The sequence below is a fragment of the Emydura macquarii genome, unplaced genomic scaffold (assembly GCF_026122565.2).
Source record: "Emydura macquarii macquarii isolate MOO-44397 ecotype Brisbane River unplaced genomic scaffold, CSIRO-AGI_Emac_v2 contig_2734, whole genome shotgun sequence".
Taxonomy (NCBI): domain Eukaryota; kingdom Metazoa; phylum Chordata; order Testudines; family Chelidae; genus Emydura; species Emydura macquarii.
In genome coordinates this window covers 1,357,699-1,646,056 of record NW_027132871.1, presented here as the reverse complement: position 1 = coordinate 1,646,056, position 288,358 = coordinate 1,357,699, and the positions used below count along the sequence as shown (strand labels likewise).

General features: G+C 42.2%; 3 protein-coding genes across 7 annotated transcripts; 2 read left to right on the top strand and 1 right to left on the bottom strand.

Annotated features, from left to right (window-relative positions):
• Positions 1–64,322: 64,322 nt before the first annotated feature.
• Positions 64,323–196,233, bottom strand: CTPS2 (CTP synthase 2). 5 transcript variants are annotated; one of them, XM_067566101.1, is made up of 21 exons: positions 196,173–196,233; positions 186,901–186,963; positions 186,043–186,108; positions 183,041–183,246; positions 174,889–175,059; positions 172,947–173,047; positions 170,817–170,933; positions 169,669–169,752; positions 164,767–164,847; positions 161,568–161,719; positions 161,167–161,299; positions 150,778–150,866; positions 149,560–149,654; positions 149,099–149,161; positions 148,173–148,216; positions 95,742–95,838; positions 87,349–87,404; positions 85,080–85,176; positions 83,580–83,724; positions 68,410–68,521; positions 64,323–66,040 (listed from the first exon to the last, which is right to left on the bottom strand). In XM_067566101.1, the coding sequence occupies exons 4-20, from the start codon at positions 183,204–183,206 to the stop codon at positions 68,452–68,454; spliced, it is 1,761 nt and encodes a 586-aa protein (XP_067422202.1). In that variant the 5' UTR covers positions 183,207–183,246; positions 186,043–186,108; positions 186,901–186,963; positions 196,173–196,233; the 3' UTR covers positions 64,323–66,040; positions 68,410–68,451. The 5 variants fall into 5 exon arrangements, with proteins under 5 accessions (XP_067422202.1, XP_067422200.1, XP_067422199.1 ...); XM_067566099.1 differs by lacking the exons at positions 186,043–186,108; positions 196,173–196,233 and adding an exon at positions 193,793–194,111; XM_067566098.1 differs by lacking the exons at positions 186,043–186,108; positions 196,173–196,233 and adding an exon at positions 189,537–189,567.
• A 146-nt stretch (positions 196,234–196,379) lies between these two features.
• On the top strand, positions 196,380–219,629 carry SYAP1 (synapse associated protein 1). Its single transcript, XM_067566103.1, has 9 exons — positions 196,380–196,675; positions 202,104–202,222; positions 205,517–205,583; positions 207,144–207,217; positions 207,582–207,721; positions 212,224–212,369; positions 215,433–215,491; positions 216,468–216,615; positions 218,177–219,629. The coding sequence occupies exons 1-9, from the start codon at positions 196,516–196,518 to the stop codon at positions 218,302–218,304; spliced, it is 1,041 nt and encodes a 346-aa protein (XP_067422204.1). The 5' UTR covers positions 196,380–196,515; the 3' UTR covers positions 218,305–219,629.
• Positions 219,630–234,973: 15,344 nt separating this feature from the next.
• Positions 234,974–270,424, top strand: TXLNG (taxilin gamma). The gene is made up of 10 exons (XM_067566097.1): positions 234,974–235,487; positions 246,655–246,964; positions 247,802–247,893; positions 251,939–252,109; positions 253,202–253,396; positions 255,143–255,262; positions 258,873–258,947; positions 267,788–267,880; positions 268,513–268,608; positions 269,594–270,424. The coding sequence occupies exons 1-10, from the start codon at positions 235,350–235,352 to the stop codon at positions 269,909–269,911; spliced, it is 1,608 nt and encodes a 535-aa protein (XP_067422198.1). The 5' UTR covers positions 234,974–235,349; the 3' UTR covers positions 269,912–270,424.
• Positions 270,425–288,358: the final 17,934 nt, after the last annotated feature.

Here is a 288,358-nt window from a genome sequence, read left to right as displayed (position 1 = left end):
AAAGTCTTGACCTAGGTTTTCGTTCAGTACCTCTGCATTTATGTCACCTCTCCTTATGCAGTATCTGATGAATGTGCAGTTAAAAAGTACGAAAACATTCAATGTAAACGAAAACACCCTTTAGTAATATAATTTTGACTATAGTAATGGACAAATCAGTCAAGGTTGCACTATACATAACATAGTTAACACAAAACCCTAAAAGCAAAGAAATTAAAAGTTAAGGTGTCTAACCCTTACTCCTCCACCAAGAGACACCATGCTCCGCCTGAACCAGACCAGGCTTCCCTCCTACTATCCTTTCTACACAGGTCTGGGGAAAAAAATCACACTCGCTTGTGTTTGGGGAACAAACAACTTAACATCTGGCACCTGGGATATATTGGTTACAGAAACAACTCTTTTGGCACAACTGTATTGCACCCTCACAACTTCTTGAGGGAGAGCTTCCCTCTGAAACCCCATTTACTGCCCTCTCAATTTAGCTCTAAGCACCCAAGAGCTGAGGTTTCTGAGATGAGCTTTACTATTCTCTTTTCATGCATAACTCCCCACACACCCTTAGAAAGGGGTTTCCTCCTTTACATTTCATACTTTTTTATATTCCTACTCTTCAGGTCAGTGGACTTTCTTCTTATAGATACCTGAAAGAACTGCAGCAGTCCTGTCCCCACATATTTCTCATTCCAGATATTAACACTGCTTGATCTCCTGCTTTGGAAGACAGTTTTCAGAATGGTCTCCCTGTCAGAGATGTAAGTGGTTTGTAGGTGTGCTCACATGTGTACCAGGAAGTTGGGCAATACCATTTACCACCCAAGACATTACATGCATTTGATACAATTCTGTAATCCTAAAACAGAAGCACTGGAGACAATGATAGTATAGAACATAACAGTTTTATGGCAAGTAACCTCCATATATAGAGAGAGAGTGCGCATTTGCATGCCTAATACATAGAAAAGGTTGGAACTTTTCAAGTGAGAAGCCCTTCAGATACATATAGAGATAAAAACAGAGGGCTATTTTTCTCCTCTTTTGTGTATAAAGATTTATTGATATAGTTCACACCACAAGCAAGGCCTCATCTACACTGGGTTATGTGCACCAGTGCTTGAAGTGTGCCTGGTCAAAAGAGGTCACAGACTCAGCAAATGAAAGTTCTATAGCTGCTGGGTTGCTATGGGCTGCACATTTCAGCTGTACCTGAGGGAGTCCCCCTCTGATTGCCTACTTTCCCTGCTATGGGGCAGAAGTGATGTCACTTTCATTTCTATAGAAAAGTTCCAGAGGGGTAACCGTGTTAGTCTGTATACAGCAAAAACAATAAGAGTCCTGTAGCACTTTAAAGACTAACAAATTACTGCAGGCATAAACTTTCGTGGGCTGCAACCCACTTCATCAGATGCATGAAAAGGTAATCACAGATAGGAGATATATATACATCCAAGGGTAAGAAACAACAGGGAGGGTAAGTGTTAAAGTCCATTCAGTTAGAGTAGATGAGGCCTAGTCACAACCGTTGAATAGAAGGTGAGAAGAATAAATGGACACAAATCAGACATAAAAAATGGTAACATCCATAAACCAGTCAGAGAGCACTTCAATCTCCCAGGACATTCTGTAGCTGACTTGAAAGCTGCCACACTTCTACAAAAAAACTTCAGAAACAGACTTCAGGGAGAAACTGCAGAGCTGGAACTCATATGCAAACTTGACACAATCAGACTGGGTCTGAATAGGTACTTGGGATGGTTATCTCATTACAAGAAGTAATTGTCACTGTTTACACATTCTCACCTTCTAATCTAATAATCTCGACCAGAGTAAGAGGTAACTCCAGCCAGTCCCGGTCGCTCACGCCAACCATGGGAAGTTTGTTCCAGAGCACCTGGCAGGCGGTGGCTTCAGTCGGGTCTGGGGAGAAGCAGCTAGCGTAGAAAGTCCTGGCCCTTCCGGGTCCATGAGGGGGGCACCATCCTCTGTCAGGAGGCAGGTGATGTGCTTCCGGGCCCCCCTTTTCTCCAGGGCGTAGAAGAAGCGGGAGCCACAATCCATCTCCCAAAGGAGACGGATGCGGGATCGATCGAAGGCACCCCAAGCCCGAAGGTCTTCAAGGGCCCAGAGCTCCTCCCGCTTCTCCCAGCACGCTCAGCAGAGGGATGGGTCTTAGGGGCTGGCGGCCAGATGCCTCTCCAGTGCTAAGACCTCCCGCTCCAGCTGCTCTATCCCCACATCCCACTGCCGGCTGGCCCCCGGAATGTAGTCGTGGCAGAAGAGCTGGGCACGCACCTTCCCCACATCCCACCAGCGCCGCACCAACGGAAGGGCATGCCTCTGCTCCTGCCAGGCCAGCCAGAACTCCCAGAAGGATGCCACGAAGCCCACGTCCTCCAGCAGGCTGTTGTTAAAGTGCCAGTAGGCCGGACCCAGCCTCTCTGCAGTGAGAGAGGCCATCACAGTCACCAAGTGGTGATCCGAGAACAGGGCCGGCCGTACGAGTGGGCCCACGAGAGATGGTGATGGGAAAAGAAGATGCTGTACAACCAGGAGTGGCTCAACCGGTCTTCAACCAGCTGGACAAAGGTGAATGTGATGACATCGTCCGGGTGGTGGTCGCGCCAGACATCAACCAGGGAGTGATGGTCTACTATCTCTTGGAGGACGTCCACGGTGGCCTGGTAGTGCTCGGCCCCCGTGCAGTCTCGTTCCTCAAGGGTGGTGTTAAAGTGCCCGGCCAGGACCAGGCATTCGCGAGGATCCAAGATGCTGAAGAGGTGAAGACAAAGGTCACTCTCTGGGAGCATGCAAGGGAAAAGGAGATGACTCCAGGGATGGCAGAGGCACAGGTGGCAGGGGCAGGAGGGGAAGGGTCAGGGTGGGGGTGGGAGCCAAAGGGGGATTGGGAGCCGGGGGGGGAACTGGGGCAGGGGAAGAGTCAGGACTCGGAGTGGGGGAGGGGACAGGGCCCCAGCAACCGGGTCAGCAGGGTGCAGTGCCTCCGGATCGGGGCCAGGAGCTAGAGAGGCAGGCAAAGTGGGGGTGTCTGCCATGGGGCCGGGCTCAGGAGTCCCGGTGCCTGCGGCTCTGTGCCCCTGTGCAGAGACAGCCAGGCTGGCACCCTCAGGGGGGAGGAGGTGCGGCCATCCCACAGCAGGGGAGGGGGTGCTTGGTGGCCCGGAGCCTGGCAGCTCGGCCCCAGCCTTTGCCACAAGGTCTGCAGCGGCGTTGGTGGGGGTGCCGGCACCGGTCAGCCAGGCAGAGTGGCCTAGGGGTTCCCCTGGGACTGGAGTGGGGGAAGCAGCCTGGGAAGGGAGGGTGGGGAGGGGAGGTGTGGCTGGGTGCTGCCCCTATCAAGGCCCTCCATGGGGGCAGGGGTCATCCACCCCCTGGCAGGCCCGGGTCAGACCCAGGGCATTGATCTCATCGAGCAGAGACGATAGGTCCCCCCCGCTACCACAAAATCCTCCCCAGTGGTGGCCGAGGAAGCAGGAACTCCGGCACCAGCGGGGGGTTTGGATGACAAGGGGGTAGGAGGGTTTCCGGCTAGGGACTCCTCGAGGAGGGACTCCAGGAGGGAGATGGTGCGGCCCACATCTGCCGCCACGGCTTCCTCAGCCGGTGCCGCCTGCTGGGCTCTGGCAGGGGGCACAGTGGAAGGCCTGGCTCCCGCAGCCCCCTTGCTGGTCTTGCAGGGGCTCTCTTCCCCCCTCAGTGATGAGGGGGACGGGGCGCTGGGCTCCAGCCTTGCGCTTGCCATGCTTGCCCTGCATGGCACCCAGCCCTCCGAGGCAGAGGGCCGGGCAGCGGGGGCAGGACCAGGGGGCAAGAGCGCAGTGGTTGGGGCTTGGGAAAGCGGGGGGCAGGGCAACGGGGAAAGGAGAGGCCTCCCCCCAGGGCGAGCCCCATCCGATGCCCGACAGTGGCAGCCCTGGCTCCCTCTCCTCCGCAGGCCCCGCCGGACTGCGCCGGGGCCCGCCCACCCACTCGCCCGGGCGTCCCAGGGGAGGCACCTCCAGAGCCTGAGCAGAGGTGACATCCCACGACAGAGGAGGAGGGGTGGTCACAGGGACCGGACAGCTAGGGTCACCACTGCTAGCCTGGCTGGTGCCCTTCTGGGTCTCAGAGGTCCCAGGCCCCCCTCCTTGCCGGCCCAGGAGGCAGTCCCTCCGGACGTGCCCCGGTGCCTGGCAGAGGTAGCACTGGGTCTCCCCCATCAAATAATGGACCTGGTACCGAGCCCCTTGATGGGGCACCAGAAACAACCCCTCGAGTGCCTCTTCGTCACGTGCCGCCAGTGGCAACTGAAGCTGCACCTGCCGGTGGAAGGAGAGGGTGTGGTGGAGGGCGGGGTCCTTACAGCCTAGGGGAAGCGGGCTGATGGTGGAGAGGGGCTTCGCCCGGGTGGAGAGGAGAGGCAGAAGGGCGGCGTTGGGGATGAAGGGCGGAACAGAGGTGAGGACCACCCGTACACCCAGGTCCTCCAGGGATGTGGACGCCCCCCACCACCAGGCCTGTCTCCACCGCCTCCTGGGCAGCAGCTTCAGATGCCAGGAAGAAGACTGCCTTCCCATATATCTTCAAGGCCGCCACCATGGCCGTGGGACCCAGCACCGCGCCAGCACCCGCACATAGGTTTCCATGTGGGGTGAGGTGGGCACCAGGAGGCAATGGACACTGTGTTTCCCGGTGAGGGTGGGAAAGGGGCCATGGCCCCCACGGATGGTGCTGGAGGCGGCGGTCGAGGCAGGTGACGAGGCGGTGAGCGGGGGGCTTGCAGCCACCTGGGCATATGCCCTGGGAGCAGCGCCACCCCCCAGAGCCGGTGGAAGGGACAGCAGGGGAGGGTAGAGGGGGAGGGACGGCCCTTGCCCCTCTTTCCCCCCCCCGGGCCTTCTTACCAGAGCAGTGGGGGGCAGGAGCCATGGCAGCAGTAGAGTCCCCGGAGTCCCTACTCGAGTTTGCCTCCACCGGCGCCCCGGGATCAATGCCTGGTAGCCCACTAGCGGTAGCGAGGCCAGTCACCACAGGTGGGGATGGATTGTCAGGGCGAGAGAGAGAGGTGGGAGCGGCCAAGGAAGGGGCCCAGCCCCCAGCACACCCACCATCCTGAGAGGGGGTAGAAATAGGTTTGGTGGGGGGGGGGGGTAGGAGATGGGGAAGGAAGGGGGCGGAAGGAAGGTGGAGGAGGAACGGGATTGGGAGAGGTAGGGGTGGGGGGGGGGAGAAAACCGCTCCTCTCCGCTAAGCTGAGCGCAGGGGAGGAGGGCACCAGCACAAGGGAATATGGGGAGGCCAAACCAGCTGGCGGGACAGGGGCAATGCACTCACTGGCTCCTCCCGCTGCACGGGAGGCAGGGGCTAAACCAATGGAGGTGAGCCAAGTTTGCAAGGGGGGGGGGGGGCAACAAAAACAGAGGGGGGTCAATTAAAAGAGAGCCATGAGCACTGATGGGGCAGAAGCACGGGGGCCAGGGCAGGGGGAGGCAGCAGCAGGCAGGGGAAGGAGGGGGCGTGGGGCTGAAGCAGGGCCGGGAAGGCTCAGGGGCAAACCGCTGAAGCCAGACAGGGCAGGGAACAAACCAACACAGGGGCTGGGGCAGGGCAAACAAACAGACCCACACGGAGGCCAAAGCCAAGAGGGCAGGGCAAACAGACAAACAACCCAACAGATAAACCATGGGGGGGAAGAGGCCAGTCAGCAGGGGCAGCTATAGGGAAGGGGGGACTGAGAAGGGGAAGGGCAGGATGCCCCCAAGCGGTGGGACTGATGGGGGGGACAGCAGCAGGGAAGAGGCGCTCAGGGCAGGAGCAGTGGGAGGAAGCAGCTGGCAAGGAAAGGCCCATCTGCAGGTGGTGGTAGCAGCAGAGAAGGGGCGGGCGGGCGGGCTGGCTGGCTACTCACTCACTCCCGGCCATGGGGGGGGGGGAGGCAGGCAGGGCCCCCAAGCACCGACAGCCCTCCAAAAGGGGAGACCAGGGCTGAGATATGAGCCCTAGACTGCTGCAGGCAGAGCAGAGGTTACTGTAGGTCAATTAGAGACACCTGGACCCAGTTAAGGGCCACTCCAGGTCTACTTAAACTCTGCCTTCCCTGAAGAGGAAGGGAGTATGCAAGCTAGCTGTTAGAAGGCTTGGGGTAGCAGGAGAAGAGACACCTCTTCCCTAACTATGATATACTGCTTTTCTGTGGCTAAGAGAGGCAGAAAAGGAAAAACCCCAGCCCTGGCCTGCAGGAAGGACTGAGGTGGCTCTGATCCTACAGAGTTTTACCATCACCTCTACAGCCCTGTGCAGGAGCCACAGAGAGGTACCTCCTGGAGGCATATGCTGACTGGACTTACCTGCCCTTCTGTGGGGTTGAAGGGTGCCCCTCAGGCCCTACTGCCAAGAGAGACCTGTGGATATACCACACCTGAAAAAGTGTTTTGATTTCACCTCTGTGGCTCATTCACAGTTCTTTTAATGCTTCTAAATTAAAACTAGTATCCAAATTTAGTTCTTGTGAAAGTTATTATTTATATAACAACCAAGCTAAATGTTGACAGAACTGAACTGAACTGAACCGAACCGAACCAAACCAGTGCAAAAGGACACACTGCAAGCTCTCTCTCAAACTGTGGCCTGTAGACAAATGGTGCGCTCTGAGCACTTGCTGATAATCTGTAGAAATCGGGCTGGTCATAGTGTGCTGGCTTTCCTTGTCTCTAGATTCCATATTGGGTTAAGAGATAGGAAAGTATTTTGGACATGTTTAGCTAATACTTTTCTGTATAAAATAATTGCTGTAGCTGTTCACATCAATATTACATGAACATGAGTGGGAAAGGAGACCTAAGTGACCATAAATGGGAAGGGAGATCATCTCTTTATTAACATGTGGTCCAAACTATGAAAAAAATTGAGAACCACCTATTTCATGAGCACAATAAAAGAGCTATCTTTATGGAAAAGTCTGATGGGGGTTTTAATAGGAATTAAAAAGAATTCTATAAATATGCAACAGTGTTGTTTAGAAATTGCTTTAAAACATACAGAACTTAGAGGAAAGATAAAATTCTCTAACTTTTTAAAATCATCCTATGTAATTCTATAGAGAGAATTCTCTATGATGTTGCTTTCTAAAGACTATAATTTTCTATTCAGTTGTCTAGGATTTTCCAAAGGGATTTCATATAAATTGACATTTCAAACATGTAAATAGTAAAGATATCTGTGCTCTATCCATCTAAGAATATTTGAAAACTAATGCTACGCAAACTCACCAAAACACTTTGAATGAGAGAACCAAGCAATGATTTTCTCAGCCAAATTTTTTTTCACCCTTGGAATGAATGGAATGGGTACTGTCAATACATATAACTAATTCTAGGCAAATACAGAATTTGAATTATTTTCTGCATTTTAAAGGTGCCATTTATTCCATGCACATTTAATCACCAAAGCTTGTTAATACATACACATTAATTTACAAAGAGCCAAGGGAAATGGATTTAGCTACACATGTCACTTTCTAATTGGCAAGGACAGCATTGTGGATTTTCTTGGCTCAAACCCTTGGACCACACATCTTTACATTGGACTGATGAATTTTTAATGAAGTGTCACAAAAGCTTGAGATGAATTATTGCATAACAATTTTGTGAACCAACTCACGTATTGAACAATAACGGTTGTCTCTGATATATGTATTTTCTCTGCAGAGTGATGAACACTAGTGATAGTCCTGAATTATTGTTTAAGATGTTTTATGGTTAGTAATTTTTGGAGACACTGATTTTCAAAAACTTAAGGAAGATATTATTTATGGTGTTCCAGCTGTGAAGGTTGTATACCAAAAAAAAAACCAAAAAAAAAAGACTCTCTGGGTTATTGAACTGAGTTTATTATTTTTGTTGCGTTAGCTGCACAGCCACATTTTGGAGGCTTTTTTTCCCCAAACATTTTCTTTAACGTCACCTTTCTTTCCTCCTTATTTGTTTAGCCAATCTGTCAGCCATCCACAGCACCTGGGAATGGGTTGTTTTTTGTAGGCTAATCAGCTATAGACTAGATGGTTGTGTTTATAGTGTTAGCACTTTTACAGGAACAAGTTCTGTGTGATGTACTGTTTTCCAAAGGGACCGACCCATTTGCACACAAAACAAAACCTAAAAGTAGAAGCTAAGCACATTACTTCTCCTGAAGGCTGGGAAGAGAAAGAAAGTGAACAAGTATTATTTCTATTTTTAAATCCATGGAAGATACTAAGATACTATGGTGAAGGAGCCATATAAATAAATAGAGACAAAGGGATAAATACTCCATTTTCCCAATCCCCATACCCCCAGCATCCTTTGTTGTAAAGTCTCCCAGCTTTTCATTGTGTAAAGGGGAGGATGGTGGGAGAGGAAAGAGAGCCTCTTTCCTTCCCCCTTCTCATCCACCTGCCACATTTCCCATCCAAATCCTCCCCCTAAGACTGTCCATTTGAAAATCTAGTGAGTTTGCAGTGATAAGGTAGAGTGGTGGCTCAGAGTAGAGACCATGGCTGATGTCTAGCATCCATACAGCCCCACCACTTATTTTGGGTGCCAGATAGCCCTGTGCAGCCAAAAAGACCTGACACTTTGTTCCTGTCTATCAGCTCCCTGATGGGCCCCTTTTGCCCCGAAAGCTCTGGACAATCTGCCACAAGAATCCAGATCTTCTGTGTGGACTCTGCCAGAATAGGTGCCTCTGTTCCTCTGCATTCTGAGCAACCTTCAGCAGTAACAACATCATATACATCAGACAGCTGCTATGAATGTCATAGCTGTTGCTCTCGTTTTGATTTCTCCTCTCATTTAGCTTCACTTACTCCATGTAACGGGGGTGTAGAGGCATGCTCATCTTCAGCCTTCAGTCTGTGTGTGCACGCAGCACCCAGATAAGAATCAGTAATACTTGGATTAAGGTAGTGTTATCCTACCTGGGGACTAAGTTGAAACTGCTGCTGCTAGACCCCAATTGCAGCTGCTGTAGCTATTTTGTATGCACAGGCAGCTATCATATGCTTGTACGTTCTCATCTACACTCTACCTGCTCTATGGTTCCTGCTGCAGAGGGTGTTCACTGCAGAATACAGCTGGCTGGCTGCAGTCTGTCTGTGTCCTGCCTGCCAGCCAGACCTAGCATTCTGAAATACTCCTCCTCCCTCTCCTGTTTAACTCCAAGATGACAAAAATCCTGGCACTATCAGTCTAGTCTAGTCTGTGTGTGTCACCCTGGGGAGCAGTGTGGGAAAGATAGTTCATTTCAAAGCCACAACAGATGTGTGGACCGATTGTCTAACCACCAATACGGTGTGTGGTGAGCATGCCAACCAGGTCAATGCTGAAGAAGGAAACTTGGACTGAGAGAAATGGGGATCAGTATTGCAGCATCAGCATCCAGTCAGAAGTTACATCTGCGAATGCAGGTGTTTCTAAAAAAAACCCTTATCTATAATAAACAGCTGTTCAGGGGGTGATGGATGAGTGGTTGAGCAATCATACTCTCCCTCACATGATGGCGGCAAACAATAGGGTCTCGCAGGCTTAATAGATATAATGCCAAAGCTGACCACTGTGCTAGTCTGACTCCCATTTAGCACAGGCCATACAATTACATCAAGGGATTTCTGCATCAAGCCCAAAAATTGTAACTGAACTGGGCAATGCTACACGACACGTACCCTGCTTTCTACGTATCACAAATTTAATTTTCTAGCAATTCCTGTTTAAACCAGTAAAAAAAACCGGACCATTTTTCCTCTAACCTGTTTGGGCACAAAGTGTTAAGTAAAATCTGAGTTATTTATTTATTTATTTATTTTTTGTCAAGGAAAATCAAATGAAGTAGTCTCCTGACATTTCATAGAAAGGGAAAGATTTGGGAGTGCAGAAAAAAAAAATCACTAAAAACAATGGCAAAAATCGCTCCAGTAGCACAATCACATCAGGAATCTGCTGCACTTGTGCAAACTGTAGAAAGACTTTGAATTTCTACAATCCAAAAATCTTGTCTTCTACCTGTTTCAGTGTGGATGTGTGTCTATTGTGTGTGGTGGACAGGGGTCAGATACACACCCTGTTTATAGAGGATCTCCAATTCCTTGTATGCTGTGCTCCACAAAGACTATCCACTAGAGTATGGAAGGAGTTTTCGGGTGAGTAGGGACATGCACAAGGGAGAGCAATCAGGGGCACGGGTCCCCCCAGTAATTGGCAGAGGACACAGAATTCTTCCAGCCTCAGGGCCCCAATGGGAGCTAACAACTCCTCCGGCCCCAGAGGGAGAGTGAGCTCCTCCAACCCTAGGGCCAGGGGGGAGCTAGGGTGACCAGATGGCAAGTGTGAAAAATCAGGACAGGGTGGACGGTAATAGGTGCCTATATAAGACAAAGCCCTGACTATTAGGATTGTCCCTATAAAATGGGGACATCTGGTCACCCTATGTCAGCTGACAACTCCTCCAGCCCAGGGCAGGGGCACCATTTAGAATGGGCTGGGGGGACACCTGCCCCCCTGAGTTTTGTACCAGAGGTCTGCTTGCAGCACACACCCAACTCCAGGCAGAGCTCTTAGCTGCAGCCAGATCCCCTCCTCCAGGAGCCGGTCTTCTCCAAAGCTCAGCCAACACACTCCCTTCTCTGCCTCCACCAATCAGCAGCTAAGGCTGTTGTGTATTTTGTGTCCCCTAGCTTGCTGTAGCTAACAGAGTAAGAATATTATGGGATAACTCAGCCAGTTCTGTCTGACATTGTGAAAATCCTGGAGGCACATTTTTCCCCAAAACCACTGGGAATTGCCAAGAGATTTAGGTCCTACAAAAGGAATCAAAAGAAGGTAAAACAATTGCCTAATTCGTAGCAGCTCTGAAGAAGCTTGCTGAGCACTGTGAATTTAATGATGTGTTAAATGACACCCTGCATGATAGATTAGTGTGTGGTCTGCACAAGGAAGCAATACAGAAGCGCCTATTGACAGAGGCCAAGGTCACCTTGCAGAAGGCCACTGAAATTGCAGTTTCCATGGAACTGGCAGCAAAGGATGCACAACTACTAAGTGCATCTACCCGAATGCATCAGGTGTCACAAGAGCCTACCAACAAGACAGTAGGGAGCTGGGAATGTTACCGCTGTGGAAAGCCTGGTCACCATGCATTGGAATGCTGGTGTAAAAACCTAGTGTGTCGACAATGTGGGAAAAAGGGACACATTGCACATGCCTGCAAACATAAGAAAGAAGAGTCAAACAGAACAGGCAAGCAGGAGAAAAAGATGCCTGCTGTCTGGAGGACCAAAAAGAAAAATATGCACACGGTAGAGCAGGCTCAGGATGATCAAAAGGACACTCAGTCAGAAGAAGAAGTGCCACTCCACATCTTGTTCATGGCAGTTGGTTCACATGAATACTAGGTGTCATGCTGGATAGATGGGGGGGAGAGCATTTGTTATATTGTTTGACATCAATATGTCAAAATCATAATAATTCATGTGAGATATGTCATGTTGGGTACTGTTAGAAAGGTTATAATATGCTAAGTCAGATAATACTTATGTTCATGTGAAATAGAAGTTATAGATGTATTTGAGATATCTGTATTTCAAATTGTGCTGCCTGGACAACACCCCAGATAGGATGATGGCAGAACAATAGCCTGCTTAATGGCCCATTAAGACAGGCACAGATGCAAGGGGCCCAGGAAGAAACTAAAGGCATACCTGAAAAGTTACCAGGATTGGCCCATGTGACTCTGGACTCTATTTTAGTTCCTGTAAGTTTCCACAGACCACCTGGCCAGGGACAGAGGGTATATAAGACCAAACCACATAAACCATTTTGCTTTTGTTCCTGTTCAGTTACTGACATATACCTGCCTCTGGATCAACTCACTTGCAACTGAACCGAAGGACTAAGACCCGTCCAGGTGTCGGATGTGAACCAGAGGAACTGTACAAGCCTGCAACTCCACAATTCTCCTAGAAACCTGATGTATATGGACTTTGAATCATTTGTATGTATTTGATTTGCTTTGACCCTTTAACATTTCTCTTATGGTTTATTTCTTTCTTTTTACAATAAACCTTCAGTTTTAGTTACTAAAGGATTGGCTGGCAGTGTGGTATTTTAGGTAAGATCCAAACTTATATTGAACTGGAACTGTGCCTGACCCTTTGGGGTCAGGAGGAACCTTTTTAGTAAAGAACATAGAGTTTAAATTACTGGTCTCTTTACTGGACATAGTGCTGATTTGGGAGCCAGAATCTGAAATGCAGTAAAGGGGGCTGTGTGTATTTGTGTACTGGCTTCTGTGGGGATTCAGAAGTGCAGTTTGTGGCTGGTTGGGAAGTCTGGCTTCAGTGCCACCCACCAGTGTTGGGAGAATCTGCTCTCCTTTTACAGCCTGCCCTGACCTTGGCATTTTCAGGTGGCTACCCTGGGCACGGGACGGGTCAGACTAGGTAACCCTGATGTTGGAAGGCAAACCTGTACACATGGAACTGGATACAGGAGCAGCAGTTTTGCTGGTCTCAGACACTGTATATAAGGAGAAGCTAAAGCATCTTCCACTTAAGCTGACAAAAATTGTTCTGAAGAAATACACTGGAGAAGCTGTACCCATGTTGGGCACTACTGATGTTAAGGTGGACCTCAATGGACAGACTGCTCAAATGCCACTGTTTGTGGAATGCAATTACCTTGCCTTAATTGGAAGGTCATGGCTTAAGAAGATCCGGCTGAACTGAGCAGAAGTCCACATGATGTATAAAGGAGAAACAGGTCTGGCAGCTGTTTTAAAGAAACATGCTGCTGTTTTTGAAGAGGACCTGAGAAGTATGAAAGAAATCACTGTGAAATTGAACATTAAGCCTAACAGCCAATCAAAATGTCTGAAAGTCAAGAACTGTGCCATATGCCATCAGGTCAAAAGTTGAAGCGAACTTGGAGCGCCTGGTAAAAAATGGAGTCCTAGTTCGGTTACCCACAGCTAATGGGCAACACCAATATTTGTTCCAGTTTTGAAGGAATATGGCTCCATTTGGATTTGTGGGGATTTTAAGGTTACTGTTAACCTGATGTTATGTGCAGAGCAATACCCTCCTCCCCACATCGATTACCTCTTTGCTGTCTTGGCTGGTGGACAAAAGTTCAGCAAGACTGATCTGCATCAGGGTTATTTACAGACATTGATGAGAAGTCCCAAGAACTGTTGACTATCGTGACGCATAGAGGACTGTACCAATACTGTAGCTTGCCCTTCAGAATAACGTCTGCCCCAGCTTTGTTCCAAAGGGCTATGGACCACATCTTGAGTGGCTTGCCAGGAGTCCAGCACTATCTTGACGACATCCTGGTCACTGGCAATAATTAGGAGGATCACCTTAAGAAGTTGGATGCTGCCCTGCAAAGACTGGAAGAGTATGGCCTACGAAACTGCAAAGATAAATGTGAATTCTTCCAGCCCTCTGTTAAATATTTGGGACAATCATTGATGCTACTGGCCTTCGTAAGGCTCCTGCAAAAGTCAAAGCCATTGTGGAAGCTCAACCTCCTCAAAACCATGAGCCAACTTCACTCTTTTTCAGGGCTATTGAACTATTATGGAAAATTTATTCCACAGTTATGAACACTTGCCAAAACAAGATCTGGAAGTGGACTAAAGCCTATGATGTTGCATTTAACAAGGCTAAACACACATTGCTAAATTCAGAGGTTCTGACATATTTTGATCCATCCTCATCTCTACAGTTGGCTTGTGATGTCTCTCCTTATGGTGTGGGAGTGATCGTGTCACACATTATGACTTTTGGAGAGGAGAGACCCATTCCTTTTGTATCACACACCTTAAGCAAGGCAGAAGCTAACTATGCCCAAATCGAACATGAAGCACTGGGAATTGCTTTTGGAATTCAGAAACTTCACCTGTACCTGCTTGGATGGAAGTTCACACTTCTCACCAGCCATCGACCTCTAACATCAATTTTTGGATCACACTGGCATTCCACTATTGGTTGCTAGTCGTATGCAATGGCGGGCATTATTGCTTTCCGCACACACGAGATCAAATATTGGAGACTCACTCTGCATTGCAATGCAGATGGTCTCTCAAGACTGGCTTTACCAGTTAAACATCAAGATATTGGCCAGAAAGAAGTCTTCTACTTTGAACAGGTAGAGAACACACCCATCACTGCTACTCAAGTAAAGAAGGAAACTCATGTTGATCCAGTACTGTCCCAAGTTATGGACCTAGTGATGCATGGAATGTCTCTATGGGACTCTCAGGTCTCACCCGACTTCGTTCCTACATGTCAGAGATATCAATCCATTCTGGTTGCTTGTTGTGCGGGATGCGAGTCATTATTCTACCACTGCTGAAATCGCAGATGTTAGAACAGCTACATTCAGATCACTGTGGAATAATGTGCATGAAAGAAATTGCACGAAGCTACTTTTGGTCACCTGGCCTGGCCTGGACAGCACCACTGCCAAGGCAAGAACTTGTACATCATGTCAGAGTGTGAGGAATACACCTCAGGTGCCCCTACACCCACGGGACTGGCCTGAAAATCTGTGGCAATGTATTCATGTTGATTTGTCGGCCCATTTCAAGGAAGCATGTTCCTGGTTGTTGTCGATGCCCACTCTAAATGGCCAGAATATTGCCAACTTGATGACTTTGTAGCTAAATTTAACTATTTTTAATGTACTTAGCTACAAAATAACTGTCAAAGCGACCAGCGACAAATCAAGCGACTTTCACAGCTGTTCACAGCTACATTCTGACAAAAAAGTAGCTAAAACTAATAATAATAAAATCAGTCTGTTAAGCACCCAATTAAAAAAAAACAGCGCACTCTACGCTTCCATTCCACAGATACCTACCTCTCCACCTCCATCCAATCCATCCTGACACCTCTCCCCCAGTTCCCACCATCATTAGTTTTGGCGCACACAGATTGCTGCAGAACAAGGGGGTGAAACTGCAACATAACTGTGCAGGGAGTGATAAGGTGGAAGGACCCACTAGCAGATGCAAGGCATTTATTTGCAGTTGTGCACCACGTAGGCAAGACAGCTATGCACACACCACTCCACTTAATCTGGGATTGCCTCGCCTTGCCCAAATTCCCTCTCTCTTCCTTAAGGGAGGGAAGCGAGTCCAGTTGGGAAGTTATAAAGTTTCCCCTTTAATGAGGAGGAAACGCTCTGGATTGTGTCTGTGCTGCAGGGTGTGTGTGTCTCCCTAGGTCAGGCAGAAGGACTGGACTGGAGCCGCAGGAAAAACGCTCGCTCGCCGGCCTGCAGGGACTCACGCCCGTTGAATCACACTGTGTTCTGTGCTTTCCTCCCCGCCCTGCATGTCTCATCTGCTCACGTGGGGAAGAGGCAAGCCCATGGCATGGCAGTAGAGCTTGTGGGAATTGGGCCCCCTGCGGGCGGGGCTTGGGGAAGCAAGATGTCCCAGTCCCAGCACACCAGAGCTGCTGCACCTGCGCCTGCAGAGGTGGGGGTCATTCTCAGACATACCAAATCATGTTTATAAGTCAAGCTTGTACGGCAGAACGTACAATGTAAATTTTGTAAGGCGCAAAAAAAACTGCTGTCATGTTTTTGCACCGTGCAAGGAGGGATAGAGTATATGGTACAGTTAATTATTTTGTGAATCCATTAATTATAACATGAAAAGTGTATTTTAGTAAAATATTTGCATGTGTAATATATAGCGGTATATAGTTAAGGATGATTTATCAATACTTTTGATAGTGACATTAGTGAGGTGTTGAATGTTGGTTTAGCTACATCTAGCTACTTCTGGGTGCATCTTTGGTTCCTGCCTCGAGTAATTGTATTGTTAAATGGAGATTTTCATTAAGCGGGGAGGAATATGTTGTGTATCCTCTGGCTTGCCCTAGTTAACAGAGCTAGAATATTATGGAATAGCTCAGCCAGTTCTGTCTGGTTTTAGAGTAGGAGAATAAACTCAGTCTTTGTGTGTTTACATCTCCCAGTGTTCCTGCTTGCTGGTTTCGCTCTGAGTGCACTTCCAAGTATCCAAATATAACAGAGTCGGGCCCGCCAACAGGGAGTTTGTACTCTGATGGGCTTTTCTTGAGCTCAGCTGATATCAATTGATGTCGGTTGGTTCTGATCCCTTCAAAGTGATGTAAGACTCTGGCACTCTCCCCATTGTGAACCCACACAGGAGGAGATGACAATATAGCCCATTGTTCTTACTTGTCCTTTGGATGATGCCATTATTTCTCTCTGCCTCTGGCAGAATTAACATAGCTGGAAGCTACCATGTTTGACATTAACCTCAAAGGGTGGAGAACATGGATAAAGTGGGCCAGCACAGTAACTCCAGACTCTCTAAAAAGTGTTGTTTTTTTTTTAGATGATTGAATAAATCAGAGCAATTAGAAATTTGACAGCTGCTGGTACCCAGATTTATTCTGAAAAGTTAAAGTATACTTTAGATAAGAGACTCTTCACACATGCACCTCCTCCCACCCACACTACCTACCTACTTACTTTTGGAACTGACGCTAAACCACACTGAGAATCCCTTGTCCTTCGGGGCTATAAGCAATTCTGTTCTGATTGCATCAGGACACAACATACTATAGAGAATTAAATGTAAGAATAATTTTATGGGCACATCCTGAAGATAAATTCATTCAGATGTAATATAAAACCTTTAAAAAATACGTATTCTCTGCTAAATGAGTACAGTGAAACTCTCCTGAATGGCACATTTCGCCCTCCCACCTATGGTTCTAGATGTACAATCCAATGTAAGCAGCTTCATTCCAGGAGTGTGTCTCATAACTCCCCACAACAGCTGTGATTGACTAATACAAAATGATGAAACAGAGCCTACTAGATAGCATCCTGTTTATTTCTGCATTGCGCTCCTGGGAATACCAGTAGATAGCTGTTCTGTGATTTTAAACTAGTATCCATTCACATTCAGCAGGGTGTCTGAACCCCAAAATATATTATGCATCCAGACCAACACAAAGCACACCTTTTGTTGCTTCTAACGTGAGAATAATAAATTGAATGCGTGGGTTATATAAAAGGTAATAATTATGCAGAAAAGAGCCCATGTTCCCTTTGTGATGGCACCTCATTAATTTTGCCAAATCCTCTCCCTAAATTATAGCAAAGAATTCTGCTGTCATTTTTTTCTTTTATGAACAAATATTCATAAAGAATAATAAGACAGGAGCTCTGCTGCCTTTTTGGAATCTCTAAAGTGTTCATATGCAAAGGAGACGAGTACAGTAGAAGTACCTTGACTGACAGATTACACAGCAGCTGGATTAGTTATAGCTGTTATGGGAAGGATTGCCACTCAAAAACAATCCCCAGTACTCCAAATTCACAATATTATAAACTTTCTGCCCTCCAACAGCACCTCGCAATGATGTCATCTAATCAAAGATCTCTATATGTTTTCATTACATTCTTACCTCATGTTTTTCAGCATGGCTCTCTTTGCCATCCTAAAACCTTAGTATATGTACATTCTTTTTTTAAGCAAACCTCAGAGAACAAAAATGCTCGACTCCAGTTTTGCTCAAGTTCCAACATTTCCAATTTATAATATCCTCCCCCACCCCCAAGGATTAATCAGGTACAGAATAATGTTCCACCTTTTTTAAACAGATTGCTTGTACAGTGAAGCCTTAAGACAGAAGCTATCGTCAAGAACAAAACTAGAATTGATCCTTTTCTTGTTGACACATGAGGGTCTGGGGAATGCTCTTTGATTCACCCCTTCAGCACATACATCAGCACAATAACATCTCAGAGATGTTAAGACAACAACTTGGGAGTTGACTATGTAAGCTATATAGAACAAATATAGGAAGATAACCAGGAAAAGTTAATGCAAATGGCAGTCAGTATATATGACTAGGCATTGTGCTCATATAAGCAGGAGGTCACAGGAGCTCAACTTCTTCACTTCCCCTTTAGTCTAGCTGAGGTAAACAGCTGTTGCTATGCAGGCATCATTAATGTGCCCAAACACAAGCAGGTCCTGTAACCTTTCAAGACATATTTCTATCTGACATAATTCTTAATTCACATTCTTGAAAGATTATAAACAAAGTTCAGAGAGAGAGAGAGATGGACATGATTTCCCTTGCAAATACTGGCTAATACTGAACTGCTAATCAGCTGCCCTGAAGCACTCAACATGCTTGCCTGAGACATTCCAGGGAGCTTGAAACTTTGCTTCTCACTACTACAGGTTCAGTCCCAAAAAACGACAAGGAGTTTGCATTGGTTTGACTTAGAGTAGTCCACTACACAGATGGTAAGCTACTATCTTAGTAATTAGCATTCAATATATTTCATTTCATTCATTGTTCTAGTGTCCTGCATGTACCTGAAGAAGAAAAATCTAATTAAGTCAGTTAATCAAGGTTGTCTTACTATACTGTAGTTCCAATTGACATTCTCCATCCTTGGGATGTGCCACACCAGCAAACAGATTCAGTTGTCAGCTCCCAGTTTGGCTTCAACTACATACTATACAATACTTTTCCCCGGCTATATCCACTTCACAATTTTCCATTAGCTTTAGCACAATGAGCCTTAGCAAACATGAAGTTTTAAAAACAAAATTCCCAAGCTATTTTACTTCTCATCACATATTTTTGCTCTCAGTCTCATTCTTCAATTACCTTCTCACAGCTCTCTGCCTCTGAGACTCATTGCCAGAAGAGTTTTCCATTTCAATATTTCAAGTAGGCTGCAAGTTCCCAAATGAATGTCATAACAACAACAACTACAAAATAAAGCTAAGGTTTCATTAATAAATTGTGTGGGGCCAGAGTGAGAATCACATTTAGACTAAAGCACTCCCCCACATGATGCTCTAAATAAGGAAAACTAAATATGGGCTTGATAGCAGAGAATAAGGCTGAAGGTCAATGGACTAATGCACATCTTCCAGTTAAATCTCACCCATAGTGTTACCAGAAATCCCGAGGGTTGGTTGAAACCAAAACCTCAAACCCCAGACCCACGGCCAATCGGCCTGCCCTAAGAAACCCAAGGTAATACAAACATCTTAAGTTTATATTTAGTTGGACCCTCCAGTTTGTCCTAAAACCTACAGCATATATCAACTGCTCATCCAGGGAACACAGAAACGATTTTAAGATCTAATAGGAAAGGGTTTATTTACAAAGGATAATAGAACCAACAATATTTGGTATTTAGGCTTGAAGCCTAGTCCATATAACAACCATGGGCTAACAAGTATGGGCTACACTCACGGACAGGTGCCAACACCAAAGGAGCGATGATGATGGACGAGATGAGGACCAAGGATCAGGATCCACACCATGCACTGGGATTCAAGTGGACATCTACAAACTCTATCAGTTAAGTCTACCTTCTTTCTTCAATCTTCACTCCGACAACAGGAACAATACACGGGACGCACACACAGGTTGCCACTGACAGACAGCACAGGTGCTTTGGTGAGCAGGATATTTATGATCTACTTTCCCACCATTTTGCACACCACCCTCAACTAATGTTGCACACAACACTACAAATCTGCACACGGTACACTAGATTTCTGCACCCAACATACTGAATGCTGCACACGGCCCCAGTGGGGTACAGAAGTTTGCTCAGAGGTCAACTTAAACTCCGATAACTAAACAACACTAAGCCAATCTTTACAGATCTTTGACTAGTCAGGCTTCTCAGAGAGGTTTCAGGTTACAATAGCAACTGTAGGAACATCAATAAATATGGCCTCAATAAAGAACCCTGATATAGTAACCAATTAAAATAACATTAATATTACCTTAAGTGTCTTTATTATGTCAGAGTGCAAATGAATTGGTTAGTATATTACAAGTGAGAAGAGACCAATGGAGAGGAGATTGGGGAAATTCCTTGGTCTAGTCCCCATCCCACAGTAATCCCATAAGAGAAAAAAGTGTATTGTGGTAAATTATACCATCTCCAGAGCCATTTTCAAACATGGATTTTCAGAGGTGCTAAGCATCACAACTCCCACTAAAGTCAATGGGAGAAGCAAGTGATCAGCATTTCTGAAAATCCACTTTATTTAGGTGATTAAATATTTAATTAGATGCCCAAGTGCAAAAATGTTGGCTAATGCCTCTATGACTTGCTGTACCAAGTTATTCTATTATCTAACTCAATCTTTCCCTAATATCTAATTTAATTTTTTACTTTGTGTTCACTATTTTGTCCTTTTCTGCAGCACTTTAATTAGTTCTTCCCTCTCTTGTGTTTCCTCTAAAGTAAACAGTTACCCATTCATCCCATTTTTAAGAGGTACTTATTAAACTCTGTTAATCTTTCTTTGTAAATTGTGTCATCCAGTAATATTTTTTGCTTATTCTCAGTCCATTTCTTAACAGACAGGTGAACACGCACACAAGTTCCCAGCAATTATCTCTGACAAATTGTAAGTTCTCCATGAAAATATACATTTTCCTACTTTTGGTTGTTAACTTTTATGGGTTATTTTTAGCATAGAATATATCTACTGTAGAAGAGCAAAAAATGACAAACTGTCCTGAATGTGTCTTCAAGAGGAACTTTTATTCTGGAGCCAATATGAAAAATCTCTATATTAAAAAAGCAATTTTCTTTGCCAGTACTTTGCTGAATTCTCATTTCTATTTTTTAAAGATATCTATGTTTGATTAAGAGTTCTTTCCCATAGACCAGCTTCAGCTTTTCTCTGCAGTGAGGTTATACTCCTTTGCTTGTTATGTTATAGTTTGTTGCTATGGGAATGACTGAGATGTGAAATTTAGTATTATGATTTTATTATTCCAGCAAATGTTATTTATACAGTGCCATAGGTATGCATGGTGCTTTAGACAAATACGACAATATTCTCTCCCTTAAAGAGCTTACAACTGAAGTACTATGCAGCAAAGAGAATGGGATGTCAGAGGAAATAAAAACATTTACAAAGCATAAAGATCAAGAATTATTTGAAAAAGTGTAAAGTAGCCATCAGTCCTGTTTATTAAAACCGAACCACACCATGAGCTTTGAACAACAGGAGGTTACAACACACAGAGAGTTCATTGTAGGCACAGTACATAGCGTGGAAGAAAGTGCAGAGGCCTTGGGGTTAAGGACAGGAAAAGAGCAGGGGTCAGAAAGCAAACAGGAGAGTGATGAGATGTACTGTCCTAGAAATTAAAATCTTTAGATTAGATGAGGAGTGCAGGCTTGGACATGTTGAGCTTGAGAACAGGAAATGGGATTCCAGGAAAAGATGGAAAGTGTTGCAGCTGTAAGACTGGACAGAGCTGGGGGGTGGGAGGGGAAGGTCTCTAACAGAGTCTAAGATAATGATCAGCTGGTAGGGACACAGCAATTTGTCTCACTACAGATATCGGATAATGAACAATGGCAAGAAACAATATGATAGAAGTACTATGGCCCTATGATTGGTAGGATTTTTAAGTGTTCCCCAGTGAATATCTAGCTTTAATAAAGTTAGATACCTTCTGTTATATTATCAGCTGGTGTAAATCAGTTATTGAAGGCAAGAGAGCTACACTGATTTACACTAGTTGATGATCTGGCTCCTGGTTTCCTCCTACATATTGTAGAAATCTACACTGACCCATAACCCCAGCTGTAAATAACTTTAAATATCAGCTTTCAGGGACACTTTCTAGAGTAGACAAAGCCTTTTAAAAAAGTTACCCAGCTAGATCTAAAATGGTTTATTTGACTATCTTTTGGTAAGATACATGCACCGCAAAGGCACAATCAGTTTTCAAGTCCTCCAACCAATCCAGCCCATTGCAGTAAGATTAAAATAGAGATGCACTGGGACTGATTCCTCTCTCACATGAGAGACTTGGGAATAGCTACATTTAGCTATTCTCTTAGCTCAGAAGAGAAAGAGTAGTGTAAAATTAGTGTAAACAAGAGGAGACTTGTGCCTTTCAGCTTAGACTTAGACACAGTTAACTCAAACGGAATTGCTCATCTATCTCCTCCCACATTACACTGAAAAGTCACCTCATCATGCTGATGTATATAAAGAGGGAACAAAAGAGATACTTAAAAATGAGAAGACTGACAACAGATGAGATGGGAGTCGGCTCCCTGTGGAACATTTTGAATTTATTTGCTATTGTAATCATACCAGCAATTATCTTTGTGTTTTAATTTTTCTTCCCTCATTTTCTCCTCCATGTTTCTTTTTACTGTGATTACTTTTTGGCTATCCCCAACCCCATCATTTCACTACCCCTCCTCCACCCAAAAAGGAAAATTGACCAGGCAGCTGCTAGTTTTTAGTTTGACATTTGTATTTAGTTCTCTTTCTGAAAAATCAATGGCGAGTGCCATTAATTAACAGGGAATGAAAGGGATTGTTTTTCATATACAAAAATTAGAAAACACTGATAGCAGCTCATCTCACTCCTGAGGCAGCTCTGGAGAATGGCCTGTGAGATTAATAGGCTTTCTGTCAGACCATTCCTGAATGGAACTCCTGGCCAAATGATAGCTCTGTTTCCTATCCTGAGTGTCTATTTTGAGTTAAATAATAAAATAGATGCCTATATACAGCTTTAGGGGGAAGCAGTGCAGAGAAAAGTAATCCCATTACAGTATTTTGAAATTTGATTTTGTTCCAATTATGAACAAAACCCAAACATTTCTCAATTCTCTGAGAAAGAGAAAGCTTGGTGTCCATGACTCCAGGACAGCCTCGCTACCTGGCTGGCCCTTGAGCCAGTGGTCTATACCCATTGCTCCCCAACCCCCAGAAAAAAACCCAAGCAGCTTGAAAGAAGAGATATAATACCCAACACTCCCTGAAGATCATTCAAGAGGCAGAAATTAACACCTGCATGCACAATATATGACCCCAGCAGAAGGGGAGATAGCTGAACTGGAACATCTTCCCTCCAACAAGACAGCTGTTAAGGTCAAGGGGTTCCCAGAGTTTGTGGCTTCACCATCATCCCAGGTACTGATAGGATTCCACATTGTGTGATGAAAGCAGCACTCCCCCACGCTCCAGTGAGTTTAAGTTAACACAAAGAGACAAGTATGAGAGAAGCTTCAAGCTGTGATGTGCTACCTCCAAAGGGCTTCCCCAGAGGAGAGATGTCCAAAGGCTCTGTTGCATGAAGATTATGGTGCCCAGACTTTGTCTGAAGTTTTGTTTTCTCCTGCTCTTCTACTCCATTTCTTTCAGTTCCAGCTGTCTCAGACTACTAATGTCTTTTGGGATTTTCTTTTTATTGCATTTTCCTTTCATTTGTTTCTGTGAAGACTTTGCTCCAGAAGATGCAGCCACTTTGGGTCTTTAAGATACTTATGTGAATATGAAATAGATTTAAACATCATTGCAGAGTCCAATTAAGCCAAGGTTTACTTTCTTCCCATGTGAGAGTTTCGATCAACTGACTGAACGAGTCATTACGCCGAAGAATATGTTTGAAGCAATATGCACACTTATGTGGCTGGTTTGAAACTGATTGGATTAGACATTTTTAATAATGAGGGTAATATTGCCTGTGGCTCCGGTGGATTCTCCAGCACTGGCAATTTTTAAAACAAAATTGGATGCTTTTTAAAAAGCTATACTCTAGTTCAAACAGGGACTAACTCAGGGAAGTTCTATAGTCTGTGTTATACAGGAGCTCAGACTAGAGGATCACAATGGTCCCTCCGACCCTTGGAATCTATGAACTCTTCCATGCAGAAGAAAAACTAAGTCAAGTCTCATTGTGAATGTAAAAAGTGCATATTCAAATAGCAAGGAACTGGAACCTGTCATATTATGAACTGATAGAGCATTAACCTCTTATTTCTTGTATAAGAGGTTACAAAATTGGGGTATATTTTATTTTTCTTGAATTTTAAAAAATGGTGATACTTTGAGAACATTGTCTGTTGTGATCATTTCTTTTTTGCACAAAGACGTTAGAGGCAGATTCTTTTGAATCCACATGCTGAGTCTGTGGAACTCATGCCATGAGTAAAATTTGGCATTATCAGGTACAGTCTGGTTCACGTTCTGATTCAGACACCCATACATAGTTAAAAGGAGGAGAGGTAGAAAAGTTTTTGCACTTTAAAGCATGGTTGAACTTTCTTAATCCATGTAGTATTCACTATAATTCTACAGCCTGCTCTAGTTTCCTTGGGAACATTTTATTCAGAGATTAAGAAAAGTAACACATTCATTATCAAAGCAAAAATCTGATTTTGGATTTTTGTTCCACATACTACAAGAAGAGTAATTACCAGTACATATGATCATTCACATGGAACTGTTTTGTGACAGCTCTACTAAATATAGTTCCCTGAAGTATAATTAATTCCTTTCTTGTTCAATGTAAGCTAGTAACTAATCATAATGTCTTCTTGATATTCATGTGGCTATAATATAAAAATCTAGAGGAAAGCAATTTAGCAATAATTGTCTACTTTAAGTAATGGTTGTTTGCCTTTTTGTGTTTATTTCCTATCACTATAACTAGGTTACATAATGCAGCTTTTGTTTGTGATTCCAAACCCATGGCAGAAATGACACAAAACATCTTGTTGAGTGCTTAAGGATTGCAGCAACACCAGCCAACTAACAGGAGCCAATGCCATCAATAATGCTTCATAAATGAAAAGTCCTTTCCTTTCCCTGTGCCAGTATTTCATTTTGTAAACTATACAACTGCTCACAAGCAACCTTTCAAGGACAAGTGGCAGTTTCATAAATGAGCTGTTTTTCACAGAGTTTTTGCCAAGCACTCAGATGTAATAGCGACACTACATTTGCATCCTGCTGCTGTTTTTAAAAACCACCATAATTCTTTTCAGCAATTAAGCAAACCTTTTGTATGCTCACCACCATTTTGCTTATGAAGGGGGCCCTGTTGATCCATTCATGTTCTCCAATTGAATTTTTAAGATGTACTTCCTATTACAGAGTTTCATCCATTTACAATCATTACTGTTGCAAGTATGCATGCCAACAAAAAATGGCATCACAAAAAACAAACAGGTGTTGACTCTTCATCCCCTTAGCCAACACACAGCTCAGGATTTCCTAGAATGTATGTTACAGATTATGTTTAGTTTTACTATATTAAAAGTCCATTAAGCTCCTTGCTCAATTATGCAAGTACAGTAATAAACAAATATTGTCCATAATGACTTTGTTGCCTGAAAATTACATTTCACATAGATCATATTCTGATTTCATTCCAGTTTGAAAATATTTAAGAATAAGTTACCATGCTTGGATGTAGGATTTATGCCTCTAATATTTGCAGTATTTCCCCTTCTCTTGAGGAACATAACATGACAGATGATGGATTCTGCACTAATCTCCAGATTCACCATCACTTTCAGTCTATACAGGAAGACTGGATGTCTTTCTATGATTGCTACAGCTTGAACAGAAGTTATGGGCTTGAAGAGACATTACTGGTGTGGTTCTATGGGCTCTGTTATGCAGGAGGTCAGAATAGATCATCTGAATGGTTCTATCTAGCCTTTAAGCCTATGAAACTATCTCAGCACTTTATCTAGCTTGTTATTTTTCATATGGGATTTTTTTCTATATGTGAGTGCTAGTTCATTTAAAATGTACTTGAAGTATGCAAGCAATGGGATCCACTTATCCAAAAGACAACCTGCAAATAATTTTGGAGTAAATCTGCACTGCATTAATTCATATTTGCTTCTGTATATCTACTAACTAAGAGTGCCCTCTTTTTGCTATAAAATTCTTACCAATATGTTCATGATCATTTCAACCCTTTGAGATTTAAAGGTGTCTTTAGTGTTGCAAGGCAACCAGACAAATAAATTGGTAGATTTAAGAGAGACCAAACAGGGGATGGTGGAGGCGGGGGGGCAGTGCATTTTTGGAGTTGTGTGGAGAAGTTTATACTATAGCTGCCAGCACCATGTCTGGTTCATTCCAGTGCTGTCTCCCTTGCATAAGCACTGAAACTCACTTCATTCATATACATAGGATATGGAATTCTAATGACATTTTCATCTCTTAAGTATGTGGCTTATGCACTGTGTGTCATAAAAAAGTTAAGGCTTGGTCTACACTACAGCGTTAGGTTGACATAAGGCAGTTTACATCAACCTAATTGTGTCAGTGTACACACTCCAGCCTTGTTCCCACCAATGTCAGTGCCCTACTACACCGACATCATAACTCCACCTCCACGAGAGGCGTAGGGCTTATGTCAGTGTCATTAGTGTCCGTGTGGACACCGAGGGTTACTTACATCAGCTCTTGGCTGTCATTCTTGGCAATTTACGGAGCTGTGAAATTGACAAGAAAGCAGTGTGGGTCAGGGGCTCCAGCTAAAGCCCAAGTACTGACCCATCCCCACCAGAATCCCAGGGGCTGCCCCAAGGCTCCCTGCTGTGCCAAGCTCTTTGCTGGGAGCCCAGCTGCCCCCCACCCCACTCCATGCTGGGTGGTTGCCATGCTCCCAGTGGGCAGCCTTGGGCTCCTGGTGGGAAGCTAAGAGCCTTGGGAGAGCACCCAGGCTCTCGGTGGGGAGCTGCACGTGAAGCTGGGATCCTAGGCTCTCAACCCCCCACACTGCCCCTCTTAAGTCAGTAGAAGTGCTCCATGTGAGGATGTGCACCACTGACAGAAAGGGAGTCTGGACATGAACCACCACAGTAATTACTGCCATGGCTGTAAGTCGACCTAACATAGGTCGTAAGAACATACATAAAAATGGCCACACTAGGTCAGACCAATGGTCCATCTAGCCCAGTATCCTGTCTTCTGACAATGGCCAATGCCACGTTTCAGAGGGAATGAACAGAACAGGTAATCAAGATAGGGCATGTCTACACGAAAAACTTAAGTCTAAGAGTCTTATCTGGCATTCAACTCATTTTGTCTTGAGAGCCTTATCTCTCAAAGCAAATACACTATTTTAATAAATGGAAGGAGGTCAGCTTGGCTTTAATAAGTTAAATTGTTAAGATGGTACAGTACTGTTTGACTGCCGTTTTTCAAGTCAGACTGAAAGATTGCTGTCTGATCCCTAATATTTCATAAGGTGCTGAGCAGAGTTTGACTACTTTTCAGTGACATCTTTTAACTTTATAATGATCAGATTTATCATGTTTCAGTCAGCTCAATACAGAGCCAATTAGTACAATGTACACAGTAAAGCAGTTCAGGAGAAAATAGCATTCGACATCATGCTTTGAACTGTGTAAACCAGCATTTGCAAAACCCTTTGTCACAGCACCGAATATTCTAAATAATGCTCTGAGGCGGTGACATCTCTTTCCTTGGCAAAGAAAGAGGGAGGCAGGAAAACAAGAGAAAAAATTAAGAGCATGATGGACCAATTTGCTACAGAAGATGAGACTCCCAGGGGAGAGCAGCTAAATAGTTCGCTCACAAGGATATCCTAATTATATTAAAACCTTCATTCAAAATTCAGTCACAAGCCCCAAGGGAAAGAGGTGATGTCTGACTAGATTCTCTCCTGCAGCCAAGCTCTGTGCTCCATGGTCCCATGTGTGGTCTGGGGGCTCCCCTGGTGGGGCAGCTCTCCTCCCGTCATCATAGCTAACCAGTGCATCAGGAGGCTTTGGAGTGGGTCGTGGTGGTCCCCCGCTGCTTCGACTCCTGTCATGACCCAACATCGGGGACAGGACGGCCTTAGGGTGGGTGAAAGACCCCAGCCAAAGGAGAGTTATGGGCAGCCATTGCGTTGCCTAGTGCTATAAGAGTTTCTGCAGCCAGGAAGTCTTCCATAAGGCACACGGCTGCCTTCAAGGTGGCTGGCCTCTGGCGCATAGCCCAGGCCCTCCCTCAAGGTAGGAGGATATGTATGAACTGCTCCACCATCACCTGTTCAGCCAGTTCAGTGGTGGAGCGCAGCTCGGGCTGGAGCCATCTCCAGCAAGCATCCTTCAATTCTTGAGCCACAACCTGAGGTTGAGCCCCTGGCAGATATGTCTTTCTGCAAAAGCGGAGCAGGAAGATTTTGGGTATGATGTCTAGGGCGCCAAGATGGCAGTCCTCACTAGGTTTTAATCGTGGAGATTCTCATTAGGGAGGCTGCAGTACACTGCCTAGATGGCCCCTGTTAGGTAGGAGGCCAGAAGGGCAGCCCATTCCTCCAGGGCCCATCCAGCCACTGAGGCAACACGCTCAAACATGATCAGGAAAGCCTCAGGGTCCTCTCCCAGGCCCCTTTTCATGAGGCCTAGCAGCATCATGGGGTCACTGGAGCAGTCGCCCCTCTGGGGGGTGAGATGTGGCGAGTGGGGTAGCAAGGCCCCCAACTGTTGGAGTAGCTGCTGTTGCTGTTGTAGCTGGGCCACCTGCTGCTGTTGCTGGGTCTCAGCCCACCACTTCATCAGCTTTTCCAGCTCCATCCTGATGCTCAGGTTGTGAACAGGCTAGGTCCACAGGGAGCCCCCTCTGGATCAGGGGGTGTATGATGCCCACCTGCTCCACCCTGTGCAGGACGTTAGGCCATCCCTCCCTGTCCGTCTGGGAAGGAGGCCATGCCCCCTCGCTACAGTGCTCCTGTGGGTCTGTATACTTCGAAGGGGAATTAGTATTCAGAGGGGAGGTCTTGGCCCTTCCTGCAGGCCATAGGCGATTACATAGTCTCTATTCCAGGCCCTCAAACCAGGGCAGCAATGAAACAGACGATAGCCTCAGGCAGGGCAGGGTGGCAAGCAGTCGATTGGCCCCCAAGGCTTCACAGGCCGGGATGAGGCAACCACCCCATGGGTGGTGTGGCAAGGGTAGAGGGGAACGCAGGCTCTCCTGACTCCACTGTGTCCCATCCCAGGGCCCTATCAGTGGCAGAGCGTCTGCCACAGGGTCAGTGGGGCTCCAGCCACAGCTCGCTGATGTGGCTACAGACCACAACACAACCGACAATGGTCTGGTTCCCCTGGACTTCTTCCTATCCTCCTTCACTGCAGTACCTGGGCCTCAGGGTCGCCAGCCTCCTCAAGGTATATGGCCAGACCCACAGGCCCACAGCATCGTGAGCAGCTGGCAGCTCCTCTGGGACCCAGGCATTGGGCAGCTCTGCAGAGTTTGCGCTGGGGTCCCAGGGCCGATGGAGAGACTTTCTTCCCTGCCTAGCTCAGTTTGGAGGGAGCTGCTGAAGGTTCACTTTTTATACTTCCTGAACCACCCCTCTGCTTCCAGTGGGGCAGGCAGGGTTGTTCTGGCTCTGCCCATCAGAGGTTGGGCCATCCTTCCCTGTCTATCTCTGAGAGAGGCTATGCCCGCTTGCTACAATACCCTTCTTTTTTACATCATGGATTCTGGATGGATTTCTATCCTTCCTTGCCAAACCCAACTACGAGTTTAAAACCCACAGTTCTCACCCTGCAGCCACAGAGGGACAAAGTCAGCACTGGAGCCAAGTGGATAAGGCATGGTAATCTGAGGCAGAACAATGGGCTCTACTGCAGAGTTTTCCAAAGATTCATTGTGTTACTGCGACCAAGCCATTTAGCCTCTCAGTTTTTTAAGCTGAAAATGATCCTTTCCTTTATAAAGTGTTATATTCGTAAACAGAAGTTTCATTAAAGAAAAGAGGTCTGGATGAATGTATTTGTCCAGAGTCCAGTTAATATCCCTCCGCTCAAAAAACCACTCTTCAGAAAAATGATATCTTTAATAATACTTTAAAACTTCAAAAATGAAGTTATAGGATCCACTTTTGTCCTCTGTCATATAATCCACCTGATTCATATCACACCCCATACTTATATTTTTTACAAAGCTTGGGGGAAAGTTATGAAAAGGTCAAATAAATCACTAGGACATTACATAACATTTCATATTCAAAGGAGGCATTTATGGTCCACAAGACAGCAGCTTTGCTTTGACATATCTTGTCAGGCCCACCAAAATAAAGACTCTCCTTCCATAACACCTTAAGTTTCCTCATGGCCCCCAGAGTCCTGCACCTCCCATGATGCTCTTAGTCCCCTGTATTCCCACCGAACTCCTGCCACTGTCCAATGCATCCTCTATTCCAGTCTCTCCCAAGGTCCTTGATTCCACGTCAAGGAACATGGCTCCATACCACTCCTCCATTTGGACCCCACTCTGTGTGCTCAAGAACTTAAGTAAAGAAATGCTATTCACCCATTCACTAGACACACAAACCGGGGATCACCCAATGAAATGACTAGGCAGCAGATTTAAAACAAAACACAAGGAAGTATTTCTTCACACAGTGCAGAGTCAGCCTGTGGAATGCATTGTCATAGGATGTTGAGAAAGCCAAAAGTATAACTGGGTTCAAAAAAGAATTAGAGAAGTTCATGGAGGACAGGTCCATCGATGGCTATTAGCCAAGATGGTCAGAGATGCAACCCCGTACTCTTCATGTCCCCAAACCTCTGCCAGAAGCTGGGACTGAACGGCAGGGGATGGGTCACTTAATAAATTGCCCTGTTCCGTTCATTCCCTCTGAAACATGTGGCACAGGCCCCATTTGTCTGACCCAATCTGGCCATTCTTGTGTTCTCATTTGTATTTAAGTACATAATTAGTATTTTGACATATTCTATATACTTGTAGTTAAAGTATTTTAAATACAAGTATTGGGCACAGAATATTTAAGTACATTATAAAGGTACGTAAAGCAAATGTAATTTTCATCTACAAGTACTTTTTCCAAAAAAAAAAAAAAAAATCATGTCCCTCCCAGCTATCCCAGATTCTGGTTGGCCCCAAAACCCACTGTCCCAGCTTGAGGGCTTCCAGCTGCCAGGTCTTTTTTTCTGTTGGCCCTGCTGTTGCACCAGTCAGGGAGCGTGGTGGCCCTGGCCCCTTCACTCCTGATTGGTCACCGGGAACAAGCAGTGGGGAAACTTGCTTCCCAATCTAGCCAGTGGGTGAGCCAGATGACATGGCATAGAACAGACCAACACATGCATCTCTGTCCTGCCTTGAGAGAATATAGGCAGTAGCTGCATCTCTTTCCTATGTGCTTATATTATTTAGGTAGTTGTCCATATATTGAGCAGACAATTGAAGAGAATATGGGAGTTGAAAGTATTGCGATTATTATTGTACTTTTACTTTTCAGTACAGACTATTTCCATAGCATACTTATATTTGCACTTGGAGTACTTCTGTAATGGTGTACTTGGCACTTGCACTTAAATCCTTTTTATCAGTACTTATGGCAACACGTTATCATTCCTGTTCCTCTGTATCTCCCCCTCCACATCCCTCTGGCTCCTGCCACAGCACAGTGTTTAATTGACAGTCTCTTCTAATCACTATTGTCCTTTGTGAGCAACACAGGAAGTTTCCCCAATTCCTCCTTGATTCCACCCCTGGGCAAAATATTCCTGATTGTGTTTCCTCCTAGGGGAGGAGAGAGACACGCACATGCACACACCTTCCTCTTATGTCTCATTCTATCCTTACCCTAAAGAGCCGCTCAGTCAACCATTTTCCTGCCCACATCTGTGTGGGCGCAGCAGTATACACTATACAAAGAAATGAATCTAGTTTAGTGTCTCCAAAACTCAAAAATACAGCAGTGACAAAAACCCATTCTATAGTTGCATCAAAATAATGTTTTATGCATTGTCAGTCTAAACTACTGTATTAGAACTGAAGCAGGTTCAAATATTAAATTCCTATGCCATGCAAATAGGTTATAAAACTTAACCATCCATCTGGTTTGCTCTAGAATGTATCTTTGTATCCCGTCCCTCATTAAACATCCTTTGAGGTCTCTTGGCTTGGTAAAAAGAGTGCCTTGTATTGTATGATCCCCAGGCATTCTTAATACAATGCACAAAATATCATAATAGGGTCATGTTGGCATGTACAAGAATAAAATCTATGTTTGCAAGTAATTCCCACCAGCAATTTTGGAAATAGTACAGTACACTACTTAAACATTGGCTTAAGTACAGAACAAAAATACCAACAAGCTATAGAGAGATGTCCCTACAAACTGGGCCTTTTAATTCCATAGTTAAATGGAATCTGTAGAAGCACAAGGTTGTGCATGGAAGTACTTCTGTAGACGTGTATGCAGTAGTCCTGGCAGATGGCATATTCACCTTGGCTAATTGATTGAGTAAGCATTCAGTTCCAGTAGGCAGCCATGTTACCTTTCTACACCCTTCCAAGATAATTAAGTTAATCAGTGTCAAAGATGAAGTCACAAACAATGTATAAATTATTACAGTGGTGCTAGTAGACGGGGACTCGGGGGCAGAAGAGGTGAGAAACTGGGATTTGCTGGATAAAGAGATTGGAGCTGAGAGCTGGTGGGGAGGGAAGGGGAGGCGAGGCTGAGACTGGAACTGGTTGGGCAACGAGACTGGGAGCAGGTGAGGAGGACTGGAAGCCAGTCGGCTGCTGTCAGGGGAGAGACACAGATTTCAGACAAGGAAGTGGGAAAATGGGAAAAAACTTGGACTTGGAACCAGTGGGAAGGGGAAAATGGAGAGAAAGAAGGAGATAGCTCTGACAAGGATCCACACTATGGGAGAGGACTAGGTCTGGCTAGATAAAGAGATGGATACAAGGAGCCAAGGAGAGGAGACACTGGGGCAAAGAACTGTGGAAAGAGTAGGAAAATACCTGAGATTGGATTAGGAGCCAAAGGAAGGTGACTAGGACAGGAAGCCAGTGCAGAGGGAGATTGGGGAGACACAGATTGGATGAGAAACCTGACAAGAGAGACTAGGACTGGCTGTGCAAGGAGACTGGGGTGTGAAATAAAACACCTGAGGAGTAAAGAGTGGGACCTAGTAGGCAAGGAGAATGGGACTGGGACAATGAGCCAAGGTTACATAAGAGACAGGACTGAGACAGGTTAGAGGGGATGGGGTAGAAACGCTCAAATTTGGGGTGGGGGGAGAACGGGAGGAGTCTGTGCCAATTAGAGCACATTCTTCTCCAGAACCTGGAGTGGAATCCAAGATTCTTGAGTCTCGTTCCACAGCTGTGAGCAAATATCTATGAAACCCATTGGTGCATGTCTCCTTCCCTCTTTAGTGCTGGTCCACACAGAAGATTATACTCTACTACTGCTATCAATTACCTAGATACGCTAACAATGAGCCCTATATAGAAAAGCCCATGAGAAAATTCATAATTCTGTCTTCAGAGCAGGGTTTGAAAAACATGCAGTACATAAGGCACAGGGCTGTACATTGAAATCTGAGAAAACAAAATATTGAATAGCGGCTCATTAAGTGAGCATTATCCATCCTGCACACTGATGGAGATAGCAGTCCTGTGGAAGATATACTATGTGATCATGTAGTAAGGACTATGTCATAATGCATCTGCGCCCGGGGGAGAAATGAAAGTTGCACAGGCAACTTTAATAACTTCTGTGGGCTTGACTTCACAACCTTAGTGATAGTATTTTAATGGGGGGAAAGGGGATTAAACACAATTTCTTGGAACTAAAGTTAGGACCCTGATGAATATAGTTTACCCCTTCTGTAATAAAAGCATGAGTCATAACTTTCTGGCTCTTGAGAGAGTTTAATATAAGTGAAAAATGGAATAAAAGTTTCTTTTGGAATTAATTACCAGAAACTTTCCAGCCACACTTCTAACAATAGATCACTATTGCTTCAGCTACTGTGGTTCTTCTCAAATCTAATTCCAAACATTGTTGTAAATCAACTAAGACAAAAATCAGTCCTCTTCCATGATAATGATGGAATATTCCTGAGAGCAAAACAAATGTGCAGAAGTGTCTATAAAAACATATTAGGTCATCATGAGAAGAGAGCTGTGGCTAAATTTTATTAATCGTATTGCCCTTGTAATAGATTTGCTGGTTATCCCTGGTCTTCCAGGCATGATATAATAGTATATGGCCATTATTCTACTGCTGAATGGATTCATTACTCACTCCCTCTGTGAACACTTAAGAGAATTCTTTACTCCCTAAGAAGTTCGGGAAAGACGTATAGGAGTGCATTTGGCTGTGTACGCGATCAGCCCTTTGGTCTAGTTGGGCAGAAGTAGAGTTTACTGCATTCAGTTTACTCTAAATTTAGCACCCTAAATGCCCATTCTATCCATTATCTTCAATAGGCTTTCAATCTGGTCTAATTTAGCCCATTGTTGCTACACAGTGTACCTCAGGTTAGCGCCATCTGAGTTTATGCTAGGCATTTATTTAGTCCAAGCTTCAGGCCTTTAAACTACTACCTACCTATTGCCATAATTCAGGCCATATAACTGTAGAAGGGAAGAGCAGGATCACCCAGATGCTGAATTCTGGAATAATCTGACAAAACATGGGTTATTAAGGCTGTAATCATTGCCAGAGCAGTATAAATAACACATGTCGATGAAGAAAGTAATTCAGGGCCTGATTCTACAACCCTTACTCACAGAAGGATTACCTCAGGTACATAGTTACATGGCCATTAATGGGGCCACACATCTGAGCTGGGACTACTCATGTGAGTAAGGAGACTGTTCTGGTCCCTATGTTCCTCCTACTGTGAGCCTGAAAGCTGAAAGACAGCTAAACTCAACTGTGTAATAAATCTAATAGACATGTATTCTTTAAATATATATATATTTGCATTAAATTGCAAGATTGTGACTAAAAATGACAGAACAAGATAACAATGATCAGGGTAAGTGCTCTGAGTTCCTTAGGCCAATAGAAATAACTATCTTTCAGCTACACCCAGAAAAAATTTGGCCACAAATCTAGTAATAAATTAATTCTTTTATGTAGCATTCTATTGCCAGGTGTGCAGAGGCTGTGACTAGTTAGAAGTTGGAAAGCAGAGAGCAATCCCACCAGACATCTCTCCATAGAAGCTAACTAACCAACACACTTGTTATCTATCAGCATACTTGTTGAAAGACGAGTTAGCTACATTTACACAACATCACCCCTTTTGTGCTCATCTTTCAATGCTGGTGTAAAAGGAGTCCTGAAATATTTAGACACTCCCTTGACATTTAGAGCTTTAATTTCTTCCTCACAGAGGTGGTCAAAAAAGGGGAAAGCTGTTTCAATCACTTTAGCTTCTGGGTAGGCCCATTTTTATGGGCAGCCTCCTAACTGATCCATATTTTGCAAGAGACACCGTGTGCTAGTGGTAGTGCAAGACCTGCCCCCAGTTGCCTCCCCTTCCAAAGCTGCCACTGTGGTCACAGGTACTGTGGAGGAGCTAATTCAGTTTCAGGCAAGTAGCATGACAGGGACAGAAGATGGACTCATTCCTTCCCTACATCCCTTTAGTCAACAAGGATAGATCACAGGTTTAACTCATAACTCTCCACATGGGCAGCAGTTCCATTCAGGGAAAGGTGCTGACAGATAAAATTCTGCATGTACATTCCACTGACAATATTCCACTCACCCACATGTACATCTTGTTTCAGGAGGTATACGGCCCTTGGTGGAAAAACATTATAACAATAGTTTTAAAGTACTTTGACTATCCTTCTTCCAGGCTAGTACAGCGTTGCCACCAGTCACAGATCTGATACACTACAGCAATTAGTGTTAAATAAGGACCAAGCAGAACACTATCATTGAGTGTATTTGACAATTACCAGTTACACAAAACACAAGAAACTGTTCAAACAGTCTAATAAGGCGGCAACTAGTACATTCCGCTATGGATCCCACTGCCCCGAATATCCCTGGTGCTGAAATCCTCCTCCTTGCTTTCACTCTCCCTTACCTTGACTACTTCAGCATACTTCTTTATGACCTGCTCTGGCCCCCATTCATGAGAATCCAGGATGTGTATGGTCACACTCATCCAAAAGTTTTAAAAATGTTGACAAAAATCATTATGAAAAATTGCAAAAAGGTTCAGCGTTTTTCAACCAACCCTGCTGTATATTGCCACTGCCAGCCTTCCCATACATCCATCCCAGACAATTCTCATTCATTCCAGGATCCAGTTAAAAACACCACTCATTGTTTTTAAAGCACTCTCCTGGTTTTGCTCCAACCTTTCATGATTGTCCTCTACAGCACTGACCATACTGACATCACTTAAAAAATAAAAACAGATGACCATACCAACCAGCCACATGGGCCTCATATTTCTATGTTCCTTCTAGAACCGTCTCCTCTCCATCATTTTAGACAATGTCACAACTGATGGCATCAGGGAGCCTTCTTCTCCGCAGCTCCTGTTGATACCAATTCTCGCCAGAGGGTGGAGCTTGATAGTGAAATGGGAATAATATGCTCTTCTACAAGGTCCAGTGAAAGATGGTAAGTGGAACTGGTGCTAATGGTAAGATATTTAAGTAGCCACTGGCCCTTTAACCTTGAACTCTAGGTACTGGTGGAGTTTCTACCCTAAAGCTTTGACTTCCTTGTGCCTATGGTCTCAAACTACTCTACTTTAAGAATATTTTTCCAGCCACACTTATGCTTTTATCTTTCACTGCCAACCCCAGCCTACATCAAGAACTTGATTTTCCAAAGAGCTCAGCACCCAGCATCTCTCCAGTGATACTTCTAGCCAGAGTTTCACAGCGTGCTAAGCTCTTTTGAAAATCTGGACCCATGTGCAAGCAGCATACAGCTGGCCTCTTAACAGACATATACTAATGAGTGTAACAGAGACAGCTTGCTGAAATCCCATACTGACTTACTTCAGCACCTTACAGACAATAAAGACACCAGAACAACTGTTTTAAAAAATCCATTCAATATTGTTTCCCTGAAGGAAGGCAACATTTAGAAAGATTGTATCATTTAGAAAGATTTTACTGTCCCTCCCCCCAAGTCAGAATTAGTTGTGATAAACATTGCTTTCTTCAGCATCCTGCTTATTATTAACTTCTTTGATTTCAGCAATAAAAACATTTTTGCAGTAAGAATAATCTTACAGGCAAGTTCCTACTCTTATCAACATAAGGTCTATTTGATGGCTCATTCTTAAGTAAGGTAATAGTATAATTTGGCCTGCATGGTTGTGTTTTATAAATGGTAGATAGAGCACTAATGGTCCAACTGTCAAAAGTGCCCCACTTCCTCCAGTAAAACAGCCAAATCTGCAATTAGGCAATTAAAAGGGGACTTGCTATGTGCCAACATGCCAAACGGTTGTGCATGTTCCTACCCTTGAAAATAAGGTTGCTTCTGTTATTTTGAAGTTGTGCATTAGAAAAATGTTGCAGCATTACAGTCCATGGAAATAAACTGTTTGTCTATCTTGCCTAATTAGATTATAAGCTCTTTGAGGCAGGGACTGAGTCATGTCTGTACAGTGCCTAATGCAGCAGGTGTCAGGGCTGGGGCCTGGGCAGCCAAGCCTAGGGGTTAGCATCAGGAAAAGGCCAAGAGGCTGGGGCCAATTACCAGGAATCAGGCCAGGCTGGAACCCCAATAGAGCAGAACTGAGACACAACCTGGAGGGCAGGGATCAGGATCAGAAAGCAGGAACAGCTCAACACTAGACTAGCAGCTTCAGCTCACTTATACAGACACCTTCCCGTTTCTGCCTCTGGCGTCAATAGGGGGCTGCAGCAGCCCAGTCAAGAGCCTTGGAGCTCTGCCAGTCAGAGTGTGGGGACGGGGCTTATGCTCATGCTCAAGTTGGACTTCCTGGACTCTACACCCAGCTATCATCTATGGATGGCAAATGGACAGCTGCTGCTGCCTAGGCTTCCCCCATAGACCTAGGTTCAAGACCAGAGGTCTGGTAACAGAGCCCTGATTCTGGCTGGGGATCTTGGAAGCTATAAAATAATAATCATCATTTCTATTTTAAAGAACAGGTTTAGCAAGATTAAAAACAAACCAACCAGCATTGTCATGTCTGATCCAGTTTAGCATCATGCTTTTGAAGTTCTCTAACAAGAGTGCTCCACAGATCATCATGCTGCCAATTCAACTCTTATCCAAAACCAGAGGAGGTTTTGTTTTAAAGCAACACATCTAAAATCTGCTAAACTTAGCTGAAAATGATCAGCTTTCTGGGGAGAGTTTTGTGCTCAAGGTTCAATACAGAACATGCTGATGTGTTAATGGACTGTTGATATCATTACACACAGGTAGTGAGGCTGTATTACTCACATCCATTCTTTTAAGTACATTGCAAGAGAGGATAAAAGCAATCATCATCATCTGAAGTACCCATTATTCATTTTTGTCGTTCTGAACAAGAAGTCCCTATTAATTCAAAAATACTGGTGGAAGAGATAATTACCTAGCTTCTTCATCCAGCTATGCTTGTGAGCAAAATAAATTGATCACAAGCTGATCTCATGTTGCTGGGAGTTGAGAGGTCACAGTATTATTTATTCCTTGTTTAGCACTGAAATTTATAAGACACAAAGATTAAACTCAACGTTAAAAGGAAGCTAGATGGCATTAGGGCTAACTGTGGGCTTGCACACCCACCATCTCCAAAGGGAGGTAATGAAAATGTTTTCTGATAGAGTCTTGTATCTACACCAGGCAAGGCATGCTGCTCTCTTGAAAGCACACACATTTGATATTCATGGACAGATCACTTGGGACTAACAAAAATAAAATAATGGGACCTAGAGAAAATGCTCTTCATTAGATTAAACAGAAGAAAGTGTTAATTAAACAGAAGAGAGTGTTAATATAGTGTTACTCCATCTTCACCTTCTCTATTCCCACTATGTTTTCACAAGAAGTGATAGTAAATAAACTTATTTTTTGCATAAGTATCAGAATTATGTATTTGGTTGCTCTAATAAGCTACAGAGGGCCCTCCTGCCATCAGGATCTTTGTTGCCATTCTTTTATCAAGAATAGGTGTATGAATGTGAGGAGGAATTTCTCTAACCTGACCTGAGAGATGATCTGTCTAGTCTGAGAAGGATGACTCTCTACTCCCTATCTTTAAAATGGGGAAGACCACTCAAAATGGTAGAATTCAAGCGGATAGAACTTTTAAGAGTGTTCAGTACAGATGTTTTACTTAACAGTGACTACAGCAGGGGAGGGTTGAGTTGACTATGCTCTGTTCGGGATTAGGTTTAAACTGGAGTTCAGATCCAAGGCCAAATCAGGGACCTGGTTTGAGTTCAGTGCCAGAAATTTTGCAAGGTCAGGGGTTTCCTTGAGATGTCTACTTCACCTGAACCTAGGGTGACCAAATAGCAAGTGTAAAAAATCAGGACAGGGGGTGAGGGGTAACAGGTGCCTATCTAAGAAAGCCCCGAATATCGGGACTGTCCCTATAAAATCAGGACATCAGGTCACCTTACCTGACCCACAATGGAAACTAGTTCCCTTTGTTTTGGTTAGTAACCTGGAACCAAAATTGTAGGGACTGGTTTGGATCTGGGGATTGAAATCCGAGGGGGGTGTCCTACCCTAGAAATACAGAAGGATTTGGATGTGCGGATTTTGTATCACCCATCCCTAGAGTATTCTAGAAAGTGGGATGAAACCAGAAGACGGGCTATGGATGTCTTGCCTTTACATTGGAGTCCCTTTCAAATAAGTCACTGTGATAGCGAAGAGACTAAACAGCTGCTTGCAAACTTGGTCAACTTTTCCACAAGTAATAGGACTACCGTATATAATATTAAAAGAGCTTGGTTCCAGGGGTGAGACCTATTAGTATAACCCATAGTATAAATAATGAAGACTGCTAAGAAAATAGTGAAATGTATATTTAATCATTTATTGAAATTATATTGATGCAGTGTCATTCTAAAATACTGATTCAGTATGACAAAAAAATTGCATACATTTCAGTTCTAGTGTCATGCACTATTTCAAAGAACTCTTAGGCCAGTCTCTTTCATATTAGACTTTTGCTTTCAGTTTCACCATAGCATACTAATCTTCAATTACAGTTCAGTCAGTGGCACATCATTTGTGAAGGCAATTAAGACTTTAATGCCACTGTAACTTACGCAGAAAAGGGTAAGGAAAATTTAACTAAAAACAGAAGGCCAAATTTTGCCCTCTGGGCACATTAATGCAAGTTACCCAGCTAGAAGAGTGAACGTTGGTATTTGCAGTCACAAATTCTTATCAAATCCAAAAATGTTATATTTCATCCAAATCTGAATATGTTATCTGAAATATAGCTTAGCTCAGGTCATGACATATGAAACCAAAACCCTTCTTAAAGAAGAGAATACCACCAGGCTCTTATATAGCACTTTTCATTAGTAGATCTCAAAGTGTTTTATCTAGGAGATCAGTAACATTATCCCCATTATACAGATGGGGGAGAAACCAAGGCACAGAGAAGTGATCCAGCATGGCAGTGACAGAGCCAGGAATAAAGCCCAGGGCTCCCAGTCCAATGTTCCCTCCACTAGGCAACACTGATCTGAAGAAAAACCAGAGTATGTCTTGGGTGAAATCCTGCCCCCAAGGGAGTCAGTGGCAAAAGTTTCATTGACTTTAAACAGGGCCAGGATTTCTCCCATTGACTTTAAAGGGAGATAAAGGGCTCAGCATCTGACAAGACTAGACAAAAGTTCTACAGCAAGGGAGATTTAGGTTAGATATTAGGAAAAGCTTTCCAACTATAAGAGAGTAGTTAAGCTCTGGAATAGGCTTCCAAGGGACATTGCAGAATTCTAATCATTGAAGGTTTTAAAAGCAGATTGGACAAATACCTGTCAGGGATGGTCTAGGTTTCCTTGGCCCTGCCTTAGCACAGTTTTCAGTTCAATGCTAGTGTGGGGCACCCCATCACAGGGACACGCTGAAATCACAGCAGTGCTTTGATTACAGTTATGCTCATCACAATCTGCCCCACTCCCAGGGTGGACAACTATCTTCTGTATCAGCTGAAGCTTGCAGGTAGTCAAGCCTGGATGTGACACAACTGCTGATGACTAACCATCAAGATCTACAACAGAGAAGAGGGATCCCAACCACTCAGCCAGTCATATATGATGAGAGAAACTAAGGGCCACTGCTGTTACCAGGGAATACAAATATATTCATGGAGTTTACAGTAAAAGGAGCATTTCTGCTAAACCATATGGCACAATTTAAGGCCCATAATAGCAGAATTACAGATGGCTGAAAGAAGTGAATTGGACCAGGTATATAATATGATATTAGATATTTTATATTATAATATTTCAACATTATCAGCACAAAATATTTTCACCTTATCAAAACACCATGGAATTTTTGTTCTGTGGGAAATTTTGGCTTTCATTTAAAGAATTCTAGAATGGAAACTCTGGTTTCTAACTAACTCTAACTAAAAATACCTTAAAACACATTTTCCTCCTTTTGTGCCATAACACAAATCTTTAGACTGTACAGGTACAGTATGTACTGCACACTGTATCTTCATTGCACACACACAGCTACTTTAACTGATCAGACACTTGAAGAGAAGTTAATTTAAGAAGATTTGTAGTATTAAATATGTTTTGATTTGATACACATAGAAAATGCATTAATTAAACTGCACTTTTCCTTTTAACTCATTAACCTTTCATGTATTTCATTTTGTAACTGGAAAAATATCCTAGTAAAAGGTTTATACAGCTAAACTTTAAAGCCAGGCTTTCTTGTACTTCTTTTTCTGGTTGGCTGGTTGCACAGAGTATATGTGTCTAATAAATCCATAACTTTACGAGTGGTGTGTTAACTAGACTGTACACTACTTGAGTGGATCTAATTCATATATCGTCTATAGTCTGATTAGCTTTGAAGCAAATTTTTATTACTTAATGAAAAACTTTAATGTTATGTGATATATGATTGATTTTTCAGTGTTGTTATAACTGTGTTGTATTTGAGAGACAAGGTAGGTGAGGTGAGGAATGCAATTATACCTGTATAATAAGAAGAGCTTATTCTCCTATGAGATGGGTACAGATAAACTGGTATAGTTAAAGCAGTACAACTTGTGTGTGTAGGTAAGACCTTTAAAAAAAGTGCAAGGATGACCATGTGGTAGCAGTGTCTTCAGTCCCCTTTCTTCCTCTACTAGAGACCCAGCATGTAGAGTCCAGTAGAGGGTCTCATCTTCCAAGGAGCCCCACTAATTTCTATTGTTTTCTGTACCTTTTTTGGCTTAGGTTTTTCTTCTTCCTAAGTCTCTCTCTGCTTTTTCTTTCTCCCCCGCTTTTTCTCTGCTTCTTTTCCCCCCTTCCCTTCCTGTCACTTTTCTTCTTGTTTGAGAGCTAAGGGTTAAAGCTATAGTTGGAATGTTAAGGAATGTTGTTGTGAGCCTGTACTTTAAAATGATTTCACAGGACTAATTGGTTACTTTTCACCCACCTTCCCTTGCGCTTCTGTTTTTCTGAAATTTTAATGGAGGGAATTTTAAATACACTTTGGATGTGAAAAGTTTTTGACAAAGCACAGAGTAAGGTAGCTGTGTGGCAAAGATTGTACTTGGTGGCTCAGGTTTTACAAGCACAATACGCCACCTTAAGAATGCAGCTCAGTAAAAACAGTGGCTGAGTGAAACACAGCATTCCAAGTAAGAGAATAAAGGGTTTACAACCACAGAACTATGTTGCCAGTAAAATGTTAAAGCTATGGCAGCATAAAATAATAAAAAAAAGTTAAAATATGGTTAATTAAATACAAAAGTAAGTAATTTTTTATATTCCACTGATCACCTGCTGGGAATAGTTATTTTAATCCTTGGAAACCTCACCAAAAGCCTTATAACAAATGTAATAAAAAGTGTCAAAACTATTTTATGGGAAAAGGCTTGTGACCAGGTTCAGCAAACTAACGAATCATTTTGTAACCCTCTTATGGGATTCCCATCTGGGGGTATGGCCTTCTGAATTAAAGGGTACTAATGTAGCAAAGCATTTAAAAAGCTATTGGCCTTTCAAAGCCGCCTGGCGAACCACCCTCGGGGAAAAGGAGTAGCTAGAGGGAATTGGACCTCTGCCACCCTATTGCAAGCAGGTTTCGGGGTGAGCGCAAATGGGAATGGTCCTGAGAGTCGGTGTGGCAAGTGCGGGTTGGAACAAACAATAACGATTTCTGGTTGGGCCAAAGGTATACTATCCACATATCAGACTAATTTGGGCAGGACAAGGTAACACATGGGAGGGATGATCACAAGAACCACCACCATTACAATGTATAGAACCGGTATCCCCTCAGCATTAGGTGGAACAGGGAAATAAAATCTGCTGGGAGGGATCAGTCATGCTCAATGGTCAGGGGCTAAAGGATGGAAGGTGTGTGGAATGGGTGGGGTTTGGACCAGGAAACTTTTCCCTGCAACTAGGAAACTCCACCTATCAAATCCGCATACCAGCCATAAAACAGCTTAATATAACAGGACACCCAACAATTCCAATGAACTGGACTAAGGCTGTACCAGAACCCTCCTGGATCAATTGGGATTACCTGACACAGCTTTTGAAACAACTCCAAATTGAGCAACGCAGATCGCAGGTTTTGGAAGCCCAGGGCCTCCGAAGAACCAATGCGTTCCAACTAGCCACTGAACTGACTGCTGACTGTGCTTGGACTGATGTAGCCTGTGCCCTTCAAACAGGCTTAACAGACTCTCATTCACTCCTCGGTCGTATTCTTCATGTTGTAGGAATATTAATCATATTAGTTGTTTTTTACATTATGTTTATGGGATATTTAAAACTTTGTACCATCCTAGTCTCTCCTCAAAAGCCATACCTGCAATTTTAGGCATATTGTCCAGTCAGTAACCTGCCTCCCTCGTCTCCCCGTAGCATGAGTAGTGGATCAAGGCATTGGGCCATCTGGATCCAGGGCCTCCTGGACCAATGCCCCACCGACCAGTGTGCAGGAAGGATGGGTGCCTGGGCCTTTCTTTGAGAGAGAGTGGGGGAATGTAGGAGAGCAAAGAGTTAAAAGATGGACGAGTAGTCAGGCCTAAGCTACAGGGAATGTGGTCAAGGCACGGGCAAACCTTGTTTTTGTTAATTGGTGTGAATTCTATTTAGAGTCTGTTATCTCTCTTCTTCTCCTCCCTTCCTGGCCATCTGTGCTGGGGATGAGGCTAATAAAATAATTATTGCCATTTTTGTGCAAGGCCTTTTGGTGGGAAGAAAGCATTATCTTCCTTCTCCCCCTGGCATGCCTTTACTTCAAAGAATGTTAGTGTAAAATGTATAGGTTTTAAGGTGATGTGCCTGACCTCTGTATGGTAATCCTGTAAACAACAAACAGGGGTGGGTATAATTGTATTCATTATGTATCTGTTAATATTCATTTTATAGGTGTCCATGTAACCAAATAAGGGTCTATGGGGAGTTGCTGGAAAAGTATACATTTACATACTGTTATAAATAACAGAATTGTAAAGTAACCCCCTCGTTGCTCACTCACGGCGTCAAGGTGGAACGAGCAGGCAATAAAGGGTTCTGTCTCCCCAAATCGCCCCAGGGACAACCTGTTCGTTATTTCTAACAGGTCCAATAATAAATATTGACTTACCCACCGTGTCTTTCTAATATGATTGATTTGCATTTTAATATTCTTGCTTGAATATCTGGGATATTTGTAATTTATAAAGTAGTTGCAGTCAGATTTTCAAAAGAGCTCAGCACCCAATAGTTCCCACTGTAACTCAAAAGGCCTGATTTTGAAAACAAGCACACTATATTGGAGGTTAAGCTTATTGAAAGTCTGGCCATTAGTGTCATATGAACTATTTACATTCAATTGGCTTCAATGGAGCTGTGCTCATTTGCACCATCTGAGGATCTGACCCATGGTTATTATAATAATTCATTACTTTTTCAGAATTGTATTGTTATAGTCAGCTTCACTTTAACAGGCTTTTAAACTGCTGCTATTTCTGCTCTTTCTTTTCTTTCTTTTTCCCCATCCTCCTTTCTTTGTTTCTCTTTTTCTTCTCTGTCATTGTGAGTCTCCTTCTGCTTTTCCTTCACTGCAGCAACTCCCAGCTCCCAACCTCCATAGACCTCACGTCCCCCCCTTCCTCATTCCAGCCACTAAAATGATCAGCAATTAAATATCTAATGTTGACACTGAATACACGTGTCATTGTTAGGCATTAGAGTTCACACCCCAGGGAGATGAAGGGGGTTGGAGGTTTTCACAACTCTCAGAGTCATTTTTTCATTACTTACCATCTCAGCAAGACAACACTACATTGCTTTATATCCAGTTCACTTTTGAAAGCTTAAACATTGGAGCCTTGAAGACTAGAAACTTACTTTTTATTTTGAAATGAAAGGATTCTGCAGAACCTTAATATACCATAAGAGATATATAAATACAGCAATGTCAGGTCTGTAATGAGAAAATACATTGTATCATCTCCCTTTCCTATTCCCCCATCTCCTTACCCCTCACTTTTACAGGGTTTGGGTGAGATTAATCCCACCAGTCACTACGTTCCTTCAGCACAAGAAGTTGCGAGTCCCCTCAGCAGTGACAGGGTTCATCAGAACTACCCCCTCATACTGTAATTGTTTAAATTAGCTATGTGACATTTTGTGACACTTACATTGATTTATGAAATATGTTCTGCAACTAAAACCCCAGCTGCACAAGTACCAAAAATGAGAAAATGCTGGAGTTTAGCATTTATACTGAATAAAATGTCTATCCTGTGCACATAAAATTCATTTGTATTTCACAGCATACAGTTAATGTGATATTCTTTTAATGGAGGGGTGAGCGGAAGCTTTAATACAAATGCTTTCAAGATAAAAGGTCTCTTCAGGAGGAGAGTAATTCTAAGCAAATGCTACAGAGAATTCTTCCCAGGTGTCTGGCTGGTGAGTCTTGCCCACATGCTCAGAGTCTAACTGATTGCCATATTTGGGGTCAGGAAGGAATTTTTCCCCAGGTCAGATTGGCAGAGACCCTGCGAAGTTTTCGCCTTCCTCTGCAGCATGGGGAACAGCTCACTTGCTGGTTTGAATTAAAGTCAATGGTGGATTCTCTGTAACTCAAAATCTTAAAATCAAGATATAAGGACTTCATTAACTCAGCCAGAGGTTATGGTCTTATTTCAGGAGTGGGTGGGTGAGGTTCTGTGGCCTGTAATATGCATGAGGTCAGAATAGCTGTTCATGATTACCCCTTCAGGACTTAAAGTCTATTATCTAAGGGCAAGGTGGATATGATTTTTACAACCCTCTGGCCACCAGTCTCCACCAGCAGGTCGCCCCCCACTGCAGCCAGACGGAAGAAGTTCAGCGACCTGAGTCCCTAGGCAGTGGCTCCCTTCTGCAGCCAGGGGGACAGGAGATCAGTGCTCCCTCCCTCTGGCTCCAGACCCCAGCATCTATGGACCTAGGCAGAGTGCTTTGCCATGCTCCCTGCCACAGCCAGGGAAAGGGGAGCGCAGATCTCCCACCACCTTGGCTGCAGCAAGGAGCCCACACCGGTCTTTTAGCCCCATGGAAATGTGCTCTGTCCCTCAGGGTCCTTAGGCAGCGGCTCCCTTCTTCAGCCAGTGGGAGGGGAGCTGTGGGCCACTTTGAAAGCTCCTGAGGGCCACTTTTGGCCCCCCAGGCCACAGGTTGGAAACTACTGCCCCAACAGGTTGAGTTCAGGATTTACATAAAGAAAATTGACAATTTCTAATAGAGATGTGTGTTTAATGTGTTGCTTTATTTGTCTAGTGACAGTAACAGATGGAAATGGCTCAAACCAGATTAGACACAGGAAAGAAAAAAAGCTACTAACGATTGCAGTACCTGGAGTTGTTTGAGATACGTTGTCCTTATATTTTCCACTCTTGGTGCGTGTGCCCATGCATTTGAGATTGGAATCTTTCGGCCAGCAATGTCATTGAGAGCTACAAATGTGCCCTGAGTTTCCTTGTGCTCTTGTACTGAAGGCACAAAGCAGAGCAGGCCCAGTTCAGTTTCTTCACCAATATAGAATCTAGAGGATGCAGGACTGCACAGTAGTGGAGAGAGAGGGTGGGTCATGGAATATCAAGATGGACGACACGTCTTGAAGAACTCCAGTTACTTGTGAGTCTTGGTGACCAACAAGCAGTAGCTGACGTGAAGGAGGTGCTTGTGCTGCCAAAAGCATCAGGCCTTGCTGCTTCTACCAGGTATTAATGTTCAGTAAAAGGCTGGGCTGAATCCCATGGAGCTGCCCTGCATTGTTTGAAAAGGGAATGCTTTGCAAGGAAGTTGCAGACGCTGCCTGAACCCTAGTGGAGCGTGTGCTAATTTGAGTGGGAGGGATCTAAACCAGCTAGCTCAGGGGTGTCAAACATACAGCCCGCGGGCCGAACCTTTCTGATCCGGCCCGTGTCCGGTCAGTTTTTTTGAGATGTGCTGCTGCCCAAAGTGAGGGCATTGGCACTTAAAGAGATTTCTCTGCCTACAGCATTGCCAGTTTAAGAGTCTGTGAAATGTCTTAAAGCGTCGATGCCGGACGCAGAGAAATCCCTTAAAGCAGCAATACATTCAGTCCGGCAACACGGTCCCCCGTGAAATCCCACCGCCGAAAAGGGCTGATGCTGCGCTGCCAAAAAGGGGAAGATGGGCCAAATTTTTCGGCAGAGGATATTGCATGGCCCCTGTGAAGTGCAATTTATGAGAATTTGGCCCATCACCATCAGCGAGTTTGACACCCCTGAGCTAGCTCATAACAGACCTTAGTACATATTGACGACCACTTGGGGAATCTCTGGGCTGTTATCCCTTGACCCTCCATTCTCTCAGCAAATGCTATCAAAAATTTTGAGAAGTCCTGAAGGATTTGGTCCTTCGCAAGTAAAAAGCTGGGGCCCTGATAGCATCTAAGGTGTGCAGCCAAGTGTTTCTTTGATTATGTACTATATTGTTTATGGACAAACGTTGGTAAATGAACCATTTGGTTCAAATGGAAATCTGTTACTGTTTTAGATAGGGACTCAGCATGCGGCCTGCATGATACCGTATCCCTAAGGAATACAATATATGGAGGCCCAGGCACAAAACCTGTATGTCTCCAATTCTTCTTGCTGATGTAATTGCTACCAAAAAGGAAGTTTTCATAGATAAATGCAATGGGGATCAGGGTGCCAAGGGTTCAAATGGGGACCCCCATTAAACCTGCCAGAACCACATTAAGGTCCCATGAAGGGAGGTTTTCCTACTGTCGGAAAAACAGGAATAAGATCGCTAAGGTATTAAATCATAGCTGGGTGGTGGAAAACTACATAGCTTTCAATGAGAGGGTGATATGTGCAAATGACTGCAAGCTGCACTCCAACAGTGCAAAAGGACAGGCCCAACTTCTTTAGCGAGAGCTAGTCATCCAAGATAGGAGGAAGCTGAGAAGCAGCAGGTTGCAACTGTCATTCATACCAATTCCGGAATCTCTTCCAGTTAACAGCATCAATTAGTGATGTAAAATCTTTCCTGCTTTAGCTCAGGTTGTCCTGGACATCTGAGGAACATGATCTGTCTGACATCCAACCAGTAGCCGAGCAGTGAGGTGTGGGGAGGTTGTATTTGAATGTAAGATGTTCCTGTTGTCCTGAGATAGTAAGTCTAGTGCAAGAGATAAAGTTCATGGTAGACAAATTGATCAAAGCATCAATTCCGGGTACCAAAACTGCCTTGGACAGTGGGCACTCTCATGACGGCTGTGGCAGAATCTTCCTGATCACCGAGGAATCAGAGGGATTGGAGGGTCAGAATACATCCAACCTGGGGACCACTGAGAGAGGACTGTATCTGATAAGTTCCTGCATCCCTGAAACTGAGATATTCATTCTTGTGTGTTGCCAACAGGTCTATTGATGGGTGACTCCATTCCTGGAAAATGGGATGGATTACAAAAGTCTTGATCATTCACTTGTGGTCTGATGAAAATATCTATTCAGGTGGCCTGTAAGAGCATTCTGTAGATCTGGGAGATGAATTGCCACGAGAGATACCTGATGCCAAATATATCAGTTCCATCACTGGACATCTTCCTGATATCATGTGTATGATCGTGTCTCTGCCGGCCTGTTTATGGAAAACATGGCTGTTGAATTGTTGGTCAAAACTAGAATAGTCAGTCCTTGAATCAATGATTGGATTATAGGGATAGCATGAAACTGTAGAGTATCTGACTGAGACGATCTGCAAGACCCAGTGATTTGACATTATCACGTTCCATGACTCCTTGAAAAATTGAAGGTGATACTCAAATGGTGGGGAGGAAAGGTCTAGATTGGATAGACTGATGATAGTGAGACTCCTGACCAACCTGTCAGAAATCCTGATTGGACACAGAAACAGAGTGGCATGGAGCACTAGCTTCGGTGTGAGAGTAGAAAGCATTGGGATTGACAATGCCGAAGTGTCTGGTACCAACATACTCGCTGATGAAGTAGGAGTGGCATCAAGGAGACTGGTACCAATAAGGCTGGTACCACAATAGCCAGCACTGAAGTGCTTCATGTGAAGATAGTACCTGATGCTCTGGCCTCAGTACTGGAGGCAGCTAATTTGAATCCCGAGAAAACACCAGATACCCAGTACCATGATCCGTCAGAGCTCCAGCCCTACCTAGGTCAGGCCATGGAATCTCCTTCAAATATGAGTGGTTAGGTGACTGGAAATTCCCATTGCGGATCTGCCCCTGCTTTTTCCAGAGGATCAATCTCCTTTTTTTTCTGACTACTTAATTTTAACAGGTCCTCTCCTGGATTGGTAACTGGTTAAAAGATAGGAAGCAAAGGATAGGACTAAATGTTCAGTTTTCAGAATGGTGAGAGGTACCTGTTGGTGTCCCCCAGGGATCTGTACTAGGACCAGTACTGTTCAACATATTCATAAGTGATTTGGAGAAAGGGGTAAACAGTGAGGTGGCAAAATTTGCAGATGATACAAAATTACTCAAGATAGTTAAGCCCAAAGCAGACTGCAAAGAGTTACAAAGGGATCTCACAAAACTGGGTGTAAACGCGTCCTTTTGGGGCAGCGTCGGGGTTTCCCCTCTGAGCCCTTTCAGGAGGGGGGGGGCGGATCACTCCTCCGGCCCCGGCCCTAGGCAGGGCGGGCGAGCCAACAGTCTTTCGCCCCGGCCCTAGGCAGGGCGGGCGAGCCAACAAACAATCAGTCTAGCGCCCAGCTCAGAAGCAGGGCTGGTGAGGCCCTAAACAATCAGTCTAGCGCCCAGCTCAGAAGCAGGGCTGGTGAGGCCCCAAACAACCAGTCTAGCGCCCAGCTCAGAAGCAGGGCTGGTGAGGCCACAAACAATCAGTCTAGCAGTGGTGACGGTGAGGAGGGTAAGGTTCTCTCGGGGGCTTGGGAAGGGGGGAGGGGGATGCAGGCCCACCCTTCTCCACTGCGTCCCAGCCCAGGGCCCTGGCAGTGGCAACAGCGTTTGCCATGGGGTCGGTGGGGCTCCGGCCGCAACACGCCGCCCGGGGTTGCCTCTGACTCAGCCCCCGTTTAGGGCTGTCCCTGGGCTCCTTCCTCCCCGTAACCCCAGGTACCTGCTTCCTCCAGGCCGCCAGCAAGTGGTAGTCCCACCAGGCCCTCCTCGTCCACGGGGGGCAGTTCCGGCAACTCCATGGGCTCCTCCTCGGAGGGGAGCTCCTCTAGGTCCTCTGGCCCCCAGGCTGCTGGCAGGGCCGGTAGGTTCTCTGGGTCCCAGGCTGCCGGCAGGGCCGGTAGGTTCTCCGGGTCCCTGGCAGCGGGTAGTCTAGGTGGCTCCTCCTCTGACTCCTGGGCAGCAGGTGACTCGGGGGGCTCCTGTCCGACTCCCAGGTAATGGGGAATTCCGGTGGGTTCTCTGTCAGTCCCCCGTCTGGGGTCGAGACGGGCCTCTCCCCTTCAGCCTGAGCTTCAGGCCCGGTCTGAGCGTGGAGCCTCCAGGGAGACGAGTCCTTCTCCCTCGGCCGTCGCCCTCCGACTGAGTTTGCAGGCCGGGGTTTTAAGGGCCTGGCCCCGCCTCCCTGCTTCCGGTCAGGTGGTGCCCGTCCGGCGTCTGAAGGCCTGGCCCCGCCTCCTTGCTTCCGGTCAGGTGATCTTCTGGGCTCTAGCAGCCAGGGTGGGTTTGATTCTCCCTCTGGGCCTCTTTCAGAGGGGAACCAGCCCTCCCGGCTACACTGGGTGAGTGGGCAACAAAATGGCAGATGAAATTCACTGTTGATAAATTCAAAGTAATGAACACTGGAAAACATAATCCTAGCTATATGTAACCCTTCTGCCAGGTGCACTTGGCAGCAACCAGGGCCGGGTTCAATACCTAGGGATTTCTTTCCAACAATACAACAGAACCGACTCAAGCCCCCATCCAGTCACCTGGGAAATTACACACCACCCCCTGGGCGCCTCCAAAAGGCAATACTTCCCCTCTCGCAAGCACAGAGTCTGAGTGTAGAAAGTAAACCTTCTAATAAAAGGCAGGAAGTAACTCAGCACTAGTTTGGGAAAACAGCACAAGCAGGATTCATAAATATAAAAAGCCATGAGCAAAACCCCCACCCCAGAGTACGTTGGGCAGTGTCCCTTGCCTCTCCCTTCTTGCTTCCCCAAACCCCCACTCACAGTTGTTGTCCATCAGTGATGACCTAGAAGGTGGACCAGAGTGAGTTTCCCTCCCATTGTGCTGGGGGATCAGGGGAGGAGAAGGCACCTTGCTTGCCTTGCCAACTGTCACTGTTGCACCGTTTACTACTCCACCCGCAACCCTGCTGGCTGCGCTGCCAGCAGCTCCACTACACGCTCTGCCACCACTTGCCCTGCCAACGACACCACTAGCCACACTGCCAGCCACTCTGCCAACCATTCTGCTAGCCCCTCTGCTAGCTGCCCTGCCACCACCTGTTTCTACTATGACCTCTGCGGGTCGGTCTCTCGAGGTTCCACCCAGCTCTCAGTGATTGTCAGCTCTCAGTGGGGAAATCTCGGTGCTGAAGCAGGCAGGAGCACTGTCCCACACTAGGTGATGTCAGCATCTAACGAGCACTTAACAAAACAAAAAAGGCTCCTAATGGAATCTTAACTAGCTCTATCTTTGAACAGTGGAAGGGGGAAGGTTAAACTATGCCTGGGGCTCTTAGACAGAGCCCACACTTCCAGGCAAGAATATCTGTCCCCACCCCCCATCCAACTTCACAGGGCTGTGGCGTCCGAACCCCTTGTGTAGCCAGTTCTGTTCAGATGAGAGTTACCCTTCCATCAGAACAGGCTAAGCAGAGTTCTGCTGTCCTTTATAAATACAGTAAGGGGGGACAACATTTCATTACCTCTGCAATTAGCACTAGTGTAACCCAACACCAGCCAAAATGATCATTTGGGCAAAGCAGTCCCATCATGCTGAGCATGTAGGCAGGGCAGGTGTGCTCATGCAAATACAGTCTGGTCCTGAAGCCTTTTTGCCCCTTCTCCTCCCACAGCTAGCTCAGCAGGGAAGAGTTCATTCAGACCTTGTTTACATCTACATATAAAATGATGGGGTCTAAATCAGCTGTGACCACTCAAGAAAGAGATCTTGGAGTCATTGTGGATAGTTCTCTGAAAACATCCACTCAATGTGCAGCGGCAGTCAAAAAAGATAACAGAATGTTGGGAATCACTAGAAAAGGGATAGATAATAAGACAGAAAATATCATATCGCTTCTTTATAAATCCATGTTATGCCCACTTCTTGAACACTGCGTGCAGATCTGGTCACCCCATCTCAAAAAAGATATATTGGAATTGTAAAAGGTACAGAAAAGGGCAACTAAAATGATTAGGGGTATGAAAAAGCTTCCATATGAAGAGAGATTAATAAGACAGAGACTTTTCAGCTTGGAAAAGAGACTAAGGGGGAATATGCTAGAGGTCTATAAAATTATGACTGATGTGGAGAAAGTAAATAAAGGAAGTGTTATTTACTCCTTCTCATAACACAAGAACTAAGGGCCACCACATGAAATTAATAGGCAGTAGGTTTAAAATGAACAAAAAGAAGTATTTCTTCACACAACTCACGGTCAACCTGTGTAACTCCTTGCCAGTGGATTTGTGAAAGCCAAGACTATAATGGTGTTCAAAAAAGAACTAGATAAGTTCATGGAGGATAGGTCCATCAATGGCTATTAGCCAGATAGGCAGGGATTGCTGTTTTCTAAGGACTGGGAATGGCTGACGAGATGGAGCACTTGATGATTACTTGTTCTATTCATTCCCTCTGAAGCACCTGGCGTTGGCTACTGTTGAAAGACAGGATACTGGGCTAGATGGACCATTGGTCTGACCCAGTATGGCCATTCTTACCCAAGTCTGAAGCTGAAATAATCTTAAAAAATGGAGCCCAGGAGCTAGTGAATTTGGAACTCACAGGAAAAATTCTCCAGATATGTGGAACTAGTGCAAGGGGGTCTGCCCTTCCGGGAACAGAGGCCAGCTGCAATAAACTGTCTAACAAAAACATTTTAAGGCATGCCTCCCTAGCCTTTAAGAGCCTTTAAAAAAAAGGACTTATACACCGAGCATTTGTTGGGGATATAGGCTTCCCCAAGACAAAAGAGGCACCTGGTGTGCCCATCATTAACTGGAATTGCCATCTTGCAGAAGAGGCAGTACTTTAAGCCAGGTGATTTAGGATGGGACATCCCTAAGACCTGGTACTGGGAAGATCCTGATGAGAAAAAAAATCAAAATAAGGAAATTAAACTTTACAACACTATTAAAACAACTATCAATACATTTCCAACAGGCAACTCTCCCAACTAGGTATACATAACTACCAGTACTATGTGTACCCCTAACTACAGTTGTTAAGGAAAGGATTGCACTGAGAAGCAGACACTGAGGAGCTCTGTCTCACCTCCATAGGCAATGCGAAGGAAATGAGGGATGGCTGGGCCCACTCTGCCCTTTATGACCTCAGTACGGGAGCATGAGGACACTCAGGGCACACGTGTAATCCCAGTAGACACAGCTGGCGAAAAGACTGATATTGAGTGCACAGGGAGCAAGAGTGGACTATCTATGGACAAGCGCTCAAGGAAGAACTCTACCCAGTACTATCTAGGACCTGAAAATACCAAACAATTAAACTTTATTAAGTTTGACCCAGCTAAGTCCTCTCTGCAGGGAGCAAAGTAAGGGGAGGAAATACCCCGACAACTCTGGGAAAGAGGACCAGCTCTGAAGCCTGCTATTGGCCACTTCCCCTGGAGTCTGAAGAAGCTTCTCCAGGTGAGCTCTGCATGGTCAAGGTGAGCAGGGTTTCCAGGGTAGAGTCAGAGGCAGCTGCTCTCCATCCTGGGCTCCCCTGTGCACGCCAGAGATTTCCCAGGGTGAAATCTGTTCAGGAATGAGCTTTATTTTGAGCAATGTGACCTCCCACCAATATCCTCCCACCACCCCGTCGAGTGACAGGGAGGGTTCAGACAGGTGAGCCCAATAAAAGAGCCCTTGCTAAGAGAACTGGTCTGCCATGGGGAGCAAGGCAGGCACCTGGCAGAACTGCAGGGGTGGTCTTATAAATAAGAAAAATAAATCTTGTGTAAACTGGCTTCTTAAAAAAGCAAATGTAAACACCTTCAGGAAGTAATTGAATCTGTATGCCTATCACCATTGTCCGTACGCATCATCTCCTCTGTCCTGTCCGGTATGGTGAGCTGTGAGATGAAGAACCAAAACGCAACTGGACGTCCTTTAAGCTGAGACAGGTGTCAGCATCCCTATTCTGCACTTCAACCTATCTAAAACACACAGACAACTGGCCAGAGGACACAACAGAACCAAACTACTAACACAGAAATCCTCCGCACTGGCTGGGGAGCAGCTACAGAGCTATGCGGGGGCGTCTGTTTCAGCCCGACAGCTGAAGGAGCTCTGCACCGCCTCAGTGTATCCTTGCTGTGAGGAACCAGGAGGGAATTGGACGATCCATATGGAGGCAGTTCCTCTGGCCCCACTCTGCCTCTGCTGCACAGGAAGCTCTCAAAGTTGGGCTTTACATCCTATGGGGAGAAAGGAGACACATCCCTTCACAGTTCCCCAAAATCCAGCCTTTGAACAAAAAAATAAAATAAAAAAAATACAACCCACACCAGTTTCATTGCCATGGAAACTTCCTCAGTCACAGAGTTGGGGGCTGGACTTGCCCCTTAGCACAAGAATTGCTTTCCATGGCTGTCCTGAGTCCTGGACCTCTCAGGCTTGATAATAACCACAGATAAAATTAACCAGCATGTGCTTATGTGCTCCATGAATTAATGATTCATCCACAGAAGTCACAGAACCATAGGGCTAGAAAGGACCACAAAGGTCATCTAATCTAATACCCTGCCAAGATGCACGATTTGTCATGTCTAAATCACCCAAGACAGGTGGCTATCCAACCTCCTTTTGAAAACCTCCATTGAAGGAGCTCCCATGACCTCCCGAGGTAGACTGTTCCATTGTCCTATTGTTCTTACAGTTAGCAAGTTTTTCCTGAGATTTAAGTTAAATCTGCTGTAGTTTGAACCCACCGTCTCTTGTCCTGCCCTCTGTGGCAAAACAGAACAATTTTTCTCCATCTTTTTCATGGCATGCACCAATGAATGCCCTACTCTACAAATACAGAACTTGGCACAGTCTATAACCAACCAGCAGGGACAATGACAGGACAGAAGAAGTAACACAGCAAGTTCCAGATATTAAAGAGGAATCATTCCTCCAAAAACCTCAGCTCATAGCCCAGTATACTGAAAAGAATGTTTCTTGGTCCTACTGCTGAAAAATGAGGGTAGGCCATTTGCTTACCTGAAGGTACCTGGGAGGTTTGAGAACAGACCTGCCAGCAGCCCATATATAATTAAAGGAACAGTCTAGCTAGTAAAGACCAAGAAGGGGGAAGTGAGGCCAGCTATCCATCCCTCAAAAACATTGGTAAGGAAGAGACAGAGGCCTACCCAGCCAAGTTACCTGTACAGGAGATTACTCGTGGGCAAAGAGGGAGCCTGTGTCTATTGGAAAGAGGCGATCCAATACAGAAGAGGCAAACAACGAGCAGAAATCATCTATCCCCAGGATGCTAGAGAAGTTGAAGATATCTCTCTCCTCCCTTTCTGCTAGTACTGGGAGAGGGCAGAAGGGCTGGCAAACAGTGGCAGACCTTTCCCTCCTTTGGACTCCATGATGGAAGATGCTAGCCTCTTTCCTCATTCCTTCCTGGTGGGTCCTGAGGAAAAGGATAGCAGCTAAAGGATCTTCTTTCCCCACCTGAGGCTGTCTCTTTCTCTCTGCATCATTGGGAGGACAACTCTCAGATGCTGGGAATGCTCCTATTTCAGGACTGAAGCCATCAGCAGGAAGTCCCATTTTGCCAGATGGAAATGGAACTCAACCTCCCCACCCCCGAACATTTAGTTTAGTTCTCAGTTTAGAACCCACAACGTTCAAATGGGCAGCAAAACTACCTCACTGACACGCCAGCTAAAGAAGCGATTGAACTGTTTTAACTTCTAAGTGATGTGAAGTTAGCCCGAGAAGTCATGAGTTGAATGCAGGAATTATTGGGTGAGGTTCTATGACTTGTGGTATACAGGTGCTCAAACTAGATAACCACAGTGGTCCCTTCTGGCCTTAAAATGTATGAAAAGGCTCAGTCTGGGTTTGAATCAAATGTTAGGCAAAAGATTTGAGTCAGTTCTCATGTTATCCAAATCATTTTGCTGTAACTGCCCTTCCACGGCAGCCCATTTAGGTACAAATGGCAGAAATCTAACCTTACAGTGGAACTCCTGCCGTCCAGAGTGTTGTTTACAATGCAGGCAGAACTATTTTTCTGGGATGTGATCCCAAACGTGTGAAAGGATGTAATCAGGTACCCGGTAAGATAATCAATCGCCCGCACAGTACTGAGAATGTATTTTGAGATAAAGCACTACATGTACAAACAAAACTGAAACGCGCACTACAGAGGTATGTGGCAAGCCAAATTGCTCAGAGGTGAGTTTTGTTTGACAAACTTTATTCCAACAGAAAGTTCCCCCATATTAGGTAGAGGGTTTTGCCATTAGATCCTGCAGCATTTAAGCCATTTTAACAGAGCCATTGAAACAATCATTAGTGCAGTTTGTGGGTCACTACTTATGTAGGTAGGCAATGCTTTAATCTTAAGAAACCAGGTAGCGTTTAGCTCAGAGATGATCCACTTATGAAAGAATAAAAGGAACAGCAGTGTTGGACTAATTCTTCCATCAATGGGAGAGTTTTGTGTTGTGTGGGATAAGCTATAGAAAAATTAACATTAACTAAATACATTGCATTAAAAAATTAATGTTATAAAATCAGTAAAGAGACTTAAAATTCAGTACCCTTTGAATTACTACTGAGAATTAACTTCAAATGGCGATAACAGTCAAGTTTGCTTCACATAAGTGACAGATGTTTGTGAAGACATTCTCTGAACAATTACAAAGGAGTTACCCCAGTCCACTGTGTATAATGTAGATTCTTTTTATTTCTTCGTTTTTGAGGAATCCTTCATTAAGAGTCCCCAGCCATGTCATGGAAAATGGTGGCTGTGGGTTCCTCCTATGCTCTGCTCTTAAGGGGAGGGCTGAGAGGCTGTTTATGCTGCCCCCTAGTAGGGTGATGCAGTGACCCATGTAAACAAGGAGTGGGCTGGAGATGCTGATTGGAGCCCAGGAGAAGCTAAAGCTGAGCCCAGGGGAAGGGTTAGTGTTGGAAGAGAAGATGGAGACTTGGGAGGAAGGGCTGTGTCCAGTGAGACTGGGTTGGAAGATTTGTTATGTTTGTTTGAACTGGGCTGCTATTCTGGAATCACAGGGCTTTTATGTGACTTACCTAGAAGGCTGTCACTTCAGTAACTGAACTGCACTGATGGCAAGAGACTCATCAAAGATGAGGGGAAACTGAGGCAGAGGATAGGCCCATACCCAGACTGGGTACATCCAGTTTTACTGGGGTTCTCAAATTTTTTGTCATAGCACTGACCACATTGCAGAGAGTGTTTTGCACATGACTCCTCTCTCATTTGTGATCAGATAATATCCCTGTGGCAACTACAGCAATTGCGTCCATAAAAAAGTTATGTTAGGAAGATACATGTTCTTCCCCTTTCTGACCACACACGATTCCCTGCTGCTTGACTCCCCTTCTCCCCACTCCACACTTCCCTCTTGTTGGTCCCCTACTTTTTTGTTCCTCTGGACATACTACCCAGCTGCCTCGCTCCCTTCTCTCCTGATGTTTTGCTTCCTCTCTTCTCTTCGTACAGTAATGATCATTAGTGGAGACGCTCCGCCTCCTCATTTCAAACTGCTTTTCCAAACCTCAGGTTTCTTCTTTTCAGTTAAAATCCTGGACACTTGTAGGAGAACCTAGGAGGAGATTCAGCAGTACATGACCACGGACCACAGTTTGAGAACCACTGTACTAACTATATCCATAAGTCATGCCTATTCGGTGCCACACTCTTCATGGACGAAATTCTGCTCTGACTTACTGTATATCCAATGTAACCCCCATTGGATTCAATCAGGTTTCACAAGATGTAAGTCAGTGCAGGATTTGACCCACTCTTGTCTACACAGACAGGTGCTCTCTAGCAGCGAACAGTAAAACTAGCAAAAGGGCTCTTAGGGCCTGTTCCCAATCCCATTGACTTCAGTGGGAGTCTTTCCATGAACTGCAGTGGGCTTGGATCACTCCCCTCCGTCTCCAAGGTAAACATCTTTTTGCCACTCCATCAGTTCCCCTGCTCTGCCCGTCCCCAGGACTTACACTAACCTATATGGAGGTTACATCTCCAAGCCGGTAAATGAACAAAAGCTATGGATGTGCTGCAATCAGAGGTGTGACTGCAGCACATTTAGACAGGAAAGCTAGCTGTGATCTAGCTAGTGTGAGCACCAGCATCAGTGAAGCCACAGCAGCCTAGGCTTCCGCATGGGCTAGGCACCTGAGTCTGTACCTAGGGTCCTAGGTAGCTTATACAGTCTGTGCTGCTTCTCTGTTACCGGTACCTTAGCTAGCTCTGGTAAATTGTGGCTTCATGGAAGTTAATGGCAAAACTCCCACCTACTTCAGTGGAGCCAGGATTTCACTCAAGGCTTTCTTATCTCTATCAACACCATTCTAATTCTTCTTTATCATTTCACAGCCCTTCTGTGTTGACCACAACTTTATTGCATACACTCAATCTGTATTTGCTTTCCCTGGCAGATTGTTGAACTATCAACTTAGCTCAGTTCCACTGTAATAGCAGTCACAAAAATTACAGAATAAAATGGGCCCCTCGTATTATTCAGATTTTGTCAGACAAACAAAACAAAAAGCTTGTTTTATTGCCCTTCAGTGTGTATTGTTTCTTATGGTAGATGTACAGGATGCTACATCAAATTGCCTGGCTTGCTTTAACTTTACGAGACCAGCTCTGAAATCAGATATTTCCAAGAGAAATACGTGCCAAGGGGATGACCGCACAAGGTACTGAACACCTTCAAATGCCAACTGACTTCAATGGCAGCTGAGGAGCTTAGTAATTCTCAGAAGCACTTGGCAACATGCAGAACAGGCCCTAAAGGTATTTGCTACCTTACAAGTTATTACATTGTGTGTCTTTACATGGGAAGTGTTTTAGATCCTGTACCCCTGGGGGAATGCAGAGCTCTTCCAGGGGATACATCAACTCACCTAGATATATACCTAGTTTTACAACAGGCTACATAAAAAGCACTAGTGAAATCAATACAAACTACAATTTCATACAGACAATGACTTGTTTACACTGTTCTATATACGGAAATGTAAGTACAATATTTATATTCCAATTGAATTATTTTATAATGATATGGTAAAAATAAGAAAGTAAGCAATTTTTCAGTAATAGTGTGCGGTGACACTGTTGTATTTCTGTGTCTGATTTTGTAAGCCAGTCGTTTTTAAGTGAGGTGAAACTTGGGGGTACTCAAGACAAATCAGATTGCGGAAAGGGGTACAGTACTCTGGAAAAGTTGAGAGCCACAGTTTTATATCATAAAGTTGGACAGGAAATAGTTCAGACCTGTTCTGTAAAGAGGCAATGACTATGCAACCCAGTAGCAAATGGCTAGTCAACCCTTAAATGACCAAGTTAAACAAGACACAGCTTAGCTCATTAGCTTGCCTGCTCCCCAGTTCAGAGCTCCCATATATGAACCAAAGAAAACAAACTGGAAGGAGCAGGGTTTTACAGTTTAGTAAATAACAAAATCCCTTTTCTGCATCTTTTTCATTGTTTTTGAATTTTAGAACTATGATAAATACATTAAACAAATTTGCTTTGCTTCACAGTAATCCCATCCAAGAGCCCAAATGGTCTTTGATTCTGACATACACACCGAAATATAAATCAGATAAGCAACCATCTATGAGTTTTGCTGTATGTTTTTCTTTGTATACTCTGTCTTCTCAAAGTGATAATGATGTTTCCCTGAAATAAAGTGTTGAATTGAATATGAACATAAAAATGGAAATGAAATAAATTCTCCTTCTCCCTCTTGCAATAGGATTGTCGGTCTGAAAATACAGAAATAGAGCATTTGATAAATAACCACTCACCCTTCCTCTCAAGGGGATAGACTGAGCCTTCAGGCCCAGCCATCCATAAAGCTCAGGAGGAGTGGAAGAGTCAATTTCTTCTGACAAAGCGTCTGTGTATGTGGCAGTTTATGGATCACTCTGGTATAAAATTTGGATTCTCACATGTATGTTTCCCTTCTCTTTCCTAGGGGCAGCACAGACACATGCCTGTTATCTGGCAGTAGCAATTATATTTAATTTGAAAGTATTGATAGGTCTGCAGTCATGACCCAGAGGAGATGGATGAGGTAGAGGTAACATATACCAATTTCAAATATTGGACACATTCAGAAATTGGAGGATTTTTAAAATGGCACATACTCCCTGCTACTGTCAGAGAGTGAGTGTTAAAGAAAAGGTCTTGTGGATATATCTTGATATGAATTTGACCCAAGCAATTTAACCATTTTCATTAATCCATGCTGTAATATATTAATCTTTACAAATATCACATTAGGTAGAAGAGAGCAACTGGAATAATGTTAAATACAATTTACTAGGGAGCACTTGATTCTTGTGTGCAATATGTGCTTGCATGGCAATGAGATGATTATTTATAAAATGCCCAAAAATGTGGCAGGTATCTCACTGAACTTATAAAAGAAATGGTCCCTTCCTGAAGAACATACAATCTACTTTCAGACATGATGTACACGAAGCATGAAGGATGGTCAGTACTTAATTTCTAATGAAAGAGATACCGGGGCTCAAGTAATTACGTGCCAGGGCTCAAACAATTTTTTTCCTTTCATAACTGAAAGAAAGCCCAGAGGTGCCAGGGCTATGAGTTGCCAAACCTAGAGGTGCTGGGCTCAGCCCTGACACAAATTAAGCACTGGGCATGGTGGATTCTCCATCACTGACAATTTTTAAATCAAGATTGGATGTTTTTTTCCGAAAGATATGTTCTAGCAATTATTCTGGGGAAGTTCTATGGTCTGTGTTATACAGGAGGTCTGACCAGATGATCACAATGGTACCTTCTGGCCTTAGAATCTGTAAGGGTAGAGGGGAAGGGAGGATAAGGATTACAGTAAGTAGGTTATTTAGGCATCTTCATGGTTTAAAGGGTTCTGTTATATTTACAAGTGATTGTGGATTGAGTGGAAGAGGTGAGATGGAAGAGGGCAGAGGATATGAGTGTAGGAGAATGTCATGGGAAGGACAGGAAGATGGTGAGGGATGGTGGCCTTGGAACCACTAAGGGGAGGGAAGGACAGAGATAAGGGTTCGGAATGTGAGTGGAGGTGACCTGGTAAGACAAGGAAAAGGAAAGGGAGGTAACAGACACGTGTTAAATGAAGCGGATGGCTATTATGTTAGTTAACGATGGTGGAATCTGGAATCCTGACATGAGCAAGGAAGGACAGGGCTTCTGTCATGAGGAAGAGGTGGGCAGACCTCCCTCAAACCTTGCAGCCCTGGTGTGTGGAAAACAGGTGAAGTGAACCAGTGTGTGGGGTGAGGAGGCTTATCAGTCCCTGGAGAAGCTCCTAAGAACCCTGGTTCTGGAGTCCTTGTAGAAGTTCCATGGAACCCTGGTTTTAGGTATCAGCAGGCCAGTTAAATTGGAAGAGGCTGCTGCTGGACACCATGAAGCCTCCCTGCGCTGTTACCTGTCAGCTCTGTGTTCTTGGGGAACCAGGGTGCAAAACCCCTACTGTCTGATTCACCTGAAACTCTCCCCCCGCCCCTCTTGAACCAGAACTAATCAGAGATGGACTTACCAAAAGCAATGAAAAGGCAGTGGGAGACACACCTAACCACCTCTGGACAAAGGTGACAGGGTTAAGGCAACTCCCCTAGCCTCATCTACATCGAAGCTGTGAGAAGGAGGCATCGCCATTAGCACACTGAGTGGAAAACAGAGAGCCTCATTTGTACCAAAAATGGAACAAGGAAACATCTCTATTAGCAAACCAAATGCTTCAAGGCAGGGACCGCACTGAACTCTGGGAACAGCGAAGCACGGCATGATGGGAGATATCTGCTCCAGATGTTAATGAACCCACATCTGCACACACCTAGCTCAGCAGTTATCAGACCAATTCTAGTCATAGATCCTTTACTGATATCCAAAACACTGAATCTGCCTGATTGCATTGTGAGCTCCCTCAAGGAACACTGCCCATAGCCAGGAATGATCAGTTCCTATTGTCCAGCCTAAACAAAACAACTCTGGTATACTCCCTTGAGCCATCGTTAACCCATAAACAAACCTAGTATTCTCCCTTGAACCATTGTTCCTTCCCTACAAAAACCCCTACCCAAGTTCAACCATCTGTTCTAATGCCTGGATCCAAAAGCTGCATCAGTTCCATTGGGACTTCACCTTTTCCTGACTGATCGTGTTGGGGGCTCTGCCTATCTCAAGCACTCCAGATCCTAAGCTGAATAGCCTGTCTCCTGGGAACCTCTGACTGGTTCAAGCTGCACTGAGTGGTGTCCCCAACTCTCTCTCTCTCTCTCTCCTCTGGTTAAGCCCACTTTTTCCCTCAGACCTAATCTCTCTTTCTCTCTCACTCCAGGTATAACTTTCTAAACCCGACTTTTGTAATCAAACTTGGTCTAGATTTCCTCAATACCCCAATTGAAAGCGTGTAATATTGTAACTGTTTTGTTTATTGGTCTCTCTTTGTATGGCTATTACTCTATATACCGGGCAATAAAAAACCTTTTATAATCAAACTGGTTGCCAGACTTGCTCCAAACTTCATTTACTCCTTCATATTCTCGGCTTCCCTATTTTACTCTGCAGCAATGCTTCTCTTACCTCAGCTAAAGATCCCTATAGCGCCCCAAAATCCTGTGGGGTTTGCTCATCAAGGGGGTTACTACTAGAATAATTGTAAAGTGAACATGGGGATAGTGATGTGCCTGTGGCATATAAGGGTGGCAGCATGGAAGTGCTGCTCTGCCCAGCCTGCTGAGTCCAGGGGCATAGAAGGGTGGCAGCTTGGAAGTGCTGTTAAACCCAGCCTGCTGAGTCCAGGGACATATAAGGGATCAGCTTGAGAGTGCTGATAGACCCGGTCCACTCAGACACGCTCTGTTAATCTGTGAATGTGTGTGTGTATATGTGGGTGTTTATCTGAGTCTGGGGCTAGAGGAACCCAGCCCTGTGAAACTTAGGTCCTGGAGGGTAGGTCCATTGGGAGGGCACTTGCAGAAGGGAGAAGTAAAACTCCATATGAAAACTCAAGTGACACAAGCAGTACATTAATAGAATTACAACCCCGCCTCCCACCCCAAGGAAAGTAACCCTAATAAATGAGCATACCCCAGGGTGATGGGCAAATCTGGTAACAGCACTCTGGCCCTTTCCAGGGAGTAGGGGCCTTTAAAAGTCACTCTTGGATGCATCTTCTGCTGCTGCCAATGCTTGTGGGGAAGGGATTCCACATGGAGATGGGATGGTAGGCCTCCAGGATCCAGTGTCTTTGGGGCAGCTCCCAAGCACAGTCTGGAGGGGGGAGGGGACCAGATTAGACAGCTGGGTGATCTAACTGCTGTTCTCAGCTCTGTCACTAGCTTCCTCAACTTTTTTTTTTTTTTTTTTTAAACAAAATCACAACTTCTCTGTGTCTTAGGTATTATCCCAATTTTCTGAGTGGGAAAACTAGCTCCTGGGATATTGTCATAAGCCATTAATTTTTTTTATGAGTTAGGAATACATTTATAGATTGATAGGAAATAGCTGCATTGATAGACAATATTGCATTCAGACAACCTCTGTACATACTGCCTATCTCAATGCTTTCCTGGGACACAAACAACATACACTATATTCTGGACATAATTCAGCACACTGCATAAACATTTTCATATAACATAATTTAATTTTAAAATACATTTTAAAGTTTTAAACAACATGTTCTAGATCACAGAGACGTAGCAATATCAACTCTGACAATACCTATTATTTCCAAGGCACACATTTGCAAATCACCCCAAACCAATGACATATTAGGAGCTTATTTTATCATCGGGCTTTCTCTTAATGAACAGATACTTTGGCTGCAGAAACTGGGCTTTTCTAAAGCAATTTTAAGAAAATCAAATTAAAAAAACCTCATACTTACAAATTAAATATTACAAAGTTATTTAAGAGGCAAGTCACTTTTTTTAGATGACTGTTCAGATACAAGCTGCCACTTGCCGGTGTGCTTGGGTAAAAAGTAAGCTTTTAATTTATAAAATTAAATTCTGAAGTTTGAGGATCTCATTTCAGGGTTTTTTTGTTTGTTTTTTTGGTTTTTTTTACAAAGGTATTATTTGATATTTGGGCTATTATTGGCTATTAGCGCGCCAATCCACACTATTAGCCATACAACGGCTGGAATCTGGCCCTAGAGACATCCTAACTGGCCCTGGTGGACTCACCAGGGGATCATCTGTTGCCCGTGTGCTGCTCACATAGTAAGCAAGGTAGTGTGTGGCCAAGACACCCCTATGAGACACTAATTACTGGCTGCTGTTTCAGTAGCTCTGGGTTATTTGCAACTGTCATAAATTAAAATATCCTGTTGGCTGCTCTAATGGCGCACAGGGGAATCAGCTCTACACAGAATGGCCTCTGAATCAGAGCCATGTGAAGATCAGTTTTAATCCATCTTTGTACCCATTTCCTGACATATGCTATGTGCAATTCAGCTGGACCTCAGGATTCAGCCTTCTTCAATTCTGTGCATTAGGGTTTTGTTTACAGCTGACCACATAATATTTTATTGTGTATCCATGTGTTTAAATACTCTTGGGCATCTAATAAACTCAAATCTTCTACTATCCCATTTAGAATATAGTAGGTTAGTATTTATGTTCAGTAGTATCATCTTTTCCAAAATATTACTGTTCAGGGTGAAAGCAAGAAGCAGACAAATTGTAATAGTTGTATGGTGACACTGCATTTGCAGAGGCAAGAAAAAGCATGTATATTCAACATCAGTTATTGAACTCCATGAAAACTACAATAGATCAACATAATACCTTGTTTGTATGTTAACAGCAAAGGAGTAACATTTATTCAACAAGCTTAACATTGAAATGATTCTTCACTGCTCCCATATAAGATTGACTAACTTTGTTTTTCAGTTCATTCCTACCTTTGTGCACACACAAAAATACATTTTACTGTTTTAAGCATTTTTTCCTGTGTATTATTTTATTTAAAAAATAAACCCAAATCTTCCTGCAAATCAAGATTTCAACAGATAAAGAACTAATGCAGTTCCATCTGAGATCATTCAACTGTCATAAGACATGATCAATTATTATGACTGACAACTAAGATCTGATGGTCCTTTGTCTCATTTTTAAACAAACAACATTTACCTGGAGAACTACTTTTGTACAACTGGAAAACAACTGGCATCCATAGCAGGGAGGGAAATGATTTTGTGAGGAAGTTAAGTTTCAGTAATAGCATTAAAGTTTTATAGGTTATTTATATCACATATGATAAAACAAGACTGTACAAAAATGGTGCAACCAATTAACATGTGAATTTCCTTCCATTCAAATTTGTTTTGTCTTTCTAAAAAAAAAAAAAAAAAAAGGCAAGAATTAGTGTGTATACAAACCATGTCTACATATCCATTTAGCATTTTTATACTTGGCACATCCCTTAATGTCCATGTACCCAGTGCATCTGATGATGGACTTAAAAATAATTTTACAGTAGAAACTCCAAGTGGGTAAAGTTTATCTAGATTCAACAGCGTGTTAATGATCCAAAGCAAATATCGTCTACATGTGTATCCACCCTTGATTAGTAGAAATCATGCCCCTTTTAAAATCCTAATATTGAATGAAGCTAATGATCACTTTTATAATTTGATTATGCCGATAAGTAAAGCTGTGTGCTATTTGCTCATCTAGCGTAATTCTACAGAATGTAATTAGCACCTGCTGGTGAGAAATAAAACTAAAAATATAGATTTTTAAGTCTGAAACACTACTAGCAAAGAAGCTTAAAGCATCACAAAAAATAAATTTATGAAAGCAATTTGCTTCTGAAGAGTCACAATTCTGCACAGCAACTGAAACTAAATTAATGGCATGTTAGGATTTGCCCTCATGCACTCTGTTGGGAAACTCATAGTCAAAGCTAAAGTGGATCTGATAAATTTGTTGTCACTTATAGACACACACAGTCACAGTATTGCTCTTGCAGCCTGAGCAGAAGGCAGGGTGAGAAGTGTTTTCTTTCTTTACTGACTTTTTTAAGATGCTCATCACCATCGCATTTGAGATCCCCATACAGATTAATCCTTACCATCCATGTGAGGTAGAGAAGTATCATTATCCCCATTTTACAGATAAGGAACTGAGGTATAGCAAGATGAAGGGTGGGATTCACAAGGGGGCTTAGGCACCCTGCCACCTAGTGGAATTCACAGCCCTGAGTTAAGTGCCCAGACTCCCAACACAATGCGTGGTGGGTGCTGGCACCTAAGAATGGAATTCACAAAAGCCATCACACTGAGCAGGCAGTGGTCTAAGCTAGACAACAAGGAATGGGTTTAAGCCCTGCCCCTCTCCTAACTCCAGGATGGAGGGAGATGTCCATTTCAACTGCCTAAGCTCGGTCAGCCATTTTCAAGAAAAATGAGGGTGGCCTCAGGCACCACTCCTTTAAAACTTTTATCCCACTGGTTAGAGAGTATAGCCAGCATGGGGAAAACCCAGGTTCAGCTCCCCTCTCTGCCTGATGTGGCAAAAGGATTTGAATATGGATCTTCTGCCTCCCAGGAGAGAGCCTTAGCTACTGAGCTCTAGGATATGCTGGGGCAGGGCTCTCTCAATCTCTCCCAGTGATGCTGCTCCACTATGTATAAATACTTAGATCTGCACTGGGCCAAAGACAGAGTGAGAATGACCACAGCCCAGTGATCATACAGGCCACTCACTCAGGAGGTGGGAGACGCAGGTTTCTGTCTGCCTACTCCAATGTCTATTTAATTATTTAGAAACAGTGGAACAGTTTCAACAGAAGAGACTGAGAAACAGCTACCCAGGCATATGCCATAGCCCAGGGGCTAGGGCACCCTTCTCCTCCCCCCACGAGTATGTGACCCAAGTTCAAATCACTTCTCCACATCAGGCAAAAGTGGGAATTGAACCTGTGTAAGTGCTTTAACTACTGATCTAAAAGTTGTTGGGGGGGAGGGGTTACTCTACCACCTCCTCCTGTTTTGGCTTGGTTTATTTGTGCTCTGAGCATACCTACCCAGTCAGGCTCTGCTGGCACGACAGTAGTTCATTAATCTTTCTGAGGGTTAAGTAGATCATTAAACTTTTGGGGGGTTAAGTGTGCATTATGCTCAACTGCTGAAATGTAGGCACCTTGGGGACTTCAGCAGTGGAAACTTAGCCACAAGAGACTCTAGGTACCTACAGGGTTAGGCAGCAGCTAAGCAAGGGCTTTGTGCACTACAGCGGTGTCAAAATATTGGACTTAGGTAACTAATTCTACTGTGTGAATCCCACCCAAAGTAACTTGTTCAAGATCAAAGAATGGTTCAGAGGGGTAAAAACAAAATCAAGTCAACACGATGAAATCAAAGTCATTTTGAGTTGCATACTAAAGTAAAGTAAAGAAAACATTTTTTGGAAAGATTACAAAAGTATAATTATAAAGAATAGCTTTTGAAACAGTAACAGAACTTGATTTTGTACAGCATCTTTCACACAAACTGTACCCAAAACACACTGCAGACTTTAATAATACAATTACAAAGTTAAGCAACAGAAGGGGTGATAAATTAAATGTTGCAGACAAGGGAAAGAAGATAAGCTTTTAGAGGATCTGAAGTGAGAGGGAGAACCGAGATAACTTTGTCTCTTGCAGTAAGTCAAGAAAAAATAAATGTTGTAAAGAAGCATCAAAATGACCCTATTCACCTGAGTAGCGTTCTTCAGTTCTCTGCTCTCATGCAGCGGGTTTCAGGTTGTTTCTGAATCAGGAGATTCTTTTTCTGGAGAACTGTCATCACTGAGGTCACTGTAGCTATCACTATCAGAAAGGAATAGATTGTATGAATGGTGTAGAAGAAATAATTACTTTGTCTCAAGCCTCCAAACCTAAAGTCCCACTTGAGGAAAGCCTCCCTATCCAGAAAAGCACTTAAGCACCGGCTTGACTTTAACGCCATTCTAATTTGTTTTTCTAAACAGGAATGGACTTAAGCATGTGCTTAAGTGCTTTTTTAAACTGAGGTCTGAGTAACTGATGATAACTAGTACTCCATACTGATAATATATTGTTCTTTTGTTTGGTTACTGTGTCGTAACATATTACACCTTGAGCCTGAGGAGTGCTGAGTGACTGCAACCTTCATTGATGTCACTGAGAGCAGCAAGTGCTCAGCATCAGACGAGGAAAGGAATTTTCTAATGTACAGTCTTTATTTTCACACTGAGAAAAATATAAAGTAGAGCAGGCTGGGAATTTTCCATCGAATGTTTGTCTAACAAAAAATGCCCCTTTCACAAAGTCACTTTCTGTGACACTGACCACAGCCTTCCAGGAGGACATCTGGGAGCCAAACAATTCCATTTTAGTTCTCCTGAACCAGAACTTTTCTTGAAATCCCTTCCCAATAAAAAAATCATGTTTTTGTTTGTTTGTTTGTTTGCTGTTTTTCTCCCAGTTTGGGATTACCCTCTTCAAAAACATGACATTTTTCATGGGAAGGGATTTCCATTTTCTAGACAGCTGTAATTAAAGGCCCAATTTTATTTATTTGACTTGACCAAAAAAAAAAACTTACTTAAACTGATATTTAAACTAAAATTCTGCTATTTCACAGTCATATCCTCTGAATAAGATCATTACCAATGCACTACTAACATCCTAACAGCTTTCCTCTTCATCTTCATGTATAAAGATACATTCTTTTCTAGAGGATAGAAACTAGTGTGCTAGTGATCATTTATCAGTGAACAGAACAAGGAAATGGTGAATAATGTGAAAACAGGACAGTGATCAGCTGAAGAAACTTCAAACAGGCTACAGCCGTCTTGATTAAAGAGACTGCACTCTCTTCAGAAGAGTTCAGCTGGACAGCTCCTTGCACAGTCTATCGCATCAATTGTTCCAGTAAGCTGGAACAGACTATAAAAGAAGGGGCGTGACATCATCGCTTGGCTTCTTTCTCTCCCTTGCTCAACACCTGAAGAAACATGGTGAAGACAAAGAATTTTGGATTGGGGGAGGGGTAGTCCCAGGTGGGGAAAAAGACGGTTACTTACCTTGTAACTGTTATTTTTCGAGATGTGTTGCTCATGTCCATTCCATGGGTGTGTGCTTGCCCTCTTGCACAGTTACTGGAACTTTTTTCCCTTTAGCAGTACCTATAGGGCCAGCTCCAGCGCCCCTTGGAGCCCCGCGCACATGCCATGGTATATGAGGCGCTGCCGGACCTACACCCCCTCAGTTCCTTCTTGCCACAACTCCAGCAGCAAGGACTGGAGGTTGGGTCATGGAATGGACATGAGCAACACATCTCGAAGAACAACAGTTACAAGGTAAGTAACCTTGTTTTCTTCTTCAAGTGCTCACTCGTGTCCATTCCACTGTAGGTGACTCACAAGCAACACCTTGGAGGTGGGCTGGACTTACAGATGAGCTGCCTGCAGCATCGCTCTGCCAAAGCCCACATCATCCCGTGCCTGCTGGACGATGGTGTAGTGGGATGTTAAGGTGTGTACAGATGACCAGGTGGCAGCCCTGCAGATGTCTTGCACAGGCACTCTCCCTAGGAAGGCTGTAGAGGAAGCTTGAGCTCTGCTTGAGTGGGCTGTAATCATTCCCAGAAGTGGCACCTTCGCTTGCTCATAGCAGAACTTGATGCAGGAAGTTATCCAGGATGAGATGCACTGGGCAGAAACAGGTAAGCCTTTCATCCGATCAGCCACCGCAATGAAGGGTTGTGTAGATCTCCAGAATAGTCTCATGCATTTGATGTAGAATGCTAATGCCCATCTAGCATGTGCCACCTTCTCTCCTCCTCCGAACCATGTGGTTTGGGAAAAAACACAGGGAGAAAAATGTCTTGGTTATAATGAAATTGGGAAACCACCTTAAGCAGGAAAGCCGGGTGTGGCCTCAGTTGAACCTTGTCTTTATAAAACACAGTATATTGGGGCTCCGAGGTCAGCGCCCTAATCTCGGAGACCCTCCTTGCCGAGGTAATGGCCACCAGAAATGCCACCTTCCATGACAGCAGCAAAGGGCATGAGCCATGGGCTCAAAGGGGGGCCCCGTGAGCCACGAAAGGATCAGGTTGAGATCCCAGGGAGGCACCGGGTCACGGACCTGCAGACAGAGCCTCTCTACCCCCTTCAGGAAGCTAATCATTATGGGCTGGGAAAAAACTGATCTCCCTTCCAAAGGCTGGTGAAACGCTGATATAGCTGCTCGGTGGACCTTCCGGGAGACCACAGCTGGCCTCTGGAGTTTTAGTTGCAACAAGTACTCCATTATCGCCTGTATCGGCGACAACTCTGGCGAGATCTCCTGAGACTCCACCAAACAGGTAAATCGCTTCCATTTAGCACGATATACGACCTGCGTGGAAGGTTTTCTGCTACCCAGCAGAATTTGCTGGACTTGCGCCAAACAGGCTTGCTCGTCTGCGCTCAGCCATGGAGTCTCCACGCCATGAGATGTAGGGAGTCCAGGTCCAGGTGCAGCAAGTGACCGTGATTCTGGGACAGGAGATCGTGCCATCTTGGAAGCTCCAGTGGGGCTATCAACAGGTCCAGCAGCATGCTGAACCAGTGCTGGCGCAGCCAGGCTAGCGCAACTAAGATAATGTTCGCTTTGTCCCTCTTGACTTTCAGCAGGACTTTGTGATGGAGAGGAATGGGTGGGAAAGCATACATGAGGCTCCCACTGCAGCAGAAAGGCGTCAGAGAGCGACCCGGCCTTCAGACAGCAGAGGGAGCAGAACTGCTGGCACTTCTTGTTCCATGTTGATGCGAACAGGTCCACCTGGAGATAGCCCCACTGTTGGAAAATCATATAGCCCACACCTGGATGCAGTGACCAGTCATGGCCAGGTAAGAACGGCCTGTGGAGGCAGTCCGCCTCGTTGTTCCTCACTCCCGGGAGGTCAGAGGCTATTATGTGAAAATTGTGCCTCACCGCCAGGTCCCACAGACAAATGGCCTCCTTGCAGAGGGCTGAGGAGTGGGCTCCACCCCGTCTGTTGATGTAATACATGGCCGCTGTACTGTCTGTCAGTACCTGCACCACCTTGACTGCAACTTTGCATGCTAGTCGAATCGCCCGTAACTCTCTCACACTGATGTGCATGCACCTCTCCTCCCTCAACCAGACCCCTTGTATGCCGAGGTTGGAGTTGATATGGGCCCTCCACCCTAAGTCTGAGGCGTCTGCTACCAGGGTAACCGAGGGGACTAGCTCTTCGAACGGTACACCCTTCAACACTTCCCGGGGGCTTCGCCACCAGTCTAGTGTGGCCAGGATGTGAGGGGGAACTGTGACACCCAGTCCAGGGAATGTCTGCTCAGGGCATAAATTGAGGCTAACCACAACTGAGGTGGTCTGAATCTTAGGCCAGCCAGCCTCACCACGTAAGTGCAGGCTGCCATGTGGCCTAACAGCTGCAGACAATGCCTGGCTATTGTCGTCGGGCAGAGATGCAGGCAAGCAATGATGGCTGACATCGTCTCAAATCGTCACTGGGGCAGGAAAGCTCTGGCTTGGGAAGTGTCCAGGACTGTCCCAAAGAACTCTGTTTGCTGCACTGGGGTTAATGTGGACTTCTGCTCATTTATTAGCAGGCCCAGCCGGCAGCAGATGGCGCATGTCAGATCTATACTGCTCTGAACCTGTGCCCTGGATCTGCCACTGATTAGCCAGTCATCCAGGTAAGGGAAAATTTGGATCCCTCTGTGCCTCAGGTGAGCCGCCACCACCACCATACATTTTGTAAACACCCTCGGGGCTGATGAAAAGCCAAAGGGCAGTGCTGTAAACTGGTAGTGTGAACCAGCTACCACGAAACGGAGGAAACATCTGTGGCTGGGGAAGATAGAAATGTGGAAATGTATGTCCTTCAGATCGAGGGCAGCATACCAGTCTCCTGGATCCAGGGAGGGGATGATGCAGGCAAGGGACACTATGTGAAATTTCAACTTCTTGAGAAATTTGTTGAGACGATGCAGGTCTAGAATAGGCCTTAGACCCCCTTTTGCTTTGGGGATGAGGAAGTACTTTGAGTAAAACCCTTTTCCCCTCATATCTGGTGGAACCGTCTCTATGGCCCCCAGGCTGAGAAGGGTCTCTACCTCTTGAATGAGGAGTTGCTCATGAGAGGGTCCCTGCAGAGGGACAGGCTTGGAGGGTTGTTGGGAGGGATAGAAGCAAACTGGAGGGCATAGCCTGCCTAAAATATGCCAAGGACCCAGCGGTCCAAAGTGACCTTGGCCCATTCTGACAGGAAGGGAGCTAGGCAGTTCAAAAAGGGACAGGAGAGATCCAGAGAACAAACTGATACGCCACTCTTGGGCGCACCTTCAAAACTGTCTCCTTTGATTGCCAGATCATTTACATGATGCTTGCTGGGGGGGCTGAGGAGGACCCCGGTGTTGGTTGACGTCTCCTTGATCCCCTATTTCCATCCCTCTGCCTGTAGGGAGTGAATCACTGGGGCGGTACCTCTGCTGTTGCTGGACCCGAGGATGGAACTAGTGCCTAAAGGTCTGGGGCATATAGAGACCCAAGGAGCAGAGTGTGGCCCTCAAGCCTTTCAGACCATGCAACTTTGCATCCATCTGGTTCGAAAACAAGGCCAATCCACCAAAGGGGAGGTCCTGGATGGACTGTTGGACTTCCTGGGTTGGACTTCCACGAGGATGGATGGACTGTTGGATGGACTGTTGGACTTCCACGCGGATTGCAGTCACGAGCACCTGCGCATGCAGATGGCGGAAGTCATGGTTCTGCCCGCCGAGTCTGCTGCGTCCGAAGATGCCTGTAACGCCTCTCTGGCCACCGTGATACCCTCCTCCAGGATGGTACTAAAGTCCAGCGCATGGTTCTGGGGCAAAGCGTTTGCAAAGTGCTTTAGCGAGTCCCAGAGATTGAAACTGTACCTGCCCAGGAGAGCCTGCTGATTGGCAGTTCGAAATTGCAGGCTTGCCATTGAATAAATCTTTCTCCCAAACAGGTCCAGCTTCTTGTTAACCTTGTTTTTTGGCACGGAGCCAGGCCATCCCTGCCTGTCCCATTGGTTGGCTGCATCAACCACTAGGGTATCCGGGATGGGGTGGGTGAAGAGATACTCGAACTCTTTTGCCGGGACATAGTACTTTTTCTCGGCCCCCTTGGAGGTTGGGGCCACTGATGAAGGAGTCTATAAAAGGGCCTTTACTATTTTCAATACCCCCTCATGCACAGGGAGGGCAACCAGGGCTGGGGCAGCCACTGCCAAGACATTAAGGAGGCTGTCTGACGCCTCCTTCCGCTCCTCCGCCTCCAACCCCAAGTTGGAAGCCATCCTTTTGAGTAGTTCCTGATACGCCCTGAAATCATCCAGGGGTGCTGAGTAGCCCTGGTTAACTGCCTCATCCGGGGAAGAGGAGGAGGACTGGAGGGGTGTGGGTGGTGGCATCCCTACCCACTGACGAGGGGCCCCAACAGAGGTCCCTTCCTGCGGGTTCGACTCGTCATCGTAAACCGAACGATGGCCCTTGTCTGCAGTCAGCGGTGCAGACTGTATCCCAGACGACCTAAACGACTGCAAGCCTGGTTTGATGGGAAAGCCCCAGGGTCCCCAATACGACCACTGGGGAGGCCACTGGCCCTAAGGCCATCCCAGGGCTGCCTGAGCCAAAGGGTGCTCCATCACCTTTTGTTGGTGGCAGCAGCTCGCCCAGTACTTGTCCTCTCGAGTGGACCCCGACTCACTGTCAGATGACCAAGGTAGGGCTGCCTCGAAGGTTCCCACTGCACAGTGCACAGTGACAGGGGAGCAGTGACCCAATCTATGGGTGCTCCAGCGCACAGAACGGCCTCTCGGCGTCACTGATCGCAATGACAACGATACCCAGCGTTGTTGCCATGACCGGTGCTGATGCAGGGAATCATGCTCTGACTGCGAGTTGGAACGCCCAGAGCGTCGCCTGGGCACAGATGACTTGCACGCCGCTTCCCTCTCGGAGACAAGTAAGCCTCTGGTGACCGGGTTCTGTGCTGCATCAATGCAGGCGAACTCCTCAGTTTCAGGGAGCGATGCTGACTTTTCTCTGGGGAGCAGCTTCCTGCAGGCTACCCCAATGAGCACTGCCTCCTAGCACAAACTTCACCTGCTGTCAGGGATCATGACCAGTGCTGGGAGGGCAACCTCGCTCCTTGCACCGCCGATGTGTGGTGCTCCGGTGACCATGACTTGGAGCGACTTCTAGGGGAGCGGCACCAAGCTGACCCCTCAACCCGGGGCGACCGGGTCATTGGAGATCTCGTTCCCCACTCCAGGGATCACCTGAGCCAATCAGGGGGTCCAAATGTGGGCTTCCCCTGCGACACTAGCCCCTTCTCTCTTGGCAGAGGCTGGGGTGGGGGCATGGGCAAGGCCAACAAGGTCCGTGTCTCCTGAAACACCTCCGGTATCAATGGTGACAGCAGGTGCAGAGATGCCAGGAGTCAGGGGTGGCTCTCTAGTTGGAGACACAGGCTCCTGTGATGACGAGCGAGCCTCCATAGTCTGGCTGGGGTGTGGCACCACGCTCAACCCCACTCTCTTCAGTGCAGGAGAGTAACTCCGCTCCATACGTTGCTTGCGCTGCTTCTGCCTCGATGGAGAGGAAGAAGGCTGGTGACGAGGCGGAGCTGGTGCCCACAGCGCACTCTTTACCAATACCACACTCAGTACCGAAGCAGAGCGGGTTGGTTCGGAGGCTGGTCGGAGAGCCACCTCCATTAGTAAGGCTTTCAAGTGGATCTCTCTGTTCTTTTGAGTCCGAGGCCTGACAGCTTTTCAAATCTTACACTTGTCCTTGCGGTGAGCTTCCCCCAGGCACTTTAGGCAACTATCATGGGGGGTCACTCAGCAGAAAGGCCTTCCTGCAGGAGGCACACGGCTTGGCATGCCCCACTCCCAGCAAAGTCCCAGCCCACTATTAAGAACACTTAAGGCCTAATCTATCTAACTAAGTTAAACAAAACCATCAATTAATGTCAGAACAAAATGGAATGAGCACTTGTGATTGCAAGCCAAGGCAGTTCCAGCAACCGTCACAGGCGGAAAGAAGGAACTGAGGGGGCATAGGGCTGGTAGCGCCTCTTATACCACGGCATGTACGTGGGGCTCCAGGGGGTGCCAAAGCCGGCCCTATGGGTACTGCTAAAGGGGAAAAAGTTCCGGTAACCGTGCACGAGGGCATGCACACACCTACAATGGAATGGACACGAGCAAGCACTCAAAGAAAAAACAGTTTCTGTCTGTGTACTGAAGAACTGTAGCTTGCTTATACCATCTCTCAGGGTGAGACATTTCTAGATTCAAATCCTGTTACTATATAGAATTTAGACTATGATCTTATTTTTACTTCTTTGGAAACTAATTCTAGTCTCTTCACACTTACCTCTTATAATAATTTTAAATCTACTTTTCTGTAGTTAATATATTTGTTTAATATTTTATCTTAACCAGTGTGCATTTGAATGAAGTGTTCAGGGCACTCTCAACTCAGGTTAAGAGGGTGGGTGCATATTCTCCCCACATTGAAAGGGGGGGCAGACTTATTAATGAGCTTTTACTGAACCAATCTTTGCCCAGCGCAGAATGGTATAATTTTGGGGGGCATTCCTGTAGTGAAGAGCTTGGGGAACTGTGCGGTTATTGGCTGATGCCTTGCTTTATTGTGGGTACATGAGTTGCTCAGACAGAGTATTCATGTGACTCAGCTGGGTGTGTAGGTGATAACAGGGCCCTGAGGGACTGTCTGTGTATCATCAGCAGAAGCATGGTTGGAGGTCAGCCCAGGCTGCAAGGGTAAGGAGATTCAGCGGTATCCCAGATTCAAGCTGCATCAGATTGCAGGCTGTGACAGTGGTGCAGCAAGCAGGATGAAATGCACAGCTTGTTGTTCTGAGTGAAATGTACACTTCATACACGTAAAGATTTTAAGTGACATTTAAGAGTGGCTGAGAGCACAAAGAAAAGTTACAAGTTTGGTTTTTTGCTGTTTGCTTATTTCAGGAAAAGGAAATAGGGATGGAAAAAGCAGAAAAGATGAGTGCAAGTGAAACAGTTGTGAAATTGGAACTGTATAGACTGCAGGCAGAAGAAGACAAGGAAAAAGAACATAAAAGAATTTTGAAGCTAAAAGAACTGGAGATGAAGGAGAGGAAAGAGAGAGAGGAAGCAGCCCATCAAAGGGCTATGGAACCAAATCAACTAGCCATGGAGCAGAAAGAAAGCAGAAACTAGCCATGGAAGAGAAAGAAAGAGAGAGAAACTTGCTAGAGAAGCAGAACCAGAACCCTTCTTCACCACTGAGTCCTATCTTTCAAAAATCCACAAAAGGAAACAATTGTGTCCTTCATACAATGAGACAGGTGATATTGCAGAGTACTTCACAACCTCTGAGAGGCTGTGTGTAATTCATAAAATCCCTCATGACCAGAAAATCCCCACTTTGGGTGCAAAGTTAACTGATAAAGCTCTGGGTATCTTCAATAAGATGCCGCTGGAGGATGCTTCAAATTATGATAAATTCAAATAAATGTTTTTGAAACAATTTAAAATTACCCCTGAAACATATAGGGTGAAATTTAGAAATCTTAAAAGGATGTTAACATGAGTAATGGGGAATATGTAAATCAAATAAAGGATTTGATAGCAAAGTGGTTGGGTGGCAAAGGTGTTACAAGTTTTGAAGGAATGTTTGATCTTGTTGCCCAGGAGCATTTCTTAAGCATATGTAAAGATGATGTGAAACAGTGTCTATGGGACAAAGATGTGCAAAATGTAGAAGAGATAGCTTCTTTAGCTGATGCCTTTGAGCAAACCTAGGCACATCTGTTGTGAGTAAATCAAAGAAAGGGGGATTTAAACCTGGGGGAAAGCAAGGTTCCCATTTTACCCCAGGGAAGAAAGAAGGTTGCTTGGAGGCTGGACAGTCACCTCCCCAATCCCATTCCTCTAATCATTGTCCCAAGTCTCCTGTAAAAACAGAGGAGTCCAGAAGGTGCTATCAGTGTAATTCCACTGAACACCTGAAAAATAAATGTCCTATATTGGCAGCAAGGAGGCAGCCAGCAGCCTGTGGTTTCTGCTGTCCTGAGCACAAAGGTTCCTCAGGCAATGGAGTCTTATCAGATTGGTTTTGTGAGACTGGCTCTGCAGAGCCAGACATGGAACATGTTGGGGTTGTTTAAATTAATGGTGAAGAGTGTCTGGGTGGAGGGATAGAGGACCACAGATTTCCCTGATCAAGCAGAGTGCACTCCCAGATGCCAGCATACTACCTGGTCAAATGGCAGAAACTGTGGAGCTGGGTGGAACGAGATTCCCTGTGCTTCTGGCCAGAATTCATGTGGTGTGGGAACATCTGGAAAGTTTTTTGACTGCGGGAATAATGGAAGACATACCATAGGGTATATGGTAGCAAAGTTGTCTTATTTAACTTCAAACTTTCACTGATAGGGGAAATCTGCAACAAGGTAACTAACTATGTCCCTGGAGGAGAGAGAAGTCTGTGCCAGCATAGCTTCCTAGTGTAGATGCAGAATATGCCAACAGAAGGAGTTTTTCTGCCAGTGTAGGAACACTGCCTCCCCGAATGACATTAGCTATGCCAACAGAAGCATTCTTCTTTCAGCATAGCCGCATTTACACTGGGGATTTTGTCAGCATAACTCTGTCACTAGAGTGTGTTTTTTCCATACCCCTGAGGGATATAGCTATGCCAGTATATGTTTTAAGTGTAGGCCAAGTCTCAGGTTGCTTTAACATTTACTAAGTCTTAACCTATACCTTTCTGTACTTTCTTTGTGTTACACGTATGTGGTTAATTAACCTGGTTAAAAGAGTAGGTCATGTAGGACTAACTACATGATCAATCTGCGGATTTTAATATGTGGGAAACAATGATATTACAACATGCACCAGCAATAATGAAGAATAGTGTTGCTAACAATTCAAGCATGCCAGATGCACACAGACATACACAGTTTCATCACAGCATCATTGTCATTGTACTTACTTCGTTCTGAATGTGCCCAAGGAAGCATGGAATAAAAACTTTGCATTATTAAAAGTTATGTATTTAATACAGTATAATACAGAGCATTTTCAAGTATGGTTATTAACTGCAGTGTTATGATAACACCAACTAAACAATTAGATTTTCAGTTAGCACTAATATACATTGGAATTTTTATTAGTTTGAGGAAACTTGCCCTATCTTCTGTTTTTCCACCCAGCATATATACCTTTAATTTTAAAAAGCTAAAAAGTTTTGTCTTGCTTTCAAAAAAGATTTAAAACTTTCCAGGCAGCAGGTGCTTGCTTACATTATGAACCAATATCTGTGTCAAGTTTATAAGATTTACTATCATATGAAATGTATTATAGTGAAAAAAATGTGTACAGCGTCTCAGGGTTGTATTATCCAGCAAAGAGTAATCTCTTCTCTTAGGAACAAACTTGTATTTCCTTTCAAATTCCACTGAAATGCTGCACAGATATTACATATAAAGATCAAAATGCTATGTTGTTCTTGGGGGTTGCTAATATTAAATACATTATATAAATCTCATTGAAGTGTGTTGGCTAAGAATGTGGTGGAAAAATCAAATAAAGCATGTTTTTTTCTTTAAGAAACTTTTGTCCACTGAGCGTGATCCTTGTTGAAAAAACTGTGTCTTTATTTCCTTCTGTGGGTTCTCTTTCAGTTTGAGTATCCTGAGTTGGGCAAGATCCTGACCCCCTGCTTCAGTTGGTTTGTACAGCTTTGGCAACACCTGATTCCCACAGCATGTCTGGGTGGTGTAGGGCCACTGTAGCAGCTTCTATGCCACCCTTCTCTGCAAATGCAGAGTGTGAGGGCATGGCCAGGAGAAAACAGGAGAGCAGGTGGTGTCCCTATAGCTTTTCCAACTCCAACTCTCAGAACAGTCCTTTTGGGCCTTGGAAATAATAGTGGTGAAGACTCTCTTGGTCACTTTGGCACCAATCTAACTCCCCTAAAGGAAATACTTTCATGGACTCAGTGAGAATTGAATCAGGCCCTTTATGGCTTTAAGTAATTGTTAAAAAAGTAAAGACTTCCTGGAACAAAATGATGCCATTAGCTTTGCCCAAGAACATTTCCTCAGAGCCTTTTTTTGACAGTAATGCATTTGTTATGTTCGTCTACTACATCTTCTCCTTCCTATTGGATGTGAATATTAAGGTTCAAATTATCTTTTGGGATTGATTGAACAGGAGGTAATTGAGGACAAAATCTGACCTTAAAAATGTATCAGTGAACTACTATAAAATGAAATATCACCTAGGGCAAGAGCTGTGGTACAGATGTTCCCAAGCTGTAGCAAGCAGAAACACTCTTATGTAGGAGCAGTTTTTTTTATGCAGACTTTTTCAGGATGGATCCATCCTCATTTCCCGCACCTCCAAGAACTCAAGCAAGAGTTCCATTAGCACCAAATTCACTTACATGTAGAGCCGTGGGGTGTCCCCTTCTGTTTATTCTACAGTCACCAGTACTGTACCTCAGTTTTCCCCTCATGCACCATGTATCAGTCAATGCAGTGCCTAGGTGCAGCCAAGAGAAGAGGATTGCCTGTCCGTGTTACTATGGAAATCACCTGATGTGTTCAGGCAGTGATGGGGCGTGAATGTAAGCTGCAGTGTGTCACAACACTAATGTATCTCAGCTCCCACAGGGGGCAGAGAGTTAAGATTGCATATAACCTGCTTCCTGCTTGTCATAGCAATGAGCAGTCTGCTTTTAATGTTTTTATTAAAAAATATGGACAGTAAGTAATAGTAGCATATCCCATTCATTTGGTTCGGAAAATGCTGATCAACATTCTAACCTGCAGTGCTCCTTAGGGACAAGAACAGTAAACATTTTGACAGACAACTTCAGAGCTTTATGTCTTTTTAATGTATAAATTGAGAAAAAGGCCATCTCTGAAGATGTGAACAAGCTAAATTTAATCACTATGGCAATTGTATTTCCTGTAAAGGCAAGAGATAAACTAACTTGATGAAGCCAGGGTAAATGTCTGGTAACCAATAACTTATTGCTAAGCATGTATGTTATGTTAAATACTAAAACTTCACACACTGATTTAAATATTTATTTTTCTAAGGAAATTATTCCATTTTCTGTTATCAGTGAGCTAAGAGATGTAAGTATTAAATTAGAAATCTGTGATCTTTACTAAATGTCCAGCATAGAATGCTGCATGCAATAAAACACTTATTACACTGCAGTTTTGTTTATGAGATATAAAAAAACATAAAGTGATGATATTAAGAAGCTGTTATATAAGAGAGAAGGTTATATTCTATAATCAGTGAATAATACGGGGGCAGAACATGATGCTATAATAACAGACATGAGTCTCACGATTCATTAGGAGGATACAAGGCAAAAATTTCTCTTCAGCTCCAAGTAGTACATATTATATACCAGGGGTTCCCAACTTTTTCTTTTAAACTCACAAAAATACATAGTTTGCTGTGATGCCGATCAAATTTAAACTAGCTGGAGATTCCCCCTGGAGAATTCCTCCTGTGTAGCAGGAATCTCCACTGGCAAAAGAGCCAGTGGAGGAGACTCCACTGAAATCTCCACTCTTGGCATAAGGGAAGATGGGGTGGGGAGGGGGTTTGGAAAAGCAAGGTTCTACTGTGCCCCATTCTCCAATGGTGAAAGATCTCTGAGGGACCTTATGTCAGTTACAGAAATTAAAACTGCCCCCTCTAACTTACACTAGGGCTGGGCAGCTGAAAATCGGGGAACCCATGGCCTGTTTCTCCTCTCTCCGCTACACAGTGGAAAAAATCAATCCCTTTGTGTCTTATTTTGTCCAGAATTCCCCAAACACTAGGACTTATAACAATGGAGTGTGTATCTGTATAGTTAGAATACCCAATAGTCTAGTGGTTAGCGTGCTTACCTGGGATATAGGAGACCCCAATTTGAATTCCCACTCTGCCTGATTTGGAGCAAGGGCTTGAATCCAGGTACCTTACATCCCATGTGAGTGTCCTAACCACTGGGCTATTGGCTATTCCGGGGCAGGGCTCTTTCAGTTGCTCCTGTTGAAGCTGTTCCACTTTGTATAAGTATTTAAATATTCATTGGAGCAGGGACTGGAACCTGACTATCCCACATCCTGAGTGAGTAGCCTGACTATTGGCTATAACGGGGAAGGATCTCTCCGTTTTTTGTAAGAAAAAACGGACATGGCTTAGGCACCTCACTCCAGGAGAAGGTTTGTGGCTGAGAATCTCAAGCATAGGCAAGGGCCAAAGGCTCAGCAAAATAGGAGTTAGGTACCTAAATCCCTTTGTCTATCTGGGCCCTAAATACCTGCTCCTTTCCTCTACATTTCACTCCTGACTAGCATAAGCTGCTTCCCACTCAGCTTGCTGGCTTCCGAGAATCCCTTAGACACCTAACACTCCCCATTCAATGCACAGGGAGCCTGGGTGCCTAAATCAGGGAGGCGAATTCTAGTAGCAAGCAGGGCACCTAGGAGCTAGTGTTGCGACGCCTACGTCCCCTTTGTGAATCTACCCCTAGCTCATTAGGATTAGGAAGGAACTTCCCCAATAGGTTTTCCTGTAATTGTCCATTTCAGGTCTCTTGCACCTTCCTCTGAAGCATCTGGTGCTGGCCAATGACAGAGGCAGGGCACACGACTAGACAGACCATTGGTCTGAACTGATACGACTGTTTATAATGGGGAGGGTGTGAATTCACCACCAGAGAATCCCCTCAAGCCAGGACATGCATCGCAAGGATACTTCCCCTCTGATACCCTCTACTGTCTGCCATTCTGGTTCTGCAGTGGTCTTAGGCTTCTGCAGACCAGCCCTCTAGCTAGGTCACCTTTAAAGTTCAGTCTCCTTCTGGTGTTACAAAATTCCAACTAAAAAGTCAAATAAACATCCAAGCAAATGTTTCTTCTGCCCCTCTTAGCTTAGTCTGACATTCCCTGCTCTTCATCCCTACTCCCAGGATCTACAGAGTTCTTCTTTGCACCTTAAACTGAGCCAATTATCTTAGATTTTTTTTATATTTTGAGAAGCTTTGCCATTTTATCCTGGGTTCCCCCCAGCCTCCCATGCTCTTAATAATTTATTTATTATTATTATTATTATTATTATTAACATGGCATCTTTGATTATTAAAGCACTTTACAAATATGAATTAACTAATACAGGCTGAAAAATACTGCTATAAACAAGAAATGTCCCAAAAACTTTACCCTGGTTACAGAGACAGGTCTGGGATCTTGGTTTGGGCTCAGCCACAAAATTCTGACCTGGGCTCAAATCCTCCCCAAACTCGAGAAATACTCAGACGGGGTTTCACTTTGGGCCCTTTCTACCTGCTCAATATTAACAACTCACTGCAACAAAATAACCTTGACATTCACCGTTTCATTATATCATTCACATATGCTAGTTAAGAACTTCACTTAACTGGGTGAGTTGCCAGCAGACCTTTTCCCCTGTAAAATAACCATTAACACAGATGAAGTTAGAGGGCCAGGTACCTCCTGTGAGGTGAGAAATCATTTTCCTGGAACTGACTGCAGCCAGTCAGGAGGTATTTATTTGCATTTCCCCAGTACATATTGTTTCTGAGCCTACTATTGTTAGTCTCTGAGGAGAAAAAAGAGAGAGAGATGGCTCTTCAGATGACTGTTTTCAGCTAATCATGAGCCAGGATTTTTCTCATGAATGTAATAAAAATCAAGATAAAAAATTCCCCTTCCCTTCCTGATTTACTGTATCAATAAAGGATAGTCCTGCTGAAACTGTAGGCAAACAAGCAAGTAATAAGGTTACCTTGGAGACAGTTTACATCCACGTTGCAAGTATGCACTGAGTGTCCCAGTTGCTGCAAGCAAGAGACCAAGGTATGGAGGTGAGGGCTTCATAGGTCTTGAGGAAAATTCCGGATGGAACTGAACACCAATAAAATATGGGTGATCTAAAATCCAAAGAGCATAAAGAAAATGGTAGAAGCTAGGAAATAGAAGAGAGTTATTAATAAAGCTACTGTGTAAGGGAAAAGATTGAACACTGGGCACTAAAGGTTTCATAAATAACTTTCTAAATCTTTTAATTTCATATGGCTATAATGAGGGGAAAATATATTAATATTCTTTAATTAAATATGACAAAGGAAAACTGACTAAGGCTATGAGGACTATCACATGCAAATCTGAGTGCTAATAATAGCACAAACCACTCAGATTTCATTCCCCTATTTACAATGAAGTCACTAGAATGCACCACAGTGTGTTTAGACTCATCTCTCATGTTTACTGTAGTTTAGTTTCAATATAGTTTGTGTGCATATACTGATACACATGAATGTACATGCAGTGTGCATAAAAACCTGTCAGATCTTGCAAGCTACTGAGTGCCTTCAGCTCCCACCAAAATAAGTAAGCATCAGGGTCACATGGCACTTTACTGGGAAAGGCCCACTGGCTGGAGATAGATACCATTAGAGCAGGATAGGAAAAGGTGATCCCATTTTGTGGAGGATTTTCATATTTGGTTTCATTCTGATGCTTAATGCAATCCCAAAATACTGAAATTATCCACACAGTGGAATGGAGCCCTGAGTCTAGTGTAGTCTGCATGGCAGGCTGCTGCAGAACATAGAAGCCCTGGAGTCCCTGCCTCCAAGGCAGACTGAGGACTGCCCCAAAGCCCGGGAGATCCTGGAAGCCCTGGTGGGCTATTGAGGACCCGCAAACCTGGGAGCCAGGGTTCCCTGGTTCTTGGCTCCCCATCAGACTGCTGAGGAGTCAGGTGGACAAGCTGGCAGGAAATCATCTCTGTGAAACGTTTTCATTCCAACAAACAGGCAAATTCTAGGATCCCTGCCTCATTCAGTGCAGGGATGGAACTGCTTTGGGAATGAATCAGGGTTGTGTAATGAAGAAGGCTGCTGTCTGTAGGACCCCAGCTTTATTGGTCTCATGGTTAGGACAGCTGAATGTTGCCTTGAAGAACTGGATTCTATCCCTGCCTCTGCCACCTGAGTACTCTCATGTGGTCAGGAGTTGTTGAGCTAAGATGTCAGCCTTTTGGAAGAGAGCCACATGACTCCCGGAGACACTGCATTGTACATATTGTCCTGGAAGAGAAATGGAGGGCAGTGGTTCCTAACACAGAGCAATCAGCTTATAGGACCTCATAGGATATGAGAGTCATTTTGGGCTTAGATGCAGTTGTGCCTGGTCAGTAGTGTTTTCACATACAGCTCACTCTGATAATGTCTTCACTTATTTAATATATGCAGAAGGTGTTACAAACAACTGAGCTACTTACTTTCCAGTTCAATGATCTCCATTCTACTCCCTTCTGTGTCATGGCCAACAAATTTCAAACCTTTCTCTTCAAAGCAGACAATCAACTCTGGGTTCACCTGGAAAATTGAAAAATACAGGTAGAAATCATTGTAGTACTTATTTAGAGTTAACAAAGGTAGGTGAGTTTTAACTTTTTTTGATATGTATGTATGAAAGTGGGGAGCTGAGAATTATTCCTTGTTTGTTTTTAAAAATTGCAGTGGAAATTTGTAAAATTGGTGGTTCTTAAGTAATATGAAATTAAGCAGATTTCTAAAAAATGTGAAATACATCCAAAATACTAAAATGGCTCCTACCGGTACAGTATATTTGTACCAAGCACGGTTAATATTCTAAAACATGTATTATGTAGCTAATAAGCAAGTATGTTTCTTTAATAAAGTCAACCATAATCACTTGAGGTCCTAAAGGCAAATAATGCCCAAATAAAAACCATGACTCACAAAACATAGAATAAATAACTTCATACAGAACCTTCTCACCTATACAGAACCACAGATACTCACAAATATATGGCATTCCTAGCAAATTAACACATATCAACATCCCAAGCAAATTAACACATAACCTCAGTCACCAAGCTCATACCCAGCCAGCCTTAACTCTGCCCTCTGTGGCTTGTCAGTGTTCCTGTAACTGCACATTTCCTATACTGGGTGGTCTTGATTTCAGCATTATTTGTCCTAAGAACCTTGGCAATTTTAAGTGGGGTTTGGATATAGGGGTTCTTGTTGTTTGTTTCTTTGCTTTTGTATTTGTGAACTATATCATGTTCATTATTTTGCTATTAGTAAGGAGTGTTACTACATCATGTGGTCTGTAGAATAACTGTTATTGATTATTAGGCAAGGAGGAGTGTGCTAGGGGGCTCACGGGCTGAGCAGCCTAGTAGTTAGTGTACCCAACTTCCGGTCCCTTGCCTCTCTGTCAGGGCGGTAGATATACCTTTTCCTGACCTTAAGCCAGGGACCTTTGGCTTTCCTCCCACATCAAGGTATAGGCCCTTAAGAAGATATAGTTGGGGGATCCGGGCCCACCCCTCTAATGGGTCTCAGCCCAAGGCCCTATGGGAAGTGACACCAGGAGTGTTCTCTCTTCAGTGAGTCTCAGTTGCTCCCCTGAGCTACTTCCTATCTATAGATCCCCTCCATTTGTAGTATGCCGCTATAATCCAAACAAACAGTCAATCCCCTTACAACAGAAAAATCAAAAGGAGCAGGGCTCTGTCAGCTGCTGGCTCTCAAAGGGGGTGGTGGCTGGAGAAGGCTCTGCCTGTAGGCCTTACCCACTCTGTGGCCCCCTCTCAGGCTCACTCTTCTGTCTGGCTTCCCCGAGAAGGATTCCTCTCTCCTACAGCCTGGCCACCACCCTTTGCCTGAGCGTCTGAGCTCTTTTTAACCCGCTTCTTCAGACAGAGCACGCTCGGCAGGTCTAGGGGTGCAAGGCAGCTGTGACCCAGTATTGCCTTTTAACCCTTTCAGGTAGGTACAATAAATGTGTAGTTTTTGCAGGGCATGCAGCATGAACAGAACAGGATTTGCCAGATAGGAGTGCTGTCACAGCAATGCAGCCAGGAGGCAATATTCTTCTTTTTATTTTGCCATTAGTACTTGCTACTCTGAGTCACGCAAATGTGGTTACCTCCCGTAGAGTTCCTGTCTTGACTGATATAGATGGAGGCTTACACCTTTATTCAGGTAACCAACCAAATCATTTCTCATAAGCCATTTCCCCTTGGGATACTTGTCTTCCACTCTGCACAGCATAAGTGTGGCTTCCTCTAAATATCACTCTGAAAGTCTGCCAGCAGGAGGGGCTCATACAATAAATTGCTATTACCTTGTCTTGGGGAGCAAGCCTGTTACCTGTGTGACATATCTGAGCTCAACTAACCTGAGAAGCAATCCAACTGAAGGGCTTAATCCTGCTCCCATTGAAATCAATAGGAGTTTTGCCATTAACTTCACTGGCAGGAGGATCAAGTCCAGTATCACTCTTTAAGCTAGGTCTCCTAAGATGCAACACTGTCTGTAAATCACAGAACCCTTTGGAGTACATCTACACAGTACCTACTATTAGACCAAACCCTTAAGGCCTTGCTTCACCCTTATTCAGGAAAACTCCCACTGACTTTAATGGGAGTTTTGCCTACATACAGATTGAATAACTTCATGGTTTGCCAATGCTATAAATGCTCAACACTATAAACTACAGTAGCAATACCTTACCTCATACCGATGCCTGTGTCGTTCCTCCAAAAAATCTTCGCCACCATAAAGTTTCCCTGAAGATAACACAAGGAAAATGATTAATAGTAAAGTGTTGCTTCTACAAAAAACTGCTAGAAAACAGAAGATACTCTCCGTACAATGTGCCATCGTGTTTCTAATGTTATTCTTTTAGTTCACAATTGTCCTGCACACGCTCCATGAAATCTAAATTCCAAGAGATTTCTCATACTGAAATCACCCAATTCTATTCACTGAGCCCCTAACACAATTTCTGCTTGTGCCTTCCTGTCTCACTACTTGTTCATCTTTCTTTATTGCTACTTGAGTCGTATACTGTTAGCTTATTCAGCCGTTTGCTGTGTTGATGTAGCCATGCTGGTCCTAGGATATCAGAAAGATGAGATGGATGCTCTCCAAGACAAGGGGGGTAAGGTAGTATCTTTTATTGGACCAACTTCTGTTGGTGAGAGAGACAAGCTTCTCAGCTTACACAGAGCTCTTCAGAAGAAGAACAGAAGTTGGTCCAATAAAAGATATTACCTTACCCGCCTTGTCTCTCTAACTTACCAGAAACTATCAACTTCTGCAAGTTGAATTATGAATAACTTTTGTAGACTGCAGAGCTTTTGATGCCAAACCTAAATGGTTTTGCATGACTTCATAAAGCCCATACACTGGAAATGGACTAGTGAGCCAGGCTGTATGAAACCCTTATAGAGATACTTAGCACCCCCATGCACCCACAACAGGCATCTGCAAAAGAGTTCGGCGTGAAGGAAGCTGAGCCCGCCACCCAAACCTTTTACTAGGGTTCTGTTCCATTTTAAAGGACCAAACCCTGCAGTTGACATAATACCTGCAACGACAAAAAGAGAAGTTCTCTCTATATTCTTTTTCTTCTTTTTGTGCTTCCCCCTGTCCTGGCAACTGTAAAACTGATTAGGTTTGGAGCATATCAGTTAAGTTTGGAGCATATCAGTTAAGTTTGGAGCATATCAGTTAAGTTAAGTCATCCAGTCCCAGCTTTTGGCAGTCAGAGGCTTAGGCTATGTCTATACTACAGTCTATGTCAGCAAAATTTGTGTCGCTCAGGAGTGTGAATATTCCAACCCCTGAGCAACATAAGTTACACTAACATAAGCTTTTGTGTGTACAAAGCTAAGTTACATAGCTTATGTCGCTCACGCAGGTAGTTTTCTTATGCTGACAGGAGAGCTCTCTCCCGTCGGCAGACATAACAGTACAGCTGTGGTGCTGCAGCGCTGTATGTGTAGACATACCTCAGGGACAGCCAGAGCACGGGGTTGCATTCCTAACCATCTTGGCTAACAGCAGCTGATGGATGTATCCTCCGTGAATTTATCAAATTCTTTTTTGAACCATTATACTTTTGGCCTTCACAATATCCCTGGCAATGAGTTCCACAGGCTGACCATGCATTATGTGAAGAAGTACTTCTTTATGTTTGTTTTAAACCCGCTGCCTAGTAATTTCATTGAATGACCCCTGGTTCTTCTGTTATGTGGAGGAGTAAATAACACTTCCTTATTCACTTTCTCCACACCATACATTATTTTATAGACTTCTATCATATTCCCCCTTAGTTGTCTCTTTTCTAAATTGAACAGTCCCAGTCTTTTTAATCTCTCCTCATACAGAAGCTGTTCCATTCCGCTAATCATTTTAGTTGTCCTTCTCTGTACTTTTTCCAATTCCCATATATCTTTTTTGAGATGGGGCACCCAGAGCTGCATGTGGAATTCAAGGTGTGGGTGTACTATGAATTTATACAGTGGCGTTGTGATATCTTCTGTCTTTTATCTATCCCTTTCCTAATGGTTCCTAACATTCTGTTAGCTTTTTTGACTGCCACTGCACATTGAGCGGTTGTTTTCAGAGAACTCTCCACAATGACTCCAAGAGCTCTTTCTTGAGGGGTAACAGCTAATTTAGATCCCATCATTTTGTATATATAGTTGGGATTATGTTTTCCAATGTGCATTACTTTGCATTTATCAACATTGAATTTCAGCTGCCATTGTGTTGCCCAGTCACCCAGTCTTGTGAGATCCCTTTGTAACTCTTCACAGTCTGCTTTGGACTTAACTATCTTGAGTAGTTTTGTATCATTTCCTCACTGTTTCCCCCTTTTTCCAGGTAGAAAGTGACAAACTTCTAACTGTAGAGCTAATGAAAGGTAATGGACCAAATCCTGCTTTCTATTACACCACGGTAAGTAAGCTAGTTTACAACCTGGCCCAATGTGTTATTGCAAGAGTGCACTGCTGCAGGACATCTCCAAAACGTGCCATGAGGTAATACCAAGGTCTCACTGAGGGAGTTACAAGAGTTAATCCTAAGGAAACCTTTAAAAACCTCCACACTCCCATTCTAGTTGTGATGTATCGGGAGTGGGAGCAGGATTGCCTTCTCCAGTACAGATGATCAAAGCTTTCTGCACTCCTTTGACACATCTGGCCACCCAAGCCACTCAGAATGATGACACCGATTTACAACACATTGTTGCACTCTAACATTAACCTTTCCATCAGCAGATGATAAGGAACACGTAACAACTGCGGTAGAGCAACAGGAAAAGACTGTACATGATGAAGCATGTACCCACATCCTATCTGGTGTCACCTAGTCCATTCAGCTCACTGTCAAAAAGCCATCATCTCCAAAAGCAGGTTTTCTTTTAAATGGGCACACATACTGCACTTTCATTTCCTGCCAATTACAGATCATCTGAAAAAGTCAAAAGGATACTTCCTGCAAGTTCATATCCCAGATGAACGCCACAGGCAGAAACGATGAACAGGATGATAATGGAGCAAGTATATCTGAATCTGCTGCAGCATGGGAAACACCAGGGGTCCCCTGACCTCTACTAAGGACTCTGGTTGTCTTTCTCCACCATTCCTACTTCCTTAATTCCTATCCCCGCCCACTCAGTTTCTTGGGGGACTCTCTTTACCTCCTATTTCACTGAGTTAGGGTCTGTTGTCTAGGGGTTTCTAAAAATGCCCTTCTAGTTTGTTTTTTCCCTGGCTGTAGGGCTCCATTTCCTCCCACTCAGGTTTTCTGTTTCCACACCTGCAGCTTTCAACATCACCTTTTTTTCCTAATGGGAAAAGGGGCTCCAGTTGGTACCCAACACATCTGGGTGGGGCAATCTGTCCATTACCCCAGCTTGCTTTCAGTTTCCTCCTCTGGATTTCCAGGGGTATCTCTGCCATAAGGCAGCACTTTTTATTTCCATGAACACACGCTCTTCTCATACTTGCCTCTGGAACCAGTATGGGGGTTGACCAACTCCTGCTAGATCAGGGAGCAACTGGAGGCCCTGTCTATCAGGAGAACTGTGTCTACCAGGACTCTTTTGACATTTCCTTCTCACCATTGCTGGAAGATAGACAATTTCTTTCCTTTTTTCCTTCCTTCCAATCCTGGCACAGCCACAAAACTTAGCAAACCTACATTTCATGTATGGGTAGTCCCTTTTCATACCTGATACCTACACTGAAAATTTGTCATGGGTTGAGCCCTGGCCAGAGCTTTTCTGGGATCTTCCTTCTTCCTTCCTTCCTTCTCTCCACACTTCTGGCTGTTGTGGGTGCCCTAAACATCCTTCTGAATTCTGGTCCTCTATGAGGTTGGCCCTCTCTCCTAATGAGGTCTGCCTCTGTTAACCCTTCTCTCAATCTTAGCGATGCGTCCAAAGTGCCAGGTTGATGCCATCTAACACACAACTGTACATACTTGGGGAGGCACTGAAGGAACTGTTCCAACCCCAGAGCATCCATTATCTCCCCACAATTTGGCCTCAGCACAATCCATCAACTTTTGGGCAAATGACTGGGGCTGCACCACCCCTAGCCTCCTCGTGCCTTGGAATTTTTGTCGCCATTTATTGGTGGAGACCAACTCAATCTAGGATGGCTCCCTTGACCCTCTCATAGTCTCTGGCCTTTATTTAGGGCAATATAGGCTGCTTGATCTTCCCCCATCAAACAGGTTTGGGGTTGGCAGTGAATCCCGGGCTAGGTTGGTTTTGGGGCTGGCAGGTGGCCCTGGGCTAAGGGTTATGCTTCAAGCTGGTAGATGGCCCCTGGATAGGGTTAAGGATAGAGCTAGCAGGTGCCCTCAATGTAAATGTAGGGCTGGCAGGGCATGCTAGGCTTGGGTTATGGTTAGAGTTGGCTGAGGGTTCTGGACTAAGGTTCAGGAGGCTAGTAGGGGGCCCCAGGTTGGGTTAGCTTTTGGATCAGCAGAGGTCCCTGGGCTATTGTTAGGGCTGGGGCCAGCAAAGGCCTCCTAGCTAAGGTTAGGGTTAGCAGAGGTTTCAGTACTAAGATTAGGGCTGGGGCAAACAGGCAGTCCCAGTCTAGTATCAAGCTTTAGGCCAGGAGGCACCCCTATGCTACAGGTAGGGTTGGGCCCAGCAAGAAGTTCTAGGCTAAGTTTATGTTTGGATTTGACAGGTCGCCCAGGGCTGTGGCTAAGGTTGGGGCCGACCTGTGTCCTTCAACTAGGATTATGGCTTTTGATAGGAGGGGGCCCCATGTTGGGGTTAGGGTTAGGGTTGGGACTCGCAAGGATTTCTGGGCTAAGATTTGGTTTCAGCGTGGTAAGTTCCCCAGTGCTGGTGTTAAGGCTGGGTCCAGCATGTGGCCGCAGGGTTAGCATGCAGGCCAGCAGAGGCTCTCATGTAGCGCTGCACATAGGATTGGCAGAGGTTCTTGAGATGTCGTTAAGTCTGGAGTCAGCAGACTGACCAGCGCTAGGGTTATAGTTGGGGCCTCAACCCTAACCCAAACCCAGGGCCCCATGGAATATGTCTACACTGCAGCTCAGAGAGGGCCTCCCAGCCCAAGTAGACCCTCACACTAGAGGAGCTCAAGCTAGTGTGCTAAAAATAGCAGTGTAGAGCCCATCTACCCCCTGGGTCTCAGCTCACGTGGCCAGCCCAAATCTCCACCCGAGCTGCAACGTCCACACTGCTATGTTAGCATGCTAGCTGGAGCCCTGGTACTGTGAGTCTGTGCATCCGGGTTGGCAGTCTCACTCCTAGCTGCAGTATAGACACGCTTGCTGGCCCCAACAACAACCCTAGCCCAGAACCCACTGCCCTCTCCAACCATAACACTAGCCCAGGGCTACCTGCCAACTTTAACTTAAACCCGGGGGCCTCTGCCAGCCCCAACCCCAACCCTAGCCCAGGGCTGCCTGCCAGCCAAGCATGGAGCTGCTCTTCTGCCCCCAACTCTAACCCTGGCCTGAGGGCCTCTGTTAGTCTCAAACCAAACCCTAGCATGAGGCTGCCCCAAATCCTAACACTAGCCAAAGGCTATCCGCCAGAACCAACCCTTACCTGGGGGCTGCATGGTGGCCCCAACCATTACCCTAGCCTTCGTTGGCCACAACCTGATGGCCTATGCATGCCCCAATTTTATCCTTAGCCCATTGGCTTCTACTGGCCCTGACCATAACCGTACTCCTGGAGCCTTTGCCAATCCCAACCCTAATCCTTGCCTGGGGTCCCCGACTGGCTTCAAACCTAATCTGAAGGCCTCTGCTGGCCCTTGCCCCAACCTCAACCCAGGGACCCCATGTTAGCCAGTCCCAACCCTAACCCTAACTCTAGATTTCTGTCAGCCCCAACCTTAGCCCAGAGACCGCCTGCTGGCTCCATCCCTAACTCTAGCCCAGCAGAGGCCCTCGAACTAGGGTTAGGGCCTAGCCAAGGGGTCCAATTTTCTTTCTTTTTTTTTTTTTTTTTGAGTTTTTGTCTTCATAACTAAACACTTTATAGAAAATACTGTTTTCATTCAATTGTCATATCAGTTCTTCTCTTGAACTGCTTTCTAGAAATGTCATCAGCAATATTTTAAAATGGATAAGTGAAAGAAAGCAATGTTAGATTGCTTAAATTCATATTAAAAACAGTCAAGTAATCTTTGTGAAGTAAAGTTCTGTCTTTTAATTTAGTATGAAGGTACTCCCATCACTATTATATAATCGGTAGCACATATTTCTTTTAGGAGAAACTCACTAATCCAATAACCAATAATCACCTGAAGAAGATGGATTTCCAGGAGTTTTACAAATGATATTCTGACCTCTTCAGCTGTACTGGAAGTTTATAGGAGAGGCAGAGCAGAAGGTGAATTGTCTCAAAATCTTAATTCAACTATATCTGGTTCCCAGGAAAATAAAAAATCCAGACACTCCATTGTATCTTAACTACAAGCCAGTGTCTTACACTGATATATATTTTAAAATATTCTCTAAAATAGAGGAGAAAACGTTACACTTCAGTTAGTACATTCATCTCAGGAAGGTTTTGTTAAAGAGATGGCTTCAAGGGACAGTATAACCATGACTCTTTGTAACATAGGCCTTGGCCAAAAATGAATCTCCAAAAATAATGGATATCATAAATACAAAGATTTCTCTTAGGTAGTATTCTTTTGTTCCTGACTAATCCCACTTCATCAACAAGGAATCTCACATATGTTATTGGGGACTTTATAATGTATCTGGATACAAAATTAGTTGGGGGAAAATAAGGTATTAGTATTTTTTGTATTGTCCGAATGGAATGTTACTTATAGCACAGAATATTTAATATTCTGAAAAAAATGGCCCATTAGTTTGCTTAATGTCTTTGTGTGACGGACACATTAAGAGATAGCTGAAGCTCCTGTCTGCTAAATAGAATGAAGCACTTAGGCAAGAATTCAAATTCCCTGTGTAGTTTGGGCATTTATTCACCACCTCTTTTTTTTTCACCTGCTATGTAAAAGTAAGAAAGGAGGAGGATAAGCACTATGCTTTCACTGAGTCCTCTAGCAGTGGACTTTGGAAGTTCACGCCGACACCCATCCTCTCAGTTAATCAGAAGGAACATATCAGATGAGAGAAGATAAGCAGTGCCTGTTTGCCCTAGAATTCTGGCTAGAATTAACATGATGGGATTAAATCCGCATTCAGAACATTGGGGATGGATGCAGAGCATGTTGGCTAGCATTCATTCAAGAGTGTTTCAGCTTCCAAGGCAGTAAAAATATTAGGTTTGGTGTTGGCTGTGACATGCCAGGCTGGACAAAATAACATTTGCTAAGCATTACTGGAGATCAAAGCAGCTTCTTTTTCTAGTGCTATGGATCTTGATGATATAAACTCCCATTAGTTAAAAAAAAAAAAAAAATGGACTGTTATTCCATGAAGGGCAACGATTGATTACATTGAATTTATGAATAACTAATTCTGTTTATTAGTTCCAGTTTATTAGTTCTAGTTCCACTAGTTTCACTAGCTACCATGTGACCTTTTTTCTGGCACACCCTATGGGCAGAGGTATATCTGACAAATCTCTCTACTCATTATGGCTCAAGCTCTACCCTCAGAATTCCAATCACCCACTCCCACTGGCTTCAGAGGGCGCTGCATGTGAGAATCTGAGGGTTGATCTGGACTCAATATTTGTTTTCCTCTCTTTGTGTTCCTCGTAAGATGAACATAAAAATAGAGAGGGTTATTGCCTCAAGAAACAAGGATGATCATCACAGTCCACAGTTTAAAAAGGGGCTGGAACCACCGATGAAATTCTAAAAAAAAGTGAGGATCAGCGTGCATAATGAACGGAACTTAATTTAAAAAATAAAACTGCAATATTTTATTTGGGGAGTCTTTATGGCCTTCTTGGCTGACCCTCCCACTTTCCTTGCTTGGAAGTCCTAGCTCCTGCTGAGTGTACCTTGGTGTGTCTTCAAAAATGAGAGAGAGAGAGAGGCAGCAGCAGCCTGTACTGTTCAGTGAGGAATACCTGTGCCCTTGTAAAGAATCTGGCAGCATGGGACCATCTAGGGGATCACACCCTTCTGGAGATAGGAGCACTGCTGGGGAACTAAGACGTTGAACCCAGCCTGGAGTGCTGAGCTTCCTTTCTTCCCACTGCTGTCTGCAGAGCCACTGGTCTGTGCCAGCTCCCCTCACAGCAACTATTTTATCTGGTGCGTGGAGGAGAGAAGTGAAAGTGGGACAGAGAGCGAGTAAAGCTGTGTATCTGCACCACCAATGCCTCTCTGATAGTGGGTGATTCACTTCAAACTGGGAGAGAGGGCAGTTAATCTGTTTTAGTAAATATTGTTTATAGATACTAAAAAGATGCACCCCAGGAACTAATCAGATGAATAAAAAATGCTATTTGTTTAATTGCTTTTCAGGGTAGGAAACATTTTAAATATTGACAGCATGGTGCGTCAGGAAAGGCAATGAATGCCACCACAAAAACATGTCTGACACAGTCCATTTAGGCCTTTAAATATAAGTCACATGCTATTTTTATCATGAGAAGAAAATGAAACAGGCAAGAAGTAACTTACTTAGGACAGAGTCTTCTGTCTTGAAAACAGTCCTCCTTTTGCCCAGTCTCATTGTTCCACCCATATCTCCAGGATTGTGTTCAGGCATGTCAATGACCTAACGAGAAAATATTAGTGTTTCATGATTTATTGCCTTCTTTCTTTGATAAAAATGATTAGATAGCAGTCTGTGTAACATTAAAAATGATATTAACTTACTGTATATTTACAGTATTTCATACATTCATACATATTATTAGGATAGAAGATCAACAAATTCCAAAACATATTTACCAAAGAATGCCGCTAGATAATATCAACTTTGTTAACAGTTTTACTGCAGAGCAAAGATAAAAGAAAAGCATTATAAGAGGAACAATTATGAAGTTCTGCACAATCTACTGCAAGTGGCATCTCATATAGCTATCATGAGTGGATGGAGCTAGGTTTGTGGGTAGAGCTTGCGACGATATCACTTTCCCCATTGCAATATGACCCCTGAATGAAGTACTTTAAGATAACCCTTTGCTTCCCATTAACATAGTGAATTCTGCTCTCTAGTGTGGACTGTCATATGAAGAACCAGAAACAGCCGAAACTGCAGGTTCCCTACAGCAGGAATGGTGTTCTTATGCTGTTGCACAAAACAAAATATAATTATTTCTGGTATTCTTTGTGACCTGAACATGCTATTCACTTGAAAATCTTTTTTGTAATGAATGAGATTAGCCGCAAGGATTGCTACCGGGATTACGTTTAAAGTTTTGCCCTGTTTGGCTCATTCTGCTGGTATATTCAACCTATGGGAAATCCCTCTCACAGTGGTAAAAACTTTCAAAATGGTAGATACACCATATATGTATATGTATATATACACACACACACATACACACATCAAAGAATTAGACTGGCCAAGAGGAATTCAGAAAATACAAAATAGTCACATGGACTGGTAATCTGCTGGAGCTGCATTTATTAACTTTAATTTGCCCTTCTGGAGTAATGAAAACATTCTATGAAAGCAATCATACATTTCATAAAGTGAAGCCATACAATTCAAAAGGGATGGTAGAAGGTACTTGGCCTTTGGCTCTGTGCCAACGTAATTCAGAGGTGCAATTATCTCTGCATAACCTCATATCTTTCAAATGTTATTTATGATCTATATACTCATTATAAAGTACCGTGAATAAAAGCTGTGATCAAACTGGTTGAAGATTACAAACCCTGTAATTACTTCCCAAATAACATGAATGTGGGGATTATGCAGCCTCTTCAGCTAAAGCATTACTACTCCAGTCCACATACTTTTAAATCAATTAACCTTTTCTGACTTCTATTTACAGCTTTATTTGGAGCACACACTTGAAACACAGGGCAGAGTTATATAATCAAAACATATAACATCAGCCACACTTAGAATGTACAAAACACATAGGGTGAAATACTGGCTGAAGTCAGCGTCAAAACTCCCATGGGGAGTTGCTTCCTTGCCTGTAGAACATAGCAGGACGCCCTTTTAGTGGGTCTACTGGTTCTTACAGATGGCCATGGGGATGGTAATGAGCAGTCATTCATCATCATTAATGATTACCCCCTATAGGATCATGAGAGTTCAATTTTTTTTGCTGTGTAATGTGTATTTGAGGAAGATCACGAGGGTCAAGATTGTTAAAAATAGGAGTTCCTAACTCCATATTTAGTCACCTGCTTCATTTTCAAAGGTGCTGAGCATCCCAATAGCATCCAACAATGTCGACTTTAGGCTCCTACTTTTAAAAATTAGGTCTGAGATGTTTTCATCTATTGTTACCTGTATGCTAATAAATATACTCAGCTGTACTTTTTCTTCCCCACTTCAAATCTAGACTTTGTAATCTCTTTGCCTTCCCAGTACCTAGCCAAAGTAGGATCTCCCATGAACAGTCATTCAAAATATCCTTAAAGTAATGCTGGCATGTAAATGGAAGCATCTGGAGAAAACGAGAGAGATAGCAACTTCTTTCTTTGTTGAGAATGTGCCTGATTCTTGGATTCTGTGGCTTTGCCACTCTGATCTGGGCCTCTCTACACAGTTATCTATCCCTTAGTCACCTCCACATCAGATTACAGAACTTGGGACTGCTCCTGAAGAAGAATCAGAAGCATCAGTTAGTATATACGTGGCTTCCTATTTACTAAATGGGGAACTTCAGTTGGAACATGTTACAATTTTGCTCTAGGCAGTGAACTTCTATTTTTGCTTCCAGGTGGAAAGCAAAGTGCTGTTGGTCACTCTGTGAAACCACATCTCTTCCCATGCCTCACCACAGCAGTTCTGTGGTTATACAGAGACAAAATCAGAAAGGCTAAGGCACAGAATGAGTTACACCTTTTATAAATACATTAGGAGCAAAAGAAAGACAAAGGAAAGTGTAGGCCCTCTACTTAGCAGGGAAGAAGCTCATAACTAATGATGTCAAGAAGGCTGAGGTATTTAATGCTTACTTTGCTACAGTCTTCACTAAAAAGGTTAATGGTGACCAGATATTTAACACAATTAATATTAACAATAAGGGGGAAGGAACACAAGCCAAAACAGTGAAAGAACAGACTAAAGAATGTTGAGATAAATCATCTGGGCCTGATGAATTCATCCTGGGGTACTTAAGGAACTAGCTGAAGCAATCTCAGAACCCTTAGTCTTTGAGAACTCGTGGAGGATGGGTGAGGTCCAAGAAGACTGGAGATGGGCAAACATAACACCTATGTTTAAAAAGGGGAACAGAGAGGACACAAAGAATTATAGACCAATTAGTCTAACTTTGATACATGGAAAGATACTGGAACAAATTATTAAACAAGCTATTTGTAAGCATCTAGAGAATAATAGGGTTATAAGGAATAGCCAGTATCTATTTGTCAAGAACAAGCTATGCCAAACCAACCTAATTTCCTTCTTTGACAGGGTAACTGCTCTGCTCAATAGGAGGGAAGCAGTAGATATGATATATCATGATTTCAGTAAGGCTTTTGACATAGTCCCACATGACAGTCTCATAAGTCAACAATGGAAATGCAGTCCAGATGAAATTACTATGAGGTGGGTTCATAATTGGTTGAAAGACTGTACTCAAAGAGTAATTATCAATGGTTTGCTGTGAAACTGGCAGGGCATATCTAAAGGGGTGTACAGGGGCCAGTCCTGGGTCTGGTACTATTCAATATTTTAATGACATGGACAATGGAATGGTGAGTACGCTTAAAAAATTTGCAGAGGACACCACGCTGGGAGGGGGTGCAAGCACTTTAGAGGGCAGGATTAGAATTCAACCGGACAAATAGGATAATTGGTCTGAAGTCAACACGATTCAATAGAGACAAATGCAAAGTATTACACGTAGGAAGGAAAAATCAAATGCACAACTACAAATGTGGAATAACTGGTTATGCGGAGAATTGCTGAAAAGGATCTAGGGGTTATGGTGGATCACAAACTGAATATGAGTCAACAAAGTGATGCAGATGTAAAAAAGATTAGTAACATTCTGGAGTGTATCAACAGAAATGGCATATGTAAGACATGGGAGCTAATTGTCCCACTCTCTCAGCACTGGTGAGGCCTCACCTGGATTACTGTGTCGAATTCTGAGTGCCAAGCTTTAGGGAAGATGTGGACAAACTGGAGAGAGTCCAAAGAAGAACAACAAAAATGATGAAAGGTTTAGAAAACCTGACCTGTGAGGAAAAGTTAAAAAAAACTGGGAATGTTTAGTCTCAAGAAAAGAAGACTGAGGGGGGACCTGATAACAGTCTTCAAATAAGTTAAGGATTGTTACAAAGAGGATGATGATCAACTGTTTTCAGTGTTTACTTAAGTCAGGGCAAGAAGTAATGGCTTAATCTGCAGCAAGGGAAATTTAGGTTAGTGATTAGGAAAATAAATTCTAACTATAAGGATAGTTAAGCACTAGAATAGGTTTCCAAGGGAGGCTGTGGAATCCCCATCATTGGGGTTTTTTAAGAATAGGTTGGACAAACACCTGTCAGGAATGGTCTAGGAGGTTTACTTTGTCCAGCCTCAGCACAGTGGGCTGGACTTGATAACTTCTTGAGGTCACTTCCAGCCCTACATTTCTGTTATTCTACCTGGAATGCTCTTGCTTATGAGCTCCATAGTTAAATTGTCAGTGTGGGCAACAACACGTTGTTGGTAGATGGCCCAATCCCTGAAACTCTCATCTACTTAACGTCTAACTAAGTCTAAGTTAGGTGACCTTTAAGAAAAAAACACCTGAGGCAGCTATTTAATCTTGTTTCTAATTAGCAGGAGATTTTCTGTCAGAAGAGTGGTGGTCTAAAATAGGGAGGAGCCTATTATTTTGTGGCCACATTATTTTTATTTTTGTACTTACTTAGTTATTCTTTGACAGGCAATTATAAACTAATCCTTTGTTGCTTCCCCAGATTTGTAAAGCTTCTAGGGTCCCAGGTGAACTGAAAAGGACTATGACTACTAATGCTTTGTGTGGTTGGGTGAGGAAAGGTGGTGTTTACAAATTAATTCCTCACGTTGCTCTCAACCTGGACCTTCCTTTCCACTTCAAATAACCTCTACTGCTGTCTGTTACTTTGAGGACTATCAAAGATGAGATGAAAGCGAGGTCAATGGAAGAAAATATCAGCAGTCAGATGAGGACATTGCAGAGATCACATATATTTTGGGCCAGACAACCCAAATGAAACATTGATAATGAATCAACATAACAACACAACGTGCATTTTTAGGTAATAACAGTTTGGTCTCATTGGTATTAAATCAAAATGCTGAATGATGAGTAACTTTAAACCATACAGCTCAATATTTACTAGCCATTTTCTGTTTGGAGTATTTCATTGCTATTAGAAAATTTATGAAAGCAAACAAGAAAATTGTCAGACCTAGGTATGTAGTGCATAGGTCTCAACCTTTGGAAGTTGCAATACTTATCATATTAAGCATCTGCCTTCTGACAAAAGTCTTTGCAGGTGGGGCAAATTATCACCTAGCCTAAATTTCCTAGGACCATCAAGTTTTGTAAGAGCATCTCACATCCCGCAATACCAACATAAAGAATGCAAGAAAGCTTAATATTTGCAAGGAGATGAAACAATTTTTTAAATTCCCAAACCTTTACGTTTTGTTTCAGGTTGCCATCTATAAATGCTTAAGAGCGCTATAACTCTCTTCTGGTAGGAATCTCATTTAAAAACAAATCACAACGTTTCATTTACACCCAGAATTCTGTATTATACTCTAAAATATACAGAAAGTGGAAGTTCTTACAAAGCAAACCAAATAAACTAGCTGCTGCTCCACACCCACAATACACCACGTCATATCTCTAAATTGCTATAATTTAATTTTAAAGATTCTTTGGAAAAGCAGTTTTGTCTGCCATTTTAATCCTCTCCTGTTTGGGGAACAAATGATTTATCACTGAAAAAAGCACTCACTATTAATATAAATGCTGATCAAAATGCCAAGAGAAGTAATAACTAAAGAGATCAGATAAACACTGAGAGGAGCTCAAAGGATAATACTAACAGTAACATACGTGTGCAGAAGGGAAAGCAGATGGAAGCATGAAACGAAACAGCAGGTGCTGCTGAATACTAATACCTGCTGGGCATGGTTAAGAAAATCCCAATAATGAAAACCAACAAAAACTTCCCTTAAAATGCCCCAGGCACCCTTTCATTTATTGCTTTGCAGGGATAATCAATACTTGCTAGATTCAGATTGATCTGTTTCAGTGAAGATATGTATATTGTTCAGCAGGCCCAACCAAACAGAAAGCAGCAGTGTTAAACTGATACATTGGAAATTTTTAAAAATTACAAACGAAGAAAGCCTGTTTTAAGTGAGAGTTAATCAGCTGTAGTTGAAAAATTGATGCTGAAGACTTCCAAGTGTGAACATGAATACAGAAAACTTCCTCCCCTACTTTTTTAAAAACAGGATATTTCACATCTTAGTTATTGAAAGAAAAAACAGAGACTACAAAAATCCCAAGGCCAACACTAAGCATATGAAAACATTAAATACAACAAAATATATTTACATTATTGCTCAAAGAACACTGAATTCTGAGCTAACAAAATTATTATTACACACATCAAAAAAACTCATCACCATAGGATCTGCCACTCTACCACTGGGCTCCTCTACTTTGTCTCCAATTACATCCATTTTCTGCAAAATTACGACTACCATCTGAAAGCTTGGAAATGAAAATTATCAATGGTCCAATCACGCAGCCATTACTCACATGATAAATCACTTTGAAAGATGGGACCTATTATTTTTCTTCACTGGATTGTACTACAGTACCCAAAAAACCCTTCGTGGTCTAATCTAGCAAACTGACCACATGACTTCAGGCCTAAAATTATTGAGTTCTTTCTGAGATTTTGGACATTTTTTAAATCCTTGCAAATTCTTATTTACACTTTTGTGGCAGGATAGTTTCAGTCATTTCCCATTTTCAACACTCCTCCTACCTGAGTGTTGTCACTTCCTTTTTTTTTAATTAAATCATTGCCTAGGGCATTTATTTAATCAAAGTCTAAAACCCTCTGAGAAGGCCTCCACTTGAAAAAACAGACATTTTAGTACGTATAATTCTACCTGAAAATAATCTTACAAAGTGCATGAAAAGGATGTTCCTTTTGCAGCCAATATTTCTCCTTCATAATTCACTGAAATGGAAAAGATAATGGGGATACTGATGTGGAAAGCCCACAAAGGCATTATTTACAACATTTTAGAGCTAGCTTAAATATATCCAAATTTTCCTCAATATTAATACTGCACCATAAAATCAGGAGAACATACAGCAAATAAAATTCTCAGATAAACAAGGGGGAGAGGGGGGAGGGAGAATCACCAGAAGAAATGAGATTAGGCACTTGAAAGCTCAAATCCTCCCTAAAACTAGAGTTAATGAATTCCTATCAACAAGATGTGGCATGAACTGACAGCCACTTGCAATTTGTCTTTAATTTTATAATTGCTATGAAAACTGAATAAAGTTTTCTTGTGGATTTACATAAAGGGTCTTAATTAAAATTCTGCATCCAAACACCCCTGGACTCAGAGCGGTTCAAAATCTGAACTTTTGCAGCTGGCCTCTGACTCACTAATGATTTAAACCAAAACCCTAGATTCTAACATACCAAAACTTTGGAGGGAGGACTTCAAACTTATAGTCTAAATTTCATCATTTGGGCACATTTCTAGTTTAACATGACCTATGGCCCTAATTCTGGAAAACATTTACTCATGTGCTTAAGTTTATGCATAGATATGTGCTGTTCTGAATAGAAGTGCTTTCCTGAGTTGGGGCCAATATGAACACATATGTGAACTGTTAGCTGGGTGGAGGAGATTAGCATGACTCCTGAGACTCTGACTCAATTACCCTTTGGCCTTGTTTATACTGAAGTTTTTTTCCTAAGAGCATAGCATTGGTGATAGCAATATAAGAGTTCCAACATCATCTCTTGACTTCCTCTGGACAGAGTTAGATGACCTGATGGTCAAAATGGTAGCCAGCAGCCAGTCAGCTCTTGCACTTCCACTTATTGCTGGCCCTGGCAGAGCTGCACTGGTGCTATATAGAACAACAGTGAGAGAATGTCACAAAAACCTGAGAGTAAACAGAATTAACAATGAAGTTAACATAATACCACTTCTGATTCACATGGACACAGATCATTCTATTCTACAGAAAACTCTGTAGGATTAAAGGAGAGTCCCTCAGGGGAGTTTTTCTCAGATGATTCCATTTAGGTGCAGGTGCTGCCTTCCTAGGTTTGGAAAACAAATCCTTGCAGGTGTACCTTTAGAAAAATCCTCTCTGTAGAAGCTTTCTGTAGCATAACTGATTGCACATAGCAAGAGATCACAGAAAGTACAGGAAGGAACTGAACCTTGAGAAATGAAAAAAAGGTCATAATCGGTCCATTTTAGTAGAAATGTCTGTCATAAAAGGGTGACCCAAAGGAATCTGGGGCAAGAGCATAAACAAATTAAAATTATTGTTACTAATATGGACTGACAACAGAAAATCTTTCATAATCAAGTTGGTGTGGTAGCCTGGAAAAACTATAAAAAGTTGTCCCAATCCGTGGCTCCTCAAGCCCATATGAATCTTTTAGCAGTACTGGTTTTGTTAGGTCAGGTAAGAATGATTGTAATATACTATCTAAAATTTCACTCTCTCATACTTAGTTAAGCATTTCCTTTTGGAACTAGTTCAGTCCCACACTTGCTGAACCCTGAAAAAGCTGCCTGAGGAGGAGGACAAGAAGGAGGTGGTGCCACCAAAAGCCACCAGGGGCTAGCAGAGTGCCTTGCAACCTTTTGTTGTTGGAGTCATCTTGCCCTAAAGTGTGACATACTGGAGGGTGGATGCCCACCATCGCCTTATTTGTATCTCCTCATACCATGCCCAGCTACATCTGCTGCTCACCCTCCCTCTCTGGAATTACTGGGCTTGCAGAGCATGGAAGCTCCATGAACTGATAAATACATGCTCAGAACTCAGTTGTACACAAGATGCTCTTTGTGTCTCTGGTTATTTTTTCTCCTTTTTTTGTTTGCTCTTTTATTATTTTGTGGCCTGCAATCCCCCTCTCCCATTTCTTTACTCACCAGAAGGCTCCAGGCTGCTCAGGGCAGGGGTCTGGGAGTCAACTGGTGGCTCCAGTGGGCTTTGTGTGTTCTCGCAGCCCAGCTCTATGTTACAGGAAGAAAAAGAGAAGACTGTGCCAGAACTTTCCCAGAACTGGCTACATTGGGAGCCACTTTTGGAGCAGCACAGTAAGGCAGGCAACTTTCAGGGACACACCTGCTGTTTTCTCCACAGACAAAGGAGTACGTTTGCAGAGCTGGGCTGGAATAGGTCGAGTTATACTATTTTATTCACCCCTTCTATGATGAGTTCTGACCAGTCGCTGCTCCCAACTCAGGTCTAGTGAAAGAAGTGCAGACCTAGGAGCCAGGACATGTTGTCTTCTCTGTCTGTCCTTAACAAAACTTTCTATTTACAGAGCTTTGCAAACTGAATGTATTGTCCCCATTTTAGTGGTAGGGAAACTAAGTTTAAAAGCTGTTAAATAATTTGGTTATGGGGCATTGCCTAGAAGTCAAGAGGCCTTTCTAATCTCGGTTCTGACAATAACTTGCTGAGATCTTGGGCAAGTCACTTGACCTCTCAGTGCTTCCATTTGTCAGAAGTATACCTACATGCATTATTTTTAGTTATGAAATAAAGTGCAACGTATTATCAAGGCCAGTTGTCAGAAAAGAACTCAATCCCTCCAAGCTCCAAACCTTGTCTTTAATCCAGTTGACCATATGGCTGTTGGGGAAGACTTCCACTAGACATTTTTGCACTATACGTTGGCAAAATATCATGTGAAAAATGCTTTGCAGGTTTTCACCTGCCTCGCTGCAGATGTTCTTCAGTCTCCTGAAACGTCAACATTTTAGGAGCCCAAAATCCCATGTAAACAAACTGATGAAAAATTCTAAACACATTTTCTTTACAAACTGCTTCCATCAATTTTGCCCTGTGCTAGTATTACTGCTTTATGAATAAAATCCTTTATAGCTGACTCTACATGCCCTATCTCTACTAATGCCAACTATATTTTTTTTTCCAAATTCACAATCATTGCATATAAAATGAAATCAATGAATAAAATATTTTAAAACAGAATATATCAAACTGATTACTTTAATTTTTCAGGCAGGGATCATAAGAACATTTCCTTTTGGGTTTTACCAGAGGCACAATAAGATGTTAAACAAATCCAACAAAGAACCTACAAGGATTTTGAACCATTATGCTGCAAAAGGGGGCAATCCTGACAAGCTGTCGCAGAGTGAACTGAAACTCCAGCTGTACTGAAGCTATGTGCAGGCGAAGTGGCTGTACTCAGACAGTGCTATATGTGGGATGAGTATGGAAAAGTACAGGTGAGCTGGTGTGTTGTGTCAAGGTGGGTAATCTTTGCTAAGGGCTTGAATTTAACTGGAAGTGAGTGAAACAAACTTTCAGCACTTTGGGCCTGATCCGGCTCCTATTAAAGTAAATGGGCAAACTCCCATTGACTTCAGTGGTGCAGGATTGAACTATTTGTGACTTACAAGAATCCAACCATAATCATTTCACATCCCTCCCTCACATCACATCTACTCACACTCACAGTCCCCCAGGGAGACTTCTCCAACTCAAGCTGTTAGGGTGTTTCTTGCCCTTTATATCTTTGTTAGGGTAAAATCTGAGGTAATCTAAATACACCTGAACTATATCAGGATGGGGAGATCATTCAGGGGACCACAAAGAAGAGGGTTTTCATGGGGCTAGCCAATGTTGGTGAGGGTAACTGTGATTATGTGGATCCTCTGGCCACAACCCCCACCAGAGGGGAGCTTTGCCCAGGCTGGAGTTCTCTGGACGGCACCGGTGGAGGATAGAATCCTTCTCCTACAGTCACAGATTACCAGCTGTGCTGCTGCATGGCCAGTCTCAGGGATGCAGCCATAACTCCTGAGCTCCCTGCCATTTAACTGCACATTGCAAAGGGGTAAATGATTTGATCTTCAAACCCTTGGGTGCTCCTGTCTCCAACCTGAACTCTGTCTATTCCTTTTTCAGTATTTAATTATTTTTTTTCCCAAAGTCTAGAAATAAAATGGGGAAAAATATAAGACCTCGTAGGTATAAATCTTGCAAAATAAATAAGAAGGGTATTCATTGTACAAGCAATGATTAAAGATTTTAATTATATCTTGACTTACTTAATGGGAAAATTTGATCTTGGACAGTCCACTTGGTGCTTTTTAAATAAAATGTCGGGTACCAAGTCACAGCTAATTAGCTTCAAAGGAAGAGAAACACAAATTTTTCTTTGTACTGCCCTCAAATTCTGCTAAGGTTTTGATGTGTTGTTTTGATACAATCAGTGCTTCACCTATTTCATTTACAAAACATGCACCTAGCTTGCCACTGAAACAGATGGATACAAAGCAAGACAGCATATATAATAAACATATTTGTTGTACACATAGAACAATAAATCAACAGGAGAGAAGCGTAGGTTTTGAGTGCTCAGAACCAACAATATCTAGCTTCATAATCATAATCTGGATCACACTATTGCATGGAAGAATTATCAAGTTTCAGCAAACTGCAGTGACAGTGCCTGATCCAAACCCCACTGAAGTCAATGGAAAAAGTCCCAATAACTTCAAGGGGCCCATAGCTGAAAGAGGTTAGCCATTCCCACATCATCTTGAGAAATGCTGATACATAAACAATGTCAGTAGCAGGACTACTGCATGGAAACTGCAGGTTGGAAATTAGATATGTCACTGCCAATCCTCTTACCAGGGGGAGTCTGCAGAAATTACCATGACATATTTTTAACTTTTTTGTTTATTAATCCCCACAGGATATATCTAACATATTTAAAAAGATGGACAAAAATAATGATGGAGAAATCAGTTTGGAGGAATTTGAGGCTGTTATAGACTAGCTGAAAGGGTCCAGTCAAGTAAAATATTCCACGAGGAGGAAGAGCATCACAACTACAAGGAGAGAAAAAACATGGACCTCAAATAAAAATAAGTCTTTAAAGTCTAAGATTTCTTTTTATTGTGAGAAAAGTGACCATGAGAAAATAGGGATCTTCCTTAACGAAGACAAAATAAGATGCACACTTTATTCTCAAAGCTGCTCACCTTTTATTATATTTCCTCTACCTTGATTGTTATCATATTCCAGCAGATCTCGATTCCAGTTATTTCATAGTAATTAAACAATCTTAGTAAAGACGTTCCATCAGGAGCCAGGAAAAAGAATCAGTCGTTTCAACTCCTCTCCCCCAACAGACTGTCACTGAGTAATCCCCGTCACTAGGTTCCGGACGTTTCAAGCGTTGCTTATAAACGCCTTTGGACTGCTGTACACACTAACATACCCAGCAGGTGCTGTGGAAAGAATTAGCCACTCTACTTCCCTTTGATTACTCCCACCAGACCACCTTCAGACCCATTAGCAAAAGAGACTGCCTGGATTCAAACGACTGAAGTTTCCCACTGACTGGTATTGCTTATTGACCCAACATCCTGTCATCCCCTTGCCCTGCTCTGGGATTAATTTAGTGAGTCTTGGACCCCAGGAGTGAGTAATTCCTTTTAGGAAAGAAAATGAGTGGGCATCAGATGAAAGATTAGTAGATTATCCTAGTCTACGTTTTATTTCAATCAAAATTAATCTTTGTTGTGGTAGAGCTCTTGTCTGAGGAAGTGCCGTTGGTGGGTAATTTTTGTGAGATGAGTGTGAATTCCTGGAAGTGCCTTTGAGACTGTTGAAACACAATTCTTTTAAAGGATTCTCTTTTTAATTCTAAAATAGAATAACAAACCAGTACAACAAATCTGTAATTAGTTCTGATTTTGTTTTTGTAACTTCTTCCTCCCAGGCAGGTAAGGACAAGGAGGTAGAAAGGGATACCTGCTATAGGTTCCAGAACCTTGCTTGAGTGTGCCTTAAAGCACCTGGCAGTAACCATCTCATGGGAAGAAGTTAGAATTATGAACTTTTTTTTCCTTTCAAATAGTTAGACTATAGATGTCTTTTTTTTTCTTTCTCCCTCCCCAACTTATTTGAATAGAAAGAAGAACAAGGAAATGGAACTGCGTAGAAACTGAAACTGAGACAGACCAAGTTTATAGGATTTCAAGTGAAATCTCTGGTCTTAAGACGCAATACTGAGTGTCTCGGCTTGCAATCACTTTCCATTAAAAGGGCACATGCCAAAAATATTTATTTATCTTGGTTTGAATTCTACATGAGAAAAAAAGAACCTTATTCTCTCCATGATTCAGGCTCAAATAACTCATTTTATCTTAATGTACCAAAAACTGTTCAACTGAGATGGGCAGATTTATTAATTTTAAAGTGAATTTGCCGATTATTGCTTGATATTTGTTGCTTCTGTTTTATATCCAGCTAAATGGAGATTCCAAACTGAAGAGAAAAACATATCACTTTGCTGTTTAAGATGATCCCACAAGAATGTCTGACTTACAACTTGGAGCAAACAAACCAACATAGATGGAAGAAGACATTCTACTGCACAAGCTGAGCCAAGTGTGCAGGAAACCTTCTTTGAGGCACATCCCCATCCCAACCCCCCACTCCACTAATGAGGCCAGCATCAGTGACCTGCCCCAGATGCACAAGTTTACAAAGGGCAAACAATGAGTGTGCAGTGCCCAAAAATAGCAACCACACTAATTTGCTCAGGGTCAATTTTCTCACAATAAAAATACCAAATAAATCTTGGCTTTAGGGACTTATTTTTTATGAGATGCATGTTGTTTCTTTCATTTCTTGTAGTTGTGAAGCTGGAATAGAACCCTAGACCTTCAGATAGAACCACTAGTACTTGAGCTAAGAGACTGCCTTCATTAGCTAAAAGATGTGGTAGAATCTTAGTCTCTTATGCAGATCAGCCACTATTGGCAGACAAAAACCCATTATTCTACTGTGGCTTGTGTGAGTAATCTAGTGTGAGTAACCTACAACACATACAAAAACGCATAATACATAATACAAACAATACATAATACAAACTACCGCCACCATGAGCCGGCGTACCATAAGATGTGTGGCACAAATGTTCATGGAGATGGGATGGAAAAGGAAAAGCAGGTAAATATAACACAAAGTGGTGCAAAGATACTACAAAGTGAACACACAAGTTAATATTGTGGTGTAATTTTTGTTGACCTGACACTTTCAGGCCATGTGTTATCATATCCCACAAAGACCTCAGAGTCCCAAGATACAGAGGACCACACAGGTAATTGCAAAGGTAAACAGCACACCCATTCCTATTTCTTTCACAAGCTAATCAGCTGTGAATCCACACTGTGAGAACTACACAGAGTAACCAATTCAGACTAAATGTAACAGTTAGAATATTGATCAATGAAATTTATTCTAATGAATGAGCCTACTTGCTCTCCCATCCCTCTTTAATATCTAATACTTGTTGCCAAAATACAGCACAGTCTGACTTTCCAAAGATAAACTCATGGACTTGAAAGGTCAGAAGGGACCATCACCTAGTCTGATCTCCTGCACATTGCAGGCCACAGAACCTCACCCACGCACTCCTGGATGACGGAAAGGTTCAGCAAAGCTAGGATAATTCTCATCCCTATTCATCATGGACCACATTCTTTCCTTTGGTTAGTTTTTGCCTCCCAAAGATCATAGCAACAAGTTTCACCAGGAATGTTTTGGGAGGGCAGCAGGACCTCCTCACTGGTTTCTTAACAGAGCACTGTGTAAATACCCACCATGGAGATATTTTTAGGGCACTGCTTATTTATTTTCTTCCTTTCCTCCCTCTTCCCCATTTTTGTATGATTTAGTTTAGTTTCTTGCCTACTATACCCCTCTCCTCAATTCCCCAGTACTGGCACCTCAGCCTCCATTTAAAAGCATACAAAGTTGAAATAAAACTGTGTAATTGCAACTGGCCCAGTTCCACCACCGGATGGCAATATTACTTAGCAAATTACTGACATCATAAATAGATCTAACAAGGATCTCCTCAAGGGTTGGTGCAGTCACTGTAGCTTGTAGTTACTTATACTCTCTTGTAGGGACAGTCTCAAGCTCAAGAAGAGGCATTTAAGATGCTGAAAGCATCTGACCTGTCTGCTCAATGGTCTTTGATGGCCTGTATTTTTCCCAAAGTACAGAGAACCATTCCAGTGTGCGATAGCTAATGACCCCTCAGAGATGGCAAGCTTTTGAGTGATGTGCACAAGGATTTTCTAGCCCTTGTGAGATAGCAGCGCTTACAATATCATTATCGAGATTATGCTCATGCCTTCCTCTCTCCCGCCCTGAGAACTGTTAGAACCATAGTTAATGCGGCATACTATCCAAAAGCTTCTTTGAAATGATATAAAGCACTAACCTCTAATTCTAGGAGTTCCTGAGAATGCAATGAACCATGAAAGAACTGAACTTGGGGCGAAAGCAGGGAGGCTATTAGAATGACCTGATCGTCAAGAGTCAGTATAATCTAATTTTTAAAAATTCAATATTCAAATGTTAAGTATATAAAACTATATAAAACTTCTCAAGTTTCTTGGCTGGCATTCCCTCTCCCAGCAAAGTCAGAGAGATTTTTGAGACACATACTGCTGTTTACATTTTTTATTAAATCTTGTTTCCGCTTTTCACAGAAGCTACAGTTGCCCGATGATTGTCTCCCCATACTAGTCTCTAGTCTAACTCACAACATAAACTCCAAATCCCTTCTGTTCCAGTTTGAGGACATGCTCACTCTCTTCCCCAGCAGGATCCTCCCACTTGTCCTTTTCTGCACCAACTCCTCCAATAAATTGGTTCCGACTTCTATACCAGTCTCTTTACCTTCACTTATCCCTATCCTCCTTTCAACTAGCACCCTATTCCCTCCCTTCATCCCCAGCATAAGGGACTAAGGGCTTGTCTACACTAGCATGTAATCCCCAGCAAGCTGGGGTGTAAATCTGCCCTGCATGAGCCTCCCATGTGCTACGTGACCTTGCCGAAGTGTACTAACAGGTCCATAAACGTGCTTTGATCTACTCCTGTTTTAAAGTGGGCTGGATCAAGACACACTATGGAACTGTTAGCATGAGTCAGAAGGATTCACACAGACCTTAGTGTGCAGCAAGCAAAAGCACAGTACAGATTTACACCCCACCTTGCCATGAATTTGCCTGGTCTCCTGTCAACATAAGCATCCCATTACAGCGATATGGTAAAACCATCTCCTTGAACGGCATTGAGCAATGGTCCATGCACTGTGGTAGATGCAGTGTGAGCGTAGACGCTACATGACCTATGTCGCCAGTAGTAGTCCTCCAGCAGCTGTCCCACAATGCCCAACACCGATCACTCTGGTCACAATTGTGAACTCCACTGCCTAGAAGTCACACTCCCACCCCCTCCACTCCCTTAAATCACCCAGAATATTTTTGAAATGCCTTTCCCTGACTGCCTAGGTTGGGGAGCACACCTCCCAGCTCTCCACTGTTGTGTGCCACTGCCCAATCAACCAAGCCGGCTACATGATCTAGATCAGGGGTTCTCAACCGGTGGTACGTGTACCACTAGTGGTACGCGGAAGCCGGCTCGGTGGTACGCGAGGCAAACCGCGCTGCCGATTCCGCCGCCGAATCCCCCCCCTCCCCGCCGCCAAGAAACCCTGCTGCCGCCGATTCCCCCCCCCATCGCCGCCGCCAAACGCTGCCGCCGATCCCCCCCCCGCCGCCAAACGCTGCCGCCGATCCCCCCCCCGCCACCAAACGCTGCCGCCAATCCCCCCCCCCCGCCACCAAACGCGGCCGCCGATCTCCCCCCACCGCCGCCGACAAACGCTGCTGCTGATCCCCCCCCAGGGCCAAGAAACCCGCCTGCCGCCGTTCCCCCCCCGCCGCCGATTCCCCCCTTTCACCGCCGCCGAGAAAACCTGCCACCATTGCTCCCCAGCCTGCTGAGAAAAGCCGCCGCTGCCATTCTTCCCTCCCCCCGCTGAATCATGCCCCCCTGCTGCCGCCGAAAACGGGCAAATGGCTTTAGGTTTTCGGCGGAGGGCATTGATTGAAAGTGCTTACATGGCTTATTTTCCGAGTAGTTCTCTGGCCAGGTAGAGCCAGGTGAAGTGGTACTTGACCTGACTGTACCTGACCGGAGTGGTACTCGGGAAAAAAAGGTTGAGAACCGCTGATCTAGATGTATATGGAGTAGACAGGAGGTACTGGGTCTCCTGGTCTTGTGGGGAAGAGAGTCTGGGCAGGCACAGCTAGGGACCAGTTGTAGAAATATGGACATCTACGAAAAGATTGCACAGGGGATTCAGGCGAAGTAGTACAACAGGAACCACCAGCAATGCCACATGAAAGCAAAGGAACTGCAACAGGCCTACCACAAGACCAGGGAGGCCAACAGTTTATCTGATGCTGAGCTGGAGACCTGCCGATTTTTGACGAGTTGCATGTCATACATGGCGGAGACCCCACCAGCACCCTGCAGACCACCATGGATACCTCGGTGAAGCCCAAGACACAGACCCTTGCCATAAAAAGTGAAGAGGAGGAGGAGAAGGGACACATATTGGGGGGAAAGGGATGGGGAATCCGGCCATGCTGCAAACCAGGACCAATTTGAGACTCCGTTGCGGTCTGGCTAGTCCCCGCCAGCCAAGCACGGATGAGTCCAATCCAGAGGAAGGCACTTCAGGTAAGTGCATTTTCTCTTTCAGTGTTTAAAAACAACCTGACCCATCCCAAGTTACCAAAGGCAAACATATCAACTTTTAACTGTTTTACTCATACAGGAGGAGGTAGCAGTACAACAAACAGAGGTACAGTTGTTATCTGCTTTTCATTCCCCTGTGGGATTAGGCAGGGAGGAGGGGCATGTGGAGCACTTTGTTGATTTATATAAAGATGTCCCGTGTATCCTCCTGAGAGATCTCGATGAACCTTTCATGGAGAAAGCCTGCAATCCTCTCCCAAAGGTTTCTAAGGATGGCTTTATTTCTTCCTCTGCGGTAGGAGACTTTCCCACACTACTCTGCAATGTGTTCTGCTGGCCCCACTGCAGTGAACAAGCGAGCAGCAGACAGGCCCAGGCAGCTTTGGGACAGCAGCAGCAGTGCCTCTGTGACCCTCAGGTGTGAGATATCAGCTCAAATCACTGCTGCCTGGGGAAAATAATACCAGTTTTCAGTGCCATTGCTCTATATTCGTACCCACTGAAATAGAGACCAAATGGTTTCATGCAACCAGAAGTGTTAATGATGCTCTTCTCGTCTCCCCACTCTCCTCCCAGCTACTCGTGGGCGACACTCACTGTGGCTGGGGCTGGAGAGTGGAGCTATGCAGAAGCACTTCACAGCTGAAGTGCCAGTAAACGTCTTATTAATGTTGATGGAAATGAGAGAAGGGAGTTTTAGAGAGACAAGGTGGGTGAGGCCCTATCATTTATTGGACCAACTTCTGTTGGCAAGAGAGACAAGCTGCACTGAGCACACAACAGGAAGGGAGTTTTGAAACTTACCTTTTGCTTTCTGTTGTGACTGTAAATACAATGACACACCTGTCTGTTTTATCCATAGCTGCTGCTGCTGTGGCCTTGAGGGGTGCCCCCACCACACCCGCAGAATGGCCGACCTGATGCATAGTGAGATCCTGCAAGCCAGTGTAGCACCAGACTGCAAACAATGGGCCTGGTGAGGCAACATAGCAGATGTCATGGAGAGGCACAGAGAGGGCAGGAGAAAATGGAAAATGACCCAAGAATCCCATCAGGAAAAGGAGAGGGAGAGGGAGATTTCCTAGGATATAATGGGGCTCCTCAGGCTGCAAACACAAATGCTGCAGATTATAGTTGGCCTACAAGTCCAACAATCACAGGCTCACCATCCTTTACAGTCCCTGGAGAACGCCATGGTGGCAGCTCCCTTCATCCAGCAATCCACTTGGCACCATGGGTCACATCCCTATCCTTATTACTCCACACAGGAGGACAGCTTTCTATATATTGACCTGTGAAAGGCACAGCTGTTGTATGGGTAGCCAAAACAGACTGTATTTCTGCACTGAAATGGACAGATTTGTCCATTTATATTTTAAATTTAAATATTTAAATTCCGTTCAGTTAATTCATGTTTGAAGTTTGCATTGTATTGTCCTTTTTTATTTGCATGTTGTTTTCCCCTGCTTTGGCCAGACAACAAAATTCTATTTTTAGAAAATAAATTCATTTTTATTAGTTCACCAATTACACTGCAGAATGTATGGCAAGATTCAAAGCACCCAGCACTTGTAAGTATACAGCACCACAGAATTTATGGCTTCCAGAAAACACCAAGTAATAGGTATACATATACAGTTTCAATAAGAGACCATGTAACTGTTATAAACGCACAGCAAAACACAAAAATTCATAGGTTAATTATAAAACACAGTGTTATATGTATAAATGTACACCAAGCAATACACAATTCTGAACAGTCCCCAAACCTTCAGGGCCAGAGCACAAACACACACACGATATTAATGTGGCTGGCCATTAAAGTGCTTTTTCAAAGACTCCCACAACTGCATAGCGCCACATTGGGCTCCTATAATGGCCCTTGTGTCTGGCTGTTCAAACTCCGCAGACAGCCCCTCCACCCTACTGGCAACTTTTCCCCCTTCAACTCACATATATTATACAGGACACAATAGACAGCTACAATTATTGGGAAATTTTTCTCTCTGAGATCCAATCTAGCAAGTAAACACCACCAGCGTTCCTTCAATCTACCAAAAGCACATTTGATTGTCATTCTGCACCTGCTGAGCCGGTAGTTGAATCTTTCCATGGTGCTATCAAGGTGGCTAGTGGATGGCTTCATGAGCCCGAAGAGCAAGGGATAAACTGGGTCCCCAGGATCATTAGCAGCATTTCAACTTTGCCAACGGTAATCTGTCAGTCTGGAAAGAATGGTCCTGCTTGCAGTTTTCTGAACGTTCCTGTTTCTTAAAAATGAGAGCATCGTGCACCTTCCCTGATCAGCCACATTAATAGGTGAAACATCCCTAGTAATCCACCAAGGCTTGCATAACCATACAAAGCAGCCCTTTCTGTTGATGTACTCTGTAGCAAGATGGTCTGTGCCAAAATAGGGATATTCGTGCAATCTATCACCCCTCCCAGAGTTCCGGAACCTCACTGCTGCAAATCCATCCACTATGTCCTGCACACTGCTGAATGTCACGGTCCTGTGTAGCAGGAGACGATTAATGGCCCTACACAACTGCATGACAAATGGCCCCCAGTGTGGATTTTCCAACTCCAACATGATTGCCTACTGAGTGGTAACAGTATGGCATTGCAAGTTTCCATAGTGCAATCGCCACTCACTTTTCCCACTGTCAATGACGGTCTCATTCTAGTCTCCATGCGCTGGAGGGCTGGGGCAAGCTTGGCAGGCAGATCCAGGAATGTGGCCTTTTGCATCTGAAGATTCTGCAGCCACTGCTTGTCTTTCCAAACCTGCATTATGATGCAATCCCACCAGTCAGTGCTCATTTCTCAGGCCTAGAAATGGTGCTCCACTGTTCAAAGCTGCTCCATGAATGCCAACAAGAACCTTGTGTTGATTTTTGCTATGTCTCTCAGCAATCTATCCTCGAAGAAATTGTCATGTCCCCCACAGTTGCGGTTCTTTCTCTGAAATTATCAGAACTACAGGATCATGTATCCTGTATTTGCAACATTTATGAGAATAATAGAGTTGTGCAGGCTCCATGCTTCTGTCACAGAGGCCAGACACCAAACAATGCTACATGGGTTTGTGGAATCTTAAAAAAAGGTGTGAAAATTACGGGATAAGAATAGCATTCTGGGACGGAGAAAGTTGCATGATGGAAACTTGATGCTTAGAGCTCCCAGAGTTCCCTGCACGACTCATTACTACCCCACAACACATCACAAAAACTTCCCAGAAGGCACTACACCAGACAGTGGTGCATGGCATATTGGAACACCTACCCATTGTGTACTGCACTTTGCATTGACACAAACTCTCCTAGTGAGTACACGAAGTGCCAATGCAAGCAGTCAAGTATGCACACGCACCAGTGATATACTAACTGTAGCAGCTTATTCCAGCATAATTTATGTTAACTATAGTGTAGACATGTGTAGTGTAGTGTAGTGTAGACATTGCCTAAGTATTCATGAATGCAAGTCTTATCTACATAAACTAACTGTGTCAGTGCATCATAGCACAATAACAGACACAAATCTGCAAATCCATATTTTATATATATATTATATAACAAAAAAACTGAATTTTATATTAGTTAAATTTGCTCTTATCAATAAACTGATCCATAATAAATTAGGAATACAAAATTAAGGGTTAAAAAGGATTAAGGGTTGCAAAATCAAGTACTCTCAAATCAGGAAATACCAAAATGAATATTGTTCTTGCAATCTTAATTTACTCCCCTCATGTGTATACACTACGATATACACTTTAGTTCCATGCAGAAGTGACCATCTGTGAGAAATTTGCCAAAGGTGACTTGCTCAGTATCACATACATATTTGGTGGCAAAGGCTGGGATAGAATCCAAGTCTCCAGGGTGGCATTCATCTGGTCTACCCATTAGACCATCCTGTCTCTTCCTGCAGTCCCCAGCATCATTCACTACCCACATTCCTACTCCTTACAGACAACAGCCTCCTTCATTACACAATCCTTATTCATCCCCAGATCAGATCCATCCTGTGCACTGAATGAACAAGAGGTTCAGTGTAAAAAGTAATATGGGATCATGGAATTAAAGGCTTTGTTATAAAGAATGCATATCACAAGAGGAGTTAATTAAGGTAACATGCACAAAATTTTATTCTGGCATTTCCTAACTTGAGTGTGTTTAATTTTGCAATCTTCTAATCCTTAATTTTGTATTTCCTAATTTTTTGTATTTTTTTATGGTTTAGGTTATTGATGAGAGCAACCTTAATGAATATTTAACCAAGTTTTTTGTTTGTGAATTTCCTTAATTTTTTTTAACAGAAAGAAAATCTTGTTAATGTGTGCTACTTAAATAATAAAGCATTTATAAATTTAAGATGTTAAGTTTTTACAGTGTAGGGGAAAATAATGAATAGATACATTTTACTGCAACTTCCAAATGACTTTTTTTTTAAAAAACAGAAAACTGAGGATGGTCTCATGTCTGTAAATTCTCGCTTTTTGTGAAAGGCAAATATTCAGAAAGCTATAGCCCCCCAATTTGTAAGCAGCATCTAAACAATATTCATGGAAAAGAGCTTGCAGTCTTGAATCTTATTTTCATGCAACCCTTGTTGAGGAAAATAACAAATAATTATCTTTTGAACAGAAACAGTATAATTTATCCCAGTACAAACCTAACGAAGCACAGCAGGAGCTGATCGAAACCCAATCTGCTTTCATTACAACTCATCCTTGGTAATAATGTTATGGCCAGCTGACAGAAACCAGTTATCAAAGACAGCTGTTGCCATGACAACCAGGGCACTAGTGAGTCCACCCAAGTATGCAAATGAACTGGAAGAAATGAGTGATGAGTGGTTGTTATCTCTGATGTCACAATGTTAGTGTTCAGACAGCAGCAGCAGACAAAAAATTTGCACTGTGTGGACCACATCTGGCTTTTCCGGTTTTCCTAAATTTCCTAAAAAGTCAACAACACAGAATCATAGAATATTAGAGTTGGAAGGGACCTCATCAGGTCATCTAGTCCAACCCCTTGCTCAAAGCAGGACTAACCTCAGCTAAATCATCCCAGCCAGGGCTTTGTCAAGCCTCAGCTTAAAAACCTCTAAAGATGGAAATTCCACCACCTCTCTAGGTAACCCATTCCAGAGCTTCACCACCTTCCTAGTGAAAAACGTTTTCCTAATATCCAACCTAGATCTCCCGCACTGCAATTTACAAACATAAAATACATACTGGAGATCACTGCACACACACATTAATTAGAAGCTAAACCATGGTTGAAATTCCCCATGGCATGTTGACAAAAAAAGTACACAACAAAAAAAGTACACAACAAAATCCATTACAATCGACATATTATACAGACTAGGGTTAGAGATTGTGTCACACACACTCAAAAAAACTACGGAACCACCTGATCAGCATTCTGTACAGCAAACAGGAGAAGGTCAAGAAAGAACTCTCGATGCTGGAAAATCTCATGAAAACTGCCAAGTGGTTGATCTTTACAAAAACAAGACAGGCCATTTACAACACTCACTTTGCTTCTCTACAGAGGAAAAAGGACTCTAAACTATCTAAGCTCCTACATGCCACAAAGGACCACAACTGTGATACCCTTGACTCATCCAACAATATTGTAAATCTATCTATACATTTAACCCAGCAGAAGAGTCTGTCTTGTCTTGGGGACTCTCTTTCTGCCCCACCACTCTTACACACATGATACAGTTCTGCGGTGATCTGGAATCCTACTTTCGTCATCTCCGACTCAAGGAACATTTCCCCCACACCACTGAACAACACACTAACCCACAGATACCTTCCTACCAACCCTACAAGAAGAAGAATTCTGCATGGACTCCTCCTGATGGTCGAAACAACCAACTAGACTTTTACATAGACTGTTTCCACCGACGTGCACAAGCTGAGATTGTAGACAAGCAACATCGCATGCCCCATAAACTCAGCTGTGCAGAACGCAACGCCATCCACAGGCTCAATAACAACTCTGACATTATAATCAAAGAGGCTGACAAAGGAGGTGCTGTAGTCATCATGGATAGGTCGGATTACAAGCAGGAGGTTGCCAGACAACTCTCCAACATCACATTCTACAAGCTACTACTGTTCAATCCCACTGAGGAATACCAAAAGAAACTACAACATCTACTTAAGAAACTCCCTAAAAAAACACAAGAACAAATCTACATGGACACACCCCCTGAGCCCCGACCAGGGTTATTCTATCTGCTACCCAAGATCCACAAACCCGGGAACCCTGGACGCCCCATCATCTCAGGCATTGGCACTCTCACAGCAGAATTGTTAGGCTATGTGGACTCTCTCCTCAGCCCTTTGCCACCAGCATTCCTAACTATCTTTGTGATACCACTGACTTCCTGAGAAAACTACAATCCATCGGTGATCTCCCAGAAAACACCATCCTAGCCACCATGGATGTAGAAGCTCTCTACACCAACATTCCACACAAAGATGGGCTACAAGTCAACAGGAACATTTTCCCTGATGATGATACGGCACACTTGGTAGATGAACTTTGTCACTTTGTCCTGACTGACAACTATTTCAGATTTGGAAACAATCTATACCTTCAAGTCAGTGGCACAGATATGGGCACCCACATGGCCCCAAAGTATGCCAACATTTTTATGGCTGACCTAGAACATCACTTCCTCAATGTTCCCAAGCACCTCTTCTTTACCTATGCTACATTGATGACATTTTCATCATCTGCACACATGGGAAAGAGTCCCTCAAAGAATTCCACTGGGATTTCAATAATTTCCACCCCACCATCAACCTCAGCCTGGACCAGTCCACACAAGAAATCCACTTCCTAGACACTACAATACAAATAAAGGATGGTCACATTAATACCACCCTATACCAAAAACCAACTGGCCACAATACAAACCTTCATGCCTCCAGCTTACACCCTGGACACATTACACGATCCATTGTCTACAGCCAAGCCCTAAGATACAACCGGATTTGCTCTAATCTCTCAGAAAGAGAAAAACACCTGCAGGATCTCCATAAAACATTCTTAAAACTACAGAACCCACCTGGGGAGGTGAAGAAACAAACTGACAGAGCCAGACGGGTACCCAGAAGTCACCTACTACAGGACAGACCCAACAAAGAAAACAACAGAACATCACTAGACATCACCTACAGCTCCCAGCTAAAATCTCTCCAACACATCATTAAGGACCTACAACCTATCCTAGAAGATGATCCCTCACTCACTCAAGCCGTGGGAGGCAGGCCTATCCTTGCTTACAGACAGCCCCCCAACCTGAAGCAAATACTCAACAGCAACCGTACACCATACAACAAGAACACTAACTCAGTAACCTATCCCTGCAACAAACCCTGTTGCCAACTCTGCCAGCACATCGACTCTAGTGACACCATCACAGGTCCTAACCACACCAGCCACACCATTAGGAGCTCATTCACCTGCACATCTACTAATGTAATATATGCCATCATGTGCCAGCAATGCCCCTCTGCCATGTACATTGGCCAAACCAGACTATCACTATGCAAAAGAATAAATGGACACAAATCAGACATAAAAAATGGTAACATCCATAAGCCAATAGGAGAGCACTTCAATCTCCCAGGACACTCTGTAGCTGACTTAAAAGTTGACGTACTTTAACAAAAAAACTTCAAAAACAGACTTCAGCGAGAAACTGCAGAGCTGAAACTTATATGCAAACTTGACACAATCAGACTGGGTCTCAATAGGGACTTGGAATGGTTATCTCATTACAAAAAGTAATTGTCACTGTTCACTCATTCTCACCTTCTAATCAACAGTTGTGAATAGGCCTCATCTACCCTAACAGAATTGACTTTGTTAGCACTTGCCCTCCCCATTGTTGTGTTTCTTATCCTTGGATGTATATATATACACCTCTTATCTGTGATTTCCACTTCATGCATCTGACAAAGTGGGTTGCTGCCCACGAAAGCTTATGCCCACAGAAATGTGTTAGTTTTTAAGGTGCTACAGGACTCTCGTTGTTTTTGCTGTATACAGACTAACACGGTTACCCTTTTGGAACAAAAGATGAGATACTGAGATACAAAAAATTCTGACCCAACCTCACTATTGTGAGACTATATGATATATATAATTATATATGACTATATGATATATATAATATTGTATTGGGGAAAAAAGTGTAGATGCAAGAAGAAAAAAGTGAATTTGAACATGTATGGGCAATGTTAATAAACAAGCTAAAGCAGAGAAGAAATATCTTCATAACATCTCACTTATTAAACTGGAGGAAATCTGCAGGCAAAACAAAACAAACAAAAACCTACCAAAAACTTCTATAATCCTTCAAAGCCAGTGATAGTTTCAGAATAATATCACCTTCAAATCACCTGACAAGTATTAATTAATTAATGTTACTCACCTCAACTGCACACACCCAGTATAATTTACATTCTCTCTGTGAAATGAGTGGGCGATTGGATGCAGAAGATAAGCTAAACGGATAGTGTGATGATGTACTCATCAGCATATGAAGAAATGTTTGCCAGGCAACCAACAACAAAGAGTGAAGCTATCTCCACAACACAAATAAACACAGGTTGTGTATCAGCATTTAACAATGTCATAAATAATATGTAGCTAACACAGGGGTTCTCAAACTGGGGGTCACAACCCCTCAAGGGGTCACCAGGTTATTATGGGGGGATCACGAGCCACCCAGCTCGGAAGGCAGAGCTACCGCCAGCAGCTGCACAGAGGTAAGGGTGGCAATGGGGTGCTAAGTCTGCTGTGAAAAGTGATATTGACAGATTCTTTGCACCTCCCAGTATTAAACAGTAACTATTTAAAAAATAACTTTTCTACTTATAAAAATAATTCGATAAAAATGTGTTTTAGTCGTCATTTAAAAGCAATGAGAAAAGATACATTCATTTTAAACAATAGGGTTATAAATTTAGCATTTAAAATAGTGTTAAATATACAAAATGTATTTTTAATTTACAAGGGGGGACGCACTCAGAAGCTTGCTGTATGAAAGGGTCACCAATATAAACAGTTTGGGAACCACTGAGCTAACACACCAGTTGGCCCTTGAGTTCAGTAAAGCAGAGTCGTTATGGGCTGGCAAAGGCAAAATAACCTATTTTTAATGTTGTCCACGATAAATCCTTTTGGCTATTACCCATCTCTTTAATTCTCTTCTGAAGCAGACCCTCAGCACCACAATGTGAGCGGGGTGTTAAATTGCCATGAGAACTGACAACACAATAAGATTCAATTTGTGGGTGGCTGTCCAGCTTCCCAATTCTGCCCTATTTGAACCACCACCACAGTAGTGATAGAGCTATGCGGAAAGAGTAGAGAGCACAAGAATGATGGTGAAGGAGGAGAGACATGCAGGGAAAGCCCAGGACATCTAGTGTTGATCCACTTCTGCTCCAAGCTTTCCCTGTTACTGACATTTGTTGAGAAATGCTTGGGAATTCTGCTCCAGACAGATGGAATTATTTGTCCTACCTATAACTTGGTAACGGCCAGTATAGCTGTTCTTATTTTCTTATGTAAGCAGATTAGTCATATCATCAGTTTAAGATTTGAAACATTAAGGGCCTGTTTGCATCACTGATAATACTCACATTGTTTAAATGGGAGCTTGACTGAGCACTAAGTATTATTTAATTATTCTGTAGTAATGTAGCTACAAGAGATTATACAATTGTGTATGTGTTCATGACACCGGATATGTTGTCCTATACGTTGGATATCAATCTCAATGGGTCACACAATCAATGGGTCACACAATAGTTATATTTGTGAAAAGTGTCACAAAACTGAGAAGATTGGGATTCAATGCAGTAGGTCATATTTCTATCAACATCAATGTAACAAGCCCAAGTTGCTTTAGGCAACATGAAGACAGAAGTGTGACAAAGTCCAAAAAATGATGTTTTCCAACTTTAAATCCTTTATAAGAGTACACACTTACCAGGCCTACTATATTACATATCTGTTTGCTGTGCATATAGACACACACAGGGCACACACATGGTATCATGTGCGTGAAGGTGCTTATAGCATGGTCATCACGTAAACTGGAGCAACGATTTAACATGACAAGCAGATTGGCATGCTTTGTGGAACAAAGCAATCCATATGAAATGCATGATGTAAATATATCCAGATCACAATAACTTTGAGCCACCACTAGTAGAGGAACTGAAAATGGTGATAGAATGTGGGGAAAGAGTGAAGAGTTTGAGTTAGTTCATGCAACCAATATCAATTTTCCTAGGTATGCAATAGGATATAACAATCACACCATGTAAACCTAACTGCTTCTAGACTGCTATAACATTCAACATTCTCCAGTTGACAGCAGTTCAGAAATATGCATCATCATAGAATCATAGAAGATTAGGATTGGAAGGGATCTCAGGAGGTCATCTAGTCCAACCGCCTGCTCAAAGCAGGACCAACCCCAACTAAATCATCCCACCCAGGATTTTGTCAAGACGGGCCTTAAAATCTCTAAAGATGGAGATTCCACCACCTCCCTAAGTAACCCATTCCAGTGCTTCACCACCCTCCGAGTGGAAAACGTTTTCCTAATATGCAACCAAGACCTCCTCCACTGCAACTTGAGACCATTACTCTTTGTTCTGTCATCTGCTACCACTGAGAACAACCTAGTTTCATCTTCTCTGGAACCCCCCTTCAAGTAGTTAAAGGCTGCTATCAAATCCCCCTCACTCTTTTCTTCTGCAGACTAAACAATCCCAGCTCCCTCAATTTCTCCTCATAACTCATGTGCTCCAGCCCCCTAATCATTTTTGTTGCCCTCCACTGGACTCTTTCCAGTTTGTCCACATCCTTCCTGTAGTGAAGGGCCCAAAACTGGACACAATACTCCAAATGTGGCCTCACCAGTGCCAAATAGAGGAGAATAATCACTTCCCTCAATCTGCTGGCAATGCTGCTACTAATGCAGCCCAATATGCCTTTAGCCTTCTTGGCAATAAGGGCACACTGTTGATTTATATCCAACTTCTTGTCCACTGTAACCCACGGGTCCTTTTCTGACAAACTGCTGCCTAGCCAGTCAGTCCCCAGTCTGTAGCTGTGCATGGGATTCTTCCATCCTAAGTGCAGGACTCTGCACTTGTCCTTGTTGAACCTCACCAGATTTTTTTGGCCCAATCCTCCAATTTGTCTAGGTCGATCTGTATCATATCCCTACCTTCCAGGATATCTACCACTCCCCCTCAGCTTAGTGTCATCTGCAAACTTGCTGATGGTGCTATCCACCCCATCGTCCAGATCATTAATGAAGATGTTGAACAAACTGGTCCCAGCACCGACCCCTGGGGCACTCCGCTTGTTACCAGCTGCTAACTAGACCTCAAGTCATTAATCACTACCTGTTGAGCCCGATGATCTAGGCAGCTTTCTACCCACATTAAAGTCCATTCATCCAACCCATACTTCTTTAACTTGCTGGCAAGAATACTGTGGGAGACTATTTCAAAAGCTTTGCTAAAGTCAAGATATATCATGTCCACCACTTTCCTCACATTCACAGAGCCAGCGATCTCATCATAGAAGGCAATCATATTGGTCAGGCATGACTTGTCCTTTATGAATCCATGCTGACTGTTCCTGATCACCTTCCTCTCTTCCAAGTGCTATTATCCTGGATAGTGTGAAATGCGCTATCCCACACAAGTCATGGAAGGGAAATAAATAGATTGACAATAACAATCACTTGCACCTACATGAAATTTTTTATACAAGGTTCTCAAAGTATTTTACAAAGGTCATGACTAACAGACAACTATGCCTATAATACATAGTGCACTACAGAGGGCCCATAGGCCCTCTTGGAAGGAAAACACTTTTAATATAAAGAAAAGATATGAAAAATAGCATTGTAAATAAATGCTTACTGGTTGTCATTTAAAACTCCTTTGTATAAAGGGGCACAAATCTTTGATTATTTAGATCACACTATATTTTCCCTCCCGTGGGACTACACAGATGATTTGGACTTCCTAATGATCATCCTTTTGCTCCTACGTGCTATTAGGAACCTGGGCAACCCAGAATTCCAGTTCTCTTTTACTTGAGGCATGCAAGGCTGTAATAATAAAATGATGATCATACTCAATGAATAGACAGAGCCTTTCCTTTGCAGGCACCAAAACCCTTGAAACATAACCATTGCTGTAATTATCTCCTGTCTAGAGATGAGAAAATTAAATCACAGACAGGTTAAGTGATGTGCTGAGGATATATGAGTCAGTGACACAGTTGGGAATAGAAGCCAGGACACTTGATCCCCAGTCCTGTTCCCTATATTTATTAGGCTATGTAGCCTCCACAATAGCTCTTTAAATATCCTCATTTAGCTGGCCTGAAAACATACTCCTAACTGAGTTGGATCAGCCCCTAGTCAAATTCCCAAATGAAGGGGGGGAAATGGAACTGGAATTCCTGATTTCCAGTGAGAATTCATGAAGTTTTCCCCATACTTTCCCCAGCACCCAGCTAACACTCCAAACGCCATCACGCCTCCCCCTACTTGTTTGTAGTGTTCTAGTCTTTGTATGGCACAACCATAATGCTACGCCAAATGCCTCCAATATTTCTTTTCCATTGTTCATTGGCATTTTCATTTTTGACTTGATATCTGGAAATAGGTTGCCATGACAACCTATCCCCCACCATAGGAGTTTGCACTGGTCTCTGTGTAACCAGGTAGGGGACAGTGGGCAGTCACCATCTCAGTCATACAGGTATGATTAGATCTTTTATGGAACCACACAATAGCAAACCACGACTTCTCTAGCTTAAGCTATCTTCTGAGGCAGTAATTTTTTATAAATCTTGCCACTGGAAATTCTTCCCCCTTGTCATACATCTGCCTGAATACCTGCTTCAAACTAAAATTCAGTGCATTATGCACCACACACTTCTGAGTAGAATTTGGCTTACTGAATACTGATAACCAACAGAACTTTCTTAGAAGTTTTGAAAGCTGTTCACTCTGGTCTGTCCACCTTAGGCCAACAAAATGGGTGATATAATATCTTTTATTGGACCAGCATCTATTGGTGAGAGAGATGTGCTTTCGAGCTTCCACAGAGCTCTTCTTCAGGTCTGGCCTTGTCAGTTTGTCATAGATCGGTCATAGTCTGTCATGGGTTTGTCACAGTCTCTTAAATCGGGCAGACTTAGCTGTAATTGCTTATGCCAAAATTAATAGTCCCCATGAAAGCCCTCTGTAATGGGTGTGGTCAAATCTCAGAGCATCCAATTTGGCTGGCTTCAGTTTAAATTTGACCACACCCCACTCTGTATCATAAATTCAACACCCAGGCCATGACAAGTGTGACAGTGTTCTGCTCTAGCTAGCAGGCCTGTTTGCAAAAATCTTGCGAAGGCTGTCTATGTATTGCAAGTGGCCCTTCTGCATCAATGCTTTGTCAGCAATATATTTACCACCCTTTGGAATGTAGATGTGTTCCACATACTCAAAAGAAACACCAAGAATTCAGCAAAAACAGATGGTGTCACAAAAGCAGATTGAGTGATATTGTTCTCTTCCAAATACACCTACCAGTACCTAATTATTAAGTCAGTAGCTGACACACGGTTGGGTGAGCCCAACTTGTTCAGTAAACTGACACAAGCACTGAATAAGTATTAAAATCACCACTATTCAGTTTACAATTGTCCACACAAATTGTGAGATCCTAATTTAGGAATTTACCCTACCAGGGAAGATCAAAGGCTTTCTGAAGGTTTAAAGTGCCATTCTACTCTCAGACGTGACATTGTAAAATGCACTATTCAGCTCCAAGATTATGTGATCCCATACTAAATGTACTCAGTTTACAAGAAATTGTGTTTCTTAAACTGCCAATCCTGGAAGCTCATCTTGGGCTCAGAATCAAGCTGGGTTCTTTTCTTCTAACCCAACTTCACCATAATAAAGGCTCTACCAGTTAAATTAAACCCTGAGTGACACCTGTTCAACCCTACACAACTCCAGGGCCTTCAATGGGCTTGAGAGATGCAGCTGATTAGAACTTATTAAATAATTCTATTGATGATGCATGAGGAAAAGGAACGATCTCACTCCCTCTTAAATGTGCTGGCTCTCTAGTACTACCAGGAGTAAAAAGCAATTTAAATATATTTTACTCATTGAGCGTTATTTCTCTGAATACACAGGGAAAGCAGATCTGTTGAGTAAGAAAGTATTAACTTTTCCAAAGAGAAAAGTACTAAATACTCCTAGATATGTTACATTAGTTCTTTAAAAAATGGTCACCTGTTTTGTGCCTTAAGCTCCCTCCACCTCTGTATGCTGTTTGAACAGACTGAATTCCTATGTGGAATGTCAGAGAAACAGCATATATGAGGTTATTACCTTGTATAAACTTTAATTATCTCTATTTCAAATGGATTTTCATGATAAGCTTTAAAGTAACTTTCTGCTCCAAGATGGAATACTCCAAAGAGACACGCTGAGTAACCATTCAGCCAATTTGGGACTATAACACTTGCTAAATTGCCTTGTTTTCAAGAAAAGATATCTGTTATGTGATATCCACATTTATTTTTAATAGTACTGATGGGTGCATGTTGAATGGCTGGTATTTGTTAGGAACTTTTCGAATTGCTAAGGCTCCTTTTCCTTAAGTCCAGGCTAATGTTATGAGGCTAAGCTGTACCCCTCACTCAGTCTCATCCTGGACACCCTTCCCAAGTCACAGGTCCGTGCCTGTATTTCTCTCAGGGTTGACTGCATGATTCACCCCCACTTTTAGACTGTGCCACCAGCTCACAGTATCCCTTTTCATCAACTATGCCTCCAGCAGATGCCCCCAGGGTTTTGGCTCCTGTATAGACTTCCCTCCAGCAGCCTGTGATCAATATGAAAATGCAGTGATAGAGAACAGCCTGTCCAGAACAAAGTATTTATTTATCCTTACAATCATCACAAACAGAGATGGAAAAGGGTTAACCTTGGCCATTCTTTGCAAGCTTAGGTAGGTGCTATAACCCAAGAACCTCTTCATACCAACTGGCAAAGGGGATACAGGAATCTCCTGGTTCTGGTGTGCACATTATACTTCTCCAAAGAGGTGAACATGAGGTCCTGTGGGGTCTTAAATGAAAGCCTGTGTCACACTGGTCATTAATATCACTGTGAAATCTATATACATATACTATGTAAGATGATATGTATGTATTCTGAAAATCAGTTGTTAAAGTCTGTGTCAAGGTATTAGTCATCAGCAGAGGTGAAAAACAGCTTTTCTGTCAGAAAAGAGATGTGATGATAAATGTATTCTTGTTTTCACTATAAATATACCACATGCTGTGTGTTAAGCAAAGAGGTGCTTTTGAGTTAAATTTTACAGGCTGGTGTGCACTGTTCTTTTGGGAACGGCAGGCCTGTGAGTGTTCAGTGGATAAGAGGCTGGGCATTGCAGGGAATGCTCCAAGGACTTAGGAGTTGGTGTGTGCCTGTCACTATATGTACTGAGAGAGTGAGACCTGCAGAGGCCTGGAAGGTCGTGCTTGTGCTACCAGAGGATGATAGAGTCAGGGAGCTGATCCACAGCAGCACAGACAAGGCTGCCTGACATGAAGGGCAGGTGGTGGTGAGATGCCTCACAACGTTGAGTACCCATGGGGAGCATCACAAATCCTCCCTTATCCCTGATGCTCCCACATCTGGGGCGATATTAAAGTCTGTTTCTCTGCAGACCCTCTCTCTGCCTCCCTGCAACAGGCTGCTTTTTTTTTTTAAATAGTTTTCAAGCCCTTTGTTTAAGATCTTGTCTGGTCTCCCCTGAAATTTCAAGCTGAGACCTTGTGGATTTGACCTTAATTTGATTTTGATTCAGTAACTATTTTGCTTAACTCTTAGTTCAGTTGTGTTAAAAGTAGTTTCCTTTTAGCAATCTGCCTGCTTGATTTTGTTTGCTTATTAATGTCAATACAATTAATAAAAGCACATTGAGTCATATTTTTTCGATAGGTAACATGGGCCAGAACCATCTGGAATCTAGGTGGGTATCATCAGCTGGTCCATTTAGGAGCCTAATTAGCTCACTCTTAAATTAATCTTTGGTTCTCACATGACCCTAGATTATTGCTTGGAACACAGCAACCACCACCTCTTGCTGCTTCTATTTGTTTTGCTTCCATCAGACTGTTGTGGTTAAAATGATTAATATCAAATTATTTACTGGACATTTTAAAACACCCCCCTGGAGACAGGTCAGTGGATATCTATAGACATAGATCATATTTGAAAATCAATATATATCTGCTAATAGACATGGTTTTAGGTGTGAAAGATGACGCCACGATGTCTGTGCTTATAATTTCTATTATTCTTTGTTTCACAGGTGTAACAGAAATATCCATCAGTGTTACAGCAGAACCTTAAAAATCTGAATTAATGTCAGGCAGCCCAGGTGTGGACTAAGGATTAGCAAGTGCACTAGTGTGGCCACTGAGAATGATTCCATGCTTCCTATGAGCCAACAGAGAGCCCCAGGTTATCCCGGCCTACCTCCTGGCACTATCTAATCTGCAAGGCAGGGCAATTTATTTCTCCTTCTGCTTTTCCTTCTCAGTGTCGGGGCTCTTCCTGCTGCTGACAATATCAGGGAGGCTAGGCTAGGCTCTGGTTGTTCTCACAGCAGATGCAGCGAAGCTGCCACGGATATGGAAAGGGAGACGAGCAGATGGCTTTAGAGGATCCTGATGGAATCCCGCAGACCCTTAAAAAGAACACCATCATCTCTCCTTAATAGCAACTCTCAAGGCTGCTGTCGCCTCCGTGCTTTCTACAGCACTGAGCCCAGCTGCTGCTGAGAGCAACGAAGTGGAGCTTTATAATTTCCTCTGCACAAGCCCATTAATGTATACCGTGGCATCATCTCCTCGATTCCTCCTTACCCCTACAGCAATTACAGCACAGATGCTAAGGGACCATTAGGGCCCAGATTTTGAATGGCATTTAATCGCTGCTCTGCTCAGTGTCGTGAGGCCTAAGTAACTCAGATGGCTACATCTCATTTTCAAAAGTGATTTAGGCATTTAGGAGTCTAATTTTCATTGAAAGTCAATGGGTTTGAGAGCCTGACTCAATCTGTCTCCACCAATCCCACTCTCCACCAATCCCACTCTCACCAGAATCTGGGAGAAAGAAATATGGCAGGCTCTGTGTTAAGATCTACCCAGTGTCAGGGGCATAGCCAAGGTGTAATGTGGCAACACCCTAACATCCCATATGAAGCTTTACATTACCCACACTGGCATTACCCTAGCTGAGCAGCAAAACCTCCCTGTTTTGTATCTTCTACTGTAGATTCGTGAGTCTGTGTCTCACTGAAATGTGGATTAATGAGGCCCTGCAGTTATTTAGACAGGTAATTCTTTGCAAGAGTTCTATAAAACAGGTGTAAGAACAAAGGAATTAAACTTTTAGCCAATTGTAAATGGCTGCCGTGGAATAGCAGTTTTATTGTAATGCTGCAGGATCATGGTTTCAGGAAACATTACAAGATAACCACTTTTCAAGACATTCTCTTCCCCAGGCCTGTGCCTCATGTAGTATGGGCACATACTCAGTTTGGAGAGCTTTATTGTAGTAACAATCTGAGTGTCAAATGTGTATGCGTGTCATGGGCAGCTGACTTACATGCAATTCACTAGGCAGCACATCACAGCATAAAGTCTGCCATTAACAATTCTTCTACTGAATTGTTCATCACTGCAGCAACCACACCCGATTCTGTGAGGGAGACACCTTGTGCATACCATTATGTAAGCGTAACAGCATAATGAGGGAGTGCCTGGAAGAAACTGCGTCTGTAGATTAGGATAGTCAGCCAGGATGTTGTTCAACAAATTCTATTCTGCAAAATGAGACACAAAGAACCTTTTCAAACACCACCAGTAGAGATGTTACAGGTCCCAGAAATTGTAACAACAGAAGCATATCACCCACTCATGGACTAAATGCAACAAGCTGCTCTCATCTCCCCTCACTGCCACTACAACAGATCCACATACAGGAATGACACCACTTTTCCTTCTCTGGCTTTAAGTATAAATCTCTGAGCGAGTTCCCCACCCCGAGCCAGCATCATCTGATGATTTTCACACAATCTGCTCATTTCTGGATGCTCCATATTGCCCATTTTTTTACTTTGTGTCCTCCTGATCTCAAAAATAATTCAAGGACATTGATACAGGTAGTTATTTTGTTCCACATCTTCCATTTGTGTATGAGAATTAACTTCCCACATGCAGTGACACATGCCTTGAAAAAGGCGGTTTATACTAGGCTGACTATCAGTGCGCTCTTTCATTCTTTTTCCATTTTGCAGAATGCCATGTCCTAAGGGGTGCTGGATTTGGAGACACCAAATGCCATCTGTGCATCCCTTTGATTTGCATATCATACTGCAGTTTGTGTGTACACCCATTGGGCAGAGTTGTTCCACTCCAGAAAATGGCAGTATACATGGGATTTTGTCTAATGCAGGTATTCAACTACACCCGCACGCATGGACACACACACACAATTTGCCTATCAGACACATCTCTCCCTGTGACCAGAGGACCAATATGGTATTTTCGTTAATCAGGAAGACTGAGTACTGACCAAGAGCACAGTGACAGTATACAGTTGTTGCTTGCGGCACACTCATGCACAACAGTGAGGGAATGATGAATGCTGATTGTAACCTACAGGATAATGTATCGCTGTACTTCCTGAACTGTGACCGATGCCTTTGCAGTCAGAAGAATGATACTCCAACCCAGTTTTCATTCTAAATTTTGCCACCTGTGTCCCCACAATAGGTATTTATCTCATTTGCTGGTTACTATATCCTGTGGCACAGTTTGATTCAAAGCTGTACTGCACTCTTGCTGACCTGTAGCTATACGAGCCCCTCTATTTTACCCCAGATACTGCATTAGGCATGTTCCGCACACAGCATAACAAAGATTTCACAGGCTGTACATTTTTCCAGTTCAGACTAAGAATTTCAACTTCCCGCCATTATGCTTATTCATTAAAACAACAGCTCATGCCAGATATTTGCAATGTGTGTGTCCTGTATGTCACAGACACAGAGAGTCAGGTACCCCTACATAGCTTATGCCAGTGGTTCCCAATCTTTTTGGCTCGAGGGTCACAAATATAATTTTTACAACCCTAAAGGGTCACCAGTCTCTGCCAGCAGCTCCCCTTCCCCCGCCCCCCATTGCAGCCAGAGGGAAAGTGTTCAGCAAGTAGGATCTCCGGTCCCCCTGGCTGCAGCAGGGAAACCATGTGCTCCACTTGGGCCGCTAGGTAGCAGCTCCCTTCTGCAGCCAGGGGGATGGGAGATCAGTGCTCCCCTCCCTCTGGCTCCAGCAGGGACCCAGCACCTAGGGACCAAGGCGGAGCGCTTTGCCGTGATCCCTGCAACAGCCAAGGGGAGAGAAGTGCTGGGCCACGGATTGGGAACCACCGGTTTATACCATCTATTCTGAGACACCTGGACCGCTCTATAATTTTTCCCCTGTAGGCCAGAACATGCAGAGTTAAAGAGAGATTTTACCAAGTGAGTAAAATCCCTAATGCTCTGGAAACTACTCTGATTAGACACAAGTTGCATATAAATACAAATAAGTGAATGATACCAAAAAAACGTTCACAAACATTTATTCAAATTTATAATCCAATTTGTTTTGATTGTTCCCCCCCAACTTTTATGTTTCCAGTATTTTAACAAACAAGTTTGCAGGGGAGAATATTTACATAAGCAGCCAATTTTAAAGGAAGTTTGACTTTGTAAACATGATCATGGAAAATGACACAGTCCTTGTGGCACTTACAGGGACACGTGTGTGAGCTTGGAATGAATCTCCAGACAGACTGAAAACACATTATCTGCCCAGCTCTAGTGTGTTAAAAGCCATCTATGCTACCCAAAAAAAAAAAATCATTGCCAGCGGGATATTTAGACTCCATGGCTCTTGATAACGTGGTTTCTCTGCCACGGAATAGACATGACTGACCCATGGTGAACTACATAAAAAATACAGTGTGATGGGGCGTACAGACACCACAATGGGCAGCAAGGGGCTAAGGGATTATTTTGGGCCCAGCCAGCCCCACCCTGCCATGCCTGCAGAAAATGCTCCATCTGGCGGAGGAAATAAAAGGGAGAGAAACAGCTCATTTAGGCGACCTGCAGCCCACATCTCCAGCAGCCTCAGCAGGAAGCCTGGAGTCTCTGACAAAGCTGCCCTAAAAGGGCCTCCCTGAGGGAAGGGAGGATCCATCCCAGAAATAATCAGAGAAGGGAAGTATTCCCCCCTCTCTCCTGCCTGTGGACCCTGGACACTGGTAACCAACCTCCTCCTGCCACCCCGCTGGTCTTTTCCAGCCCTGACCACTAGGCAATGTTTCCCTACCAAACCCCAAGAGAGAACCATTACATACAGACACAACATCCACTATCCCTTGTACTCTACGCATGGGTTGCACGTACCACACCTCGATCTCCGGAAGGAGAGCAGTTTAGAGCAACACCATAAGAGCTAGACCACGATAACAAGTAAAGACAAAAGTTATCAGGAGCCAATAGGTCCAATATACTGGACCTTCAGAACCTGAGAATTCATTTTTACCATTTTGAACTGCTTTTAGATGTCAGTATGTGTAACCTTTCTTGACTGTGTACTTTGGAGAATTATAAATGAAAACTGACAATAAAAAACTATTAAAAATTAGGCATGTATTTTAAATATAGACAGCTGCTTGGTCTGTACTGTAGCTGTTAGCCATTCACTCCTAAACCTATATTGCATTTCTTTTACATTCTTCTAGCTCAGGTCACTGAAGGTGTTTTATGATAAACTGCTTTATGCTAAGTAGGGTCCATAGAGCTTGACTAGCCTTTAATTATATTCAACAGTAACACAAGAAACCTACAGCCCTGTATCCTATAAGACATTAGCTTAATCAGGTTAGCATATGTATAGCCATAGTAAGCCTGTAACTCTTGGCATAGGTAAATGGCCTGACAGTTACCTTTTAGATTTTGGAGAACTAGGAATAGCTTGCTCAATAGCAGGAGTTGGAATATAACAGGACCAGGCAACCGCAGAAACACTGAAGTAATACTGGGCTTGGATATTTTAGGACAGAATCGTTGGCTGATATTGAACCACAAACTTGCTTGAGCCATAAGTGACAGATATGATAATGAGTTAAATAGCATTAATATGTTAACTTATAGCATAAGTGCAGCTCAGTATTATGAAGATGATGAAGTTAGATTTCGACATGGAAACCTGGGCATTAGAATGAATATTCATGATCGTGCTCAAGCCAGTAATAGGCCAAATCACCACATGGAGAGGATTAGCTTTCCACCATTTGACCCTTCAGCTCCATTGTTATCTACCACCAATCTTGGGCATTGGGGAACCTGGACCATCGGACTCCACTCTTGGCATGCCAGAAGTAGGTCTGGTCCTTTCCCTCTCACCACCAGGTCCTCAAGGAAGGGTGTAAGTGTATAAGTCTAAGAGCATACGCAAGGAATGATATCACAAATATAGAATCATAGAATCACAGAATATTAGAGTTGGAAGGGACCTCAGGAGGTCATCTAGTCCAATCCCCTGCTCAAAGCAGGACTAACCTCAGCTATATCATCCCAACCAGGGCTTTGTCAAGCCTCAGCTTAAAAACCTCTAAGGATGGAGATTCCACCACCTCCCTAGGTAACCTATTCCAGTGCTTCACCACCCTCCTAGTAAAAAACTTTTTCCTAATGTCCAACCTAGACCTCCCCAAATATCCCCAATACTATATTATTCCTATTTGTTAATGTAGTTTGGAGCTCTTCTGTCTCTATTTTTGGTTTTAAAAAAATCACTAAGGCTTTGCTTTGCCCTCAATGTGAGTCTCCTGGCCATACACCCCAAGGTTCCCTACAAGATATTGAACTCGTTGGTTTTCGTTCTGTGTAGCCTGATTCTGGGACAAGAACTCTATTATCCCAGTTCATTAATGAGGATCAATTGGCAATCATACAATTATTATTAACCATGAAAAAGGCTCAGGTAACATAAGTTTCGGAAACACACAAGTTTTATGCATATAAAAAAAACACCTCCCTCAGTAGCAGCTTTCTCCAGTCTAATTCTGAGTGGGTGTGGCAGGGGTTAAAAACTAAAACACATAAGTTACAGGAGGAAAATACCCACAAAAAGGCCTTTATGAAACCTCATCTAAATGCATGGGTAGGGGTTTATTGTGCCCTTCTGCTGTAAAATAGTTTTAATTGAGTCTTTGCCAAAGTATCCAACCCTTTTGATTACTGGAGCCCTAAGGTTAAATTGGTGTACTGTTTTTAATGACAAAAGAAAAATTTCATAATCAGGGTGGAGTGGGAACCTGCAGACTATAAAGGTTGTCCCAATCCTGCAATTCTCCCTTCTGCTGGATTCTGTTAGCTGTTCTGGGTTTCGTGAGTCAGGTAAATATAATCTGAATTTATTACATGTGTTTAAAATCTCTTACATTAATTTGGCATTTGCTTTTGAAATGAGTTGAACCCATTATAGTGAGGAAAAAGCCCACTGTACCTGTGGATTAACAATTAAGTGTAACTGATTCACTGCTATCCAAGTTACCTGGGACGTTAGTGGGAACAGAATTATCATCCCAACAGGAAAAAATATCAAACAAATCTACTTACCTAGTAGATATTTTCAGTATATTAGAGGAGATTAACATTTTCAGCTGTTGATAACTGCGTGGTTAATACAATCATTTCTAATTAAAAAACTGAATTCATAATAAGCAATTGTCAATACCAATTGCTTCCCTCACGCCACCCAACAGACTCATGCTACCTGGAATGAAATCCATCACTGATTTTTTTTCTGTTCTTTAAACATTCAAATGCAGCGTTTTGTTTTTGTCTTCACAGTTATTACTCGAGAATTTAATCAGAAATATGGAAAATTTACTCAATGATAACCTTTTAAAATCTTTCACCCAATATGCTTTGATGGAGGGTAGCACCAGTGCACTGTCCATCGGTGGACTGAAAAACTTGCTTCAGAATCAATTTGCTCAATATCTGAAGGTAAGTGTAGCCTGAACAGCATCAATTGTACTCTGTGGAGTGGGTGGAAAAATGTAAATATAGGCCCTGATCCTGCAATGCAGAGCCTGTATGTCCCCATTGACTTTAATAACGATCATTATCAAAGGGTCAGTGTGTTGAAAGATCACTTTCATTAGTGAGCAGTTACTCACCTATCTGAGTAAGAAGTTCACAACTTGGCACTATGAAAGAAACTTTTTTTTTTGTGGGTATTTTATAAGATTTTCTGCAGGTAAGGTTGCACCAACTGTATCATATAAAAGATTTTCCCCCAATCTACATATTGTACTTGATTCATTTCAGAGGATCTTTAGACTTTGAGTACTAGGTAAATGAGTTGAGTGGTAATTATTCAATTCTGAAAACAGGAGTATCAGAACTCGGGTAAGAAGTCTGAAGAAGATGGTAAATAGTTTAAATCCCTGCTGTAATGAAATGGAGATAACAATTCTCCATGATTTCCAGAAAAATGCAAAGGCAAAATAGATACCTCCAACATTTGATCTGCAGAAATATCCATGGGGTTTCAAGAATGATCAAAATTTTGGAGGACTAAATGGAGCTGGATTCTGACTTCAGTAGGACACCAAATAATTTCCTTTTCTGAACTGGACATTTAGACGTTACATAGGGGTGTGCTGAATCTATGTTGGTAAATTTTGTCAAAGGCCTGAACTCAGTGGAAATTCCAGTACTTTGTGAATACAAAATCCACTTTATACATTTTGCTACAATTTGTTTGTTGGGGAATAAACCTTTTACATGATCCAGTATATACAATTATGTCTGTGGAAAAATCATAAAATAAATAAAAAGTGTTTCCTTTTCAAACAAGTATCAACATTTATAGTCATAATTTATTTAATTGGAAAAGTTAATTTGAAATAAACTTGTAAGTCTACGAAGGTGCTTTCTTTCTAAAACTTTTTGATATTAGTCATAGCTGGCTCAGCTTTAGAGGAACATAAATCCAGATTTGACTGAATATTCATATTTCACCAAAGTCTTATTGATGATTCCTATTTGCAATTTGGATAGTAGATATTTTCTAGCATTTGCCCTGTTTGCAGAAATGTGCAACGTGGCTGACATGAATAGATTATATAAAGTATGCAGGCCCATCAACAGCAATTCTGAGCCCCAGGGCAGAACAGTCAATGACCCCCCTAGGAAGGGATAGCTGAGGTCCGAGTGGGCTTCCACCAGAAGTTTTTACTTATTTTATTATGTGCCGTGCAGGTTCCCAGGTGGCAGAAAAGGTGGTATCTGCAACTCAGCTGCCCGGGTCCCTTGGACTCCCCAGGGAGATGTAGTCCACACTCAATTTACTTACACCAGAATCAAGGCCTAGCCCTAATGAAGCCCTGATGTAATGATTTGTTCTAGACCCTCCTGCGTGTTTGGTTGCACTGGCTCCACTGGCTCTTGCACATGCGGACATTTTCATTTCTTGATAGTCTGAGTGTGAGAATTTTTAACTGATTCTTAGGAATGCTCTTCTATAGTGAAAGAGGAAAGGCAGATGATAGCTCACACTGTTTGAAGGACTGATATGTCACCGATAACTACTTTGGCAGACTGTGGGCACTGCATTTCTAGGTTAGCTAGATTAACAATCTTCCTCCCAACTCCTGTACTTACTGGTTGATCTGATACTAGTGGCAATACCTCCCTAGTAACATTAATCGTTAGCCTGCTTTATGGGCTATGTTTCTTATCAGAAAGTGTCCGTGGCCATTCATATTTTTACTTAACTTTTTTAATTATTTTCCTATAAAACAGGATGCATTCACTCTCGACAACATAATTAAATCATTGGACAAAAATAATGATGGGAAAGTCAACTTTGAAGAGTTTGCATCCATTATAAAACGGATAACTGGCATGGGCCAGTAAGGCAAAAGAAGGAGGATCATCATCAGCAAAGAAGGAGAAAGATCTCGGTGTTCATAAAAAGTATATATATATATATTTACAGATTTACTTATTGTAATACCATTATCACCTGATAATAAAGATTTTCTTTAGTGTAAAAAGATTGGTCTCCTTGTACTGTATTTCCTACACATTGGTTATCAACACACTCTCTTAGATCCACTTCCCAATTAGTTCAGAATTAATGTATTTTTATTTCATGCTACAAAAACATGGATGTAAGGGAAGTGTAAAAAGTGTAAAAAAAGTGTAAAAAGTAAAAAAACATGATGTAAGGGAAGTGGCCTTCTGCTTTATGTGAGATAAATACTTTAACACACAGGACAATTTAAATTCATGTTTTTTGAAGGAATAAATGGCCATGTACATTAAGGTGGGTCTATCACTCCCGCCAGGGATTGTTCTCTACAGTGCACAAATCAATACAATTTTACTGAGGAGACACATCTCAGTATAGTAAAATATTTGAATTAGATATATTTAAAATTCCTCATTTAAATACAAACTTACCAACACTCTATTTACTATTTTAAAAAAATATTTTCTTCAATAACATGCACAAAATATATCTTACAAAAATAGTTGTACATAGATGAATCAAATAAAAACCAATAAGGAATACATACAAAATAAATTATATCAAATCTCAGATCAAATATGGCCCCCATATTATCACAAATGTCTCTGTGACCTCTGAATTGATGTCATGTATTCTAACAGGATATATTCATTAATCCATTCTGATACCAAGGTTCCTTCATTATAAATCAGCTTTTGCATATTCTTGCTTTTGACAATATAATAATAAAATACCTTTGATATCCATTTACTTTAATGACTTTAAGTTACATTCAATAACTAAATTAAAAAGAATATTATTAAGGTTAGAAAGTCAAGCACTCGCAGTTAGGAAATGTCAGAATTAAGGTTCTTTATGCAATCTTAATTTGTTCTGCTTATGAGTATGCATTATGGTACAGCTTTAATTACACGATTTTCTATTTATTTTCCACAGGACCCTGAAAAAAACATCTGATGATGAATTAGATGGCTGGCCAGTACATTACAATATATGGCTACAAGCAGAGCATTCACCATTTTCTCTGCTGGCATCATGTTCTGCCTTAGGACAGAGACAGTTCAAAGAAACAAGGTTCCAAAAATTTACTTCACTGATTCGTTTTTTAAAATTAACATTTTGCTCCTTCCTGGAGCCTATTAGCAAGCAACATTCACCGCAACTATGAGTGACAGACTTGGACTGCACTTGGGCAGGATGACGTTTGTCTTATTGTTAAAATCCTTTTACCCATACAGTCAGCTGTAACATCAGTTCCGATTCTAGAGTTTTCTTTCCTAAAATGAAACTTCCGAACACCTTTCATATAAGGGAGATCTGACCCTTCACCGTTTAAGGCTCCAATCGTGAAAGGTGCTAAGTGTCTTCAACTCCCACTGAAGAAGGTGGATGTTGAAAGTGCTCAATATTTCCCAGAAAACACCAAATATAGAATCACAGAAGATTAGAGTTGGGAAGGATCTCAGGAGGTCATCTAGTCCAATCCCCTGCTCAAAGCAGGACTAACCTCAGCTAAATCATCCCAGCCAGGGCTTTGTCAAGCCACAGCTTAAAAACCTATAAAGATGGAGATTCCACCACCTCCCTAGGTAACCCATTCCAGTGCTTCACCACGCTCCAAGTGGAAAACATTTTCATAATATCCAACCTAGACCTCTCCCACTGCAACTTGAGACCATTGCTCCTTGTTCTGTCATCTACTATCACTGAGAACAGCCTAACTCCATCCTCCCTGGAACCCCTTTTCAGATAGTTAAAGGCTGCTATCAAATCCCCCCTCATTCTTCTCTTTTGCAGACTAAACAAGCCCAGTTCCCTCAGTCTCTCCTCATAAGTCTTGTGCTCCAGCCCCTAATCATTTTTGTTGCCCTCCACTGGACTCTCTCCAACTTGTCCACATCCTTTTTGTAGTGGGGGGCACAAAACTGGACACAATACTCCAAATGAGGCCTCACCAATGCCGAATAGAGGAAAATAATCACTTCCCTCGATCTGCTGGAAATGCTCCTACAAATGCAGCCCAATATGCTATTAGCTTTCTTGGCAATAAGGGCACACTGCTGACTCATATCCAGCTTCTTATCCACTGTAACCCCCAGGTCCTTTTCTGCAGAACTGCTGCCTAGCCCATCGATCCCCAGTCTGTAGCTGTGCATGGGATTCTTCCATCCTAAGTGCAGGACTCTGCACTTGTCCTTGTTGAACCTCATCAGATTTCTTTTGGCCCAATCCTCCAATTTGTCTAGGTCGCTCTGTATCCTACCCCTGCCCTCGAGTGTATCTACCACTCCCCCTAGCTCAGTGTCATTTCCAAACTTGCTGAGAGTGCAATCTACCCCATCCTCCAGATCACTAATGAAGATGTTGAACAAAACTGGCCCCAGAACTGACCCCTGGGGCACTCCGCTTGTTACCGGCTGCCAGCTAGACATGGAGCCATTGATCACTACCCGTTGAGCATGATGATCTAGACAGCTCTCTATCCATTTTATAGTCCATTCATCCAACCCATACTTCTTTAACTTGCTGCTAAGAATACCGTGAGAGACCGTATCAAAAGCTTTGCTAAAGTCAAGGTATATCTTGTCCATCGCTTTCCCCACATCGACAGAGCCAGTCCCCTCTTCATAGAAGGCAATCAGGTTGGTCAGGCATGACTTGCCCTTGGTGAATTCATGTTGACTGTTCCTGATCAACTTCCTCTCTTCCAAGTGCCTTAAAATGGATTCCTTGAGGACCATGATTTTTTCCAGGGATTGAAGTGAGGCTCACCAGTCTGTAGTTTCCTGGATCCTCTTTCTTCCCTTTCTTGAAGATGGGCACTATATTTGCCTTTTTCCAATCATCAGGGACCTCCCCCAATTGCCACAAGCCTTCAAAGATAATAGCTAATGGATCTGAAATCACATCAGCCAATCCCTCAGCACTCTCAGATGCATTGCATCTGGCCCCATGGATTTGTGTATGTCCAATCTTTCTAAATAATCCTGAACCTGTTCCTTCAGCAGTGAGGGATGTTCACCTCCTCCCCATTCTGTGCCACTCAGTGAAGCAGTCTGGGAGCTGACCTTGTCTGTGAAGACAGAGGCAAAAAAGGCATTGAGTACCTCAGCTTTCTCCACATTCTCTGTCACTAGGTTGCCTCCCCCATTCTGTAAGAGGCCCACACTTTCCCTAATCTTTCTCTTGTTGGTAACATACCTGTAGAAACCCTTTTTGTCCCCTTTCATGTCTCTTGCTAGCTGCAACTCCAACTGCGCTTTGGCCTTCCTGATTTCATTCCTGCATGGTCGAGCAGTATTTTTAGAATCTTCCCTAGTTGTCTGACCAAGCTTCCACTTCTTGTAAGCTTCTTTTTTGTGTTTAAGCTCACCAAAGACTTCTTTAAGCCAAGCTGGGTGCCTACCAATATTGCTATTCTTTCTGCACATCAGGATGGTTTGTTCCTGCACTCTCAAAAAGGTTTCTTTAAAATACAGCCAGCTCTCTTGGATTCCTTCCCCCTCATATTAGACTTTCAGGGGATCCTGCCCATCAGTTCCCTGAGGGAGTCAAAGTCTGCTTTTCTGAAATCCATGGTCTGTATCCTGCTGTTCTCCTTTCTTCCTTTTGTCAGGACTGTGTTTCTGAATCAGGCCCTAAATTGGGAACCACTTACGGTAAGTACATGGTTACATAGCTGCAGAAGGCAGATGAGATCAGGGGTGGTGGAACCATTTGTATAACGGAAGTGCTGAGAGCCACTGAACCAAACTATAAACCCTGTATATAACAGCAACCACGTCAAGCCAGGAGATGCGGCTGTACCTGCCCACCTCACCCCCTCCCTTTATCCAGCACCTATGGATGAGACACATTTCTATTGGTTCAGATCCTAATTCCTGTCTGCCTCACAGAAGGGACATTTTATATAGATTTTAAAAGATTGGACGTTGAGGCTACCCTGAAAAATAATATGAGTGGGAATACTCTACAGGAAAGGAGGAGAGTCCACTTTTTCACAAAACTGGTAAGACATTTTTCAGTTTGGCAAACTTCTGAAGTTTGCTTTTTTGTATTTGTTATATATGCAAATTACAATTTATGCATAGAAATAACACTTAACCTCTTTCAAAGAAGCTACAGGAGGTTACACACTGACTTCAAGGGAGTGTAGGATTCAATATCTTAATAAATATTTAGGCATATTCATTCCTGTTTTCAACACAAGCCCAATTCGCCTTGCAGCATCAGTCCTCTCTGTTGTCCCATGTAGACTTACAGTCATCTTTGTGAGGAGTATGATCAGGTCCACATCAGATTAAGTTACTTTTGCACATTAAAACATTTGCAATTTTTTTAGTCTCTTTTTAATCCTTTCACCACATGACCTATACCAGAAAATTCTAGTGTCATAGTAATTACCACTGGTATTATTACTGACCTTATTGAGAAGAAAGTAATGAAACACAAGGAAATGAAATTAAAAGTAAGCCATCCTATAAGAAGAAGGATAGGCCCCTGGTTTGGGCACTCATTTAATACTTGGAAGACCAGGGTTCAAGTCCCTACTCTGCCACAGAGGTTCTTTGTAACCTTGGGCAAGTCAGTTGGTCTCTATGTGCCTCAGTTCCCCATCTGTAAAATAAGGATAATAGCACTTCCCCATCTCACAGAGATGTAGTGAGGATAAATTAAAGATTGTGAGGTAATATAAAGTACCGAAAATAAATGATTGTATACAACCTAGTCCTTAAGTAGCTAGCCTTTCTTGGAGAAAAAAATATTTTTCGAGTAGTCTATTTTTGGCCAAATATAAAGTATTTTCATACACCTTGTTTTTATTTCAATTCTGGCTACGGCCCCAACCCTGCATATATTTATGCATGCAAGTAATCACACTGAACTAAATGGAATTATTTGTGTGTGTAAACATTTGCAGGACTGGGGCCTATATTTCTTCTCTTTTTATCTCTGTTATACAATAGGAGACAATTCTGTGTTTAAATGTGTTATTAACAGCTCTTATAAGTTATGGGAAAAACAGACAATGGGAAGTAAACATTAAATAGTGTTATAAAAGTGTCTCCTCCTGGCAAAGCCCACTTCAGTCCCAATGCTCAGGGTTATGAAAAATGCATACATTTTACTTATTGCCGTAGTCTGAAATTTCAAAAGGTCAGGAGCACTTCACACCATATGTAATATCTGAAATATCACGGAAAATAAAGTTTTAAAAATAAAGTCAGTATTTTCAAGTGCTGAAGGAGCTATTTTTACAAAAATTATATTAGAGTAGTGGTTCCCAAACTTTTTACTCCACTTCCCCCGCCCCCAGCTGGGGCTGGGAGCTGGGCCATGGCTGGAACCAGGAGCTGTGGCTGGGAGCAGAAACATGGTCAGGAGGCTGTGGTTGGGACTGGGGGCTCAGGCTGGGAGCGGGCCGGGGCAGCCAGGGATCAAGGCAGGGAGTCAGGTGCCAGGGCGGAGCCAGAGGCCGGGGCCAAGGCCATGGCCAACCCAAGAGCCAACGGCCGGGGCTGGAGCACAGGGCCGGAGCAGAGCTCAGGACAGAGCAGGGCTGGGTGGCACTCCCTCCCTGCCTCCTGTGGGGGCTGGCCTGGGTCCTGCTGTGCTCCCCCTGAACGTTCCTCTGCATCCCCTTAGTGGGGGGCACCCCACAGTTTGGGGGCCTCTGTTTGTAGCCCCACTGACTGCCCATGGAACTCAGTAGGAATACTCATGTGCATGAAGTTACTCCTGGGTGTGTCGGCAGGATCAATGCCAAGAAACGCTTTTATAATTATACTGAACCATGGCACAAGATGAAATAGATGAATAATAGCTGAACTGATACAGATCAACCACACGGTAGGAAACTCCCTTATAGCTTAAGTATGGACTAGTTATTCTTCAAGCAAGTCAAGTCACAACATTTACCTCTTCAACTTTAGAATTAAAAACAAAAGTCTCAAAAAGAAAATCTTCACAGTGCTAAAATCTTTTAATCAAAACAGTTTCTGTGCATTCTATTAGAGCAATATCACTTGGGCCATTATAGTTAAAAGGACACAATCAATTAAATTAAAAAGAGTTTCAAGAAGTTTCAGGTTCTATACCTGCCCCTAAGAATCCTTGCCTATTGACATGGTTCAGCAATCATATGGTCCTATTTTTTTATTTAAAAAAAAAACCAAGCAAAAACAGAACTGTTACTGGAGCCATGTTTCTCCATCCCCCATTCTCCAGGAGCAACTTCCAGAGGAGGAGTAGCCAACACAAGAAAGAAAAGTACAGTAAATTCTCTACTTCTGTTTCAAGCCTTACAGAGTTGCTGAGGGTGTTCCCATGGGACTGACATGGTGTTCCCTCATCAGCCCCGATGGAGCACAATATCATCTCCACTGGCTCAATAATTCAGAAACCTCACTAACCTGCTCCCTCTTCAATTATTTCTGTCCATTACTATAAACAATATCCAAATATTTGTTAACACAGTGCAGGCTCTGCTAAAATGGAGCCTTTACAGTTATAGTATTAATGTGGTAAGATGCCCAGTTGAAATAATTCAAGTTCTTTTTGCCTCATTTAGAGATCAACTGTCAAATATCAGCATTCCCCTATACAGATTCAGAAATTTACTCCTAATTCCTGGGTTATCATCACAAACCAACCACCTTCTCTACCTAATTGCAACTTTGCAAAGTAGCTGTTATGCATATCATATACAAACAAACTGTTAAGACTGCATTCATTATATTAATCTTCCATTACTTTCAGATATTACATTTGTTCCATTATTTTCTTTATTTTTTCCACATAAATTGTACTTGAATGTATGTCTTGCTTCTCCCTGAATGCAATCAAAATGCTGCAGATCACCCAATGATTCAAAATCTCTGTAAAATAGCAATATGTTGTCACAGATACGAGCTTCAATTCACTTCTCAACACCTTCTCCCATTTGTATAGCGTCAGAGGTGCCCACGATTCTTTACCACTCCTTTCAGTCCATCGCATGGGCTCTGAAATCTTGGAGTTCCAATCCTTGTTTCTTCAGTCTTCTCTTGAGAGTCTCCCCATCATATCTTCTGCTTTTCACATCCCTTCTTGCCGTTCTCTTCCTTCCATGTTTTCTTTGCAAGTCATTCTTCTCCCGTTCTTATCCCATGTCCATTCACTTCAAATGTGCACTCTCCATTACTGGGAGTCCCAAGTTCGTCTTCCCCCTAATTTCTTCCGTGCACACGCTCGTCTGCCTTCCACTTGCCTGCCATTCTCCTCAATATATTACTGTATCTTAGAATCATAGAAAATCTTCTTTGCCTCCATCTGTTTAAGACTCCACCATTTCCAAATCACAGAGCAGGCAGGGAAAAACACATGCAGCACACACTTTTCCTTTTGGTTTGTTGTTTAACTGAGGTCTTGCAGTACTCCTTCCACCTTTTTCACAGCTGCCCATACACATCGGGCTCTTCTTTTCAATTTTCCAGATCTCTCTCCGATAGCACTAAGGGTACGTCTACACTCCAATTAGACACTTGCAGCAGGCCCGTGCCAGCTGAGTAGGGCTCAGGAGCTGTTTATTTGTGGGGTAGACGTATGGACTCGGGTTGCAGCCTGAGCTCTGGGATCCTCCCCCCTCACAGGGTTCTAAGCCTGGGCACAGGTTTGTCTTCATCACAGCTAAACTGCCCCTTAGACCAAGTTCCTTAGCCCAAGTCACCTGACATGGGCCAGCTGCATGCTTTTAATTGCAGTGTAGGTAGTCCCTCAGTGTACTTCTCAAGTACATAGATTCATTCTTCTGCTTGCGCTTCTTTCTTGAAGCGTCAATCAACAGCTTATTCCACCCTCTCTACTTGCAAAACTTCAGTTTTCTTTGTGTTTATCCATGTCAAATCATGGTCTTCATTCACAGATGCCCACTTGCTATTGTTCTAGCATTTAGCATTAACCCAGAAAATTGTTCTTAGAGTTGAAATATGGATTTGAACAGGCTAAAAAATATTTTAGTGAGGGTGCAGCAAAATTGCCTCACAAAAAGCAACAATAAATACAGAGCCTCATTGCTATTACACTGCAATAAACAATAGCTCTCTGTGATCATAGATAAAAGAAAACAGCATATAAAGAAAAAACTAGCAATTAACCTATGCTGTCAAGTTTAAATTCTGATTCAAATCCAGATCAACATTAACTCAAACTGTGGGACATCCAGATCTGGGGTATTGGTTCAGGTCCATCTTTAGTGAGAACTAAGGGATGTTTAAAAGATACAAATAATCTTTAGCACTTAAATGGCATGTTACAAAGATCATCTACTTAACTAGGAAAGGAACATAGCAACATCAGGATAAGTAAAATGAGATTACTGACAAGAACATTTTGAGGGGCTGAATGTCGCCTGCCACAAAGTTAGTAGGTAAGACACGGAAAGGGAATAAACTGTACGTAATATCATGATAGGAAGAAATTCTGCTGATACCTTCTTCCCCAGTGACAAGCATTCAATGCATCCTAAGATCATTCTTCCCAGTAGCCTGGCCCTTCTGCACCTAAAATCCCTGCCCACCAAACATATTTTCACAGGCTTAAGATAACCTTGATAATATTCAGGATTTCAAGAGTATATTGACTTATGGAATTCATCAGGGGTCAATTTTTTCTTAGATTCAAAAGAAGTGTGTAAATAAAATGTGATCTCTTGCAGCCTATAAGAGTGAAATGAAAGGAATCTTTTAAACTACATTTGATTTGGTGTAATGTTTGAATTTCTATTTGTTTACATATGAGTACATTTTTAAAGTTCACATTGATTTTAATAGGAGGCATGCAGACAAAATTCTGTACAGCACTTTGACAATTTACTTTAAAGTTCAGACTAACACACCCGTCAATATACATATTTCAAGATCACTTAAAACAAAAAAGAAAACAAAAGTATTCATATTTTACAGACTAAGCAAAAATTCATGCCTACATTTCAGCTTAAAACCCAACACTTCTGAAGTAAGCTGACACTGAAGCAGAGGTTTAACATTCAGCTGTCTATTAATACAATATATGCCCAAGACATTTCTCTTGTCTTATCTTTTCCATATTCTAGAAATCCCCATATTTCAGGTAATCTGTGAGCTTTTCCATTATGAAAATATTGCATGCTCTCCTCAACTATGAGAAATTACCAGGGGCTCCCTTCCAAGATTTTAGCAGAGCACACTTGGATGGTGTGAGTGCAATTTTATATTATGGAGTCAAGAGGACTTTATCTTGAAGAACCAAAATCACTGTTATTGGAACCATTTGTATTTTCATGTTTATTAAATCCACTATGATGTTTTTAAATCCTTGACCAATTTTCCTCTGCTTTGGTACAGTCCCATCAAACATACAATATAGGAAATTGTCCTAAAGAAGGACTTTTTCTTTGTGACACTGTAACAAATTTGAAAAAAAAATACTATCATATAAAAGAAATTACACGAGTACTTTTCTTTATTCTCCCTGAAATTTTATTGAAAATATTTGTGTATAAGAGATCTCTCCAACTTTGTAGCTTCTCGTTATGTTTCACTCTATAATAAATACATTATAATCCTTACCCTCAATCTGTGGTCATGGAAATTACTCTGATATAAAATTAGCATTATATATTCATTACTCTTATATCTTCCTTATAGTGCTGAGTTCCTATTTAAACAATAAATATGCTAAATATGGAGAGCGGACATCTCTTAATATCACAATACATGAAAAAGATAGCATTTCATCCATCTAACCAAAAAGCAAACAAGGGGTATTGAGAAAACAAACAAAAGAGTACTTACAACAGGATATTTTGTGTTTGGGTCAAATTCTGTAGAATTTGCATCTGGAATATAAAAAATTGAGAATAACCCCCACACATTTTCATCATCCTAGATCATCAGTTTTACTGGCTTGTAAGGCTATATTGTGCCTCTAGGCACAGCCTTGTAGAGGAATGTGTGTAAAGTGCAGAACCCCTCCGGCAGCCTCAGGAAGCACAGTGCTTCAAGGTAAGTCTGCATTTCGAGAAGGAATGTGATTCCCAGCTCAAGGAAACATGTCTGTGCTAGCACACTAAAAACAGCGTAGCCTCATCTGCGTGTGCAATGGGATGGGGAAGCTGTCCTGAGCACATGCTAGTGTCTAAGACAGGTACATACTCAGGGCAACTAGTCCCTTTTCCTGCTCATGCTGCTGCAGCTACACTTATTTTTAGCGCACTAGCTAGATCAGAGCTAGCATGGTTATGTCTTTGTAAGCTGGGAATCACACCCCCAGCCCGAAGTGCAGACATACTCTTAGAAGCACACCAGAGTCACTCTTCCTCCTCTGCTGCGTGCTTGTTCCTGAGGATAACAATTTACTGCTAGCCTAAACAGCACTAAATTACTACTCACCCTGCACTTTTTTGGCTACTCTGATCAATGAGTAGTAGGGGGGAGCCAACGCTCCTCCCATTCTCCACCACTACCTGCCCATCTGCTCCAGGAAGAGAGTCTGGAGGTCAGCTGCCCAGTTTACTCCTATGCTCCTGAAACCAAGATCCGCACAGGGGTAGAAATGGAGTTCTTACTCCCTTACACAAGTAGCTAGTCTAATTCACAATCTAGCTCTTAGAATTTGTTCAAACTGATCTAAATATGTAATATCTGAATAATATAAAGTTCATATAAAGAATAAACTTTCTTCTAAGTGAACCAAATCCATACTAGGATACTGAACTCACCTTTCCAGTTTAAACAGTTTCTTGCAAACTCCACCACTGCCAGCTGCATCCCCAAGCAAACTCCTGAAAAGAAGAGAACAGAGTTTCACAAGACGGAAAGTAACGTTTACAAAGTAGCCTTAATTCAGCCTTCAGAACACCCAATCCACAGTTTTGATTTCTGCCTACCCAGGTTCTATGTACAAACCCATAAGTTCCGGGAGTTCTAAAGACTGACTGACTAAAACTGTGGGCAAGAAATTTAAAGCTCACTCTGAGATTATTCAGAATAACAACATCCTTAGAGTTTTACTAAATAATCGGTTTTTCATTTTAAATGGTATGTTATGATTTAATGAGACCATGCAACTTTGCCAGGTAGATTTTAGATCCTATCTTAACTACTTTAGTTTTATAAAAATTAACCAATTGACTACATATCTTCAACACCCAGTAGTATTTTCTAAGTCGAAAGATCTTACCAAGAAAAGGTTTTTTCTTTTTTCTTGCCCAACAGATTGCTTGGAGTTTGCCCTCTGTTCCCCTAAATCCAAACCCTCCTGGAACCAAAATGCCACTGTAATAAAATCCATATATAAAATGATTGGGATGTAGAATAAGGACAAAAAAGAAAGTCTGTGTGTGTCAGTTAAAGGATGGACATGTCATGTTAAAACTGAATGAGCATGGTGTTAGGGAGCACCAAATTTTGTATAATCCAAGGCACCAATGTTGGGTGATCTTTAATGAGAAATACACCACATCAACATGAAAAATCCATTGGACTTATTTCGAGTTTTGGAGCATCTGCCTCCAAATTCTAGCCAAATTCTAATACAAGTAAAATTGTATATTCCTTTCTAGTGAAATTCCTATTAATTTAATAAGCTGCAGACGTCTTCTTCACTTCTTGACCCTAAACTGTTGAGTAGTATTGCTGGTGCCTTTACCATAGCTGCTGAGTAATACTAAATACATAGATGCATTTTGATAGTGGATGAAGTAAAATGTTCCCTTTATGTTTACAGGGTGAAATGCTGGCCCCAATGACATCAATCACAAAATGTCTATTGATTTCAGTGGGGCCACTTATAGTTTTATAATTTTGCAAAGTGGTTGATGCTTATGTTTAGTAGCCCGGGCAAAACATTTACTATGTTTGATGGCAAAAATAATCCACTGATCCTTTACTCGTAATAGAAAGAGTAGAATTTTTGAAAATATCTAAGTTTTCAAATGTACCTAAGCACTTATGCACATTTAAAAATCCCACCCAAAGAGGCTAGAGGAGGGGCTGAAGTTCTGCCCCAATATTTTTTTCCTTGCTATCTCCTTCAGTATAACTCATGCTTGTCACCAACCATCATGAAGTCATTTCTTCCTATCAGCAACCAAACCAAATTCCTAAACAAGTCTACCGTGCACAGTGAATGGCTCTAAATCTTTTCAGTAATATATGATTTGCCATTTGAGATGCACTTCAGAATTGTGTGATATTTTTACATAAAATCAAAAATCTTTTCCATGATGGCTTTTACATTGCAAAGTATTGAGTTAACGAGAAGAAAGATAAGATGGTATTGGACACTGAAATTATAGGAGACACAGGAATAATCAGTTACGAAAAATTTTACATTTATACAAAACAACAAACCATTAAACTCTTCTATTTTGTATATAGAATACTTGATGACACTTACTCTGCTTTGCATAACTTTTGCCAAGCCTGGTGGTATTTCACTGGGTTCTCAACTTCTGTAGAATGCTCAAGCTCTATTGAATCTATATACTAAAAAAGAAAACTATATGACAAAACAGTATTTCCTTCCACAGAAAAAGCAATATAAGGTTTTATATTGTACAACATTTATAGCATAAAACAATCCAGCAGGATTTTTCAATGATTTTCAAAATAAATCTGCACATAAAAAAATACCACCTAAAGATCCAATCCTGCAAGGACATTTGTCCAGGTGCAGAGGTCTTCCTATAAGGAATTCTTTGAAGAGTTGCATCTATGGTTATGATAGCTTTCTAACTATAAGTCTCTCTTCTATGTACCTTCTTCTCTCTGACTTAGCTCAAGATGGCAGCTATTCCAGATTGAGTCACACACACTGTGTTCTCTCTTGGAGAGTCTGGACCAGATCCTCAGCTGATGTAAATGAATGTGGCTCCACTGAAGTCAACAGAGAAAAGGAGGACAGTGGGGCAGTTGGGGCATCGGACTGACATTCAAAAGATCTGGGTTCAGTTCCTGGCTCTGCCACAGACTTCTTCTGTGACCTTGGGCAAGTCACCTAATCTATCTATGTCTCAGTTTCCCCTCTATAAAACATGGGGTTAATACTTTCCATCTCCCTCTATTTTAAGTTCTTCAGAGCAAAGACTATTAGTCTATTACTGTATGTATATACAGTCCCCAGCACTATGGGGGTCCCAATTTCAATTATTTATACAAACAATAATTAAGACTGCCCCAATTTACACCATCTGAGGATCAGGCCCAAAATGTTTGTTTATTCTTTGCCATTTTCTTTAATCCAAAATAAAAATAATCCACGCTGAAAGTACACATTTTCTCTTTATCTAGGGAAAAACACAGCACTGGTGAATAACAAGAACGCCTGAGATTTGTTGTATTGGTAGTTTTGAGGGGTGAGATTTACTTTCTATCCAACATTTTCTTCTTTTCCAAAAGATGCAATAGTGAATATAACTACATATTTTATTAGGTACAAATAGTATGTTTTTCTGTTTTACATGGTTGAAAAGAGAAACTAGCTAATTATACATTTAAAATTAATTCTGATTTTAATCTCAGTCAAATACACTGAGTCAGCACATTTATAACTATTTGAACATTATAGGTTTCATCATTCAAATATGCAAATGCTGTACTATGAATTAGGTATCACAATGGTATATTAAAGGACTGCTTCAAAACTCAGGATTAGACAGAGGCACTGCTGGCAAAAAGGCTGAAACACAGGTGTTTGCAGGAGTTCTGAAAGTGGAATTGGCTCTGGGGAAGCTTTGTCACGGATTTTGGCCTAGATTTAAGCACGCACATACATGTTTGCACACTTTATACATGCAAGAAGCTCCACTAAACCTCAGTAAGCCTACTTGTGCATGTAAAGTTAAGTATGTATTTGCAAGGATTGGGGCCTTTGTTATTTTTGTTCAAAGTGAACAGGGCTAGTTTAAATACAAGATAAATAAAATTCACCCCCATGCAAGGAGCCAGCACAAAACTTGGAGCACCACTTAAACCATCAAAACAACAATTAAGTGGGACTTAAATGGTGTGTAGGCCTTGGGCTGGCCCTTTACACAGGGGTGGATTTCTCTCATTGCATAAATAATTTCTCTCCCAGCTGAGACACTGACTCGCTCTAGTCTCAGATTTTACCTATCACTGAGCAGACACAGCTTTCATAGTAAGTAACAGACTCTAACATTATCTGCCCCACAGTTTTCAGTGTCATTTGGCAGTAGGGACAGCATCCACAGCAACTGAACAACACATGCACACAAGGACTCTGAAGAACCTTCCAGGAAGAGAAACAACTTGGGCAGCAAAAGTGTATCTGGCATGACGATGACAACACTTAGACAATGATAAATGAATCTTGCATTGTTCCTGCAAAGCTTTGGAACCAAAGTAGAGCAAGCTGTGCAGTCTGCTTCAGAGATGGGATTTCTTATCTCTTATGGTGTCTGTCAGAATGTTATCTTTCACTACGGCTGCTTGCTCAGTCTCTGCCAAATTAATCTGAAGAGCAAGGGGGTCTTAAGGCAACTGCTGTCCGATGAGACCAAGTCATTGGAGCCTCCAGTACTGGGGTAGTGCTCTATGCAATAAAATTAGAAAATAAAAGCAGAGCATATCAATTAATGTACCCCAATCCTAATGCCATGTGCCATTCCTTGACAATTTACAGCTCTTCTCAGATGAAGGGTCTCTATGGTGCAATGGCTCTGATACCCCACACAATATAATTCACATATGCATATTCCAGTAGAGATTCCAAAGCAACAGGAAGACTTAGATTGACAGCCATGGAACGGCAGTGATGGGCAAGTAACAAGCAGATGTAGTTTTAAGGCAAATTAGAGTGCCCAGCCTATAATTTTCACCAAGACTAGTTACTGGGCCTCTTACACTAAAACAGCTGGTTTGATATGCCTGGTCTCCTTAGAAAACACTGTGTGGTAGCTAGAGCAGTTAAAGCCAGAAGTTCAGGGTTCTGTTCCTGGTTCTAACACTGACTCTATGTGAGAGCTTGGGCAGGCTCCAATACTGTGTCTCAGTTCCCTAATTTGTAAAATGAGGTTAACAATAGTTACCTGCTGTAATTCACAGGCGTGCTGTGGCTCTTAATTTATTAATGTTTGTAAAGTGATGTGAAATCCTCGGACAGAAAGTGTTAGATCTGGGCCAAGTGTTCTAATCATGATTATTACATTAGAGACAGACAAAGGCAACTATAACTAGGAAATACCACACTGGATTCAACCAGTGGTCCATCTAGTCTAGTCCCATTACCAATGGTGGCCAGGACCTCTACCCCGAAGGAAAGTTTCCTCCTAACCTCCAACAGTTAGAGGTTAGCTTTATCTCTGAAGCATGAGGGGTGTATCCCTTCTGAAACACTAATTTATTTGTTTTAATATTTATCATTATAACAATGGAAACTCTTGTTAGACCTATAGGGATGGTCTAGATTTACTTCGTCCTATCATAGAATAGGAAGCTGGGACTTGATAACTTCTTGAGGTCTTTTCCAGTCCTACATTTTTTTATGAAATGTCTAATTCTTTCTTCAATCCTCCCAAGTTCTTAGCCACATAGATATCTTGTGGCTGTGAGTTTCACACATTAATTCTGTATTATGTGAATAAGTATTTCCTTTAATTAGCTCTGAATTTGTCATTTTTCAATTTCCTTGAACATCCCCTTGTTGAATAATGCGGTAGGGAGAACAGACGCTCTCGATTCACTGATATTATTCCCTATTTTGTATACTTTATCTTGACTCCCCCCTTTATTTGTCTCTTCTCTAAAATAAACAGTTCCAACCTTTTCAATCTCTTTATATATGGAAGGGTTTAATCATTCTCGTTGTCCATCTCTGATGCCCCTCTTACTGGCTGTAAAGAAGGCTTGCAGTAAAGATAATTTGGGTCTGCTTTTGGGTCCGTGTGCAGGAAAGGGGGTTCTTTTCAAAAGGCTTAGGGGAGAAGCAAAAAGATAAAGGCTTGCTGCTGCTTGACCTGATCTGCCTGAGGCAGAGAGAAATGGGGGAACCAGCAGGATGATTTCAGAGCCTGTGGGAGGAGAAGATACATCAAAATATCCTCCATCATCACTGGCTGCCACTGCTGTCTGTAATTCGACAACCTGACTTACAACCCAGCAGACTGGAAGCGAGATGCGAGGATACAGAAAGTACTTAAATACAACGGTACAGTGCCCGATCCTGTTCCCACTAAAGTAAATGGGAATTTTGACATCTCTCTTTAATAGGAGCAGGATTAAGTCTTTGATAGTATGCTAAAAATATTTCTTTTATGATTATTCTTACATTCAAACAAAGTATTTTTAGCGTCCCCCTCTATGTGTAAGTATCAATAATGTTCATTTATTCCCAAATACTTTTAATTACTATGACAAAAGCAATCAGTCCTTCTGAAACAATAGTTTTGAGTGGGTTAATTTGATACTGGGGCCAGGCTGGCCCAGCATGCTAAACAAACCCTAGGCTGAATGGTAAATGGCCCGTACTTTGCTTGACTGGGCACAATTTTTTAAGAAAGGGTTTTCTTGTTTCTGATAGCTCTGCTGATCACAATCTCTTTGAAGAAACTTCATCATAAGCCCTACTTTTATTGTGCCCGAATAGCAGGTGGCCAGCCTGGGCTGTCAGAAAGGGGAATGTATCAGCATTGCCTAGTGGAGAGAGCACTGGACAAGGGCTCAGAAGACACAGCTTCCATTTCTGGCTCTACTACTAGTCTGCTGGGTGATCTTCAGCAAATCACTCCACCTCTCTGTGCCTCAGTTTCCCTATCTGTAAAATGTGCATAATTATACTGGACCTCCTTTGTGAAGCGCTGTGAGATCTACTGATGAAAAGAGCTGAGTGTTCTTATTATCAGTACTTAAAAAGTAGTGTCCTGCCTGTTGTGAAGGGAAAGATGGATGATTTTCTGGGAAGGAGGAAACATGCCTTATAGTGACAGACTCAAGGAGTTCAATCTATTTACCTTACCAAAAAGAAGATTAAGGGGTGACTTGATCACAGATTAAATACCTACATGGAGAATAGAAATTTGATAGAGGGCTCTTCAACTAGCAGACAAGGTTATAACAAGATCCAACAGAAGGAATTCAAAGTTAGACAAATTCAGAAAGGAAATAAGGTGCAAATTTTTAACAATGAGGGTAATTAATCATTGGAATAATTTACCAAGTGTAGTGGTGGATTCTCCATTACAGGCAATTTTTAAATCAAGATTGGATGTTTTTCTAAGAGATATGGTCTAGTTCAAACAGGAACTAACCCAGGGAAGTCCTAGACCTGTGTTATACAGGAGTTCAAACTAGATTATCACACTGGCCCCTTCTGGCCTCAATCTATGGGACCTGGTGGGAAGGGGAATTTTTACTGAAACACATTGCTTATCAGGCTTCCAACCAACTGCACATTTCCAAAAAAATCAACTCGTGCCATTTAAACTTGGAGTGCAAAAAATGTTTACCTGTTTGGGATGCTGTTTCGTAATTTTGGAGCTCAAAAACAGCTGTGCTCTCAAATGAGCATTGGCATGTGATCCATAACAAAGATTAGGCACCTTCTGATATGCTTTTTTAAATCAGATGGTTGAACTTATTATCTGTAAACTGGATACTGCAGATGCACAAGCCTTTTTTATTTCCAAAATTTGTTTTGTTGAAGAAAATATTCACCCACATTTTATAAAAAGGACAGCTATTAAATGCTAAGAACAAATCATCTCAGGACAAAAACAATGTAGGCAAGTTCTTTCTTCCATCTATGTACTCATATTCACCCCATAACTGAAGTAGCTGAGTACCTCTCTCAGATACGCTAAAATACAAATAAAAATGAAAGCGGGGTCTGAATGAGCTCTCCCCTGACATCTAGTGATGAGCTGCGGAAAAGACTTAAGCAACAGACCACATCTGCATAGACACACTCACTCTGCCTAGGTGTGCAGCATAATGGAACTGCTTTGCCAAAATGTTCTCTTTTGACTGGTACTGGTACAAATCACTTTAGTATTTACTGAGGGACAAACTACCCTAAAATCCTCAATCTCTGAGGGACAATCTACACTTATTGCTATCTTTGCTTTCCACAAGATACTCTTAGTATAACTTTTTATGAGTGATGTACTGAATATCTGGATGCTAATATTTAAACCATAACATTAAATGTACTAACCTTAATTTGGGATATTGCAGATTATGTACTATATGTTTTTATGACTTTTAAACCAAACTCTGTACTTGGAAAATGTAAGCATGATACCCAGATATATAGAAACTTTTTCCTTAACCTATGTATTTAACTTTAACATTAGCTTTCATTAAAAAAATTAAATATTGAGCGCAGAGATAATGAAATGTTGCTATCCTTATTGTATGAGTAAAGGGCAGCAAAACTGTACTTGGTGTGCTCTGATTGAGGGGGTCACCCTCAACTGAATCTCATTCGCTACAGAAGAATTAGGGGTGCCAAATCATAGTGAAGAAGAGAAAGGGTGGGGACAGGTGTTCCTACTTAGTGGTGTGGACTCTGCCTAAAGAGTTCTAGAAACTATTTGACCCTTCTCCTCACTAGTGTTTAAAGGCAGAGCTAATTAGACTCAATTAAGAGTCACTGTTTCTATTCAGTGATTACCAGAACTGAATTGCTGATCGTCAGGTCTATGAGCTATGCCTTAGATCTGGTGTACGGACAGGGGTGAAATGAAAGATAAAGAATAGGCTGTACTGGCAATGAGGTTCTGCTACCCAGTAAAATCCCCAAGAGTTGAAATCACTGAAGAACTGGGTAAAGTGGTGAAACCTCAGAACATGGCATTGCAGAAGTGGGAGTGAGCCTCCAATAGTGCCAGCAAGTGACTAGCAGCAGCACAGAAAAGCAACAGAGGCAAACAGTCAGTTGCAGCAGCACACAGTGACCACAGAGATATTGATGGACCTCCTACCCCTTTCAGGGGTGGGGGTGAACCCCTGTGAACACACCTCTGAATTCTGGGTCTTTGCTAACCAAGTACAGTCAACTATGAGTGGGGTGCAGCAAAGGCAGCAATATGTTAAAGGGACATTGGTTCGTCAGACTTTCCCACTCCAAGGTGGGAAACTGAAGCAAAGGACACTGCCCAATGCGCTGTGGGGTCGGGGTTGCCTATGATCACATGCTTTTGAATGTGACTGTGGTGTTTTCCCAAACTAATGCCTGGTTCCCATTCCCTCTTTTGTTATTGGCTGACTGTTTCAAGGTCCCAGTGGAACATTGCAGTAGGTCACTGTTGTGCAGGGAGAGGTACTCTCTCAAGTAGCTAGTTCCAATGAGGACAGAGACTTTGAAATGCACTCTATATTCATTAGGACAGCAATGCAGAGTGAAGCACTGGGGTGATATGTTCATGGTGACCTGTGTTGCTAAGCAGACAAAAAGTAGTTTGCAAGGTCTCTAGCACTTACTAATGGTAAGACTATTTCACATTTTAGGGTGATTGGTAGAATCCTTTCATCCAAGACTTTGAACATCTCTGTTTACAGAGATTCCTTCTGTTCGCTATTTCCAGTTGTTCCCTACCCTCTTTTTCCACCCAGGAAAAGCATGGGTCAGAGTCACAGATGGCGCCCCTGGTTGCCATGACTTCTTCTATTGCTATTTCTTATATGAATGGACTGAAATTTTGGAAGGATGGTGCTGTGGTTCTGGTCATGTGCTCATCTTGTCGTCTTTCGTGGTATAAGGGTTCTCCGGCGCTGCCCCTCCGCTTCGGCCACCCTCTTCCTCACAAATGACTCCAAGACCCTCTGGTTTAGCAGTTCAGTGCAGTTTATTTACAGTGTGCAGTCCCACCACCTTCCTGCCACATACAGCTTGGCTAGCTGCCTCAGGAGCTACCGCAGCCAGGCAGGCCGAGCCTCTGCTCCCCTTCCACTCCCTGGCTTCTCCTCTCCCTATTTCCTTCACCTGGGCCAGTATATAGCCCGTGACTGATTAGGCGGACAGCTGCTTCCCCTTCACAAATCAGGTACAGGTGTACCTAGCCAGCTCCAATTTACCTCACTTAATTGGGGTTGGCATGAGAGGCTGGGGAAGGGGCTGCTGCCCAGCACTGTCACAGGTGGCCTATGAAACCATCCTGGATGCAAGTGACCATCTTCGGGAAATAAGATCATTCTTCAGTGAGAGGTGGTGCTGTGTTCTGAGATCAAGGGGAGTAGGCAGTCTGACTTCACAGACACTGTGACAACTTCCCTGCATAGCTGTCAAAGCAACCAAGTCCTTATGCACAAAACTCCTATTCCTGCCCTGTGCAGAGACTGCTAAACATGACAAACAGAGTCAAATTTAGAATAGTTTTAGGGTGTGCTGCAGTGTCTAGTGTCAACATCACCAGAAAGGTGTATCAGGAAAAGTTGCTGTGTCCAGCACTTTCTGACAGCTGCAAAAGGACTTAAGCCTACACAGCTCCTGACATCATCAGAAAGAGCGTGGAGCCAGAGATTCCTTGGGTGAAATCCTGCCCCACAGAAGCCAATGGGAGTTCTTCCATTACTTTCTCTGAAGCCAGGATTTCATTCCTGGTGTCCAGTGGCTTCTGATAGCTGCAGTAGGTGCTTGGCACTTCTGAAAATGAGGCCTCTGATTTTACACTTTATATTTACCAAGCTATAACAGATGGTCATTAATAAATGAATAACTATTCAATACATTTAAGCTAAAGCATTATTTAAGTGCTATAATTTCAATGTGGAGCAAATGAATGTATAGTAGTTGCTGAGCAAACTCAAAACTCTTGCTTTCACTGTTATACATCTGAGGCTAGACTATTGCCCCTATTCAGGACAGTACTAATGCATGTGCTTAACATTAAGAAGAACATTTGGCCTGCTCCAGAGGCCAGTGAGGGGTGATGGAGACATGCCTGTGCCTCATCCTCCCTCCACCTCCTGTGGAAGAGCCTCCTGATGCCACTAGAGAGAGAGACTGGGACTGAGTTTCTACCTGCCCTTACCCACATGATTTAAGAGGGTGGGAAATGCTCTTTGCACCCTCTCAGCCACACAAGAGCCAGGTACAATCTAGCCCAAGATTTCCTGTTCTGACCAAATTATCTGAAGTCACTTAGAGATCATGAACTAAAGTCGTGGGCCATTTCTGATACAGTATTTTTCTCTGAAAAGTCAGATTCTTAATCTTCAGCTAACTCACAGGCTGTTAAAATTTCATCTGTATTCATAAACTAATATTAACACACTCCTCCACACTGCCTTCCCAATCCAAATGTTGCTATCTCCAGAGGTGAAAGTTGGCAACACAAACAGAATGTTTCACCATAAAAGTGGCTGATATCACACTTTTAAGATTACTGCAACTTCCCAGTTTAAAAAGTCAAAACAAGTTAGCTTCTGAAATGTCCCTTAAATTGGCCACTTCCTTTAAAGTACATATTTTAAAAAAAAAAAAAAAAAAAGAGGAAGGGCCAAATTCCGATAAACTCACGCTGAGCAGTACCTTGCTCCATGTATAATACTACTGAAATAAATGGGGCTACTCATGGAGCCAGGTATTACTCAATGTGAAGAAGGGTATCAGAATCTTGCCCAAAATGTGAAACAGAAATTCAAGTACTATTTATCATATATTCATAGAAATATAGGGCTGGAAGGGATCTCAAGAGGTCATCTAGTCCAGTCCCCCAGGCTGAGACAGGACCAACTATACCTAGACCATCCCTCACAGATGTTTGTCTAGCCTGTTCTTCAAAACCTCCATTGAAAAGGATTCCACAACCTCCCTATTTCAATGTTTAACTATCCTTATAGTCAGAAAGCTTTTCATAATATCTAACCTATATCTGCCTTACTGCAGATTAAACCGATTGCTTCTTGTCCGACCTTCAGTAGACATGGAGAACAACCCTTTCTCTTTATAACAGCTCTTATCATATTTGAAGCCTGTTATCAGGTCCCACCTCAGTCTTCTTTTCTCAAGACTAAATATCCTCAGTTTTTTTAACCTTTCCTCATAGGTCAGGTTTTCAAAACCTTTTATCATTTTTGTTGCTGCCTTCTGGACTCCTTTCAATTTGTCTACATCTTTCTTAAAGTGTGATGCCCAGAAATGGATACACTATTCTAGCTGAAGCCTCTCCAGTAAAACGGAGCAATTACCTCCAGGGCTTTATATATCTAACTCCTGTTAATTTTAGCCTTTTTTGCAGCTACATCACATAGTTGGCTCAAGTTCAATTTGTGATCCACTATAACCCCCGGATCCTTTTCAGCAGTATTAGTGCTTAGGTAGTTTTCCTCAATTTTTATTCGTGCATTTGATTTTTTCTTTCTAAAATGTAATACTCTGCATTTGTCTTTATTGAATTTCATTTTATTGGTTTCAGATCAATTCTCCAATTTGTCAAGATCATTTTGAATTTTTTTCACGGTAATGTTTTTCCACTTTTGAGCTCCACACTGCACTTACTAAGAAGAGCAATGCTTGATGCTGCAAGTAGTCTTATTACAATCAACAAGCACTACCTTTGGTAGTAAGCCCTTGCAGATGAATGTCCTTTGTAAAGCAAATCCAATTAGGGGCCATTACTCCAGTGTCCCTTTCAGATGCATTTAGTCTACAATAAAATAAAAACAAAATCTCTCATACTCCTTAAAAAAAACTTCATCCAGTCATTTTGTGTACACCTGTGTAAGTCCTAATTAAGATACACTTTAATATTAAATTTGCCTAAGTGATTGAAGCTAACCATTACATGCTGAAGCATTCCTGAAACTGAACGAGATTGAGCCTCACCATTAAATTCAGTTTGTGATTAATTGCCAAAGCCGAATGTTCCAGGGCCTTGAAAACAGATGCGTAGCAGTCACTTAGTTTCGTATACTTGCCAACCAGAGCTATGGAGCACGTCTTCAGCAACCTTTCATATCTGACAAAATCAAGGTTTCTAATTATTATGCTCATATTATGCATTCTAACAAATGTTTGTTTTTTAAAAATAAGGTCACAAAGTCCCCTTTTAAAAAACCACACACATATTTAAAGACAGAAGGCCATAGCCCCAACCGGCATAAATCAGCGTTGCTACACTGACTTCAGTGGAACTATATCACTTTATGCCAGCTGAAGACCTGATCCAGAGTCTTGTACTCATAATGATTTAAAAACTTTAAGAAAACGTCATAGGAGTTATATACCTGTCTGCCATTTTCTTCCATTTGAAAAGAAGATCAGTTGGTTGGTCATCAATAGGTAGGCTTAATCTCCGTTTAAAATATTTAATAATGCCTTGTTCTTCCAACAGGACTGGAACTCGATAAGTGGAAGAAACATCATGGATAAATATCACCTAATGAATAAATAGTGATTATGAAAAAAAAATTGATCTTCTGCATACTTGCATTCAAAATGTAAAATTTAAATTTAAAACAAATCTAATCTAAAATTCTCACACCTAGAGAATAAATGTAATTCAATACACATACTTTGACCATGTACTAAAATTATAAAAAGCAACATAATTAATGTTTAATGTCCCTCTCAATCACTTATCTGTAAAGAAAAGCTATTTAAAGTATAAAGATGAGGATTCCATCAACATTTCCCTTCTTTTTTTTAACCACACTATATTATGCAATCAAATGATAGACTTCCAATTCAAAAAATATATTTATAAATGTACCCTGAATATAAAGTATGACCAAATTGTCAATAATTAACATCACTACATTTGGCTTGCAAGAAATGGTGTAATTTAAATCCTCAGTTTGAATCTATATGCCCTCTCTTAATGTTGATAAGGAATGACTACTTACCCTACTGTCACTGTGGTTCTTCAAGATGATGTAGTCAGTGTAGATCCCACTGTAGGTGGGCGTGTGTCTTGTGCATGGGAGAGTGGAGTTTTTTGAATAGCTGTGTCCATCAGGGCTGCACATGCACTCTGTGCTTCTTAGTGCTCCCTTGTGCTCCCATACAAAGGCTGAAAGGACGGGGAGATTGCAACCCTCCCTCAGTTCCCTCACAATTCAAATTTCATGTTGGCCAAGGACTCCAAAGAGAAGAGATGGAGGGCAGTTCCTGGCATCCACATTGATGACATCTCAAGAAACCAGTTACTGTAGGGTAAAGTACCGTTCTTTCTCCTTTGACCATGTGTCAGCATGGATCCCATTGTAAGGGAGTGGCAATCAGTAACCTCTCTGACTGGTAGGACTGAGACGTTTCAGCTGCATCAGTCAACCAGTGATTGAGGCACAGCTCTCCCAAACTTGGCATCTGGCTGCCACGTCAAGGATATACTATATGAACAAAAGTCAGCCGGTAGCTGCATGTTGCAGCCTGGTAAATCTCAGACTGAAGCATTCCTGAAACAGACACTGGACATTCGCTGCCTTTGCCTTAGTGAAGTGTGCTTTGATGTTCGGAGAGAGAGATTCGTCAGCCATCTGATAGCAGGTGGAAACTGCACTTTGTGATCCACTTTGACAAGATGGCTTGGCCTTTTGATAAGCGAGAAATAGCCAAAAAGAGGTACAGATTCAGCCTGAAAGGCTCGGTCTTGCTAAGGTAATTGAGCAATGCTCTAGTATACAGTATACAGCTTCTTTTCTCCCAGAGTCCAGAGCGGCTTTGGGAAGAAGACTGGTAGGGTAACTGACTGGATCAGGTGAAATTCTAAGACTACCATAAGGATGAACTTGGGGGTGGTCTTAACACCACTTTATCAGGAAGGATACGTGAGGCAGTCCAGCTGTGAGAGTTTAGCGCTCATTGATCCTCTGTGCTGGGGGATGGCCAAGAGATACCATCTTGATGATAGATGGTGTAATGAGCAATCCAACAGTGGTTCAAAAGGAGGCTCTGAGTTTTAGGAGGACGATGCTGAGGTCCCACATAGTACTTAGTATCTAACCAGAGATTAAATATCAAGGAGGCCCTTGAGGAATTTCAATACCATCAAATGACAGAAGTTAGAATAGAAGTTAAGAGTCTAAAATGCTTGTCCTGCATGCTTCAGAAGCAGCACATAGTTGAGGATCTTCAGTACCAGGTCATCTGTTGCGTCCATATTGTTTTGGGCTTCCCACACAGAGAATCTTTTCCATTTCCGGGAAGTAAGTCTTCCCAGTGGAAAGTTTCAAGCTCTGTATGAGAATTTCTTGAAGCTGTAGGAAGCAATCTCTGCAAGTAGTGCTCAACCAGCCAACCTCCAATCAATGACTGTGATTCTGAATACAGTATCTGACCTTGGTTCTGAGATGATATGTGTAGTTAGGTTACAAGGTGGCTAAGAGGTCACTTTGGACATCTACAATAGATCTGACAGCCAGAACTGTCTCAGCCAGTAAGAAGCTATCAGGATGACCACAGCCTTGTGACATCTGATCTTGGATATTCTCCTGGGGATCAGAGGAATTGGCAGAAAGGCACACACAGAAGTCCTCAAGGCCACCAAAGAAGCAAGATGGCTAGTAAAGAACCTAGGCTGACCTCCTCCCCTTTGAAGCAGAAATCTTGGCCATGGGTGGTAAGAGGGAACTAAGGGAGGGTTGTGGACACCCTGCCCCCTTATGCTCTCATTCAGGAGCATGAAGCAGCACAGGGTACATGCATGGCCACGACGGACATTGCTATTCAAATAAACTCCAGTCTTGCATGCATGAAGTGCATGCGCACCTACAGTGGAATGCACATTGACGCACTCAGAGAAGAACTGGGGTGTCTATATGAGACATGCATGAATCTATTACACTTGTTAAGATGTAATAGGTTTTATATTCCAGAAATATTGGGTAGTATTTACATATTCATTTTGGTGTACTGAAGAGCCATTGACAATTTGGTCACTGTTAAAGTACTGTTATAAAAAGTTTATAAAGGATTAATAGCGGATTAGTAAATGTTACATGCACAATACAGACATAAATAGGATGCTATACATGGTTATAGATGCATCAGTAAAAGCTGTTATAGATTATTATAAACCATGGTTTCAAGCAACCTTCTGAAGTAATGGTCTCTCTAGCAATTTATAACAACCGATTAAACATTTATTCAAAATCTATTAATTCTTACCCCTTTATAAACCATCTATAATCATAGCCTTTATAGTAATTGTGACCAAATTATCAAAGGCTATTTGACATACCAAAATTAACATGTAAACAATATCCAGTACTTTTGGGTAGTTTATATTTTATATATTGACTATTTTATATTTCATCATATAGTTGCTTGCCATTTAAAAATCAGTGTATTATTGAAACAAGTATTTCTTGGAGATTAAAAATAGAAATATATTCAGATATTTAAGGTGTATAAAACTAGAAAAATCGTAGTTGTATAGCTTAAGAGAAAGAGAGACGACAGCCAATGAAGTCTGAAAGTACAAACCTGTTCAGGTTCCACATGGCAAAACATGGAAATCTTTTCCTTCACAGCCATTTCTATAGGCTTTGTACTTCTGCAGACTATCTGTCAAAATACATCATATATAAATCATAAATAAGAAGTGTGGAAAAATAAGATAGGAAAAATCTCTTTAAGTGAATGAAAGCTCCTCAACATTAATCATGGAAAAGATTGACCTCTCAAGAAACAACAGCCTGGACAAATAACTTTTTCCTGGGAGTTCTACAATTTATCATAACTTACATAAATACAATTTAACAAGATGTAGCTACATCAGATCTCCACTAACATATCCATACCTTTATTGACCCATATTCCTTTTTTCTACCTTCTATATTTCCATTCTTTCCTCTGCTATGCAACACTACCTCGCTCCTCTCCCCCTCAACTCCCCCATTCTTCCTAACACTACTCTTCATTTTTTTAATCTTTACTCATTAGGTACCATTTAAGTATTACACCAAAAAGCAAGGAATAAGGAGAGTTAAAAGTGTAATACATTATGGCCAAGATTGTTTTGTTTTTGTCCGTTATCCTTTGTTTATGTACATGACTTTCTTTGTCCTTCCAGTACCTTAACAGCACATTTTGGTTTGTAAATCAGCTGAATACTGCCCAGTGGACCTGGAGCTGCTCTGTGTCCCTTGAAGAGAAGATCGAGATGAACAAAGGAAGTTTCTTTTCTTTTCTAACTTTCCAATTCCCTTTTTCTGATGTATTTATTTCTGTGATTCCTTTCTACTGAAAGCAGGACATTTGGGAATGTGTGGAAATATTTGCAATTTTTACCAGCAAGGAATTTTTTTCCAGTACAGATGCTACGTGATTAATTTCTCAATTATTATTTATGTTACCATAGCACCTACAAGCCTTAGTCCTGGAGCAGGACCCCATGGTGTAAGGAGCTGTACAAATTCAGAATTCCTTTCCCCCTTATTTCTGATTTGTTTGTGTACAAGTGCAGATTATATTTTTAAAGCCTTTTTGTTCAGTAAACTTGCACTTACTCTTTCCTCACTTTGCTAATAAAAGAAAAGATGCCAACTGACTTTTATTTCTCCTACTCTCAAAACAGGTACTCCAGTATGCAAAACTGTAATGCAAACCAGAAAGAAATAACTAGTGCAAGTTCTAATCATTAAAGAAGAATTATGCAAGTAATTTGTAAATTCCCTTTACCTAAATGTGGGTGAATATCCAGTTATGCTTAAAAATTGACTATTGTCTTGAAGAAATGCTTTGGAATTATTAAATGTTGTGGGATTATATAAAAATTAATAATATAAAGATTTTGTATAAATTTATATACAGGTTTTTTGTTTGGACCTGGTTTGGGTTTTTTAACAGGTAATATAGGAGTATTACAAGGAAATTGACAAGGTACTAAAATACTTTGCTTTAAAAACTTTTGAATTACATGACAATGTGTGTTCAAGAATTGTAGACTTCTCTGTGATATCTTAACTCATAGCTTCCATATGTGTGACACCAGGAGGTGAGGGCTAGCTGCATGTTGAGGTAAAATTATTGCTAATGGAGTCATAAAAGTTAAATACATCAGCAATAGCAGGAAATAGAAAACTAAAGTAACAACTGCTGATTTATATTTCCCAAAGCAATAAAATACAGGTGCACAGTAGGAATTATATAATTCAGGGGGACAGCACTGGCAATCAGACAGGATATAATTTTTCAAGATGTCATGGCAGAGTCCCTTGGATGTATAGACACTGTGCATGTAAAAAGACATTTTTCAAGGCTCTTTAACATAGAACAGTGGCTCTCAACCTTTCCAGCCTACTGTACTCCTTTCAGGACTCTGATTTGTCTTGCGTACCCCCATATTTCACCTCACTTAAAAACTACTTGCTTACAAAATTTGATATATAAATATGAAAGTGTCACAGAACACTATTACTGAAAAATTGCTTACTTTCTCATTTTTACCATATAATTATAAAATCAATTGGCATATACATATTGTACTTACATTCATTGTATACTATACACAGCAGTGTAAACAAGTCATTGTCTGTATGAAATTTTAGTTTGTACTGACTTTGCTAGTGCTGTAGCCTGTTGTAAAACTAGCCAAATATCTAGATGAGTTGATGCACCTCTGGAAGACCCCTGCGTATGTGTATCCCTGATTAAGGACCACTGGCCTAGAAGAAGAAGAAACTACTCCCCTCTGTTTTAGTGGTCAACAGCTACAGATAGTAGGGAAATTATCATTCTTCATGCCTGAACTGAGGATATGCGAAAGTGACTACAACAGTCTGTTTTCCTTTCATTCCACACTCAAAAATTAACAGTTTTTAGAAGCTTAATTTTCAAAATAAGGCACAGATAATTACTTTAACTTCCTCCCAGAAATTAGGTGCACATTTTGTGTCTGCAATTAATTGCATACAACGGATTTGAAATTTAGGTCCTAAATCTTGAAATATTGGGTACAAGTGAAAACTTTGCTTCAAAAACCCGTTAAGGTTGCTAAATTACAACAGTGTGGTTACCTGTATACAAAACTGCTGTTGCAGTTATGATGAAGGGGCTTTGATAACTATTCTAACTGATGTTAAGGCTTCCTAGAGAGAAAATATAGGCACTGTTTTTTAAATAGTGAAAACTAAAATAAAGCAAAGAAATGAGTAGCTAAAATAATCTTATCTACCCTACATATAACTACACACACTGTTACCAAGTGACAGAGGTTGCATCACAATGAAACAACCTTAATGCCAGCTATGAATTGTTTGACTATATGTATTTTTTTATTAGCTTGATTTCAGTCACCAAATATTTTCTTTGAATAGATATTTTTAAATGGGAAATACTGGTTAATATATTTATCCATTAACAGTAAAAAAAAAAAAATTGGTTCAGTGCCTATAACTGTTTTTTTCTTGATAATAATGTGTGTGTGGTTTAATAGGAAAATTATTTAATGTTATTAATGTATGATAAAATTAAGTCCATGGACTTGCATTAGAGGCTTATCGATATGGATCATTAATGTGTACATACAGAATTCTTTCCTTTTCAAAACTGCATTATACTGTGTTTATTTTTTGAGTTTCCTAATGAGAGAATAGCATTAGGGCTGTTGGGTGATGATTAAATAGTTATTTCTTTATTCTTGATAACACTAATGTGTTTGTTTATTATGAGCAGAATTAAATTCGCTGTTACTTAATAGTTCTAAAAAAGATGTTCGCTTCTTTTATGAGGCAGTCACTACTGCATAGGAGGCTTCCAACTTGCAGAAATTAAGGTAATTGAAAAGTCCATTTTTATTTACTGGATTTTAGAAAAGAAAATTGGCAAAGTTGAACAAGTGTACCACAAGCACAACGTTGATAGCCGGTATACTCCAGGGGAGTTCTGTCTAGGAAAGGAATGAAGGGCCAGGCCTCCAAAGTGCTGACAGATTGATTAATTTTGCAGTGTTCATTAGTGTGATTACTGATTTACCTGTGACAGGAACAAAATTCAATGACTCTGTCCTACCAAATTACACTTAATGGGCATTCCAAACATGAGGATGTATTTTATGACTGAAACAGTAGCTTTTAACCAGAACAACATAACAAAAGTTCTCTCTCTCAGAAATGTTCAGGAAAGAGACAATTTACAGAAAAGGCAGAACGCAATATTACTTGTGCACATTATCATTTAGGGGCCATATTTCCTGTTTTGCAAAGTATAATATAATTATACAAAACAGCAGAGTTGGGTATCTCACTAGTTTTTAGAGGCTTGATACTGCAAGGTACTAGGCACTCCTGTGAAACAGCTTCAAAATCCCAACAGAGTCAGTCGGAGGATTTTAGGACATTAAGGGAGGGCCCAGCACATTGCAGAATAGAGCCCTAGAGCTGTATTATGGTTTTGCCCAGAGCTCCAAACCAAGACAAAGCACCTTGTGCCAGGCTTATAGCCAGTGAAGCGTCTTTTATCCGAAGAACTAGCATATCTTTGCTAGGTAGTGTGCTGGCATCTCCTGCTCACCTGCATGAGGAGGGACATAGTGGCTCTTTGGAGCCTGCTTTCCTCCCCACGTTTCACCTATGACACAGGTAGCCAGACCGAGGAAATAATGGGGCCTTTGTGCATTTATTCACATGTTTTACAGTTAAATTTTGTCTGAATATCAATATTTTAAGTGGATACACATTTTCCAACAATGGATTATTTTTCCTAATTCATCAGTAAAAAACGAGGACATAGCCTCACATTCCAAGAATTTTTGAATTTCTCTCAGAACAAATAAATGCAACCTTAACCCTAGATTTTTAAAGCTCTGCATAGAGATTTTACCATAAGACACTCTAATGGGAAGTGCATATTTTAGGGATTAAAATATATTGATATTCAGTACAATTTTGAAGTTTAATTTCTTTGGTTTTTAGTACAGTGATACGGTTCAAGTTGCTTCCCCTCTTCCCCCACTCACCGCCCGTCCCCATAAGGGCTTGTCTATACTTGAAATACTACAGCGGCACAGCTGCACCAGCTGTAGCACTTCAGTGTAAATACTACCTATGACGACAGGAAGGGTTCTCTCATTTGCATAGGCAATCCACCTCCCCGAGAGGCAGGAGCGAGGTTGATGGAAGAATTCTTCCATCGACATAGCACTGTCTATGCCGGGGGTTAGGTCGGCTTAACTACACTGCTCAGAGGTGTGGATTTTTCACACTCTTGAGCGACATAGTTAAGCAGACTTAATTTTCTAGTGTATGGCAGGCCTAAGATGGAATCCCTTTCCTTTCAGAGTAGAAAGAACTGGAAATTGAATTCTTATGCTTTGAATTATTTTCATGCACCAATATATCTAGATGACCTATAAACACGGATTTTATCATAGCCTTATAAACTCACCAGATCTGGAGACAAACCTAGGCCTCTCAGCGCTCGAACACTGTTCTGTGTAGGTTTTGTTTTCTGTTCTCCAGTAGCATTAGGCTGGAAACATACATTTTAAAGGCTGAAACAGTAACTCAATTCTAGTAGCTGGACAATTACAATTAAAAACTAAGAAATGTCAGTGAAAGGAAGGATACTAACAAGGGGGAAAAGTATACATCAAATCAAAGCACATTATATTAGCATGGAGAAACAGTAACACTGTATTATCACATGCATTAGAAACTCTGTGGAATTTCTAGCCATACAGCATTAGTTCAGACAACTCTCTCTTTTAGAGTAGTATTTAGAGAGTACAGGACTCAGAACTGAGGAGGAGAAAGATCCAAAACTGGACCTTCTGTAACAGCTTGGAAACTCCACAAAACAGCACTACCTTCCACAAGTGGAACTGATTGGAATTTAGTACACAACTCTGTCCTCAGATATAAACATTCAATTGCCATTGAAATGAACTGTAAATGGATTAATGTAAATCAGGACAGAATATGCTCCTTTTTATCTATATAGCTAATCCAAAAATAATTCTGGAAGATATGGTGGTATTGTCATTACCCCATCACTACCTTCCAAAAACTTGCCTACGAATATTTTTACAACTTAAAAAAAAAACAAAACTTTTGCTCTGTTTTTGCTGTAAAAGATATGGTTAGACACATCCCTAGTTAACTCATGATGCTGCAGACATTCTGGGGTATTTTTTTTAGATTTACTTACAAGAACCTATTGAAACTTCTAGGCACATGTACATTTTTACACCATACAACAACAGATTTCTGCAACCCAATATAAATAAAACACAAAATTGTCAGCATTATAAACCAGATATAACCTCACAGATGAGTTAGTGTTATTAGTCTTCACTCACATTACCTGGAACACTATAAGGGAGAACATTAGAGAATAGTGTGTGAAATCCTAGCTCCAGTGAAGTCAATTGCAAAACTCCCACTGACATCAGTGCAGACAAGATTTCACCCATTGTCTCTTTAAGCTTTAAAACACTGAATAGCTCCACTTCAACCCCTGAAAAAAATTATATGGAATGCCGTACATGGCAACACTTAACTGAAAATTAAAATATATTTATCTTACTAATTTACCTGTGGTACAAGGCTAACGTGGATATTGCAGAAGTTTTCTCTTTTTGCCTTAAACTGGAACTGTCTGAATGCCTCAACAAATGGCATTCCTTCAATGTCTCCAATAGTTCCACCCAGCTGAAAAAGAAGGCCTAGCATTTACTACTGCTCTGACAATTAAAAAGTAAATTCCTATGTCAGCCTTCAAAATTTCAACTGGTCATCTCAGTTGTGCATATTGTAAGAGGAAGAATGAATGAAGCATGGCTCTGTAGGCACATCTTGTAAAAAGCCTTTGCATCATTACATAGACCACTTCACTGGGAAAACTTTACTCATTTTCAATGCTGACTTTGTTCATTTTCAATGCTGAGGGCACAGTTTTCCACAGGAACAAGTCTAGTACCATGAAAAACTATCTGCTTTATATACAATTTTCAGTATCTTGGAGACACCTGAATTCTTGAATCAAGTAGTAGGGAACAAGTTATCAATACACTAAACTGCATTTTGGTAAACGAGAATGAAACTGTTTTTAGTTTCCTATTTGCTAAATTAATAATAACTAAGGTAAACATAAGAAGGGCATTTAATGCTATTGTCATAGCTCTACAATGTGATAAACTGCACATGACCAGTTTGGCATGCTAGTAAAAGCAGAAATAGTTAGAAATATGTTATGCCAAGGCAAGATAGAAGTAAGGAATAAACTAAATTTATAAAGAAATGTATTCAGAAAAGGCGATGATAGAAATGATGGAGCTGCATAAACAGTCTTCCAACATCGCCCTTAAAACCAAAATTATCTCAGAATGTGGTCTGATGTGCCCTCTTGTGGTCTCTGGGATCATTGCATATTTTTGTTCAACTAAAATTTAAAAAACAAAAACAAAACATGAAGACTATATTGTATTTGACACATATATAATAAACCTACTTACTGCAACAATTTGTCATTCATAAATTATATTTGTCACCTGACAGTCTTGAAACTGTATTTGAGTATGTCTTGGTCTCTACAGAAAGTTTTCTGATTTGGAGAAAAGAAGCTTTTTAATCTTAAGGTTAAGAATCACTGACAGTCTCATCCTTATCTAATGTAAGGATGTTTCTGTGCACCTTTTCCTGTTAATTGCTCTTTCCAAGCTTAAAAGAAATGTTGGATCCATATGGTACACTTCATAAATATAGTGGTATCTTTCTGATCAAGCCAAAACTTGAGGCTGAAACTTTAAATCAAAGCTGGATGTCTTTCTAAAATATATGCTATGGTTCAAAAAGAAACTATGAGCTTGGTACAGAAATTAATAAATGTTTATGGCCTGTGTTATGCAGGAGATCAGACTAGATGATCATAATAGTCCTTTCTGGCCTTAAAACCAATTAAATACTCTTTTCTTCAAATTCCCAGACATGTCTTCTTCAGAAACTTCATTGAAACTGGAATAATAATAAATAGTACCACCTAGCACTTATGAAGTGATTTTCATCCATACATCTCAAAGTGTTGGGACCACAGGAGGGACCACACTGCTTTGCCAGACCTTTAAAAAAAATAGCTAAAATGTGACCTTGATTTAGAAGTGCTTATATACATTCTTGAAAGCATGGTCATGAACAACACAGAAGGATCCTTCGTTTGAAGATTGCAAGCTATGATCTGAAGAGTTCCTCTACTGACTATGATGTTATGATTTCTGAAATCATCCAGGAAATTATGTCCTGCTCCTTAATATGGTTAACCCAGTGCATAGCTGGAATGCATTATGTATGGCTTGTGAAAAATCCAGGAAAGGTGAAAATAGGTACACCCGAACTTATTTACACTGACTGGCTACTTTAATCTTATGAAAGAATCAGCTCCTAAGAATCCATTCTTTAGTTTCAGCAATTTTCAATGCTCTACATGGGGATTTAATCACATTAATGGAAGTTGCAGAGCTGAATCCATGCATAATATACTCAGAATTAACCCCACGGGCCATACAATATTTGTTCAGTATACTTTCTTGTATTGCTATCCATATCAACTCAGTCCAACTTATACACACACAGCATAATACTAGAGAGGAAAGGAAAGCTCTATTTACTCATCACATCTAACCAACCTGATAGATATACACCTGCAGAGATGGGAAGTTTCATACTTGCCTCAATGACACATATTTGTGGCTCTTCCTTGTCACTGTCAACAGGAACCTTTGCCTGATTCATCACCCATTCTTGAACAGCATCAGTAATGTGTGGAACAACTGCAAGGCAAAATGATAAAAGGAAGCAAGTTAAAGAAGTATGGGTTGGATGAATGGACTATAAAATGGATAGAGAACTGGCTAGAGCATAGGGCTCAACGAGTAGTGATCAATGGCTCCATGTCTAGCTGGCAACCGGTCACAAGCGGAGTTCCCCAGGAGTCGGTCCTGGGGCCGGTTTTGTTCAACATCTTTATTAATGATCTGGAGGATGGGGTAGATTGCACCCTCAGCAAGTTTGCGGATGACACTAAGCTGGGGGGAGTGGTAGATACCCTGCAAGGTAGGGATAGGATACAGAGTGACCTAAACAAACTGGAGGATTGGGCCAAAAGAAATCTAATGAGGTTCAACAAAGAAAAGTGCAGAGTCCTCCACTTAGGAAGGAAGAATCCCATGCATAGCTATAGACTAGGGACCAACGAACTGGGCAGCAGCTCTGCAGAAAGGGACCTGGGGGTAACAGTGGATAAAAAGCTGGATATGAGTCAGCAGTGTGCCTTGGTTGTCAAGAAGGCTAATGGCATATTGGGCTGCATTAGGAGGGGCATTGCCAGCAGGTCACGGGAAGTGATTATTCCCCTCTATTCGGCATTGGTGAGGCCACATTTAGAATATTGTGTCCATTTTTGTGCCCCCCACTACAAAAAGGATGTGGACAAGTTGGAGAGAGTCCAGCGGAGGGCAACAAAAATGATTAGGGGGCTGGAGCACAGGACTTATGAGGAGAGGCTGAGGGAACTGGGCTTGTTTAGTCTGCAAAAGAGAAGAGTGAGGGGGGATTTGATAGCGGCATTTAACTACCTGAAAGGGGGTTCCAGGGAGGATGGGGCTAGGCTGTTCTCGGTGGTGGCAGATGACAGAACAAGGAGCAACGGTCTCAAGTTGCAGGGCGGGAGGTCTAGGTTGGACATTAGGAAAAAGTTTTTTACTAGGAGGGTGGTGAAGCACTGGAATAGGTTACCTAGGGAGGTGGTGGAATCTCCATCCTTAGAGGATTTTAAGCTGAGGCTTGACAAAGCCCTGGTTGGGATGATATAGCTGAGGTTAGTCCTGCTTTGAGCAGGGGGTTGGACTAGATGATCTCTTGAGGTCCCTTCCAACTCTAATATTCTATGATTCTATGATTCTAATGTAAGGCCACATATTCCTCCCCACTTAGAGAGGAGAGAAAAACCCAGTGGGGTAAGTAGCTGTGGGGGAGGGGTGAAAGGGAAAAAGCAGCCAGCCCCACGGCATGTTCCTCCTTTCTTTGAGATGCCGAAGTCCCTCCAGAAGACTAAAGTATGGCCACATCTTGTTGGCAAGGAAGAAGGGTTGAGACAAGGCAGCAAACAGCAGCTGCTCTATGCTGTTTGCTCCCCTCTGAAACTTGAATGGGTGAGCGTGCCAATGCTTCCAGTGTGAATAACTGCATGCAAATTTAAAAGAATGTTCCTGAAGCTGAATATCTGCAGATGCAACTAAAATTTGCTCTTTGCAAACATGTATGCAAATAAAACTTGATTACTGGAATGCAGATGGAAAGCAAACTCCTCCTGGACCATCTGGAGGACAGAATGATGTGCTTATCTAGCACATTTGGCAGCTTCAGCGTACTTTCCTACTGTACTCAAAACTGTCCTTGACCTAAATTAAGTTACAAATTCAGTTGTCCAATTCATCAACAAAATTGTCATAAATCCAGAAAAATATTAGAAATGAGCACTTCATTCACATTAACCGAATAATGCAAATATGTCAGTATACCTCTGAATGAATAAAAGTTCCCATGTAATTGTTCTAAACAGTTTTATTAGAAACTCAAATAATCTGCATGAATTTAAACTATATAAAAGCACCTTGAACTGTCTTTCCCAGGTAATCGCCATGTCTTTCTTTATTGATTACATGTTGATAAATCTTTCCAGTGGTGATGTTGTTATCTTTATACAGGTTAATGTCCAAGAATCTTTCATAATTTCCCAAGTCTAAGTCAACTTCTCCACCATCATTTAATACAAAAACTTCACCTGAAAAAGAAAATGAAAACTTAAAAAATAAATTGTACAGGGTTTTCCTCCTACATTAACACACAGGAAAGTAATATAATGATTACAAATTACTAAATAAATAATAGGAATTCTGCAAACATAATAAATACATTTTAGGTAAAGGTGAGGTATAAATAAGTTCAATGAAATGCAGTGCTTTATTTCAATGATGTTAAGTATTTTTAGGATCAAACTTGGGGTAAAATTTTCATGAGTGATTTAGGTACTTTTGAAAATTTTACCCCTAGTTTTGATTCAGTTGTTTCAGCATAAATATCTGTTTCATCAAACCTGGTTCATCATACCCATACAGCTAGAATCTGATCCAGAGACCACTGTAGTCAGAGGAATCTTTCCATTGACTTCAAAGAGCTTTGGATCAAGCCCAGAGACTTTTTTCAACCTCTAAGGATGCCTCTTTTAAACTGTAACCCTTCATAAGCGTGTGGGGGAACCACACCTGTTGCCTCCAATATGGCTTCATATGAGATCAGATGGGAAAATGCTTTGGCAGAACTGAAATGTTCAGCAAGAGCCTAGCTCTTACACATCAATGACTGGAAAATTTGCTAGATTCCTATAGTAGAAACGAAGATAGAATCTTCTGAAGGCAAGCTCTGGAATATGGAAATACACAGGCACAATGTAAAACATGTCCATTGGGGGATATGACACTCTCTTTGAACAAACAGAGAAAATGCACTGCAGAAGAGGGTGGATGTTTTACAATCTGATTCTGTGATGTGCTAAAATCCTCCAGTGTGCTATTAATTTCCCACTTAAATCATGAGAGCTGAGTACACTCAGCACCACTCAAGACTAGGCTCTTTGAAAATAAAGAATGAGGCAAATCTGGCTAATTGGAAATCATGACAAGATTAACGTGGGAACTCTGAACGGTGGGTTCGGCTAGCTAAAGTTACATTGCTGGCAGTATTTTGACCAAAGGGATCTGTCATCCTGGTGTTTGCTAGGAGAGTAGTTCTCAGCCATTTTGGGCTCAGGACCCATTTGTAAATGTTTATGGCCTGTTATGACCCAGGAAATAGTCTGGGGATAGAGGCCCTCAGCCATCATCCCTGATGTCTGGGCCATAACTGAGTGACACTGGGACCCCAGAGGTTACAGTGTCTGGAGCAGGGAGGTGAACCCAGCCAGCTCCGTGGAACAGGTGCCACAGGAGCTGCCATGTGATCCTTCGAAACATTCTAGCGACCCAGTTTTGGGTTCCAATCCACAGATTGAGAAACACTGTGCTAAGGGTTTCCTGACAAGTGAAAGTGCTGTAAGCATAGCATACAGAGCTGTATTGATTACTTGTAAGACTATTGATACAGAATGCTACTCTGCAAACTTTGAGGAAGATTTAGGATCTGGTATACCGTACTAATGGGGGGAAACCGGCACATTTCCAGACTACACTGACTAGTCTTTTAGAGCCTGTTCAAATCAGATTTTCCATTGATTTCAATGAGCATTGGATTAGGCCCTTAAAGGCTAGCAAGTGTTTTGGGATTGTAAAAGATAAAAGATGATATGATCTAAGACTGAAATATGCCTTTCTGTCTCCCATTAGATGACATTGGTGCAAGGGGAGAGGACAGATTTAAACATTTCAGTCACCTGAAAAAGTCTAAACATTTATTGCCGCCAAAATGCCATACTTAAATTAAGCTGGACCCAGATGAGATGGGAAACAAGAAGTCATGTAACTGTTTTCTATTCTCTCTATTTACATATAGATATATTTAGCCATTGTATTTCACATCTAGTTTTGACTTAATGGCTCATTTTCTTCACTAATCTGAGCTGCAGGAAGTCAAACCTGATGGACACTGTCCCAAGGTTTGGGGGAATGACACAGTAAGTAGAGATGGGCAGCTCAGTGGCATAGGCCAGGCTAAAATATGGCCTACAAAGTCTTAGCCCTGAAGCAGGCTTTTTTCCTTTTTATTTTTTTCTTTTCTCTTTTTTTTTTTTTTTTTTTTTTTTAAATTAGATCCTTTTATATTTCACAATTTTTTTAAAAAAACTACAGGAGTTAATTTTATGTGGATGCTTTTTGTCATCTGCTTAACTCAAATATTAATATGGTTTAAAATATATATGGCAAGAGATCGGTCCATAAAATAATAATTGCTGGTATTCTTTTTAAATTATTAATGAATAAAAATCTAATAGTATTTATATCTTAATAAAAATGAATGGGGCAAAATTCTGCCCTTGGTTAAATTGCATAACCTCAGTGCAATACACAAAATTACACAAATAAAATCTAGTGCAAAATTTGGCCCTCTCATTTTAAAAATCACCTATTGAAAATTTACAATAGTTTCTCCAGTAATATGCTTCAGTAATACAAATAGGTTTAATTAATGTTTGTAAAGCATTCTGAAGATTATGAGTGCTATTATAATATTATTATCAGCAACAAGTACATAAATAGACTTGTTAACTTTTATTTGAAAGTACAAGCTATTATGACCTGTTGTTAAAGGACTACTGGTACGTATTTAGGCACACAATTAAATCTATATTAAAAATATACTAATTTACACACAGCAGTCAAAGGAACTTTATTACCTATAGTAATAATTTCACTTAACTGCCTACTGCTTGTTCTAGTCATAGCTCCTTATATCTGAAACAGGATTTTATTTTCCTTTATATTAAATGCACTCTTATTTACTCTTATCTGCTTTTTCATTTAAATGAATATCTCTAGTGATAACTTCCAGTTATACACATAAAAATAACACAACTTGACATTTATGAGGTATTAGTTTTCTAGACGTATAGACAAGAAATGATCTACAAGACTACTTTAAAGCAAAAATATACAGACTAACAATACTACGGATACTGAACTAGTTGAAAAACATTTCTTTAACAAATCTTGCCCAATATAATATAATATAATATAAATAAATAAACAAATAAACAAACAAACACTTAAGTATTTTGCTTTTTGCCCAGAAAGATGGCTAAGTAGGAGTACCACCAATTTACAGATGAGAAAAAATTTCTCAAAATAAGACCAAAATTTTCCATCTAAATGAGTGGCTTAAATTTCAGAGATGAAGAAATAGGGACTTAGGCCCACATTAACTTGAGGTACCCATATTTGAAAAGTATGGCATAAACAATTTACCTGTAGCCTATAGGTATTCGTCAGTAAGGCACAAGTATAAATTAAGGCAGTAATGCAATATGCCTAAAAGCCTCAAGACCTGTAAAACAATAGCTTAGCTAAACTAATCAAGGTCTAAGGCCCAAAAAGGCTTAGCATAAGCAGCTAACTGGGAATAACCGTAGATCATAAGATATCACAAGATAGAATGCTATCATAAACAAGTATGACTAAACTGTAGACAGGTAACCACAAGATGTCAGTTTATACCAGCTTTAGATATTTTAAGTTAGGAACAACAGCAGATATCCAACCACAAAAATGCCATAGTCATCAATTGACAAATATGCTAATGAACATGCGGTGAAGGTCTAGTAATCTATGGGAGAAGACCACCGCAATATTTGTACGGTGAGGAAATACAGATAAGGAAAAGGGGCTGAGACACCTACTGAATATGCATTAGGCACACTGGGAATCAGCTTAATACATAAAAGCTGCATTTTGGCCTGTGTGCCTTGGGAGATGCCAGGATGATGACTGATGGTAAGGATGATGACTAACATTTTGAGTTGTTCTGCAAGAAATGGTGTGAGTATATGGATGCTCAGATACTCATTTTATATTATTTCTACCTTTTTTGCTGAGCTGAAGTGTTTGTGATGTTGCTAACTGTGCTAATAAAAATATTACAAAGACAGAAGGCCTTTCCTAAGTGTCTCTACCGTGCACAACAGGGATCTCAACATTGTGGTAACTCTAATACTTCTGGGTCTGATCATGAGCCATGACCCTCCCAATCCACTGAATGTTAATATAATTAACACACAATCAATAGATCAGGCAACATACCTAAGGTCACCCAGTGAGTCAATGGCAGAGCCAGGAATAAAATCCAGTTCTCCTTAAGTCCCAGTCCTGTGCCTACCTATTGAACTAGGCTGCTTCTGCATCATCATCTCAGCTACCCCCATTCAAGTGTTGCTGTGCTAGTCCCTCAGTCATATTTCTCTCTGGCTTAAAAAGTAACAGTTCAGTTCTTCAAAGCTCCTGCATTCTGAACTTTGAAATTGACAGGACACAGTTCTGAATTTGATTTCCTATGGTGAATAAGCCCCTTTTCATTTTAAATAGATACCAGAGTACACTTAGACTCCAAGAACAGCTGGAAATATTTTAATAATCAAGGGGGTTTTCTCCAGTTTTCCACTACACTAACCACCCACAAGATATTCAGGCCAAAAGCTATAACTTCTGAAGCTGTCAAACTGACAAGAATAAAACTGTCAAAGATTTGTCTTCTCATGAAACTGAGAAAGTGACTTTACAGTTAAGACTATAATGTGTTTTCCATTATAAACCCAATTTTGACCTTCACTTCTACCTTCCTCAGAAAGACTCCTTTCTGTCTGAAATTTTTTTACATGCGGCCTCCTGCCAGAGAACTTTTTAGGGAAGTCTTTGAAAAATGAGCTCTTGCAAAGATCTATAATCTTTTTAAAAATGTTGTATCTCAAATATAGGTAGGTCTAGTAACATTAAATTTGGTTTATTCATAGTATCATAGAAGTTAGAGATGAAAAAAGCCTATTAGATCACCCAGTCTATCTTCCAAATTGGATAGTGCGACTTTCAGTATTTTCTGGAAGTCTGTTTTTTTTATTCTAGTTTGCATGAATCAACCAAGATACCCAAACGCAGATCAGATGCAGGACTCCAGCCTTCTGTGTGTGAGACTATGCACACCTTTAGCAAACATTTTTAAAGACTGCTAAGAGCTAATGGAGTCCTCAAAGGCTAATATGTCTGAGAGCTCCATTAGCTCTTGCAAATTTTCTAAAGACCGCCAAAAGGCCTGGATAGTCTGACAATGGGTGGGTTGGAGGTATTGAAGGAACCAGTGCAATCCTAGATGAAGATTTTTCAAAGGCACAAATGAGAACTAGGTGCCCAATTCCTACTGATTTTCAAAGGGAGTTGGGCACCTAACTGCCCTTTGTGCCACCTTTGAAAATTTCTCCCCTTTGTACACTGGGTGATTGAGAGGATGGATGCAGTCTCTGATGAGTCTGACAATGTCCAGATAGGAACTCTGTTCCCTCTGCTGCCACAGAGAACCACCCTCCATCAGGCCCATAGTCAGCTGCACAAGCACTGCTGGATATGTCAACATTGCAGCTGGGAGTGTGCCTCCCAGCCTGGGTAGACAGATACATGCCTTCCCTGCTTAAGCTAGCACACCAAAAATAGCAGTATGAACACTGTGGCTCAGATGATGGCACTGGCTAGCCACCCAAGTATGGACCCAGGGGGTCGTGCAGGATCATGCTCAAGATGCCTAGCCTGTGCCGCTGCCCACGTCACAACATTCACGCTACTAGTTTTAGCGTGCTAGCTCAAGCGGGGCTAGTGTTTGTCTCTCTAGCCAGGCTGGAAGGCACACTCCCAGACGCAGTGTAGACATACCCAGCATTGTTTGTGCAGCTGACCATGATTCTGCAGGAGGGTTCTACCATTCTGCTCTGACACCCATTGTGGCCAGGTCCCTGAGTTGGCTATATTTGGTTTGTTGGCAGGTAGTTCGGTGCACAGCTCCTGCTTCACTTTGGGAGCAAGATGGCCCTCATCCCTTTCCATGATAGGTTTTCCTTTTACCAGCTGCTGCTCAGGAAGGGGTGTTAAAGTATCTTTTCTGGCCTCAGCTCTGTCTCCCCAGTATAAAGCCCATCTTTTCTGTCACAAAAATACACCTCTTTACACTCCCTCAATACACTTCACTTTAGGAGCAAAGAGAAACAATTGAGGCACTTTTTACCTCTGCACTCTTTTGGCATTTGTTCTGCCATAACAAGGTCTGCAAAAGGGGAAAACCTTTGCAATGAGGTTTTGCGGATCATACTAACACATCATGTTTTAGAATATACAATTGAAATGGTCTGGGTTCGTTTTCAGTCCTTGAAGCTCTGGAGATAAAAAGAATTGGAGTAGCTTAGCTTCAGTGGGAGAAGCTAAGTCTGCATCCAAAGCCAACAAGTTTGTCCCTGCCTCCAAAAGCTGCAGGGTAGACTAAAGACTTAAGGTCAGAATTTGCCTAAAAAACATAATTAAAAATAGCACTATTAGCAGGAGGTACATTGCTGAATGCTGTGCACAACTTATTTTGTGATGAACAAATTAATGATGTTGCAGAGAGGTAGCGTTTTCCTTTTTAAATCTGGATCTTGACCATGTAAAACTATAACTCATCAACAATTTTTTTCGAGCCAGTACTACAAGTATGGAGAATTATATGTAATCAAGCATGCTTTAAAACTTCAACTCATAAAATTATAAAACTCCAGTTTTCTGTGAGAGCCTAAAATGTACACTTTCAGCTAATGATAGTGGCTTGTGGGATGCTTTCCAAAGCTGGCTGGTTAGCAGCATAGCCACATGCTCTTGACACCTGGATGGATTTTTGTCCTAGTCAAATCCATTTTGATTTGGATTATTAATTCAAGTTTGAGGTGACGCATTCCAACCTCACTCTCTTTAGGATATCAGAAGGATATATAGGTTTTGTCTAAGAGTTTAACCAAGACATACTGGTACATCACATTATGCTGGCTTTACTAAGGCACTAGTCAGTAATATACACATTTGTTAGAACTTTTTTGCTTGTTTTGCCTTGTTTTCAATTCAACTGACATCATTCAAACCAAGATCTCTTTCTAACGGTCCTTCTCTACACAGCATTGGCATTTAAAACATCAACAGATTCAACTTTGTTGTTAAATCAAGTTATATTTATTTAATTATTTAAATCTCTTCTTGTAATCCTTCTGACCCCTTAATTATTTATATTGCTCTTTAAATACCCTCCGATTTGTTGACAGATATATGGTACTGAGGTGTTTAGATGAATGGGTCAAATTCTGACCTGTTACACCTGTGCTATCCCACTGACACAGATTTTACATTCAAGGGACTATCTCACCAATACTGTGATAGAGAGTCCTTATTACCTCTGTGACATGATGTCTCTGGCAGAGCAGCCCAAAATCATTGGCCACTTTTTGTCATTATTCTGCATTATAAGATCATATCAAACTGAATTTATGCTTTCCAAGTGGTTCCCTCCCTCAAAATATCTGTGTTCAGATTTGTTTCTCTCACTGTACTATAGTTTGTATTTCCAAGCAGATTCTCGTATTGTTATTTCCAAGCTCTCTAGATCCCTTTGTGTTATTTCCATGTCTTCACCGGTGTTCACACTACCTTCAAATTAGGTATAACCTGAAGTGAATTAATTGTTGTTTTACCTTGCCATGTATCATTCACTACTAATGACATTTAAATAAAATCACATTTAACACCAATACCTCCAGCAGCCCACTAGACACCTCTATAGCCCCATGTTATGTGTCATTTCCTTTTGTTACCTAGTTTTCACTCTGGATGGCAGTGTTCATAAGCAAGTGCATATGAATTCATTTTCAAGTAAGATTTTTGGAGGGCGCAATATCAAGTTACATATCAAGTTGAGACAAAGATCAGGTAGAGTGAACATTGGGGAAAAATTCCTACCAGTGCAATCTATTAGACTGTGCAATAATCTCCCAGCAAAAGTGACAGAAGCCCTTTCACTTGAGTTATCTTAAATAAAACTGGACAATGCACTTGAAATGCTGTAGGGAATAATCCTGCACTGTCAAACAGATGGAAGGATAACCTGATAGATTTTTACTACCTATAATTTTTCAAGAACATTATAAATTTAAAATTCTGTTTATGAAAATGAATCACAACTGAACTTATACATGCAGAAATAATAAGCATCACCCTTCATACCATGCTCATATGGTGAGAAAGTTCCAGCATCTATGTTAATATAAGGATCAATTTTTATTGCAGTGACTCGCAGACCACATGATTTCAGTATGGTGCCAATGCTGCTTGCAATGATTCCTTTGCCAATGCCTGAGATGACACCACCGGTTACCAGGATGTACTTCATTGGAAAATGAGTAGGAGCACATAGGTCTCGAGTTGAAAATCTAAAAGTGATAAAAAGCACATTTGGTAAATGCATATTTGGCAAATGCACATTTATTCTTAGAAATCACACTAAATCAGCATGCAAAAAGGAATGCTAAAATGAACTTCAGAAACCAAAATATCAAAATCAAATATAGTCACCATGTTGGACTTAAAATCTATTAAAATATAAAGTATTTTTTTTACCACTTCATACATATTCTGCTAACTTTAGCTCAAAGATTTTTCATTCCTATGGCATTAGCCACAATAAAGTTTATCTTTGTCCGACAATTCTATCTTTAGAAGAAGAGGCTGAACCTCTGCAGGACTGGCTGAACCATAGGATCCCCTCACCCTGTTTTCCATCTGATTTTCATTCCCGCCCCCAGTGCCTATCACATAGCCACTTTTCTTCCAGAAGGAAAATGGAAGCAGATCTTCCACAGAACAATGCATGACACCTTTTTCTTACATGTTTACCCCATTCATATGGAGAAAACAACAAAACAATTAATATGGGGAAAAGAAGCAAAATAATAATTTGAAGACTTGCATTCTGCTGCAAAGTAAAAAGACAGTGTGGTGGCTGAAAAGCAAAGTTACAGCTTGTAATATATAAGTCTCCAATTTAAAAGGACATGATAAATGTAATGGTAAAGTGAAGCTGGGCAGTTATACTTGAACCAGGGGGGTTGCTTTGGTTTCCTGGAAGTTGATTGGCTAGTCTTGGGATAGAAAGGCTAGGAACACTGGCTCCTGGGAATTGTTGGATAATAGAACATTCTAAGACATGAGTCTGGGACACCTGGGCCAGAGCTGTGTCCACACTGCAAAACGATGCAGTATGGACCTTGCTGGGTCTTAGGGCGTAGGTCCTGAGGGCTTACTGGCCCAAGTCAGATAGATTTGTGTGTAGATGGAAGGGGTGTTTGGGTTCAAGCCTGAGTCTGAGCCCAGACTTACACTGTAATGTAGACATACCCTTAGCGTCCCGACACCTATTTGCCAAGGTTGGCATTCTGCCACAGTCTTGAGACATAGCATTGTCTAATGGGTCGTGCATTGGGCTTGGAGCCAGGAATTTGAATTCTAAACCTGGCTGGCTCAGACACCGATGGCTCTCTACAAGTCATAAAAGGCATGTCTATGCTGCAAAAAATAACCCCACGGCAGCAGGTCTCAGAGTCCGGGTCAACTGACGTGGGCTCACAGGGTTTATGCTAGGGGGCTATAAAAATAGCAGTGTGAAAGGTCCTGCTTAGGCTGGAGCCCAGGCTCTGAAACCCAGCAAGCAAGCTGGGTCTCAGCGCTCAGGCTCCAGCCGGAGCAGTAACATTCTGCATTAAAATTTTTAGCCCCATAGCATTAGCCCTGCGAGTTGACGTCAGTTGACCCAGGCTCTGAGACTCGCTGCCACGAATTATTTTCTGCAGTTTAGTCACACCCTTAACTTCTTTACATCTCATCTTCCGCATCAGTAAAACTGGGGATAATACAAACCAACATTTCTCTCTCAGAAGACATTGAAATAATTAATTTATATTTGTACCATACTTTGAAAATTAATGTGCTATGTAAATGTTTGTTATGATGATTTTATAACTTGATCAGCAGAAGAGGTGGACTATCACATTTCAGAGTTTTCTACAGTTTATTCTAGTACTGGTGTATTATCATCATGAGACATTCCTATACCTACGCAATAATTGAGATTCAGAAACAATACATATCTAAGACCAGGTCTACTCTAAAAAGTTAGGTCTATCCAGCTACGTCACATGAAAAATCCACACTCCTGAGCAACATAGTTAAGCCGACCTAACCCCTGGTGTAGACAGTGCTAGGTTATCTCTAGGGGAGGTGAATAAACTACAGCAATGGGAGAACTCCTTCCAACGCTAGAGCGAGGTGTTTACACGGGAGCACTACTTCCTATTTCCTGTTACAGCAAGGCTTAATTCCTATTTAACTTACCTTTTGAAAAGTAGGCTCTTTGATCAGTAGCTTCATTAGTTACATTTTCAAAGAACTCCCTACTACCCATCAGCTAACAAATTTAAAAGAGAAGAGCTCTGTGTGGCTTGAAAGCTTGTCTCTCTCACCAACAGAAGTCGGTCCAAAACAAGATATTACCTCACTCGCCTTGTCTCTGTAATATCCTGGAATTGAGACAGCTACAACTACGCTGCATGTTGTGTGACAGTAAGTTTAGACATAAACAAACAAAAGCAAAGAACTGCTAATACAGCACATTTAAGCCATTTTACACAGCCTAGCTTTTATTTCTTTGGCTTAATTTAGACAATTACAATTATTCATAACAATGTAGTTTGTGTTCATCTTTAGTACTTGCATGAAGTGAAAGTGCTATATAAGTGCTAAGTTATTTTGGTTTTCATTAGACTAAGTAGCACTGACATTTATTTGAAGTTGAAATTAATTTTTTTTTCCTTTGAATTTAGATGTGACTAGCAAAAATCTTTAGGCGCATGATCAGTACTTAAATCCACGTATTACACTGTAAATCTACTATATCAAATTACATTTATTAAGTATTATTTTTGTTTTTAATGAGATGCTATTTTGTTTTATTTCAGAAGCCTAGAATTCCATTAGTGAAAGGTGCCTAATAAAATATTTATATTTGAAATTTGCTCTCAAGTACATAGCTGGTCAACCATTTACCTAGAAAACAATAGGCATACAATAATCCTTGCCCTCTTATTTATTAATACTTTTGAAACAACAAACATTTTGGACCACAGAGAAATTGCATTAAACTGAAGAAAAGCACAAGTACAAAAAACACTGACCAACAGAGCCCTTTGCTTTGAATGACAATGTGACCATGGATTCAAAATACAGCAGACTTTGTGTTGCTAAGGAGAAATCACAGTTAATCCAAAATTGTGTCTTAAAGGACAGTCATCTTAAAAATTATGAGCCACAGTCTCTGCTATGTTGGTTATTCCCCTATAAGGACAAAGAAACTTGGTGAGTCTGAACTCAGAATCTCATCAGCCTTCTTCCATCAAGCAGGGGCACAGGCCCTTACAGACAAGGCTGAGGGGGTCAAACTCAAAAACCAGTGTATGTCTGCATCTGCCAGAGGGATCTACCTATAAAGGCTCTGTGTCTCTGCACTGTTTCCGGGACCTCCCCACTCTCTTCCAAGAATCCTTCAACTCCATCTCTAATGTATATGATCTTATAATTAACATTTTACAATTTTGAAGTATCTTTTGTTTTAAGATTTTAAAAATATACATTGTTTTCAGTGTATTATCTTTACTTCTCCTAGCTAAGAATCAAAGATCTGGTTTGACTACTCTGCCCAGTACCTCACCAGAGGACAGACATAGGAAGTGCAACAGGAATAACGTACTAGACAAGAGGCAAATGAAATGTATTCATCCTTTTATTCAGATGTCAGAGAGGAGTTAACAAGTACCAGACTGACATTCAGAATACATGCAACACAGCAGGTTGATGTGTCATGTTCAGAAACCTCTTATCCTCTAAACTATAAAATAATACGGAGTTCAAGGCCATATTACGGTGAAAAGATGAAGACTACTCTATTTGTAATGTTTCCGAAGTAAATATTAAATAAGTGCAAAGACATTGGAGTGTGAGACATACAAGAAGCTAAGATATCTTCAGAACTCTACCTTCTTCCATGTACAGCTGTAAGCAGTGCAGACCTTCCCAACATTACAATGTCACAAAGAAGTCTGCAAAACAAACAACAATACACACTAGTATTTATCTAAATCCAAGACACAAGCTGTTTAAAAAACAATGGGATACATTTTCAGAATGGTTTGCAGGAAAGACAGAGAGGTATAGTGCTCATTAACACAGTTCAGAGATTTGCATTTAATTATTCATGCACTTCCCTTAAAACTTAAACCAAATCTCTACAAGAAGGACATGTGTGCATCTGCATGTCAGTTCACACGATAAAGCTATACAGTCAGCAAGCATACAGCAGATTAAGGAAATACTGCCCAGTAAAAAAAAAACTCTATTAGAGAGAGTCAACAGTGCTTTAAAAAAAAATCTAGTAATTAGACCATGGTTTAAAATATTACCAGATCCCTGCTAGCCAGAGACTGATACAAAAAATGAGGTGAAGAATCGACTGCCAAAGTTTACTACCCTATAGTAGGACAAGATATATAACTACCACACTAAGCCCCAACCCCGCTGCTGGAAAGAACCAGGGTCGTGCGAGCTGAGCCTGCTGGAGGCGCCAGAGGTCTTAGTTAGTTGTGGATGTCTGATAAATTTGAAGCCCTCTCCAAGCATCCTCCTCTGGCTGAAGAGTGGGAGGAAGAGCATGCTGTCACTTTGCCACTCTCAACCCAGACTCACATGGGGGTAGCGTCACTCATTGCTCTAACCCTCCTCTTCTCCTAGCCTTGTTGTTTTGAGAGTCTCTGCTATTCTAACCAACTCTCAACCTCCTGGCTGTTACAGGGAAAGGAGTTTAATTTGTGCTGCTATCTCCCTCCCCCAGCTTAAACATGAAGGACCTCAATCAAGGCTCCTGAACAGTGCTGAACATCCTTTGGTCTTTCCTAAACTTGCAGTCAAATTGTTTCAGCAATTCAGTTGCACCTGTTGTCAGCAACAAGTAAATTTCCTAATGTAGACAAGGCCTTAGGAATGTTTTTATAACAGCTAAGTGGCAGTACTGCATAACATACAGGAGAAGGCCTGGATACAAGAACAATCTAACCTTGAATCTCTTGGGGCTTGTCTACACTAGGGAAAAACAGCAAAAAAAACCCTCCTGCTATTGAGTTGAAAGGCTTGATTTTGACCATGTCAGTGTTTTCAGCATTAGACGACCTAACCCTGCTCAGAGCAAGTCTAATTAATTAATTAATATGGCACCTAAAACATCAGTGGCAGTCAGCAGGTGATCAGGAATGTCAGAGTAATGACACTCTTGTACTTGGTTGAATGAGAGTGATGAATTACTTAACAAATTAAGATCTCCTGGAAAATCCATGGAACAACACAAAGACGCAACCATAGCCATAAAAAAAGATAGGACTACAAAAGAGCAAAAAAGAAGTTCCCACGGGATCAACGCAGGTCTGGTAATGACTTGGTACAAAGCAAATATTAGTAGAAAAAGAAAAGAAAAAAGAGTTCCTTTACATTCACATTTGTTATAAGCAAAAATGTTAACTCCAGAGGCCCAGAAAGACAAAAGACAAAGGAAAAATTTAGAAGAGTGGAGTACATGAAAAAGCACACTGCACAACACAAGCAAGCTCAGAAAGTATTCAAAGCAAATTTCTATTCCTGTGTGTGCTCTTATTGCTCTACATGGTTCTTGTATCAGTTCTTTATTTCTCTGATATAATTCCACAAAAGAACTGGACTGAAAGACACACAAGAAACCAAATCTAATGTTTGTACCTGAAACAGTTCTGCTGATAGGCAGGACTATTGATTGGCACTCTGGTTAGAACTCTTGCAACTGCTATGTCTAAAAGTGTATAAAACTGGTATAAACCATAGAAAGGAAGTCATGATGTGATAATCATTCTCTGGTTCTTAACAATTTGCATTTTTAAAAGCCCCTTTTTAGTGTCTTAGAGTACAGCCCTGCGCAGGACTATTTTTTTAATCCCACTCCCTTCCTTCCCCGCAATACCACTCCCACTTCCACCCACTCCCACATTGTTTCTTGCATTTTTATCCTGCTCCCATCTACAAAAACCTTAGATCCCGCAAATCCCACAAGAGATAGATTCCCCCATGCTCCTAAAAAAACCAACAAAAAATAACAGTTCATATATATAAACACACACACAGAAAGAATTCAGACAATTTTTACCACTAAAAAAATAAATCAAATCTTGATTAAACCATGTAAAAAAAAATACTTTAACTCCTGTTGTAATACATATCAAATCTCTTTCTATCCCTCACTTAAATTTAAGTATTAAAGCCTTTCTTTATTTAAAAAAAAAAGAAAACCTAGCTTTACATTGCTGAAATTCTATTTTTGACAAACTGATGAGAGATTTAGTGTTTTCCTGCAAACTTCCAGAGTCTGGTTTTTTTGCCCACCCAATCCCACCACAACAAAGTACATTTTACTCGATCCTCCTATTATGACAGCGGTTCCTGCGGGATCCCAGTCCACTGCAGGGCTCTAGCTTACAGGTGATCTCACTTGCTACGTACACAACTGTGGTACTATATTCACAAGAAATAGCGTAAAACTTGAAATTAGTGCTAAAAACAAAGGCTCTAGCCTGCAATGTGATGCACTAGATCTGACCTGTACATCTCTGCAGAGCCCCACTGATATCATTGGTGTTCTGCACACCGCCAGGGTCCATCCAAATAGAGTAACTTGCAAGACTGGGTCCTAAATTTCAATATTTGAAAAATAAGTGAAATCAATTTTACTTTACATATTAATTTATATTAGGGCTGTCAAACAATTAAAAAAATAATCACAATTAATCATGAGATAAAATATCAATTTTAATTTATTATAAATATTTTGGATGGTTTTCTAACATTTGCAAATATATTGATTTCAATTACAACACAGAATACAAAGTGTATAATACTCACTTTATATTACTATTTTTATTACAAATATTTGCACTGTAAAAAGGATAAACAAAAGAAATAGTATTGTTCAATTCACTTCATACAAGTACTGTAGTACAATCTCTATCGCAAAATTGCAACTCACAAATGTAGAAATTTTTTTTTAACATAACTGCACTCAAAAACAAAACAATATAAAACTTTAGAGCCTACGAGTTGAAGCATGAATGGGTATATGAATGTTTAGCAAATCTGACGTAAATACCTTGCAATACTGGCTATAACAAGTGCCATGCGAATCCCTGTTCTGACTTTCAGGAGACCTTGTAAATAAGAAGCGGACAGCATTATCTCCCGTAAGTGTAAACAAACTTGTTTGTCTTAGCGATTGGCTGAACAAGAAGTAGGACTGAATGGACTTGTCTGAGGTGAATTGACAAATATTATTTTATTTATCTTTTTTACAGTGTGATTAATCGTGACTTTTTTTTAATCTAGTTATTTTGTTTTGCGTTAGTCACATGCATTACATTTATTAATTGACAGCCCTAATTTATATATATATTTACTTCAAATAAATCTTCTCTTTTCAGGTCCTCTTCTCTTTGTCCCTCCTACTTCTGCCTGGGTTCCCCCCTAACCAAAACATACATCAATCCACTGATACTGATCATCACAAGAAGAGAAGGTTTATTGCTAAGTAATGTCCTTTGCAATGTTTCAGAAGTGGCCAACCAGCAGAGTGCAACAATGTAAATAAATAAATAATAATAATACCTAGTTGTTATGTAGGCCACTAACACTTGTAAATTTTGAAAACTACCTCATATGTGCCAATTTATAATTGCACAAACTATTTTAAAAGAATGTGACATATTTTAACCTGTGTATATGAACATATAGAGAATATTTTATAACACTATACTTTAAATCTAGTACACACAATGGGGGTCACAAAGCTTATGCACAAGTCCAGAAAAGCCACTTCATCAGAGAAAACATGTCATTATTGTAGCAATATTAAAACAAGGAGTTGAAAAAAATTAACTGATATCTACTAGCCAGAGGTTGACACAAAAGTTTCCCTCAACCAGTGAGCTGCAGGGATAACATCCTGGCCAGAAGTATAGCCACTTCTGTAAGCTGAGAAGAGGAAGGGCGCTAAGATTCCTGCCAGCAAATCTGGGAACACCATCATTCATAATATCCTCTGATGAGTAGTTCTGAAATGTGCAAGTCCCTCTTCCACACAGCCATCCTCCTCTGGCTGCTAGAAGAAGAGCAGAGGGTCTCTGTTACTACTCCGTCCCACAGTCTCCTGATTGTTGCCAAAAGGGGAGAGTAGTATTTCTACTACTCTACCCATTTTTCTGACTCCATCAGCTGGGTCCTCCTCCTTCCATGAATATCTCTACTGCCTGCTTCTGCTCATCATAGCTTTCCTAATCATCTGCACAATGAAACTAAACAAATTCGTATCATCTCCACTTCTTCCCACCTTCTGACAGCAGCAACAAAATGGACCCGAGTCTGATCATTTTCAGTCTGTTGATCCTTGGGAAAGCTATTAGCAAAGGCCCTAGAGTTTTCTTTATACAGACACAAAAAAACAGCACTATAGTGGTTCTCATTTGGAAGATTTTCTTTGTAACCATAAAAACTAGGAACTTTTTTAAATGAAAGCTTTTTATGCCAAAAGTGATGGTTAAGCCCAGCCAGTGAATATGTCCTCCTGGCTACTGGTAAGCACGTGGATTTTTCAAACCCTAATAGAATCCAGAAACATCATTTAGAACTTCATAGGTTCTACAATTCTAAGACATGCAAAATTTACAGGTTTTGCTACATAGAGGAAGAGGAAAATAATCCATGCTATTAATAACTAACTTTTCTATGCTAGTTTAAGGAGTTTTTTGTTTTAAAGATTTTGGATCTATCCACTTGTATTTTGGACTCCTCCTCCAGCTGCTGCTGTCAAAAGCATTTTGTGTCCAGCAAAGCAATATTCAATGCTCTTTGTGGGGAAAAAATATTGAATTGGAAATGTTAAACAGACACTTATGCACATCAATAACTGTACACAAGTGAGTAGCTCAGCTTAATGCAATAGGACTGCTCACTTCCATAAATGTTCACAAGATCAGAGTCTTAGGACTAATCCAGCTCCTACTGAAATAAATGAAAAAAAACCCACATTAACTTCAATGGGACTTCAGGTTGCCCAATAATTCATAGAAACAGCCTGTTTTTCTGCAATAATATGCAAGAATTCAAAGGGGCCTGGCAGGCCACAAATGCTGTTGAAAGTGGCAGCCAAACTAGTATGGGGAGCTATTCAATCAATCTCATCATTTTCTCCTTTGACTCACATGGCTGATATGCCTAAGCAGTGCTCTGTGGACAACAGAGTCTTTTACTTTCACTTTTAAAAGCCAAATTAGAAGCATTTAACTGGTTTCAGTTGTATAAATGAAAGTATTATTTCCAAAGATCCCATGACTTGTATATGAAAGGAGAAAGAATTTCACAAAGTTCACTAGGAAAGGGAAACAAAACAAAAAACACTGAAGGTATCAGGTTGCCATATGCTCTTAAAGGACAAAATCATGCAACCATACATGTGAGAAAAGTTGCTCAGTTGATTAGTTGCTTCTATTAACATAAGTTATTTTCAAGGTTAAGTGTTTGCAGGATTGTACCTCAAACCTGCAGTATTGTATTGAAAATGAATTAATATAACGGGTGAATTTTTTATTTACTTTTCACATTCCTGTTGGTGTTGTTATTGAGTTGAGAACTGCAAATAGCCTTCAGCAGAATGGGTCACATACTACACAAGTCATGTCTGTGACTAGAAAGTTATTTGTCCCTAGATTTGATCTATGACATGAGTGTCAGGAGATATTAATGATCCCAGCACAGAAAAGCTACAAGCCTTCAATTTTTGTTGCTGATAAATTTGCTAAAACTAATCTATGAGGATGAAGTCTGTGAACAGAAATAATTTCTACAATTATTGAACAGGAAGAGGCACTAGTGTATGACTTAAAGACATCTAAATATGAAAAATATTAGGAAGAGTGCAAAGAGGAATAAGGGACCTATAGGCCCCCTCTACCCTAGGAAAATACATATTGCTGACAAGAGCTGACAGCAACACATTGCTTGACTTCAATTTGTGCTGAAAAGGGTTCACCTGCTCATGTAGATAAGATCAAATAGTTTTCAACCCTATTTATTTATCTGGCTTATGCAACCTGGTCAAGCCACGCCATAGCGTTCTCATCAGCAAAGTTTAAGGCAGAAGATATCCAGAAAGCAGAGTCATTTTACAGTCCTCAACAACGTGTGTCATGGTTAGAGCCCTGCAAATCCACAGATACCCACTTTATAGCCACAAATATCGGCATCCGCAGATGCGGCTATCCACGGTCCATTTTTTGCAGATGGGGGATCGGATGCTGATCTCAAAGGTGGGGAAGCACCTGCCTGCAGCTCTGAGCCTTTGATGCTCACTCCCTGTCTTTGAGAGCCGGGGTGGCTCCCATGTGTTTACAGAGGAGGAGGGCAGTGACTGGCACGGCTCAATCTAAGGCCCTCCCTACCCACATTTGCAGGCAGCGCGGTTGGGCTGCCTGGGTGAAGAGGGCAGGCGCTAAATCCCACCTTCGTGTAATCCCACCGCAGCCGGGGGCTTCAGCCCGCCCAGGGCCACCCCGGGGAGCCCGAGCGGGGTTACATGGGGCCCCCCAGACCCTGCCAGTCAGCGGGGGGAGGGAGGAGCCCAAACCCGCCGCTGCTGCCTTGTCCCCGGGGCGCCTGAAAGCAGCGCCACCCCCGGGGAAACCTGCCCGCGGAGGGGAGCCTTCGCCGCGCCCGGTGCCCCTGGCCGCGGGCAGGAGCAGGGAGCGCGGGGGGCTGCGCTCGCAGGCAGAGGCCGGCAGCGGGGCCAGGCAGGCTGAGGCGCAGAGTTACCTCCTGGGCGCGGGCTGCGTAGTGGCTGCCGCGGTTGCAAGTTCCTCCTCCCCGGCCCCAGGTGCCGCCGCAGGCGGGAGGCAGAGGGGGACTGTCTCCGGCCGGCCGCCAGAGGGTGCCCAGCCCTGCGCTGTAGCGGGCGCCCGCTCCGAGCCCTGCCCGCCTGGAGGGAGCAAGGGGCGCCCTGCCCCGCCCCGCCCCTAGCTGGGAGGGAGCGGAGCTCTCTGAGGGAGGAGAAGGGGTGGGTGAGCCAGAGAGGCCTGAAGTCCGTGGGTAAATGCCCCAGGCCTGCAAACCTTCCCCCCCACACCCCGGCACTTTTTTGTACAAGCTTTTTCACCTGAGGTGCATGCGCTAGCCTAGGACATGTTATGCACATGTATTTATCTCATTTCCCTGCACAGCAATGGGGGCACTCTTTTGCATTAATGTACTGATGATCACATTACTACTGCTTCCAAAAGTCTCCATGGTATTTAAATTACTAATAGATCTTCTTTTTTCTCTATTTTCCAATCCTTGGGAAATTTCTGCTGAAGACTGAGTGATGCAGACAATGGATGTAGATGATGTTAGTGCACAAAGTCCACCTCCCTGCATTGGAATTTAGGCCCTGATCATATCAGTTATATTCACATAGCTGAACCCTTGCACCTGTGCAGAGTCCTATTGACTTCATTGTTCAGAGTCTCACTCTGAAAAGGAATGAAATTTAAATTTAAGAGTGCAAAATGATTAAGAAGAATTATTAGAGACATGGTGCAACTGTTCCTGGTTTGAGGGTCTGGGAAATAGGAAATAAAATGTTTGGTCAAACTCTGCCCTCACATATACTGCTGCCCTCACATATACTGCTACTATTGACTCAAGATATATAAATAATTTCAAAATTATGGAGACTTAAAGCAACAGCAGCATGGAGATCAGATAAGAACATGTTTTGTTACACTACTGAAAGGAAAAGCAAACTTTTTCCAAACAGTGCAGAACTGAGCTCTAAAACAGTGGTTTTCAACCAGGAGTCCAGGCCATGAACAGGTTTCATGGGGCTAGAGAGCAGGGCCAGTGTCAGACTTGCTGGAGTCTGGGGCAGAAAGCCCAAGCCCCACTGCTCCGGGCTGAAGCCTAAGACCGAGCAACTTAGCTTCATGAGGCCCCAGGCAATTGCCCGGCTTTGCTTACCCCCCAATGCCAGCCCTAGCTTTTAATCTACTGGATATGCAAAAAAGTAGTTGTTGTGGCACAGGTGGGTCATGGAATTTTTATAGCATGTTGAGGGGGAGGCCTCAGAAAGAAAAAGGTTGAGAACCTCTGCTCTAAAAGACAGAGCACAATAAATCTCTCTCCAGCTTTGTTGATTATTCAGAAATTCCTTTTATTTTTGTTAATGTAATTTTATATATCACATAGATGCTTTTGATTCATTTTAAACAATCCCTGCATCATGCACTGATCTGTCAGTGTCTCTGCCCTTTATTTTTACCTCTCAGTTCTCAAAAGGGTCTCATTCTATTTCACCTTTCCTAACTCCACTTAACCAGTAGGCCATCATCATGGCCAATCCTAAAGGGACCTGGTCTCCTTGCAGATTCAGGGCCACATGGATCATCTCTGGCTCCCTGCTTGAGGTCGTTTAGCTGTTTATTCAGTTTATGTCCGTCACCGGCAATTTTATGACACCACTGAAGCTTTTGGCACCCAGCTGTGTTGCTGCATTCCTTGGTATATACACTTCGGAATCTGTTGGTCTTCCATTCTAATCGTATGTCCATGCCAAGAAATCCACCAAAACATGGTGAAGACATAATCTTTAAAAAAAATCACTGTCAGGTTTAACATTATTATTTTTACAAAGCCATACATCTGCTTAATGCTTTATGGACAAATACAGATGACAGGATCCTGCCCAAAGCAGCTTGCAACCTATGATGCCGTTCATGCACACACTGCACTTTACACACATGAGAAGTACTATAGGACTTCAAGTTACTATTAATTGGTACTTAAAATTAAGTACATCCATGCATGATCTCAGGGCCTAAGGTTGCATGTATGATAACAAAATCAGGGGGCTGAGGTGAGGAGTGCTGCAGCCTGGTGGATAAATGTATTTATTTACAAAATACCCATATCGGTAAAAACTAAACAAAATCCCCAAAACCGTGTCTTCAGCAACGGTGGAAGAACATATTGGATTCCTTCTCTCCCTCCTTGCCTTCCATGAGCAGGGAGGCTGCAATCTTTTTGCACTTGCCAGTGACTTCAATGACCAACCTCCAGATGGAAGAATTTAGGGGAGAGCAGGGCGCTCCTGCACCCCAAATCACCCCTCTCCTTTGCTTCCCTATCTCTAGTCCTTCCCTTCAGCCACGCAACTCACGCTCGCTTCCACGGGTTTCACCTCCCAGCTGAGGTCCCACTTCCTTCCTCCTCGTCCTAGTCTTAATCCTAGTCCCCTCCCCCGCGCTTTTGCCGGGAGGCAGGAGGAGGAGGAATAGAGAGGAAGTACAGAGTGTCTCTGTCTCCCCTGTGACCTACGGAAGTGACGTAACCCGGAATGGCGGAAGTCAGCCAGATCCGATTTCCGGATACACTTTGTTGTCAATCTCGTCCGTCCGTTGCTGAGTCCGTGGCGCTACCGTTAGCGCCGTTGGGAGCGGCTGCGGGGGGCTGGTAACCGCCGGAGCCCGGCACCGCGAGCGGCCGAGGCCGCCTCCTGCGGGATGCTGCGGGGTCTGGGCAGCTGGTTCGGGCTGGAGCGGGCGGGCGAGGAGCAGCCGCCGCCAGCCCCGCCCGAGGGGGACCCGGCCGTGCGGAGCCAGGAGCAGGTGGAGCTGCGGGTGGATGCGGACCCGCTCCTCAGCCAGGCCCAGGGACTCGGCAGTGAGTGTCCTGCCCGCGGTCGGCAGGGGGACAGCCGCCTCTTCCCCTGGCCCGGCGGGGCTGCTGCTCTGCGGCGACTCCGCGCACGGCCCGGCCCGGCCCGGCCCGGCCCCCCCAACCAGGCTTCATGCCCCACACGCAGGCCCCCGTTCCCCCCAGCTACATTCTTCGAGAGGCCCCCTCCTCCCCCGCATATTGACGGGCTCGTTTAGCACTGACAGCTACCCTCGAGGCCCACTCAGTAAGGTCAGCTGATGGGCGTCTCTTAAAGTGATAGTTGTTGTGCCTAGATAAACTCTAACTAAAGTGGCACAATTCATTAATGTTGATGGGGTAATAGAGAGATAAAGGCCCTTTACACTCAAGTAACTTTTTACTATAAGGAAAGCAGAATAAGCTATACCAGTAAGTCACCTGTTTGCTAGTATAACTGCTCCTGCATGTTAGGAGGATTTTACCAATGTGTCTAATTCAGTTAAAAAACCCCACTGCCCTAACTGAGATAGTTATAAGCAGTACAATACCTGGGTATAGGCCAGGTAAACAGGTGCTTCTTAAAAATCATGTTAATACTTACGCCTTATATAAACTGGGGAGAAGGGGGAGGGGAAATAGTGCCTTTTTTAAAAACTTGATTTTGGCAGAGCAAGTTATAGCATAAATGGGACCCATAACTTGACCTACTAAAATCTAGCTAAAGCTGTTAAACTGGGTCTACAGTGGTATTAAGTGGGATTTCTGTTGAGTTGAGGTGGTTTGTGAAAACATCTTTTTCCTAGACAAGACACCTTAGCATGTGGCGTAGACAGTTTGATATTGTTTAAAGGGGGGAGCCTAGGTTTACAACATGACCAGCAAACAATTTTAAACGTCACACTGTCTATGCTAGCTGCTGAGTGGTGTTTCAAATCATGTCAGCTAACAATTTTAAAAAGTTCCTCTCTTCTCCCACTCCTCCCCCCTGCCGAGTGAAGACAGGACTTAAGGCTCTTCAACCCTTATGGCTTATCTTTCACTTGCCTATGTTTTGCAAATCATGTATGAATTACATTCTGTAATATAGTTGTGGCATAGGTTTATGATATGTACCCAGCTGACATGTATTGTTCTGCATTTAATAAATTTGGACCTCCCCTGTATCTCTCTCATCCTATCCTGGACTTTCAAAACACACCTGTGCAAGCAAGGCCATGTCTACACTAGAGATCTTACAGCAGCATAGTTGTATCAATGCAGTTGTGCAGCTGTAAGACCTCTCATGTAGCTGCTCTGTGCAGACTGGAGAGAGCTCTCCTGTCAACATAATTAAACCACCCCCAAAGAACGGCAGTAGCTATATTGGCAGGAGAAACTTCTGTCAACATAGTACTGTCTATCAATGTAGCTTATGTTGCTCAGGGGCATGTTTTTTCACACCCCTGAGCAACATAAGTTTTACCGATATAAGTGGTAATGTAGATGTAGCCTGAAGTTGGAAGCTGAAAATGGTGTCATTCTGTAGTCTGAGCTCCAAGTTTCAGTATTTCTGATGTCAATAATTTAGTTATTAAAAACAGTGTCAGTAGCATGTATGTGAGGGTGGTGTTCTTAACAATTCTATGATGTTGCTGTGCACTATTCAAGAGACACCACCAAATTTGAAATCTTGGCACAATTCTTTTTAAAAAAAAAAATTTTTTTTAGATACTAACCTTGCCCAAAAGTTCTGCTGGCACATTTCCCTACTTTGTAAAATGTGTTTATTTTCTGCTGTTGCTATGAGAGACTGGCTATATAAACTGCTCTCTGAATAATTGAAATATGTCAATAAAGTGTTTTCTCTAATCTTTCAGTGATAGTGAGCTTTGTTACAAATAATGATAGATAAGTTGTTTTCATCAGACAGAGGTGTGTATAGATTTGATAGTATTCCTTCAAACACTTGTTGTATTCTTCTCAGATGGTGGGAGAAGTGATGTATGCATAGAGAATAATATAGTTTGTGAAGTGCAATGAAATTTTTGCATGAAAAGTTTTGTATGAAAAGTACACCAAACTATGACATTTTGTTTTATTGAACTGACCTCTGAATAAATGAGGCTATAGTCAGATAACATTTGAGAGGTTTGCTTTACTATACCACTCTGACTGGATAAAATACAGAAGGCTCTATTTCCCATTAACTTGGCTGTGATGGGGAAGCATTATCAAAGAGTGGGGTTTTACAGTGTCCTCTGAAACTTTAGAATTCGTGTGATCTTCTTTGAAGCCCCATTGTACAGCCAAACCCCATTTAACAAGAATGATTTGTTCCTCGATTTCGTATGTTTTACTCAGGGCTTTGTGAACTGCATTGTGCCAGCGGAGTGTCGCTGTCTTGGTTGGCTGTTCTGATGTAGCTGGGTCCTAAACCATGGATGGCTTTGAAAATGAAGACTAAGGCTTTGAATTTTCAATGGAAGAAAATTGGTGGCCAGTGGAAGGACAAATATGGGCAGATGTTCTTGTGATGGCCTGTCCTCTTTCGGAAATGGATTATCACATTTTCTAAGACCTGTAGCCTCTCTGCTGCTGCCTTCATACCCAGATTTAGTGAATATAGTTATCCAGTGACCAGATGGCTGGAGGCAAAATTTCCTAGTTAGGTGAAAGTGGAATAAAATCACTGATTCTGTGTACCCTACTCAGCTATTATAAAAAAATCTGAGGATTTGTACTACTTTGACAATTGAAGGGACAGGCATCTTTGATGGACAGGGGACAAGGGTGACCCAGCTAATTCTGGTGAATTCTAGCATCACTTCTGAATTGACCAAAATGAATTTTATTTGATGATCGCTAGGTGTTGATACCTGTTTAATGTTGGTTGTGTCTGTGGCAAAGGAAAAGCTGGGACAGACAGCAGGGTATGAATAACTTGATAAACTGCCCTATTCTGTTTATGCCCTGTGAAGCTTCTGGCACCGGCCACTGTTGGAAGACAGGATACTGGGATAGATGGACTGTTGGTCTAACCCAGTATGGCTGTTCTTATGAGATGTACTGCCGCGTGTTGTCAGTATATTCTTAATAGTGAACTCTGTATTGTCTCATGACCTCTCTAAGCTATCTAATGTTAATATTAAAGATGACAACAGAGATCCACTTAACAGATGAAGGTTTCGGGGAAAAATATAGTTGCATGTTAGCCCTCTCTGGGTTCTGTTGGAGGAATAAATGGAGCCATTGTAATGGTATGCTGTCTGCTCCAGGCGTGTCTACTTATGTAAGTGGATCAGTAGTACATTTTGACAGACTATGTCATCACCTGTGGAGTAATGTTAAAGAGAGAGGACACAATTAGGCTTTTATAACTGCATTGATAGCCGTGGTATGTAAGCATCCTTCCAGGGATGCATAAATGACATGACAATTTACTGTCACATGAGGTTATTTCTACATCCATTATCATGAGGAAAGTCCCATTAGTTCCTATTCACATCACGGTTTGAAGCCTAATTGTAAAGCACCCGGGTGCTGGCAGTTACCATGTGTTGGAGCTTGATTGTCACTGCTTTCTCAGTGGTTTTTCTTAGAAATGGAGGTTAAACATGAGAAAGTGGTTGGAGAGGTCATCTTCACTGAGAGTGATTTTTTGAAGATTGGATGGACTATTTAATTTTTCAGGAGGGTCAGTGGTGTCATTTCTCAGGGCTTGTCTACACTTACCTCCGAGATTTGGCAGCAGTCGACCGGAGTAACACAAGCCACACAAAAATCTTGCATAACTCCCATCGACTTCTCTGCTTCTCTTCTGCACGCCGTCTTCACTGCACTGCGCCACTTGAGAAGGTGGTCTTAATACCTCGATTTCTGGATCGACTGAGCAGGTCTTCACTGACGGCTCAGTCAATCCAGAGAAATCAATCTGATGGTGGCAAATTTGCTGCCGTCAATGAAGACGTAGCCTCAGAAGCAGTTGATGATGTCCATTAGAGCAGACGTTCTTTGCGCAGGGATTTGTTTCACAGTATTCCTAAAAACTGGTTCAGATTCCAGCTCACTCTGCCTGTTCTTCTTAAATTTCTGTGTGAGGGTAAATAAAATAGCCCACTGTTTTGCATATGATAATGAGGATAAGAGTCATCGCTTTTTTAAAAAAGGTATGAAGTTAATATTCATGAAATTCAGGTTATCTTGTAGACCTGAAGTTCTAGAAAGAAAAAAAAGGTTAGGTATTCTTTTTGGCAGAAAGAGTGACAATACCTGAAGTGCCAGTTATTTATGAATGTCAGTAGTTTTTAAAGTTTCAGCTTGACCTTCCTGGGATGATTAAAATGTTTCACATCTCCCTTTTAATGTTATTTGGATTCTAAATCAAATTCTCAATTATTCCTCTTCTGATATGCACCACTAAATTTAGATCTAAAATTACTTCTGCCTAAAATCCTAGTATTATCATAGTGTTAAATTGTGCCCATTTATTCTGATGTATTCAAAAAAGTAAAGAGAGTAGAAACATGTTAGTTTAAACTCCTTTAGAAACAGGAAATACTGTTTGAAAAGAGGAAAAGGGAAAAATTAGTAAGGTAGAATATTATCAAGCTTCAAAAAAGATATTTAATATTGTATTCATTACTTGGTCAGATATTCAACACATCCCTCATCTCACAAAACATTATTGTAAGTTACTTTGCAGATTCAATTCCTTCAAAAGTGCAGAATTCTACTGATTCTTAATTCTCTTGTCAAAGTTCAGCTGACTCTCAGTAAGCTACTTCGTAGTTTGATGTCTGAATATTATTTAAATGTGGTAGTGTCTAGAGCAGTGGTTCTCATACTGGGGGTTGGGACCTCTCAAGGGATTGCGAGATTATTATGGGGTTGGTCGGGAGCTGTCAGCCCCCATACATGCCGTGGCTGCGGCTGTCAGCCCCATGCATGGCTGACAGCCAGAGCCCTTCAGAGCTGTGTGGCTGGAGAGCAGCAGCTGCTGGCCAGGTGGTCTGATGGCAGCACTGCCCCCAGAAGCAGCAGCAGCGCAGAAGTAAGGGTGGCATGTCATGGGGGGGGAAAGTGACATGTGATGGGAGGGGTCGTCACTTTTGGCGTGGGTCACCACAGCCTGAAATATTTTCAAAGGGGTTCCCAGAAAAAATAGTTTGAGAACCCCTGGTCTAGAAACCCAAAGAACATGATGAATGTCTCATTAAATGAAAAGGAGCTTGAGAAGTATAACAGTTTATCAGTAAAAACAAAAAGGGTTTTCACCAAACATACAGTTTCACCCCTAGGGGAAGCCTTCTAGAGTACAAAGAAGCCAGTTTAAGCAATTCTGTTTTAGAGCTTTTGTTAAAAACAAGACTTTCAGACTAGGTGTCTAAAAATGTAGAAGGAGAAAAGAAAACATAACTAGAGAATTGGATATAAAGAAATATTTACAACTCTAATCTCTTCTCATTTGTGAAAGGTTATCTCTTCAATTTTGCAACTGCTGCTACAAAAAAGATATCTGAATCAGTTGCCGAAACAGCACAAAATATAAAGAAGTCCGTAGAAGAAGGGAAAATTGATACTATCATTGATAAGGTATTTTTCTGCATTATGTGAAACTGATCTGAAATGTACTTCTCATATCTGCTTTACTTCAAATGCTATGTGTCAGCATCTGTATAGAGAGTCTAGACTGGAAAAATGGTCTGCCTTAAACAAACCTCCAAAATTGTTTTTTAAAATTGCAGACTTTTAGGGCTGATTTCACATATTTCTTGAATAAATAGTGAAACAAAAATTGATGTATCTGACTGAAGGGTTCATACAGAATGGGCATTTCAAGGAAAACTATTAATATAAATCCCTCACACAAAAATGTAATCAATATAGCAATCTTTACTGTAAGATAGTTAATACATAATAAAAACATTAAAACAATCAAAGCATTACAAGACTGGTTAATTTATATAAATATTACAAAAAATGGTAAAAACATTATTGGACGGTGCTAATAATAAGCAGCTACTCAGTAGTTTGTTTTCTCCTCATTGTTCAATGTGTGGCCCTTGGCCTTATTTACTGCACACAAGCAACTTTAATTCTGGCATTTCCTAACTTTTGAGTGCTGGACTTTGCAACCTTAATACGATTTTAATATAGTTATTATGTGTGCAATTTCCTAGTTTTTTTAATTTTTTTTTTAAAAGCAAATTGAAAAGCAAATTCCATGATGTGACGACATATTGCCATCCACCTGGTGCACCTGCAGGGTTGGAAACTCTAGATCCATCACACAGACCTCTGCCATTTGAGCTAACAGAGTAACTGATGACTTGAAAGTTGCTATTCTTCAACAAAAAAGCTTCAGAAACAGACTTCAGCGAGAAACTGCAGAGCTGGAACTCATATGCAAACTTGACACAATCAGACTGGGTCTGAATAGGGACTTGGAATGGTTATCTCATTAGAAGAAGTAATTGTCACTGTTCACACATTCCCACCTTCTAATCAACGGTTGTGACTAGGCCTCATCTACCTTAACTGAACTGACTTTGTTAGCACTTGCCCTCTGATTGTTATGTTTCTTACCCTTGGATGTATATATATACCTCTTATCTGTGATTTCCACTTCATGCATGCGACGAAGTGGGTTGCAGCCCACAAAAGCTTATGCCAACAGAAATGTGTTAGTCTTTAAGGTGCTACAGGACTCTCGTTGTTTTTGATAGCAATAGTAGGTGTCATCTTCTTTGCATTAAAGGGGGATGAGGTGGGACACTTTTCTAGTGGGATTTACAGACATTTGCTGACTCTAGAGACCTGTTTGGGAATTTAGCTAAGTCACTGGCTTGGTGACCTGATTGTAACCTTGAACTTAGTTGACTGGGAAGAGAGAAGGCAGCTATCCAGCCTGCCTTTTAAATGCCGCTGGGAAATGAGAATCAGAATTAGGTAGATTGTATGGGTCATTGCACAACAAGCCATGACTTCTTTTTAATTCAAAGTACTGTGTGTCTCAGCTTATTTGGAGTTAGAGATGATCATGCCTTCTTCCAAAATCTTCTAGTGAGGTGAAACTTAACCATAAAAACTCATATGGCAAATTCCATCTTCATAGAATCATAGAAAATTAGGGTTGGAAGAGACTTCGGGAGGTCATCTAGTCCAACCCCTGTTCAAAACAGGACCAACCCCAACTAACTCATCCCAGCCAGGGCTTTATCATGCTGGGCCTTAAAAACGTATAAGGATGGAGATTCCACCACCGCCCTAGGTAGCCCATTCCAGTGCTTCACCACCCTCCTAGCAAAAAAGATTTTCCTAATATCCAACCTAGACCTCCCCCATTGCAACTTGAAACCATTCAAATACCACTGATTTCAGTGGGAGTTGAATACACATGAAAGTAGGAATGTGGCCCTGTGCACTGTGTTGGAATCTGAACTAATGTAGTTCTGGCATACATTTGCAATAGTAAATGCTGCAAAAATAGGAAAAACATATCAGAAAGATTATCTGATGTCTCTTTATTAATATCCCAAAAGTAATAACTTCCTTAGAATATTAGCAACACATGACTTCGGTAGCTGGCTTCTTAGGCCTAATATGCCAGTCTCTTGTGAGGATACAGTATAACAGATAATTACATTAATTCACCATTATGACAAAATTTTACATAGAAAATCATTCATAAATTAGTAGATTTTTAAGGCTGAAAGGGTCCACTGTTATCCGCCTGTATAACACTGCTCATAGAATTTCTCCCATTGATGCCTGCATCAAGCCCAAATATTGGTGAATAAGTTAGAACATATCTTTAGAAAGGCATGATTTAAAGACTCCAAGTGATGGAAAATTTACCTCATCCATTGGTTAATAACCTCAGTGTTAAAATTTGCATCTCATTAACAGTTCCATTTTTTCTGACTTCAGTTTCCTCCCATTGGAACTTTTTATGCCTTCTTCTGGTAGACTTAAACAGCTCTCTGGGATTGGATATCTTTTCTCTGTGTTAGTACTTAGTCTGTGATCAAATTGGCTCTTAACCTTCTCTTGCATAAACTAAATAGATTGAACTCTTTAAGTCTTTCATTGTAAGGTTCATTTTGCAGAGCATGACTCATGCTCTTAGCTTTCCTATGAACCTTCTCAATTTTTTTCATTTTTAACATTAGTTTACAATGCAGTAAATTCTCGATTATCCAGATTTAATGCAGGACATTGAATAATTCCTCGATTACTGGAAATTATTAAATGTCACAGAGAGTAGAGGTATGACTCCTTATGAGGTAAGCACTGTTTCACTGTCAGATTCTGGGAGCTGTTTTGGAAACCATACATTTTAAATTTAGTGGCTTGTAAAATCTTAACTGCAACATTGTGTTTGTTGAGTTTTTTTCCATTCATTTAATTTCCTCTCTCTCCTTTTAAAATATGATCTCATGTTCAAGTGTGTGTTTGAATGGGTAATAATTTTTAAAGCAAGTACCTTATTTAAATGTGCAGATATTCAGGGAAGCTATGCATTGTATGTACTTAAATGGATAAGAAAATAATATACTGAATGTGCACAGTACACTGTTAACATCTGAATTAAATTTATTTTTTAATATTGGTAAAATATGTATACCACTTTGGAGGGTCATACACACGAGCGTCAGTTCTTAAAGAGAAAACTGAGTTTTTGGTGCACTTAAGGGATAAGGTCTACAATTATTGTGACCTCTTCTTACTTAGCTAACTTGCAAAAGACTAAGGTCTCACGTATAACTAGAATGTCATGTTGAAGTGAGATTTATTTCAAATTATTTGCTCTCTGAATGTTATTAGACAGCTTTGTAATGTCTTCCCTTTCTTTTAATTCTTTAAATGAAATTACTTTTCTTATAGACAATTATTGGAGACTTTCAGAAGGAACAAGAAAAATTTGTTCAAGAACAGAACACAAAAAAGTCAGGTATTGAATATTTATTGTTAAATATAGGTCTTTTACTAAAGATAACCAACACTTAAATGTCACTAAAGTTTGATGAAAGCGACATAATTCAGCTCAGCCTCAGTAGATATTAAACCTACTCCTCGTGACAAAAATGGTGGCCCATGGAAATTCTGTATAATGCACAATAGTTGTCTATCAGGATTTCTAGTAAGTGCATTTTTGGGAAGAGAGAATGGCTCACTAGTTGAAATTTAGCTAAAACAAGTTAACCATACAGCTAATCCAGCATTTTCTACTAAATTCAGCAAGCATATTTAACTAAAATAACTGAAAATCAGTGGGACTGATCTCTTGTGACTTATTTTGAATCTTAGATTTGTTATATTTTGCGGGAAGGCAGGAGTTCTGGTTGCCTGTCACTTGGGCTCTCTGTTAGCAGTGTAACATGTTGATAGATAGAATGAAGAACCTAAGGTGTGGGTGCCACTCTAGCATTTCATTAGTTTCTCTTGGGATTGTGCTGTACGTATAGTGCAAGGGATAATTACTTTAGCTTAGGTTTGTAATTATATGATGTAAATCCTGCTTGGGTTACCCATTGATGTTCCATTACATAAGAATGGCCATAGCAGGTCAGACTAGTTGCTCTCTACCTTTCCAGACTGCTGTACCCCTTTCAGGAGACTGATTTGTTTTGTATACCCCAAGTTTCACCTCACTTAAAAACTACTTGCTTACAAAATCAGACATAAAAATACCAAAGTGTAACAGCACACTATTACTGAAAAATTGCTTACTTTCTTATTTTTACCATATAATTATAAAATAAATCAATTGGAATATAAATATTGTACTTACATTTCAGTGTGTAGTATATAGAGCAGTATAAACAAGTCATTGTCTGTATGAAATTTTAGTCTGTACTGACTTTGCTAGTGCTTTTTATGTAGCCTGTTGTAAAATGATGCAAATGTCTAGATGAGTTGGTGTGCCTCCGGAAGACTTCTGTGTACCTCCAGGGTGCACGTACCCCTCTTTGAGAACCATTGGATCAGACCAATGATTCATCTAGCCCAGTATCCTATCTTCTAACAGTGGCCAAGATCAGATGCTTCAGAGGGAATGAAAATAACAGGGTAATTATCAAGTGATCCATCCCCTGTTGTCCAGTCACAGCTTCTGTCAGTCAGAAATTTAGAGACACCCGGAATATGGTTAGAACATTTTGGAAAAGTAATAAACTGTTGATTAAAAAATGACTAAATAATTCTTGCTGAATTTTTTTCTATTTTTGACCAGCTCTAGTAAGCAAAGACCCATTCCCATAGCTCATCTGCTTTACCTTGAGATCAGTTGTAAAGAAAAATTAAACTAATTTACTCAAGTAAGCACTGTTCTGAAACAATTTGTTTCAGAGGTGTCCTGCTTCCATTTAGTTTTTCAACTCGGTGACTGAAACTCAGGAAAGCCAAAGGCTCAGCTTTCTTTCTGGCGTTGTGCGTTGTTGTGTCTTCTTATAAGTATTTTTGTATTTAAATATAATAAAACTTGAATTATTTTCCTTCTCTTTAATAATAGAAGCAGCAATGCCTCCTTGGGTAGATAGCAATGAAGAAGAAACAATTCAACAACAAATTTTGGCCTTATCAGCAGTAAGTTTCTTGTTTGTTATTAAAACTGTCTTTTGTTTAAAAATGCACTTTCAATAACTTAATCTCTTATAAAAAAAAATTAGAGTACATTGCTGATATGCATCCAAGATTTAAATACAGCACGGTGTTTGTCTGGTTACTAATTGCATTTCGAAGTTGATATGACTATGCCTGAAGCAACTTCTGGGCCAAAACAGAGAGAAAAAAATGTATCCTCCTATGTATACTTTTATCTTTAATAGAAAGTTACACAGCTGGGACACTAAAGAAATATGTAGGGAGTGATATGTGTTACTGGTCTTGTACGTGAAACAGTATATGGTTCCTTTGATGTCAGTTAATAACTGTAGTATGTTCTTCAAAGGACAAGCGAAACTTTCTGCGCGACCCCCCGGCAGGTGTTCAGTTTAACTTTGACTTTGATCAGATGTACCCCGTTGCTATGGTAATGCTACAGGAAGATGAGCTTCTGAACAGGATGAGATTTGATCTCGTCCCTAAACAGTAAGCAATTTCTGATGATATTTGTGTACTATCACACTTTTAATTTGTTTTTTAATTTATAATCTTAATTTCCCTAAATTACTCATCCTCCCTCTCCATCTTCCCTCATCTTTCCCTTTTTATTCCCTCTACTGCACCTGTTGTGTTTAATAAATACAAGTTATACACAGCTTATCTTGCATACATGGAATTTTGTGAACGAAATGTAAGCATGCATTATATGTTGGTCCATAAATAAGGAATACTTGTCTTATAAACTTTTAAAAAATCTAGTCAATACTATTCCTATTTTTCCCAAGATATTTTTAATTGTAGCCATTTCTTTAATGTAGTAGGTGCTTAAATTGAAGAGGTAGACTTCTCCACTTGAAGTTTTCATCTCTGGATTTTATCATTTTAGACTGTTACTCATTACTTGAGTGTAAAATTTGAATTGTTGAAAACTTTTTTCTTGGAGAATAAAAAACACTCATGGAATTGTAGATTGTCATAAACAAGTTGTTAAGATGTTCTCTTTTTTCTTGATTTATTAGAGGCTTAGGCTGTTGACTTTCCTTTGTTCTGACTTATTTCCACACAGGTGAGAAAGCTTGGCAAAGACCCTTCAAAGTACAATTGGTCAAGATTCTCCTTCTGATTCAGATATATAGCTCTCATTCCATGTGTTGTTTTTGTCTTGTCTTCTGTTTGGTTGGTTTTGGTTTTTAACAACCAGCATTGTTTTACACTTTGTTTGCTTGGAACCAGACAGAATGTGAAGTACTTCTTTCTCTCAACTTAAGCACCATCTTTTTCTGGTTAGACCTGATTCAGGTTCTACAACAACTACTTCTATTCAATTTATCACTTTGATTATGACTTTTCAGTTTTCATGAAAATAGCAAAAGCCAGAAATTCATTTTATAGAAAGATTTGTTATAACAGATTATGGACACTTTTCTTGTTGTTCTTGTGCTTTTTTTTAGCTTGAATTGTTTATAATTACACACACATACATACAAAGTACATTAAAATAACATTATTAAGGTTGTAAAGACAAGCATTCAAAAGTTAGGAAATGCCAGAATTAAAGTTACCTGTGCAACTTTCATTTAGCCCCCTTGTACGTATTCATTTATGATAGTTTGTGATTGTGAAATTAAAGACTTATCTTTTTTTCCCCACAAGATCCCAGCCTCATTCAATGCACAGGATGAGCAATGCTCAATTAATGAACTGTTAGCTATTCATTATTTTACTTTCTCATTGTCCTCTTCAGTGTGCGGCCTTCTGCTTTATTTATTGCACACTATTCAAACCCTGTTCTGAAGACAGAATGATTAATTTCCTCATGGGCTTCTCTGTGGCACTCATCACTATGGTATCAGAATGCTTCACAAACATTAGTTAATTTATTTGCACTATACCCATATGAGGTTAGTGGCTGTTATCCCCATTTTACAGATGAGGAACTGAGGCACAGTGATAAAGATAAAAATATCCATTAATTCTGGGTACCCAATTTGAGACACCTAGAACCTAATTTTTCAGAATACTTAGTACTGAATATGTTCAAATCACAGCTCCCACTGACTTAAGTTGCAGCTGTGAGTGCTCAGCTTTTTGATGGAGGCAGGGATAGAATCCAGTTCTTCAGGGCAGCATTCAACTTCCCAAAGTGTCAGACCATCCTTTATCTTCCTGCAGTTCCCTGCCTCATTTACTGCATACCTTCCAACTTTTGGAGCAAATGAGGCAGGAGTCCTCAGACAACAGTCTTCTTCACTACACAATTTAAGTTAATCCACACAGCACCATCCATCCTGTCCACTGACTGATGCAAGGTTCCAGGAGGGGTGGGGAAAATAGTATCATGCTTTATACTCACAAGGAGGGACAAATTAAGGTTTTACAAACAACTTTAATTCTGGCATTTCCTAACTTTTGAGTGCTTGTTTTAGCATTATTTATGCTCTTTTAACATGGGGGTGGGTTGTTGCGTGTAATTTCCTAGTTTTTATAAAAGCAAACTGGAAAAATAGAAATAGCATCATATTGACATCCAAATGATTCTTCAGCAGGATTGGAACCTTTAGCTCTGTCACACAGACCACTTGAGCTAACAAAGTAACTAATAGCAGTAGTAGGTTGTCTTCCTCTATGCAAACCAGCACTATATGGAGATGAGACACTTTGCCAGTGGGTTTCACAGCTATTTGCTGAGTGCAGAAGAATAGCAAGACTCAAGAATCTTGGATTTCATTCCAGGAGGAATGAAGGAGGGAATGTTCTCTAGCTGTTACAGACTCTTTGGCCTGTTTTCCCTGAAGCTCAACCACTTCTGCCCCATCCCTTCCAACTTGTTCCAGTCCTGTCTCTTCTCCGCCCCAGCTCCTTATTCCAGCATCAACCTCAGGCATTTCATCCTGGTCCTGAACTTGCCCAGCCAGTCTCCCACTGGGTACTCTGCATCTGAGTCTCAGTCTTCTTGCCTAGCCCAGTTCCCACCCAGTTCTCAGGTTCCTTATCCAATTCCAATCCCTCTCTTCCCCCACGCAACACAAAAATCCTCTAGCTCCTTGTCCAGTGCACCCCAGCTCCTCGTCAGATCTGTCCTCCATCTCCATGTTCTCCCACACCATACTGGTTTCCAGTCCTAATCTCCTTGCCCAGCCAGTCTCAGTTTCGCCATCTTCTCTTCTAATCTCAATCCCCCATTTACATCTCTCTATCCAATTCCCAGTCTCCTTGCCTAACCAGCTATCTCCTCCCCTCCCCAGCTCACCCTACCCTACCCTACCCTGTCTGGCTCTTGTCCCCTCTGCATTCAAGTCAGGCACCATCCTCTTGAATGCTGCCAGTGGTGGGTCTTTGAGACACAGGAGAGAGAGTCTCACTGCTATCTATTCTGGTGGTTGGCATGCAGCAGCCAGAGCTACAATTTCAGGGAAAGTCCAGCCAAACCCTTGTATCCCTGGGCTGGAATATACTGAGCTGCTGTGTGGGGGAGAGCACATGTGCAGTCTGGTTGCACATAGGAGCTGTGAGGGGCTGGAGCATGCTCAATGCAGACGGAGTCTTCGGAGACTTTAGCTGTGAAGCTCTACCAAGCTTCTACTTATGTGCAAATTGAGATTTTTTTCAGAGGTTTGTAACTTGTCCAAATTTGAATGGACTTTCCCAGGACCAGCTAACAGCACATCCCTGACACAAAGGTCATCCCCTACCATATTTCAAGTCCCTGCAGCAAAGCATAGGGGACACTACAGCTTCTCAATGAAACAGTTGTAAAGTTTTTTTTAACATTCCAAAAAGTATTTTTCTCTAAGCCCATTCTAAGAAATGGGTGAACCATTTTGTTTGAAACTTTCCCAAAAAATTCAGCCTGAGGCTCACATCCAGCATGGAAATTTCAGTCAAAACAGTTAACGTTTGGCAAAGTTATAAGCAACTTAAACAGGGTCTTATAATGGGAAGTGTTGGACAATTTTATAACTTGTGTATTAACTTTCTGCCAGCTCTGCCTATAATAGATAAACATTGGGCTGGGCTATGTGACATGATAAATTTTGCCCACTGGAGTTTTATTTCTCTCTTTAAAGGAACATCTCATGTAGAACACTTTGCCTACTACTGTGTTACATCCAAATCATACTGGCATTTGGTATCAGAGGAGCACAATCTTGCAAGTGCTTACTTTTTATGAGAGGTCCCATTGACTTTAGTAATGTGTGTAGGATTGGATCTTTAGTTAAGGACTGCTTTACTGAGCTGATGCAAACAGGGCACAGAAAATATCGCATGTTGCAGCTATGTTAGTTGCAATGAAAGCAGACTCTCAAAACAGTTTGAAATTTTGTAATATAAATTCAACAAGCAAGAAAAAATGCAAGACACCATTTCTGTTGGTGCAATACCTATAAGGGAGCAGTGCACATGAGGAGCAAATAGTTCTCCTTTTATCCTAGATCTACTGCTCTCCACAAAGCTAGTAGAGCTCTGGTCCCACTAGTAGCCCAGACCGGACAAAATGGTTATAGCTTATCAAAGGGAATGAGACTTTGGAGACAGGAGCTAAGCCAAGACTAGAGGTGGGTTCATGTTTTTTCTAGGACTCGTTAGCATGGACTTTCCTAGATAATGATGTACATCAGCTTGTTTATTATGCTAATCTTTTTTCCCCTAGGAAAATATGCTGTTAAACTGGAGTTAAGTGGTAAATATGTAACAATAACTTAAGAGGGAGAAAACTATTTTGGTGGTGGGTTTTTAAACTGTGTCCATATGTTAGTGAATTCAAAGCTAAAGTTACACTTCAGAGTACTCCAGACACTTGAGAAGGTGAAAACAAAGAGCTCTTCTCTCACCCAGTAAGCTGTGACTGTAGCTTTCACTGCAATAGCTTTAACTTTGTCTCGCTATTTTTTCTATCTAATTTGTGACTAACTTTAAACTTTCCACAAACCAAATGTTGTCATTAGAGCTACGTAGTTATCAGAACCTGTATTTGTGTTTCTCTTCAGTGTAAAGGAGGAGGTGTTTTGGAGAAATTATTTCTACCGGATCTCCCTAATTAAACAGTCTGCACAGCTCACTGCACTGGCTGCTCAACAGCAAGTTGTAGGAAAGGAGGAGCACAATGGCAGGAAAGAGGATATACAGCTGACAGGTACAGAAAGTATTTGTTTTGAATAACCAGCTTACTGTGAGCAATATAACCGCTATCTGTCACACATTTTAGTGTCTTTAATGCATCAGATGACCTATACATTTGTTATACAACTTATTTGTACCATATAGAAAAGACTTCTTGAAAAGATGTCATTTCAAAAACAGGTCCCTCTTAAAAAACAAACAAAAAACCCCTCTCTAAGTTTATCCGATCTACTGATTTACTATAAATATTGCCCTTTTTTGTTATCTATAATTAAAGAAAGGTTGTGTTCATCCAAGGAGTGCAGTAGTTGTAGAATTTGATTCAGGTATAAATACATCATGAAATGTGCTCAGTTTAAAAAAAAAAAAAAAGGTAGTTTGAGGTATTACTACACATTCCACTGAGTTCTCCTGTTAAATTTAGGGTTTTATCAACATATTTTTCTATTTTTAATTGGTTCTGCTCAAGTTTGAAAGAACTACAGAAACACACACTCTTTTTTTCCAAACTTTTCATTGATAGTAATCTTAGCTGTAACAATCAGATGTTTTTTAAAATATCAATCAAGTGTTGTTGTTTTTTAAATTGGCAGGATCCCTTTTAATAGTTTTTTTCCAGGAAATACTTTGTCAGTTTTTGTTTTCAGACTAATTGATTAAGATGTTAAATTTATCTTCAGCTTTGTTTTTGGGGAAAAAAATCTGTTTTGAATGTTGCATTCAGTTGTTTATTTACACTTCCAATATAGGTGCTGATTTTTCTATATATGGTTAGTATCCTTTAAAAAAAAGCTACCCTTGACCCCACCTTCCTTTCCAATGACTGTCTCATCATCTTCTCCCATTCACCTCTAAATTCACTGAGTGCACCACCTACAACCATTGCATGAAATTCAACTCATCCATCTCCAACCTTTAATTTCTTCTAATCTGTTTTCCACCCTCACCTCTTAGCTGAAAGTGTTTTCACCCTAGTCTCTGATGCCTTCTTGGCCAGTTTTCAGGGTCCCTACGTCATACACATCCTCCTTAACCTTTGGACTTCTTTTTTAAATAATTGATGATGGCTTCCTCCTTGAAACTTTTGGATTTCACAGCTCTGTTCTTCTCTCAGCTCTGTGACCACTTCTTCAGTGTCTCTTTCAGTCCTCCTCATCTCTTCCACTTTTCGTGGTGGGCCTCAAGGATTTGTCCTTAGCTTCCTCTTCTCATCCCTCTACGCTCACTCTCAATGTAATCTCATCTTCTCAAATGGCTTCAATTACCATATCTTTGCCAATGACTCATGAATCTGTCTTCAATACAGACCTGTCTCCCTCCATCCAGTTATGTATCTCTGCGTGACTCTGGATGTCTTGTCATCAATTTAAATTTAGCATGCCCAAAACTTGGTACCACTTTCCTCCCTAATTCTTTGATTCTCCATTACTGACAACATCACTATCCATCCAGTTAACAGTGCTTGTAAACTGGGTGGTGTTATTGACTCTACCTGCCCTTTAGACCTACACATCCAGGCCATGACCAGATCTTAGGGACTCTTCATCTCCCATCTTGACTCCCTTCAGGTCCATTCAAATGCAGTTGCTAAGATCATCTTCCTGGTTGATCTCTTTGAACATGTCGCTTCATTAATTCTATCACCTCAGTATCAAGTGATTCTTGTCTTTACCTTTTAACACTCTTTACATCTAAGCCCCTCCCTGCTTACCTCCTCTATGTCTTATTACATTGCTTCTCTATTCCACCAACAACTTTCATTACCGGTTTATCTGTTTCTCCCATAAAAAATTTTGTGCATTCTTCCACACTGCCTTTTATGTATGGCATACCCTGTGGAGCTAGTTTGTGAAGCCACTGTATTCCTTCATATCCATCCTCAAGACTCCCTTCTGCCATGATGTCTGAGAGACGCTGCCAACTGCTAACAGCTGGGAAGATAGTCTGATAGAAGCTTCCAACATTTTTTTTGTTTTTTTCAGTTTATAATTTTAGTTTAAAAAAGTCTCAAACATCTACTTATGCACCTCGCTGGCCTCTATAAATGCGCATGCTTAGTGCTGTTTCCCTTGTGCTCTTTCATTTTCCTTCTGATGGTTCAGTATATTGCCCTGTTACATTTTGTCTTAAATTATATTATGAGCTCTTTGGGGCAGAGATTGTCTTTTGTTCTGTGTGTCTTTATATTTCCTAGCACTGTAGATGCTACTATAATACTGGTACTGACTTCTTAACTTCTACATCGTGTAAAAATTTGGATTTTTAAAAAGTTTCCCCAGTTCAGCAAAATGTAAGCTGTTCCATAGCTTTTCTCATACATGGAATGTGTGGTTGTTGGATTCCACTTCTCATGTTACTACTGAAAGTCATGTTTAATTTTTGTTTCTACATCCTGCTACTTCATAAAGCTAGTTTCAGCAACTGAGTAGTCACTGCTAATGTTATGGCTAATTAACTGGGAATTGAAATGAAAGAAATAATTCTGACATTAACAAATTTACACAATTAAGATACTTTTAGATTGTAAGCTCTTTAGTGCAGTGTGTGGATCATCTTATTTATTTGTATAGTGCCTAACACAGTGAGGACCCAGTCTTGATTGGAACTTCAGAGCATGCAGTAGAAATAGCAGTTGCTGATTTAAAATCTGCAAAAGTACTCAGAAAGGGAGAGTTTGGATCTTATTTTCTATTTGACATTGTGAGGGAGACCCCCAGCCTGGAAGTCTCACCCAGATACTGATCTCTTTAGTTGGATTATTTATTGGTATGGGGTTTTTTCACTTCTACTTAGCCAATGTTTCCTTAGTCCGAAATATTAAGGGTACAACTGCTTATAGAATTTTATCTTCTATTTCATTTAAAAAATAGAATCAATGTAGAAAAAACATTCTCTGGTTAATTCATTCTTATTTTTTAAATATTTCACTCATAACTGAACTTAACCTTTAAATATAATGTGTCCCCTAAAGTAGGAAATTTCTTTGCATAGTTAATACTTATGCAGTTTAAATTAGCTCTGAAGATATTTAATTATAATAAAATATATCAAATTTATGTTTTTTTCCTCTTCCTAGAAACAGTGCGACCCAAAACACCACCTGTGACAATTAAATCTCAGCTAAAACCTCAAGAGGTAACAATGATTGTATACTACACCTAAATTTCAATTTATCAAATTTACGTTTAATGCACGATGGTGCAGATTTTGAATTCAAAGTTTTTTGTTATATTTAGAGAAAACAGGTTTGCTTCATAATAAAATATTTATCAGTACAACATTGATACTTCTGGAGACTTATACTCAGACTTAACAGTGTAGACATTCTAACTATGCATTGTCATTATGACACTATTTTATTATGACAGTGAAAACAAATTTGCTTGCCACTGAAGAAATCATAAATTTGGAGAGCTAAAGACATTATTCTTAATCTTGGATTGCATTATTGATGCCAGGGAACTCTTTCACACAGAGATGGAGACATAAATTTACTCAGCAGAAATAATATTTAATATACCATTGATAATTCTTGTTTTAAATATAGATGAATGGTTATGCAGGTATTGTCATCTATCTTCATACTGTAGACTTATTTTACAGATGAATCTCCAGAAAGTTCAGTGTTTAATATCTATTTTAGCAGTACTGCTACAGCTTTTTCTGTATTGTCGTACAGAACATTATAGAAGTGAGACCAATGAATTCTATCCACTATTAACTATAACCAGGGGAAAGGTTTCCAGAGATCAATCCTACTGTACCTCTCATCCTCTTATAGCCAGTTTTTAATTTTGTAACTGCCTCCACAAATAATATAAACATTCCTACTACTACTGAACTACTTTAATTTTTTTACTGTTTTTGGAGATTACTAAACTGAATTACAATTCTTAGTAGAAAAATAAAGAAACATAGAATGGAAAGTAGTTACTTTTTCAAAATATATATCAAATTTATTTTTTTCTGTTCAGAAATGTTTGGTAATTGACAAAATAGATTTTTTTCATTTGTATTTGACTATATTAAGGTATAAAAAAGAAGTTCACACAGACTAATTATTGTCAAGTGTGTTTTACTGTCTGATTTATCAAAATCTGCCTTATTCAAGGATGAAGAGGAGATTTCTACTAGTCCAGGTGTATCAGAATTTGTTAGTGATGCATTTGATGCATGTAATCTGAATCAGGAAGACCTACGGAAGGAAATGGAACAACTGGTGCTTGACAAAAAGGAAAAGGAGATCTCCATAGTAGAAGGTAAAACAAAAATTAAAGCTAATAAAGTAAATATATTTTTTATACATTTGGTTACATTAATTCTAAGCAATTTAAAAAAACTATTGAAGGTTACTGAATTCCAGAAAATGGTAGTAAGGATTTGCTAGACTTAAAATAACAGAATAATTTGACTGAGCCTTGTAATAGTCTGTTCTGACAAAGGGAGTAACTTTTTGATAGGCAAGTCAAAAAATCATCATAGCACTGTAGTAATTGGTAGAAAAGTACATGTTTTGCCTGACCATTTTTCAGGGATGACTTAACTTCATTTCTGGAATGCTTCACTGTAGAAAGGAACTGTTCACTATTAAGACATTCAAACAGTCTTTTCATGGAATACTAGCTACAAAAATAAATGTTCTGAAGAAACAAACCACTTTAGAGCAGTTCGGCTATGAAAAAATGACTGAAAATAACAGAGAATTCTCATTTTTTCTTAATTTCTATCTCAGGAGCTTGTATATACCACAATAAACTAATCTGCCATATTTTACATAATCACTTTTTAGAGTAGAATTGCAGTCTAAGTGTTCAGGTGTTGTGAACTTCAGTTTTCTGAAATCACTGTTACTTGCAAGATGTTGCAAACCCAAATTTTACTTATCTTCCAAAATAGTTTGTAGCTTTAACCTTAAAATTCCACTTGTATGCATTATCCTGAATTGATTGAAATTCTTGCTGAGTGGTTTTAATAAAGCTGTCAATATATAGTATATTTAGTAGAAATGTTAACTCACCATACTGAATGAGACTATGGAATTACCTGCTAAAATATCCAGACTCCAATATTGGCCAATACCCAGTACTTTAAACGCCAGCCTCTACTCAAATTTTTTCCTCATTATTGACCTAATCAGTTTGAAGAGAGGTTACCAGCACATGAATGACTTCTGACTCCACTTTTGCACTGAAGTATGGAAGTTGATTACTGTTATCCCTTGTTATATTAGCTTGCCTATCTACATATGTTAATGGAAATAAAATTGTTCATCCCTTTTTAAATTACCCATAATAATATAGGATTTTGATCTTTGAGACCAATGAATTCCACAAGCTGGTGACATTTGATAATTGATAATTGTTATTTATAAAGGTATGTAGTATTTTTCATAGCATAGCTCTTTTTCTTTCTTTTTTATAAGAAAAAGTGGGGAGGTGTTAGAGCAGAGAGGAAGGCTTGAAATTCACACTGTTTATAGACAGTTTGAAAAGTCAATTTATCTTTGGTTACAGCTAGACATTTTGGGGTTATACTGAGATGGAGAAAACATCAAATTTAATTTGTACTTATCCATTGTTGTTGTTTATTACATTCCATTGTTATTACATTAGTGTTATTAGTATTTTATAACAACATATTCTGGGGTTACCCCTCTGTATATTACTTTTTCCTTCACAGTTGCTCCAAAGATGAAACTTCTGAGCTTCCAGAACTCTGGAATGCAAGGGAGGTAGCCTCAATGAAAATTAATCTAGTTATATATAAACAACATTCTGTACTGCCAAACTGGATATTACGTATAATTTCTCTTCCTTGTAGAAGAGGCTGCTGATTGGGAAAAGGAGCTACAGCAAGAGCTTCAAGAGTATGAAGTGGTGACAGAATCAGAAAAACGGGATGATAACTGGGATAAAGAAATAGAGGAAATGCTGCAGGAAGAAAATTAACCATTTCCTGAAATCACTGCAACCCATAAACACTTTCTGAAAACTGACATGAATTTCTGTTTTCATACTTGCTTCCAAAATATCTTCAAGAGACATACAAGAACTTAAAATCATTAAAATTCCATCTAAGGATACAGCCAGCATTGCTGTTCTTTGTATGAAAAGTTTATGAATGTGATCACTTCTTAAAATACGATTGCAGGTGATATGTAATAATCAAAAGTAATAACATTGTCATATGAAATTACTGGTATTTTATTTTAATATGTTTAGTTTTATTTTTCTTTAGCAGGCCAAAAAGTACTACTAGGATGTACTAGGTTATTTGTAAATCTAAGAAAATCTCAAGTTTTAGGCTACAGTTTTCTGTGGTGAGGAAAATATGGGATGTTGTGACTAACTTTATTCATGCAAGTAACTATATTTCATTATGTTTGATTCCTAATCCCTGTATATGTATCTGTGTACCATTTATTAAGATACTGTAACTGTTAGCTTTCATTTATATTTAACTTCCTAAGAGCATATGGTGCCAAAGAATTTACAGGAAATATTATGAGAATAACTTGCTGATGTCAATTCGTTTTTTTAAAAACATTTACAAATCCAGACTCCAAAAGAAGCACTGATTTATACTGATAGGGTTTAGGTGACAAACACTTAAATGGTTAAATAAGAAGATAATTCTTACTTTTCTTGATCTAACATGCTGTTTCTTTAAACCATCATGTTACAGTATCTCCTTTCCCCACAGACAGAAATGGTTTAATAGTATTTTGTTTTCAATAGATAACTAAATTTCCTGTCTCTGAGAGAATTTCATAGAGCTTTAAAAAAGAAGAAATTAATTCTGCTGTCTAGATGAAAGCAAATTAAATATTTCTACTTTTTCTTTAAATGGTGAACTTAAATATGTAGACAAGTATTGTCTTGGTTTGGACATCTTTATTAAATATTGTAGATATTTATAAAATTTACTGGTTTTGAGCATGAGTAATGGAATATGACTAACCATGGCTGGATATTTCAGACCTTCTGCAGATTTCCAAAATGTACATTTCTTTCAGGGGTTCTAATTATTAAATGTATTCTACAAGAAAGTAGTTTCTTTTTAAGAACTGAGGTTCCAAGTTCTTTCCCATCATTAGGCACTTGTGTGTCAATTATGATTTCTATCTTAAACCCAATATCCAGTTTACAAAAATAATAATTTAATATGCAGTTTGCTGGCTATTTGGAAAGCAACTGTTGTACAGCATGCCTTGTCATTTGAAATGTAGTGTTATGCTGACTTTTTTAAACTTTGATGCCATGACTAACTGACATTCTCCCTGTTAGCTTACATTTTGTCATTAAGTTGTAAATTTTTTTAAGTCTCCTTTTAATGCAAACCATAACACTGAGGTCTCTTATTTAATACAGCAGTTGATTTTTTTTCATGGTTGTGGATACATAACGACAGGCTCATGAATGGTAACAGCTGTTTCTTTGAGAATGCAGCATTCCCACATTGGAGATTGAGACTAGACTATCAACCCACTACTAATGAGGACTTGGCCTGGGCTCATTCTGTTAAGATTCTGCTGCTGATGTCAGAATGCTGGGCTCAGACTGACATTATTTTTTGATTGATGGGATCTCCTTAGCACTGTCTTCCCAGGTGATCCCACAGATTGTAGAGGAGACATGGTGTCCCATGTTTTCCTTTCCCTCCATTATGAAGGTCTGACTTATATGGAGCACTTGGCAGCTCCCCCTGAAGATACTTCTCTTAATGGGAGGTAAGTTGACCGTGGAAATCTAGTTTTGGGAAATGGGGAGTTTTTTGTGATGCAGAGATGGAGTGGAGTAGATCAGGGCTTGGGTTTGCAAAGTGATAAATAGCAGATGCAGAATGAAATCCAACTTGAGGGAAATTGTTGATACTGGACACTTAGTGATCAGTGTGAATACCAGTGTGACACGGTATGCCCAATTTGCAGATCAATAGGGTTTGATGTGCAAGGTTTTCTATAGATATGTTAGTTGAATACAAAGCGTAAAATTAACAGTATATCATACTCACTAAGCCTGGAGAGCTAAGCAGTTACTCAGAAGACTGTATACAGGAACGGCTTTCTTCAGGGGCCCCGCCAGGGAATCAGTGGCCTCTGGTCTGACCGGCAGCACCTCTCACAGAGTCAGGTGTTGATGGAGCGTACCCCTTTGTCTAAGTAGTGACTTCTTATATCCTTCCATAAACAGCCTTCACCTAATTACCTCTCTATTCATTATCATATATGCTAATTACCTACATTGGGTTTTCACCCTTGACTACATTCCATTCTCACCATGATGATTGGGATCCTCAAAACAACTTCTGGTGAGAGGAAGGATGGTGTAAAAATATGGCCCTTGGCAATGAAAAGGTATACCCCCAGATGTTCAAGGATAACTTGTTCTCATCACCATTATCTATGTGCAGCTGCAAGCATACATGTTGTATATTTTGTCTTATGTGCCGTGGTATGCAGAAACTGGGACATCTGCAAGGTTACTCAGTAGTCCTATTCATCTCTGCCACCTGGAAGATGTCATGCTACAGGGGTCAGAATAGCCAAGCAAGCAACTAAAGCTATGCTGTGTGACAGTGGTCAGGCAACTCAGATTGCACTGGGCCTCCAACAGAAATCAGAAAATGCAAGTGGCTTAAAAGGAGAAGTAGAGGGACATGGATGGAAGATGGTCAAAATTTCATGAAGCACTTTTTAAAAAATTGTTTAACTCTTCTATCAGATTTCTAATATTTTATTTACATATACAGTTAATATAATTTCATTACAGTTCATATTCTTGTCTCTGAAGGTAAAAAATGTTACATATAGCTTTACAAAGCGGTACAAAAATAGGTGAACCATACTGATGCATGGGAATACAACATAAGAACGGCCACACTGGGTCAAACCAATGGTCCATCTAGCCCAGTATCCTGTCTTCTGACAGTGGCTAATGCCAGGTGCTTCAGAGAGAATGAACAGAATAGGTAATCATAAAGTGATCCATCCCCTGTCATCCATTGCCAGCTTCTAGCAAAGAGAGGCTAGGGATACTTCAGACCATCGTTATGCATTTAAAATGAACAAATAAAATGCCATCATAAAGCTGCATTTTCATAGATTCAAACAAAAAAATTGCATAAAAGGAGAAATGTGATTGCAAAATATAAGGTTCTGTTCCTTCAAACATGTATGTGAGTTGAGCTGGGTGAAATTTTTTCAGCAAATAGAAATTTTGCCAAAAATGTTTCAGGACTGGGAAACTATTCACAAATGTGGGTTGAATTCAGCAAATCATTGTGGCTGAAGAAAAACTAAGTTACAAGAATATGACTGAAATATTATTTTACTCACTTTATATCACAGTAAGTACTCTTACTGAGTTCAATAGGATTATGCACATGCATAAGTATTCTCAGGACTGGGGCCTAAATTTGTAAAATGTTACTAATAACACAGATTAAAGTTATTTAAAAAATAAGAAAGACAATGGCCTTTTAAATACAAAGAACAGCATTAACATAACAGACTTGCTAGAAGAAAAAACTGCCCTAGAAGGGTGAATTACAAAGCTAAAATGAAAACTGAGTTGAGCCCAGAAATACAGTATATACTGGATGCATTTACTAACCAGGCTGTAATGTAAGCAGGGCCCAGCATATTCCAAAATTCTGGAATCACTCTTTGTTGCAGAATTGTGCCAGAATCTAATCATTCACTTGTGTTTCTAGCTCTCCTGTGTTCACATTTTCAAAGGTTTTTTTTGCAAAGCATAAACTGATAATGGTGTGTTTGTCCTAACTAATATTAACTCAGGGGTGTGAACTGCCTACTCATCTCAATGGGATGTTAACTCTGAGTCCTAAAAACAACAATTTAAATATCAACATTTCTTACTATAAAGTACTACAAGTAGTTTTTACAATTAAAAAAATAATTTCTGGGAGTATATAAATTAACAAAAGTATATTTATCTGACTGAAATCTGGTATACAAGGTCTCTGCCTACTAGCAAAAAACATGATAATGTTGTAAAATCTGCTTAGTTAATTTTAACCTGGAAGACTAAAACGAAAGTTGTTTTGGATGCTCCTCTATATTTTTATGGAACCTCCAACACCTTTAATTTAAAAGGATCAAAGTGGTGGTTAGAGGTTAGTGTATAGCATGGATAGCATAGTCTAGCTCAGCATTTCTCAAATGAGGCCACCTAGGCCACATGCAGCCAACTGGGCTTTTCTAGCAGCCACAGCATCTTGGGTGGTGATTGAGCAGGGCAAAGCAGCAGCCCCTCCCTAAGGGCCACCAATAGAGCTCTGTGTTGGCTCCAGAGTCTGTCTACCTGCATACAACCCTTTGCAGGACTGAGGCCTTGGATATTAAACTTCAAAAATTACTACTGCCATTGAGCATTAATTCATTAGATAGATGTAAAATGTATTGCACTATACTATCTTCTTTGAGTGCTTGCTCATGTCAATTCCAAATAGGTGTGTGCATACCACGTGCACAGTCCACCAGAAAGCTTTCCCCTAGAAGTACCGCACAAGAAAAAGAGAATGGATAGGGGGTGCTCACCAACAGCAAGAGCCTCAGCGCATAGAGAAGTGAACAAAGTGCAGCCCATGCCAGGCCACTTAAGCCTTGATCCAGAAGGCACGACATCGCTGATTCCAGCCCCAAGAAGGGGCTCGTCGAGTCTGGCGCCCATAGTCTCACCCCAAGGGAGGTACAGAAGGAGGATTTGCAGCTCCCCTTCACTCCGGAGACTTTTGAGGTGGCAAGGGAGCTGATTGAGGAAACAGCCCCACCGCTCCCACCTCGATGAGATTGGGTTCAAGTCCCGGCACCAAAGAAACCCACTGTGCCCTCCAAGGGTAAATCAATAATGATGGCCAGGTCCCGTTCTCCCTGGCACCACATTGCCATGGTCCCCACGCAGTGAGAGGCTCTCCTCAGACTCTGAGGCAGAGTCCTTTCCATCAAGGAGGAGCCGGCACCAGAGTAGGCATCAGAGGGCAGAGGTGTCACACCCCCTACGATTCAGTGGCCCCACCCCAATGACAGGTGGCCCCACAGTAACCATTCTGGACCCTGTGGGAATACCACCAGGCCCAGAGGTCCCAGTCGGACAGGTCCTATTCTCTGGTATTGGACTCTAGACCCTGACCTTTTCCTCTCAGCAGGAAGCACTCCACCTGGCACCAGAGACAGCTTGGACCCCGGCACTTGGCTTGACGATTCCCAGGACCTCGGCAATCCGGAAGAAGAGGTGGCACCACATGACCCTTCCCACACCAAGGGGCAAGAATCTGCAGTGCCCATTAGAGTGTCCTCTTCCTTGTCTCCCAATGAAGTGGTAGCAGGTGCGAGGCACATCAAAAGTTACTGTGTAGAGTAGCTCAGAGTATGGGCCTCCAAGTGGAGGATGTAGTGGAAGAAGCTGACCCTATGGTGGACATCCAGGTTCTGGAGAGACCTTCCAGGGTAGCCATCCCACTAATAAAATTATTTGGGAGACCACAAAGACCTTGTGGAAGACCTCTGCCTCTCTATCCCCCACAGCAAAAAAGTTAGAGAGGAAGTACTTTGTGCCATCTAAGGACCAAGAACACTTTTATATCCATCCCCCACTGGGGTCGCTGGTGGTGGCCACTGCTAATGAAAGGAAAAGGCAGGGGCAACAAGGGCCCATGCCAAAGGCCAAGGACAGCAAAACGTTGGAGCTTTTCGGTGGGAAGGTGTGCCCCACCGGGGGGCTCCAACTTCAGATTGCAAATCAGCAGGCAATCCTTAGTAGATATGCTTTTAATTTCTGTCTGTCAATGGAGAAGTTTAAACACTGTCCCATCGGACTCCAAGTCCGAATTCACAGCCAGGGTTAAGGAGAGAAAGGCAGTCACAAAGACTCTGCTCCAATCAGCCTTGGATGCGGTGGCACACACCATGTCATCTGGTGTAGCCATCCTTCCCCACGAGGTCCAAGTGACAATACAGGACCTTCCATTCGAGGGACCAGCCCTGTTTTCATCCCAAATGAACTCTAAGCTTAAAGGACTCGAAAGCCACTCTGAAATCCCTAGGGTTGCATACATTGGCAACTCAGAGGAAGCCATTCAAGCCACAGCCAATGCCCTGTTTCTACCAACCAAGACAAGGCTACAACCGTAGAACAGGCAGGAATTACAGGAGGAATCAGGGCCAGATGCTGCAAGCCTCAGGGGCAAAGAAAAATTTTTTAGGGTCTTTCCAAGTACAGCACACCAATCACAGTCTCAGATCCACCTGCCTTTTATTTCTTACCTGTTTATCCCATTTTTACCATGCGTGCCCCCAGATCAATGGGTCCTATGCACGGTACAACTGGGATACTCACTCCAGTTTTCTTCCCTGCCACCTTCCCATTCTCCCCCATCCCCATCCCTCTTCAGGGACCCCTCTCATGAGCATCTGCTTCTTCAAGAAGTGCAATCACTTCTAAGAATAGGGGTAGTGGAAGAGGACCCTTGCAAATTAAAGGGGAGGCGTTACTTCCTAATCCTGGAGGCCAAGGGCAGGTTTCACCCCATTCTTGACCTGCAAAACTTCAACTGGTTCATGAAGAAAGTGAGATTCCGCATGGTCTCCCAGGCCTCCATCATTCCCTGACTGGTATGCTGCCCTCAACTTGAAAGATGCATACTTTCATGTAGCCATCTTATCAAGACACAGGAGGTTTCTACACTTCATAGTCAATCAAATGCACCTACAGTTCATGGTCCTGCCCTTTGGTCTATCGGCGGTACCCTGGGTGTTCACCAAATGTATGTCAGTGGTCGCAGTCTTTTTGAGGAAGCAGAGAATTCAGGTGTTTCCCTACCTTGACGACTGGTTAGTCAAGGGACACACCAGGGCACAGGTGGAAGCACTCGTCAGTCTGATAAGGGCCACCTTCCACAGGCTGGGGCTTATGATCAATGAGCAGAAGTCAATGCTCGTGCCCACACAGAGGATAGGTTCATCAGAGCAGTGTTCAACTCAGGGCAAGCTAGAACGTCCCTCCTCAAGGCTCATTTCCTAACCCTGGGTGGCATGATACAGGACTTAAAACAATATCCTCACACCACAGCTCGGAACTGCTTAAAGCTACTAGGTCATATGGCAGCATGCACTTATGTTGTTCAACATATGAGGCTATGCCTAAGACCGCTGCAGGCCTGGCTAGTCTCAGTTTATCACCCAGCCCATGACAATATAGAAAAGGTAGTCTTGCCCCCTTCCTCAGTCTTAGTATCTCTAGATTGGTGGTGCAATCCTCATCTGGTGTGCACCAGACTTTCCTTCCTGACGCCCCAGCCTTCCTTGCGCCTGGTGACAGACACGTCGGAAATGGGTTGGAGAGCCCGTCTAGGGGACCTCAAGACCCAAGGCCTCTAGTCCCAAGCAGAGCTGTTGCTTCATATCAACGTGAGAGACCTAAGGGCTGTGCATGTGGTATGGCAAGCCTTTCGGGGTCAATTAAGGGGCAAGGTGGTATCGGTGCTGACAGACAATACAACAGCAATGTTTAATATAAACAGACAGTGTGGAGCTCACTCCTTTCCCCTATGCCAGGAAGCCCTTAGACTGTGGGACTTCTGCATCACTCGTTCAATACACGTAGCATTGTACCTCCCCGGGATCCAGAATACATTGGCCGACAACCTCAGCAGGTCCTTCCACACTCACCAGTGGTCGATTCGCTCAGACATGTTGAACAGTATCTTCTGTCGGTGGGGTGTTCCTCATGTGGACTTATTCGCCACTAGGCTCAACAGGAAGTGCATGCAGTTCTGCTTCTTCCAGAATCAGCCCCGGGTCCATCACAGATTCCTTTCTCATTCCGTGGACAGGCCAGTTTTATGCTTTCCCTCCAACCCCTCTCTTTCACAGGGTTCTGATGAAAATCAGGTGGGAGAGGGCTGCGGTAATTCTAATAGCCCTGGCTTGGTCCCGCCAACTCTGGTTTACCACGCTCCTCAATCTCTCAGTGCACATTCCATCACTCTACCTCTACTCCCGGACATAATCACCCAGTAACACAGCACCTGGCAACACCCCACTCTCAAGTTGCAACACTTCATGGCATGGAAGCTCCATGGCTGAACCCTATGGAACTAACATGTTTGGAACAGGTTAGGGAGCTCCTACTCAGTAATAGGAAACCCTCTACTAGGGCCATTTATATAGCGAAGTGGAAACTGTTCTCTGTTTGGGTGGATCAAAAGGATATCAACCCACACTGGTGTCAATTCTGTTAATCTTAGACTATTTGCTACACCTAAGGCAACAAGGCCTATCAGGATCATCAGTTAAGGTCCATTTGGCTGCCATTTTGGCGTTCCATCCTGGGGAATCTGATCACTCGGTTTTCACTAACCCCTTGGTTATGCGTTTCTTGAAAGGGTTGGACAGGCTGTACCCACAGACACGTTCGCCGATGGCCCAATGAAACCTCAACTTAATTCTCTCAAGGCTGACAGGGCCTCTGTTTGAGCCCTTAGCGTCCTGCTCACTTCTCTACCTATCCTAGAAGGTGGCCTTTCTTGTAGCCATAACATCTGCCAGGATGGGTATCCGAGCTCTAAGCACTTACTTCGGAGCCTCCTTATATGATTTTCTTCAAGGATAAGGTCCAGCTTCGCCCTTATCCAGCTTTTGTACTGAAGGTGGTCTCTCATTTCCATGCAAACCAGGACATTTTCCTCCCAGTTTTCTTCCCAAAACCGCACGCTAATAATAGGGAGCATAGACTGCATTCATTGGATGTTGGAAGGGCCTTAGCCTTCTACATTGGGAAGACCAAACCATTCAGGAAAATGACCCAGCTATTTGTAGCGGTAGTGGACAGAATGAAAGGGCTGCCAGTTTCTTCCCAACGTATTTTGTCGTGGATCACTTCTTGTATCAAGGCAATTTATGACCTGGCAAACATGCCCACACTGGCAATAATGGCCCATTCCACGAGAGCTCAAGTATCCTCCGCAGCATTCCTGGCGCAGGTGCTGACTCAGGACATTTGTAGGGTGGCGATGTGGTCCTCGGTCCACACCTTTGCAGCACACTGCGCTATTACCCAGCAGGCCAGAATGAAATGATGCTGCTTTTGGTAGGGCAGTACTGTAATCTGTGGGTCTTTGAGCTCCGAACCCTCCTCCTCTGGTCTGGCTTGGGAGTGGGTGGATCTTGGAATCGAAATGAGCAAGCACTTGAAGAAGAAAAAATGGTTACTAACCTTCTGTAACTGTTCTTCTTCGAGATGCATTGCTCATGTCCATTCCAAACCCACCCGCCACCCACTCTGTTGGAGTTAGCCGGCAGGAAGGAATGAACTGAAGAGGCAGAGGGTCGGCAGAGCCCTATATAGAACGCCATGGAGGCGTGCCTCCAGAGGGCTCCACAGCTGACTCTATGGGTACATCTTGGGGAAAACTTTCCGGTGGACTATGCACGCGGTGCACACATCTGTAAGAAAACAAGAACACAGATTTGGAAATGAACAATATAAATACAATAAACAGCAATCTGAGACACAGGATGCCTAGAACCATCAAGGAAAAGAAACCAAAACAATTTAATTAGCTCCCTTTGAGAAAACTTCATGGACTAGCAATTTTAAGTTGCTAAATTGGGCATTAACCATTGAGAGATATATGGATATAGTTACCTACATATAATTTATTTTAGCATGAGATGTCCAGTGAAATTAACTTTTTTCTGATGAAATTTTAACTTCCCTATATGTTTTGTGCATCGGAATACTACATTTAACTAATAAAGCTGTTCTGTGTGCCTGATTTATTGTTAAATCTTGGTTTTTTTGCAAATGTTTTAAATACAAAATAATTTTCCAAGCAAAATGTTCCCCTAACTTATCTTCAGAGGTACAGGAGATTTAAACATTTACAGTTTAGCCATAAGAGAGTGACTTGAACTGACAACTCAGACTGAAAGCTAAGCTCTCTCTTTTTTTAACTCTGAATTTCTTGCTTTGTCACTTACATAAGAAGTGAGGCTGCTTTTTTGTAGTAAAGTGCCACTGCATAGCTCTAGCGCCATGAACTCACAGAATAACACTGCATAAATTGTACTAGCACCTATGGGCTGACTGTGGGCTGGATTCTTGAACGTTATGCCCTTAACTGTTGTTGACTTTTGCCTTTTGTTAGTTATTATGCACAAATGAATGGATTTCAATAGAAGTCTGAACATGTAAAAACTGCAGGCCCTAAGTTCGTAAAAAGTATCTAGATTCCAACTCTGAAATTACAACCTGGGAAAACATCGTGATAAAGTGTTAAGGCCTCAAAAATTGGACCTGGGTTCAACTTCAACAGGACCTTAAATTACAAGTATACTATCTGAACTGATATTTACAATATATAGCATGGGAAGTGACTGTCCAATAACTGTGGAACAGAAGCTGTACTCCCAGTAAGTGAACAGTAATAATGATTACTCACTAGTGGGTGATATTTTGGTCATGAAACATTTTGTTTTAAACACAAATGATTTTTCTGTTTTAGATATAAAACACTAGAGGTTGGTATTAGAAACGGAGTTCAAATTTTTTAAACTAACTGGTAAAAATATATAAAACTGCTTTGAATTAAGGCTGTCACCATAGGATGAATTAATTGTTGCTACATTTTCTTTGAATTTTATTAAAAGATTCAGATACATGTAACTAACTTCTTTAAAATAACTACACAGAAGATAAGACTAATGCAATTTTTGTAAAATAATGGAAATTAAAACTTAATGCCATGTAACTCCTTATAATCTTTGCAGTGTAACCCAAGATTTATTGATCTTTGCTTTTCATATATATTCAAAAATCATCCATACATGCTCATTGTTAGCTGTTGGCTTTAATTGAACACAATTGCACATTGAGGAGCAATTAAGAAAAATATCCTTTGTTTCAACATATTGTCATTTTTAATTCAGAGATATTGTGTGTAGAAACTCTTTTGAAAAATGAATCTGCTGCTTCATTTCATGAAGTTAGTTTATTGCTACTGAAGAGATTGTGACAACACTGAGATAGGCAGAGGAAAATTAGAAACAGGTGAGCTGCTCTCTGTACATGCATTAATCAGCACTGACACATAGGAAACTTCCAAACAGGTAAAAGTCCAGGCTGTAAATAAATATATTATTTTAACAGAAAATTAGCATGAAAGATAAACCGTGAAAGTGAGGAAATTTAATTAAGGTTTAAAACAAACATTGGAAAATCAGGCTTTCTTCATCTACTAAGTGCAAAAGAATTTGTAAACAGTTATGGTTACACCATTAACTCTGTCCCCTCTATATTCCTTATCATGCCTTTACTGGTGGAAGAAATTTATCAGTAGCCATGTGAAAGAATGTCTTCCTTGCTGTGATGATCCCTGTCTGAACAACTGTCTGCATGATGCAATTTGGTAGATCTTTCAGTAGAAGGAAAAACTTGTTTTAGCCGTCACAAAAATAACTAATTTTAAAGTTTACATTTACTAATTTGGAGTTTCATGGGACCCTGGAGTATCTCCCCATGAGTCTACGCTTTTTGGAGGGGTCATGTTTAACTCTTTCCCTTCTGTAGTATCTTATTTCTGTTTTAAATAAAGCATTCCTCACAAAGAAGAGGAAAGCAGAAAAAAAGATGCAATTTAATCAATTGATTATATGCTAAATTAGAATCTGCCCCACAGTAGGTCTCTCCTTAATCGCTAATAGTTAGAGATTGGTTTAAACCCTGAAGTGTGAGGTTTAACAGCTTTTCTAAAATGTGTTAGCATTAACATATTATAACTCTGGGTATTCTTGTCCATAAAAATGTCCAGTTCTTTTTTTAATCTTGTTTGTGACCTCACCAACATCCTGAGTTGAGTTGACAATGAGTTTCATAGTTTAATTATGCATTGGGCAAAAAAAATTCTTTTATTAGTTTTGCATTTACCATCTTTTAATATAATTGAATATCCCCTTCTGTTTATACAACACAAAGAACAGACGCTCCCAATCTGCCTTCTCTGTATCTTTTTATACTCTTGTATCATGCCCCTCTAATTTGTCGGCTTTCTAAGGTAAATGATCCCAGTCTTTTCACTCTTTTCATCTGAGAGTTTTGTCCATACCCCTAATCATTTTAAAAATTCTTCTCTAAACTCCATCTAATTCCACAATATATTTTTTGATATGGGTTGCCCAATATTGCCACCAGTATTCTGAGGGAGGCCACACAATTGCTTCAGATAAAGTGTGTTCTGCATTACTCTCCATCCCATTCCTTATGTATTCTAACTCATTGTTTGCTTTTCTGACGGCAGCTGCCCAGTGAATTGTCCACAGAGACATCATGTCACTTTCCTGAGTTGATAGTTAATTTAGAACCCTGTAGAGAGTATTGAGTAGTATAATTTTTTCCCTTCAGTATGCATTACTTTGCATGTGTTTGAATGGTTAATATGTGGAAGGTAATGTGGAAGTTATGATCTCTGGTCTGTGCCATGTGGAAAATAGAGGATCTGATCTTCAGCTACAGAAAGGTTCACAGGTCCTTTTCTTTGGAATGAAGGCTTTTAGATGTAAGTGAAGTCAGAGATGGTGATCACAAGAGGACAAAAGTAAGATTGGTATAAGCCTTAACTAAGTATTTCCACATTGCATTGCAATTAGGTTATATGTAAAATAAATATTAACTGGCTGTCAAATAGTTGTTTTCTTGTAATATTTTTTTTACTACTTTGTTCTAGTTACAACCGTAGCACTCTGAATAATGTGTGAAAACTTACTGAAGCAACACCATCTACATCAAGTTGTGCAGGAACCCCAGTCCCAATACTCTGCTTTGCGGCTCTTAGAAGATGAGCAGGGCTGTTTTTCTGTAACAAGTAACTGATTTTCATGGGAATTGATGCTTTGAAAATCAGCCCTTTAATGCAGCTGCCTAAATATGAAATTAGGAAATCAAGCTTTAAACATTTTTTAAAATTTTGGCTATTGTTTCTACTAATTGATACCTCACACTAGAAATTTTAGCAGCCTTAAAAGGCACACAAGTAACAAGAAAATGCACATTATACTATGCTACTTAAAACAAACTAGCGCAAGAAAGAAACATTCCTTTATTTTGAAGCAAGAGTCCACTGATTTCTGCTCCATCTGGAACCACCCCATTATCTTCCTCCAGTATTAAATCTTAGCTATTTCTCTTTTAATGCTGCATTGCAGAACTTGGTCTAGATCTGTGAGCTACACAACTCATGGGGTAAGTATGTTTTCAGAGAACACCTCTACCTAATGCTGCACCCAGAATATACAGTTTTAAATTTAGTTCATTTTTTATTCTTCAATGAAACAGTAACTTTTGAAAATCATTGCGCTTTAACTAACTTGACAGTTCAACATTTCTGTTAATCTGTGACAAACTTCGCTCTTTTTCCATGATAGCTCTTACCAGTGGAAAGCAAAATTGTCTGAGAGACTGGTGTAGATTGGGGGGGGAGGGGGGGAAAGATAAGGCATGCCTCAAAATTTAAGGAACGCATAAGACGTTATGGAGACTTTCACCTTTAAATCAGCTATATGAATTGGATAGTGACAAAGTTCTCACCTCATTCTTTCCTTCCCAGCAACACTTTTTGGACGCAAGTTAAGTGAAATGGTGGTTTACCTAGTGCCTAGTTGACTATTCCTAGAGACCTAGACTATTGTTACAGAACCCACCATTCAATGGCCACCTCAGCAGAAGTTTGTGATTGCATGTTACCATTCTGGTATAATTTGCAAATGCAAACTTGAACTTATACTGCATGTGCTCAAAATAGTTCACAAAAAGAGAGTGGAATGGGAAGTAGAATAACAACTTTTCCTGTTGGAGACACCATTTCAAGTGAAAATATTTTTGGTAGTTTTCTCATTGTAGTTCATATCTGCACACTTCAGAGAACTATGTGGCATGACAGGTAGGTAACCTTTGCACACGAGGCCTATGACTGAATGTGGAAACTCACAGTACCTGTTCTCACTTTATCTGGCTCACCCTTTCTCACAAGCACTAATCTTTTGCATAAGCTGAGTTGTTAGCAAGGAATTCTTTTTCATATAGTAATTATGCTGGTCCTTACCACTCGCATTAGCAAAAAGTAGAGTGCCAGGAGAAGTGTATAAATCACTGTGGTTGAAAATATATTTTTTTAATTTGTTATTGTCTGAAGAAAATTCTGTTTCTGTTGCTGGAATGGCCTCAGACTTTTACTACACTGGTAAATACTAATCTGTTTCTGGCACCCTAACACAATGAGTTGGTTTTATGCTTAAGCTTTTACTTTAATAAAAATAAAGGCAGACTAACCAGCACCAACTGTAGGGGCAGGAGGATTCTCTTTTCTTTCCTCTTCCTAACTCTGTTAGACGTTATTTACCAAAGGAACATGCCCTAACAAATACGGTTTTGTAGTCTGAATACGGTAAGCACATTTCCCTGCCAAATAAAATGTTTGTATTTTCAAGGCCTGTACTAGCATTTGTCGGTTTAAAAAAAACTCCAATTTATAACCCCCTCCAGTCGGACCACCCGAGTTGGTGAAATTGATGGCTAGTTCAAAGAATGCACATTTTCCCCCTTTACCCAACATATTACCATCCTGTCCAGTCTTCCTCCCCACTAATCCTTTATCTAGCCCTCTTGTAAGTAGAATTGAATCATTAGGGGCACAAAGTAGCAGAGAAGAGGGTTATTTGATTGAGATGAAGGCATCCTTTTTCCCTATCATCTTGCCATTGACGTCATTCCCAGAAAAATTCCTCTGGATAGCCTCATCCTTGTGATAAATGTCATAGTTTTTTCTTTATGAAAATCAGGTCACCTTAACCACAAATATTGCAGTGAAATGTGGTGACTCTTAGAAGTGTTGTCACATTTTCACGTATGTCACAGACCAAACAGTTGATTTAGTTTTCAAATGATGCTCTAGAGCAAGAGCGAATAGAATACTTAAATACACACAAGTAAAAACAAGACAAAAAAAAGAGGAGAGGGTGAATGGGGCATAATTTCCCACCAATAATCAAATCTTTATATGGAGATGGCTCTTGAGAGTTTCTTCCTCATGTCTTTTCTACATTACTTAAAACCCTGCATTTATTAGGCCAGTGCACTCTGTTGGTATCAGAATTGCCATTCTGCTGAGCATCTTCAATTAGCCACAGTTCACCTCAACAGACACTTTTCAGAGTAATGTCTGCTTGTAGGTGGAAGGTAAGTCACACATTCATTAGCCCAGGCCCCTGTATTTTCATAGTTTGTCCTATGTTTAAAGCTGTATTAACTAAAGATGGGCAACTTTGTAATTGGCACTTACAATGGTTTAAATTGGGTTTACAGCAGAGTAGCCATGAGGACAAGTTTAAATGCTGTACACCTGTTTTTAAACTTAGGTAAGTTTCCACACACTTAGGTTATGTAAAAACTACAGCTTATGTCTATATGTTATGTTGCTCAGGGTTGTGAATATGCCACGCCGAGTGATGCAAGTTACACCAATGGTTCTCAAGTAGGGGCATGCAGAGGTCTTCCAGGGAGTGCATCAAGTCATCTAGATTGGATGTCACGGGACAGGTTTGGGGTGGTCACAAGTGCAGGGCCACCATTAGGGGCTGGCAAGTTGCCTGGGGCCCCACAAAGCTAATTTACATGCTTCAGTCCCGGGCTGGGGCTCCAGGGCACAGTAGTTTGGAAAGGTTGAGAAGCACTGAGTTACATCAACATAAGGACTGGTGTGGACAGCTCTGATGTCAGCGGGAGAGCTTCTCCCACTGCTCTGGGCGGGGGTGGCTAGAGTAATGAAGTCAACAGGACAGCTCTCTCTCTCACCGGCTTAGAGCATCTGCACCAGCGGCGCTCAGCGGCACAGCTGCCCTCCTGTAAGCTCTGGAGTGTAGTCAAAGCGGCAGCAGTTCACGCATGCCACCGGGGCGCTAGCGGGCATTATGAGGGGGGAGGGCGGTGTTCCTCTACCAACTGAAACACCCTCCTGTCGCCGCCGGCTGTGTCTATGCTGTGGGATCACGGCGCTGTAGCTTCACCCTTAGCATCCACCGCTGGCCTAAATCACCGCACGCTGTGTCTTGAACTACAGTTTTGCAACACCGGCTGCAGGGCGGCCCTCCTGGCCTCTTCTCCAGGGCAGGTGGGAAGCAGCTTTCACTGGCAAACGCGCCCCTCGGCGGCTCCTCCTCCCCTCACGCCGGGGGTGCAGCGCTCTTCACGCCTCCTCGGCGCCTCTCCTTTTCTCGCACCGAAAAAAGCGCGGCGGCTGCTCGGCCACGTTATACCCGCCTGGGGCGGTCTCGCCTCCCCGCCTAGCGTAGTGCGCAGCCCGCAGGCCCGCTGCTGCTAGAGGGGAGCGGGCGGGCCCGAGCGGCCCGTGCGCAGTCACGTCACCCCGCGCCCCCGCCGCGCGCTGGGTGCGCAGCCTGGTATCGCCGCAGCGCCCTGGCCGCGCGGAACCATCGCCTCCACCCCAGGCAGAGTCGCGGCGTTGCCATAGCGGTGCGGACACTCCCCCCGCGGGGGAGGAGGGGAAGGCCACACGTCACGCTCTGAGAAGTTCATCTCCTGCCTACAGCCCCCATAGCCTGCCTCCTCCCAGGCGCATGCGTGGGCCAAACTGAGGTCGGGCGCCCCACCCCCTGACGGCACCTGCGATCTGCGTCCCCGACCGTCAGTCACTCGCACAGCATGCCGGGAGTGGGAACAGAGGGTCGGCCACTCAGTCACCGCTTCTGACGCTCTGACTCCTCCTCACCCCCGCCTCCCGGCTTCCTGCTGGTGGAAATGAGTTTGTATCACGTGGGTGGGACGGCTGCGCGGTGATTGGCCGCGGGCAGGGCCGGCACGAGGAGCGCTTCCGGTGTCCCTGGCTCGGAGTGGACGGCGGGGTCGGCGGCGGCACGCACAGGCGCAGCTTGTTTGGAATCTTTGGATGCTGCCGTCACATCATGGCGACGCGCGGAGCTGAGGCAGCGCGCGGAGGAGGCAGCAGCAGCAGCAGCGCGGTAGGGTCGGGACAGAGTCGGCGCCACAGCCTGGGGCAGCGCGAGGAGGCGGCGGCGGCGGCGGCGGGAAGCAGCCCCGAGGTAGCAGCCAGCTGCGCGCGCGCTCGGGCTCTCCCCCCACGCGGTGTGCGAGGCAGCGCCTCAGTCCGCGGCGCGAGCCCGGCCGCTCCGAGTGAGGCCGGTTGCGTAGCACAGTGTAAAAAGACGAGACGAGCTGGGCGCGCCCCCTTCCCGGGCCAGAGCCTCCCGGCCCCGCGCACAGCCCCAGGCTAGATCCGCTCTCAGACGGGAGAAGCGCCCTGGCCTCGGCTCGGCTCGGCTCGCGGGGGGTGGGAGCCGCACGCGTGCGTGTGTGACCGGGGTGCGAGGGTTGGGCTGCGGCCGGCTCTGCTCTGCTCTGCAGTGGCTCCCGGGGGGCTGCGGCACGGAGCAGAGCGCGCTCCGCAGCTGGCGCAGGGCTCCCGGAGCCAGCTACGCAGCTGGGGTCCCGCTCGCAGGGCTCCGCTCCCGGCGCTCCCTGGGCCTGTTTGCTCAGGGCCGGCCCCGACGGTTAGCGGCAGTTAGTTATTGTTCCCACGAGGGAAGGAGAAACCGACTGGACCGGACCCGGCCCGGCGCGCGCGGCACCGCTGGGCAGGCTAACCAGGCTTGAATAGGAGCCGGTAGTGTGCGTGCGTGCGTGTGTCATCTCAGCTAGTGAGTCACTCACGTGGTCGGGGGCGCCAGGGCAGGGGTGGGGGGGAGATGACTTATCCCGCCAGTTACTTTACCGGCACACACACCAAAAAAACCAAAAGCGTCGGGCCACCTACGCATTGTTGTTACTTGTAGAGGACGTGTGCGTATCCACTGGTACAGGGTGAGGCCGCCTTTCCCGATTTCTCATTTAGGATTGTACCGTCTCTTTTCATGGTTTCTCGGCATAGCTGGAGAATTGATCCAGCATGGAATGCCTTGGAGAAGCAACACATTTTTCTAAAGCTGTTCCTAATCCTTCCAGTCCTACTTGCGTGAGTAGTCCCATTGAAGTGCATGAGAAGAGGTTGTATTGCCTGGTCCTGTTTCTGTTTGTCCAGGGACAGTAGACTTTCCCATAACAGGAATCAAAACGGATGTTACTAGCTTAATTTTCCGTATCTTCTAAACCAAAAAAAGTCAGCATTCTTAATGAAAGCTTACTAAGAGTGATATTGCAGCTCAGTGAATTTACAGTAGTCTTGGTTGTATTTCCATGCAGGAAAACCATAATGCTTCTCTTGTAAGGACTTCTAAAAACACACTTGTTTGAGGACATAGTACTCGGAGAATAGAGTGCTTTCTTAAAATGTGCCGTTATGCAGTTTCTATATATACTATTGAGTGTAATATAACTGTTGATATAGGTATATTCTCACTTCTTCCTTTTTGCTCCAGTATCTTATGCAAAGCCCATATATGCTTTCAGGTGACTGTCATGGCATGTTACTTATAGAAGAAATGTAAAATTCCAAGGTGCAAAGTTTTCTGTTCTGGGCATTGAAACTATTTCCCCTCAGAATCACAAATCTTTTCTTTTCTACAATGTGTTGGTTTTTACTACCTTAATGAACAGGATGTCTTATGGTTAACTTTATTTTTATATGGTGCCCCTTACCAAAGCACTCAGAATGTTAATAACCGTTTTAAAAAACAACTTGCGCATATATATATATATATATGTAACTTGCACCCTCTTAAAATGAGCACATACAACTAAAATGAAGGAAACATCTTTGATTAAAGAACTGAAAGGTAGAGTAAGAGATATTGGATAAACAGTAGTTTTAAACGATTGGAAAACAAAACTCCAAACGTGACTAGCAAATGGCGGATAACTAGATATGACCTTTTTTTGTGTAAATAAGGCCTGAAAGTGTTTTTTCATAGGCTGTTACTTTTTCTCATTAGAAACTCAGGTCTTGTTTACCCTGTCTTCAAGAGAGATGCTGAAGGTGATCGAAGGATTAGTAGAATTGTGGTATTAAGGATATGAAACCCGATTGAGGGGAAGTGAGTCACACTTTTTAAAACTGTTCTAGTTTTTTGTTAACACCTGTCACAGGCATGTGATTTAAACAGAAGTTTGGTTTATTAAACATTCAACACTTTGTCTTTCAGCTAAGGTCTGAGAGAGTTCCAGTTGAAGCTCTCCGGGTCCTCCAAAAAAAGTCTTCTGCAAACACTTGATATTGCTGAGATTTGTAATGCAAAAAACCTTGAGAACAGCCAGGGAGGACACCTTTCAGACCTTCTTTATGCAACATAAAGAAGCAATATAGTACAGACCCCTTTTTTCCTTTGCAAATCACCATTGAAGGTGTGTTTCTAAGGGAGTGAATGAAAATTAGATGGATTTTGGTTTCAGCTGAGTTTCATACCACATGGAAACCTCTTTAGTAGGCTTTAGAGGGAATAGTAGGATCCTTAAACACAAGGGATGTGTGAGTGCACATACTTGTCTGAACAATGCTCAAGAAGCAGGCCTTGAATGTAGCTAAGACCATCAGCATTAAGATTTAAAGGAATACTGTAAACTTAAATTTGGCTCAAAACAGACTTCTGCAAAGATCAAAAGAAATGTCTAATTTAAAAAAGAAAATTCAGTTGAAAAAAGTTCTTAACTTTCTCTTACAGTGTTGGAAACCCGAACCTTAAGTGTATACAGAGCATAGAATGGAATTTTAAAATTTCACATTTAATAATTTAAGACAGTAGTAAAATGGGCCGATGTTTGTTTGTTTGTATGTCCTTCCTTTTTTTAAGTTCAGTGTCAAGTGTTATCACAGTCAGTTGGTCATTTCATAGACAGTCTGTGTTTAAAGAAAAAAGTTGCGCATAAGAGTATGATGAGCATTTGAGCTGCTGCAAGCAATAGAGTAGCCCTAATGAGAGAGCATTCTGAAAAGAGCTACAGTAAACAAATGTGGTTACAAGGACACTAGTTTCTGTTGTAATATCACATGATGAAGATACACCTGCCATCAATGCCTAACTTAATCTTTTATGATCTCTGACCCATGGCTTTTTATGGAAAAGTTATGGTCAAAATTGCCAAAAAGATTGTGGATATAGGTGACTCCTACAGGAATATGTACCATGCAGTTAGACTTTTTGGGTGTGTCCACAATAAGAAAAAAGGTGTTTATCATGTATTAAAATCCTAGTGTGGACAAAGCATAGTTCTCACAGGTGTTAGCAGGGTGAGGTAAACACTGGGAGTGGGAGCTGCCAAGGGTTTATCCCAACTAATGTGTGAACACTATGAACTGTCTTGTCCACACTAGAATTTTAATGTGTTGACTGACATGCTAAAAACATATTTTTTCGTAGTGAAAGCAAGGCTCTTGTATAGTCATAAAGTAATATGTATGCAGCAGGATTGAAGACAAGATTGTTAGCTGAGCAATACAATTCAAACATTCTTTCAAAGGAATGGCTGAACTAGTATGGTACACTGGTCTTTTGATTGGTATATCAGCATAAAGATGTTCAGGAATTATTCATGGAGGCCATGTATACACGGAACAATACGAAAGGCTCAATCTTTGACACGTTTCAAACTCTTTTGTGAAGATGAATAGTAACCATCACAGCTCACTGACTCCTATTATCTAAATATGACACTGCCTCATTTTCAGACATGGACATCTTGAGTAAGTTCCAGTGTGGTTTCTGGTCTTTCCTCTGGGATTGAGACCGTATTTGTCAGGGTTTTGATAAATTATTCTTTTGTGTTTTGAGAGCAGTTTCAGAGGAGATATCAATCTCTGTTGGTTATCAAAGCACCAGCCTGTGGTCAGTAGTGTTCAAAACTCTTGAAAGGTCCAACATGAGTGAAATGTCCAGCAGAAGGTCAGTTGATCATAACCCTAATAAATGCAGTCTGAATTCAAGAATAGAATGTGACCAGGTTGTCTGTGTCCTCTGCAACTTCTCAGTCTCCTTTCCCAAAAAGACTTGGTTTGAGAATGAGTTGGGAATTGACAAGCTCTTGATTGTGAAGAGAGATTTTTTTTTAGATGTGTGGTGGCCGTGGTAGTGGTAGCTAGTCTCTATATTTTGAGGCAGTCTATGATGTTAAACTAGATGCAAAGATACAGTTAGGTCCTGACTCAACTATAACTTTTTAAGTGTTATAATCTGGTCAGATGATAAACAGTATCATAGCCATGTCCTGTGACTTGTTACATTTGTAGCATAGATCAGATTTTAGTTTGATTATAAGCAATGTAGTTGCTGCAAACTGTTTCCTGTCCAGAAATCAATCCTAAGATTTCAGAGATCCTTCTGTTTAATATGGTTCCTATATAATTTCTTACATGCAGAATCCTGTGTCCTCTGACACTGAACAAATGGCTGCATAATTGCCTGTGTTTTAAATTGCAACACCAATATGTTTGAGAATCTACATTTTTTTTTTTTTTAAAGTTTCTGAGACTTCTCTTTTCTAAGAACTTTTAAATTGTGAATGAGGCATAAGCCTAAGGACAGCTTGAAATGGTGACTGGCGGGAAGTGCCCTCTAAAGCCTATTTTTAATCATCTGATCCATACCCTTTCCTTGATCAAGTCAGAAGTTTAGAAAGCAGTGTGAGGTACTGTGCCTAGGAAGCTTTGGCATGAGCAGAAGGAAGTTGCTTTCGGACTCCAGACAGTGATTATCATACGTCCTTAAGCACATTTGGACTCTGTAATTCTTTATCTTGGCTAATTAACCTAGAGATAATTTAAAAATGTCCATTCTTTGAAACACTAACCTGTTTGTCTTCATATCTTGCAGTTGTGAGTTTCACAGCTTAATGTGTAAAGAGAGAGAGATTTCCTTTTATTCTTTCTTAAACTTTTGCCTTTTAACTTCACCAATGTCCTTTTGCTTTTGTATTATGGGGCAGAGAAAAAGTGTCTGGTCTGCTTTCTCCATACCATTAATTTTATATATTTCCTCTTATTGAAAACTTTGTTAATCCTGTCAGATCTTCAGCCTAGAAGCATCAAGTCTAGTTCGCAGCTTGTGGTGAGACCTGGGATATGTTAGTGGTGATTTCAGTCTTAGTATGGAATCAGCATTAGATAACATGCTGTTGGAAGTGTTGCATAACAGGTATCTGAAGTGATTATGTGTAAAGAACTTGCAAAGCACTTTAAGATGAAGAGATCTTTTACCATTTGTTCGTTGCTTATCAGCTTGGCAATCAAAGCAAACTAGCCAATTTCACTTTTGTTTTTCATTTTTACTTTTATTATTAAAAAGTGGTTATTCATTGCTCTAGACACACACAAACAAAAACATTTTTTTGCAGATAGTACACATTAATCATGAACTTCATCTGAGATATTTTGCTAAGAAATATGGTCTGCATCTCTTTCTTAATCTGTCACACTCCCAGAAGATTTGGATAATAAAATTTGAAGGAAGTATGTCATAAAGATATTTGGATTCTGATGGACCAACAATAGTGAAGACTTCCAGATCTGTGGGCCAATCATCAGAAAGCCAGTGCAGATAATTGGGTAATGTGTTTTCTGTGAGAAGCATTGCTAATGAGGTGCCATATTCTGCACTTAGTGAAAATTCCAAATCACCTTTGGGGAATACTCATGTAGAGTACAGTTCAATAATCCAGTCTCAAGGTGAGAAAGGCATGGATTACTATGGCAAAGTCTGCATCTGAAAGAAAAGTCACGTGCAAACTTCTGCAAAAGAGAGAATCCTTTTTCAGAGAAACTACAGCACTTGGAGGGATGAATAAAAGTGTAAACCCTTGGTTTATATAGATTGAATGAATATTGTAGAAAGTTTAAATTGGTTTCTGTGTCTCTTATGATAAATATATAAACAAATGCCAGTCCTTAGTATAGGGGTCTCTGTGGATGCATTTTCTGATGTCCTTTGATCGTCCATGAGAGTTGCAATTACTTACTTTTTCTTTGATCAGTCCCACTGTTTAGGAAATGGGTGAGAAGCATGTCCTTACATTACTCTAATGCTGCTGCTTACTAGTGTCTTTCATTTTCCCTCTATTTAATTAACACTTTTTTCCTTGTAAAAAAGTAAAATTTCCTTTTTCAAGTAAAATCTGAGTACGCATTAGATTTTAGAGCTCTTTGCTCTTAAAGCAGAAACCTTGCTCTTAGGGCAAAACTTCAAGTAGTATCCCCTGTAGAATGCAGGCAGAGAGCAATTAATGTGCATAACGTAAATTCTGAAGGAGCTGCTGAGGCCAAGACTTGGATTTACACTATATGGGTGCTGCTCAGGTCAATTGTCACGGTATTTCATCTTGAATGACCCTCTGTCTCAGATGTCAGACTGCATGCAAACTCTCTGGCTTGCAAAAGAGCCCCAGTCCTGCTGCACGTGTGCATGTGATTTTTCTGTCTTGTAATCTTAGTTACAGCCAGGTTGTAGATCCAACTTTTACCATGAATATCTTTTAAAATATTTCTTCCCAAAGAGATAGTGGGTGACAGACAGTATCTGAGACCAAGCCTGAACAGGTGATATATTTTGGGGAAGATCCGAGCCATAGTTTGAGCCCCAGGTGCGTGCAAAAAAGTTAGAATAACTTTTTGATGTCACGTGACCTTTTTTTTTAAGAGCGTAGGAACCCCTTGCTCTAATGGCCTCAAATTTTGGACCACTAACCCTATCCCAGGTCCCAAGAAAGCACAGCAAATCAAGACAATTGAAGTAAGTATGTGGATTTCAGAGCACTTAGAAAAATCAGCTCGTAAATGGTAATGTAGTCTCAATCTTAATAGATATTCATCGAGTGATCAAAGTAGTATAGATCAAGATCACAGTGTGCACATGTCAAACTGCAGAGCAGAGACATAACTTGGGCAATTGTAAGTAAAGCTGCAGATTTGTCATGGCAGGGGAAAAAGTGAGATAATGTGATTTTCCTGTTTGTCCATGATTTACCCCATAACAATGGCTCTTGTCCTGCAGGGTTAGCCCTGGGTCGCCACTCTGGGCATTGTGACCAGATGTGGCAGATCATAGCGCTACTCAGGTTTGGCCCAGCCACCCCTCTGTTATGATCAGCAGCGTGGAAGGCCAAGCCTGAGTGGCGCTAGGACCCCCAGATCACAATGCCCAGTGCAGGGAGCTGGGCCCAGCCTTGTGGGACCCAAGAGCTGCCACTTCCTCTGCCTGAAGTAATGTAGGGTGAGCACCCTCTTAACCCCAGGATTCAGCCTCAGGGAACACAGGAGCCGCTGCTGCCCAGAGTTTGTTTGGGGCAGGCTTGCTCTGCTGTCCTCTGCCTCACCTCTGCACTCAGGCCAGGTTAGGGTTGCAGTGCTGGGCCTAAGGGTGCTGCTACAGGTGGTCAGTGCCTCTTCATTTGTCAGCATTTTTTTATCAAAACTCAAGGAGCAGTCACTTTTACTAAATTTACCATGACTGCATCATGATTTTTTATTTTTTAAAAAAATGCTGTGAGAAATCTGCAGCCTTAATTGTGAGGGATGCAAAGAGACGGTGTATCTTTTTCATATATTAAAAAAATCTATTTCTTAATACATTTTTCTTGCATAGTGGTATAGTGGTACTTTGGCTTTGTAATGTTTCAATGACAGGGTATTTTGTAGATCTAACAATGGAAAAGAGTATTTATCATGAGTTGAGAAATGGATGCAGTGGATTTGGTTTATGTGCATAGTTGAGATAACTACATTCTTGATTGTTAAAGGGTTTATATTACAGTATGGTGCATCCTATTGATAAACATCCTAGATGCAACCTATGAGAAGAATGGTTGAGGTTTAACTAGTTTTAATAATTGATAGCTGTGCCTGAGAGTTTTTTATTATAGGCATTTCTAGGGTGCTCTTTACCATAATTTTACAGTGACACAGATATCATTAAAATCAAAGGTCATACTTTTTTTTCAGACAAATGGGAGGAAGCTGAGGTTGAATCATATTTGGATGTATACTGTTAATGATAGCTTATGTTCCTTTGAACAACTTTGTGGTACTCAGATTTTTGTGAAAAAAGAAAATGGCCTCTTCTACAGAGAAACCAGTTTATTTAAACCAGTGTGAACTCATGTGTAGACACTTATCTTAAAACTTGTTCCTTATCAATTTATGCAAATCTGAAATGTCTGATTTAAAACCAAAATGAGTACCACACAACTGTTTTACAATTTCTAAACCTTTTAAAATCAGTTTAAAATCATGCCTTACATTTATACTAGTGCAGCTCCGCACATAGAAAAGCCCTATAATAACTTGGAGAGACATTTAATGTAAGTATCATGCTAGTTAGTCTTTATCCTATTGTATCCCATGTCTTATTTCTCACCCCTAAATTGGTAGTCAGGTTAGGTTTGAGACGCTGTTTGGGGAAACTTGTGTTGCTACTACCTACGATGTACCTGTGCTATGGAGAATAGACTTCATTACTGTCAGACACATGCTTTTCATCACTAAAATTCACTTAAATATTTTAAAGGGTTTTGGAAGAGTATTTACTTTAACAGTCATGATTCCCTTGAATAGCCAATATGTTATACATGTTGTAATGGCATGATCACAAAATGTGGGAGGTTTTTGTCTCTGCTGTTCGTTTGCCGAGATATTGGCCTGGCTCTTGATTAGTGTATACAGGTTAGAATATTTAGGCTCTGAGATAGTCTGTCCTTTGTTTATAGTGTCTGGTGATGTCTGTTTTTTCATGGATGAGAGGAGATTCACTGGTAATAGGAGTTTCGCTTAGATTTAGATTGAGGGCATCGCCACCATCTGTTCAACTCCAGATGTCCACAATGGGTATAGTCCCAAAGGAATTATATCCCGTGAGTGTGGATTTAAGCATAGGCCAGTCACCAGAGAGAACTACAGCTTACCTTCCAGTTAGGTACTGACATTCTTCTGAAATTTGTATCAGTCTGAGGCAGATTTTTATGAATAGTACAGAGATGTTGTTGTCTACCACAGAATTATAGATAACTTGTCTTAATATTCTAAACCCAGAGCCAACTGATATGTGACTTTTTTGCTACTGTAATATTTTCAGAAAGGTAAAATGTGACTTTGAAGATGAAATTGCATATACTCCTGCTCCCCTCTACCCTCTCCATATTTTTCATTCTCTTTTGTGTGGTATCAGTTTTAATATCAGTTTATTTTGAATGTAATCAGCTTAATAGTGTGTGAATAACATTCATGGTCTACCCTGGGATTTCCAGTAGGATTTTTAAACACTTTGAATTATAAAAATGTTCTGTTTCTTCCTCCTCTTTTCTCTCTCCCTTCTGTATATTTCCTTATTCCATTCTTGAATTATTATTTAAAATGTTAATCTTTTAACTTTGATATTGAATCATATAGTAGCTGTCAATCTTCATTAAAGTTCTGCTGCTGGTATTTACTGGTGTTGTAGAGTGTAAAGGATGGTGGCCATCTGTGTTGTAATTTAGTCTCACGTGTAATCAAAGTCCATCTAAATGTGAGTTCAGCAGTCTTTCATTTGGGTATGTATATTGTGATTGTTTTAGTAAACTGGGAAAAACAACTTCTCAAATTGACTGGGGATGCAAAGGTCAGAAAATTAGTGTTTCCGTTTTTAAGAAGGGTGTCTGTACTTGGAAATCAGAAAGCAACATTTAACAATTTCAAAAATAATCTCTAGATTGTATTACATATTGAATATAGAGTGTAGACTGGTTCATGATTTATTAAATATTTAGGCTCCTAATTGTGGTGGTACTTGGAAATTAACTTAATACTCCCAGTTCCTGTGCCTGAAAGTATTTTTCATTTGATTCCATATACTTTGACCAATGGAACCGCTGTGTCCTTTTTTTAATACTAAAGTCAAAACTCCTAGAACACTGTAGCTTTCTCACAAATAAAAAGTTAGCATGGAAATCTAATTTTAGCATGTAACTCTTCTAATACAACACTTCTTGGAATGATGAGCCAATGAAGATAATTCTTGGCTTGATTCATCCTTAACAGGGTGATATTTCAGTGACATACAGTAGAACCTCAAAGATGCGAACACCAGAGTTATGGACTGACGGGTCAACCGAACACCCTGTAAAACCAGAATTACTGTAAGCAATCAGGCAGCAGCGAGGGGAGGGGGAGAAAGAAGAAAGCAAATACTGTGCAGAGCAGAAACTGTCCGGGGCCTGCGCTGTTCCTGTAAGCCAAGGATGCTGTTTCACCCCCTCCCACTCGGAGGGGGAAGCTGTTTTCACACACACCCCTATCCCCCTCCCCTCTGAGCCTGGAAAAGAGAGCTGCTGCAGCCAAGCACCTCATGCTGCAAGGAACTGAAGGTTGCAGTCAAAGCCTGGTCTGGAGCTTGAATGGGAGTCAGCTGTGCTTTGGAGGAGTTTTAAAGGGCCACGGCCTGTGCACCAGTGCAGCCCAAGCTTTGCCTGTGGCTGCACTCCTGGATCCTGACAGCACCTCTGGGAGTGCAAGGGACGGGAGGGAGGGGCGCTGACACCCGGCTGGAACCAACCTCCTGTCATGTACTGCCTCTGGGGCATGTCACAAGCAGTGCACTGAGCAGGGTGAGCTCTGGGGAGAGATGGCTGAGGACTGTGGCTTGTAGTGCCAAGGGTGGGTGCACCCCTTTGTTCAGTCCAAAGGCAAGAAACAGGAAATAGGGTAGAGAGCTGCTTGCAAACCAGGCAGTGCTGTCAGGTGCTGCCATCATTGCAGCGATCTCTCCCAGCCTCAGCTGGAAGACACTGACTGCAGGGTACTGTACTATAATGTTTTGTTCAGAGTTACGAACATTTCAGAGTTACGAACAACCTCCATTCCCGAGGTGTTCGTATCTTTGAGGTTCTACTGTACTGTGTGTGTGATGCGGAGTGTTCCCAGGTAATAGCTACTTTGTCTAATCCATGAGTTCAAAAAAAAAAAAAAAAAGAAGGCTGGAGTCGTGTGTACCTGAATTATTCAGGTAACTTTCTTATGAGAGAATTATTGTCAGGTATAGTGACTCCATTACTCCTTAAATATTTGAGGTTAGTCAGTCATCTTTACACATTGCCATGAGTGAAAAGCAAAATTGCTTTTTATATACATGCAATATTAGTTTTTCTAAAAGTATTGATCACCATTTGCAGTTCAACTGAATGCTATGGAAGCTTTTTGGATTCTTGTTTGTGCATACTAAAAATAGAGTAGAGGTTTTTTACTTAAAGTAATTTTTTTCTTGATAGCTGATCTGACAACTACTTCTTCCCCTTCTCTAGTTTATGATTGGTACAACAGGTGAAGCTGGAATTTGTGAGATTGGAATGAATATCCAGGATCAGTTGGTGAACAGCAAGTGCATTGAATCTGACACAGCTTTGAAACATCTGCAGTCCAATTGTGATGGCATGGAAAGTACACGTGCATTGGAAGATGAAGATTGTATCACAAAGAATAGAAAGCCAGTGGGATCAACATACTGTACTCAAGAATCGCGTGAGGAGACTCCTGGGAGAGAAGAAGCTCGTACTGAGCCACCTGATGGCCAACAAGATCCAGAGACTGAAAAAAACAAAGAGAAAACCTTAGGTATGCTCTGTTTAAGGCTTTGGCTTCTAAATTACATCAAGTTTTATATTTTAAAAGAGATGGGGGTTTTAATGTTCCCTTAAAAATTGGCTTCACATTTTACCCTTTCAATCTGAGTTGTTATTGTTAGCTTTAGTTTTGTTGTCAAATGAGGTTCTGTCCTTTTTATCATGATTTGTGTTGCAGAAAATGGGAAAACATATTTTTAAGGGCCACTGGTTTAACATTAATATTAAAAAGTCCCTCAGCTGTTAATATGTTAATGATTTAAAAATCTGATCCACTTGTCATGAGTTTTTACTTTTTGCATTTCACTCAGCTTAACCTTTGGAAATAGACTTATCGGTTTAACTTCTGGTTGTTAAAGACTGTGATGCTGCAGTATTTGGGTTACACACACTGAAGATGACTGTCTGCATCAGACCACTTTTTACTTTTAGCTCATGAATATATCTGATTTCATAACACAATCTGAATTTTAGATCTAGCATTTCAAAAAGTGTATTCAAGAAAGATATTTCTTGGTTTCTATCTTCTGAAATAGAAATTATGAAAGTCAAACAAGGCTCGTGGTCGAAGACTGGTTGTACTGCAGTTGTGTTAAATATACTACCAGCCATAAATGTTATACAAATATGCAAACAGCAAGATAATTATATGTATTCTTTGTTTTATAGAGACTTGTGTTGCCATTCTCTAGTTGTCTAGTAGGACAATATACAGCTATTAAATTAACATGCCATTAAAAACATTCTAACACATCATTAATACAAAACTCCTTTCCAAGAAAAAGCTCTTATTGGATTTTTTCAGTATTTAATTTTTCTTCATCCATAGGGAAAGAAGTGCTCTTATTGATGCAAGCCTTGAACACACTTTCTACTCCAGAAGAAAAGTTGGCAGCTCTCTGCAAGAAATATGCTGATCTTGTAAGTATTTAGATGTACTCTTGGGATCTTGTAGCTATACTAAATTTCTATTTCTTGTGAAATAGTTTTGGAGAAATAGTTATTTATCTACTTAAGAGTGTGCACATACATATTTTAACTATGAAAGAATAGCAGATTTATTTAATTCAAAGATGTTTTAATGATTCAGCTGTTTCATTGCATTAGCAGAATACATTGGTTGCAACATCCAGGTTTCTGATGGAAATTGTTGCAGTCAAAATAAAAACTCAACACTGATAGTTGTTTTCACTTTTATGTGTGTCTGCATAAACTCTTCTATAAACTGAGGCATTTTATTATAGTATTCTGATAATGAAGTACTTCAACATAGAATTAATAAAAATAGATTTCAATGCTGTTAGCAACAAAATCATCATCTGTAGTCCAGAGGTAATTAAAGTTTTTCTAGTGGAGTAAGATAAGGCTTTGACCCTATTCTGCAGTATTTCTAGTTTGTTTTTGATAAGCTCATCAAACTTGCCCTTTCTTGGACGTTTATAACTTTCCATTGCTGAAAACATCAGCTAGTTGTTCATACTTGACTTTTTAAGTGAGTATGATTAATTTCTTTTTCACAAAAATAGTGTCACAAAAATGAGATTCAACTAGAAATTGATTCAACTTGAAACAGGACAGCAGTAGAGACATAGGATTGGACATACTGGATTAGACCAATGGTCCATCTATCCTAGTATCCTGTCTTCTGACAGTGGCCAATGCCAGGTGCTTCAGAGGGAATGAATAGGGCAGGTAATCATCAAGTGATCCATCCCCTGTCACCCATTCCCAGCTTCTGGCAACAAAGGCTCAGGACACTTCAGAACATATGGCTAATAGCCATTGATGGACCTATCCTCCATGAACTTATCTAGTTCTTTTTTGAACCTTGTTATTGTCTTGGCCTTCACAACATCCTCTGGCAAATAGTTCCACATGAAATAAAAGTAGATCTGAAAATAATTGTATATATTTTTTAAAACCTACAAATACTGGAAGAAAAAAGGATACTAAACTGTAATGGAAAGAAACATGAATGGCATAAAAACCTATGTGAAGTCTGTCTTCTCTCCATTATTTGTTGTCTGTACTATGAATGGAGTTGAAAGCAGCATTATGATGGTATATAATGTCATACCTAGGCATAGCAGAATTCAATTTTTATTTTTTATATATTTGACTGATAACATGGATGTTTATTTTTCGAATGTTTATTTTTCGGTATTTTACAAAAATGGTTGCTGATACTTGTTTGCTTTTAAATATCTTGACCCTGCTTTTCATTTTTAACATGTGATGCAAAGTTGTTAGATCGTCAACATCACAAGGGAAAAACTGCATCCATAACACAGAAGGTGTGGATACTCATCAGCAAACCCGAAGTAGTGTTCATGTTAACCATATTGTTGGTCACAACCAAAATAACCTTCCATTGACCCAATTTACTAATTATATTTTTAAACTGGTCCTGCAGTATACTGGGCTGCGTGGTAATAATCACTTACACATTGGAATAAGTAAAACACTAGCTGTGGGGTTATCATCATGAAGTTGATGATGCCATCACTCCAAATATTGTACCATCCATCCAATTACTAGAGGTACATGAAGAGCTTGTGCAATATGAACACCAGCTGTTTTTCACATCATCCGCTCTGGCATTCAGAAGACTTCTGCAACCTATTTCCTACTTGGTATTTTAGATGCAATTTATGAAAAATGAGTGTATAAGGATTTTCGATTATAGGAAATGGTGTGTTGCTGGCATAATTATCTCTAGCAAGTGTACGGGTAAGTTTTTGTTTTTCTAGAAGTAGGACATTATATCAAAAAACCTCTTGATGAACGTCGGAAGACTTTCCAGGAGTAGGAGTTTTGACGCAGATAACAAAATTCTTATATGAAGATAAAGAAACGGAATTAGCTTCATTTTCAATGCCACTCATATCACTATATTCATCAAATGACTTCAGACTTCTGCTGCTGCCTAAGACTAAGTAGAAGAAGAGTGCACAGAAGAAAACAAACTTTGCTGTATACCAGTTTATTCTTCCTTGCTGTTTGCCTGTAATAAACTTCTTTGATAATAGCTGGACACATCACAAGAATTCCTCAAGTGGAGGTACTCCATTCTATCTACATGTGTGTCATACTCAAAAGAATATAACTTGTACTTAGCTTTAACAATGTTTCCATGTTCATGTCTAGTTTTAAAAAAAAAATTCATACAAATTATTTTGGCTTTCCCCAAATCTGCATAATTTATTACGTCATTGTTAATATCTCATTATTTTTGGACTGCTTTCTCAGTTATGAAGTTTCTCTTGAAGTTTAATCAACCAATAGCTATTCAAAGTGCTGCTGTTCCAGAAGATTCCATCCAATCAGAATGTTTTTGGCCATGTTGTTCCCTCTCTCCTAGGCCCCTTACACACTCCCCTATCACATGGAGGGAGAGGTGGGCAGGTGGCCTCTTTTTCCCTACAGCAAACACAACGGGCTCATAAGCAGCTGTAGGAGAAGGTGCAGAGCAGGAAGGGAGGGGCCTCTACAAAGAAGTGATGTCACAACCCCCTCATTAACATAGAACTTTCCATATTTATCAGCAAGGTTTGGCTGGGGATAAGAAGTGTGTGTCGGGAGGAGGTGATGGAGGGGGTATTTGAGTGGGAGGCCTGGGGGTTTATTTACATAGGCATATAATATGGGTTTGTTTGCTTTGAGGATAGTGGGGCTAGTAGCTGTGATGTTATTGTTTAAGCGGGAGGTTTAATGGCTGTGCATCTTTTGTCTTTGTATTAGGGGAGGAGGTTTAATGACTGAACCTACCTCTCCATTCTGAGTTAATTTCTCTGTCTTGTCAGTTTAGATTGACCAAGGACAGGGACAGTGTCTTTTAACTTGTTTAATGCACTTTGGTAAACCACAATGGACAATGATGGCCTAGTATACAGATAGATAAATGTACAATGTTTGTTCTAGAAGATTCCAGCCAATTAAGATGCTCAATTTTTAGTTAGTTCATCTTTTTCCCAGCAGATGGTATTAGCATGTAGTAAAGTGAGAGATCAAAACATCTTTGCTAATATCACCATAATGCAATCAAAAAGCTAGGCCGCCACCTACATCTGTGCGTGGTGGTTGTTGGAATATCAGACAGTATTTGACCATGGGTAAATAGTAGGCTGTTAATTGACCAGTCAGTAGACCAGCTTGTTAAACCTAATATTGCTATTACAATCCAGTTGGTTAATCCATTTGCGGACTTTGTAGATGAAAGATTAGGAAAACTTATTCTGAAATACTGAAAATTTCCTTTTTCTGAGTTATAAAAGGTACACAAATTCAACCCTCACATATTTGGAGAATTTCTTTGGTCTGTAGGATAAAAAGCCCTGTATAATTCATTCAGTTTGGTTCTTAGAGATAGAGCCCTGCAAATCCGTAGATATCCGCGGATCATTTTTGCTGCTCGCAGATCGAATGCAGATACAAATTTTGTATCTGCATAGGGCTGTACTTAAAGATACGCTCTGCAGTAGGAATTCACAGTTTATTACTATAGAGTATATAAACTTACTAACAAGTTCTAGTCCTCTGGGGTATTATCCTTAGCTGTGAAAGCTGTTTAAATTGGCAGGCTTTTCAGAGTGCCCGGGCATGCCCTCACATATCAGTGATTGATAGGTCTGGTTCTGCTTGTGGAACTTCATGCAGGTTGAGAGCCATTGATTGATGGTTCTGTGGACATTGTAATTCAGAGGAAATTTTTGGCAAATCAGGACAGGTTTTCATAGCCTTATATTCCAAGGCTGTCCAGACATATGCTTGGAATTAACTTGTCCACAGGACAAAAAAAATATCCCAAACAGCAATAGTAGTCTACACTGGTCTTGATGAAAGTCTATAGATATCACTGTTCTCTATGATGCTATTTCAAGTTCATTCAATCTTAATTTAAGTTATTTTGACTAGGTGGGAAAAGATTGCACACATCTATATTTATTTAAATATACTCTAACTTTAGTTGGAGGAGAGTCGGAATGTTCAAAAGCAGATGAAGATACTGCAGAAAAAACAAGCACAGGTTGTGAAAGAGAAAGTCCACTTGCAGAGTGAGCATAGCAAGGCCATTCTAGCCCGCAGCAAGCTGGAATCTCTGTGCCGGGAGCTTCAGCGTCATAACAAGACTTTAAAGGTCAGTGTATTTGTGTAAATTGTTTTAAGGTAAATCCTATTTCTGATTGCTATTTAATATTCATACCTGCTGCTAGCTAGCTGGTATTTGTGCTGTTTCATGTCCAGTACCTAGATCAATAGAGAATAATGGGCATGTTCCAGAAGTGCATTTGTCCTCTAAGTATAGGGGTTGTGGGGATGGTGAGTTTACTTTAGTTAGTTTCCTTACTTAAACTGGTTCATGAATCATAACTAGTGTAGACTGCTGTAGTATCTAGTCTTGCCGTATTAGTGACTCTCAGCTGCATTGTTGGCTGCCAGTGAAATATTATGAATGAAATCAAAACAGCGTAAAATGACAAGATATAAACAAAGGTTTTATCCTCCCAGAATAGAATTGGTAGGAGTAAGATAGAAAATTGATGAGTCCATTCATTTCCCTGTGTGGTTATTGTGGGGAATTGCTTCACCGTATAACTCTTTTTTTTTTTTTTTTTAAACTTTAGGGTAGCTTTTAAATTGAATTACCAAAAATATTGATAAGGAGGGGAACACAAACCATTCAGTATTCTATTGTATTGATGTAGGGTTTTTTGCCTCCTGGATAATCATTGCTGGCCTTACCAAAGCATACGTACATCAGTTAAACAGTTTCTCAAGTTGTAAAGACAAGTGAGTGCTTTTCAAGCCATATGATACACCATATTAGTTTTAGAACAATTGAAAAGTAAAAACAAAACATTTCTAGAGCTTCACTTGCTAATCCCAAAATATCTAGAGCATGGTAATACTGCTGAATGTCTGTTAAAATATCTATGTTAAAAAACCCACCTAAATCTAAAGTGGTTGCAGTACCAGGAACCAGCTTCTCTAAAGAAGCATTTTGATAGCACATTTGATCTCTGATCTTAACAAAGCACACTGAATTGGTAAGAATCTAATTTTGTCAGTTTGTGCCAAACTTGGTTTTGGTTTTTGAACACAGCAAAGTTGTGGAAGTATTCAGACCTGAAGTATTTATTTTGACCCTTCTCTATCTTAAAGACTGATTAAATGGCATATTACGTCAGTTTAGACTTGCACACCATTAACAAATCCTTTTGGATTAAAGGAAGAAAACATGCAGCAAGCACGTGAAGAAGAGGAGAGACGTAAAGAAGCAACTGCACATTTCCAGATTACACTGAATGAAATTCAGGCTCAGCTGGAACAGCATGATATACACAATGCCAAGCTCCGCCAAGAAAATATTGAACTGGGGGAGAAGCTGAAGAAACTAATTGAACAGTATGCTTTGCGGGAAGAGGTAATTAAATTTATGCTTCCATAGGCACTCAAATTAGTTCCCTAACTACATTTAAGTGGTGGCTTTCTAAAAACATTTTTCAGTAATTTAAATGGTAAAATTGCATGGTATACTTCTAGTTCTACATAAATAAAGGTTAAATGCCTTTTTTTTTTAATTTCAGGCCTTCTTAATAAAAATTAAGTGGCTATTTGGCCAAAAATCTCTTCTTTCAATCCCCATCCCATTTCCCAAGAGTTCCTCGATCCCTAACAAAGTTCAAAGGATCCATTTTTCCAGACATTTCCACTGACATTAATGGCTTTATCATAATGAGACTAAAATGTGTGTGGTGCATGAAATCATTTGCAATGGTGCGTTTGTCATTCTAATGTAAAGTAATGGCTTAATTTGAGTGGACCAAAACAAGAGTAAAGGCAGTGGAACATGTTTAGGAAGGTCTTTTGTAGACTTTATTTTGGGTTGTTGCTCAGTCATCTTATGCTAACATATGTTTAACTGAGTTCCTCTAAATTAGTGTTTTAAAAAAAAAAAAAAAAAAGGCAAATTTAATTGTTTTGAAACTGTGCAGTTGTCCTCATGAACTTTCAAGGCGCCTGCTTTGTTTCCCAAGTGTGTGCTGTGCCCTTTCCATTACCTTTCTTTTGTCCTCTTAACTCCTGTTTTCTTGCCTAGTGACTGCTGAAATAGCACCCTATTCTAGAGTCTTGACAATTGACACTTAAAAAATGTAGTATGTTTTGTTCAATTTTTTAATATTTAGTCAGTAATATTTAATTTAGAAATTATATTTATTTATTATAAACACTTCCTCACTTTGCTAAATGGAGCTACAATTTAAAGCTCAGCTTTTCTTAAATTTCAGTGGTGGTTATACATTAATTCCTCAAATGTAACTGGGTGTGGATATGTGTATTGAAGGTAAATATTTTAATTGAGCTCTAGATTAGATTGATACTGAGGAAATTACATTCACTGAGTAAGTACACAGTTGTACGTGTGGGAGAGTAGAAAAGAAAAATGAATGTTATTTATTAAACTGCTTTTGCATCTATGTTGTTAAATAAAAGCTAGAAGTGATCATGATTAAATCAGTTCACTTCCATAGACAGTACTATAGCTTTCTTTGGTTCCCAGCCAGCAGCTAAGGCATATAGTTGTAGAATAAGTGTTCTCTACTTTTTTCATAGTGTGGATTGCCTTCTAATACTGAACTTGTCATGGACCACTTCCCTGCCCTCCCATTTATAATCACAACATCTTATGGCAACTATAGCAATTGTTAATGTTGAAAAGTAACACTAGGAAGTTAATGTAATTTAGTGCTGTTTAACAGCTGGAAATGAGATGTAGGTCACAGTTTGTAAACCTGTGTTGCCAGCCTCAAGCATTGAAAAATCATAAGATTTTAAAAATAAATAAATAAATTAGGAGCTATTTTACTTTCTGGTTTTTAAAATACCCTAGGGTCACATTTTCAAGCTTTTCTCCAACTGTGAGGGATAGAGACTTTTTGAAAGCTCAAATTCTTCTGTAATCACTTGACTCTAGAAGCTGAGGCTTAAAGAAATACATCACATAATGTGAAACTCACAATATTGCAAGAGTTGACCATCCTATTTGCTCACCAGGCCTTTGTACTAAAAACTGTGTAAAACCCCTTTTTTCCATTTAAAAAAAAATCTGTCTTGTTGGTTTAACTGTATATTGCTCATATTACACTGTCATGTTTTACTTTTTCCTTAGCATATTGACAAAGTATTTAAGCATAAAGAATTGCAGCAACAACTGGTGGACGCCAAACTTCAGCAAACCACACAACTTATAAAAGAAGCTGAGGAAAAACATCAGCGAGAGAGGGAGTTTGTAAGTTTCTAAGCTTACTTAAACCAACAAAAAATAGGAGAGTAACTGTAGGGACAGCATATTTACGGCTAAAATATCATTTCTATAAAATATTAAGATTTAAATGGTTTAAAAAAAATTAAAAGCAGCCTGAATTGTACCTGCAATATACATCTATACAGGTGTGAACAAGTTATGTGCATGTAGCTGCAGCTTTTTTGTGAGAACCATTATCTGTTTGCACCTGCATATATATTACGCATTCTCTGAATGCAATTTAGGTACTTCCATTAGGCGTGGAGATTATTCCATGTAGTCCAACTCTTGGTGCATGCATCATTGTACTTCTGATGCCTGAATTTGGTCAGCTATGATATAACAAACAAATTGTGAGGCAGAAAGAGGGTGAAAGCAGAAATAACATAAGCGCCTTTAAGTGCACTTGCTGTTTCCAAGAAGTGTGTGCTCAGTATTTTCTGAGCACGAGAGAGTGTAAAACTAAGAATTTTTACTTGCATTCTTCCAAGCAGTAGCAGCTGTTATTGACTGGAAAGTGCATAAAACTGAAGTCTTCAATTGAAAACATGCCCTCTGGTGATTGAAATAACTTTAGACATTATAGGCCTGATCCAAAACCCTTTTAAAATCAATTGGAGTCTTTTCCATAGATGTCAGTCTGCTTTGGATCAGGCCCTAAATATTCCCCTCACCCACAAAGTAGTGACTTTGTTTCCAGAATTTGAACAAAATCTCATGAGGTTTTGGGAACAGGGATATGTCTTCTGTTTGTGGGTTTTATTGGGTATTTATAGATAGGGGTATAGAAAAAACTTGAAGTTTCAAAATTGGCATGAATATAGTCTTTACTGAGGACTAGTACTTGTGTTGTTTGGGATGAAGATGTCAAAAAAACAAGTAACTTCTGACCATGTTCACTGATCTTTGAAGACCGAGATTTAAAGATAGAGGATACCAAGATGTTTTGATGAAGAATTCTTGCTTAGATTTACAGGTGTGTAAGTATTTGAACCTTGTGTTTTCTAAAAGCTAAGACATGCTAATAATCCCCTGATTTTTAAATTAGACTGAAAGTAGATTTTTAGAAAGTTGAAATTTTAACCAAATCTGACAAAATCTCTCCCACTTTGACATCACCACACTTTTTTTTCTCTTCAGCCTTACTGCTTTAAGTACTGCAGTTGTTACTGCTACTGGGATAGTTTTGTTTCATATAAAACAGTCATTGAAGCAGTCCAATTGGGTCTTTGCAAATAACTTCTTTAACATAGGCAACAGGAGAAGGTCACAACTCTGAGGCTAATTGGACTACATAATTTTTTTTCCACTCTTGGGCATTCATATATTTTTTGGAGTTGAATAGTTTTTTATTATACTTCTGCATATCATTTATCACTTAAAGTGTTCTATCAGAATGCAGACATAAACTGAATTTTGTTTCCTGTTCGAGAGATTTTTCCCCTGTAATAAAATCAATTCCAGTATACCAGTAAATAGTTTTAAAATATCAGATAAGAACTATTAGTTTGTGACAGATGGGAGAACACAATGAGCTGTTTATTTCTTAAGTAATCTAATATGATGTTTACTTATTTTCTTCTTTAAACAAATTAACTTTTTAACCCATTTAATAGGTTTAACCCTTCAACTGTATGACATTTCATGGTAAATCAAATTTTCTCCTTTATATCATATTGTATCAAGCCATTCTTCAAATGATTACATATGTCTATTACACTAGGTGTTTGCCTGTCTTGTGCATTGATGCTGGAGAGTTCTCCTTAGCAGTACCTGTAGGGGCAGCCATGCCATTGTCCTGATGTCCCTCGTTCTCTAAGCCAAGGGTATAAAGGGTGGAACTGCCCTGCCCATTCTTTAGTTCCTACTTAATATCCGTGGTTGGAGCATGCCGGTAGCTCGTTCTTCTTGGGAATGTGCCTTTATAGCTAATAATTTCCTCGTTGTAGTCCTTGTTTTTATCCTTTGGACCTCCTCTTTTTTCTCTTCCTTATTGCCAATAGTTAGTGGACTCCAGGATCTACTTGGTACCAGAGGAGATCATACCAACGTCCCCTGGCTTTCAGCCTTGTTCCGGGTGTCTCAAACCAATTCCTGTGAGTGATCCTTGCTCTCGCGGTTTGAAGAGTTTAGGTGAGGATCATGTCAGGGACAGGTGTCCAGTTTTCCAAGGCTTCAAACCAGAGCAATGAAGCAGAGGGAAGTTTGTATCTCATACATCCTCATGAAAGCAGCTCTTTGCCAGGCATCAGGATCAGCTCAAGGGAGTTCCTTGACCACTCTGTCCATGAGTGCTCCCCCAGCCATACTTGTGGACTCAGATAAGAGGAAATCTCCCTCACTAACGCAGTTCTTGAAGAAACATAAGTGCTCAGAGCACCCTAAGAGGACTGTTTCATCTTCATCAAAGTCCTCCACATGGAACTCTTTGGCTGCAGAGCTTTGGTACCAAAGGTAAAGCATGACCTTCTGCCCACCATTCCCCAGTACCCCAGTTTAGTGGCTCTCATAAAGTAGAGCTGTGCAATCCCATCCAGGACTATCAAAACTAGCTATTTCATTGGTGCAAATGGTGAAGCATTGCCCTTGCTCACAGGGGTCAAAGGTCCCTTTCAGTTCAGACCACTTAGGAGTCATATGCAGCTGCAAAAGATCTGAACCTGTTAGTACCACCTTCACTGATCATCCAGATGGACAGTGTCCTACCAGAGCGTCGCACATGGTACACACTTTGAGGAATGTTATGGTGCCTATGCCCTCAGATCCTGTACTGCCTTTCTCAAAGTCTGCTCCAAGACAAATGGTAATGACTCCAGCTAAGAGCATGGTACCCATAGCTAAGAAAGTAATGCTGCGTCGACTGAAGGCCATTTCCCATTGATGCAGCGCAGTGGAGATGCTGTGGTAAGGTAACATTAACGGGAGATTATCGACTTACTAACACCACTGGCAGTATAGACCAGGCCTAACTCACCATTGCATTTCTGGGAAATTGCTGCTTTGCAGATGTCTACAATAAGGACAATGTGGTCTTTAGTCTACACATTTGCTAGATATTACACAGTTAATGTTGCATCAAGGAAAATACGAATATGGGAGAAATCCTGCAGTCCCTCTTCCTATGAGACTCATTGAAAATCGCTTGGGAGTCATCTAGTGTGATGGACATATGCAATCATTCAAAGAAGAAATGGTTACTCACCTTTTTATAACCGTTCTTTGAGATGTGCTGCATATGTCCTTTACACAATCCGCCTACCTTCCCTGACATATCAGAGTCTATCATCTAAGATTCTGGCACAAAGGAACTGAAGGATGGGTGGTGCAGTTCTGTCCTTTATAGCCTGTGCTTGTAGATCAATGGATGCCTGGGTGCAGACGTGGCCAATCCCTGTGAGTGCTTCTAGAGAAAACTTTATAACACTGGTACATGAGGCACACCCCCCCCCTAATGTAATAGACATATGCAAACACGTCTTGAAGAACAATAGCTACAAGAAGGCAAGTAACTTTTTCTTTCCATTTACATTATCCTTAAAATTTTACCCTTCAATATAATGTGTAATAATTCAGTACCATTTTCACCACTTCTTAGCTATTAAAAGAAGCTACCGAGTCCAGACACAAATGTGAGCAGATGAAGCAGCAGGAAGCCCAACTAAAACAGCAGGTAACTTAATAAAAATTGTAAAGGTGCAGTTCAATACAGATGCTTTACGATGAAAATATCTAGAGATGCTTATGGTTCTGACACAAACCTGACATTTGAGAAAATATAAAAAATTGCAAATTAAACTGTCATAAATGGAAATATTGAATTTTTATGAAAACTTAAATTGATAGCAATTGTGCGTTCAATGAACAACACTTCTCGCTATATGTACATTGGAAATCCTAGTTTTTAAAAAATAAGGTTTTCTTGAAATTGCTATTTGAGGTTCCTGCTTGCCTCCATGTTGCTGGAAAGTGACAGATGCTGAATTGCTAAGATTGTTTCATTAATTTTAAAAGAATGCTGCATCCATTGTACTATGACCTAGAATATCTGAAAGTCTAAGGACCTGTCCTGTCTGTGGCCTCCACTCTGCTGTTCCCTAAAGTTTTCCCTCTCTTTTTCCCTAAAGTTGATTCTTTTCCCCAGGATGTCAAACATTTTTCCTGGTCACTCTGAACCCACACAGTGCCCTCTGACTAGAAAATGAGCTAGGTTCCTTCTCTTTCCATGATGACTTGAGGCCTAATCCTTGTTAAATCCATGTCATTCTGAAAGGGATGGAGGGTAGTCAGTAATGAGCCAGCAAAGTTTACTATAGAACTTACTGATCTTTGCAGTCACTCTGATCCTGTGACCTTTGGGTTCAGGTTGATTTTTCCTTCTTTTGCCTCGTACACACTTAGACTGGGTCCACATCCTGGTGATGCTTCCTCCATAATATATCTAAAATTGGATCTTCTCTTTCTGTTCATAATGCTACCCCTCCTGTCCACACTCTCTTCTAGCATGATTACTACAGCCACCACCTCTACCTCCTCTGGTCTCTCCAGCACCTACATTGTGCTCTGCAGTTAATACAAAACAAGCTGCTAAGACAATCTTCCTGTGGTCTTTGGTTTATGCCCCTTTCCATATCTACCTTATCCTGATTCTCATTTCTCAGATTCTCATACAGATTCCCACACCTACCTCTATTCTTTAATTCACTGGTATCTGACTCAGAGGTTTTCCCTACAGAATCCCAGATCCTTTCAAACTGGATTTATTTAGCTCTAGACCAGCGTTTCTCAACATTTCTCAGGTTGGCCACCCCTTTTTCAAAATCAAAATTTTGCAACATCCTTGTACTCACATTTTTTACTCTCACTTTTAGTATGATAAACCTGTATGATTTATTTGTGTGTTTGTGTTTCAAGGGGTTGATAGAGAACACTTGAATAAGGATAAGGGTTTGCGGAGACTGGGGAGCAAGATAATCGGAGAGGATCATCTTGTGGCCACCCTGGGGAATGAGGGGGGGATTACCTTTTGTCATCGTCCCCCGATGACCCAGCAGTTAAGAAATGCTGATCTGGACAAATTCCTGATTGACCCTTCTGCCGAATTGGAGAAGGGAGTGTGTTCTGTCTATTCAGTCCTTGTGCTTGAAATTATATGATTATGTCTCTACCAACCTAAAATCTACTCCAGCTGTGATAAGATTTGACTGCAGGAGAACTGAGAGAGAGTTCCGTTTGCTGCTTTGAAGACTTTTTTTAGGTTAAGTGGGAAGCTGCTAGTAATGGCTGTGGTACTCCTAATTTTTCTTTGCATCTGCTGTTATAGGAATAGGCAAAAATCTGTCCTCTGTATAGAATGCTGTACTTACTAGAAATTCTAGGTATAAGGCTATTTCATTGTCCTTTCCAAATAATCATTAGTTCTGCTTTGAGTGATTGCTCATATCCATTCCAATATAGGTGTGTGCGTGCCTCGTGCACTGGTTCCCAGAACTTTTTTCCCCTTAGCAAGCCCGTATGGCCAGCTCAGGCGCCCCCTGGAGTGCCGTGCTCATGCTGCGGTATATGAGGCGCTACCAGCCCTGCGGGCCCTCAGTTCCTTCTTTCCGCCTGTGACGGTTGCTGGAACATCTGCCTCTTGCTCAGCAAGTAGCTTCCCCGTTGTTCTACTGTTGTTTGTTAGATAAGTAGTTGTTAAGTATAGTAATTAAGTTTGCATAGTTATTAGTGTTAAGTGTAGTTAGATTAGATAGATTGCCTTCAGGGGCTTAAGGTTGGGCCATGCCTGGCTCAGCCAGTTTCAAATCCTGTGCCGCGTGTGGCAAGGCATTCCTAGTGAGTGATCCTCACGACCGCTGCCTCCATTGCCTCAGAGAGCAGCATAGAAAGGACAGATGTAAGATCTGCAAGGCCTTCAAGCCACGTACGCAGAAGGAGAGAGACGTGTGCTTGAAGGCCATCCTGATGGAGTCCGCGCTCCGGCTGGACTCCGAACCAGAGCGTTCCCCTACGGCACCGAGCGTCTCCTTGGTGCGGAACGCTCCACCGGCACTGGAGTCGACTCATCGCCAGGCTACAGTGCCGAAAAAGAAGAAGCAGCAGGACGCCGCCCACAAGGACTCCCCTGCACTGCCTGTCCGTCCTGGGGGCAGTCAGGAGATGCACCAGCCACGTGCCGTGGAGAGTACTCTGGCACTAGCGTCTCCCCGCAGGGAGTCTCCCCTGACTCCTGTGGGTGGCGGAGCGCCGCTGCAAGGGCCGTCGTCGCCGGAGGTGTTCGCTGCGGCACACGCCGTCATGGGCATGCCCACGCCTCCGTCCCCCCCTCGGCCGAGGGCACAGGGACCAGTGTCTCGGGGTAAACCCACGCTTGGTGGCCGTGGTGGGTGGTCGAGACAGGAATCTGTCTCCCCCCAGACAGTCATGGAGGGTAGAGAGTGTGGGCTCCCCTCCTAGCTCCAACTCTGAGTCGTCGAGCTCCTCGACACCGAGGGCAGTTTAGAGGTTCGTGTGCGAGGCGCCGCCAATACAGTTCCGCCTCATGTGGGGGTCGCAGTTCCAAATCTCGCACCCGACCACCGAGTCCAGTGTAGCACCGGTCTCAATCCCCGGCACGCAGTCTGGCATGGATCCCCGAGGCCAGAAGAGACCTGACATGCTTGGCACCAGTCCAGATCCCCGGCATGCAGCCCGGCGTGGATCCCAGTGCCTGAGGAGACAACTAAGTCACAGTACCGGTCCAGTTCCCCGGCACATAGCCCAGCGCGGATGCCGGCACCGGAAGAGGCACAACGGCACCGGTCCCGATCCCCAGACCGTAGTCCGGTGAGGATCCCGGTGCTGAAGGACTCGGCACTGACGACAACACCGGCACTGCGCCGCAGATCACGGTCCTTTGAGTCAGAGCCAGCACCGAGACGTCACGGCCAGCACTGCTCCCAGTCCCCAAGGGGGAAGCGCTGTCGCAAGACCTCAGCGCTGGGGCTGAGGTCATATTCCAGCTCCTCCAGCCGCTCGCCCTCCCACTGGCACCGCAGGTGTCGGCACCGATGATCCTCCTCCTCATCGACATCATCTCGGGGCAGGTTGTCAACGAGGGCTGGCAGGGGCCATAGACATCGCAGGCACCGATCCAGCGGCTCGGGGTCCCGTACCCACTGCCAAGAGGCATCTCAGGCGGCACCGATGCCGGCACCGGCGTGGCCACAAGGGGCTTGGCAGTGGCCGTACTGGAGGCTATGGGGGACTCAAATGGGTCAGGGCACAGTCTCTGACCACTCCTCAGTGGCCCAAACGGCACCCCCTCCTCCAAGCCAGCTAGATAAGGTCCATTCCTCGGAGGAGGAATTGGACCCTGAGGAGGGTCCCTCCACGGGGCCCCTCCCACAATCCTCCTCCTCTTCCCTTGACGATGCGGCTGCCAGGGACACAGGGCACCCCTGCCAGACTTTAAAGCACACCAAGAACTGCTCAAGAGGGTGGCCAGCAATCTAAATTTAGAGCTCAAAGAGCTCTCTGAGGAGGAGGACCCCTTCTTTGGTGTGGCAGGGTCAGCAGGGCCATCCAGAGTCACCCTGCCAGTACATGAAAGGGTTTTGAAGCTGGCCAAGGCCCTCTGGCAAACCCTGGCCTTGGTTGTCCCCACATCCAAGGGCGCCGAGAGAAAATACTATGTTCCCTCAGAGGGGTTCGAATTTCTTTACACCCACCCTGCTCCGGGGACTCTCGTGGTTGATGCTGCCAACCAACAAGATAGGCAGGACACCCTGGGCAATACCCCTAAGAATAAAGAAAATAAGAAACTAGACCTCTTCGGCCGAAAGGTCTATTCTACGGGAGCCCTGCAGCTGAGGATCGCCAATAACCAGGCGCTCCTCGGCTGTTACAATTTGAACCTCTGGTCCTCTTTGTGGAGGGACTGCCACAGGACCAAGCAGCGGATTTTGCGACGGTCCTAGAAGAAGGCACTGCGGTTGCAGGGGCTGCCCTACAAACGGCTAGCGACGTAGCAGACACCGCTACCAGGGGCATGGCTTCGGCCATTGTAATGCAGCAGTGTTCGTGGCTGCAGTCCTTAGGGTTGTCTCAAGAAGTCCAACAGTCCATCCAAGACCCCCCCTTTGATGGGGCTGGTCTTTTATTGGACAAAACTGACGACAAACTACATGCTCTGAAGGACTCGAGGGCCACCCTCAAATCCCTAGGGCTATACACCCCACAGGCCTCGAGGCAGCAGTTTCGGCCTCAAGCCCAACGCCAGCCCCAGCCAGCCCCTAGGCTGCCACCCAGGCCCGCTCAACCCAGGAGGGGCCAGGATAGGTATAGGGGATCTAACCGACACGACCGATCGGGGTCATCGGCGGGCCCTCCACAAGGCCCAGCCAAAGGGCAGAACAATAAATGACAATTTTGATGGTGCGCCCGAGGGTGGCACCTTTACCATTCCCCTGGATTTGGCCCTACCATTTTTCCACAGACTCAGGCCTTACTACACCAAGTGGTGAAAGATCACCTCAGACCGTTGGGTCCTTGGTGTAGTCCTCAAGGGCTACGCCCTTCAGCTCACGGCCTACCCCCCCGGACTCTCTCCCCACCCCATCCCTCTTCAGGGACCTCTCTCCCAAGCAACTCCTACTACAGGAGATGAACTCTCTTTTCCTCCTCGGAGCTTTGGAAGCAGTTCCTCCACAGGAAAGGGGAAAGAGGTTCTAGTCAAGATATTTCCTTATCCCCAAGGCAAAGGGGGGCCTGAGGCCCATATTAGACCTTCGCCGTCTGAACAAATTCATCAGGCGCCTCAGGTTCCATATGGTTTCCCTAGCCTCCATCATTCCCGCTCTGAATCCAGGGGACTGGTACGCTGCCCTTAACTTAAAGGATGCATATTTCCACATCTCCATCCTCCCCGGTCTCAGATGTTTCCTCCAGTTTGTGGTAGCTGGCTGCCACTACCAGTTCTCGGCCCTACCCTTTGGCCTCTCGTCCGCCCCCAGGGTGTTCACAAAGTGTATGGTGGTGGTGGCGGCCCACCTGCGCCGCAGAGGGGTTCAGATCTTCCCCTACCTTGACGACTGGCTGATCCGGGGCAGGTCCAGGGCCCACGTGAGCAACAGCCTGGCACTCACCTGCGCGACATGCACCAGACTGGGGCTGCTCATCAATGAGCAGAAATCCACTCTCACCCCGGTGCACCGCATAGACTTTGTCGGGGCCACCCTGGATGGCACCCAGGCCAGAGCCTTCCTCCCACAGCCTCGCTTCGAGGCGATGGCCGCCATAATCGACAATCTCCACGGGTCCCCCACGACGACAGCCAGTCACTGCCTGCAGCTGTTGGGACACATAGCGGCCTGTACATATGTGCTGAGGCTGGCTCGCCTCAAGCTCAGGCTTCTCCAGGCGTGGTTAGCCTTGGTATATGCACCAGCCAGACACTCCTTGAACAGGGTGGTCATGGTTCCCACACAGGTCCTGACCTCCTTGAACTGGTGGAGGGGCCCAAGGGAGGTACTGCGGGGGGTCCCTTTCAGAGACTTGGCCCCATCGGTAACCCTCATCACAGCTGCCTTGGATGTGGGCTGGGGGGCCCACATCAGCAGCGACCTCAGCACCCAGGGGCTGTGGTCGGAGGAGGAGAAGAGCATCCATATCAATGTAAGAGAGATCAGGGCAGTCCGGTTGGCCTGCAAGGTGTTCCTCAGATTCCTGAGGGGCAGGATGGTGCAGGTTCTCACGGACAACACAGCGGCCATGTTTTATATGAAAAGGCAGGGGGGAGCGCGCTCCTCAGCCCTTTGCCAGGAGGTCATTCGACTTTGGAACTTTGCGGTGAGGCACGACTTCCACATATCTGCCTCTCACCTCCCTGGGGTCAGGAACGACGAGGTGGACCGCCTCAGCAGGTCATTTCTACCCCAACACGACTGGTCACTGCACCCAGAGGTGGTACTTTTATTTTCCACAAGTGGGGTGTTCCCCAACTGGACCTGTTTGCGTCATCCTGGAACAGGAAGTGCCCAAGATTCTGCTCACTCTGGGGTTGCGAGCTGGGCTCCATCTCCGATGCGTTCCTCATAGACTGGACGGGGACCCTGATGTATGCGTTTCCCCCCGTTCCCCTGCTGCCCAAGGTCCTCTTGATCTTCAAGAGGGACAAGGCGGACATCATACTGTGATCGCCCCAGCCTGGCCAAGACAGCACTGGTCCAGCATGATGCTGGACCTGTCCATCGCCCCGAGGCGTTACGATCTACTTTCCCAGGACCAGGGTCGCCTGCTGCACCCAGACCTGGACTCCCTCCACCTGACGGCATGGAGACTCTGTGGCTGACGGAGGGAGAGAGAGCTTGCTCGATGCAGGTCCAATTGGGCAGCAGAAAACCTTCTGCTCAGGTGGTGTACTGGGCCAAGTGGAAGCGTTTTACCTGTTTGGCGGAGTCCCGCAGTATCCCACCGAGCTGTTCGCCCATACAGGCGATTTTGGAGTACCTGCTCCATCTGAAGCTCCAGGGTTTGGCACTGGCCTCCCTGAAGGTACACCTGGTGGCCATCTCAGCCTTCCACCAGCCGATGGAAGGGAGGTCATTATTCTCACACCCCATGTCAGTCAGGTTCCTTAAAGGGGTGGAGAGGCTATACCCGCAGGTCCGTGATCCGGTGCCTCCCTGGGACTTGAACCTGGTCCTCACCACTCTGACGGGACCCTCCTTCAAGCCCATGGCTACATGCCCGCTGCTCGTCCTGTTATGGAAGATAGCCTTCCTGGTGGCCATTACATCGGCTAGGAGGGTCTCTGAGACCTTTGACCTCGGAGCCCCCCTACACCGTTTTTTATAAGGATAAGGTGCGGCTGAGACCCCACCCGGCCTTCCTGCCTAAGGTGGTGTCCCAGTTTCATTATGACCAGGATATCTTCCTCCCCATGTTCTTTCTTAAACCACACGGTTCGGAGGAGGAGCGGAGATGGCACTCGCTGGACGTGAGACGAGCCCTGGCCTACTACATCAAGCGGACGCGACCATTCCAGAAGTCAATGCAGCTGTTCGTGGCAGACCGGATGAAGGGCTCACCCGTCTCTACCCAACGCATCTCCGCCTGGATCACTGCCTGCATCAGGACTTGCTACGAGCAGGTGAAGGTGCCGCTTCCAGGAGCTGTTTCAGCACACTCAACCAGAGCCCAGGCCTCGTCAGCGGTCTTCCTGGAAAGAATGCCCCTGCAGGACATCTGCAGGGCAGCGACCTGGTCGTCAGTCCACACCTTCGCGTCCCACTACGCCATCGTGCAGCAGGCGAGAGAGGATGCGGGCTTCGGCAGGGCCGTGCTGATGAGAGCAGCTCGACGATGACTCCTACCCACCTCCAAGGTATGGCTATTTAATCACCTATATTGGAATGGATATGAGCAATCACTCGAAGTAGAAAACAGGGTTACTTACCAGTAACTGTTGTTCTTCGAAATGTGTTGCTCATATCCATTCCACACCACCCTCCATCCCCGCTGTCAGAGTTGGTAGAAAGAAGGGAGTGAGGGCCCGCAGGGCCGGCGGTGCCTCATATACCATGGCATGAGCGCGGCACTCCAGGAGGCACCTGAGCCGGCCCTACGGGGCTTGCTAAAGGGGAAAAAAGTTCTGGGAACCAGTGCATGGGGCGCACACATGCCTATATTGGAATGGATATGAGCAACACATTTAGAAGAACAACAGTTCCCTGTTTTCCCTTGCCCAGTCTGTCTTTTGTAAGATGTATAAACAAGGATATTAAAAGGTTTGTTTATTCCTTATCAGGTCTCCACTTCCTTGGACTTTCTACTCTCTGCAAATTTCTTAGGATAACTTAGGCCCCAAACGAATCCCCATGTGGGTTCATGTTTGTAGGATCAGGGCCTTAGTTGTTTCTTAGCCATGGCTTTGAAATAGTAGTAAGGCCATGTGGTTGAGAGCTTGGGAAACAAATGACATTTCAAATCCAATCTCACTTTAATGCATGTAGAATTTGCACTTTGTTACTAAATCCCGTACCTATGACTACTTCAGCTTTTATTACACATCTGATCCTGATTTGCTTTGGTATTTTAAGCCTTGCCTTGTTTAATTCTTTGTATTTTAATTAGTTTTTAAATTTACATATTTACTCCTAAATTTTTGCTTAATTTTTCAAATTTTAATTGTTACCTTTGGGCATAGTTAGAAAAGCACCTCTTTCAAACTTACATTTAACAACCCATGTCTTAATGCCTAACTGTTGTTAGAATATATTCAGTTGTTTTATAAAGAATAGCCCTAGCTCTGCATCCATGCACAATTTCAGTAGCCATCTATTTTTAGGCAGTCATGTACATATACTTTAGGTGAAAATTAACCTGAGATATTAGAGAAGGAATATAAATATAGTTTTCTGGTCTTTGTTGCATTACTATTAGCTGAAATTTCTGCTGTACGTTAATAAACATTGTGTGGTAACATTGCTATACAGTTCAAAGATTAAATATTTCCAAGTGTTTTTTTTCCCAAAGCTTTCTCTTTACATGGATAAGTTTGAAGAATTTCAGACCACTATGGCAAAGAGCAATGAACTTTTTACAACCTTCAGACAAGAAATGGAAAAGGTACTTATATGATTGTTAGAATTTAATGAAAAGTATTAGAAAAAAAATCTTTCTCCTTATTTGGCCTTAAAATCCGTGAGGAGATTTTGTAGGTAAATGCAATTTTTAAAATAGTTGTAGCTGAAAAAACTAAAATGGCATATTAGAACTAGTTTTCTTCTTCTGATTGACTTCTGATTCTAATCTGATTACTGAGAGAAAAAAATCAGCATAGTTGTGGAAGAACATGATACAGTCCATCCTTTGTGATACACCTGCATAACTGCATGCCAGCTTCTGATTTCAAAAGCTAATATTAGAAGCAGAAAACAGCTTTTTTTTTAAATTAGGTCATGTGCATTACTCTTCCTTACAAACTACTTTTGTTTGTAAACAGAGAGGTTGAGTGTAGTAGATTTTGAGTGAGGATGGAAGTAATCTTTGTAATCACCGTAATCTTAAAACTAATATTTTTAAATGCTAGGTTAATATTATAATAGTTTTTCATATGTCTGATATGAAATCCTTTTCTGTACATTAATTTTATAAAGTTACTCTGAAAGCTCCAGTTTGAGCAACTTACTAAAACATTTTAATATGTGGTTACCTATATTTTGATCCTAGTCCTAAAACTAACTTTAAAATATTTTTAGATGACCAAGAAGATCAAAAAACTGGAAAAAGAGACAATAGTATGGCGTACAAAATGGGAAAATAACAACAAAGCTCTTCTACAAATGGCTGAAGAGGTGGGTAACAGTCTTCATAGTTTAAGAAACTGTAGTCACATTCAAGCAGGACTTGACTTTACATGGCCCTTCATTTCCAGATAGCTGGAGATTGTCAAGAAATGCTATATAACTATTCAAATTGCATAACTATATCCTTTTTTTTAGTTAACAGTTTGTGTCTCTCCTTTAAATAGCTTTTTCCAGGTAAATCTGCGATCCTTCTCCCCAAGGCACAAAATGAATTCTGGTTTTTGTAATTGCTATCCATGGCATTTGATCTTCATGTGTCTTGCATCTCTAAATTATTTTTGTTAGGTGGGATCCTGTGGCAAAATTATACAAGCTATCTGTGTCTATTAAATATTGGGACAGGTGCTAGACTGACAACCCTGAAGAATCTTTGGAGTTGTAAAATATACTTAGCTACAGCTAGGGGTCAGTCTACTTCTGCCATGTCTGTTAGTCTTCTTTTTCTTATTACATTTCTGCAATGAAATCTGGTATATATGCTTGTGTACAGACTGCTTTGAAACTATTTTTTCTTTGACATCAGAAGTATTTGGTACCCATTCACTATGAAGTTGGCTGAGTTCCATAAATAATATCACCAACCCAATCCCCGTAACTGTAGTCTTGAACAGTAACAAGTTGTTTTCGTTTGTGTGATTTAGTCCCAGTTGAACTCCTAGTGGACTCTTGTTCACATTACGAAAAAGTTGTTGACAGTTGGGAGTATGTAGTACCCTTATTGACCTTCTCAGCAGAGTGGCCTGTCACCCCTACATGTGGTCCCCCTTGAGTTTAGAACATTGAGGGAGCCTGATCATTTGCACCAACACCATCTGTGCTCTGCCTTTTTGAGGGATTAAAGAGAAGACTTTAATCTCTAAAACTGTCAAAGGGTTTTAAAATGAATGTAATTCTTCTTCTTCTCCCCCCCCCCCCCCCCCCCCCCCCCCATCACTTCATTGGGTTAAAGTCTGTTTATTTTTATCCCTTATAGAAAACAGTTAGAGATAAAGAATACAAAGGCTTTCAAATAAAACTGGAGCGTTTGGAGAAGCTGTGCAGAGCTCTTCAGACGGAGAGGAATGAGCTGAATGAGAAGGTTGAAGTTCTTAAGGAACAGGTTTCTGTAAAAGAAGGAGATGTGGATCTAGCGGTGCATGTGTTGCGGTCATGCACACTCAATTCCCATGAGGAGCTGGGAACTTCCACTGATACAGAACCAGGAATCCAACCAGATGCTGAATCAAGTGCAGCAAATGAAGGAAATGGCTCTGAAAAGACTGTCTCCACAATTCCTGCTCCTGTTGACTAAAATGAAGTGTAAACACTGTATTGAGAGATATATTTTGTGTATAACTTTCTCTGTTGGTGGTAACTATTGGTTTTGTGGTGAAAATTTTCTTACTTTTTCTACCATATATGTATTTTCTTAGAACTACTGGACTTATGTGGTACAGGAAGCTGCATAGCAGCTTTGAATAGCATAATCTATACATTTTCCACAACTGTGTTGCACATCTGCCTCATTTTAAAAAAATATTTTTTCATAAAAGATGCATGTGCATTTCCTCTCCCCTCAACACAAATCTCACCATGTCAGTTAAGACTTGTGTACAGATTTAACATTTCATGGGGAAAACAGTGACAGGAGTGTCACTTCATTGGTTTGAAAATAACATTTTGCTTCTGTTAACTGAACTAAGGCTTGGTATACTAATGTAATTATCAAACTCTTCAGTAAATTATTTACATCCATTCATCTAATGGCCAGTAGGAACCTATCTATCTCCCCTGATTATTTTCGTGTGTGTGTGTGTGTGTGTGTGTGTGTGTGTGTGTGTGTGTGTGTGTGTATATAATATATATATATATATATATATATATATATATATATATATATATATATATATATATATATATATATACACACACACACATATATGAAAATAAGGGTCCAGAATGTGATCAAGAATATTTTACAGGGTTTTAGTGTAGTTGTGGTATGACAAAAACAGCTTTCAAATATACATACTTTAATTTGCAGCTGGTAAAACAGGGTGTACAACTTCTTGCAAACTTCTCAGGGTTGTGCTGTAAGGTTAATTCACAGACAGACTATATTTGCCCTCCCTGTGAATGCGTTAAATTTAACTTGCGAAGAAAGCATACAGGAATGAGTGTTATGGAGTGAAATGGTCTGTAATGGGATATACACAACTGCAGAAGTGTTGGTCATGTTATGTCCCTTAACATGAAGCCTTAGCATTGCAGTGAATCCATAAGATGATTATTTTTTATTAGAGAAGTTGCATTAAATTAATATAATCTGGATATTTGTAAACAAGGGGTACTTGCAGATTTGTTGATACTGTAGTTGCTTACTGCATGAATGCTTAAGACACCAATCTTTGGATGTTCCTTACTTAGCACTATATGCAATATATTTAAGGATCTATAAAGAACACTGTTAATATTTGATCATGTGGATTCAGATATATTCAGAGTAAAACATTGAACTTGTCACACACCCAACCTGAAAAGACACTGATCAGCAGACAGAGTGCCTTCCTGGTACCTACTGCTTACCTGGTAAAATTGGTAATTCAGAGGTTGCATGTTAAACTAACATGCCATAAGTAAAACTTTTTTTTACGTTTAAAAAATTTTAATGGACTGCAGTTGTGAGCATTACAGTGTTTCACTTTGAAAATGTGGATATCAAATTTTTAAAGGAGCTATTCTCTGGGACAAGCTGGGACCAACATTTATTTTTAGCAAGACAGGTAATGTAGGCAGGTCATGTGCTAAGTAATAAGCTACTGTTAACTTTAGCCCATGTATGTTTGCTTTCTAGTTTCAGTTGCTGTCACTTTTATTTTAAGAAATACAAAAATGTGTAGGTTTTTCTGGTACTTAATGTTCTTTGCACTTAAAACTTGGAGTGGGGGATTTCTGAACCAAGCACATAACTTTCAATGAGCTTCCCTCCCTGCCCCCGCTGTTCTTTTTGGCAGTTTAGTGGCTAAATTACTTGAATGTTCAGGCTGCACTGAGCTCTTGGTCCCTTCCCTGATGTAATGATGTACATTAAAATAATGTAGATGTCCTATAAAGAGAATAAGGTTGTATAAAGCCTGATAAATGTGTTTTAGCTCATACCACTGAACAAACCTGTATCAAACTGACATTTCTTAAATTGTGTAACAAATGATTGACCTAAATTGGGAACTGGCCAGTTTTTGTTCTTCAGTTTGCACAGTCTGTTTTCTATTCATGGTCCATGCATGGTGAATTTATGAGAAGGTAGAGGTGAGTGGTCAGTGAGGTTGGACTCAGCTTTGAAACACTAATCACGTTAACCACATGGCAACAAAAAATACTGGAAAGAAAAAATATCCTTCCAAAGTTACTTAATCAAATGATTTGTCTGACTTCGTGTGTTGTCATGGAATCAAAAAACTATAATGGAAGTAAGTTTTTTAATTTCTGCCAAAACTGGTCTTCAGCAAGTAAATTAAGTGAACATGAAATCCTTTTCCTGAGGGTAAGTGAAGATCTTAATATATCAATTACAGAACAACATACCCTTGGCAAAAGGTACAAATTTTGCAAATGAAGGGGAAAGTGCAGTTTTCTCTTAAAATGTATTTGGTCACCTATATCTATAACCACATTTCTTTATGTAATGCTTGTTCTATATGTATGCAAAAGTGAACTTTGGATCCTGCTGCAAAGGCTGTAAGACGAATGGAAGAGCAGTACAGGTATTATGTAGTTACTAGCTTGCATGTGTAAATGAGCAGAATGCCACCAGTAAAGGGTTTTAAGGAATCTGGGATTTTCTCCCTCTCTCTATCTGACCCTGAAAAGGTCCCATATTATGCCAACCTTTCCTCTAGCGAAGGTGGGCTGGACTCTGCTTCCTGCAACTAGTTAATGTCATTCCATGCACTGGCCAAAGAGATGCTGCTATAAAGAATGCAAGGGATAAGCCAGCACTCACTCTGATCTGCCATACAGCAGGCTGTTGCACTGCCACTAAACAGCCAAATAGGCTCCAGTAGGGTTTTTATGGAAACCTATATTGTATATCTTCCACTATCACAACTATTTAATCTGGACTGTAAATTTATGTAGCCTCTGATGTGTATACCTAATTGTTAGTCGGGCCCTGGAATCATAAGATTTTTTTACCATGATTAAGCTGCAAAAAAAACCCACCAAAATTGTATGAGATGCAAGACCCAAATACATGTAATAGTGTACACGACTACGTTAGGGCTGTATCTCCAATCTGTTTTGTCCTTCCTTTATTACACTTACACCTGGTTATGTTACAGTTTAATTCTCAGGTGTTGCAGAAAATCTACCTCTTCAGACTGTAGATGGAAATAACTGTGAAAAAAGTGATGCAGAAATCTAGTTTGTGCTAAACACACTGCTTTATTTTTACAACCATGTCTGCTTTCATGAGAAAAAGAATTGATGAATAGGCAGTCTTGTTTTGCTTTTCAAAAACATTTTGTAGGGGTTTTTCACTAATGTGAATCTGAAATTTTATCTACTCGATTCTGTATAGATTAAGTAAATATGTATGCTTACTATATCAGACTCTGTGTTTTTCTTTTATTCTTAGCCCATATTCATTCCTAACTTGAGTTGTATGCCATTCTTGCTATACTTGTTAGGAGCTTCAGGAGAGAATTTAGAAGTGTGAAGTTTGAGATTACTAAAAGTATGTCTATAATGCAGCAGCACAGGTATCAATACCAAAGATGTCTGTGTTGTCCCACTGTAATGTAAATACTTCCTACATTGTGACAGCAGGGTTTTTTCCACGAAGACAGGTAATCCACCTCTCTGAGAGGCAGTAGCTGCATCTAGTGTTGGAGGTTAGGTTGATCTAACAATGTCAAGGGGCACTAAATTTTTCACAGTCCCATGCGATGTAGCTAGGTCGCTATAAGTTTTAGGTAAAACAGCGAGAGTCCTGTGGCATCTTAAAGACTAACCAATTTATTTCGGCATAAGCTTTCATGGGAAGAAACCCACTTCATCGGATGCATGAAGTGGAAACTTCAGTTTGGCAGGTGTATATATACACATGCAAGGATGGGTGAGTTACATCACAGTAAGGACAAGTGTTAACGAGGTAAATTCAATCAGGGTGGATGAGGCCATTCACAACAGTTGATGAGAAGGTGTGAATGTCAAAAGAGGGAACATTATTTTTTATAGTGGGTTAGCCACTCCCAGTTTCTATTCAGACCTAATCTGATAGCGTCAAGTTTGCATATGAGTTCCAGCTCTGCAGTTTCATGCTGGAGTTTTTCTAAAGTTTTTTTGTTGAAATATGGTAATTTTTCAAGTCTGTTACTGAGTGTCCAGGGAGATTGAAGTGCTCTCCTACTGATTTTTGAATGTTACCATTCCTGATGTCTGATTTGTGTCCTTTCATTCTTTTGCATAGAGATAGTCCGGTTTGGCCAATGTACAAGAGGGGCATTGTTGGCACATGATGGTGTATATCACATATATATAGATATCTATATACAGATAGATAGATGTTTATTATTATTAACATTATATATATGTTTTAGGTGTAGACCTGTCCTAAATGTATTCAAATTAAATGGAAGCTGCTAATTTAAAACAGCAGTCTTGAAGTTTGAGTTTTTTAAAGCAGAGAATTGCTGTTGCTTTAATGGAAATGTTATGTTCAATGCTGAACACAAATGTGTTAAGTTTCTAATATATTAGAGGCTAACTGTATGCTTCCTAGGACATCCAATTACTGGAATGTGACGTGGATAATTTTTTTGGTTTTGAATCCGTTCACTACAAAAATGCCTCAGTTACATTTTTTCATTATTTAACTAAATTACAATATTTTTAATGGTAATAGTTATGTGCTACTTTTATTGTTTGTGGGAGTGGGTCGGCCTGATTGCTTCCCTCGTCATCTTGGTGCCAGCTAGTACAAAGGAAGAAAACAGGATTTTAGGCCCCAGATGGGCTGGTATCTTTAACAGTTTGTTTTCATAACAGGCTATGCAAACTTTTAATCATCCATTACATGGAGGAATGTTCCTGCACAATGACGTTTACGTTATACTAACACCCAAAATTTACAAGATGCTTTCCAGACACAGTAGTATGCTGTCTGACTGAATGGTATAAAATATGTAAGTTCTTGTTCAGTGTTTTTCCTGGAGGAGGAATTTGGACACTTCCAGTGTGAATAAGATTGCTGACACTTAAGGATCCAAGGACATGTACCTTCAAAATTCCCAACTCCTCTATACTCAGGAAGTCTCATGCTGTGCTACCGGGATCTCTCTGGAATGGCTTGCAAAGGAACAGGTAGAATTTTTCAGGTATGTCTATATTTGAGTGAAACTGTTGTACAGTGTACACTGATAGTTCAGAAGTATGAGTAAAGAACTCAAACAATTTGATTCAATTCTTTGACATGGTATCAAAAATTCTGCCTTTGATAAGACAAGTAGTATCTCTAAGCTCTCTCACAACAATAGAACATTGTGAATCAAGTGAATACTTGTTTCCTCAGAGTGCAAAATGTATTGGGAATAAACATAGCATTAAAATTCAGTTTTGCTATTTTATAAATTAACTGCTACTTTAAAATTCTGTTTTATTGATCCCTGCATATTCAGAAATATTTCAGTGTAATTTCATTACCGACAGTTTCACTTCAAATTTCTCCAGGCCCTCCACCATTCCATAGTGGGTTTGAGGAAGGGGATTCTGATGATCTTGCCTCAGTTTCCCAAATATCAATTTAGGGCTCTCCTCACCCTTATAGAGCCCCCTTTCCAGAAGTCTCTAAGGAATCTATGATCACTCATAGCAAAACCTTGCAGCCACCATTTTGCTGGTATGAGCACCCATGTGTGCCCTCTCCTATGCCTTATGCATCACCTCCCTAGCCATAGTGGGACCGTTGGGTGGTCTGTTGCCATCAGTTTGCCAGGGTTTCGAGCACCACCCATTGCATAGATAGGCAACCAATGCCTGCTCTCTCTAGGAGAAGCCTCAAGAAGAAACCTTTGAGGAGCAGGAAGCTAGAGCTGATGAAGAGGTCCCTTCTCTGGCCAACATCTCTATCTCCAGATGAAGCAGTCATGTCTCTTCCTCCTCCATCCTTGGTGGATGATTTCAAGCAGTTCCAGGATCGGTCGAATTGCTGACTCCTTGCAGATCCCTCTCGAAATTAAAGAACCTCACTATAAGATGCTTGATATCCTTCATTCACCTTCATGTGCCTGCATAGCTTTCACCCTCATGTGCCTGCATAGTTTTATCTGTCAACCATGCCTTTTCTGGATCCTGCAAAGATCATTTGCTATCCCAGCCACTATTCTGCCTCTGGATAAAAAATATGTTCCAGCAAAAGACTTTTTATTTTCTCATCTCTCCTAATTTTTTGGTGGCCAACACAATTAATGAATTTGGAAGGTAGCACCACGCTAAATCCATGCCCCCATGAAAAAGATCATAGCATCTAGACCTACCTGGCAGAAAAACTTGTTAGTCAGTCTCCTTACAATTTAAAATTGCCAACGATCAGGCATTAATGGCAAAATATAATCATGTAAGTTACACGAAACTGAACTCGTGTGTTGACCACCTACTGGCGGAACATAGAGAGCAATTTCAGGCAATTTATTGCGGAGGACCAGCTATTTGCCAGAACAGCTCTACAAGCTTCCCTCAATGCTGCTGATACTCCTGCCCATTCAATTTCTACAGCCGTAGTTATGAGAAGGGCTTTTCTGGCTCCTACTCTCCAGATTTCTAACAGAGATCCAGAATACAGTGGAAGACTTTCCTTTTGATGGGTCTAGACTTTTTGTGGCCAGCACGGATGAATCTCTGCATGTTAAAGGAGTCAAGGGCTACTTTTCATTCTCTTGGGATCTGTAAACCTGCCTACAAGAGAAAGTTTAGCAAGTCCCAGATGGCTCAGAGATCCTGTTCTGTCCAATTCCTGAGCCCACAGAGGCCATATGAACCACATCAAAAGAGACAGACATTCCAGAAAGGTCGCTCTCTGGAACTGACATCATGGGCAACTTCCAAAGCCATAGATCTCTTCCTCAACTTGGACCTACAAGTGAACATTTAAAAATCCACTTTGATCCTGTGCAAAACTTAGAATTCATAGGAGTTCATTTCGATTCAGTAACAGCAAGAGCTTACCTTCCTCTGCACAAGTTTGTGGTCCTTTCCAACAAAGCCAATACAATCCAGCTCAGCCCCCAAACTCAATTAAAAAATTGTCTTCAGTTATTGGGGCACATAGCAGCCAGTACCTTCAAGGGTGGTTCAGGACTGTTTAGTCACCAAACAGTAATAGCTTAAATATGCTTCTTTCCATACCCACCTGCATAAAACAATCCCTCAGTAGGTAGAAAGACCATCACAATTTGTGCACAGAAGTCCCATTTGCATGTCTTTACCTAGCGGTCATTATGATGATGCATGCCTCCCTGCTAGGGTGGGGAGCACATCTGGAAGCTCACGTGACCCAGGACAAGTGGACATCACAAGAAACCACGCTACACATCAACCTCCTGGAACTCAGAGCAGTCATACACCTGTCTCCAGTTTCTACCACTAATCAGGGGCAAGCACATTAAGGTTGTGATGGACAACATATCAAGCATGTTTCATATCAATCAGCAAGGAGAAGCAAGATTCCTCCTCTCTTTATGGCTTTCCAAGGCTTTCAAGCTTTGGAATTGGTGCACACACAATCAGATAGGCTGCTGTGATGACCATTTTTCCAGGGGTTCAGAATGTGACTGCAGATACACTCAGCAGGCACTTCTTCCAAAACCACAAGTGGAAGACAGATGCTAGCATATTATATCACATATTCCAGCAGTGGATTGCTTCCGAGATAGACTTGTTTGCCCCGGTGATAAACAAGAAATGTGCCCAGATTTGCTCCAGAAACAGACTGGGTTACTGATCCCTGAGGGATGCCTTTCACTTCATTGGTTGTCAGATCTCTGCTGTATGCATTCCCATCGATTCCTCTAATAGCTAGTTCTGCTCCAAATAAAAAAGGACAAAGCCAAAGTAATCCTAATAGTTCCAACCTCACCCAGACCAACATGGTTTCCTTACCTGATACAATTGGCTGTTTCCTCACCAATCTCTCTCCATATCCTGTCTCATCTCTTCTCCCAGCAAGGCAGGAGGATCCTTTTATGCCAATCTTGGAGTATTTCGTCTCAATGCTGGGTTGGTTGATGGCTCTCAGGACTAGAGACAACCAGCTCAGAGGAGGTAAAGAGAGTACTATACACAGCAGGAAACGGTCTACTTGCTACACATGCTCTCAAAAATGGACAAGATTTGTCTGTTGGAGTGACCTCAGACATTCTGATGACCTTATTACTGCCAGGTATACTGGATTATACCCTAACTCTCTGAAAAGTTCAGGGCTATCGCTGAGCTCCATTACAGTCCAACTGGCAGCCATCATGGCTTTCCATTCTCCACTAAGGGTTATTCTGTTTTTTCCTATCCAAAGACAGTGAAGTTCCTCAGGGCATTTGGAAATCTGTCAGCCAGTCAAGCGTCCTACTCCTGTTAGGGACTTCAATCTGGTTCTTAAATGCCTGACGAGTACCATTTGAACCGATGGCTACCTGCTCAATTTCATTTATCAATGAAAACAAAATTCTTGATAGCCATCATCTCAGCGAGACAGGTTGGAGAAATAGGGGGCCCTTATGGCATGCCCCGCTTTCACAATATTTTTTAAGGACACTGTCACGTTGACCCCACTGCAAATTTTTGCCTAAAGTTTCTTCCGAGTTCCATATTAACCAACTCATTCATCTACCAGTCTTCCATCCTAAACCTCAGCTAGATAATCAAGAGGCACTGTTGCACATCCTTGATGTCAGGAGATTCCTGGTCTTCTATCTGGATAGGACAAAACCCTTCAGAAAGACCCCCTAATTTGTTGTTTTTCAAGTGATTGCTCATGTCCATTGCACTATAGGTGAGTGCATGCCACTGTGCACGGTTCCCATAACTTTTTTCCCCTTAGCAGATCCTGTAGGGCTGGCTCTGGTGCCCCCTGGAGTCCCGCGCACATGCTACGGTATATGAGGCACTGCTGGCTCTACGCCCCCTCAGTCCCTTCTTTCCGCCCGTGACGGTCGCTGAAACTAGCCTTGCTCTCTGCAACTTCTATTCCCCTTCTTTGAACTGTTTGTTATTCAAAGTAGTTTAGTTAGCTGTAAGTAGTTGTTAAGTGTAGTTAGGTAAGTCCCTGTGGGGACTTAGAGTGGTCGGGCTATGCCCCAGTTACTGGGATTTAAGCTGTGTGCCTCCTGCGGGAAGGCCTTCCTACTCAGCAACCCCCACGATCGGTGCCTTAAGTGCTTGGGGGAAGAGCACAGAAAAGATAAGTGCAAGATGTGCAAGGCTTTTAAACCGTAAACTCAAAGGACTGAGAGATCCAGTTGAAAGCCGTCAAGTCTTCTCCGGTGCCTCCATCTCCGCAGAGGGAGTCTCCCCTGACTCCTGGGAGTGGAAGAGTGCCCCTGCTGACGCCGTAGACACCGGAGGCTTTTCAGGCGGCAAGAGCCTTGTTGACCTTGCCTACGCCACCCCCTTCCACCGAGGGAGAAGGGGCCAGTGTCCCAGGGCAAACCTCTGTTAGGTCCCCCCGAAGGGCGGTGGAGATTCCTGGTACAGGGAGGAAGATTTCCCACCGGACAGCCACCGGGGGTAGAGCGCAGACACACCACCAACAGTCACTCCAGGTCAGCGTCATCAAGCTGGCCTGCTTCGACTCAGGACGAGGAGTCTCCCTCTCGGCGCCAATGTCAGTCCCCGGCACTGGAGGCAGTGCAGGCCAAGAGGCGGCACTGATCGAGGTCTCCCAGGTGGCACTCGGACAGCTCCCGTTCCAGATCTCCTGCACCGAAGTGGCACAGAACCCAGTTACCATCGGAGGACCTGGCACCGAGGAGTTCGCCCACACTGAAGCAGCGCAGAACCCAGTCGCCATTGGAGGGCCCGGCATCGCGCAGCCTCCGACACGGAACCTGGTTGCCGGAGTCCAGCTCAGCACCGCGGAGTTTGGAGTGGCACCAGTCTCGGTCACCTAAGGGCCAGTGGCACCGCAAGTCATGGGTACCAAGACAACGCCCCGGTACCTCAAGCTCTTCGGAGCGCACCTCCGCTCGCCGGCACCACTTGCAGCGACGGTCATGATCATCCTCCAGGTTGGAGGTGTCGAGAGGACAGTCCCTGGCACAGAACAGCTCCAGAGACCGAGGATGTGCATGGCACCACCGGTCCAGTGGCTTGGGGTTCCACAGGGGGGACAATTGTCAGGACAGCCGATGACCCCACAAGGCGTCACAGCCAGTGGTACAGTCAGCCCCATGTTGGCCCCAGGGGCAATGGCTGTAACAATGGCCTCATTAGGCCCCATGGGGTATCCAGATGGGACCGGGGCCCCAATCCATCCTGTCATTGGAAGTTCAGTCCGTGCCTCCGGCACAGAAGGCCCATAGAAACCACTCCTCCGATGGGGAGCCTCGGCAGTCCTCTTCCTCCTCACTGGATGAGGCCACTGAAGGATTTCAGGGCGCATCAGGAGCTGCTCAAGAGGGTGGCCTCTAACCTGGAGGTAAAGGAGTTAGGCACCCTCTTCAATGTGCTGGCGGCCACTACCCCAGCGAGAGTGGGCTTACTAGTCCATGGTAGGGTCCTCAAAATTGTAAAGGCCCTGTGGCAAACCCCTTCCTCGGTCACCCCTATATCCAGGGTGGCTGAGAAAAAGTATTATGTCCCAGCTGAAGAGTTTGAGTATTTGTTCACTCACCCGGCTCCAGGATTCAACGTAGCCAACCAGCGGGACAGGCAAGATCAGCCAGGCTCCACTCCCAAGAACAAAGACGACAAAAAAATGGATTTGTTTGGGAGAAAAATTTATTCCACGGCAGCCCTGCAGTTCAGGATTGCCAACCATCAGGCCCTCCTGTGGAGATATAATTTTAATTTGTGGGACTCCAGCAGGCGGTTTGCTGAGGCCCTGCTCCAGGACTGGGCCGCAGACTTTACCACCATCCTGGATGAAGGAATCACGGTGGCTAGGGCAGCGCTCCAGACGTCCAGTGACTCTGCTGACTCGGTGGGTAAGAGCCATAGCCTCCGCCATTTCCATGAAAAGGTGCTCATGGCTGCAATCCTCAGGCCTGTCCTAGGAGGTGCAGCAATTGATCCAGGACAGCCCCTTCAATGGGGCAGCCCTATTCTCCAATCCGACTGATGCGAAGCTGCACAGTCTGAAGGAATCCAGAGCGACGTTTCACTCCCTGGGCCTGTACACGCCCCAGGCTTCCAGGCAGCAGTCACAGCCCCAGGCGGAGCAGCAACCAAGGCCTCCACCTAGGCCCTTTCAACCCTACATAAATAGGGACAGAAATAGGGGGGTTAGAAGAAATCAGCCCCCCAGCAGGGGCCCCTCAGGGGGTCGGGCAATCGGAGGAGGCAGTTTTGATGGTGTGCCGAGGGTGTCGTCCCTACTGCTTTCCTGGATCCGCCTCGCTCCTTCCTAGACAGGTTAAGGCTCTTCTATCCCAAATGGGCAAAGATCACGTCGGACCATTGGGTCCTCGGGATAGTCTCAGGGGACTACGCCATGCAGTTTACTTCTACCCCCTCAACACCCGCCTCCGTCCCTCTTCAGGGACCCCTCACGAGCAACTCCTCTTGCAGGAGGTGGATACCCTCCTCAACATAGGAGCAGTGGTTATGGTCCCTCAAGGCAGAAGGGGGAAGGGGTTCTGTTCAGGGTACCTCCTCATCCCCAAGGCAAAGGGGGGTCTGAGACCCATATTAGACCTGCGTTGTCTAAACAAATATGTCAAACCACTCAGGTTTTGCATGGTTTCCTTAGCCTCCATAATCCCTTCCCTGGCTCCCACTACCAGTTTACAGCCCTGCCCTTTGGCTTATCTTCGGCTCCAAGGGTGTTCACCAAGTGCATGGCAGTAGTGGCTGCCCACCTGAGATGAAAGGGTGTACAAATCTTTCCTTACCTGGACAATTGGCTGATCAGGGGCAGGTCCAGGTCCCAAGTGCAGGAGAGCGTGACCCTCACTTGCACCACGTGCAGCAGGCTGGGACTGCTCATAAACGAGCAGAAGTCCACACTTACCCCAGTGCAATGTATAGGATTAATTGGGGCCACCCTGGACGCTTCCCAGGCCAGAGCCTTCCTGTCTCAGCCACATTTTGAGGCGATGGTCTCCATCATCTCCCAGCTGCACCAGTGCCCCATGACAACAGGCAGGCACTCCCTACAGCTGTTAGGTCACATGGCTGCCTGCACGTATGTAGTGAAATTCGCTCGCTTGAGGCTCAGACCGCTTCAGGCATGGTTGGCCTCAATATATGTGCCGAGCAGACACCCATTGGACCGGGTGGTCACAGTTCCCCCGCCAATCCTAGCCTTCCTAAATTGGTGGTGGACTCCCAGGGCAGTGATGACAGGCGTTCCGTTCAGAGAACTGTTCCCATCAGTCACCCTAATCTCCGATGCTACAAATGTAGGATGGGGAGCCCACATCAGCGCCAACCTAGGCACTCGGGGGCCCTGGGCAGGGGAGGAGAGGCTCCTGCACATCAATGTGAAGGAGCTGAGGGCCATTTGCCTGGCATGCAAGGTGTCCCTTCAATTCCTAGGAGGCAGAGTGGTGCAGGTGCTGACGGATAACACCGCAGCCATGTTTTATATAAACAGGCAGGGGGGAGCACGCTCCTTGGCCCTCTGCGAGGAAGCCATCTGCCTGTGGGACTTTGCCGTGAGGCATGATTTCCACTTGACTGCCTCTCACCTCCCAGGAGCGAGGAACGACGAGGCGGATCGCCTCAGCAGGTCGTTTCTACCCTGCCATGACTGGTCGTTACGACTGGTCATTGCACCCGAAGGTCATGACTACGATCATCCAGAAGTCGGGTGTTCCCCAACTGGATCTATTCACATCAGCCTGGAAAACCAGGTGTCCGAGGTTCTGCTCACTCCGGAATCGCAAGACTGGATCGATTTCCGACGCATTCCTCATCGACTGGACGGGGACCCTCATGTACGCGTTTCTGCCCATTCCGCTCCTGCCCAAGGTCCTGCTGAAAATAAAGAGGGACAGGGTGGATGTTATACTCATCGTTTCGGTCTGGCTGAGACAGCATTGGTTCAGCATGCTGTTAGACCTTTCGATCGCCCCGCCCCTGGAGCTCCCGAGACGGCACGACCTTCTCTTCCAGGACCATGGTCGCCTGTTGCATCCAGACCTGGACTCCCTGCACCTCATGGCCTCGAGGCTCTGTGGCTGACGGAGGGAGAGAGAGCTTGCTCGGCGCAGGTCCAGCAAGTCCTGCCGGTCAGGTTGTGTATTGGACTAAGTGGAGGCAGTTTACTTGTTGGGCAGCGTCCTGGGGTATTCCACCAGCCTGTCACCTATACAGGCAATCCTGGAGTATCTGCTCCAGCTAAAGCTCCAGGGTTTGTTGCTGGCCTTGTTGAGGGTTCACCTGGCGGCCATTTCGTCCTTCCATTAGCCACTAGAGGGGAGATCCCTGGTCTCCCATCCCATGTCGGTCAGGTTCCTCAAGGGTGTGGAGAGGCTCTATCCACCGGTCCATGACCCGGTGCCTCCCTGGGATCTCAACCTGGTCCTCTCGAGACTCACGGGGGGCCCCTCTTTGAACCCATGGCTTCATGCCCTCTGCTCATCCTTTCATGGAAGGTAGCCTTCCTGGTGGCCATTACCTTGGCTAGAAGGGTCTCCAAGATTAGGGCCTTGGCCTCAGAGGCCCCCTATACTGTATTCTTTAAGGATAAGGTGCAGTTAAGACCGCATCCAGCCTTCCTGCCCAAGGTGGTTTCCCAATTCCATTATAACCAAGATATTTTTCTCCCAGTATTTTTTCCCAAACCACATGGTTCGGAGGAGGAGAGGAAATGGCATTCGCTGGACGTGAGACAAGCCCTGGCCTACTACATCGAGAGGACAAAGCAGTTCCAGAAATCGACGCAGCTCTTCGTCGCAATGGCGGACCGGATGAAAGGATCACCTGTCTCCACCCAGCGCATCTCTATGTAGATCACTTCCTGCATCAAGTGCTGCTATGATCAGGTGAATGTGCCACTTACAGGTGTCATTCTAGCGCACTCAACCAGGGCTCAGGCCTCCTCGGCGGCCTTCCTGGAGAGAGTGCCCCTGCAGGACGTCCGCAGAGCCGCCACCTGGTCATCAGTACACACCTTCACGTCCCACTACACCATTGTCCAGCATGCGAGAGAGGACATGGGTTTCGGCAGAACCATGCTGAGGGCAGCTCACCGGTAACTCCTATCCACCTCCGAGGTATTGCTTTTTAATCACCTATATTGGAATGGACATGAGCAATCACTCGAAGGAGAAAATAAGGTTACTTACCAGTAACTGTTGTTCTTTGAGATGTGTTGCTCATGTCCATTCCACAACCCACCCTCTGTCCCTGCTGCCGGAGTTGGCAGAAAGAAGGGACTCGGGGCGTAGGGCTGGCAGTGCCTCATATACCGCGGCATGTGCGCAGGGCTCCAGGGGGCACTACAGCTGTCCCTACGGGGTCTGCTAAGGGGAAAAAAGTTCTGGGAACCGTGCACAGTGGCGTGCACTCATCTATATTGGAATGGACATGAGCAACACATCTCAAAGAACATCAGTTACTGGTGAGTAACCTTGTTTTTTCTGCAGCCAGAGCCAGGTGAGAGAAGATTCAGACTTTAGACTTCTACTAGTTGGAGATCTGTATGAAACATGCAGTCCCTGAGTAGGATCTAGGGACAGCAGTGAGATAGGAAATCCAGCACTGTCCCTCCTTCCAGCAGTTGGGGTGGGAGGTTGGCTTCTTATCTGGGCTTTGCCCTTGGACATACTTTTAGTCTTTTGGCTAAGTAGTCCTCTAGCTTTAGGTATTTCTAAATTCTCATTGTGAGGGACAGATGGTGTAGGCCTGGTTTGACATAAATAACTTGCCTCATTTTTAATAGGCAAAAATGGGAGGTTGTTGTAAATAGGGGCTTGACAAACCGTATGCCGTAGTCAGGATATCTGTGCTAACTAAGATAAGCAGCAACACCTCGATGCTAGCTAAAGTCTATGGACAAGATAAACATGGAATGTAAAGATAAGGTTCCATGGACAGAGCATGCTGTACAGGAATTGGTTCCTGCAAAGTAACCAAGCCAATCCAAAAAAGTGTGGTGTAATGTATGGAAAATGCAATGTATACATGTATATAAAGGAAGAGGTTGTCTGTGTAACTTTGGATGTGTGGCACACCCTATACCCATCCCCTACGCTTGAGTCTGATCAACTCAGCATAGTGTTGCTGTATGCCAAATAAAGGAACCCGAGTGACAAAATCCAAAGTTGAACTGAATGTTTTGGATCCCAGAGAATTAGATGAAGTGTTTTTCCCAGAAATGGACAAGGCGTTCTGGATAAGCCAAATGAAAAAGGGTTCAGAAGGAATCCCAACAAGTGGGATTAATTAGGAAGGATATTACTGATTTGGGGGGGGAGACAATGAGAGGGAAGAGAAGATTGGATACCAATATAGGGAAAGGAGATAAGGGAGACAATAGAGAGAAGGAAAATATGTTTGAAGGCAACACATGTTATGATCAACACAGGAATGAAGCCACGACAGGAAAAGCTATGACAAAATCTAGTGGTGTAAATTAATTTTATCAATTATCAATGCTTCAGCGAAATACAGTATACAGTGCACAACTTCTTATTCCTTCACATTTTAAGGGGCTTGATTACACAGATTCTTGGCTAGTGACTTAATCCTTGGTATTAAGCCTCAGGTAAATTAAATTTTTAAACTTTTATCCTACCAATTCACAAAAAGGAGACTAAACTCCCAAGGCAAGGTTGAGGCACAAAGGCAGGGAGGTATGTACAGTCACTGCCTTCTCTCCTTGTAAATTACTGACGATTGTTCCTGAAGCATCAAATTAATATGATTAGGAAGTATGACTGGTCTTGACTTGTATGCTGTGTTTTAGCCATGTCAGTCCCAGGATGTTAGAGATACAAGGTGGTTGAGGTAATATCCTTTATTGGACCAACTTCTGTTGGTGAGAGAAACAAGCTTTTGAATTTACAGAGAACTGTCTTTCAATTTTCTTAAAAGGCTGGTCTGCAGGAATAAGACTGCAAGTTTTAAATACAGTTTTCAGATAGTGCATGTTTTTTTCAATTTAACCATAATTACCTGCTCCTGTCGTTCAGTTTAAAGAAACAATGAAAGTGGTGTTCAGGGTGTGCATCTCTTCAGTGCAGCTCAAGGGATTGTGCAGGCTTCCCATGAGATTTCAGCAAACAATTCAGCCTTTAATCTAATTATAAATTTGAACATGCAACATTATGTGGTATCAATACAGATGTCAGGCCAATGGGAAAATCACCGCAACTCTGAAATTTGCCACTTAAAATGCCTGCTGATTACTATTATGGTCTCTCCGCAGCGGTGTCTGAAGTTCTTCTGGAAACAGTTTTTAATGTAGCAGAGAAGTAGGTCCAAAAAGTCTACACCTAGCTCCCTTGAAAATAAGAGGGAATAGATGGGTAGCAGTGTGACTCTTTTTCTGTCTTCACCTTAGGCAGCAACCTGCAGGAGTAACAGAACTGATTTAATTAGGTTCACTTACTAACCAATGTGTGAGTGCATTTTAAATTATATCCAGCTAAAATATTGCTGTAATGCACACACAAACCTCTTGATTTAAATATACCTTACTGCATGTGGTGTTTTGTACCCAATGCTATTTCTTAGACTTAAATCCTGAAAGACACAGTTTGAATCTCTTAATTTTTGACATGGGTGTGTGATGGGTTCCCTGGGGGTACAACCTGGGACTGGGATACCACTGTGCACCCTTAACTTTCCAGCCTGGGCTCTGCAAGTGACAAACAGCAAACCTCTCCAGGTGCTGCTATCACTCAGCCCAACAGCATGTGAAGCCCCACACCCAGCTACATCACATGGATGCTCTCAGAGCCACTCACAAATCCCACAGAGAAAGGCACCAGCCAGTTTGTCCCACCTCCCTGCTTTGCACCCTGAAGTTGTCCTGCCCTGGTCAGATGCCTGACTAGTATGAGTTTATCATCTAGTCTGTCTCCCCTTCCCCCTAAATGTGGGGAGGATATACACCAGCTTTTGTTAACTGAGCTCAGATTTTCCAAACTTTCAGCTAGTGGTTTTAAGGTAAAATATAAAACAGATTTATTAATTATAAAAAGATGGATTCTTCTTTGAGTGCTTGCTCTTGTCCATTCCACTATAGGTGTGTGCATGCCTCTGTGCACGATTACCTGGAACCCTAGCAGTTGCTCCAGGTTGGCGTCGTCAAACCAACCTGCACTGACACAGTGAAGTCTCCCTCTCAGCGCTGACGTCAACCCTGGCACTGGAGGCGCAGCGCAAGCCAGGAGGCGGCACCGGTCGGGGTCCGCCAGGCAGCGCTCAGACAGCTCCCGTTCCCGCTCTCCAGTACCAAGGAGTTCGCCTGCACCGAGGCGGCGCGGAACCCGGTTGTCGTCTGAATACCCGGCACCGCTGAGTTCGCCTGCACCGAGGCGGCGCGGAACCCGGTCATCGTCTGAATACCCGGCACTGCTGAGTTCACCTGCACCAAGGCGGCACGGAACCCGGTCGTCGTCAGAAGACCCGGCACCACTGAGTTCGCCCACATCGAGGCAGCGCAGAACCCAGTCGTTGGAGGAACACTTGGCACCGAGGCATTCACCCATGCACAGGCGGTGCACAACCCAGTTGTCGGAGTCGGGCTTGGTACTGAGGAGCTTGAGACGGTGACGATCTCAGTCACCGAAGACCGCTAAGGAGCCGCAGGGCAAGCAGAGCCAGAAATCGTCAGTGCCAAGGCGGCGGTCTGGTACTTCTAGCTATGTGGAGCGCGACCCCGCTTGTCGGCACTGTGCGTGGCGACAGAAGCGTTTCTCATCATCCTCCAGGTCGGAGGTGTTGAGGGGACGTTCTCGGTCATGGAGGAGTGCCCATGACCCAGAACAGACACAGTACCGTAGGTCCAGGGCCTTGGACTCCGATGCTGCTTTGGGGTCTCCCAGGTGAGGCAATCGTCGGGCAAGTTGACGCCCCCATAAGGTGCCAGAGCCCCTAGCACAGTTAGCCCCCAGATGGCCCCAAGGACAGTGGCCACCCCAATGGCCTTATTTGGGCCCTATGGGGTTTCCAGGTGGGACCTGGGCCCCAATCCATTAAATCTTCAGGGGTGCAGTCCGTGCCTCCGGTACTGGAGAAGGCCCATTGGCATCACTTCTCAGATGAGGAGTCAGACCCCCATGAGGGAATCTCAGTAGGTACATCCTTTTGCCAGGAGGGGGCACAGCCTCAGGCTGCACCACTGCAATCCTCTTCACCTGACGAGGCAATCTCCCAGGACCACTCTGCGCCACTGGATGATTTCAGGGCACACCAGGAGCTGCTCAAGAGGGTTGCCTCCAATTTCGGGCTGGAGGTGGAGGAACTAAAAGAGGCCACGGATAGCCTCTTTAATGTGCTGGTGGCAGCTGCCTCAGCTCAAGTGGCCCTCCCAGTCCATGAAGGGGTCCTTAAAATTGTGACGGCCCTCTGGAAAACCTTTCTCGGTCGCCCCGAC

What these genes read in the sequence shown, in the direction of transcription:
- CTPS2 (XM_067566098.1), bottom strand. An exon ending in AAAGAAAAAACCTTTTCTTG is followed by an intron (nt 149,162 to 149,559) that starts GTAAGATCTTTC and finishes TCTTCTTTTCAG; the next exon opens with GAGTTTGCTTGGGGATGCAG. An exon ending in CAAACACAAAATATCCTGTT is followed by an intron (nt 95,839 to 148,172) that starts GTAAGTACTCTT and finishes TTTTCTCGTTAG; the next exon opens with GTCATTGACATGCCTGAACA.
- SYAP1 (XM_067566103.1), top strand. Translation starts at nt 196,516, where the DNA reads ATGCTGCGGGGTCTGGGCAGCTGGTTCGGGCTGGAGCGGGCGGGCGAG. An exon ending in TTGATACTATCATTGATAAG is followed by an intron (nt 202,223 to 205,516) that starts GTATTTTTCTGC and finishes CTTTTCTTATAG; the next exon opens with ACAATTATTGGAGACTTTCA. An exon ending in ACAGAACACAAAAAAGTCAG is followed by an intron (nt 205,584 to 207,143) that starts GTATTGAATATT and finishes CTTTAATAATAG; the next exon opens with AAGCAGCAATGCCTCCTTGG.
- TXLNG (XM_067566097.1), top strand. Translation starts at nt 235,350, where the DNA reads ATGGCGACGCGCGGAGCTGAGGCAGCGCGCGGAGGAGGCAGCAGCAGC. An exon ending in GTCATAACAAGACTTTAAAG is followed by an intron (nt 252,110 to 253,201) that starts GTCAGTGTATTT and finishes TTTGGATTAAAG; the next exon opens with GAAGAAAACATGCAGCAAGC. An exon ending in AAGCCCAACTAAAACAGCAG is followed by an intron (nt 258,948 to 267,787) that starts GTAACTTAATAA and finishes TTTTTCCCAAAG; the next exon opens with CTTTCTCTTTACATGGATAA.